The 242,317-nt window shown below is 32.9% G+C and overlaps 8 protein-coding genes and 1 long non-coding RNA gene across 14 annotated transcripts; 4 read left to right on the top strand and 5 right to left on the bottom strand.

Annotated features, from left to right (window-relative positions):
- Positions 1-1,369: 1,369 nt before the first annotated feature.
- LOC129949677 (E3 ubiquitin-protein ligase SMURF2) lies at positions 1,370-21,736 on the bottom strand. The gene is made up of 9 exons (XM_056061269.1): positions 21,198-21,736; positions 21,041-21,079; positions 10,347-10,583; positions 8,662-10,278; positions 2,947-3,483; positions 2,688-2,877; positions 2,431-2,630; positions 2,201-2,364; positions 1,370-1,997 (listed from the first exon to the last, which is right to left on the bottom strand). The coding sequence occupies exons 1-9, from the start codon at positions 21,250-21,252 to the stop codon at positions 1,713-1,715; spliced, it is 3,324 nt and encodes a 1,107-aa protein (XP_055917244.1). The 5' UTR covers positions 21,253-21,736; the 3' UTR covers positions 1,370-1,712.
- Positions 21,737-27,888: 6,152 nt separating this feature from the next.
- LOC129949132 (synaptojanin-1) lies at positions 27,889-41,443 on the bottom strand. The gene is made up of 3 exons (XM_056060399.1): positions 41,357-41,443; positions 31,063-34,784; positions 27,889-28,244 (listed from the first exon to the last, which is right to left on the bottom strand). The coding sequence occupies exon 2, from the start codon at positions 34,691-34,693 to the stop codon at positions 31,091-31,093; it is 3,603 nt and encodes a 1,200-aa protein (XP_055916374.1). The 5' UTR covers positions 34,694-34,784; positions 41,357-41,443; the 3' UTR covers positions 27,889-28,244; positions 31,063-31,090.
- Positions 41,444-48,448: 7,005 nt separating this feature from the next.
- LOC129949239 (RNA-binding protein 39) lies at positions 48,449-63,822 on the top strand. 2 transcript variants are annotated; one of them, XM_056060567.1, is made up of 6 exons: positions 48,449-48,593; positions 48,650-48,774; positions 57,911-57,993; positions 58,049-58,387; positions 62,523-63,066; positions 63,126-63,822. In XM_056060567.1, the coding sequence occupies exons 2-6, from the start codon at positions 48,721-48,723 to the stop codon at positions 63,759-63,761; spliced, it is 1,656 nt and encodes a 551-aa protein (XP_055916542.1). In that variant the 5' UTR covers positions 48,449-48,593; positions 48,650-48,720; the 3' UTR covers positions 63,762-63,822. The 2 variants fall into 2 exon arrangements, with proteins under 2 accessions (XP_055916542.1, XP_055916543.1); XM_056060568.1 differs by lacking the exon at positions 48,449-48,593 and having other exon boundaries at positions 48,608-48,774.
- LOC129949240 (uncharacterized) lies at positions 48,781-55,885 on the top strand. Its single transcript, XR_008782017.1, has 2 exons — positions 48,781-48,947; positions 49,025-55,885. It is a non-coding gene; the product is annotated as an uncharacterized LOC129949240 (long non-coding RNA).
- A 6,995-nt stretch (positions 63,823-70,817) lies between the features above and the next one.
- LOC129950109 (guanine nucleotide-binding protein G(s) subunit alpha) lies at positions 70,818-99,590 on the top strand. 2 transcript variants are annotated; one of them, XM_056061931.1, is made up of 10 exons: positions 70,818-71,509; positions 80,834-81,200; positions 82,576-82,672; positions 82,775-82,895; positions 89,456-89,584; positions 89,663-89,842; positions 98,177-98,301; positions 98,365-98,438; positions 98,497-98,643; positions 98,707-99,590. In XM_056061931.1, the coding sequence occupies exons 2-9, from the start codon at positions 80,925-80,927 to the stop codon at positions 98,641-98,643; spliced, it is 1,149 nt and encodes a 382-aa protein (XP_055917906.1). In that variant the 5' UTR covers positions 70,818-71,509; positions 80,834-80,924; the 3' UTR covers positions 98,707-99,590. The 2 variants fall into 2 exon arrangements, with proteins under 2 accessions (XP_055917906.1, XP_055917905.1); XM_056061930.1 differs by having other exon boundaries at positions 70,819-71,509; positions 98,497-99,590.
- Positions 99,591-107,349: 7,759 nt separating this feature from the next.
- LOC129949495 (xanthine dehydrogenase) lies at positions 107,350-133,213 on the bottom strand. Its single transcript, XM_056060993.1, has 6 exons — positions 132,995-133,213; positions 117,329-119,929; positions 110,744-111,012; positions 109,784-110,657; positions 107,519-107,686; positions 107,350-107,458 (listed from the first exon to the last, which is right to left on the bottom strand). The coding sequence occupies exons 1-6, from the start codon at positions 133,070-133,072 to the stop codon at positions 107,411-107,413; spliced, it is 4,038 nt and encodes a 1,345-aa protein (XP_055916968.1). The 5' UTR covers positions 133,073-133,213; the 3' UTR covers positions 107,350-107,410.
- A 10,836-nt stretch (positions 133,214-144,049) lies between these two features.
- LOC129952524 (putative mediator of RNA polymerase II transcription subunit 26) lies at positions 144,050-158,768 on the bottom strand. Of its 4 annotated transcripts, none has more exons than XM_056065137.1 (4): positions 158,459-158,768; positions 146,695-147,070; positions 146,487-146,636; positions 144,050-145,345 (listed from the first exon to the last, which is right to left on the bottom strand). In XM_056065137.1, the coding sequence occupies exons 1-4, from the start codon at positions 158,508-158,510 to the stop codon at positions 144,607-144,609; spliced, it is 1,317 nt and encodes a 438-aa protein (XP_055921112.1). In that variant the 5' UTR covers positions 158,511-158,768; the 3' UTR covers positions 144,050-144,606. The 4 variants fall into 4 exon arrangements, with proteins under 4 accessions (XP_055921112.1, XP_055921111.1, XP_055921114.1 ...); XM_056065136.1 differs by having other exon boundaries at positions 146,487-146,639; positions 158,459-158,767; XM_056065139.1 differs by lacking the exon at positions 144,050-145,345 and having other exon boundaries at positions 145,819-146,636; positions 158,459-158,765.
- A 22,549-nt stretch (positions 158,769-181,317) lies between these two features.
- On the bottom strand, positions 181,318-198,935 carry LOC129951079 (LIM domain-binding protein 2). The gene is made up of 2 exons (XM_056063089.1): positions 198,792-198,935; positions 181,318-183,522 (listed from the first exon to the last, which is right to left on the bottom strand). The coding sequence occupies exon 2, from the start codon at positions 183,415-183,417 to the stop codon at positions 181,624-181,626; it is 1,794 nt and encodes a 597-aa protein (XP_055919064.1). The 5' UTR covers positions 183,418-183,522; positions 198,792-198,935; the 3' UTR covers positions 181,318-181,623.
- Positions 198,936-209,313: 10,378 nt separating this feature from the next.
- Positions 209,314-231,205, top strand: LOC129949650 (protein MON2 homolog). The gene is made up of 23 exons (XM_056061233.1): positions 209,314-209,595; positions 221,124-221,255; positions 221,319-221,747; positions 221,817-221,942; positions 222,000-222,194; positions 222,268-222,502; positions 222,571-222,715; positions 222,775-222,898; positions 222,986-223,283; positions 223,348-223,649; positions 223,714-223,905; positions 223,970-224,182; positions 224,237-224,412; positions 224,480-224,642; positions 224,704-224,848; positions 224,911-225,191; positions 225,611-225,826; positions 225,893-226,210; positions 226,279-226,563; positions 226,626-226,810; positions 230,129-230,551; positions 230,613-230,695; positions 230,749-231,205. The coding sequence occupies exons 1-23, from the start codon at positions 209,479-209,481 to the stop codon at positions 230,946-230,948; spliced, it is 4,983 nt and encodes a 1,660-aa protein (XP_055917208.1). The 5' UTR covers positions 209,314-209,478; the 3' UTR covers positions 230,949-231,205.
- Positions 231,206-242,317: the final 11,112 nt, after the last annotated feature.

Genomic DNA, 242,317 nt, shown 5'->3' on the forward strand with positions numbered 1-242,317 from the left:
TGCGTATTTTATGTTGAATTCTATTCAACCAAATTGAATAAATACGAATACTTTTTGAATCAGTACCACTAAATCAAAACAAAGAACAAATATTTATGTTCTTAAACATCTTTCTATGAAAAGAACAAATAAGAAGTTGTGTGCGAAAATCGAGTTTTTCAAAATTCCGAATTTCTTTTCGTAACCCTCGACTTTCGAAACGCTAGATTTGCATCTGAACTCTACAAGTACTACTTTTCAAAAATGCTGCTTTGATGTATGTAACTTCTTGTGTTTATTTATCTGCGTCCTCGGTTTTTGATTCTGTATTCCTGTCGTTAATTTACAGTTAGTACTTTTTCAGTACTAAAGTTAAGTCATTTGCGAGATATAAAGCTCTAGAATCTTGAGATTTTACTAGATGGTTTTATAGCGGGAGTCTTTTTAGACGTTTTTCATTAGAAGGATTAGGTAGGAGCATATGTCGTCAAATTTTTCAGGAATCTAGATCAGTTTGGAAATCAGATTCTTTTTTTCATTTCGTTGTTAAAGCGAATTAAAAGCACTTATCATCTGCAAATCTCGTATCGTGCTATTTCCTTCGAGCTCATCTTTTTCCAATATCAGGATTCGTGGCGATTCGTTTTGCTATCGAGTTTGCCATTTTTCAATTATTGCTTTCGCCTTCTTTGTTTTGAATTCGACCAATAAACGAATTCGAAGGCGAATATGAAATGTCATAATATTTGTTGGCGAGTTGAAATCCGTCATCTTGTTTTTGGCGGGTTCACAGGCGAAAGTATTTAATATTATTCACTGTTCGATCGGTGGATTCTTTCTTGGTTGTAATTATATAAAAATTTGAGTTAGCTTTATTATAATTTTCTTATAATTTATCCACAATAAAATATAAAATGTTAAAATTCATTCATTCTCTGATCACCCGTAATCTTAAGGTTTCCCGGGACTCCATAAATCCCTCCCTTTCAGAATAAATATACACCATAATTGATTCTAATTTTTAAATAAAATATTGAATAAATCACCGAAAATTTCAAAATCAAAACAAAACAACATTTGTGGAAAGCTGTCAAACCAAAGTGTCATATCACTGGATTTAGGAAGAACTATTTTAGCTTTGCAGCGAATTGGTTAATAAGGAAATACGACGCCAGTAAAATTTGAAAGCTCAAATTGAAAACGATCCGCCGCGAACCTCATATTCAGGTCCCAGCACTTTTACCTCGACAGAATTTTCTTTTTTTCTTTCTCTCATACCAAACCAATAATGGTTGTACAACATTCAAGCATTTTCAATTCTTTTTAAAAATGAATGTAACTTTTGAAGAGCTTACAATATTTTCTCCTGTAAATTAAAAAAAAAAACACATTTGTTTCACATTTCGTATATTTTGCTTTAATAAAATGCGAATTTCGATAATCCTTTTTTTTAATTCTACAACTAGTCATATAAAACGATTTTTTAACTAACCCAGACATTTGTAAGAAAAAACACATTTTGCTGGCAATAAAACGATTAAATACTGTTACTCGTGTTTTAAATACATACAATATATTGTTTAAAATGAATAAGAACTGTTTAGGTATTTGATATTTATATGTATAAATATATATGTATATAAATAGGTTTATATATACTTTTTGTGTATGATATAGATGAGAATGATGATCGAGCGAGCATGCAGAAATGGCGTTTCAAACTCTACTCTACTCTACTCTACGGCAAATCCACATGTTTCTTCTACAGCTTGCGTTAATTTATCACATAGCAATTGATAACTTTCATAAGGCGGTAGATCGATACGGTTGAAACATGTATGCGCTTTTGGTAAGTTTTGCGTGGGAACATCAGCGGTCAGATGTATTGTAAAGAGCCTGGGACCAACTGCGCCAGTAGAACCCTGTAATGCTCTAAATCCTTGCAATGGTACCCTTGATGATCCTGTAACAAACTGCAAAAGTCGGGCACGCATTTCTGATGAATACGATTCGACCACCTATAATTGAAGAACAAATGTATATTTATTGTAAATTTACGTATATGAGATTTTGTGTAAGACACCAAAAACAAAAACACAAAATTACAATAATATTTTTTAACCATTAAACACCTACCAGATTTAGCTAAAGGCCAAAATCTATACATCACAATTTCTGTACATAGTTGTTTTTGCGAGAAAATAACATTATTTTAACTTACTTGCCAAAACCAAACTACTTGTGGTAAATCAGGTGTACAATGTTTCAAACGAGTATTCTTTTTCCAATCGTTAACATCTATGCTGCTTATACCCCCGATTACTAACTCCAGTTCTCGTTCATCAAAAGGCCGTAATAATTGGTTCGGAATTAGCTCGCAAAAACCTTAAACCAAAGAAAACCCAAGTTAGACAAAGTGAAAAAATGAATTTGTTCAAATATTTTGTTAACCTTTTTGCAACGCCAAAAACTGTTGTTCTATACCGCGCATGAACCTATAATTTACATACAATTTAACGTATTCCCTTTTGTTTTCTTCTGTAACGGCAATGCTAGCTCCCGATGGTTTAAGCTCGTGTACCTTCAAAACTCCAAAACTATTGTTTTCCACACTAAATGTAGACTCTATAATTCCATTTATATTATTTTCACTAAAACAAAAATATTAACTAAGCTTTTAGATTTAAAATAAAGCTATTCAAATTTACAGCATCCATGTTAAACTTCTATGCAGCTCTGGATCGACACCTTCTATATCGTTCAGAGTAATAGGTTTGTTGAGCAATTGTTTGTAGAAAGGTGTTGTAAATCCACCATCCATACAATGACCGTGAAAGACTGCGATTCCAAGGATACGACCAACAAAGTGAAAATATGACAAATGATCGGGATTGACACCTGACAAGAAAATTAAAAACACATATAAAGTAATTAAAAGGCATATGTATATATTTACAATATATTTACCTGAGTCCGGATTAATTTGTAAAGTGTAATGATCGTCTCGGCTATATTGAAATAGACCATACTGAGGATTAAGCATTTCTCTTGATAACAGATAGAGCCATTCCCTAGCCACGCCACCATAATCCAGACCCTCTTCACCTTTGAACTTAACCATAAGTCGCTTTCGCATGTCTTTCGGCCGCATTTTCATAATCAGTCTGTAGCTCTCTTCAAAAATTTCTGTGCGCGTTATTTCTAGTCGACAATGACCGGATTGTGGCTGAAGAGCCTGTAGTTCGTTTCGCAATGCTCGCATTTTACCAACTAAATCACGACGATATTTTGGAAGAAGATCTGCACCTTCTAATAGACCTTGTGGAAGATCAGGCACTGGTTGGTGATGTTGATGCGGTCTGAACGGCTCAGCTGTAACACCTGCAGTTGCTGAGTTTCGGTGATTAGCATTTGAACTGGAGGCACCGGAAACATTTGCCGCTGTATTCGATGGTGTATTTCCATCTGTATAGCTATGGCTTGCAACTGCTAATTGTCCTTCGCCTGGAAAAATGAAAAACAGGCATTGCACAAATATTTTAGTAAATGTATTTATTTACAGACACATTATGCCAAAATGAAAACTTCGTTTTTGTTAATTAAAGCCGCGTCCCCAAGTCAATTTTTTTTTTAAGCACGTGTTATCGATATTTTATAAATACCTTATTTATTTATTTATGTATTTATTTATTTAGCTTAATACAAGCTATCATAACTTAACTTAACTTAAAACTAGCTTAACATTTTTTTTTGCAGTTCTTGTTATCAGTTTTTAACATTAATTCATGAAACATAAAAGCTCTTTAATGTACAAGAACTAAAAATTTTGATTTTATTTGATTTAAAATTACAAGGGACGGGGAATTCGGACTCAAAAAGGGAAAAAGGTAAAGGGTATCTTTCAGATGGGATTTGGAAATGTTGAAATCGAAGACTACCATAGCAGCGTTGCAGTGACGAAGAATTCAGAACATTGGTTCAAAGTGCCCGTAATTAGTGCGATGATGAGGGATATAGAAAAGGCAAACAGATCGCAGATTTCGAGGGTTGGTGTTAAAATGAATATAACTCAGGAGTGCCGGGGAATCTATATTGCCCATTAACAATTGGTGAGCAAATAATATATCAGCGTTTTTGCGTCTAATATATAAGGGCTGCCTGCAAACCTATCAGTTTTAGTCGATCGGCATAAGGAAGCAAGTTGGATGTATCATCCCAGGGGAGGCCACGTAAGGCAAATCGAACGAAACGTCTTTGAACATTTTCAATTCTGAGTGAATGGTTTTTATAAAAGGAAGACCATACTTGGCATGCATATTCAAGATGAGGACGGACTAGGGAATTGTAAAGCGCTTTAGTTACATAGGGGTTGGAAATTTTTTTTGACCATCTCTTAATAAAACCGAGAGATCTATTAGCTTTATTAATAATAGAAAAATAGATTTGATATGGTTGTTGGATCAGAGGAGATTATGTTGGAGAAACTCATTGAAGGTGGAAACCTATCAGATTTTCGTTTGACATTTATAAATTTGAAAAATTTCCTTGCATCAGAAAGAAGGTTATTTCCCATTTGGTTAAGGTATTGGTTATAAAGGAATTCCCTTAATTCAGAGAAAGAATAATAGGCGAGAAGATAGTTGTTGTGATCAGTATCATATTTGGACTGTAAAAAGATCTTCCAAAGCTTGTTACGGGTATTTCTTAGGCTACGGAGCTCTCTGTTGTACCAAGGGGGAGAAGAGGTGAAATCTTTTCTACGAGAGAAGAACGGTACTGATTCTTCAATAAAACGAATTTATAAGGGACTCAACTGTCAAGTGGAGGGATCTTAATTTAAAGTAGGCTGAGCTAAGAAGATTGTTAAGTTTGGACAAATCAGCCCTACGAAAATCATAACAGGAATTTTCCATTTTCAAAAAAGTTGCTTTCAAATTCAATGGGGAAGGAGAGATTAAGGGGAGGATGATAGCGATCCAACACAGTTATCGCAATCAGATGAGAATATGAGATCGAGGTGTCTCCCCATTAAGTTTGATACCCCATTTAGTTGAAAAAGACCACAATCAGACAGACGATCAATGAACAGCGATTCATATTCAGAAGAGATGTTAGTTGGAAAGAAGGATGTCTGATCATCTGAGGTGGACCAATTGAGATGGGGAAGATTAAAGTCTCCAAGAACGATGATTAAATCATTAGGTTGCACTAGTTCAAGCAGATAATCGAAGCAGATGGTCGAATATAACAACAAAGGACAAAACTTAGGGAGTGTAACCTTAACTGATACACCTTCAAATTCGATTGAAGTGGGAATAAGGAGTAATGAACTTTCAAAATTACTAGTGATAGCTAAAAGCACACCTCGACCGTGTGTATTACTCGCATATTCGACGACATCCATTCGATTAATGGAATAGTCGTTAGTGAAGAGTTCAGTACTAAGGATATCAGGTATGGGGTTGGTTTCGGTAAGGGCAAAGATGTCATAAGGAAGGTGAGTTATTAAAGACGGTAGACGTTTTAGACCTTAACCCTCTTACATTTTGATATTAAATGCTAAGACATTTAGGTTTAGTGGTCTTTATTTAAGGAGCGATAGTATTTCTTCATATCTGCACGGGATTTTTGGATATGAGATAGTCGTTTTGAAGAGATAAACCAGGCAAAAGAGGTTAGCTCTTCTCTCACTTTTTAAGGAGATATTTCAAGGCCATCATGAAATTTCCATAGTGCATCACGTTTGGTAGGGAGGCTTTCTTGGGAGATTAAAACCTTAATGTTTGTATTTGTTTTACATTCAAAACAAACAAAATCTGGTTTGTCGTGCAGGAAAGCTATATAAAGACGAACATTATTGTAGATTTTGTGGTCTCTAAGACGGGACATAACATACCGATCATTAGTATTGGCATCAGATAAATGTTTAGTTAACTTAACATTTGGAGGGATCATTGGGTTAAGGAATCATTGTGGTTCTTGCTGTTGTAAATAACGCTGGTTGTGTATTTTGTTTGTAAATTTCAGCAAAGAAAACAAGTTAGGGTCCAATTACTATACTTATAATAATTTATCGATAGAGGTGCACTATTCTATAAGCTGTATAGTCTTGGGTTATCATTGAAGTTTGGTCGCGTTCTTGAGCACCCATATAGAGGAACAAGGGCGGCTGTATGGACAGGTAAAGACCTCTCAGACTGGTTTGAAACCTCATCGGGAGTGAGACAAGGTTGTACATTAAGCCCTACCTTGTTTGCATTATTCATTGATGACCTTTTAGACTACCTGCCGGTTGGAGTGGATTTCGTAGGGATGCGGATTAAGGCACTTATGTTCGCAGATGATATAGTCATGTTTGCGCAATCACCGGAAACTCTGCAGCTCATGATTATCAGGGTTTATTGTCAGCTATGGAATTTAATAGTAAATAAAGATAAATCTATGGTTATGGTTGTTAAAAGTGGTGGTGGACGTAATGCATCAAATGAAAATGGAGCTATAATCCTGAAAATATTGAATGCTTGCGACAATACAAATACCTTGGCATTACTGTTACAAATAATTTAAATATGGATAAACACTTGAAAGAGTTAAGGCGAAAACTTCTATTAAAATGACCTGGAAACAATGCTTCATAAATAAGTGTATAGCTCATAGTAGCAAGTTTTAAGTATTTGGAGCAGTAGCTGAGAGCATACTTTTATATGGATCGAAGGTATGGGGATGTAAACAGTACAATTCGGTTTAAAAACTCCCAACGAACTTTATAAAAGAATATATCATTCGCCGAAAAATACGCCAAACTACGTTATAATGCTTGAAACGGGTCTCTCTCCTTTGTTTATAAAAACATTGAAGTTGCAAGCGGACTTCTTGCTTAACGTTTTTAAAATGAATGATTCACGGGTCGTGAAAAAATGGACATAAAAGCCATACAAGATCAAAACAGTTGGTGTCAAATTAATTTTAATTTACCAATCGAGGAGTTAAAATAAATAATAAATTGAGTGGCGCAACAGTCCGTTTTGAACCAGGGCCTAGTGACTTACAACTCGCAACCATTCCTGTGTGCGAGTACTGTTTTCAGGAATGGAATTGTATACCGAATCCGAAAGGCTAATTTGAGAAAGCACGGGTACTACGAGGAGTTAACAACAGCTAAAAACATCTTGTATGAAGTCATTTTAAAGATTGGTGAGAAATGTATAGCTAAATGCAGAACAACTTACAGCAGATTAAATCATAACCTTGCAGAGAACAACTATTTGAAGGATTCTAATAATGTAATTTTTATGATGGTCAGACTACGTAGTGAACTAATAGATTTAAATTTAATTCCACACAGACCTGGGGCCCTAAACTGTAATGCGTTAATGCGTTTTGAAAGCCAATCCAAATCGAATCTGATATTCGATTCGTCTATGAATTCGTCTCTGTAAAATGTTCGAATCGAATAAAACAATCATCTATTACTATATCTATTTATCGAATAGATTTGCCGAGTCTCGAAGTGTTTCTTATGAGGAAAAAACTTAAAATTGAAATTCAGTCATTATTATCACTTGAGAATTATCGTAATGACTTTTTTTACACTTCACTGCTTTGCAATAGCCACATCTCTCTTTATAATACAAGCTAAGAAAGTTTAAGCTAATTTTTTTCATAGTCATTTCGTTTTTTGTGTTAAAAATTGCCTTATGCCAAAGTATACTTTATTCCTTCAAGTCATACGAATTTCACCATAATTTCAAATTGCTTTTGTTTGGTATGCACACTTTTTCCCAATGGAATTTATTTGCTTAAATTTTGAACAAAATTATTATTTCTTTACTTATATTTTATCTATTTTTCATTTTGTGTCCTTTAAAAACGACCTTCGCATAGCAGTTCGTTACCTCTCTATAGCTAATGACTAACTACTAAAAATCCGAATGCGGATTAGTCATTCCGTAAGCACTAGCTTTCTTATCCGCTTTAGAAATAGAGAGCACAAAATATTCGTTTTCGAAAATATTTGCTTTCGAAACGCATTACAGAGTAGGGCCCCTGATTTACCCCTAGAGTGTAATATATGCAACCTATCAAAAAGAGAGGATATTGTCCAGTTCTTGGGAAAATGCCCCATTCTTAGAGAAATCAAAAGGAATGTATTTAGAAAAGACTTTGTATCGGAAGATGAAGTGATAAGTTCATTGAATGAAATGAATGTTATCAATCTTTACAATCAGTGTTTTTTCAAACATCATTTTTACTTACAGTATTCTTAATGTACAGAATTTTGAAATACAAATATAAACACATTCAGCATTGTGACCAAACTGTATCATATAGAATTTTCATGATATAGGCCACTGTAAAACCATCCGTTCCAATGGACCACCTACAAAAATGTTTTTTTTTTTTTCACTGGTACTGGCTCTTGCGAGGGAGTAATTCCTGTCATGAAAAGTGAGAGTAAGTTAAGCATATAAACTATAGGTACCGTTTATCCCTGACATGACTCGCAGGCAGGAATGGTTGAGAGTTGTAAAGCCTGGTTTTCTATGGACTGTTGAGTCACCTACTTTATTTCTTACTAATGAGATCAGTTATTCACGATGGAAGGGAAATTCAAACGTTTTCAAAAAATTGCTACCCGAATATTTTAGTTATTTAAAATCAAAAAAAAGTATATAAAATTACCTTGTGTTCGAGTTGGTGTTTCAAACTGGTTTGATGTTCGACGAATCATTTGAAGTATGTGACCATTAAGTCGAGGATCGGTAAATTGCGTTGTGCGGTTATTGTGATCAACAAAGTACACACGTCCAGATGTGGTTTTCCTTTGCTCCCATCCACTTGGCAAAGCCCCTAACGCATCTAACGAAAAGTTTTGAGTATCAAAATCACGCGGAATCCTTGGATCATGCCAAGTTGAGACACCAGTCGGAATGTGATAGAAATAAACCTGTCCCTGTTGAGTGGTGCGCATTTCATATCCACAAGGAAGGTCCATAAACGGTCTGGTACTAGTGTTATTACGTACATGAGGATTTGGTCGATTGCCACGTGACCGTCTTCTCGCTGATTCCTCCGCACTTCTGGTAGATCTACTACGCACTCGTTGCAATTGCCCATTCCCACTTCCTTCTTCGTTGGCACTGTTAGAAATATTGGTGGTGCTGGTCGCAGGCTGTTCTCTATTGTCCACAGCACCGCTTGCATCAATCGAGCTATCGTTATTAGCATTCAATGAAGTGCTTGTACTTGAGCTTTGAGCATTACCGTTTGTATGAGGCGTCTCAGTTGGCTGTTTTTGATTGGTATGTGAATTGCTTGAATCTCTACTACTCAATGTAATAACTGTATCTGTTTGGCTGGTGTTTGCATTTTGTATATTTTGGGAGTTTTGATTGTTGTTTCGTTGAGGTGAAGTCATTCGAGTGGGAGACATAATATGCCCATGAATTGTCGAAGTGACAGAATGTTTTTGCTTTTTACCATTATGGTTATCCTTTTTATCAGTATTTTCTTCTATAGAAAGCAGAGCTGGTTGTTGCTGTTGATGCAATTGAACAATTACTTGGGAGTTCCTGGATGTTGATTCGTTTGTGGAACGTGATGATGGTGCACCGTTTCCTGAAGTCGAAGAACTTGGTGTGCAGGCAATGTTTGGAGATTTTAACTGGGTAAATGTCAAATCACTTTGCGTTGGGCTGCTGACGGATTCAACTGAATTTTGATTGTTTTGAGAATTGTTCTTACTTGAAGGCGAAAGACATTCTCCGTTTGGGGTTTCCGCATCAAAAAGCCTTGCTGGGCTGCAATTTTCTTTTCCAGCTGAACTTGTTATTTGATCGGTGCAAAATCGATGCGAAGACTGCTGATCATTGCTAAGACAACCACGACTCTTTATAAGGTTGTTACAAGTGGACGGTATTGATGACGGTCCTGAGTGCGTGACTTTTATTCTCTCTCCATTGGAGTTGATATGTTGGTGAACACTTTCATTAAGCTGTGAATGGTTTCCATTTAACTGTGCATTTTCCGAATGTGTCGGTCGATCCCATTGAGTAGATTTAGTACTATGATTAACATAATATACACGTCCATTGGGCGTACGTCGTTCCTCCCATGCATCTGGTAGGTTACTTTCGGAAGAATTATCTTCTGACGGACCACGTACATCACCTCCAGGACCGACAATTGCAAGGGGATTACCTCCACATGGTCCATCTTTTGAAAGGAGTGCAATTATTATTTGACCACGAACGAGGTCATCATCGTCTGGCGATTGTTTACATAAATCCAAACGTTGGACTGAAATGTTTAAGTGTTTTGTTTTTAATTAATAAATTAAATTTTACAAATACAAGAATTTAACTTACATCCAGCTCCTTTGAGATTTTGTATTATCGGTGCAGGTATTCGGACACAACCCAAAAATCCGCCACCTTTTCTAATTTTACGATCATTCCATACTGTTATTTTAATAACATCTCCCCTCCCTAGAAATAAATCATAGTGTGCATTCCATTTGGGATCCAAAGAAGATTTACTGATATCGGTTGTATATATTTGTCCTGTTCCCTCAACGGACACTCTAGCAAAGGGATCCGGCAGACCTATTTAAGGAGAATTGAATAGTTGTTAGGTTTATGAAATTAAAATACTTGCTGTGTATTTAAATAGTGAATAATTATTTTTTAAAAATCCGAAAAAAATATATGTTTTTGTCTCAACTGCATAACAGTGCCGTACAATTCTAAACAACATGTATTTTTAAAACTGCAAAAAATTGGTACCAACACGAGTTTTTCGAGAAAAACAATTGACAATTTTTGTATTTGTATACAGTACAAAATAAGAATAGCGTACAACAGAACAAAAAATCCTTTTTTGGTAATTTAATATTTTCCTTATTTTTTTATTGTTGTTAACTAGGTTTATAAATATAAATAAGTGACCAAAATATCTTATCTTTCTGAAGCATACTAATAGTTACCGAAAAAATAGGAGATCTGGACGGCCACCCATTAATTTAGATGAACCTGATGGATGCCTAAAGTATTGGATGGATTTGAGAACCGAAAAAATATCCCTTTAGCGAGAAAAGTTTAGAACATTTATTAAAGGATAAGTCACAATACTAACCATTAAAATTCTATTACAAAAATACAGTACCATTCTTACTAAGAATTTATACGATATTACCACGATGGGTTTCTGAAATCCAGACAGGATCTTTGAAACATTGACCAGAATATTTTAAATTAGAAAGAAGGAATTTTTAGCTTGAACTTTGCTTAAATTATTTTATCTTGACCAATTACTTAACCAATTTCGGTAATACGTATGCCATACATCCAATAGCTTTTTCAAATCATTTTCAAATATATTAAATCGATGGAAAGTAATTTGAAGGACCCACTTTTTTCGGATTCTCTACCATCGTAATATTAACATTTTTTTTACGAATGCCATACTTGCCATGCCATGTCATAAATCTTTATTAAATTCAATAAAATTCTCAGAGGTTTAGATTTTAAAAGAACTTTGAAAGTGGCTGGATCAATGGCGCTAGTCAATTGATATCGGATGATATCATATAAATAAGTGTCGGACTATGAATTCCCATACACAAATTCCAATTTGATGATAAACGAGTTAAAGTAATCAGGCATTAACCATAACCCGCTATGATTGTTTTCAACAAAAGAAAGCTTATTAGTATGAATTTTGTATATTGTTTCATTTAAAAAAGTTATTGTGTTAAATTTCGTTATCAGCATTCTGATCATATTATGCTAACTGAGGAAAATTTATTTAAACATCAGCGACTTAAAATCTGTTGCACATGCCTATTTTAAAAAGAATATCCTTTATCACTCTGAATAATTTTATAGTCTTAATAGATATATAGGAAAATGTGCCAACTGTTCAGCAAACATTTCGACGATACCATCAAGATTAAGGCAGTTATCATCTTCATAGATGATATTAATCGGTATCTTAATAGTGAGATCGATGTATGAACTAATAAAATTAAAGCATTTATTTGCGCTAGGACACATAGTATTGCTAGCTAATACGACGATAAAACTTAAGTTAATGATCAGTAAATTATGAGAATTTTGTAAACTCTGAAAACTTACACTAAATCAAATAAAATGTTAAATAATAAAGAAACTAATTTCACTCAAAAAGTGGGGACAAAAGCAATAGAAGTAGTTGACAATTAAATATGGAAAGATCACTTCTCCAAATTACATAACGGTGATGACGAACTGAATTCCGTTGTAAGGGAGAACCACTCAACCTCGGCGACGCAGTTCAATAATTCCGCCTACCCGACCTTGACGAAGTGAAGATAGCTATATCTAAACTTAAGTCAAACAAAGCTGCTGGTGCTGACGGCATCGCTGCCGAACTATTCAAAGCACCAGGCGATGACTTGGTACGGAGCATGCACCAACTCATCTGCAAAATATGGTCGGAAGAAAGCATGCCCGATGAGTCCACTATCGATCAAATATTCACACTACGGCAGATCTTGGAAAAAAACCAGGAGCTTCAAATCGATACCCACCATCTCTTTATCGATTTTAAAGCCGCGTATGACATCTATAGGGAAGAGCTCTACCGAGCAATGTCTAGTTTTGGCATCCCTGTCAAACTTATCCGTTTGTGCAGAATGACGATGGAGAATGCACGCTGCTCTATCAAGGTCGGAAAAGATCTTACCGATGCATTTGATGTCAAAAAAGGTTTTAGACAAGGCGATGCACTGTCATGCGACTTCTTCAACATCGTTCTGGAAAGAATTGTGCAAAACTCAACCGTCAACACTAGAGGCACAATCTTCCAAAGGTCCATCCAACTACTCGGATACGCAGATGATATTGACATAATTGGAAGATCAAAGCGTGATGTTTTTTGAGCATTGCGACGGAATCGAAGAAGATGGGTTTAGTGGTCAATAAGGGCAAGACCAAGTATATGCTGTCATCAAAAAAGGACACTGAACAACGACGTCTTGGACAAAACGTCACCATGGACAGCTATAACTTTGAGGTAGTTAAGGACTTTGTCTACCTAGGCACCGCTATTAATACAGACAACGACACCAGCGCTGAAATCAAACGAAGAATAACTGTTGCAAATCGCTGCTTCTTTGGACTTAGAAGGCAATTGAGAAGTAAAGTCCTCTCTCGAGTCCTTTAGCAGAATTAAAGTCCAACGGCTTAGATGGATAGGTCATGTAGAGCCAATGGACATCAACGCTCCAGCCAACGCTCTTCGAATCCAATCCCCAGGGACGGCGCGCGCAGTAGAGGGAGACCGCGACTCAGATGGCGCACCCAGGTGGGAGAGGACCTCAACCAACTTGGCGTGCGAAACTGGAGACAACTAGCTAGGGACCGAGCTGGCTGGAGACGCATATTGGTTGAGGCCCAGGTCCGCCCCGGACTGTAGCGCCACCTTAAGTTAGTAAGTAATTAAAAATATCTTGGTTTGATGTTTACTCCACAAAGTAAATTAGGTAGAACAGTGTAAAAATTGACCTAAGCACACAAAAAGCTTATATGAAAAACAAAACATAGGACTCAGAGTGAAATACTTCGAAACAGCGAAATCGGTTATACTTACAAAGTTAGCTGTTCGCTATACTGCATATCCTTGATGAAACGACGTTATAATCAAAATTTGAGACACCTACATACATCAAAAATAATGTAGATAAAGTGTTGCGGCCAATTAATTACATATCTTGAAATCCCTTGAATATATCATTCATTTTTCAAGTTTAAATCCGGTACTTTCAGAACTGAGAAAGCTACAATTGGGAAAATGAGATAAAGCTAATTAAGTTCTTGATATACTGAACGAACTTGACTGGTCTGCACTCTACAATCATGTCAGAACAGCATTATTATGCCAAAACCAAATATAAAGAGAAGCTATTTAATATTCAAATGCATCTTAATAACATTTCGTATGCACAAAATGCATTTATAAGTCATTATGTTTAAAATTCATAAACTTGTCAGTCTGATGAACGGCTTGTGTTGTGTCTTAAGAGGATTTGGACATCATCAATGAAAAGTCATGCATAAAATAATAATTAAATGTTTTATGAACAGAAAACCTGCTGCAAGTACGGTAAGGGTTCATAAATGCAAACATATTTTGAGAGTAATCAAAGAAAAAAACATTTTTGCTAAATTTTTCCAATGTTCTTCTAAACACTTGAATTGAAAAATGGAGTGCTGATTAATTACAATTTTTAACCAATGATTGAGCTGCGCAAATGGGGCAAAGTACTGTAGCTGAAATAAGCGCTGCAGTTATTAAGAAAATGCAGTCGGTTCTATGCCCACTTTTCATAAAATGTGAGCCCTTCGATTCAACAAAAGAATATATTTTAGGAAAATATAACAAACATTCTTATTAATTTATAACTATTATTAAGTATAGTGTGAGTATACTTACATTTTCGCAAAAACAAAATTTTGCAAATTAAAAATTTAATACAATAAACACAATAGCTGATCGAAATGATATTTATGCCTGTTGCAATTTGTACCAAGTTTCCCAAACTTGGGTAAGTGCTGCCAGCAAATAGTAAGGTTTAAGTGATCACTTTACACAGAACAGAGAAAAGTTGATGATCAAAATTGACTATCAAAACAGTGACAATCAACTATCGCTTTACGCGATTTCACCCAGTGTTATATGAGGGCTTTGATCCTAAAAACATTCTAAAGATTTTTTGGTGAAATTTATATGGGCATTTCCACAGTATTTTTAACTTTCATGTTACCACAGTATATTAAGCCTTAGAAATGAAATTGGCACTTTCTAAGTGGATAGATTTTCGTATCATGACTTATTTTAATTATATAATCTACTTTTGACTTGATTGGATTAAAATTTTTAATTAAAATTAATAAAAAATAGGCTTAAATATTGCAAATTTCAAGCGTACCAGATGCAAATTTATTAAGTTTTATAAACAAAAAACATTTCAACGACCTTTGACCCAACTTAACATCATTAATTTATAATTATTTATAATATACACTGATAGAAAAACCTCGAAAGAAAGGTGTGCTACCATTTAAAAAATAGTACAAAGCAATTAAATTAGAGTACCTCCGTTTTTACAAATATTAAAATCTGATCTTTTTCTCTATATAACTTTCTCAACGATCGATTCTGGTAGTATTTTATAGACTTAAATTATTCTCTATCAATCAATAAATCAATTAAAATTTAATTGGATCATGTGCCTCTATTTAAAAATAAATAATGTAATTTTAAAGTTTAAAATTGAACACGTGATTGGTATAGAATATGTAATTTTTTTAGCGGCACATCTATCGATAAGATCTTACAGAAAAATAAATGATTGTGAATGATAATTTTACGACTAATCAATAGTAAAAACAAGCCGTTGATCGAAATTTTTAAGTTTCAAAGTTTTTACGACAGTACAAAATCAAATTTTTGTATGAAATGAGGGTTTTTCATTGAATGCACACATCTCCACTGCACTGCACAGAACTGAAGATATTTTTTAACGATGTTTCAAAATGAATCACGCAAGTATTTTCTTGTTATTTAGATGATAAACAACCAAGAAAATGTTTGTTTATAGATGTGCCTCAAAATAAAAAAAAAAAATTTCAATTGTTGAAAATGAAAGATTCTGTGGAAATGCCTATATGTGTTGACAAAATCACTTCAAATTAAAAATTTCACTTTATAAAGACAAAAGCTTTGTTATCTTAGCAACAAAAATACGGTCTTTAATCTGATGCAACGTCATTTAAGGCATAATTTTCGTTGACAACATAATTGTGTATGTCTTAATATGATTTCTTCCTCACTGCGCAATCTATAAGAAATATTAAAAGAATAGTAATCCAACAGAACCAACTCTATATCTTTAAACAGTAGCTCCATATTCTGTAAATAATTTTTTGATTTGGCATTACTGCGATTGCACTCTTGAAGAGACTCATAAACACTTATGGATCCATTCCAAATCGTTGCGTTCATTGCTTCAAAGCAATTGCACCACTTTACACAATTGAGCTTTAAGGGTCGATTTCTGGATTAAACCAAGAAATGTGTTAGAGCTGAAAAATGTTTCTTATTCAAGTTGCTTTGCTGATTTCTTTAACATTTGAATCCAATAACTTTTTTGCAGAACGTACTTTAGCAATCTCTTTTATTGATCTACCTCTCTTAACCATTGGTACATTAGTTTACATTGGACCTCCATAAGAGTGTTTCTTTCTCCTTTTTACTGTAAATATTATGTGTGTTACATATATTTAAAAAATATCTTTAAACGCCTAACCTAACTCGCCAAATCGAATTGCAATAAAGGTAATACTATATTGAAATTTTAAGCAGTTTTTTAACAGGCCTTGTTTTCATTACATTTCAATCACCTATTATTTTTTATTTACTAAGTTTTGTATCTTAAGATGCATTCTTCATTTTCCAATTTTCATCAAAACAACCTTTTAAAAGTTAAATAAAGAACAACAACAAACATAGAGACGAAAGGAATCGAGTGATTGTGGTCTGAGAGGAACACCATACGTCACTTGCATACAGGATGGAATAAAGCTACTTAAAAATATAGGATAGAAAAGCTATTGTAGTCTCTTTTCAAAGATGAAGAAGTTGGTGGGGACATATTGAACTTTCGTCAGTTATTAATTGAAATTGATTTTTTTTCACAATTTTATTTGGAATTGTGAATTTTTAAAACTATGTTAAAAAAATAATGAATTCAACAAACTAATAGCCTAAAGTTTGACTTGGAATTGTTCTTGCAGGGATGATTTGTAATTTTGATTTCGCAACAAGCCATAAACTCTGAACTGGTGATTGATCCGCGCCAATTTAATAGGTTTATTTCTTTTCTTATCCAATCACGTCATGGATTCCATCTTGCTTGAAGATAAAAAAGTCCCACTTGGAGATATTATTAATGGTATGTGTTAACACGTTTTCGAGAATGTGAAAATAATTTTTAGGAAAGCACCAGTGGCGAAGGCACCATATAAGTCGATTCCTATCGACTTACCTTTTGTAAATCTCAATATCAACAAGAAAAACTTCATGCATCATGTATATAAACAAATCATACAACAGCAACCCTTGTGACATCGACATTACTTACAATTATTTAATCAACATGTATTTTCTTCTTCAAAGGTATGCCGGGTTATTATTTTTTCGCTGAATAGAGCAAAATTTGTTTTCTATTCCGTTTCCTCTTTTACTTCTCGCTAAAAACGTAACCCGTCTTCTATCGACTTATTCGATATTTTCCTTCATTCTCGGCGGATGAAGTTTAAGAAGTAGGGGTTGCCACTTAAGCAAAATTGCGTAGTGGAATTATTTTTGGCAGAAAGTTACTGTAATTTTAAATAAGAGGCAGATTTGCAGTGCAAGGTGTATAAATAAAAGTGTGAACAAAATTTGAATTGGAAGTGATTTCAAAAACGCGCTATAAACGCTTTTTTGTACACAAATTAAAGATAATATTATAGGTCAACTTAATGCAAGATATAAATCTTTTACTAATTTAGTATTCTTAGATTAACATTCTTAATAAATCGAAATAGGTTTCTTTTGTAGCAAAAATGCCGTATAAAAAAAATATCTTCTTTAATAAATATTTTTCATGGAATATTCGATTGAATGAACTTTAAGTTTTTGCATACAACTCCATCCCTTCGTCACCTTGAAGATTAAGCACCCATGTTAGACATGTTACGCGACACATTTCCTCAAATTTTTAATTTGAGTAGATTGCTTTTAACACCTCCGAATAGTGTTACTTCAGTTCTGAGATCTTTTTCAGCAAGTACATTTCTGATATTTTTTCTAGTCCCTCATTTTTCTCCGACTTAACTTTATAAATAAGTCACGCCTCGCCACTGGAAAGCACAGTTAAAATGGGGATAAAATGCTTCATTTATTCAAACACGTTTTAAATCACTTTATATCCAAACAAGGCTTTCAGATATGTCTAAACAATTTGAAGCTGAAACATATTCCACTACGTTAGGGTTAGGTTATGATGAAGTGGCTGTCCCAGATGGAAACGGACACACTTCGGCCAGTTTAATGGCACATTGTGATAACACATGCATCTTGAGGCTTCCTCCTAAGCTCAATGGAACCAGTTTGAGTCCCTTACGAAACGTGAGAAGCTGATTATGTTGATATGATATAGATCGTTAAAGAAGAATTTTCCTAGGTAATTCTTGCGTTTTCGAGCTAGAGCAGGGCTTGTGCAGAGAAGATGAAGAACCGTTTCTTCCTCTTCCTCGTCCATACAGCTTCTGCAAAAGTCATTTGAGAATACGCCTAGTCTCGTGGCGTGCTTTCCTATTAGACAGTGTCCGGTTATGACACCTATTATCGAGCTTATATGCGATCTGCTTAGAGATAGCAAGCACCTTGAACGTTTTAAATCCACTGTTGGGCAGATATTTTTTGTGACCTGGCACGTGGTGATGTTGTTCCACCTGGTGCCTGCCCTCCTCACAGCGTCTTGCATTAGCAACAGTTTACAAGTACCGATTGGTATGCCAGTGTGTGCCAAACGTGGTAGGATGGACTGTACTCTGTGAGTTCATCTGCCTTACAGTTATCTGGAATATCTCTATGGTCCGGCACCCAGCAAAGTTGAATATTAAACTGTTGTGCCATTTCCATTAGAGATGATCGACAGTTATGGACTGTTATAGTGTTTGTAGAGACAGAGTCCAGTGATTTGATAGCAGCCTGACTATCTGAGAAAATACGGATATCAGATGTTGATATCACGTTTTCTTTAAGCCAGGACTTCTTTTATCACCAAAAGTTCCGCCTGGAACACGCTACAATGATTGGGAAGGCAGAATGAGAGACTTAATTTCAGTCGTTCAGAGTACACACCTCCACCAACCCCTTCTTTTGTTTTTGAACCATCTCTATAGGAATGGATTGGCTCATCTTCCAGGAATGTCCTATCCTCCCAAAAAGATCGGGGAGGTAGGTATAGAAATCTTGAAATTTCTGACGAATTCCAGTTGGGGGATGGTGTAGTCTGTGTGCTTTGGAATTGATACTAATTACCTAAGAATTATGGAGTGGCCAATGTTGTTGTTAGTCCAACAAGAGGTCAATAGGTGTTAGGTAGAGCAAAGTGTCCAGTGCCGCAGACGGGGTCGTGCGAAGCGATCCTTTTATACATAAGCTAGCTGAACTTTGCTCTTTATTTAATTTATCCCAGTTTATTCCTTTCTCTAAAGCAGTCCACCTTAAAAAAGTTCCACTAACAAACATAAAATTGGGTGTGCCTATTTCATCGAATCATAGTGATAATATCGAAGTTGGTATCAAAGATCACAAAACGAGGAAAGAACATGCATTTTTTTAAATAGTAAATTCCAAATAGCAGAGGCATAAGTTTAAAGATTGATATCAACTTAAATGTATCTCGACAATTTTAAAACTTTTAAACTAAGCACAAAAAAGATAAATTCCCACTCAAACAAGATACCCAGAATCTTACTAACGACCTATTTCTTGAAAAAGTTCTATTGGCTACAACTCGGTTTATTGATAAATTAGAATTCGATTATGTTCTAACTCATTTCTTTGTCAAGTTCTCAAGTGTCCCTCAATTTTGGGTGTCTAGGATATTAGAACTCGGTCTAGCATTGTTTTTACTTCTTCTTACTTCTTCGAAAGGTCCAGTTTTTAGAATCTTAACGGTTTTGGATTAAATTTTAGACTACAAGGATTTTAAAGTGCAATAATAAAATATATAAACATAAACGGTCTCCAAAAAATAAAAGGGAGATGCATGCTGTAAAGTGTCCTGGACGTTGACAGTTTCATAAAGCGTAGAAGTTACCTTGAGTCTGCACATATAGACATACATATATAGAGTTGTTTAAATTATGCCAAGAAATAACATCAAATAAGGAATAGTCAATATTCCCATCGACAATATAAATAGTTAAATAGATATGTAAATCTAAATATGAAGAAATATTTTAAAATACTAAACCCTTGTCAATATTGTTGCATTTTTCATATCGACATTAATCTTTTGACTGAATTTGTGGAAAACAAGATTTCTTAAAACTGTTTAATATACTATTTTCTATAATTTAAATTGCATGGACGATATATTTTAGAGATCGCATATATAAATTTTTATACATAGGAACATGAGTACATTTATCAAAAATGGATAATTTTAAATACCTAAAACAAATCTTAAAGAAAATCCAATAAAACACGAGAACACAATTTTTATTTCGAAAAAAAATAAGAATATAAAAACCAAATCTACAAATAAATTCCCGCTCCAACGAAATCTTTCAGAGCTTTAAGTCAAAACTATCTACGGGTTGCTAAACAATCTAGCAAAAAAACATATTCAACCGAGATATAAAACTCTTAGAAATCAAAAATCATTTTACACCGAGTTCTACAGATATATCTAAATGTGAAGAAATGCTCTCGTTCTAAATATTTTTAAAATAAAGTTTCGATAGACCGAGAATTGCAATTGGAGCTTTTAATTTGTTTTAGAACTTCGTCAAGAAATTGTCTGCAAGTATTTCATTTCACTTAATGGAACATTTCATTTGACAGCTCAACGATCAGAAGCACAATAAACCCCATAAAACATATATATTTTTAGAGTATTATTGTTGGCCAGAGGTTTTTAGAACTAAATTTACATCAAAGTCATCAAATAAAAACCTAGCCGCGTTATCACTTCCAAACAATATAATTTGATCTAGTAATTTGAAATGATAAAAATCCCAGTGTATTAGTAAAAAGCAAACCGATTGGTATATTTTGATTCAACTTCACCTATCAGTTATGTGTAATCCCTTAGCATACTCATAACATAAAGATAAATTATTATATTTTTCGATAGTCATGCACGCTTCACTTATTTTCAAAATTTTCTACCTAATTATTTAAAATTATGCATTAATACAAATTAAATTTTTCAATCAGACAAACTTAGTTGGATACTTACGAAATAGGTCTTTCCGGGCCAAGTTTCTCGCACACAAAACTACAAAGACAATAAATGCACATTTAATTAGCCACTTGAATACAAAAGAAGCTCTAGACACAATTATTATTAAATTATTCGCTGGTTTCATTTTTATTTACTTTATAACTTTACTTACTTGTTATTCGAATTTTATGAGTTCCATTTTTTCGTGGATTATCTAATTTATTCATAACTATTTTATTGTGAATGATATTTTGCGTATTGACTATTTATTGCACTTCTATATTTTAATATATATTAAAGTATTGCCGAGTAGTTTTTAACAACACGCATCTAGAAATCCTATAATGAATAACTTTTTTCGTAATAATAGACTTCCATTACTGAACTTTTTTTTTGGTTGATTATTCACGAGCACAACACATTTTGCGAACTATTATTTATCGCAGTTTTTGCAATGCAGGTTTAATTTAAAAGCAAAAATCCCCCAATCAGCATACACAAAAATTAATTTGTTCCTTTATGCACGTACATACACTTCTAATTAATTGAAGAATTTAGCGAAAATCAATTAAAGAAAATTATTTGTAAGACGTTAGAGAAATGAAAATAAAAAAATGTTAAAATATGAGTTTACTCTTGAATTAATAATATATTGGTTAATTTCTCCCAACACCATGTCTGAAGCTTATTCCTTTTCCCGTTGACAAGGAATATCTATAAATATAGATTAATAGCCCATCCCGTATTATGAGAAGTGATTTGGAATTCCCTTCAGTTGGTTTCCAGATACATTGGAAATCCTGTGGTGAACTGATGTTGATAAATATGGTAAGTCTTATCGTATAAGCAAACAACAATATATATCACTGTCTCTTTTACTTCCAAACGTCAAAGTTATTCATATATAAAATCTATTGTGCAATAATCACGAGATTATACGGGGCTGCACTTAGAGGCTACGGATATAAAAACTCGAGTAGATTTTTTATTTCACCATTTGTATACAAAACTTTCAACGCCACATTGTAGCTACGGCGACTTTAAAAAGTAACAGCTCCAAGATTAAATATACATTTGGTAACAAAAACATGACATACTTAAATTAAATTGTTTTGGAACATAAAATTCGAACCAAAAAACTGAATCTTCTATATTATCTTGTCTTTATGATATTTCTCAACTTTTTAAGATCCATTCAAAATTATTTGACCTATTCATTTTAGAGAAACGTTAATATTTATGTGTGTCATCTAAATAGAAAACCACCTTTAAAAGTGATTTCACCATGATTCCCCTCACGTAATTTAGCTGGAAAAAATAATCCCATCAATTATAGAATCCGAGTGCGTAGGCCTAATATGAATTTTGACATTTCTAACAATATTAAAAATGTCAAAAACATATTCCGAATCCATTCGCACCTCATTCGTCGGCTTCTGTACTTGACATGAATAACTGATTTTAAAACTCCATTTTTTATTCCTGGGACTCAAAAACTAACTCAATCTCTAAAAGTTATTGGTACATAAAGGCTACTAAGAAACAGATGGCATAAAGGAAAAGTTGGCTACTAGCAGTTTGTATCTAGTACATCTAATTGATTGTACACACTTGATTTTTTATTTGTAAAATAAAAATTTGCTAAAACAACATTTGTAGTTATTTTAAGAAATTAAAAGAAGTATAGCAAGAACGTTTCCAATAAATTCCATATCAAAATAGTATATATGAAATTTATTTAAATATTCGCAACTTTTAAGAGACTGTTTAATATAAAATATTTAAACCGTCACTCCTGCATGGAGTATCTTGTTAAATTTACAAATAGACGTCAAAAAGACGAAAAGGGTACTCAATTGCCATCTTCAAATGGAATTAAGAGCACCTTATAAAGTGCACTATCCAGTGTATTATCGAAATCAGTAGGAACAACTCATGGTCTATGTACTATGTAACCTGCTCCAAAAAATCAGCCAGTGTCATTTACCTCAAAATTATCCAAGAAATATTATCTATTGAATAAATACATTCCCTCCGTACTGTACAGAAAATCAGTGCACCTCCTCTCTTGTTGCATTAATTTAATCCACTACAAAAGTAGCCTAGTAAATCGGTGCTTTATTTTAAATTTATTCGGTTGTGTTTTGTCATATCAAATTCTATGCGATATTCACCATAGAAAGTTGAATTTCTTTTAAGTCGCCAGCCAGTTGATATATCTGATTTGATTGGTAAGAAATTTGTTAAGATGTTTAAGTACTTTGATGAGTGAGACTGTTACAAACATGAATTCTTGTGTGTTTTATTTCTGTTTAAGATCATTTATACATACACTAAGTCCAGAAAACTCTTTCAGTCTGTTAAAAGTTACAGTGTTACTTAACGGGATATTTAAGTGTTTTATGTGTAAAAGATCAGTTGGTTTAAAAAAGATGGGATGTCGAAGGTACACAAGAATGTGTGTTTTACGTAGGTATCTGACAAAAAGTTGACAGAACAACTCGTTCATTTCGATAACTAATACTCCACATATCTAATTCGAATGACTCTTTTTAAATTAGGAAGGAAATAAATAAAGTATTAGCATGGAACTATATTTTTTGTACTTTCGCTGTTGCCTCAAGGTGGCGTGTTAAATTTTATTTAAAATATTACATAATTTATTAGATACTGCAGCAATTATTGACACCTTGGATACGGATAATAGCTCCGATTAAGAAATGTTGTCAGATGTGTTAGACCTTTGTGAGGATGCTTTAAAAATTTCCAAGCAAAAGATAAAAAGAAACTGGATACAAATTTGGAGAGAAAATAGAGACAAAAGAACTTCAATCAAATAATAAATTAATTTTTATAATTTTTAATTATATAAGAATGAATGAACAAACTTTTGACCTTTGTCGTTCATTGGAAACGACGGCAATATCACCAGCAGAAAAGTTGGCTGTCACTTTGAGATATTTATCCACTGGTGAAACATTCCAAAGTTTGTAAACTACTCTCTTAACCATTCCTCAGTAAAGCCTTTCCAGATGTTTGCAAAGCAATTTGTACGAACTTTAAAAAAAACATATTTAATGGCATTTCGCATTTATTTAATGTTTCAGGGTACACACTTTTCAAATGAAATCTTCGTCATCAAAAACGTCTGCCATTGACTGTTCTAACAAGTCTGAAGTGAAAGACGTCCTTGCAAAATCGGATTATGACGAAGCAGGCCTTATTTCTTTCACACTTCGAATCGGAACTTTTTCCAGATACTCTTTTGAAGACGAATATTGTTGTGCGGTGTGCCTTGAAGAAAAAAAACTGCCTTATGAGTGTGTTGATTCGCTTTTCCTCAACTGCAAATCCTCCTCGGTACCTTAGCAAAGAATGCTTTGTATGTCCCAAGAAGTTTTGCGCTTTATCGCCTCATTTGGAAGCTGTTCAAAAACTGTTATGGAGATTTGCTTTCTATTTTTGTTTGCGAAACCCTACTTCAGAATTATTATCTTTTTTAAATGGCTAAGGTATCCACCTTTTTTTGAAATTAAAAAATAGAATAGTTATATAAAATGTATAAATATTATTGCTTTATTTTAAACTGAAAATTTATTTTTGTTTCCAGGGTCGGAATGGGAAAGAATCACCGAGGACATTGCACGACGATGGCAGTTTCCCCATTGGCTCGGCGCCCTTGAGTGCAAACATATTACCTTTAGAAGTTTGAAAACAGATGGTGCATATTATCATAACTACAAAGGAACAAATAACATCATTTTATTGGCTCAAGCTGATGCAAACTGCAAAGTAATGGAAGAACCAACGATGCAGTAGTTTTACGGTAGAGTTACTTACAAAATTTTATCCTTGATGCGGTTAATAAGTTCCCGAGCGATAAGGTTGTAGGAAATGGATTGTTGGATATGATGCTTTTCCCCTACAAAAACATATTTTGAAGCCTTATCCATTTAGATCAAAATGTACAACAAAAAGAACTTTTAACGTTCGACTAAGTAGAGCCAGGCATGTTGTTGAGCATACCTTTGGGATACTGTCATACAGATTTAAAATTCTCCAGTCACCAATGAACTTAAGAGTCACAAACGTTGAACATGTAACGAAGGCTTGTGGCGTTTTACACAATATTTTGATAAAACACAACACAAATCCAAAAGAAAACAATTTTCTGCAAGGACTATCATCAAACAGAACACCAAGTAAAGGAGTTGACGACCCCCGAAAAGGAGCAGCAAAGACAATACGATACAATTTCACAGAATATTTTCGTCAGGAGGGAAAAGTAGGTTAGCAAAGTAAATACATTTTGGTTGTAAAATTTACTAACTTTTTTTTGGCGTAACATGGAATTCCTACACTGATTCATAAACATCAAAATCCTCATTGGAACAACTTGGCATACGTTTTCGTTCGTTCTAAAAAAAGGAAAATGGTATTTTATATCTTAAACGTACCTCTTCAATATTATAAGTAGAATTATAATTTTGCAGTGTATTTTCAAAAACCCATTTGTTCAAAACATGAAAGCTTACCTCTTCAATATTAGAAGTAGATATCTTATTTGCAGTGTATTTTCAAAAAACCCATTTGTTCAAAACGCAAAAGCTTTGCCTCGCAAAACTCTTTTTTTTTAATATTTCCAAACTTATTGCAAATAAAGACTTAGCTCACAACATTTGGTCGTATGCATCGCTCGTTTTAAACCTGTTAATGTAGTCCGGATGGCGGGGATCGTACAAAAGAGGATACATTTAGAAATTCAAAATAAGCGCGCTTATAAGTTCTTTGTTCCACTTAAAATTTTGTGCCGGCATATTTCTTAATTACTTGGTAACACTAGTTAATAACGCAAAACCAAGAAATAAAGAAAGGCGAGGAAAATAAACGTCAAAAACCATCCAAGACAATCCTGGACCCAGAACTCTTCTGGTTGAGACTTTTTAAAGTATTTCTATTTCACCTACTTCCTCTTTCGCAATTATTGCAGTGTGGATGGTATGTGGAACGCGAAAAGAGTTTGACAGTTCGTAGCAAAAAGACTTTATATACTAGTGTTTTTGGTTCGTAGCACCCACACTGTTCGTTTATTCGCCGGTCGTTGGTTGGTTCATTTGAATAGTTCTTTACAACTTAAGTAGTATTCACATGAGCGCGACCAACGAACGACGAATGAATTACAAAATGTGAGTTTATATACGTTTGAAGACAATTTCCACACAAATTGTTAACAAAACGATAGCAATAGGTATAGTTTCTATTTGATTTATGATAAATTAATAAATTTAAGAAAACAAATTTATTCGTCGCGAAAAAAATTATAGTTGATACGAACTGTCAAACTTTATTCGCGTTCCACATTATCCACACTCGCAACGAATAAAATAATCGCGCGTACTTAACCTAAAAAATCATTCTTGTTTTGGTTTCGGTGGAGAATGATGTTCGGATGTGGCTTCATTCGCGACGAATTAAAAACTCTCATGTGAAAGAAACGTCAAAATCGACGAATACTCGTCCATTTGTTGGTCGTGTTCATGTGAATAGTACTTTATATATGATTATACGGAATTTCCTAGCCTTGATATTTTAAACCTAATTAGTTAATTAAAAGTCGCTCGGAATGGTTTAATACAAAATAAAAATTAAATTTTGTTAAAAAATAATAAATTATAAGAGTAATGAAGGGCTCAACTTTCCATTACCACAGCACGAATTTCGACTCGCTGTTTTTTTATTCGATAGATATGTGCAAATAAATAATACCTAGAACAATTTTAGAGCGAGAAAATATTTATTTCTATTTTAAATTAATTTTCAAAGTTCACTTTTTTACATACATACACCCAAAAATGGTTGATTTTGACATTTCTTCCATGTTTTTTGTTCAGTGTTGCCATACTTTTTTTGTCGGGGATTTCTCTGATTTAGTGCAAAAAGTACTTTGCACATACCCAAACTCGCACCCACCCCAGATCCTATAGCAGGGGGTTGCAGGGGGCAACATGCTGTTAATAAAAGTCGCCCCTTATGATGTTAAACTTCTTATTGAATACAAATTTTGATATTTGATATTTTGACTCAAGTAGACTTAACTTGATATTGTCCCGAAAAAGTTTTATTGTTTGCTCTTGTTGAACTTGAATACCTAAATACTTACTTTTGTTTGAGGATACCTTATAGTTTGGAAATCCTACTAATTATATTTCAATTCCTGAGCGTGCTGACATTTTATTACTAAAAATGGTGCATTTTTAATACCATAGATTAAGCAGAGACATTTCCATCCTCATAATGACCACCTAAACAATTTATTTTTTTAGATTCATATTTAAAATGATGTACTAGCCTGAATTGAAAAAAAAAAAAAAAAGAAACGAAACGATCGACGTTAAAAAACAAGATTCATGATCAAATTAATCATTTCACTTTTCTTAAATTTCCTCAATCGAACGCAGAATTTTCCATGTGTAGGTACATTGTGAAGTTATTTATGGGGTTTTCCATGTCAGATTACAAGAGGTGTCAAATCACAGCTAAAATGTTTTAAGAATTGTATTAGTATTGGTGAAAAGAGGGATAAATCTGCCGAAAAACCCAGATCCGCAAATTTGATTTTAAATCAAAACTAACAATATATATTACCCCATGGAACACAAAAACAGCAGAAATTTGTGATTTGACAGATCTAGATCAAAAATAAATTGATTTATTTTACTTATGAAAAACCCCCTTACTTAGACTTTTCAAGAGAATTTGGCTTATTCTTGTTGAATTACTTCAGAATAATAATATAAAAATGTAAGAAAATAATAATATTTGTTAACTTTTAACATGAACCTCTGTACATTAAAAAAGAAGAAAAACAACAATTTTTTCATGTATTTACTTTTTACTAACATTATAAGTATTTTGTCTATTTTTAAGACGATGCATTCTAGTTTTTACATAACAACATAAGTATCAACAATTATTACTAACATGGCTGCGTACGGAGTTTGTATAGATCATGTGTGCATTTGCATAGCTTAGAATAGTTTGTATTAGATCATGTAGTAACCTTTCGTATTCTGTCATTTCGTCATTACATCCGCGCTCCCATACTTTATTTTACTAACAGATATCTTCATTCAAGTTTGTGTTAACAGATGTAAATCTTGAAGCCATAGATATTAAGCTTTGTGAAGTGTTCAATTTATGTAATCTATGTATAATATAACTGAAAGTAAGAGAAAAGATTCTTATTTTGATTTCATTTTTTAAAAGATTCTAAGTTTTCCCAATGCAAATCATAAGAACTTTATATGTATTACTACTAAAAGGCTAACTCTTAAAACCAAAAAAATTAAAAATATTTTTTGAAAAAATAATGGAATAAAAGTCTCCAAAATAAACGATCACAACAGAAGATCAGAAGCGGCCTGCTGGGACGACTTTCATAAGCAATCCTTATAAAATTAAAATTATGTTTTCAAGAAGTAACGAGCTAATAGACCACTCTTTTAACGGTTGGCTTCTCTTGATGATATCAACAATAATGATTTTATCATCCGATTAGGTAAAAATGTATAAAACCGAAATAAAATGGATGGTTTGATTCGAGATGACAAGAGGCTATTAGCGAAGAAAGTTGCATTATGTTTTAAGGCAAACCCTTTAAGTAAAACTTCGATTCAGCTAGCAAGAAAAAAACTACAGCAAAAATGTCTAACGAAGTACATGATTATAAATTACAGAAATAATACTAAATGCCCCAAAGGGAATAAAAATGGAAAAGTTAAAATAAATTAAGTTCGTTGAGATCTAGGGCTTAGTGACTTACAACTGTCAACCATTCCTGTGTGCGAGTAATGTTGTTAGGAATGGAGGGGACCTACAGTTTTAAGCCGAATCTGAACGTCTTATTTGAGAAAGCACTTTTCATGACAACAATTACTCTTGGAGAATTTGTAAATTATTCGCAAGAGACAGTACCCGTGAAAAAAAATTTAGATGCTACAAGCAGGGATCGAACCTGCTAACCATCACGCCACGGGTACTAAAAAAATAAAAATGACTAGTTGTTTGAAAAAGAGTATAAAATCCTTCTTCTGCTCTAGTAATAACGTCGCTACCACTCGCCACCACATTTTCTAATATTGTTATAAGGACGCTTAGACGCTTGCAAAACCACTGAGTAAACTTTTCCAACTATCCTTTTCTGCACTTGTAGGTGAGGTTATCATGGTATAATCCTAGTAATAAAATAAAAATAATTGTCTAAATTATTAAATTTGAAAATTAAAATTATGAAAAATTTTAAAGAACAAAACTTTCTTAATGACCGGCAATATAGCTTTCGTAGCAATACGTCTACTAATGATTTAATTGTTTATCAAACCGACAATTTTAACAAATCTTTACATCGTTTTGGGTAATATTTCAAAGGCGTTTGATGGAGGCTAATAGATAATAGATCATTCTTATGGAAAATGCGAAATAACAAAGTCTCTTCTTCGTTGGGTTATAAGTGACCTTTCCGGTTAGTGTGTAGGACTGCCATGTTCTTGGATTCAATCCACACCTGTATCACTTAAAGTTTTTTCACGCTTACTACCTCTTCCGTAGAATTGACAAATCCTCTAAGAATAATGTTTGTCACGGAAAGTGCATTCTCAAATCGGCCATTCAGATTCGGCATACAAATTGTAGCTACCCTCCATCCCTGAAATTACTCGCACACTGGAATGATTGATAATTGTAAATCACAAGGTACTGGTTCTCTGCGCGATCGTTCACACTACGGTTGATTAACTCTTATATCCACAAAATAAACTTGACTTGAGACTTGATCTCCAGAGAGTAAAATTCCCCTATTCCGAATTCCCCGGAAAAGGAAAACAAACATTTTGAAATTGATATTTATGCATAAATAAATGCATATATAAATAAATTAAACTAAAAAATGTTCAGTATTGCAGCAAGAATCTTGTTTGAAGAGGAGTTAGAAGAACATCAAAGCCCAAGGGTTGTTAAAAGATCCTTGAGGGACAGTTCGAACCCTCTGAAGTTGCCTCAATGGTTGTAAGTACTTGTAAATTCACAAGGAATTATTCTAAATTTGTTTTTCTAGTTTTATTAAACAGCTTGATTACAAGGTTGTCTTCAAGTATTTGTTGCATATTCTCTCTAGGCCCTGTAATCCAGCTAAAAAAGTTTTGCCATTTCGTTAGTGTTTTTTTTTGGTGGTCGACACGAATTCAGCTCATTTTCCACCATTTGCCAAAACAATGCCACTTCCTCCTTTGTTGGAAGCCACACGCAATATCGCGTTGAGCCTCCATCAAATTCAAAAGCATTTGTTTGTTGTTTTTGACCTTAACATATTTGAAATATTATCAATTATTATTGCAAAAAAAGAAAAACTTACATTTCTTTTCGTAACTCTCCAGCTCAAGTGTCGGGAACAAACTCGAACAAAATAAATTCGTATTTTCCCTTTTTTGACAATTAGAATAACTGCTTTTTTCCAATTTTCGAACTTGTTTAGAATAAGGTAAATCGAAAAGGGAACAAAATCCACGGGAATTTTTTATTTAGAATGAGAGAGAAGGGAAAAGGGAAATATTTCTCCGGGAATTGTCATTTAGAATTGGTTTGATTTACTTTATTTTTGAAACCGCAAAATGGATAACCCTGTATATAAATTGATTCATTATATTATACCAAACAAAAAATAATATCAAGTAGCATTACTCATTCTATGTATTTCAAGTCGGAAAAGTATAAACAAATAATAATACTGAACTCTTGCAGAAAAATTGTAAAAACTACCCAATAAATATTTATAATTAATATTTCTATAACTTCCTCAAAACTTGAAAATTATTTTTTTCCCTGATAGTTTATAATTATTTAAGCGGAAAACCATAAATGAGAATTTAAAAAATAAAGCTTCATTAAACTTAAAATATGAAAGAAACATAAATCAAAAGATTTAACTTTATTATTTTAACAACATATTGCAAACTAATTTATAATCAAGGAACGTAACTTACTTTATATGTAATTCGATTCATATTTAAATTATTTATCACTTGGCCGCGCAGTCGGCGGTGGACCAGCATTTCTACTTGGAATTGGGGGTGGACCTCCACGACTAGGTAGTGGCGGTAGTGCTCGTTTTGTATTGTTGGAAGTATTATCAATACTGGCATTAACATTTGAAGAGGCAAGTATTGGGAAAGAATTTCCTTCTTTTAAGCTTTCGGGGCATACTGGCGGAGTAAAATGTGGCATCGGCGAAGAGTACTCTGCTCCATCGGTTATTTCTTCGTAGATATCATCAGAATAAGAAGGTTCATCCAGAGATTTTTGATTGTTATTAGTTGGTGATGATTGAGGAGGAGACCTGATCAAAGAAGTTTTACTAGAACTTGGAGTGGGGAGATCTTCAGTGCTTGGAGCCGTTGCAAAAGCTGGTGGTCTGGCTGGGCGCGTTTGCTGCAATGGAGGTGCTGACGACGAAAACTCAGTGTGTTGTTGAATCATTTGCGGATTAATACTTATAACTCCCACATGTGGTAAATGGTGAGGAGAGTTTTTGGGTGTGTTTTTAGGAGACAATGGCAAAGGAGGACGAGTTGGAGGACGAGCAGGTTGTTGCTTTGGTCGTTGGGGTATCTCTGGTACGTAACTTGCATCACTTTGCTTAGTTAGTGGATGAGAACATAGGGATATTGTGTTAGACGTGCATAAAGCTATTTCTTGTTCTACGAGATCGTTCCAATTTTTGGATTTTAACTCAAAACTTAGCTCAAGATTGCAAATACTAGCTGTTCGTTGAGCTACTGCATTTAAAGCGGATTCGCCTTCGCGGAATGTAACCCACATTGTATCCTCAACATATCGCACCAAAGTAACTTCTCCAAGTTTCGACAACTGCTGAATTAATGCATTCATTACGTTCTCATCGTAAATTGTTGGATCATCTTCTGACACAACTTGGTTAGTGGTATTTACATGAACTATAATTGTGGAATCCGGTGGACCTAGGTCTGTTATTACTTGTTGAAAAACTTTCTTTCTTCTGGCGCTATCAATAATAACCACTTCAGAGTCAATTACAGCCAAAACAGGTCGGTGATCGCTTTGCGTTAGCTCAGAACGACCATAGTACACAAGCTTTCCCGGGTTCCAGTCGGCACTAACATCAGATTCTGCAAGTGCTTTTCTTCGACGCCATAAAACTCGATCTGTCCAGGCAGGAGCTCTCATTTTTTCGCTTGAATCGTACATGTCACTAAACATATCATATTTGTAAGTTGGATCGAAAGTTATTTCTCCTTCAAGGAAATCATTAAATACATTGCCGGCTTCTTGTTCTTTTCGCAGTTGATCGTTTTCAAGAACTTCGTCCAACCTTCCATTTTCAATTGCTTCCTTTAGTTCGTCCTTGTCCATATCAATACGGTAATTAAAGTCACCACACCAAAAGACGTAGTCGTGTGATTTAAGAGTTCTGCCCATGGGAAATGCTAATTTTCTAGTTACTTCAGCATAGTCTGCATTGCGTTCACTCACTTGAGATTGTCCTGCAGCAAAGTGTGCACAAACAAAACAAATGGATGTGCCATGCAAAACAAAGCGAATAGCACTGGCTCCCTTATTACCTGTTGCCCCTCCTAAACCAGTTTTAACACAATCAATAGCTAAGTCACGAATGAATGGTGCATTTTCAGGACGAATATAAATGTATAGACATACTCCAACTAATTGCTGATAAGTAAGCAAAACGTAGCTATTGTCTCTGGATATAGCCTTTTGTAATTCTTCTGCCCACATCTTAGCATTCTCTGAACTGGCAGCCATGATATTGCTTGCATTTAAGTCTACTATTTCTTGAAAACCTATGGCATAAATATCAACAGGTTTTGCATTTTCTTCGGCTGTGGGCACAAGGTCCTTTGAATCAGTTTGACCGAACGAATCAAGCAACCAATCCCTGAGCGAATTCTGCATGTCAACAGCACGGAAATTTTTTCCTCCGGCCACATTGTACGTACCAACAGCTACACGTATGGTTTTCATATTAACATATTCATTATATCGTTTGCACATTTCTCGCAACACAGTTACTGGAGCATGAAGCATATTTGAGGGCAAAAGTATTCTAGCACGATCGGCAAGTTCTGAGCTTAGCGTCGACCCGAGGAGCAACACGTCAATCGCTTCTTGTTTGGAATTATCTAGCAAATTATTTTGAATTGTTCGAGCTGCTGAACGAGCACCATCAATTAGTTTCGAACCACCTTGAATTGCTCCAGTGCCGGCATATATTTTACTCACTTCATTGCCATTGTTAACCCACATTTGACGAAAAATTTCCTCAAATCGTGAAACATTCTGCTTCTTTTCACCAAGCTTCATAGATTCTATCTGAATATTGAGCATTTCAAGTCCTAAAAACGTTTGCACGCAATTGGTACGATCCAAACAATCGAGACAATTTGTTCGAATAGTTCCTATCTGCTCCCGAACAACATCATTATTCGTGGAATAGAAGAATCCGAAATTCACACTACATGCATCTATGCGTGCTTTAAGCTTTGACAATGCTGAGAAATTACTTCCACGACATTCTTGATGATAATCGAAAATTATATGCGGAACGTCTTTATGATTTGACATATTATGATGTCTCTGAAATTCGTTGCTCAGCATAGCTTCACCTTCCTTGCTGCCAATCTGACTTGTGCCAAGAAGATTTACAATCATTTGCAGCCCATAACGATCTTTCATAATTTGCATATGTCGGTCAAAAGCTGATGCTGAAGCCTCAAATCCTCGAGAAAGTTTAACTTTATGGGAACCAACTTGTACGCCTGGTTGTTCCCAAAACAGTGGAACAGATCCTCTGGTCTGTATGTAACTAGTCACGTCATTGTCAACATAAATTACCTGTTCGGTTTCAACAAAATTAGCTACGTGCCCTTCGTCATTAGTTCCACGAGTATTGAAACGTGTACCAGCACGTTCACAGCTTAAACGAGAAATTATTGCGGCTTTGGCTTGTTTTGCTCCTATGTATACAGTTCTTATTTCAACTGAACCACACATTATTTTAAGCAACCATGCCGAACAACTGATTCCATACCTCAGCATATGGATGTGCAACATACGATTCCAAAAGAATCTGTTATCAGTTTCAGAAGTCTGATGACTCCTTTGAGCACATAGCGTTATATCAAATTTGGAATTACTGCTCGGTTGTTTATTAACATTCAAGCAATGCGAAAAGTAAAACACTCCAGAATTCAAGAGTTTTCGAACTTCACTGATTTTATCTTCATGAGGGACTTGAGTTTGTAATGAAATAAACTGCGTTTGAGTAATCCGAAATATTTCAATATCACCAATTTTACCCGTTGATACACACCCAGTTACCATCACTAAAAATAAAACTGTACTCTCACCAGCATTCAGTTGAAGTACTCCTAAGCTGCCATATGCATCACATACTTTGGTGTATTGCTTTCGAACAGTATCGCATTCTTGTTGGCTCAATTGTGCTACGGAATGTGATTCAAAAAGTATGCTATCCGTTTTATTTCGATGTTCCAACAAAACGCTATGAGGGTTTGGGCTAATTGACTTTTCCCAAACTCTAAAAACTTTTGACATAGCCATTGTGAGTATAATTGTTGATCTGACACTGAACGGGCACAAGTCGTCTGTAGTCCAACTGATATACCGAGCAAAAATGTATTTAGTATTTCATCTGTAAGGAGAATTGATTTTAAGCTTAATTATTTTCAAAAATCTTATAAATTTAAGAGACTTAAAGAGAAAATTAAAAAAAACGTGGAGCCTCTACATACAGTACTGTGCAAAACATTTGCAACTCAAACTTCAAACATTTTTCATTGAAAAAAAAAAAACAGCAAACTGTTAATTCGACTGCAAGCAAATTGGCTTTATCAATCGAGCTTACATAGGGAGTGTCATTGTGGACGAGCGTTGGAACCGAGGATGACGTGGTGTTTCGTACGTTTTTTACAAATGACCAGAAATTTTTACTACCTTTGGGACATTGTAGTATTTTTTGCCTTAATTTCTGATCATGCAAAAATTTGGTTCGACGAATATGACCATTACATGTCTTCCTAGCTTGTTTGAACTTATTCCGGTTTTCCTCAGTCGGGTTGGCTTTGTAACAACGGAAACTTACATCTCTGATCCTAATAACCTCTTTACAGCTCGAATCAAACCATGAGTTCTCTTTGGGTTTGATAGATTTTACCCTGTTCGGGATAAAATTTCTCATTCCACAAAGAATTAAATTTGTAACCATATCTGCGCTGGAATCCACGTCTCTATCGAGGAAGCATAGTGACCAGTTAAAGTTCCTGAAGAATTCATTGAGACCGTCCCAGTTGGCTTTCTCATATTGCCAAACGGTTCTCATAGGAGTTTTTTCTTTAACTGGGTTTTTTCGACATGAGAATTTTGCAGATATGATACAATGGTCTGATGTGCCTAGAGGCGGTAATACACTAATTGTGTATTTATTAGGGTCAGAGGTAAGAAAAAAGTCTAGGGTGTTGGCGGATTGACCTGCAACGTCAGGGATTCGAGTTGGCTCATCGACAAGCTGGGTTAATTGATTTGGGATGATAAGCATACCACATAACACATTTTATTTCTTTAAGAGGTGACTTAATTGATTCTAAGTTTAAAGAAGCAGCGATCGTCGACTGTGCGAAGTAAGCAACGCTTTTTTCACATTTTACTGTTTTATTTAAAGCAAATAATAAAAAACAACTGATTTCCCTAAATTGCTCAAGAAGAAATTATATCAGAATATTTTGTTTATTAAAAAGTGCCCAGAAAATGTTCATATAAAATTCTGGATTAAATTTTGCTGCAAAACTTCCCTGATTTCTGTTTTTTTTTATTTACGGGCACTCAAGGGGTTATTAGTCCTTTTAAATGTGTATATTTAAAAACAGTAAAAGCGTTAGAAAAATAGGGAAGAATTTAAAATGACAGGGAAACATAGGGTAAGTTCATTAATGTAAAAATGCAGCAGTAATGCAAGATTTACGTTCATAAATGTAAATACACTGCATTACTGCAGTCGGTAACTCTGTTCAAAAAAACAGTATGACAGCTGAAATGCTGCAGTCATTTTATTTCTGTTGCCGTTCTGCATGAAAATGTCAGAACAAGATGTGAAGGCAAAATAATTGGATATTTATTAAATTTTTGGCAAAAAGTACAATGATTTGTTATTAATAAGTTGAAATATAATATTTTCACTTCATAGAAATGAATGAATTTGTTGCATTCAAAACATTAAAAATAAGTCCTAATAAAACAATTGGACATTTTGAAAGAATGTTGTTAATTCCTCAAAAACCAAAGCCCGTGTAACTCAAAAAACTTAATTATTTCGTTCATACTTTTTTATAGGCGCCTAGTTTGATGACATTTATGAACTGGTTTTTGACATTGTATATCTGCTTGACTTGTATATCTGTGGGCTTGTGCAACTAGTTGCATTTTTGAACTCAACCATATTCTCGATGTGCTGTTTAGAAAGAGCTCAGGGGCAATCTAATGAACGGATCTGGAAACGTCAGAAATACAGCTAAATTGTTTAAAGGATGGATGGAATGCCATTGGCTAATTCGACAGAACAAGCTTTTGCAGCTCGAAAAAAGTCAACAAACTGCATTTTTTTTACAAATTTACGACAAACTTTTTTTTTGTTACCAGGTAAACAACCGAAAATTGTAATAAAAAATTTATTTGGAAAACACTTACTGTTTTCGGTGTCATATTGTGCGCACACACAAGAATGTGGTTGCTATAACCGAGAGTGAGACTGAATCCAAAAATATCAAATCGCATTTTCATTTCAGCGGCTATAGTCATACAAAATTCAACTAAGTTCTTCATATCGATGAGTTAAAGAATATACTTACAAAATTAGCGTTTTTACCAAACATTAGTGTTTTTGAATATTAACAACACACCGCAACAAAGTTTTGCACATATATTATTTACCTTCTGGATATGTAGAACAATTCTGCATTTCAGAACCATTCACAAGTTTTCATCTAAGAAAAAACAAAGCATTTGCAAAAAAAAACTCTTTTCAAGCGACCTTAACTTAACATTTTTTATATTATTCCAGATGAATCTAATTCCACCTTGCCTCTCACCAGGAAACAGCTCCATGAGCTCACAAAGACTTTTTGACGGTAAACTTAAAGATTTGGATAAAAAATGTATGGATATCACAAAATGTCCCCCAGAGAAAATAGATGAACTTACCAAAACTATCAAGGCGTTCAAAGCAAACTATAAACGGAGATGGCAACTCCACAGAAAAGTGTTTCTTCGATAAGAATGAAGAGTGGCTTAGCGAAGTAGTAACACTACCTGTTGGCATATTTCCCGGAAAGTCTAAAGGTCGACCAGTTGTCCTAAGAAGCTACTAAAGCTAGAAATCAGCATTTCGGCCAATACAGGGAAAAACTTTCACGAAAATTCTCCAGGACTGCATGCAACGAGGATATGCTTCACCGGCTTTTATTGACATGAGACCCTAATCTCAGTAGTTTAAGGACAAGCGAGACAAAAAACAATCGTTTTTAAAAGAGGCTCTCGATTTTTTTATTGCAAATACCAATGATGAAGATGTTAATGATGAAAAATGAAGAATAAATAATATTAAATTAATCCTGGCCATTTTGTATTACTTGCTATAAAACAGAAGTTGCGGAAAGAAAAAAAAAAGGATTAATAATTGACCTTTACTCATAAAATATACAATAATCCACATCTACAGCTGTGTTCAAAATAATAGGAGTGCTTTTACAAAATTTGCTCAAGTATTTTTTTACCATGTGTATACTGGTAATCAGCTCATTTCTCTACCGGTAAGTATAACGGGACATTAAAGATGATAAAACAATGAACTGGTTTGGATTCATAACCGTTTACATTTGTTACCAAAGATCAAAAGATTTTTACTCTCAATCAGGCTATTCAAAATAATAGAAGTGTGAGTTATATTGTACGTAAAAAAAAAAATCAAAAACTTAAAAAAATAAACAGTAAGTAACTAAATTAAAATAGGAATATTAAATAGTTGGAATATCGAGTATCTAAACAAGTTTGGTTATTAAGTGGGCCGAGGAAAGCACTGCACCGACGAAAAACGGGAAATCATAAAAATGTTGCGAAATGAAGGAAAAACTTATAAGGATATAAAGTTTATGCTGGGGTGCTCTGACCAAATGATCGCCAATGCTGTAAAATATGAAAAAAGTCGAAACCCGAGGACGGAAACGAGAAACGAGTGAAAATGACGATAGACGTTTTGTTCGCTACAGCCGAAAGGATCCTTTTGCGTCCTCTAAGATGATCCAGGAAGATCTAGGACTGGCAGTAAGTAGCGTAACAATAAGAAGGCGATTGTTGGAACACAATCTTTTCGCTCGCAGTCCACGAAAAGTGCCGATGCTTACAAAAAAACATTTAGCCGCTCGTTTGAAATTTGCAAGAAGCCACGCTAATTGGCCTGCGGAGAAATTGCGAAACATTTTGTGGACTGACGAGACCAAAATTGTTTTATTCAGTGGAACTGGCTCTAGGCAATACGTCCGACGTCCAGAAAATTCCGAGTTTAAGCTTCGGTACACCATTAAAACGGTAAAGCATGGAGGTGCTAAAGTGATGGCATGGGGCAGTTTCTCATTTGCTGGTATTGACCCCATACATCAAATCATTGGCACGATGGACCAGCGCGTTTATGTGAATATAGTGTGATGCTGCCTTATGCGATTTGGAATATGCCGGTTAAATGGGTATTTCCACAAGACAACGACCCGAAACACACCAGTAAGTCTTCCAAGGAATGGTTTCGGGTCAATGAGGTTGAGGTCATGGACTGGCCAGCTCAGTCACCTGACCTCAATCCCATAGAAAATGTATGGGCAGATGTGAAAAGGGGTGTTTCTCGACGAAGACCCTTGAATTCGAGGCAGTTGTGGGACGCAGCATGGAACCAAATTCCAGTTGAGCGTTGTCAGGCCCTTGTGAACTCTATAATTTTAAAAAACAAAGGATTTTCCACAAAATACTGACAAAAAAATTTTAATATTGAATATTTTTTTTTAGTTTTTTATACTTCATTTTGTTTACTCCTATTATTTTGAACAATTCGTTTTGGATTTATTTTGATAAAATTCATGTTTTCACTACCTCATTTGTTTTAAACAAAGAAGTCTTTAGGAATAATAATAAAAGACTGGATTACCTATTTTGTACAAAAGAAAAAATAATGAATGAAAGTTAAACACCCGGAATAAGAAAATTTCAAGAAAAAAAAGGAAAAAATAGGAAAAAGCATCTTTCATTTTTTTATAGTTTCTTTTAAACTATGGCATTTATCGGAATGAGGTTTTTTGTATTTGACTAAAAATATATTAGGTCATTGAATAATGACAAAAAAAAATGTCGTTGATAAACACAATTTTTCAAAAAAGAAAACAAAGCATAAAATATTAGCTTTGAAAAAAATTATAGCGCAGTGTTGTAGGTGCTTTTTTTGATTTTTAATCGGGTTGGGCATCTAAGTGAGTTTTACTGTACCTAAAATATGAAAATTTATCCTTCCAAATAACTTTTTAGTCATTTGGTACCTATTTGATATGAAAAATGTGCCCAAATATTTTTGGCCAGGTTTTCGACCAAAATACCGCGTCGCCCAATAAAGGTAATAGCCAGTGGTAAATTTTTGAATAGACATTTTGTTATGTGGAGCTAATAGAGCCAGCGAAAAAGTTGAGGGTACTTTTGAAACACTTTTGTGTGGTTTTTTAACTCTTTTAGGACAAGTCTATATTCAATTTAAAGGGTTCCGGTGGTTTTTTTCGTGTTCGTAGGCCAACCAAAGAGGCACCAAATCCACGTTATACCAAAGCTACTGTAAAACACGGAGGAGGCAACGTAAAGGTGTGGGGATGTTTTTTAGGGCAAGGAATGGTACTAATTCACCAAATAGATGCTACAATAGATCGGTTTATGAACCGTGACATTTTGCAAAATGTAATTCTACCTCACATCGTGTTACAATGGCCACAGTCCCCAGATCTCAACCACATAGAAAATCTATGGGAAACTGTAGATCGACGAATTGTAAGGACTAATTTCAAAAATATAAATGATCTGTTAGATTAAATTAAATTGTTTTTTAAAGAATCCTGAGTAGCATAATAACAATTTAATTGACTCCATGCCTCGAAGACGTGCTCAAGTGATTAAAAACAAGGGATTTGCTACCAAATACAAGCGATATATTCACATATTTTTATGAATTTTAAAAACCCAAATATACAATAATTGAATCCAACATTTGTTTTATTATTAAAAATCGAGGATATTAAAGTTGCTTTTGTTTTGACCAACACTGTACTTATTTCAAAAGGAGTCACAGGAAAATATGTGTACATCTTTAAATGAACAAAAACATTGACACCATCTACACAATTTTTTTTTCTCATATTTTGTTTTTTAATATATCTTCACTAAGCTTTTGACATATAACCTTTATACACCTGCAATCTACAGAACTCTTATATTTTATTGATTTTAACGGCTGACTTGTTACGAACTGATTTTTATCATGCAAAGAACGACCAAAGTATTATTTAACATAGAATTGTTATTATTTTGGGAATCCACTTCTAATTAAATAAACAACGTAAAGTATTTACCAAACTTCTATCAAAAAAGTTACACTTTGAAACCTACTCTAAAGTTATTGATTAAAAACAAAAGTGGATCATAATTCTTGCCTAAAAATACATTGCAATTATAAATTTTTACCCGACACCACTATTTAGTTTAAAATCTCATGATTAATTAAACAAAGCAAATCTTATCAAATTTTTTAAGTAAACTCCCATTTTTACAATTAACTATCTTAAGTAAAAATTAATGTTTTTGTTAAAAATCTCGTGAACATATCATATTTCTGGTTTAATAATTAATTAATATTAAAATAAAGCTTATCGACTAACAAAAATATCTTTGTCTTTTAATTTTTATGTGAACCTTTTATCGCAAAACTAAAAAATAACAATATTATTAAAATATTCCCTGTTAATTTGTTTTCGGAAAATCAATAAACTTCACCATAAGCTGCGTAACTGCAATTCGAATTTATTTTTGTCTTTACGATGACTTTAATTAAAAATATACTCTGAAACACCTTTTTGCCAACAAAATCTCTTAGTTTATATATTAACAGTAACTTTGTTAAAATATTAAACTTACCAAAAATTGATTTTTGTTTTTGATTTAGACAACAAAAATTGCTATCAAAATTATCCAGTGTCTTGATTCAGTTGAATAAAGAATGACAATAAATGTTTTGTACAAAGAGACACCTAATGTTCCATAAAATAAAGCAACAGAATAACATATAGCAATCTATCTCTCTCTGATTTGTTTCTAACCTTTAAAATCATTGATTTAATGCAGTTAGGGGGTGATCACATATTGGAATATGTTTCTTCTTCGGCGTTTTTCTTTTTAAACTCAGAATTAAGCTCTGAAAAAAGCATAGAGGAAAATACTTACCAAGAGAACCGACCGATACCCCCCCCCCAACTACAGAAACCAGAAGAAAACAATGAAAATTATTCGACTCGGAGTTCAAGTAGGTACGTTTAAAAAAAGAATCTTGATAACACTAGCGTCAATCAAACATTTCAACGCAAAAAAAGAAGATACTATTAAGAAATTTGGGAAGTGTAAAAATCTTAGCTTTAAATATATTTGTATCACCCGTGGCATGATGGCTAGTGCGTTGGACTGTCATGCTAGAGGTCTTGGGTTCGCTCCCTGCCTATGCCATCGAAAGTCTCTTCACGGGTACTGCCTCTTCCGAGGAATTGACAAATTCTCCAAGAGTAATTCTTGTCATGAAAAAGTGCTCTCTCAAATGAGCCGTTCGGATTCGGCATATAAACTGTAGGTCCATTCCATTCCTGACAACATTACTCTCACACAGGAATTGTTGTAAGTCACTAGGCCCTATTTCTCAACGGACTGTTGCGCCACCCAATTTATTTATTTATTTAAATACATTTACTTCATTTGATTGTCATTTTTTGCATTTAATGTGGCTTCTTTTTAATGTGGAACCATCTTTACTACAACGAATTTTTTCCTTAACATAAAAGTAGATTAAAAATATAAGTTAAATTTAAATCAAGAAGATGTAAAAAAAAATAATAATCGACTTTTTTAGCGCCTTTAGCTGCAAATTAAAAACCATAAAACAGAAAACAACTTCTCTCAAGAAATTCAGAAGATTTGCTCAAAACAAGGGCGCTGTTTCCCAGGTGAAATTATTTTATATTATATTCACTTGAAATCAATATTTTTTACCACAGACGTTGGCCTTTATATGTAAATAGTTATTCGAAGCCTTTTGAAGTAAAGTACATATTTCTACACTCAATTACTACTGTATCATGATCAATGACATCTGCCTCAGCGGCTGCGGTGGGCGCAGGCGTCGACTTTGACTTTGGCAATGTAACAACACTAGCAGCAACAACCCAATCAGAGCTAAGAATTCAGTTCCAAATAAGCGAACATCCTTTTCAATTTAACAGCATTATAATTACACTAATGTCAATTTTTCGACAATTCACCTTGTTTGAGCACAATGAGCAACACTCTATGACAACTCATTTTAATTGTTTTTATATTGTACGCTTACTCAAGGGGATCAGAATACCCTTATAAAAATCATACACAGTGTGAGTATTTAGGAAGGGAGGACAGTATTTGAAAGGAGATACTGATGCACATTGGTTTTGAATGCCTGCACATTGTGATGAGTGGGAAACATTCAGTCTGGTAAGGCATTCCACATTCGTAGAATTTCTGTACTTTAGAGTACGACCGAAATTGGGCTCGAGGGTAAACTGATGGGCATTCATAAAAGAACGAGTATTACGGTTGATTTGTTTGAGGAAAGAATTGCAATTGGCTATTTAATTAGATCTTTGCTTATGGAAGTAGCAATAAAATAATGAGAGACATGAAACCTTTCGAGGGTGCTCGAGAGATGCAAAAGTTTCAGTTAGACACCGGTCACCTATAATTTTTAGAGCTCTCTTTTGAATTCCGTTCAAAAGACTCAAGTTTCCATAAGAAATGACGATTTAAAAGCCACCTAGCTTTAAGAGAAATTCAAATATTTATACTTCCGAAACGTTTATAGTTTTGGATTTTTATTAAGATTTATTAATTTTGAATATAAAAAAGCAATAAAAACCAATTTATTTCAGTTATATAACAAAAAGCACCAACAAAGTATGTATTGATTTACTTGTTTTTACGCAGAATAGTTGTCCTAATTTTTAATTTACCATGCTGTTGCGTAACCTTTGGACTTGATAACGGCTTCTACGCGTCGTGGCATTGTGTCAAATAGTTTTTGACATTCTTACCAAAAGATTCCCAAATGTTTGTCATTTGAGTTCGTAGGTCTTGAAGATTCCGCCATTGTACTTTTAGCAGTTTTTGCTGCATTTTATGCCACACCGTTTCAATCGGTGAAAGGTCAGTTATGCTGGAAGGCCATTCCCATAAAGGAATTGCTCCAGCAGATAACCACGTCATTGTAGACCTAGCCGTATGGCAAGAAGCACCATTTTGTTTGGAAAATTAAGTCACCGTTAGTTGATTGATGTATTGGTATCGATGGGATAAGTTCATTTTCCAGGATATCTTGATACTTCACTGCACAAAATTTAAATTGCCCAAACCCAATCCAGACATGCACATCCATATCATCAAAGACCCTAGAAACTTGACAGTTTTCTTGACGCAGTCTTTGTGAAAAGCTTCTTTGGCGGTTCTTATCACTCGTTTTCCCCACACAAATTTCAAATCTGGACTCATCACTCCAAATAACAGACGCCATTGGCTTAAAGTCCAGTTTCTGCGTTGTTTCGCCCATTCGAGTCACCTTTTCTTCTGTTTAGGTGTTAACAGAGGCTTTTCTTAGGCCTATGGTTTTCACTAATTATGCTGCTCTTATTTAAATTACACTTAAACAAACCTTATAAAACTTGTATCCAAATTTATTTATTGCCCGCTTACAAGTGTCGATCGAAACACTTTTTTGATTCTTTCCCCCATTCCACAGTTTTGCAGCGGCAGTTTTTCGTTGATTTAAAAAAAAAAATTAAACCCAACAATCTCGAGGCGTTGTTATCGGTGGGCGTCCAGTTTTTTTTACCAATTTCAAAATTGGAATTTTGATAAAATATTCCGAACAGATGAACGAGGTAAATTCAAATTTGTTGCTATTTTATAGATTGATAGTCCCGTTTTGAAAGCATCAACGATTGATTGCTCAGATCACTTAATAAAGCAACACAACGCACCATGGTTGACTCTAAACTGTTACTGCCTTGCATCAAACAAGAGATTTATGGATAACAAATCAGTTGCATGTCATTGTTTTAATAACGGTTTAGTACAACGCTCTTAAATAGTCAAAGTCCAACTGTTTTGCATTCAAAAGAGAGATAGTCCAAGTATTATGCTCTCAACTTTATTTGAAAAGGAGTCAAACTGGAGCTATGCTCTTTTTAAAATCTTATTAAATTACTAAATGAATATTATTACATGGGAAAAACAAAATTTAATGAATGTGTTAATTGATGAGTCGCCCAACTTTTTTGCGTTTGGGTAGTATGTACATAAATACAATTTAGGAAAGCACACAAATTTAAATTTAAAAATAAAAATAAATATTAATTTAAACAAAATAATCAATTAATGCTTACCTAAAAGATTTATAATGTTACATTGAATTTCAGATCAAAACAGTTGTTTCATAGAAATAAAAGTATACTGTCTTCACCACTGTCGCTTTCTTATCCAAATTATGCATGATCGAAAGATTTTTTAATATGATGTGTGATTGACAAATCTCAAAACAACTTAAGTGTTCTGTAAAGTAAGTTTATCTATCAATGAGGGTAAATATTTGGTAGCAAATTTGTTCAACATTTTATTTATTTATTTAATACAAAATAATTTAAATTTTCTAATTGACAATATTTTAAACCATATTTTTTTTTTTGAATGTCAATTAGTGGGAACTTTTGCTCGGAGAATGTGTAGAACATGTTTTAAAAATTCAAAATTCAGAGCTTTGAATACAAAAACATAAACACCTTATTACTTAAACCACAATGACTTACTTTGTGATATTGAATAGAAAAAAAATTACTTTTATGAGGTGATCTGAAATGTTACGGCTTTGTATTTGCTTTAAATTGTAAATATCTCAAGCTGAAAGGCCGAATAGACCTATTTTCTGTTTTGTCACGCTTTTTTTGTTACAGAATCTATGCTCAGCAGCAGTGTCTTCCCCATAGAGGAAATATATTATCTAGAGTGCCGAACGGTACCCGTCCTACCTGAAACACCCTCAAATTTTATTCGAGGTAAACTCTCTCAAATTCGAGGTAAACTCTCTCAAATTCGCTATCGGTGAATACATGTGAGTGGAGAAAAAAAAGCAAAATGGGGGATTGGGCTAAAAAGAAACTTATGTAATTTTTTGTGACCTGTCAAAAATGACAATCAATTTTGCAAAACAAAACAATGGGTTTTTGTTAATTGTTTTGATATTTGATATAATTTGATAATTTTTAGACTAAAAACCTTTTTAATGAAAAGAATATATACAAGTTCAGTTCATTGAATAAAAAGTAAGTCAAATTACAGAAGAAGGTGCAACAATATTATATTTCTCTTTACTAAATAACATCAATTTTCTTAACAACAGATACTGGCCATTGTCTTTGTACGCACATTTCAACAGCATAGCTCTCGCAAGCGTTGTCGGTGGAGGTTTCAACATCTCTAATAATAGTCAATTGCATTCAATGCAACAAAACCAGCGGCAACAACACCACCAAGTCAAGGATGCAAGTTGAAGTTTTGCCATTCAATAGTCCACGCTAATGCTCTCCTCCCAGCAGCTCCGTAGTGGTGTTAGAACGATTTAACAGCAGTAACAGAAACTGCCAACTCGACCAACTCGAGGAGATCAGTTGTGTTAGTACGAATCGATGCATTCATATCATGGTCAACTCTCTTAATCTTATTCTTCTAGATGTAAATCCAAGCTTGTAGCAACAAATGTCTCACTATCTTGTTGCCATTGAAGGACGACAGAGATACTTAGTTGGCTGATACAGATGACGTAGATGAGGTAGCTGAACAGAATGTCGATTTTGAAGCAACTTGCTGAGATAATAATGCACCTCTAAAATGACGGCAGTCGGAAATCATATATAGAAGAATTCCCTAAAGTATATTTCAAACGACTTAATAAGCCACAATTTTTCAATCTATGGATCGACTTACGAGCTTTCTTTTGGGAATGATACAATTATGATCTAATCCATTTCATTTTTAGCATCTTCCTCCTTCTTCTTGGCCTCTTCCTCTTTACTCAATTCAAGGCAATCCCCTGTTTCGCCTTCAAGATCTCGTCATATTTCTTAAATTGTTCAATGCTTTTGCTGATATCACTCAGGTCTTCGTGGCTCATGTTAATAGCACTGTATCCGCGGTTATCATCTATGCTTGATGAAGCACTGGACACACCAGAGTTCTTTAACTTCGTGATTAACTTTTCCTGAACTTCGCGATTTGCGTCTGGCAGGTGGAATGGATTGATTGCAAAATACCACGCCTGGCTTCTGTGCACCACTCTTTCCGCTGCTAGATAAAGCATTTTTGCTGGCCGACTTATTGTTATATTTAGTGCTTCAAGCATCGTCAACTTTATCGCTTGATGATGAGGACGAAGGCGATGAGGAAATGAGTTCGAATTGGATGACGACTTGATGAACGTGAACTTATGCGCGACGAACTCGATACTGCTCGTATCATACATATGCTCAACTCGACTGGGACTTGCCGATTACAACTTTTGATTTAATTTTCGCTGTCAAAATACTTACCTCGCTGTTGATCTGTCAAAACTGGGAACAACTCAAATTGGGCCACGTTCGCATTGCAGTTCTATGGTGCGCCTATACTTTCTTCATGATTTGTTCTGTTTTTATGAAAAATTTTAATAATAATAAAAATCATAGAATTTTTTTGCCAAAAGCAGTCAAATATTATTTTTAGCACAGTTTTCATTAAAAGGATGTTGCAAAATTAATTTTTCGTAAAATATTGCATCAATTTTTCAATTTTTAAATTCAACGGATCTCTTTTTTGAACGGCTGAGTTCACCTCGTAGTTTTTTTCCCTGCGGTTGAGCAATATGGGCACAAATTCCATAACAACTACATTCATAATGGCTTGGTCCCATAAGAAATGCACGGGACAACTAACACATGCTTATCCTTATACACAAAATCCTCCAAATTTAGCTTGTAGGCAGAAAGAGAGCAAACCCATTAAGTCGGGACTCTAGATAATATATGTCCTCTATGGTCTTCCCTTCGGTACATTACGTTAGGTCACGCTCTATGACATATTATGATATCTTAAAATATCGTAAGATCGGTAAGAAGCCTGTCAAAAGCCCAATTGACCTACGCTTGGTTTTGGTTTGCCTGAATACATCCTGGGGTGACTTTCCATTACCGCAGCATGAATTTCCTTCTGATTTTTACAGTTAGGTAGGGTCTTAATAAAACATGTTTTAAATATTAAGGCGAGGAAACATTTTTAAGTCATAGAAAAAAATATTTTCTTTTTCGGACTTAACCTTACTTTTTTTTGTATTGCATATTTTGAACCTAAAACAAGTTTTTTTTTAATTGATAGCTAGGTATGTAATGGGGGATGTTGCTCCCCTGCTTGATATCACTATAGGATTTGGGGTGGGTGAGAGTTTGGGTATACGCAAAGTACTTTTTGCATTAGAGAACTAAAATCAAAGAAATCCTCAACAAAAAAAGCAACACGGACCAAGAAATATGGAAGAAATGTCAAAATCAACCATTTTTGCATGTTTTGTATGTAAAAAAATGAACTTTGAAAATTAATTTAAAATAGAAATAAATGTTTCCTAGCTCTAAAATTGCTATAGTTATTATTTATTTGCACATATCTAAGTTGAGCCTACATTTTAATTTCTTCTCTAAAAACTATTAATTTGTTTACACAGTTGGATTTGTTATGTTAATTAATTTATAAATGTGAAATCGAACAAAAATTAAGCAACTTATTAATGGGGTGGCGTTGATTGCATATGTGTGTGTTTTCATATACTCATACATACGCCTCAATCGTTAATCAGCTGTTTGTAAGCTTGTTTGAAAAAAAATAAACAAGATGGCTACCGGAGGTTTTGGCATCTTCACATTTCTTCGTTCCAAGATTTGACGTATCGACTGAGTCACCTTATTTTTGTCTTCGCCGCGCTTAACACATTTTCTAATAAACTTTTAATTAAATCCCGCATTAATTTTGTTAAATATTTTTTTTAGAAATAAAACAAAAATCGGTTTGTTTTTTGTTTCATAACTTTTGATCTGTTTGAAGTTAACGTTCTTTTTCCAGAAACCGATACGAAAATTGGTTACATTCTACTATTAATTTGTATGAACAAAAATTGCTCATAATCTGCTAAAATGGCTGATGATTTTGATATAGAAGCCATGTTGGAAGAGCCATATCAAAAGGGCGTAAGTGGAGTTGATTAATTTTGTGTATATTGTTAATGTTTTATATTGTGTTTACTTCATTGAATTGAATGAGGTATAATATTTATAAGGATGCCCTCAAACTGACGACCAAGAAGGCCTTTCTATATTACATAAAATCTATTCGTCTATAGAACTGCAACAAAAATCAGCTGGTAAAACTTGTTAACTTTTGGATATAGGCATCGATAATATAATATAATGGAGATATTTTGTAAATTTATTTATTCAGATTTCGAAGCGCTTTTAAAAGGAACTAAGAGGATATCCTACATCAAACATTAGAATATTGATTTAGTTTGGAAGATGTGGTGTATTATTCTTAATGTTCTTCTGAATGCCCCAATTGTGTTCAGTGTTTTAACTGATTACTCTTTATGTTTTAAGTATTAAAAGATTGATAATAATGTAGTGGTATATATAGACACAAAGAGTACCTCTAAAATGATAAAAAAGTTTTATTCGAATGTTCATTTGTAGGCTAAATGAATAATAATGAACAGTTAAATTGTTTCTGCATTTTGTATGTTCAAAATGTCTATCACAAGAGTATAAACAAATCAAAAATACACTTTGCTGTGACAACACAACAAAATACATACTGAGTCCTGACTATACACGTGGTCTGTTCTGTTTTTAACTATTGTTAGAAATCTTTACCCATTGTCGTTTAAAAACATTTACATCTGAACGAGATCCTAAAATCATTGTGGAATTATTAATTAGTTATGGTTTATAACAATCGCCAACTAAGCTCAGTAGTATATAAAACCTAAAGAACTATCAACGGAGAGACTATTAGAGGAGCACTTAGTGGTTATATGGACATTTTCTCTTTTTTGACTTAACCTTTTTACCTAAAAAATACAACAAACAAATATAAATTATTTATTTCTCTTTGCTTTCATGTTTTTGTTAAAGAAAAACATAAATTATTAACCTTAGAATTTTGTATTAAACTTTCTCAAGTATGTTAAGAGCAGGTTCACATTTTCTTTTGTTATTAAATTTTAGATTTTAAGTTCTAAAGATATTGTTTCTTTATTTTTGATGTTAGTTTGATAACAACAGTCGTTCTAGCAAATTCCAAGAATTCGAAAAATTTGTTTGTTGTTGACAGAAACAGCAGGCAACATAAGGGACTTTATTTGCAGTCAACTGCGTTATTTGAACGCAAAATGTTGACAAAGGCAACTAGTTAGTTTTTTAAGTGTCATAATTTTCAAACTCGGTGATGATCGTTGAACAACTACCAAAAACAAAATTGTCTACACTCCACTCCTCCGGGGCAAGCTGCAACTCCATCTCGACCTGTATTTATGATTTAAGTAAAATATTACTTATTCCTTTCTTAATTTGACAAAGAACCCTTTTAAAAAAAAAGTTTTAAATAGAATTGTGCTGAAAATAAATAAATCACATAGTAATAAAGTTCAGCCTTCAGTTGAATAAAAAATGTGATTAGCTGTTATTTTGACATAAGTGAAATTGACCTGATGGTTATGGAGGTTTTTCTTCACTAACTATCAAGTCAACTTTCCAATAAAGTTACGTCAATGTAACTTTATGTGACAAAAAATGTATTTCATATTTGGCACTTGTAACTGTTTTAGGTCCAAAGATAAGGGTTTAAGAAGTTTTATATTATGTAAACTTCGAGTTACCAAACACAAAACAAACATATCTATATTTGTAAATCCTTAAAAAAACGTAAAACAGCTTGTTTTCAAAAAATGGTATCTTAATTATTACACCTTAAATTGTATTTATTAAAACATTTTATAAACAATGCGAGTATTTTAAAGTCAACATAAATTTGGAGGTAATTATGATTCTAAAGGCTTAAGATTAAAATTAAATAAATTGTTTTAAAGCATTCTTTAATCTTATTTTTAAGCTATCCACTTAAAAAAATTGAATTAGTGTCTAGCGTTCATTTTCTCAACTAATGAACGATTTCTTACATTAGTATGATTTTTTAATTAAAAGACGAAAAACTAGGTTTTCAATTACCGTCCAATTAGTAAACTAGTAAAGATTCTAAGGCTTCTTGGTATAACAATCCTTTAAGGTGTTCCTGAAAGTAGTCAATTAGGTCCATCGCTTTTTGATAAGATTTGACAACGATATAAAAATATTTAGATTTACAAGGAATTATAAGAATTGCATTGCATTCTAACAGGACACTACTAACTTTGAGATATGATGCAAACTAAAATTATAACCTTTTCAATATGCGGTTCTGTTTTGTTTTTCAGTTGAATATGAAATCAAATAGCTTTTAATTAGCCTCTAAAAAGCTATATAATGAATCGGCCAGATTACTTAAAATCAAAGGCTCAGGTGTTGGGTTGAATTTTAAGTCAAATGTTTCATATATTATCTCTTAATCAAATTCTATGTTCGGTATTTTGAAATGAAATTCTTCAGTTTTAGTGACACTTGCACTCTGAGATCGTTCGCACCTATTGGAGTGTTGTTCAATTATTTGGAATCCGGACAAAATACATTTTTTAAAATTGAATACGTACATATAACGTCACTAAAATGAATTTGACTGCTGAAAATAAAAGAACTTCTTGGGAATATTCATGACTCTAAGAACTTTTTGATAGAGATTGAAATACTATAATTTATAAAGATAAAACTAAATGAAGGCAAAATCAAATCTAATCATATCATTTAAAAATTTGAATGTATTTACAGTTTCTGACCATATTATTAGACGCACTTTAGATTTTATGCAAAATCTAAATTTCCAGCTATTTTAATCAGGTTTTCAAATATTATAATGCATTTAAATTATTTTGTATGCAATATACTACTTCCTGGAAATAAAGCAATAGATTTAAAGATTTTTTTTTAAATTAATATTTTCTGTTTTTTTTTTTCAATATTTTGTTGAACCTCCTTTTTCTTTAATAAGAGCCTTAATTCTGCGCGTCAAACTGTCAATGCATGATTTGACTGTTTCCTGCATTTGTGGGTGATAATTTTACACGTGAATTACTCTTTCAATAAGTGACCGCATCTTTAGCTACTTCCCTCTTCATCAGCTCCCACACGTTTTCAATTGGGTTCATATCAGGGCTGTTTCCCGGCCAGTCCAACAGAGAAATGTTTTCTTCCTTCAAATAAGTTTGTGTGGCATGGAGCTCCATCTTGCATAAAAATGTAACCATACATCCTTTCTTTAACGTTAAAAATATAGCGAATAATTGCAGTGCGTCTAATAATATAGCCAGGGACTGTATGTTCAGACATGTTTTTTTATAAGCAATTACAAAATGATATCTTTGTATTCAATGATTTTATCCTGGTATTGAGTATTTGTACGAGTGCTTCATTGTGCTGAAACTTGAATGAAACATCATAAATAAAATTATTAACATACTTTACTTTTTTAAATATTCTCATTTCTTCCCAAGTTTTTCAATAAACATGTTTGATAAATACTTGACTTTCTAAAGTCCTCATACCTTATTTTGATTAAAAATTTTTAATTTTTTATTATATTTAGTCTTTAAACATTGTTAAAATAGCTCTGAGTTTTTTTCTATTTATTTATGGGGACTACTAAATAAACAACATTCGAAAAATTCGCAAATTTTTAAAATGTACGCATAGTTCAAGTGCTACCCTTAAGTGTATAGTTACTGTAAATAATGATTTTTATAATTTTAAACTGGTTTTTCTCAAAACTACTTTTTTTTAAATTGTCGAGACTCGATTTTTATATTGATATTCTTAAACAAAAATGTATGATTCAAGGCCACTGTAACAAAACTTAAACTAAACAATTACTCATTTATTGAAAAACGTTCCAAATTTAAGTCGTTAAATTTGTAATCATTTCTTTCTTATAATTGCTTTAAAATCGGATTTTAAAGTAAATTGTGTCATTATTATAATTCAGTAAGTTTTTTTATTTGTGGTTGTTTTTACGATTTGATGCAGCCAATTAAGATTTTTTTAATTGTTAACATTAACGTAATCTGTTTAAACCCGTTTCTTTTTCCAGAAAATAGTGTTGCTCTTTCAAAATATTTGTTTCACAAATATCTTTAATTTTATGGAAAAGATAAAATAAACGTGTTACACCTATACCAAAACGAATTTTTTAAATCGCTACACGTTTCGGGATTTATATTTCCATATAAATATATGAAAAGGTTATAATTGAATAAATATTAAGACTTTTTAGATAAAACAAACTTAATATGTTCTTGTCTTTGTAATAGAAAGTTTCATTTTATTTAATAGTATTTCCGTTTTCAATGTCCTTATTAATTTTGTTTAATAAGAGTTTCGTGAAAAAATTATTTTTGACAAAGTTATTCGAAAAGCGAAGGAGGCAAGATAAAATATTTCATACAAGATATACTGGCATGAAATTTTCGTTATGCAGTTAATATTCTAATTATTTTCTTCGAAGAGTGGACCACCACTTGTTTTTTTAGCATATTGAAAAGTTTCCGTTTTAAGAACAAATTTCACTATTCCTGAAAAAAATCACGATGTTTGCTGACTTAGAGGTGTTTCTTGCCTACATTTACGCCGTTGCAGAGATGTGTAGTTACAGTAGAACTGAGTTAGCCTTTTCACACCAAACCCAAAACCGGGTTTTCGGCAAAATGTTTTCGAAAACCCGAAAATCGTTCACACCGAACATTTACACGTTTTCATATGACTATTAAAATTGTTTAACACCGGTTGTCAAATTTTGTATTGATGTAAAAATGTGTGAGTAAAAAGTTTTGCTCTTCTCAAATCATTTGTGAAAATAAAATGAATTCTAACCAATTCAAGTTGATTTAAAAGTTACACTAGCTCGTCTCGAAGAAGAGTTTGAACTGAAGTTCTGGGGACGGGTGGAATGGGCTCACGACATAAACCAACAAGAACTACAAGCTCGCTTGGCTTCAGCTATCATCTTTGTTAACTTCATCCGGTCCGAACAATTCACTAAGGAGAAGCTAATTGTCTAGAAAATATATCATAGAATCAACAGCAAACAAAACTGTTACAATAAAAATTAATTTTATTTAAAACATTTTCTTCTTCTTTCACAACAAATTCAATCCAAAATACTGTGCTTATGACTATTGCTTCTGCTGGCCAAATGTGAAGATGATGAATGAGAAAATTTTGAACGATTTCGCGTAGGTCCTTATGGCTGGAGCAGAAAAGGTCAATTCCAAGTTCCAGATTCGTACCAAAATCACACTCATCCAGAGCGATCACTGAAGCTGGTATGACTATCTCTTTGGTTTCTTTCTTTGAGGACTCGCCTGGCTTGTCCAATGAACTGAGGATCTTCTTGATGTTGGCATCGCTGTCCATCAAGGGGCGATAGCCCAATGTTGTTTTGTATTTACTGGAACAACGATTCCCACATTGTTTGAATGTTTTGGCGCAAATTTTCCAATCCAGTCACGACAGAGCCTCCACCAGAGATTTTCTTTCATACTTATTCTCCTCCACAAATGACCTTACCGCCTTTCTTATATCTCCCGAACCCTTGTAATTGAACGGAGTTATCGGAAAGTGTTTTTCCATGTAGTAAGAAAGCGTCGAACATAGTGGTGGTGTAAATTAATTTAACGCTGAATGTTTTGAAAGGTTTATTTGCTTAGTTCAACTTTGAATTCCTACTAGTTTTCGAGAGGTTTTATATAAAACTTGTGGTTGAAGAACACTTCTGGTTTACCATAAATGTATGAGAAAACTTGAGTTTTCTATGCAGGTTTTTGACGAAAACCTATAATTTTGCGAAAACCTAGTTTTGGGCTTGGTGTGAAAAGCCTATTACAGTCTACTCCACCATGGTTTGCATGTACTTTTTCAAAGGCATATTTTTAAAAAATCTAGAAGGTAAAATAGGCATTAAACCCAAGGCCTGACAATTCCAATATTGTAACGCTTTATAAATACATGATTGGGTGTTTTGTGATAATGATAATTAATATCTTAAAAATGTTCGCCTTGGAATAATTTTTTGAATTTTTTAATATGTTATTCATCAAGAAATATTGATATTGCCCATTGAACAGCCCTATCATGAATTCCATCGTAATCGGAAACTTTTACGAATCCCGAAATAAAAATATTACCAAATACAATCGTAGTGGAAAAACTCATACAATTTTGGTTTAGGAACGGATTTTTGGAATTTGTAAGTTTCCGATTACGATGGAATTCGTTATAGGGCTAGTTTAAAATTTTTGTTTGCAAAAAATGTCTCATCAGTCACGGAAATGCGTTCGGTAACAACCGATAACATGATCAATACTTATTCTTTGTGGATTTCATTGAATCCTCTTTACCAAACGTGATAACGAGATATTTATATCTTAAAAATGTTCTTCCCTCCGGAGCAGAAAAATAAAAAAATATACAGTAGCAAATTTAAATATCTTTACAAGTATGTATGTTTTTCGAAGTCAACATAACAAAGCAGCACATGGGCTTCATTGAAGCCGCTAAATTAAGTTAATCGCCGATGAACTTTTGATAGAAATCTACAATTTAAAAAACCAAATCTTTGTAAATATTAGAAGTACATCCAGTGAACATGCGGACATTTGTTTTTAAAGATACAAAAAAAAATATTATTCTTTGATTTTACTTTAATTTAAGAAAATTTGAATTTGTATTTCAAACTAGAATCATTGATATTCCACGATTGTTATAGAAATTAATTTATGGCATTGGATATTTTAAATATTAGTAATTTAAATAATTCAATTTTTTTCCAATGATAGCGAACTTTGATGATCGGCATTATTTTAAGGGGTCATTGTAAAATCGAGGATTTTTTCATATTTAATTCATTTTCAAACTATTTAAGTTTATTAGATTTTTTAAAAACTATATTTTCAAAAAAATTTGTTTTATTTCTATCAGGAATGAAGATAGATTTCCTTTTCTGTGATCAAATGTGGCTATAGTTTTCAGATCTCTGGAAACTTCTTAAATATTTTGTCTGCCAGAAAACGTTTTTAAAATTTCAAAAATACTCCTGAAATATCGTTTTGTACATACAAAAGTCCTTATTTTTTTCGTACGAAGTGAGTGCTTGAAAAAAATGGAGTTTGCTTCATGTTTGACGAGCTGGGGTTCTCATTTTCGAGCATGCTTTTGAAACCATATTTGGCAAACAGCTTGATGATGAAGCATGCACATAATCAATACGTAGACGTTTATATTTAAAGCTATTTTTAGATAAAATGTTAATCCGGGTATAGATAGATAGACGTCTACGTGCCGTTTTTAGTAATCATAAATCAAAATGTGTGACAGTTTGGTGTGCTGTTGCTGAATTTGGTGTGTTAGGTCCCAATTTTTTCATAGAAAATGGGCAAAAAGTCACAGTTAATGCGGATCGCTACTGTCACATGATTGAGACCTTACTCCAACTAAACTTAAATCAGTTTAATAGGAACCATAAAAAAGTCTGGGTCCAACTTAAAAATTCAATCAAATTTGTCTGTTAAATTGTTTATTTATTTGTCATTGCCATTTAAAATGGGAGATCTTTTTGCCGGACCCTATATATTTGAAACCATTCCCTATTAACAACATATTTTTCTTCAGCTTCGTTTCTTTGCCATCAATATATTTTATATTTGAGCTTTTGGGGAAATTGAGACACAAAATTAAAGAACACCTTGAAACCTTGAGGTGTGAGTTCCAACCCTTTCTCTTTTATTTTTTAATATTACTGGTTTATATGCACAATAATGGAATGCGTGTATTTCTTACCATTACAATATTAATATTTATCTTATCTATTTATTCCTTTGTTTTTAATTGAGTATAAATGTATGTTTTGGGTTTTTTCTCATAGAAAGATTTCAGAGTTTATGTCTTATGTGTATTGTTTATGGGAAAAGGCAGATAAACTCGAAATATTACTTATTTTTTAAAAACACAACAATTTTATAAACAAATGGAACACATCACTATTTAACAATTATTGGCATTAAAATGCTCAGTTGGATCCACTGATACAAACAAAACTTAATTTAAAGAAAAGATGGCTCGCAAAATTCCTGGCTTTTATCTTTCTACTCAGAGAGAGATTCATTTTTGATTTGGCAAAGACTTCTTCATTTTTGTGAAAGAACTCAAATAGTTCCTGTGCAAGTATTTTTGTTGACAATTGAGTCGTACTTTCTAGTACCAGTTTCGAGTTTCTTTGTCATTCAAACGCCAGTGAATTTTTGAATATTTGTATGTAATACATTTTTTAATTCTTCAAAAAAGAAAAGATATCGAAAATAACGTAAAATTCGATATTGATTAAAAGCTAATTTGTTGTTAAAAAATTGGCTCCTCCTAACGCTTCGAAAATGAATAATTCTACACTTTAATTGTGCTTCTAGCTTTGTTGCATTACTTTTTCCTTTTTTTTCAAACTTAATATATCTTTTTTTATTAATTTGTATGTGTGAGGTTATTAAAAATGTTTGCTGCTCTGACTTTCTGCATAAAAATAATATAAAAAGTGTATACCATACCTAGAACTGATCTATTCTCGAAAAAGAAACAACAAACTATGAACATTTCTCAAGGGTACAAATATTTTTTACAGAAATCCTTTAAGCTCAATTTGCTATTGATTGTATTGGTCATTCTAAATACTTACACATGAGCCGGAATTTTCGGTAAGTCTTAAATACTTGTGAATGTTCCATAACGAATATTAATAAAAATAATAATAATTAAACATAGAAAAATACACTTTCGGAAAAAACAGTTCAATATTTCCTTTTATGCAAAAATGTTGAATCCTTTGTACCCATCATTTTTCAAAATGCCACTGATTTTCAGATACCTGACAAATTTCGTCCGGGCAGCAGGGAGGATTGAAGCGCAAAGACTCCAAAGAAAAATTTTTTTCTTAGCGTTTAAAACCACGCTTAAATGAGTCATAGTGCACCACTAATTCAGAGTATTTTGTGTTATTTGTATTAACGAAAAGTAACTTCATATAAACAAAAATCAAAATCATAATGATCTTTTACTAATTTAAACTCTTCGATTTGCTTCATCCTTCAAAAATTATTTGACGTATTTTGAACGTCATTGGTGTACCTTTACTGAGTATTAACAGATAAAAACTGGACAGCAATCTAACCAAACTCAAAGCAGCAATGGACGAAAGGATGACTATGCAAAGGGTAGCCGATCATCAAGGTATGTTTTCTTTTTTGTGAATAAACACAAACCAATGATTTGAATGAATTTACAGAAGCCCGTCAAGAAGTGGGGAAAAGCACAAAGCCAATTATATAAGAGAAGGCGATAGAAATAAAGACAAACACAGGGATAGAGACAGAGAACGTTATCGATCTGTAGAAAGGTCTCGGGACAGAGAACGACGACGGTCCCGAGAAAAGAGAGGTAGTAAATCCCGTGATAGAAGAAGGAGTCGGTCAGGAGATCGTAAGTCCAACAGACCTCGCGATCGAGAAAGGAGGAGAAGTAAATCTGGAGAACGACGAAGCCGTTCTAAAGAAAGAAAACTTAGTCCAATCAGAGAAAAACCCAGTCGAAGTCGATCACAGAGATTGAATTCCAGGGATAAAAGGTAATTTTTTGAATTTATATAAATGTTAAAGCTTCTACAAATACTACAGTAACTGTTATCATTTAATTATAACTAATATAAATTATTAGTTTAATAAAATATAAAGATTTAATGTGCATTCAAAATTAATAATACCCAACAAAAGTGAAAAAAAACACACTTCAAAACTATCAATATAAAAAGTTTTGCTGATGCCAAGAAGTAGAGAAAAAGATTTATTTAGTTTTTTTTTTTAAATTATTACATCAATTATTACATTTTATTAACGTTTCATATTTTAAGATAATCAAATATAAATCTCTTTGTAAACAGTGGCTTCTTTGGTAATATCTCCGGTAGATCCAACTTCGACATGACAATTGTTTCGCATATTTACTGCAAGTATTGCTTGTTAATAACATAACAGCCTATGCGAAATATTTACTTGATAAATTGCGGGTAAATTTTTGTTGGGGTTCAGGAGCGGATCAGTTTAAATTTACCATTAAAGGATAGCACTAATGTTAAATTGCAGCTGAGAAGTTTTCGTGCTCAAATAAAATTTGCTACATAGATAACTGTCTTGTAGTTGTTTGTGTTTTTGTTTATTGTAATAACTGGTAAGTTTTGTGTTCAGTATAGCAGCATTCGTGGGCCTAGAAAAAACGTCCATGCTGCATACGTTCATACTGTTTTGAACAGGCCAGCTGTTTTTGGCACTGAGCGAAACTCAGGTTGATGAAACCACTGACGACTCGGAGTTTAACCTTTTCGGTTATGGCTTAGTGCCTATATTCTTTTCTCATCATGATCTAGTCGTATATGGCATGATGGTGCCTATGAACTTCTAACAAAATATGGTCAGTGCACAACACAAATTTTAATTATATGTGGTTTAAATTTACCATCTAAAGGCGCATCATTGACACGTGTTTTATTTATCGTAGCCCAAGTCTGGATAGCAATTCGAATTCAATGCGCGTTCGACTCTATCCCATTTTTCGCACAGCGAGATCGTTGTTACGGGTGATTTTAATGTACACAATTCTTCGTGGCTGCGCTATTCTGGTCAGACAACATCCGAAGGGAGGTGTGTCGAGATTTTGCTGAGTTAAACTACCTGATTCAGTTAGTTGACGAGCCAACCCGGATTCCTAACGTTGTAGAGCAGTCCGCCAACACTCTAAACTTGTTTCTTACCTCCGATCCTAATAAATATGCGTTTAGTGTATTATCACCTCTAGGCACATCAGACCATTGTGTCATGTCTGCTAATTTCTCATACCAAAAAAACCCCAGTTAAAGAGAAAAACCCTACAAGAACCCTATGGCAATATAAGAAAGCCAACTAGAACGGCCTCAACGATATCTTTATTTACTTTAACTGATCCAGCGCAGATATGGTTACAAACTTAATTCTTTGTGGAATGAGAAATTTTATTTATAGGGTAAAATCTTTAAAACCTAAAAAAAAACGCATGGTCTGATTCGAGCTGTAAAGAGGTTATTAGGATCAAAGATGTAAGTTTCCGGATTTATAAAGCCAACCCTAATAAGGAAAAGCGGAACAAGTTCAAACAAGCTAGAAAGACTTGTAACGGACAAATACGACGCATTACATTTTTGCATGTCCAGAAATTACGGCAAAAATTACTACAATGTTAAAGGTAGTCAAAATTTCTGGTAATTTGTAAAAAAAAAAATGCGCAAAACTACGTCTTCGTCAGTTCCTACGCTCTTTTTCAATGACAATCTCTTTTGTAAGCTCGATTGATAAAGCCAATTTGCTTGCCGCACAGTTTGCTGTTAATTTGGTGCTGCCAATGAGTGACATAACTCCTTCAGTACTTGAAAGCGTAGACCGGCACTATGGCTTTCGTTGCAATAGGTCCACTGGTGATCTCATAGTTTATCTCACAGAACAGTGGAACAAATCTTTACATCGTTTTGGAGAAAGTACGATTATTGCACTTGATATTCCAAAGGCAGTTGATAGAGTTTGGCATTAAGCTCTCTTATGGAAAATGCGTGTTTTTGGTATCAATGAATCTCTTCTTTGTTCGGTTAGAAATTACCTTTCGGATCGTTCAATTGAAGTAGTATTGGACGGGTTCAAATCTGATATTCACAAAATAAACGCTGGTATGCTCCAGGGCTCCGTTTTGTCTCCGACGCTCTTCTTAATTTTTTTAAATGATCTTTTTTTTGAAACTTCTTACCCACTAAATTATTTCGCGGATGTGGACTACTAACGGCAGCGTATATAAGCTCATTAAATTATGATCTTGACAGCATTGTTAATTGGGAAAAACAGTGTAGAATTTAATGCTTCGAAAACTCAATGCTGTCTACTGTCGCAAAAGCGTAATCCTCCCCTCCATTAGTGGTACTTTCATCGTTTAAGTGTTTACGTTTTCTCCGAAGATGCAAGAAGTTTTTTAACCCTTTCTGATCTGGCTATAATTTACAAAGCTTATTTGGATTGGTTCTCCAATAACGCACTTGAGTCTTCTGGATAGAATTGAAGAAAGAGCTCTAAAAATGATTGGAGATCGTTCTCTTATCGAGACATTTGCGTCTCTTGAACACCGCTGAAGGTCTCATGCCTGTCATTGTTTTATCGCTATTTTTGTAAACAATGCTATATTGAAATAAACAGTTGCATTCCTCCCCTTAAACAATTCAACTGTAATACTCGTATTGCTAAGAAAGCCCATCAGTTTACCCTTGAACCCAATTTCTGTTAAGTACAGAGATTTTTTCTTTAACCGCACGAATGTGGAATGCTTTACTAAGGTCAATATTTCCTACTCATTACAGTGTGCAGACTTTCAAAACCAATGTGCATCGGTTTCTCCTTTCTAATCATATCCTCCTTTCCTAATTGCTCGCACTGTGTTTAATCATTATAAGAGTATTCATAACCCCTTCAGTGCGCGCACAATATAAAACAAAACCCTTCTAATGATCCAGACTGAAATTAAAAAAGGTTTTTTTTTTATCGGACATTTTTGAAAGTGAGACAATCATTGTAAAATCCAATGATTGTCTCAGATTTAAGAGTTAGCTGAAAGGTTCAGTACCTATTTACGATGTTTGTTGTATGTTTACTTTCTAGGTGTCCTAATTAAAAATGTTGGATGTCACTATTACGACTACGAGGAGTGGTTAATATAAAGAGCCTTCTTCTGATTGCCATTAATCTTCTGATGGAAGTGGTTTGCCGTTATCACCGCTGTAATTCCATCAGGAAACCCTATCAGTAAGGTATTTTCAGGTATTTCAATGCATCGTATTCCATCGTACGAAATATTCTAGAAATCAGGTCGACGGATTCATCCCTGAGTCGTCTTCTGGACCTTTTGTGTTTCGTAGACCAGTTCACGGACTTTAAGGTAATCCTCCATAATTTGCTACAGACGGGATGTAGAATGTGTTTTAGCGCATTAAGCATGTCTCGACACCTAGCAGAATTAAAGGGGTTTCTGTCTGCCAAAAAAACATTTGCATTAAGTAGTGGTTTCCCTGTTGGTCAATTTGTGTAGTATATTCTGAATCTTTGTTGACTTGGGGATATGTGCCCTGCTATCAGAACCTGTTTGTACTTTGATAGGAAGTCAGGGTTAAATAAGTCTTCCAGCTCTAAATAACGTTCCCATCTTTAAAACAGCTGTTATGCATAATCAGACAGAATTTGAAAGCATGTTCGCGAAGTAGCTTTTAACGCTTCCACTGGTATTTCGTCAGGTCCAGGAGAGGTTAACTCATATTCGGTGTATCTGATATTGATTCCGAATCTTATGAACTCGGCTACCTGTTTCATAACTCATCTAGGAAACCCTTTTTAGCCAACTTAGTTGCATCATGGATTCAGGTCTTGTTTGCGAAGGGCCACTGGAGAACAGCACCTTTTCTTCTTCTATTACCGACAAGGACATTACTGCATTTAGTAAATTGGGCCTGCGTTTGGTTCTGATTAGGTGCTTTTTATTGCGTTTTAGTCCGAAGATAAAACCGTTTTTCATTCTATGTCTCTTAAAAGTAGATGTTTTTCCTTTATTTGCCACGAGATTTTGTTATGACTACACATTAAGTCTTCTTGATCTTAATCATAATAATGAATTGTTATACAATTTGTGTTTGTATCTTTTAATAGACGCCGCAGTTATTCACCAAAGCCATTCAAACGGGGCCGAACACCCCCAAATGGATTAGGAGAACATTCGCCAAGAGCTGATTTGAGTCCAGAGGAGAGGGATGCACGCACAGTGTTTTGTATGCAACTTTCACAGCGTATTCGTGCAAGAGACTTAGAAGAGTTTTTTTCAAGTGTTGGGAAAGTACGTGATGTAAGACTTATAACGTGCAACAAAACAAAAAGATTCAAAGGAATTGCCTATATTGAGTTCAAAGATCCAGAATCGGTTGCCTTGGCCTTGGGACTCTCCGGCCAAAAATTATTAGGTATACCAATTTGCGTTCAACATACCCAAGCCGAAAAAAACCGCATCGCCAATGCTGTACCAACATTTACTCCTAAACCGCATACAGGGCCGATGCGATTGTATGTCGGCTCTTTGCATTTTAATATAACTGAAGAAATGCTGCGTGGGATCTTTGAACCATTTGGAAAAATTGATTCCATTCAGTTGATTTCCGATACAGAAACTGGACGCTCCAAAGGGTACGGATTTATAACGGTAAGTTTATTTGGAAACTTAATTTAAGTTCCGTGTTTAATGGTTTATTTTCTTCAAAGTATCACAACGCGGACGACGCAAAGAAGGCACTCGAACAACTTAATGGATTTGAATTAGCTGGCCGTCCAATGAAAGTGGGAAATGTTACCGAGCGTCTCGATATGAACACAACTTCTCTTGATACAGATGAAATGGACCGCAGTGGTATTGACCTCGGGGCAACTGGCAGATTACAGTTGATGTTTAAACTGGCAGAAGGTGCTGGCCTAGCTGTGCCGCAAGCAGCTGCAAATGCGCTGTTAGCAACTGCCCCACAACCGGTAGTAGTGCAGCAACAGGCACAAAGCCCTACTATAGCTACACAATGTTTCATGTTGTCCAATATGTTTGATCCAAAAAAAGAAACTAATCCTTTTTGGGAAGTGGAAATTAGGGACGATGTGTTGGACGAGTGCAATAAGCATGGTGGAACCCTACATATTTATGTTGACAAAGATTCACCTACTGGAAATGTGTACGTTAAATGCCCAAGCATAACCACAGCTGTTTTGGCTGTTAATTCCTTACATGGAAGATGGTTTGCGGGACGTGTTATTACTGCAGCATATGTACCACTTATAAACTATCATACACTTTTCCCAGATGCACTTGCTGCAGTCAATTTGCTAAGTACTACGAGAAAAGCGGCGGAATAGATATAAAAAAAAAACTTGATTATATAAATCAAAAACAAAATAAAACACAGTTGAATAATAATTTGTATTTTTAAATTAAATATATAAAAACTACAATTCTTAAAGGAAAGTCTTAGGATGTGAATTTTTTTTTTTCTGATTATAATTTAAAAAGGAATATTTTTCCGAAAAAGTTCTCAAACCTACTTTTGCTGTTATAATTTTCAAAAACGACTCGACCAATATTAGCAAGAGCTTTTATTTTGTTTGTAAATTTATGCAATGCTACTAAGAAAAATCAGTAAAATCAAAAAGAAAAATGTTTAGAAAAATTTGATGGATACCATTCTTCAGCTCTAGTAAAGCTAGTAAGGACAGCATTGAAGAAATTTGCAACGAAGGCCGAATATATTCAAACCAAAACTATGTGTTAATATTTTATAAGAAAACTTTAAATCCTTATCCTGAGTATGTTGTCCAAAATATCCTATAGTACCCTAGTGACAGCTGCTGAGTTATTTGTTCAGTGCTGACGAAAACTTTACCGCAGCACAAATTTCCTTCTGATTTTTTTTTAGTTAGTTAGGGGTCTCAATAGAACATAATTTTAAATATTAAGGCGAGGAAACATTTAAGTCATAAAAAAAAATATTTTCTTTTCGGACTTAACCCTACTTTGGCTCAACTTTCCATTACCGCAGCACGAATTTCGACTTGCGGTTTTTTTATTCGATAGATATGTGCAAATAAATAATAACTATAGCAATTTTAGAGCGAGGAAACATTTATTTCTATTTTTAATTAACTTTTAAAGATCACTTTTTTCCATACAAAACACTCAAAAATGGTTGATTTTGACATTTCTTCCCTGTTTTTTGTTCAGTGTTGCAATACTTTTTTTTTTTCTTAGTAATTTCTTTTATTTTAGTGCTCAAATGGAAAAGTACTTTGGATATACCCAAACTCGCACCCACCCCAAATCCTATAGTGACCCCAAGCAGGGGGGTTGCAGGGGGCAGCATGCCCCCCTTACTTACCTAGCTGTTAGTACGCCGTGCTATCAATTAAAAAAACTTGTTTCAGGCTCAAAAAATGCAATACAAAAAAAGTAGGGTTAAGTCCGAAAAAGAAAATATTTTTTTTTATGACTTAAAGTTGTTTCCTCGCCCTAATATTTAAAACATGTTCTATTGAGACTCCTACCTAACTTTAAAAAAAAATCAGAAGGAAATTCGTGCTGCGGTAATGGAAAGTCGCCCCCTACTTTTTTTGTATTTCATTTTTTGAGCCCAAAACAAATTTTGAAATTGATAACACGGCGTTCTAACAGCTGGGTATGTAAGGGGGGGGCATGATGCCCCCTGCTTGGGATCACTATAGGATTTGGGGTGGGTGCGAGTTTGGGTATATGCAAAGTACTTTTTGCATTTGAGCACTAAAATCAAAGAAATCACCAACAAAAAAAGCACGTATGGTAACACTGAACAAAAAACATGGAAGAAATGTCAAAATCAACCATTTTTGCGTGTTTTGTATGTAAAAAAGTGAACTTTGAATATTAATTTAAAATAGAAATAAATACACACATATCTATCAAGTAAAAAAAATCGCGAGTCGAAATTTGTGCTGCGGTAATGGAAAGTAGAGCCAAACCGCATCTCGGGCAAAAATAATGATTTTATCTCCTAAAAAAACACCCTTTAACTGTTAATATATGTGTGACTTCTTTTGGTTCTTCGTTCTCATGAAGAAAAAAACCGTTAAACAAAGGACAATCTCGGCAAGCGGTTTCTGCTAGAAGCATAATAAACTATCTTAAATCACATATTTGTATATAAGCTTTTGATTCTTATTTTACAAGCATTGACTTCTCAGTTTTAAAAAATGGTATTTCGATGGTAAGTTACCGTTTTTCTTCATGAAATACTCTAACTTTTAATTAATTTTTCCTGTCTTTTTTTTAAAACGCTAAATTAAAAACTAATATAAAATAACGAAAAACATGTCCGTATGCATAAATTGTAGGTACTAAAATGTGGGGAATAAAAGCAGACCTATCATTTTTGACAAGTCACAAAAATTAAATAGGTTATTTTTGTAGCCCATGTAAACCAATCCGCCATTTTGCTTTTTCCACCGCTCACATTTATTCACCAAAAGCGAATATGGTAGATTTCACCTCAAATGAACTTTCCATTACCGCAGCACGAATTACTTTCTGATTTGTTTTCACAGTTAGGTAGGGGTCTCAATAAAACATGTTTGAAATATTAAGGCAAGAAACATATGTAACTCATAGAAAAAAATAATTTTCTTTTCCGGACTCAACCCTACTTTTTTGTATTTCATTTTTTGAGCCTAAAACAAGTTTTTTTAGAATTGATAGAACGGCGTACTAATAGCTAGGTAGGTAAGGGGGCATGCTAACACCCTGCTTGGGATCACTATAGGATTTTGGGTGGGTGCGAGTTTGGGTATACGCAAAGTACCTTTTGCATTTGAGCACTAAAATCAAAGAAATCCTGAACAAAAAACATGGAAGAAATGTCAAAATCAGCTACTTTTGCGTGTTTTGTATGTAAAAAAGTGAACTTTTTAAAATTAATTTAAAATGGAAATAAATGTGTCCTAGCTCTAAAATTGCTATAGTTATTATTTATTTTCACGTATCTATCGAGAGTTGAAATTCGTGCTGCAGTAATGGAAAGTAGATCCATTGGTTTTTCTTGTTATTTTTTATAAAACGTTAAATTAAAAACTGTAAAAAAATAATGAATAACATGTCCGTATGCATAAATTGTAGGTACTAAAATATGTGGAATGAAAGCCAGTAGCACAGCGAACCTATTATTTTTGACAAGTCACAAAAATTAAGTAGGTTATTTTTGTAGCCCAATCCGCCATTTTGCTTTTTTTCCAACCACTCACATTTTTTCATCCAGATCAAATAAGAGATATTTCACCTCAAATGAACTTTCCATTGCCACAGCAGGAATTTTTGTACAGTTAGGTTGGGGTCTAAGTAGAATATGTTTAAAATATAAAGGCAAGGAAAACCGTTTGTTTTTTGAGCCACTGTAAACGACTAAAACAAGTTTTTTCTATGGATTGAACAGCGTACGAACAGCGATTTATACAAGCATGTTCCTGTTTGGCATACTATAGGATCTGAGGGTTTACTTAAAATGTATAAATAGTAAAAGAACACACAGGGAGGAAATGTCAAAATTAGCCATTTCTGCTTGTGTTTTATGTGATTTTCTTAAGTGAACTTATAAAATTAATATAAAGTACAAATAAATGTTTCCTCGCTCTAAAAACCTTACAAAACTTTTTCTTGCAACACTTGTTCAACATCACCACTTTATGCGGAATCCATTTCCGCAGTGTTTTCTGTCGAAGTAAATCGAAACAAAAATTGTTTACACAATTTTACTCTTATTTACCATAAAGGCATGTGTTGCACGAGTTTGACATTTTTAACGTACATCCAAATTTGTTTCTCCAAAATATTGATACATCCACAAACCCTACAAATAACTTTAAATAATAATGGATACCATATACGAACTTTGCGCAGAAAAAAACATTATACATATGTGAAAAAACGAATTGAAAAAGGCATGCATTTTCAAATCGAAAACGAATCTATTTTGAAGTGATGAGAGCGAAAAAGTATGGTGAAAAACAAATTCAGCGATGGATCCGAACCACTTAGTTGCTACCGTAAAACATGGTGGAGGCAGCGTAATGGTTTAGAGTGCTGTGACAGCATTTGAAGTTTATTTAGGGTATAATGGATCGTTTGTCAATATAAATCCATTTTGAAAACAAATTTAAAAGCATCAGTTGATGCTTTCAACCTTGGTCCGACTTCTATTTTTTAAGAAGTTAACGATCTAAGACATGCGGCTCATATTGTCAGATATTAGGTCCTTTACTATGCCACCCATTTCCTTACAAGACACGGGTAATTCTACGCCTAACTGCATAAGATGGGAAAAATTACCGCACTGTTGTCAAGTACAGCAAATGTTAATACCTGTGGCGTAATGGTAAGTTCGTAGTGTCATTACAGAGATCTTGAGTTCACTGTTAAAGCCACCTAAAGTTTTTTTTTCATGGGTAGTGCCTCTTATAAGGAATTGACAGAAGACTAATTTTTGACATAAAAATTGCTTTCTCAAATTAGCTCTTTGGATTCGCAATAAAACTATAGGTTCCCTCCATCTCTTGAACTACCGCGCAGGTAATACAAAAAGAGGAGATCATTGAGACACTTCTAGAGTTTTAGACAGTATGGCAAAGGCTTAAATCCTTTCAGTGAGTCCACCACATCAAGTGGGATTATGGTACTTTTGTATGGTGCCTTAATATGTCTGCAAAAGTAGTGCTTGGTATAAGTTCAAATATTCATATAGCTAAGATCTTTGAAGTCACTTTGTAGATCTAATTTTTATCCATGTTTTCACAACTTACTTGGATAGTTTTCGCTTTCTATTGTTCTATACTTTAGGTACTTGGCTATTTGGTCCCTTATGTTAAAGCAGAAGTTTGAAGGTCAGTTCTTTGAAAAACAAAAAAAAAACAGTACCCCCAAAAGTCTTTCAAGATCTTCCAAATCAGTTAAGCTCTATTTGATCAATTCAAAAGAGTTTATAGCAATGCATTATAGTGTGTTTCATATGCATATCTTTAATACCAAGATATGTAAGTTGTCTTAATTCTCTCCTGGATTTTTGTACCATCTTCAAATGTAAGGTTCCTTCTTTTCTAAAACGTAAACTCCAAAGCACACTGCACTAAAAGAGTCCCATCTTCTTATGTACATAATTCTTTGTTTTAACCTCTAGATATGTATGGTTGGGTTTCATCGACTCAAAGCAATCAAAACAATACAACTTGTTCCAAGTAGAAGATTTGTATTTGAAGTTCTTGTGTAAGCCTGTCTATTGGCACTTCCAGGTTAAAAGTTCTTCAAGTTTTCTGAGGCTCACTATTTTTATTATTTCTCATAGTTAGCCCCTCGAAAGTTGGGACTGTTTTTCTATTCTTTTTTTCTAAGGTAGTTTCCTTAAGATTGGATAAATTCCTTTAAATTCTATTAAAGCTCTCTGCAAAAAGTAAATAGTCCCCTCGTTTCAAAAAGTCCTATGATTATAAGCTTGGGTTCGTACTTCTTTGGTCTGATCTTAAGTTTTTGACATTGAGCCTTTGACCTTAGCCTTCTAGTAATTGCTCTGCATTTGTTTGCTATGTTTTTCTCCGTTCGTTCCCTTAGTTGTAGATATAAGGCAGTATAAAGGCAATTTTATCCCTGGTATACAAAATTGCTGAGATGATAATCTACCCAAGTTGCTATGAGTTTCTGGTAACTTTTGACTTGCCTCCTTTTTCGTCATAAAACAATCAAGGTTGAAATATCTATGTTACTGCTTGGTTTCGTTTTAAATTAATAGCGTCAAAAGGGCATTACCCAGTATAATTATTGCCTGTCAATTTTACTTGAAGGAGTTATTTGGCGTTCTTCTTTTTTAGTTCAGAGCAGAGCTCGAACTGTCAAAAGAATAATTGTGTTTCTTTTTGAGCTCTGATCGTTCAGAGCTTCGAATTCGTGTTACTTTTTTAGTTCTGAACATTCTCAGATCACGCTCTGTGAATTCAGAAAAACATAACAGGAGTAAAATGCTGAAAATTTTGATATTTGAAAGCCCGGAAATTAAGAAAAATTATCGTCAATCATTGTCAAAACAATAAGTATGGTGGAAGAGAAAATAACAGAGTAAACGGAGTAAAATGCTGAACACAAACAATTTTATATTTGAAAGCCGGGAAATTAAAAAAATATCGTCAAAACAATAAAAATGGCGGAAGAGGCGACTCTTTAGTGCAGAATTAAAGATAATTTAGAAAAAAAAATAATTGCATATAGCATTTTTATCAATCAAATTTATTTCGGGAGTCAAATAGACCAACTCTATGACTGTTTTATTAATTAATTTGATTAAAGAACATTTTGAACGCCTTCAAACAGACAACATTTAAAATCATTAAAGTTTAGTGCTCAAGTTGTATCATAATTAAATCAGAGAGCTCTGCCCAGAACTCTACTCTACTCTACTCTGCTCGCTCAGACTCTGCTCATTGCTCAGCTCTGAACTAAAAAAGAAAAACACCAATTGTTCGTAGCCTCATATTGTCGTCAATGTTAATCACAGTAATAAATGACATATTTATGGAAATAAAAAAATATTACATTGCAAATTTATGTATGCAAAATGATTGTTTGTGGAAAATACTTTCGAAGGAATACACAAAAAAAAAGACTTATACAAAACTAAAGTACTACGAAAAGCTTCGTATTAAATTGAAAGAATGCGATGAAAAGGCTACTTTAATTAGTCAGGAAAATAAAATCAAAAGTAGAACTAAAAAAATATAAATTTCAAAAGGTCAGGAGCTGGAGAGGATGAATGTTATTCTTAAATTAGGAGGAATTTCACAGGAGAAGAAAATTCCTGTATTTTTTACCGAAATTTGACAGTTGTCTAAGTAAAGAACTATCTTCATGCATTGCTCGTTTTAACAAAAACTTCTTTTTCATGCATGGTTTAGATGTTTTTTTCTTTTGAAATACGCAAATCAAAAGCGTAAATCGTGTTTGAAAGTCTAGAAAAAATTGAACAAAAAAATAGCAATATGGCTGTCAATGTTAACTGATGTGTGTGGTGAATAATTTGCATCAATGTTATCTCACAGAAAAATCCGCAATAATACTTGATAGTAAAGCCTGATAGTGTGTAGGGCCCTATACGATTTAGCACAAATGCAGTGCAACTTTTCAATTTGACAGTTGGAATAAGAACTTAAAATGTTTTGTTGTTGAACCATTTTGTTTTTGATTATGGAAGAAACCTAAGGCATAGAGAAATGTATGTATAATTCTCTATGGAGTAAGTATTCTTGTGTTGAATTTTATGTTTTGCCTTTTTCACCACACTGGAATCAGATTTTTCCTTCCAGTAGTCAAACAATAAAAAAATGTTTGAACAATACTAAAAAAGTATCTACACTAGAAACTTTTTACCTGAACGCATCGTCCACCAACCCTACAAATCCGGATTCAAGTAACCAGATCCTTTAATCAGTATAAAAATAATCAGCCATATTGGGCTTAAGTTTTCTCCTTGAAATCCGTTTTTGTGATCATGAAAGATATTTGGTACAACGGGCAATTGTAAATTATATCTATTGCAAATCATAAATAAGTAACGCAAATCTGACGAATGGCGATGTGAATGTGAGAATATTCCCTTTGATTTCCACAAATTCTAAAAAATTAATCAAAAAATTGTTCAGTGGTTCATTCCATCAGTGTGTATGTGGCTTTTCAATTTTTATTTTTTTTTGTATTTAAATAAACCAAGTTGGTGTTAAAGAAAAGGAAGTCACAAAGTAAACATATCTCTGAGAAGTGAGTTTGTGAAGTATTGACCGATTGTGTGGTGGAACATTCCGTGGTTTTTTAATTTTAGAAAAGTATCTATTTTCTTTCAAATGGAACATATGTGCATCTCTAATAACTAAACTATAATATTTTTTCTCGAATGAATACACATTATTTGCCCATCAGCTGCTATTCTAATTGTTACGATTTGAATAAGATATCAACAGATATGCATTAAAATTTTATTAAACAAATAGTTCGACAATATTGGGTATAATATATTATACAAGTGATAGTTTTAATCTATTTAGGCAAAACAAAAGTAAGTATATAGAAACGTAAACATGTGTAAGACTTTGCATTCGCATTTTGTTCCTCAAAAATAATTGATTAAAAATATGATTTTATTATTTTTGTTTATGGATCATTGTGATTCTGAAAGAAGCCGGTTTTAATATTATTAAATCTTATCTAATAAATTTGATTTTTGTTAATTTCTCATCCTCTGTCCTGCACTGATTTCCAATTCTACTATAAATGTTAACAAGATGGAAGCCTGTCATTTCCCAAAAAAACTCAATTCCAAAATAAAATTATATATGTGTAGATATTTTTCTTCTATTAGCCCTCATGCCGTGAAAAAGAATTGTTTTATTTTTATTTTTTTTTAAATTTATTTCTCTATGGTTATTATAAAAATAGGTTTTTTTGATATCAATAATTTTTTTTATTTTATAATAATATTCATGTATTTACGGGCCATGATTGAGTCTCGCAATTTTGGTTTGTATATTCTGTTGCGCATTGAACGAACGAGCAAACGATTGATTTTATTTTCAAGATGTCTTGTGTACGCCTACCAATATTCATTATGAACTCCTCTGCCACTTGTCTTCTTGTCATGATATTTATTTATTTTTTACTCATAATTTTGTATGTGATGTTAATTGGTAATTTTTAATATCTGAAGTTGAAGATTTTTAGCTAACAACAAAAATTTTAACTGAGAATATTAGGTTTTGGTACTATGTACTAATTTAGTTGCATAATTTAGTAGCAGCACAGAAGTCATTTTCGTCTGCCATTTGCTTTGCTGTGGGTCTGCTTGTGCCGTGTGCTGCTTTAGCTTTTCTTTTTGATAACACTCTCGCACGATATTTGATTCTACTCAACACGAAGATATAGATACAAAAATAAGTTTTGATGTTAAAAGAAGAGAAATTCCAGATAGGTACGAGGTACCACCAACAAATATTCATGTTATTCATGATAAGTTATGAAATCATTTATTATAAAATATAGTTGAGTTTTGTTTTATTGATTGTTATTTTTTTAAAGTGAAATGTTATTTTTATGAATTATTCTTCTTCGTTTTTTTTTGTTCAATCGCAACAAAAAGAAAAGACATTACCTACCTTGTTATTTTCATTTTTAAAGGTATAGATAGCAAGTAGTTACCTATAAGAGAAAATTATGGTGTAAAAAGTGGCATTGTAAATAAAGTCTGGATTTTGTATTTTATTGAAAAAAAAAAAATTAGGTATTGTTCTTGTTCTCCTAACCAGGCTTGTCAATTTTTGTATTTGTTAATATGGCAATAGGTATGTATAATTGTCTTCAACAACACAAATTAAAAAAGGATATCAAAGAATCCGTAAATCGAAAAAAAGTATAAAATTTATATATACATTTTAATAGAAAAGAGGAATAAGTGAATAAAGAAAACATAACCAAAATTGCAGCAAAGAAATTGATATACAAACTTTGAAAAGTTTTTGTGAATTGGATTGGTATAAAAAAAAATATCGATATCGGTTTACAAGTTAATAACTGATTTATATTAATCGAGTATTAAATAGAATTTTGTGAGCATAATTGGAGTCGGTCAAAAGCTATTGCATCTCAGACTCAGCCTTAAAAACATTTGTTTTTTATTTTAGAAACTTGAATCCAAAACTGTTCTGCATTCTCTTGGCTCAGGATGAAACTAAATGAGATGAATATTGTTATGAGAATCAATTTATTAATTGGATTTTTGTTTAATTCTTTACCTTTTGTACTGTTCTGCAAATTTGCTTCCAACACGGAACTTCATACATATTATATTTTAAACTATTAGAAAATAATTAGAATTACTATTAAAGTATGAATTTGGAAAAAAAGCTTTTAGCTTACCTGGGACTAAATATTAAAGAACAAGCTAGAAAAAGTTTTTTTTTATAAGCAAAACGTTGATAGTTGATCGTTTAAACAATTCTCATCTTGCATAAAATTTCGTTTTAAAGATACAGGTACAGTTTCAAATTAAAAAAAAAACTTATATAATGAACTAAGTAGTTCAATAATCCTTCAATAAGCAACCAAAAATATGTCTTATCACTTACCTGCAGTTTTAATTTAAAATGCAGTGAATATTAAAATTGTTCACTGTACATTTCCTATTCTTACTCCAAATTTTTTTTAGTTCACTGTTAAATTTGTGTTAAGCAAATCTTAGTAACAATACTTACTTACTTAAGGTGGTGCTACACACCTGTGTGACTCACCCAACCAACTTCTCCATCTAGCTCGGTCCCTAGCAAGATGTCTCTAGTTTCGCGCTCCAAGTTGGGTGAGGTCACTTTGCACTCGTGCCCGTCACCTGTTCCGCGGTCTTCCTGCTGTCCTGTGGGTGTGGTTTCGAAGACTTTCCCGGCCGGAGAATTGGTTTACATGTGCTCTACGTGACCCAGCCATCTTAGTCGTTGGACTCCATGGTTCTGCACCGTATAGCAGGAAGGAGATGATAAGGGTCTTACTTATCATCACTTTGGTCCCTCGAGAGATGACTTTACTACTCAATTGCTTTCTTAGTCCAAAGAAACAGCGGTTTTCAAGAGTTATTCTTCGTTTGATCTCAGCGCTGGTGTTGTTTTCTGCGTATACAGCGGAGCCTAGGTGGACGAAGTCCTTGACTACCTCAAATTTAGGTATGTCGATGGTGACGTTCTGACCAAGACGTCGTTGTTGTATGTCCTTTCTTGACGCCAGCATGTGCTTTGTTTTGCCCTAATTAACCGATAAAAACACATTTTTGCCGCCTCTTCCTCAATATTTAAAAGCCCCATTGACATCACGCTGAGTTCTTCTGATTATGTCAATGTCATCAGCTTATGCTAGTAATTGGACAGGCTTTTGAAAGATTGAGCCTCTAGTGTTGACGTGTGAGCTCAGCACTATTCTTTCAAGCACGATGTTTTTGACATCGAAAGGTTCTAAACGGTGATTTTTTAAGAGCTTGAGAACTTTTTTTTTAAAAATTTGCAAAATCTCATCGATTCTTTATTTGAAACGTTAGATTGGTCCATGACATTTACTTTTTGAAGATAATTTCATTTAAATGTTGACCGCGGCTGCGTCTTAGGTGGTCCATTCGGAAAGTCCAATTTTGGGTAACTTTTTCGAGCATTTCGGCCGGAATAGCCCGAATTTCTTCGGAAATGTTGTCTTCCAAAGCTAGAATAGTTGCTGGCTTATTTGTGTAGACTTTAGACTTGACGTAGACAAAAAATAGTCTAAAGGCGTCAAATCGCATGATCTTGGTGGCCAACTTACCGGTCCATTCCTTGAGATGAATTGTTTTCCGAAGTTTTCCCTCAAAATGGCCATAGAATCGCGAGCTGTGTGGCATGTAGCGCCATCTTGTTGAAACCACATGTCAACCAAGTTCAGTTCTTCCATTTTTGGCAACAAAAAGTTTGTTAGCATTGAACGATAGCGATCGCCATTCACCGTAACGTTGCGTGCAATAGCATCTTTGAAAAAATACGGTCCAATGATTCCACCAGCGTACAAACCACACCAAACAGTGCATTTTTCGGGATGCATGGGCAGTTCTTGAACGGCTTCTGGTTGCTCTTCACTCCAAAAGCGGCAATTTTGCTTATTTACGTAGCCATTCAACCAGAAATGAGCCTCATCGCTGAACAAAATTTGTCGATAAAAAAGCGGATTTTCTGCCAACTTTTCTAGGGCCCATTCACTGAAAATTCGACGTTGTAGCAGATCGTTCGGCTTCAGTTCTTGCACGAGCTGTATTTTATACGGTTTTACACCAAGATCTTTGCGTAAAATCTTCCACGTGCTCGAATAACACAAACCCAATTGCTGCGAACGGCGACGAATCGACATTTCACGGTCTTCAGCAACACTCTCAGAAACAGAATATTCTCTTCTGTACGCACTGTACGCATTCGTGTGGTTGGTTTAATGTCCAATAAAGTAAACTGAGTGCGAAACTTGGTCACAATCGCATTAATTGTTTGCTCACTTGGTCGATTATGTAGACCATAAATCGGACGTAAAGCGCGAAACACATTTCGAACCGAACACTGATTTTGGTAATAAAATTCAATGATTTGCAAGCGTTGCTCGTTAGTAAGTCTATTCATGATGAAATGTCAAAGCATACTGAGTATCTTTCTCTTTGACACCATGTCTGAAATCTCGCGTTATCTGTCAAATACTAATGCATGAAAATCCTAACCTCAAAAAAATCACCCTTTATTAAGTTGTTTCCAACCTTTATTAACAAACGAGTTTGGCAGGTATGCCAAAACTAGACATGGCTCTATACAGCTCGTCCCTGTAAAAGATGGTGGGTGTCGATTTGGTGATTAGACTGATTCCTCTATAGTTTGTGCTGTTTAGAGTGTCTCCTTTTTTCAGGATCGGGCAAACAATACTGAGGTTCCATTAATCAGGAATGCTTTCTTCCGATCATATCTTACAGATAAGTTGGTGCATGCTCCTAACCAACTTATCTCCATCTGCTTTAAAAAGCTCGACATTCAAGCCATCCGTTCCAGCGGCTTTATTCAAATCAAATGGGGTGGCGCAACAGTCCGTTGTGAACCAGGGCCTAGTGACTTACAACTCTCAACCATTCCTGTGTGCGAGTACTGTTGTCAGGAATGGAAGGGACCTACAATTTAAGGCCGAATCCGAACGGCTAGTTTGAGAAAGCACTTTTTCATGACAAGAATTACTCTTGAAGGATTTGTCAATTCCTCGCAAGAGGCAGTACCCGCGAAAATTATTTTTTTTTTTTAAATTAAGATGGCACAGGCAGGGATTGAACCCTAGACCCTTTGCATGACAGTCCGACGCACTAACCATCATGCCACGGCTTTATTCAGTAACAATAATAATTCAAATAAATTGAAAAATAAGCAATATTTAAAGAATTATTAGCTTATAAATATAAATATAAATATGAATCTAATAAAATATATGATGTAAAAGATTGTTTTTAATCAGAAAGGAAAGCTGTTAAACTTCTACCAGAAACTTTTCCCAACTATGGTTTGTATTTTTTTTTCAAAACTTTGCTACATGATCCTTTTTAAAAAACCTGTATTTTGTTAAAGTTTTCATTTTTACTTTATTTGACGCGAAACTGTTAATGGCATGTGCAAAATTTTGTATCAAAATAAATGTTCCAATTTGATTATGTATGCACCTCCACTTAATGTCGCACTCTTTGAATGCTCTTCGACCGAAAAAAAAAGGGATTGGAAGAGAACTTTTGATACGCTTTTGAGGTTTAAGTACTGCGTCGATTTTAATCATCAAATTTCGTAAATAAATTATTTCTAGGTTCTAATTACACTGGGCAACACAATTTGGTCTCCTTCTTCTTTTTCGTTTCCGGCTACTAGTAGCAGCACTTTTAGTCCTCCTGAAGCATAGGGTGGCAACCAGTTCCTTCCATCTCTCTCTATTCCTAGCAAGATATCTCAGCTGGGACCACGTCTCCAAGTTTTGGGACCGAACTTCCTTCATAACAGATGATCTCCATGTTTCTCTTGGTCTTCTAGGTCGCCATCTACCTTGAGGATTCCATTGAAAGCACTGCTTTGCTAATTTGTCGTCCGGCTTTCTCAATGTATGGCCAATCCAGCGCCACTTTCTCTTCGCGATGTCAACATCGCCCAGTGGCCCAGTCCCGAGCCACATTTTATCGTTAGATATGGTTTGTTGCCACTGGATGTTTAAGATGTAACGTAGGCAGGGGTTGACAGAAGTTTGCAACCTTCTCGAGATATCAGCTGAGCACTTGAACATTTCGCGGGCATATAGCAGCACGGATTTTACGTTGGACTTAAACAACTTTAGCTTGGTACGGAGCTCTATTTTTTAGTTCCACACTTTTGGAAGCATTCCGAATGCTATACGGGCTTATTTTAACCTATTGGTGACATCCAGGTCCGTTACACCATCGAGTGCCAAATAGCTTCCCAGATAGTTGAATTGGGTGAACTCTTCTACTGCCACTTGTCTCACAATAACCTGTTGTTGTTAGTTTCAGGCGGTGTGCATTAACTTAGTATTACTGGCATTAATCCTTAAGCCAGCTACCTCCCTATTTTGTTGAAGAAAGTGGCACATTTGGCTTAGGCTTCCATATCTGTTTGCTATTAAGCATATGTCGTCAGCATAGTCCAAATGACATAATGTTTATTTCAGGCGCTATTGGATACCCAGTCTTTGTGTTCACCCACCCTAGCAGTCATAACATCATCAATAGCAAGCAAGAACAAAATCGGTGACAATACATCACCCTGTCTCACTTCAAATGCGTCGGAAAGCTGTTCATTGTGCAAAACACACCTTGCGTTGTTGTAAGACTCTTTTATTATAGCAACAATTTTATCAGGAATGCCTCTAGCGATCTCCAGATAACATCACGACTAACGCGATCGAAGTCCTTTTAAATTTGGTACGCAAACAAAACTAAATGAATTAGGTGGCGCAACAGTTTATAAAGAACTAGGCCCTTGTGACTTAAAACTCTCAACCATTCCTGAGTGAGAGTCTTTTCAGGGATGGAGCAGCCTAGAATTTGTATACCGAACCAAAACCACTTAGGTGGCATAGGCAGAGAACCCAAAACCTCTAGCATGACAGTCCTACGCACTAACCATCACGCCAAGGTTACTAGTGCACAAACAAAACAATGCTTTTTAATTTATCCTGAATTCGAATCTCTGAATCAAACTTTCTTACAACATCCGGTTTTAAAATATGTCATCCTTAAACAAATGCTGGAGACAAAAATAAACGTTTTTTTAAAGATAATTTAAAGTCCAACAATAAATGGTATGACAATTTTGCAAAGTAGAAATCTTCTAGAGTTTTGAGATAATTTATGGGTCTTAATTTGACTCTATCTGAAGTTATAAACAATCTTGAATGTAGGCCTTTTATGTTTTTTTAATAATTGGTTTTAAATTTAATTGTTAGTTGTGATTCGGAATCCAAACTCCGATTTTAGTTTTACGTGTTCAAACTCAGAAATACACAGTTATATTTATTTGTATGTTTTTTTTTGTCAACATATTCCAACAATTTGATGATGTAATCTTAAGACTACAAATAAATAAGATCGAAAATTGCTTTTATACCGTTTTGCTTTTTTCTTCTAAGAAGCGTTTTAGCTTAAATGCTTCCACGTTCTTTTTGTATGCCCATTTGTTTTTCAAAACAAAACACGGACTCAATTTCGTCATAGTTTAAATTTCTTTTGCCCAGACAAAAATCTAAAGGCAAGTTTACCTTTCAACTTCTAAAAAAGTCATGTGCGCTCACAATTTTTATTCGTGATTGACTTTTTTGAAATTAAATACAACAAATAAAATATCTTCTATTTTTATTGCAACTATCTTTACAGTTACAGCATACAGCTGTGGACAATTCACTTTTAAAGCAGTATCTGTATTTATTTTTTTTGTGAACAAATATTTTTTTTTTTTTTCAAAATATATTTTTTAAACTTAAAACAACGTTTCTTAAACATAACAATTATTTCATATAACAGTTTCTGCGAAAAACACAGCTTTTATTGGTGGAAAACTTATTACAAACAAAGAGAAAAATCAAATCTTATTAAAAAATTTATAACTTTATAATATCATTTACCTTACGTTTATCTTTAATACCTTGTTGTGAAGCTGTTTTCTGTTTCATAGGTCCAGCAGTATACTTTGGGTCGTTGACTTGCTGAAACTACTATTTGACTGGCATGTGTTCATCGGCCCAATAAACTAATCGTTCCTTAAGAATGTCAATGTATTTAACGGCTGTCAGCGTTCCATCGATTCGGTGGGTTGGGCCAAATGCACACCACGAGAAACAACCCCAAACGTTAAGCGAGCCGTCTCCAAGCTTGATTATTTCCAAAACATATAGAGGGTGGAACGCTGTTTCTTTTGGCCTTCGGGCATATCGTGTACCATCTTGAGCTATTCTATTTATTTTAGTTTCGTCACTCCACACTATGTACTTCCATTCGTTTGTTGTCCAGTTGGCGTGTGATCTTGCGAACTCTATTCTTAGTTTACGCTGCCTTGCGGTTACTAATGTTTTTTTTTGAGAAACACGATCATGTAACCCAACTTCCACCAATCTTCTTCTAATTGTTCGGGGGCCTGTCGGGACATCGAAGGCAACCGAGATGGGCGTTGTATCTCTGTGAAGCTTATTTTTGGGTCTTTTTTGGCCAGCCTACTGATTGCTCGATTCATTTGGCAGCTTGTCTTACGGGCCCGTTTTTTATGAGGTACATTTTCAGCAGACCCGAAGTTTTGAAAATGCGTAATTGCATTGAAAACTTTCTTAACAGAACAGTTTATTCCAAAGTTCCAAAGCTCAAGAATCGCTTTCCTTGTAGGAACGCTCATCGCGTTTTCCTATTTTGGCTTCTTTGTTTAATAACTTAAACTTATATTTAAGTCATTCCTTTTTTTAACGAATTTAAATGTTCTTTGAAGATACTCTCAATATTTTTTTCCATTAAGTGCACTCATTTTAAATTATTAAATTTTTCATTAGAATTCAATATTCACTCCTAACTCCAATGCTTTTTATAGCAGCTGCTGAAATTGATAGCTTTAATATACCTAAAAGTAAACAAGGTGGAATAATTTTTTTAAATTCTATTTGTCTTGGGTAATTTTTGTGACAATTTTGAATGCCTATGCCACGAAATAAATGCTGCCCAATTGTTCTTTACCTTTTTTCGTTCGCTATAAGTAGACCAAGACCTGTCTAGTTTCAAAGGAATAACATTACGTAGGTATATGATTTGAAAAACATCTTTTTTTGCCGAATTTACCTTAGGTTGATTATGATTACGAGTCAAAGTAAGAGCTTGAAGATCACTATATGTATATTTCTATGCGTCACATTACCTAAAGGATTAGCCTGTTTTGTAGTTTGATATCAGTCTATTAGTCCTGAACAAGATTTCGAGTCAGGAACTAGTCCCTATGTGGCTTTTACACAGCGCCACAGTGGTTTTTATATTCTTTCTTTATCTTTATTTATTGATCGAATGTTGAACTGTTAAAAAATAAAAACATTAAACATAAGTTAATATACTGCCTCTTACCACTTATGTACATAGTTTTTCCATTTAAATTCTTAAATACTAAATACTTTACTCAAATTAATACAAAATCTAATTTTTGCATTATGGATTATTTTAATATATTATATATACCTATATATATGTACAAATGTATGAATAAGATTTATTTAATAAAATATCCAACGGAAAAATCTTTTTACATAACTAAATTAAACTATTATATTTTCTTTGTTTTAGACTGGCTCGGTATAGTGACACCAGAGGAGCGGAGTCTCCCGAAAGTGTACGAGACAGTGGAGGTATTTGTTGGTGGACTCCCTGGAATACTATGGGTTGTTTTGGGTCTCCTGGCTCAAAGCAAGCGGATGCCAATCCTGATGATTCAAAGAGTCAGAAACGCCGGAGTGACGCCATTTCGAAGCAATTACAAAAGGACAAACAGCTATATAGAGCAACGCATAGGCTGTTGTTGCTTGGGGCTGGTGAATCTGGCAAGTCTACAATAGTCAAGCAAATGCGTATTCTTCACGTTGATGGATTTTCCGAGCAAGAGAAAAAACAAAAAGTCGATGATATTAAAAAGAACATACGCGATGCTATTTTGGTAAATAAATAATTGTCTTTAAAATTTTAATAACAAATTTGAATTTTTCCTAGGAACCTTACAAAAAATAAAAAAGTCGATATTATTTATTTTAATTACAATAGTCTCAATTACTCCTATTGAATCAGATTTTAATAAACTACAATGTAATATAAATTTGATCTGACCAGCCAATACAAAAAACAAAATTGGGCGGGTTATGTGAAAACTATTAATTAAACATAAATAAACATAATTACATCTTTGTAACAATAGTCTAGAATCTAGATTATTATAACTAACTATTATATTCTTCTAAGATCGTCCCGAGCAATTAAAAACAAAATAATTACCAATCTCATCAGATTATGAACCGATTGTGCCAATGTTTTTTCTTTCCAAGCCAATGGAAGAACTTATTGATTATTGATCGTAGCAATAGGTCCACCGGTAATCATGATGTATTTATTTCACAACAGTAAATGAAAAACTTAAATCATTTTGTAGAGAGAAAGATTATTGCAATTGATATTTCAAAAGCATTTGATAAATTTTGGCATCGTCCTTTCTTTCCGCAATGCGTGCTTTTTTTGCACTTCAGAATTTTCAGAAAGTAGTAAGCTTATAGCAAGCGTCAGACTACGCTCAGGGGCTGATCATAAGTGCATGTGTTAGTTGTTAGTAAAAAATAATACAATTATAGCTTAACACATGACAAGATATAAAACATAATTAACATTTAACTATTACAGAACAAAAAATAAAATTAGAGCTTTTACGATAGTGTTCCGTCGTATAAGGAACAATTTTTAACCCAAACAGCATTGTACAATAGGGAATTTACTGCTTCGAAGACCAATGCTTTCTTGTATCGCTAAAATGAGATATACTTCCTTGCCTATGTCTATAAGTGGCACTTGCATAAAAAAACTTAATATCTTGATATTGTCGCTCTATACATCTTGAATATCATCTCGTGGAACGATCAAATACGCAATTTTGCCGCGAGATACTTTCAAAGGTTCAGTATAACTCTTATTTCTGGGCTAGTACTACCGCCAATTAATTAAGCATTTTAAGCAGTATTTAGGGAAGAGCTTTTAAAATGATTGGTGAAAACTAAATTACTGACTTAGCGTCACTTGAACGTGTCACTCTTTTCTACCTTTACATTATCGGACTATGTTTTTGGAAAATAGCTAGCTGCATTCCTTCTATTAAACCCTTTAACTATAAAACTCGCGCTTCTGGAAAGGCTTATCAATTTACCAACCTCGGCAGTAGTGTGAAATACAGGGATTCCATGCCGTACTTGCATTTATTTTTTCAATTAATTTTATAAGACTAAGTGAAATATGAATGAATATCAAATTCCAATTTTATTTTCATTTTTAAGACTATAACTGGAGCTATGAGCACATTGAATCCTCCTGTAGCTTTGGAAAAGAAGGAAAACGAGTCTAGAGTTGAATATCTTCAAGATTGTGCTTCAAGTATGTACACATTTTTTTAATTGATTAATATTAAGATTAATACGCCCTAGGCTTTTGTTTTTAAGTTTTGAAATTTTTGATTAATCTAATTCTTTTAATTAGGTCCTGATTTCAACTATCCACTAGAGTTTTATGAATCTACTGAGGAACTTTGGAAAGATCGTGGTGTACAGCAAACTTTTGAAAGATCTAATGAGTACCAATTAATCGATTGTGCGAAATAGTAAGTACAATCTTTAATAATTTTCTTACATAAGTGTATTAAGTTCTCCATTATGATAAATTTGGACAAAATTTGTCTTTAAAACGTATCTCGATTAATTTTGTATAAAAAAGGGTGTTCTAACATTTAAATTCAAGAATTTTTAAAATATCTTGAAACCTGGGGACACTATTGAGTGTTATATAAGATAGAGTAACTAAAATTATTGTATTTATTTCTGCAACCTGGGTAATTGGTGGTTTTTGAAGCTGTTTTTTAAAGAAGGGGTAAAAGTCAAATTTTGATATAGGATGAAATTAATGATAATGAATGTCCAACATTTTAACTAATATCAAAATCATTTCTGACACCTGGATATCGAGCTTAAATTTTCGGTAGAAGATATAGTAGAAACATACTTAATTAGTTAAAGCGTACTTCAGTGTGTAGCCTAGGGATTCCTAAACTATTTTAGCCGCGGCGCCTTATCTTGAAAGTAAAAAAGTTATGCGATGTTTCACTTCAATGCATTCAGAACATTTTTGTGTATATTCTTCTTAACCCTTATAGCACTAATTGTAAAAGTGACGAGAATATTTTTTTTGTCTTGGTTTGAGTCATGAACATGTTTACCAAGTAGGGCCAGTTATTGGTATCATTGGTTTTCATCACTGAAAATAATCATTGGATTGTTGTGTTACATATTTAGTTATAGCTTACATTTCTGCCATTGTACAAAGATTCCCTAATGGAATCAAGCATTTCCTAATTGAAATGAAATATTTGAGGTAAGAGTTTATCATTGACAGTAAAACCGATAGTTTGGAATATAAAATGGTCCGATAATCTTCCGATTTGAGAATTGCTAATTCCGAATTCCGAATCCAAAAATCAATTATTCATTGAAAACGATTTAATGTCATTGAAAAATTAAAAATTAACTAAAATGAAAGTTCTTTTTTAGTAAAAAAGATCGATAATTCATCACCTTCGTTTTGCCACAAAACATACAAAATTTGACTCTATTAATCGCTTTTAAACCTTAAAACAATCGCTTTTAAACCTTAAAACAAACCCCGTGTTTTGTTGGAAAATCTATCAATAGTATAGTAGGATTTTACACGAATAACAAAAACAACGACCGATAAAAGTTAAAGTAGATTCTTACTACGGATGGGTTTTTGATATTCATACGAGTCTCGAATGTGTTCGTTGAGTAGTTGTGCATTTGGAAATCATGTGTTTTCCATTGGGGAAAAAATCAATTATTCTGGCAAATAATTAATTGTATCAACTTTTAAATATAAAAACAGGACTACTGCGGATCGTTTTTTGTTTGGCAATTTCTCACTGCAATATATATGGAATACCAACAAAACACGGCTAAAGTGTTCAATGATGAAAACCAATCATAGCTATAACTGGCTCTTATGTTTGCAGAGCGAATCACTACGTCGTCAGGTCGTCCAAGCAACACAAAAAGGGTTTTGGATATGTTTTTAGAATCAACTAGTTTATTCTTAAACTGAATTTGCTACTTTAAAAAACCTGCGCTAGCTGCACTATATTTAAAAATTATATTTTCATGCAGTACCAATTACAAGAGTCTCCTAAAGATTAATTACACACAATTCTTAGTATGGGTTAGGTAAACATTTTAACAAAATTACAAATCTCTAACCTTTCTTAATACCATATCTAAATTTCGGAATTACTAATTTGACTTTGCTATTATTATATGAAACAAATCATCAGTTATAGTTTTTAAGTTTGCTTACTGTTACTTTCATAAACAATTTACTATCATTTGTTTTTCTTTTCATGTAATAAAAAAAGAATAGAAAACGAGATTTATCTTACGTGGTGGATTTAGAGTCAGATCTTCTGGCAACGTCTACGAAAATATTTTTTGAATAAATTATATAATGAAGTGTGTGAAGTGCGTACTTTCGGTATTGTATAAAATTAATTTTTTTTAAAGTTTCTAGAAATCTTTTAATTATGTTAGAATGTTTGTAATTTGTTATATTTTTATTTTGTCTGCTATTATTTGTCTATTAAGGTAAACATCTTTTCAATGAAGGCATTGTATATGTTGAGTATGTATGTAGTATTTGCATTGTGAATTCGATTGTGCCAACAAATAAAAATGTAATTTCTTTTTGGACTCTAAGTTTTAACTTGGTTAACTGATATTACATACCTTAACCCTGACGATTTGGTAATTTTGTTGCAAAAAGATATTTGTATCATACGGAGTCGGATGAAACACAAACCTTTAGCGGGCACTTTAATTCTGTTATACTAGCCTTTAAAAACTATTAGATACGTAAACTTAAAAATAAAATGTATTTGCTTATCATACTTTGCGTTCCGTATTAAATAGTAGTATTTGGCTTTTGAAAACTCTCTCTTAGTGATGAATCGTAATTCGAAACGAATTTTACAGAATACACTGAAAACTATCGCATTTATCTGAAGGTACTTTTTTTTTACTAGGTACTAGGTACTTTATTTAATGTTGGGTAAAAATTGAACAGATAGTAATTATACAGTTATACTTATGATCTGTCCGCAAAGTCCTTAATTAAAAAAATCATAATCTTTAATAAAATAAGCCCACTTCCCGAAAATATAATATCAAAGTGAATCTTAATAACAACAAATACAGAGTTCAAAAGAAATATCAATTTCAGTATTGAGCGAAAAGTGTAAACGCAATTTTAAAGGCTAGTTTTTCTTTTAAGAAATGTAGTCCCTAAGTCGCCAGTTAGCTTCTGATGGGTTTGGTCCCACCTGTGTTGTGCGTCGTTAATCTCCGATTTGGTCCACAATCGCGTTATAATTATAAAAAACGTAATTTTTATTCGAAGGCGCATATTAATCAGGAATAAAACTTAAAAAAAAATGATAAACCAAGTGAGTACCAAAATTTGTTTTGACGCCCTCTAAAAGTTACACAACTAAGAATGTATATACAGTTGTGTTCATAAAAACAGCAGTGCTCTCCAAATACAACAAATAGGCCTACAATATCAATTTTATAATATATTTCATTAAACTTCTAATAACAAACTCTTTTTTTTTGCGTAATAACAGAAAATAAGTATTATCGATTTTTTATCGTTAGCCTTGTCACAGTAAAAACCGTTTTTTAAATATATGGCTGTTCATAAAAATAGCAGTGCATGACAAACTACTAGGTCTATTCTTAAGAAGTAAGAAAAACTGTAATAAGTATAGCAAAACCAACGGCGTTTCCTCATCAGTATAGGGTAACATAACCTTCTCGAGAGTTTTCACATACTCGGTTGTATCCCTTATTACCCCCATGGGATAGATAGGTCCGACCCCGTAATATGAAAAGCAAGCCCATATCATAATTTTTCCTCCACCATGCTTCACTGTTTTTATAGTTTACCGATGGATCGTATGATGCATTTTACGGTCTTCTCCCATATTCTCGACGACCCTTAGACCCAAAAAGGACGACTTTGCTTTCATCGCTCCACAGAATATCCAATCTCCATTTCTCTTTTGCCCAATCTCTATGGGCTTAAACAATCTCAATTCTCTTTGCCTTTTCGTCAAGAATGGTACCTTGCGTGAACTTCGGGCTGGTAATTTCGCTTATAAAGGACGCCTTCGTATTGTGACAGCGCTAACAGACAGTTGGAGTCCATTTCTTATTTTCCTAAAGCCTATTTAAGGGTTCTGTTTTGCTAACTGAACAATTTTTCTGTCAGTTTTTTCAGTAGTCATCCTTTTTGGGCCTAGCGTTTTGGGTTTATTTTGCCATTTTAAGCCGTTACTGACCATTTGCTGAACATCCTAGGATGTCTCAAATATTTTGGTCGAATAAGTTTTCGAATTTCTTCGGTGCAGTGTCTTGACCGTCCCATTGTTTATTTTTGAGCTTATATTTGCTTATTTTGTATACGCTAGTATGTTCCTGAACATCGTTTATTTTAATAAATATGATTTAAAAACAAACCAGCATGATGGTCATCTTCTCATGAGCCCAACCATTACATCACAGCGAAACGCATATATGAACACTTTTATGCTATTTGATCATTCAAGTTTCTGTTTTGTACGATCAAATTGTGGCTGTGTGCGCTAATGGTAAATTCAATCAAGTCTTTTGGACAAGCGTTGATAGAAGAATATTCAACCAACCTTAAGTCGAGAAATATCTACCATTAGTTTCTTTTTATTTAAGAAAAGTATAGCTTTCGATAACTAAAACATATTTCGATATGTAGATCATAAATAATTTGGCTTTAAATCTATACGGTATTTTATGATATCCCCAACTTCAGAACCGTACAACATTGTAAATCTAGAAGCGTAATTGTTTTTGTTATTATAAACGGTGATTTTTTAAGAGCTTGAGAACTTTTTAAAAAAAAAACGCATAAAATTTGCAAAATCTCATCGATTCTTTATTTGAAACGTTAGATTGGTCCATGACATTTACTTTTTAAAGATAATTTCATTTAAATGTTGACCGCGGCTGCGTCTTAGGTGGTCAATTCGGAAAGTCCAATTTTGGGTAACTTTTTCGAGCATTTCGGCCGGAGTAGCCCGAATTTCTTCGGAAATGTTGTCTTCCAAAGCTGGAATAGTTGCTGGCTTATTTGTGTAGAATTTAGACTTGACGTAGCCCCACAAAAAATAGTCTAAAGGCGTCAAATCGCATGATCTTGGTGGCCAACTTACCGGTCCATTCCTTGAGATGAATTGTTCTCCGAAGTTTTCCCTCAAAATGGCCATAGAATCGCGAGCTGTGTGGCATGTAGCGCCATCTTGTTGAAACCACATGTCAACCAAGTTCAGTTCTTCCATTTTTGGCAACAAAAAGTTTGTTAGCATTGAACGATGGCGATCGCCATTCACCGTAACGTTGCGTCCAACAGCATCTTTGAAAAAATACGGTCCAATGATTCCACCAGCGTATAAACCACACCAAACAGTGCATTTTTTGGGATGCATGGGCAGTTCTTGAACGGCTTCTGGTTGCTCTTCACTCCAAATGCGGCAATTTTGCTTATTTACGTATTTACGTTCAACCAGAAATGAGCCTCATCGCTGAACAAAATTTGTCGATAAAAAAGCGAATTTTCTGCCAACTTTTCTAGGGCCTATTCACTGAAAATTCGACGTTGTGGCAGATCGTTCGGCTTCAGTTCTTGCACGAGCTGTATTTTATACTGTTTTACACCAAGATCTTTGCGTAAAATCTTCCATGTGGTCGAATAACACAAACCCAATTGCTGCGAACGGCGACGAATCGACATTTCACGGTCTTCAGCAACACTCTCAGAAACAGAGGCAATATTCTCTTCTGTACGCACTGTACGCATTCGTGTGGTTGGTTTAATGTCCAATAAAGTAAACTGAGTGCGAAACTTGGACACAATCGCATTAATTGTTTGCTCACTTAGTCGATTATGTAGACCATAAATCGGACATAAAGCGCGAAACACATTTCGAACCGAACACTGATTTTGGTAATAAAATTCAATGATTTGCAAGCGTTGCTCGTTAGTAAGTCTATTCATGATGAAATGTCAAAGCATACTGAGCATCTTTCTCTTTGACACCATGTCTGAAATCCCGCGTGATCTATCAAATACTAATGCATATTCGTACAGTGTTGGTCAGATTTATTCTTCAGTTAGCTGGACCTTTAACAACAGTATGATTTTCAGATGATGCTAATCTATTTTAATAGTTTAAAAATTTGGCATTATTGAATACAAATTTTTTACAAGCGGGACTTCGTCCCCTTAGAGAGCTTAGTACATAACTCTGGAGCACTTTTTTTAGTAGACGAAATATCCGAATTCGAAAAATTCTGGTGATCCCAAATATTAGAATCAAGCTTACCAAATTAAGTACCTCAAAATTTCAACTTATTAATTTCAGTTATTTCACACACTAACCCGACAAGTTTAATGAGAAGTTATAATATTATATTAGTAAATGGTGAATGGAATATGAAAGAAAACTTGTTCTATTGATACATGTTCGTGCTATACAGTAAACACACAAAATTTTTGACTTATACTGGTAAACAAATCTATTTTTGTGATCTTAGTTAAGTAAACGTACAGCCTTCTGATAATGTTTGGAAATTATTATTTATTTGTATGTATCTGCTTAAGCAACCCATTTTTGATTAAAAAAGATCTTTTAGTGGAGTGTCTTGTAAAATATGGAAGTATTAATACATCTATCAGTAAAGTATGTAAACATTAGTGTAGATAATATTCCTAAGATAAATATAAAGCGTATCATTAATGTCTCATCATCCAAAAAAAATGATAAATATTCGGTTCGGAAAAAAGACAGACTTCCAAGTTTTGTATTTCCTCAAAAGTGCAAAGTTTGTGTTGCAATGGTTTTCTTCCGAGCTAAAAAAAATGGTATTATCTAAAGGACTAAATATTATAGAATAAGCTAGTCACTAATTAATTTGAAATAAAGCTTTACAATACAATTACTAAGCTCTGAAAACAATTGTTGATATTTCAAAAACATGTAATAACCAAATTTATTATTTTCTTTTCCCAAAGTTTTTTAGACCGGGTTGGAAAAATAAAACAACCAAATTACACACCAAGTGAACAAGATATTCTTAGATGCCGTGTACTAACATCCGGAATATTTGAAACACGATTTCAAGTTGACAAAGTTAACTTTCAGTAAGATATACATATAATATTACATATTGTACATTTTTATTTAAAAAAAAAAATATAATTTTATTTTTTATTTTACAGTATGTTTGACGTGGGGGGGCAACGAGACGAACGGCGCAAATGGATTCAATGCTTTAACGATGTTACTGCTATAATTTTTGTTACTGCCTGCTCCAGTTACAATATGGTTTTACGTGAAGATCCTACACAAAACCGCCTTAGGGAGTCGCTTGATCTTTTTAAAAGCATTTGGAATAACAGGTATTTATTGTTAAATGTAAATTATGCATGATCAAATAAATTATTTCAATTAATAACAAATTAATTCGTCAGAATTATATGTTGGTTATCAGAAAAATTTGCAATGAAAATAACAACAAAGTGTTGAAAGCATCAAGTCGTTGGTTCAGCCTTTAGTTCGTGTATGTTGTTAGTTTAGTCTCCCTTCTCTTCGATATACTATATCCACAGGTTCTCTGTAGAATTTAGGTCGGGGCACTGAGCATTCCACTTTATAAGATCTATGTTTTTAAGTCTAAACCTTTTCTACCGGTGTGTTTTGGGTCGTAACCCTGTTGAAATGCTCATTTTTTAGTGGCTTCTCATCGTCCAGGAATGGTAGTGATATGTAATTGTAAATTATGTATTTATTTGAATTTATAATTTTATGTATAGATCTATTACTCTCTGACTCTCCTTTACATTAAGGTTATACTATGAGCCTCGGGTGTAGGTACCTGAGTTTGAAGTTTGAATTATGTGGGTCAGTGAGGTTTAGATCAAGGTACTGCAAACATTAAGATTAGTAATAAAACTTAAACTTAAATTATAACGAAACGCGAATTGTTTTTTTTTTTATTAAGAACATATTAGGTAGGATAGTGTTCAAAAGTTTTTCTACACATCAGGATACCACAAACAAGTTTTATTTTTTAGTTAATATTATCACTTCGTATAGTATCAGCTAGGTTTCCATAATCGAGTCTAAAATTGATATTTTAATTGAAAATCGAGTGAAATTGTTTTCAGGATTTAATAATTTTATCGATTTTATATCTTATAGTACTTTTCGAAATCATTTCAAGTGAAATAAAAATTGTCAAAATTTGTATAATTTCATATGTTTTTTATTTGTTTTGTGCTTTTTAATAAAATAAATATAAAATGCAATGTGTCGATGCGCAACCGCTGCAATTTGAGGGCCTTAGCCAAAAGAATTGTCTAAAGACTGGTATAGAAGTATAGTTTCTGAATGTGCCTTGAAAGTTTTAAAAAAATTTTTTTTTGGTATAGAAAAGACATTTGATGCGTTATAAAATCGTTTTGAATGCTTTGTCCCCTTCCTCAAATACAAAGTAGAACCTGCAAGTTCTCACGAATCAAGTGCTTTCTATCCAAACCTTTTGCTTATTTCTTTTAAATGAATAAGAATATTACTGTTTTAAAAAAATTTTCTCTTGTCGAATTGAAAACCACACCAACTTAATCTGGTCGAATTCAAATTACTTGAAAATCGCAAAAATCAAAATATAAAAGACGGAAACTTACTTTGTTTTGAGTTGCAAAAAAATGAAATCGATAAATGTAAATTTCATAACTCCAATTTGCATTTGAATCGATTTCATTTTCGAGCGAAAATAAAGTGTATAACCTAGCTGTATAGTTGATAATTTCAATAAGTGATCTTAAAATAGTGGAATTAACTATTTTTTTTAAATTAAGACCCTAATAATTTTGAAAAACTAGAAAAAAAGTCACTTTTTAAAACTTTATTCAAATAAAGATCAAACTCATCATTAAAATATATAACGGGTTCTTAACTTATAAAATGAAGAACCGTGTATACAAAATAGAAAATACGGTTACCGACTATATTAATATCAATATGTATACAAATCTTGAACCTCGAAAATCGAAGACATTTTAGTACATTTAAATCAGTCTTATATAAATATTGTACATACAATGGTAGTCAAAAGTATTTACACAACAAGCTTTTTTGTGCACATTCAATCGAAAAAGATTTTTCTTGTTGTTGTTTTTGCAGTCCAATAAAATGCTATTTTCTTTTAAGACTTGTATATGCCTTAGCGACGGTACATTTTACAGAAAATAAAGCAAATGAAATGATGATTAGCGGTAGTCAAAAGTATTTACACACATTTTTATTGCGTCAAAAGTATTTACACAAAACTTTAAATTAATTATTATGCTCCAGATTAATGATAATTCTTAAATTTTGAAGTTTAGCTTAACGAATTATTTTTAGATATAAAATTAATAATTGGTTACATCTCCTTTGGCATCAGTAACTTCAACAACACAATTGCGCGCAAATTCAACTGTTAATTTGGACCAAATTTCATTTATTTCAGCAATTGTGTCATTGCGGTTTCGGTTCTTATTAATTGTCCTCTGACGTTTGACAAAAGCCTAAACATTTTCAATAATGTTTAGAAAAACAACTTAATTTACTGCACTTAAAAGTCTTGTAGGCAACCATCCTTAATGACATGGAGAATTGTCGTGTTGTAAAATCCAGTCGATAGTTGGAAAAAGCCTATTGCCGGATACGAAGGCATGGTCATTTAAGATTGTTGTATACCCAGACTGCTTAAGAGTGCCCTCAATTCGTACCAAATCTTCAAAACCGTAGTAAGATGAACATGCCCAAAACATCACCGTGCCACCTCCGAATCTGTTTAGCGGCTGAACTGCATCTTTCTTCTTTTCATGTTGTAAATGCATAAAGTGTATACTAAACGAGCCCTGGAATTGAAATGCAGCCTCATTTGTCCACAACACATTATACCAAAACTGTGGAGGCTTTTGGATGTACTCCAAGGCAATTGAGAGGCGTTTCGCTTTGTTGTTTTCAGAAATATCGATCACTTTGCACAGAACGTACTTGTTTATGTTAATTTCTTTTAAACTCCGGCGCAGTGTAGCATCACTGACTTTTTTCCAATAAGCTGATTCGATGCTGCTACAACCTTAACAGGACTTACTGTGGGATTTTGATCCCACATTTAAACTTGTTAACGATCTCCGATCGAGTTTCAATGGATAATTCCTTTGTTTTCAGCATTTTATTTATAAAATTTCAAACTTTAAAGCACATTTAGTTTGTTATGAAGGCAATAGAACTTTAAGACTGGTCTGACTCAAACTAAATAAAAATATAAATGCTAATTTGCATTGTGTAAATACTTTTGACGCAATAAAAATGTGTGTAAATACTTTTGACTATGTACTATGTACTGTTATCCTTACCAAATAGACTTTGGTCGCTAATTCATACATAAGGCTTAAAACAACATAGCATTTTGTTGCACTGCAACAACAACAACAATAAAAAAAAGCTTTTCCAATTGAATGTGCACTAAAAAAGTTTGTTGTGTAAATACTTTTGACTACCTCTGTATATGTGCATACATCTATAACAGCTTATGAGAAAAATGTATTATTATTAATAATATTTATTAACAAGCAATTCAAATTACAAGCTAATATAAAATTTAACAAGCCTAGCTGCAGAGACTATTGGTTTTTTTGCTTGAAAATTCAAGTTACAATTTTTGCTTTTTTGAAAAACTCAGTGATATTATTTATATTTGTTACGCCGGGAGTTTTGAAGATTTCATATACGTAAATATTTTTAAATATTTTTCTAATTATGGGCTGCGACAACAGACAATGTACCAAAATATGTTTTAGATCAAGGTGGGTGGAGCAGGTTGGCGGGTCGTTATTGTTGAGGAGGTGTTGGTGGGAAGCAGTAGTGTGTCCAAGTCGAAGTCTAGCGAAGTTAAGATATTTTTTGTTTCGAACAGTTAGTAGGATACATCGGCGTAGATTTTAAAGGGGTTATATCCTTGTAGTGATGCTGATATAGGCTCCAGTCGTGGCTATTTTTTGCAGAAGATATCTTTCCGGTATGCTTGAGGAGATCGGATTTGGTGAAAATGTTGAAAGTGAACACAGGTGCGCTTTTGGCTGAGCATGCTACACTGTCGGCATATTAGTTTCCGAGTATTCCAACCTGGCCTGGAGTTCACATTAGTTTAATGTTTTTCAATTCTATGAGTTCATATCTAATTACTGATATTATTTCGGTGTTATTGTTTGCGTTGTGAATTGCATTGATTACTGAGATGCTGTCGGAGCATATGATGCATTTTTCAGAAAGATTAGCTGCAGCTTTAGTAGTTTGAAGTATGGCAAATGCTTCTGCTGTAAAGACTGATGTAAAATCTGGGAGAAAACTACTGCTTATGGTTGATTCCTTTTCATCAGTCACCGCATAAGATGTGGTGTCCGGAGTTTTAGAGCCATTGGTGAAGATAAATCTCCATCCGTCAGATCTTAATTCAGAGGCGATACATAAATAAAGTTGGCGATATGTGCTGTTTGCTGTTTGCTGTTTTTAATTTTTATATTTTGTTAGATCCAATATCAACGGTTCAGAATTGATGAACTATGGCGGGTAGCGTGGTGCGATGAGTCGTTTTCTTTTGGTTGGCAGATTGTTAAGCCTTGATTCTTTAGGAATTGTACCGATGGCGGATGGAATACGTTTAGTTAGTTTTTAATTTGTTGTTTTTTTGATGTAGTTGTCGATGATGGAGTTCTTGGAGAATACTAATTTTGCGAGCATTCTTAAAGTTAGTGTGTCTCTTCGTTCTTCGATGCTGGGGAGGCTTGAAACATCTTATATTTATTTAATTAAATTGGTTTGTTAACAATAAGTTCTAAAGCCAAGAATATTCACAACCAAATATTACACAAATATTTTGATCAGAATCATTTTGTTTACAATTGAATCACTCACAACAGTATCCTTTATGTGATAAAACAGTAATTATAAAAAAACAATTGTCGTATACTAAATTTTGTTTGTTTATTAAATTTGAATTATTAAATAATTCAGCGAAAAAAACTACATATTCTCTCAATTGTAACGATTGTTTTTCAATCTAGCAATACTTTCATATTTTGGAGTTGGTCTTTTTGACAGCTATCACTTGAATTATGCTCAGTTTCATAATGAATAGTCTTTCGCAACGTGCAAATTTCTTACCAAAATAATGGTCGAGCGAGTCTGTGAGTCTGTGACGTGCTCTTCAGGATCGTGCGAAATTAATCATTCGAAATCATTCTTAAAACATAATACCCGTATTTTGTTGGAAAATCTATCAATAGTATAGTAATATTTTGCACGAATAACAAAAACAATATCAGCAGTATGAATACTACCGATAATAGTTAAAGTAGAATCTTACTACAGATGGGGTTTGACATTTATACGAGTCTCGAGTGTATCTTATGTGATTTCGTTCTCAAATGTTGGCACGATATGTATCTCGATGGCTGTGTTCGTTGAGTAGTTGTGAATTTGGAATCATGTGTTTTCCACTGAGGAAAAAATCGATCTGTTACTGTTGATATTATTTAGTTTTGTTAATGAAATTGGACTAACTGGGCCTATTTTGCAAGTGAAAACAATAGAAAAGATAATTACGTTTTGCTATGTTTCCACCAAAGGTTTATCTCAGTTTAGATTAAATAAATCTTTTTGGTTTGCACCACACAAGAAGATTTAAAAATGATTAAGTTTGATAGCACTGTGTTTCGGTGTTTCGATGCTTCTTATGAAGTGCAAGTAAGATAGTTTAATTCGTGTTAAACAATGAAGAACTGAATAGTTCAGCACCTTATAAGAATGTAATACCTACTCCGTGCAATTTTTCTTAAATTTGATTAAAACAAAACTATTTTTTGTACACAAACCATATTGCATTATCTGTAAAACCAACTCCTCCACACAGGTTTTTCTTCACAAATTTTGACTCGATTCCGGTCGGGGAATCAAGTTCATTTTAACTCGATTCAGGTCTATAAAGAATTTAGGCTCGCTTCAAGCCCGCTTCAACACCACATGTTAATAAAGTAGTCTACGAACAAACCCCTTTCTTGAAGTTTTTATTTTATTTCAAACTGTTTGGTTAAAGCTCTGAAATCACCTTACACAGACGTATTTTCTTGATTTTGATAAAAAAAAATAAAATATCAGCTTACACGATTTCACCCCTGGGGATAAGAAATCTAGTACTTACGGAATAACAAATCCGCATTCGGATTTTTCGTACCTAGGAATGCGTTTCCGAATGTCATTAGCGTTCGAAAATGAAAATTTTGTTTCTACACCAAGAGAGGTAACGAATTGCTATTCGAAGGTCGTTTTAAAGGATTCAAAAGGAAAATTACAAAGCGAAAAATGTGCATAACAAACAAAAGCAATTTGAAATTATGGCGGAATTCGTATGACTTGAAGGAAAAAAAGTTGTACCTTGGCAAAAGACAATCAAATCAGCGTAAACTTTCTAAGCTTGAATTAAAAAGAGAGATGTGACAATTGCAAAACAGACTTTTTATCGTCTTTGTGATTATTTTTGTATTTTCGCTTTGACAAATCTCATAAGATATACTTCTCGCCTCGGCAAATTTATTCTATTTATAAATAGAAAAAGTACTAGATGATTGTTTTATTCGATTCGAACATTTTACAGAGTACGAATTCATAAACGAATCGAATATCAGATTCGAATCGGAATGCTTTCGAAACGCATTACAGAGTAGGTCCCCTGGTCTATGGCAAATATTCAATTGTATCAACTTTCAAATATAAAAACTTTACTACGTTTTTTTGGTAATTCCTCACTGTACTATGTATGGAATACCAAAAAAACACGGCTAATGTTGATTTAATATTAATTGACAACACTATTTCCTGCGACCAAAGTTTTATCATTTTTAAAACCCGTAACTGGTTCTTAATATATACATAACACATTTTCCCTAGAATTATTCATTATCGTGACAAATTGTGCCTTTATATTTCAACAAAAACATTTTGTTTTAATCAAGCAACTATGTACGAGGGGCGTTCAATATATTCTCGATATCGATATGAAGGAAAATGCGAATTCAATTCAAATTGTTTTTTTTTTTTTCAATATAATCTCCCCTAACATCAATGCATTTGTTACATCTTGAGATAAGCTTTTTTGAACCAAAAAAAAAAAGTTTCCTCTTTCCCTGCAAAATACCCATTTATTGCCGACTTGAGTTCTTCATCATCCGAAAATCTTTTTCCACGAAGACAGTTTTTCAAATCCGGAAACAGGAAGTAATCACTAGGGGCAAGGTCTAGACTATAGGGTGGATGTTGAATTTCTTCAAAACCACAATCTCGCACAGCAGCCTTGGAAACTCGCGCCGTGTGAACAGGAGCGTTGTCATGAAGAAGCAACACACCCGCTGCGAGTTTACCCCGTGTTTTCTTTTTAATTTCCTCCCGCAAATTATGCAAAGTGGAAGCGTAGGATTTGGCGTTGATGGTTTCACCTTTTTTTTGTACTCAATGAGTAAGATTCCATTTGAGTCCCAAAAAACTGTGGCCATGAGCTTCCCGGCAGACGGAGTGACTTTGAACTTCTTCGAGGGGTCTGTTCCTTTTTTATGCCACTGCATGGACTCTTGTTTGCTTTCAGGGTCATAGTGGTGAACCCATGTTTCGTCCCCAGTAACAATCCGATGCATAACACCGTCCGCGTTCTCACTACACATCTCCAAAAGCTCTCTACAGCATGCGGTTCTTACTTTTTTCTGAGGCGCTGTGAGTATTCGTGGCACCCACCTTGCACTCACCTTTGAAAGGTTAAGATGGTCATGAAGGATGGTGTGAATGGTACCAGTCGAAAGCTTAGTGATCTCTGCCATCATTTTCACCTTTATTTGGGCATCCTCGAGAACAAGTTTTTCGACTTCTTTGATGCTTTCTCCCGTACAAGCACTAGCCGGGGCGCCGGAGCGGGGGTCGTCTTCAATGTTCTCTCTGCCTCTCTTGAACTCACTTGACCACTTTTGCACAGTTGATAATGAAGGTGCGGAACCCTGGTAAACTGCCACCATTTCTTCATGAATAGTTTTTTGACTTTATCCTTGCTTAGTGAGAAATTTAATTACAGCGCGATGATCAATTCTCATTATGATTCTGTTTAAATAGAGATTTAACGGTAAATAATATTCACATTTATATGAAATTTTACATGAATGCACTAAAATAATAGTATTACTTGACAATTTATATATATTACCACAGCTTCACCCCGATAGCGAGAATATATTGAACGCCCCTTGTATGTTTACAAGAGGACAAGGCACTTCTTCAAACATTCAAATTAAATTTACATCTAAAACTATTCATTAATTTTTATCATTCAAGTTTTTGTATCATTAGGTGATTTAAAAATTCTACAGACATTACAAATAAAAATCATCTGTAGGCGGGGTGAGTAAAAAACTAACGGAAAGTACGTATATGTTTTTCAAAACATTAAAAGCCGTTAACGAAATTCTGTTAGATCATGACTTTATCTTTTAACATAAACAGTTTGGACTGTTCATTATAAATAAATAAGTATATGCAATGTATATTACTTAGATGTACATATACTGAGAATGATCATATATTATGTATTTATTAATTAAGACGGTATATTTATGATCTGATTATTGATCTTTCCTTTTCAGATGGCTGCGCACAATTTCTGTTATTCTTTTTTTAAACAAGCAGGACTTGCTGGCAGAGAAAATCAAGGCTGGAAAAAGTAGACTATCAGACTATTTTGCAGAATTTCTCAGATATGAAACGCCAAGTATTAATTATATAATTTTAACAAATGAACAAAATTATTAAAATACACTTAAAACTTATTTAGATGATGCAATACTAGATGCTGGTGAAAATCCTGAAGTCGTAAGAGCAAAATACTTTATCCGAGATGAATTCCTGGTACTTAAATAAAAATAACTCTTAAAGTTAATTTGTATTGATTTGTAATTTTTCTTAGCGTATTTCCACTGCAAGCGGAGACGGCAAACACTACTGTTATCCACATTTCACATGTGCAGTTGATACTGAAAACATCAAAAGAGTGTTCAACGATTGTCGGGACATTATACAAAGAATGCATCTGCGTCAGTATGAACTTTTATAGGTTAATAAAACAAAAACCCAAAAATTATAGAAAAATGTTAAACAATGTAATACAATGTTGCAGATGATCATCACAAAAAAAAAAACTAAATACCGATGGTACAATATTGCTATGTTGCGTATTAATACCATTTGAACACGCCATAAAAATATTTAAAAATAAAATATTAATTATTTATTGAAACTAACTCATAATATTCAACCATTGAATCATAGGACAATTATTGTAACTCTAGAAAAATGTGAATATCATACAAATTATATAAATATAATATACAAAAACTGTTTATACTACATAAGATAAATTGAAAAAAATGTAAAGCTTTCCGCTATAAATAGGGTAACCCTAAAATGAAACGTGTTAATTTGTTTTTCTTATAATTTTCTTCATATTTTTAAATCTATGTAGGTAGGGTAGGTATATTATTTTAGTAAACATTTTCATTTGATATCTGCAAAACGTTTTTACTAGAGAGACTATAAGTTCGAAAGGTTTAATTTTCTCTCAGAAAATACTTAACGCGCAACTGAAGTGAAGCGGTGAATCGTATTTTCGGTTACTATAAAACTTAAGTAAACAAAATATTATCTTTTCGTCATACTCTACATACTTTCCTCTATGTATAAGATTTTGATTATTGATTTAAAAAACAAAAAACAAAAAAAAAAACAAAACAATTTTGTTTCACTTCAGCTGTGTAATAGACTAAAGATATTAGGATTAATCGATATTTAATTTCAAACTTGAAATTTGATTCTCTCCCAAAGCTAGGTTTAAACTTCATTCAAAAAAAGCAAATATAAAAACATGAAAAAATTATCAATCGTGATCAAGACCTGTCAGAAAAAATAAAATTGCTCTTACTGATGGAAAATGTAGGAACAGTTTGTGAACAAATTTGTATCAATGAATAAAATAGACATTGCAGAATTAGAAGAAATCTAAAATATCTTGTTTCTCCTTTGGTTTTGTTTTAAGAAATAACAAGGAAATGCTTTTTTGACAAACGAAACTACAAAAACCCTCTTTGTTTTCGATGTCAAACATAAACTACATTATGTGATGCATTTCAAGTGGAATTATAACAGTCGGTCGGTAGCTGAAATAAGCGAATAAGATTTATTCAAATCTTTTGCAAGTGTTAATTATAAATTGATAGTTGATAAATATTAAAGATTGTATTTAACCAATCACCCAATTGATAAAAGTTTTAGTAATTGAAAATGTTCTAGACTGTTATAATGCATATGCATAAACGTTTGCTTAAATTTCATAATGAATCAGGTTTTAAGAAACTGAATTTCAATATTTATCAAGTATGAATTGACGGTTGACACTTGCAAAAGGGATCATTATATTTGACTGTCTTACACACAAAGAAGTCCAACGTTCAGTCAATAAACTAATAAGGTAAGAGATTTCAATAACACTCAATCCAGTGTATGTAGTGTATAATATATTGTGTTACCCACAAAACTAAAGCAAATTAATTTGTATCTTATTTGTATTTCTTATTTCTTTGTTTTAAATGTTCTATAATTTCTTTTTGTAGCCCCACAATATGGCAAGCATTTGTCAGAATGGTTTTCAACGACAATGGGATTAAAAAAGGGTGTGGTCTTAGTACCCTCTTGTTTCTTAATGACCTTAAAGAAGTGCTTTGCGGTGGTGGAATTTTATTGCCGGGAGGAGGATTCAAGTACTCATGCACGCTGACGATATATTCTTGTTATCGGACCGACCGACGCCAAGATCTACATAATGATTTTGGACCTTGAAAAATATTGTGAGATTTAGAATCACATAGTGAATTTGATCAAGAGGCACTTTTTCTAAAGTTTTTGAATATAGGCATATCTTCCAAAATTATAAGTATTTTAAGAGCTCTATGCTAATGATTCAATAGCAGTTTGGGATGGAGTTGAGTACTCTATTATTCACTCTATTGAGGATTTAGTGGAGCACACGGGAGGAGGGGTGAACTTTGCGGGAGAAAATGTTCCGAGCTTATTGTATGCTGATGATATCGTACTTTTATCGGAATCCCCAGACTAACTCCAAGAAATGATCGCCACACTTGGAAAATACTGCAATACATGGAATTTATCACATAACCTTAGCAAATCTTAAATAATGATCTTCAAAAAAGGACACGGAAGATACGCTAGTTATGAAAAATGGAAGTACAACGATCAGGAAGTTCATGTTGTTAAGGAAGTTAAATACCTCGGTGTGACCATAACAAGTAACCTTTGTATGAAAAAAATAATAAGTCAAAACTTCAGGAGGCGAAGGCTGCCCTCTGCGTTTCCTGGAAAAACTGCATTGCAAATAAATCCACCCACCACACAGCAAAATATAAACTGTTTCAAGCGGTGGCAAAATCTATTATGCTTTACTCCTCGCAAGTGTGGGGCTACAAAGAACATGAGGATGTGGAATAATTATTACGTTTATTTTTGAAGCGAGTCTTTGCTCTCCTATCAACAACGCCTAATTATTTGCTTTATATCGAAACAGGTTTGCCACCGTTGTTCATTATATTAAAATTTATCATCATAAATCGGCTTAATTTTGTACAAACTGCAACACCCATGAGAGAGAGAATTATCGGAAACTTTTTAGGATTTTGTCCAATTATCCAAGAAATTCGTCGAGACATTTTTGGGAAGAACCAATTTGCAGCTGAAGATGTGGATAAACGTGCGAATACAAAGAAACTCAATACGAGTGAACATAATGGAGTCTAGCTCCGTTTCGTTCATTTTTCTCAGTTTCGTTAACTTAAGTAAACTTAAGCAAAGGCGATCCCAGCCGCTTGTCGCATAAGTAAAATCTGACATGTAGATACGTGAGAAAAATTGCATTATGGCTACCCGCAGTAATTTCACAAACTTAAGTGAATTTTCGTTGGGTTTTTGACATAAGCTTATGTTTGCTTATGTCTATTATAGTTGATCCTTAAGGCTGGTGGAAGTTATGTCAGAAACGAAAAGTGGAAATTCGTTAAGAGGTATGATTATCTAGAAATGAAAATAAAATAACCTCTAACTTAAATATGAATATTCATCTTTCCAACAAGCTTCAATTTGCAAAAACAGTACTTATATGAGTACCGACGAACATAGTTTTAGTACGTAGTATAAACTGTTCAGTGCAACTTCTAAAGAAGATACAATCTACAACTTAATGTTTTGGTCAACAAAATGGAAGATTGGAAAGATAATTTGTACATCTTCATAAAGAATCTGGCCAAAATATAAAAAAGGAGATAAAAGACAAAACAAACTAAACTATGAAATTATGTTAACTACACTGTCTATGCCATGTTAAGATTAAATAAACAACAACGATCCAGCGTTTTTTTTCGTTTGTTTTCCATATTGGAATATTCTTTTGGTGGTTTTGCCTCTGCTTATATCGGCAAAGTGTTAAATGCACTTGTAAACGAAAATCTTTACGGGATAAATTACTTAAAAACTTAATATTGACACATACAAGCATTTTGTAAAAATTGTTTACTTGGACCTAATTAGAGACAAAGAATCTTTTCTTGAAGTTAAGTTAAATAAGGTAGTTTACAAAGGAAATCATTTACTGCGTCAGCCTTATAGAAAATATAGATGCATGTTAGAAAAACAAGGATACGTGGAATCCCAGTAATTCTAGTTACTTGTTATATACGGTGCGGTGAAATAAAACCTGGGGTGGAATCGGGTAAGGTGATTTGTGATAGGTGACAGTCACAATCAACAAATTCGGTCTGTGTAAGGTGATAGTCACCGGTGACAATCACGATTTGGTGACTTTTTTTGGTGACAGCTCTTTAGTTGTCACTTTCATTGGAAATTGAATTCTATTTTTAGTTGCTGAAATTTTAAGACAATAGGAATGTGTTTGTGCCTTTGATTTTACATTCTGAAAATGAAAATATTAATCATAATAGAAATGTCCGGCTCTTGAGGATTAACCTCCGCAATAAAATAAACATTCTTGATCTTCCAAGTCCAAAGTAAGTACGCATAAGTGCTATATATGCGGTCAACACAAATTCCCCCTATTCTTCGATTAGCAGTGACTTTAAATTTTCTTAGAGGTGGTGGCTACCAAAGGCAAGTTGGCGCTGACTGGTCAGCTCCAATGGGCCAAAGTACTGTTTGTGAGGTTATTTCTTTGACCTTAAAACAAATGGAGAGGAAATTGTGCCCACTTACAATCAAATTTAATCAATGGGCTTCAGAAGCAACAAAAATGTTCTTCTACGAAAAATATCAAATTCCTGGAGGTAGGATTTTGTTTCTTAGTAAAAATAAACTAATTTTTTATTACTTGTTTTTATTTTATTATTTGTTTCCTAGTAATCGGCTGCATTGATGAAAGTCATATTATGATTCTCCGCCCTTCGGAAAAAGTGTAAACGCTATGATCGTAAGTCAATTTTTTGATTCATTAATTTTTGTTGCATAGATCTGCAACTAGAACAGAAAAATTCTGGCAATAAATGCAAAATATGGCGGGAGTGCTCATGACAGCTTTGTATGGAGACAGAGTGCTCAACGAGAAAAGTTAAATGCTGACTATTGTGCAGGCAGAACATCATCGTGGCTACTTGGTACATCAAAACTTATAATTACATAATAATCCGGATAGCTTCAGATCGGTTTTTGAATACAACCACTGAAATTGTAACAAACGTCAGTGAATTTCTTTTAAAGTGATACCAAATTTTAAACAAAATTTGGTGATCACCTTACACAGACGCAAAAATCAGTTTGATCACTTTTTATGATCACAAAGGTGACAATCAAAAATCACCTTAGCCGATTCCACCCCTGGTGTGAAATCGGTTAAGCTGATTGTTGATAATTGACAATCAAAATAAACGAATTTGATCATTGTAAGGTGATAGTCAAATTGATACCTAAAAAGCTGTCACAACAAAAATGTGATAGTCGTTTTCAAACAAATAAGCGCATTAGCAAAGCTAGTGGCTACATAGTCAAAATTCAACTTGCTTTGTGAATGCAAATTGCACTACAAAGCTAGTCAATCCGGAACTGTCATATTAATGACAAATACAAATACATAAAATAAGAAACATTTGTGTTTTCAGAACTTTAAATTGTTTTTTTTTTCTTTTTAAATTCAATAAAACCAAATAGAAGATATAATATGATTGATTTATATTTGTATTTAAATACAAAGATTAATTTCATTTTGAATTATTGTGTCTTTCCCGAGCAGCTGATTGTGAAACTTCAAAACCAGTGTAAACTAACTTTGTAGCCGAAATTTGTACATCACGTGGGAGGGGAAATTTCAACTACTTTTTAAGTTAGATTTAGCCAATCAGAATCACATCACTTGACTACGTAGCTACTAGCTTTGTGAATGCGCCCATTATATTTATTCCTAATAGAGCTACCAGACGCTTAGGTACACAAACTACTTGGACATTTTCGTTCAAAAAAACACATTCCTGTGACCGACAAAGCTTACGAGATTAAAAAAAATCAAGAAAAGTAAGACTATTATTCAAACTCAGCCTATTTAATACTTTTATTTAGATGTTTTGTAGGAATCAATTTAAAATGTCACCATGGCAACAATGAATTTTGGCAGTATGAATTTAAAAAATTTCAATCCAATTAAATTGAGTTCAATCATTTTACGCAGACGGAATGAAAATGATATGATAGTCAATTATCACCTTAGCTGATTTCAAAATTGGCCTTATTGAACTTTACAAAAGTGAAAGAGTATGTACCGTAAAAATAAGATGGTAGATATTATTTTTTTAAATAATTTTTCATTATTTCACTTTGTCAAAATGCAATATGGCCAACTGCCGAAAACTGGCCTTATTTCAATTTTGTAAAGTGCAATATGGCTCATTTTTAAGAGTTGGTCTAATGCAGCCATACTCAACCATTTTTTTTAATGGGCCACAATTGTAATTGTATAACGCTACCCCGGGCCACAACATTTTTTTTATCGTAAATAATAATACTCATTTTAATGTGTGTGCATATATACATTATGTAATTATTTATTTATTGAAAATATTTTAATATGATTTTTGTAACTGAGACACATTTTAAAAACTTTATTTAGATTTGATTTGTTGCTTCATGCAAACCTAATGACATCATCAAAGTGGGAGTCCGTTAGTTTGTTTCGGTAATTTTGTTTGCATATTTCATTCTCAAAAACGACGAATTGCAAACAAATAAAGATCCAAATAATGTCAGTAGAATCTGTGAACTTTTTTTGACGATTCCAAATTTTTCTGGAACGATGCTCCAAAATTCCAAGTATACCCCCAAGATTTGAAATCGATGAACTCATCAAAAAACTTTGCCTGGTCTTGATTTAAAACAGAAGCCTCCCGTGAGGTAGTCGTTGTTTCCAGAAAAGATCAAATATTCTCATTAAAATACCAGAGTTAGTTGAATAAAGATAATCAAATCGATTAGACGCGTTTTACATCGGCATCCTCTTATAACAAACAACAGACAAGAACGCTACAGATGCCATGGATTTTCTAGAATCGTTAAGCATTTTTTTGTCTGATTTTTCAATATTGTTGAGCAGTTTTCTTCAGAGGTGTCTAAGAGGTACTTTGTAGCCAATACCACTGTTAGAAAATTTTGTAGCTGTTTACTTCTTATTTCAAAAGCAAATATTTTACTTGCCATCTGTGAAATTATTATTGTAAATTTCGATTGAGGCTAGTTAGTTTTCCTGTGATATCGCATAAAAATGCTAAAAGACACCACCATTGATCATCTTGCAATTCTGGGTAAACTTTTCAAAATTTTGTAAGAATATGATTATTTCGGGGCACAAGGAAAAAAACCTTTCCAAAACCCTTCCCTTACTAAGCCATCGGACAGAGGTATGTAAATAAAGAACTTCACCATACTAACTTTATATTCTTCCAAAAGGCTTTTAAATTTTCTGTGGTTTAATTCTCTCGATCGAATATAATTCGCAATGATCATTACAATCTTCATCACAGCATCGATTTTTAAATTGATATTCACCGCAGCCAAGTTTTCTTAAAGAATAATGCAATGAAATGTAATTAAATTTGTCAAATTATATTTTTTTTAAACAAGATTATAAATCCATTTTCAGATCCAGTAATGGATTTACAGCCATCTGTACATACACTAACGATTATTTTAATATCAATATCATTCTGTTGTAGAAACTTTGAAATTTTATCAAGGTAATCTATTCCCCAGATTTGACTTTTCATCGGAAGAAATTTGAAAAATTCTTCGAAGCTTTAATTCAATTTTGTGCAATATCTAACAAACCCAAAGCATTGAGATGTTGCTAAAATATCGGTGCTGGAATCTACAGTTCCTTAAGTTTTCTATTAAATTTTTACGAATATATTTGGATATATCTTCAATACGTCCCATACATGTTGAATCAGACAGCTGTAGATTTTTAATTTCAGACCATATTTGTTTCTTGTCGCTAAATTTATCAAACTGTATATTGTATTACCACAGAGTCTTGAAATAATGCCACGGACATCACATTTTGTTGCTGTTGTAAGACCTTTTTAAATAAGTTAATTTCGCACTTCTTAATTGTGTTGCAGGAGGATAAGTTTCGTTGAAAGATTTGTGTTTTGTGTTGAAATGACGACCAATATAATCCTTTTTTAAAGTAACTTTCTCACGTCATATTAAACAGGTAGCCGCGTTGTTTTTGCTTGGCACAACAAAATATTCTGTTTCATATTCGTCTTGAAATTATCTATTTTCATCAGATATACATATCTCGTTTTAGTTTCGAAGGAATTCCTGCCATTATTCTTTATGTACAAAAATTCACTGAAACCGCACTAATTGAAATTCAAAATGTAAGTACCTAATCAAAATGAGGTATGTTGGCAAAATAGTTTCCTTGACTTATTATGCCTGGAATGCTTAGCTTACGAATTTTCCATTCAAAATTTGAATAAAATGATTCCAATTCAATTTCGCAATGGCAAGCAAAGTTAAGAATACTCAGCGACATTTGTTTTTTTATGAAAACTTTTCAGGAGTGACATCTAGAATATTTTTTTTGAAAGCACACGATGTCCACTTTTCCGCTGATGTACGTTCTATAGTGCTGCTTCCATTTTGAAAACTCAGAAGGATATATTTTTCTCACGTTTTTCTGCAGTCACTCGATATTTTAAGAATTTATTAAACCACGCTGCGGGCCAACTTTTATAAGCTCTAGGGCTGCAAGCGGCCCGCAGGTTGAGTATAGCTGATCTAATACTATTTGGCCTTATTTCACGGAAACCTTGTTTTTACGACGATTATATAAATAGTGAGGTATGATGCTAATGAGTGCATGCATTTTATGCAAACTCTACTCTGCTTTCACGTTATTTAAGTGTAATAAGACCTACTGCTAAAAATTGGCAATATTGCATTCCTTAGCTCACCGCCCTGCAAAATACAAATCTTATTGAACTTCTATTTTTGGATTGTGAGAAGTGTTTTTTATATAGATAATTATGTTTTGGTATTTTCTGAAGATCAAGTAAAATTAAAGTTTCGAAAACGACAGCTGAAAAAGTAGTAAGCCTTAGGTTTAATTTATTTGTGAAAAATGCTTTGTAAATATCTATGCATGTATACCCCTTTAAAAATTCACTTCACATCTCTTAAATACATTTTTTAAACACAATTTGATTATATGTACATTTTATATTGTTATAAGTTCAATTTTCATAAATTTAAATTTCAACTTATGGAATAACGTTCCAGGGTTTTGCCGTTTCAGATTCCAACTCAACCTTAAAATATAAAATAACAAAATCTTTTAAATGGAACAAAAATCATTAAGTTTAACTTACTAGTTTCGTAAATTTGTCCTTGCAAGCCATTCTTATACGAGCGGAAGTTGCTGGTGCATCTAAACGGAAATTACTATCAACTCCATTTTGTTTTCGGGCAGCTGAGATTGCATCTTTGATTGCAAAAAATACGCTGCTTCCTATGAAAAGCGGTGGTTCCCCAACAGCCTAACAAATATAAAATATTAAGACAGATTAAACCCCTGCATTCAAAATATTATCTTAAAGTTATTTTACTCAAAAATTTATTCTTAAATTGTAAAAATATAATACTTTTGATTAAGGAATAAAAAACGTAATAAATTTTCTTAATTAAGCTACAAGCAAATAAATAAAATTATTTAAAATTATTATTTGAGTATTTTGTAAATTGGTTGGTGACTGGTGAGTCTTCCAGTGAGAGATTTTTTACCTCAATAATATCAAGAGTATAGTAAAAAAGAGTAATAATAAAAATAGAAAGTGATATTTCAATGGCACTTTTTGTTCAAAGTCTATTTAATCCGCATTTAAATTCTTAAATTGTAATTTAAACACAATTTGGAATAATGATGATTTGAAAATGAGCCTTTATATAAAGGGCAGTTATATACCCCTGTTATGGTTAGCGAATCGAACGTTCGAAGTGAGATATTTTCATTAGCAAACTAACATATTCGACATACCAAGGTTGGCGAACTTTACAATTCGAGTTCGAAATTCAGTGCTACCATACAAAAAAAAAAACTTCAACTCATGTTCTTTCGAAAAAATTGTTGTGTTTAATAATTGATAATTTTCATATTAAATAAAAATGCAAAATAAATCAAAATGATAAACAACATAATTTTTTTTTTTTTTTTGAGAAAACGAAAATTACAGAGAAAAAGTAAGAATGCTTCGACTGCTCTAGAATATTCGAGACAACTCTTATTTCTTGGAACTGCCTAATCATCTCTAAGTAGAACAAATATTTTGTACCTACTGGAAGTTCTTTAAATTCTAATTAATTCTTCAAGTTTCAGATCATATTTTCGAATGAATAAGGAAGCATTTGTGTTTGTATTAAACAAGTTGGAATTCCAATTTAAAAATGCATACTAAAATTAGCTTCTGCCCTTAGATTTGTTGCTAGTGGGAGTTATCAGAGCATCGTAGGAAAAGATTTTGACTTAGGCCTGTCACAATCCTCGGTTTTCTTAGTATTAAAAGAAGTTGTGTGTGCAATTGAAGACAAATTATGAGCAACCGGCACATGTCATCCGTTGAGAAACAAAAGGTACTTCTTTTTTTAACTCTGCAGTCGTCGCGCACCAAAATGTAACACCAGAATAAAACCAAAATGCTTTAATTTTTTCAAATTTATTTTGGCTTTAAAATGTAATTACATGTAATATTAAGTTAAGTAAACTAACTGTTCTAACTATTAAACTGTAAGTCCTAAAAGGGACGAAAAATAACCACCACTAGTTTCCTGGGAATGCTCCATTTTATATGAGTGGATGACAATAGTAATCCGCGCGACGATTGCAGGGTTAACGGCCAGGTCAATAGGATGTGTTGACGGAATCGTTGCACCGATTGAATTGCGTCTTCAGTATCTAAGCAGAAAAGTTTAAACGCAATGATAGTAAGTTTTTTCCCCGAAAGCATCTTTTGGTTTTTAGTGCAAGTTTTTAAGGCGTGTGGCCATAAAATGTGTATTCGTTATGTTGACTCTTTAAGTAATCTTAAGTCAGTTCTTGAAACGTGGTACCAAAGAAGTACGTTCAATGTTCCTTGGTAGTATTTATATTCGAAAAATGTATGACATTCAAGTCGAATCAACGGTTCTCAATTCGCCAACGGTAATACAAATTTCCCACACTCACGTTTATTCAATCGACCCGCCAATTGTAATAGGGGTAATATATTATCATATTCTTAAAATTACTTTCAAATTACAACTTGTTAAAAAGTATCCATAGTTTGAGACGGTAATTATAATGATTTCAATTAATTAGCATTATTCAACCAGAACCTTTGAAGGTTTTGCTAAAAACTAGCCCTTCTTCCCGTCTTTATAAAGCACCGTCATTTTTGTTTGTTAAACTTTAATATCCGCCCGGAATCACCCAGAGCATTTTTTGAATAACAGTAGTTGCAACATCACAACTGATAAATTTTGACTGTCTTTTGAAACTAAATTTCTAATAATTCAAGGTATCTTCTAGAAAACCTTGGCTAACCCTAGAAAAATTTTCACCTCTAACAATTTTAAAGAAACAAGTTAGGTTTTATACATACCTTTGAAGAATAAACAGCTCTTGGATTTGGAGCACCTGTTAATAAACTGACATTCATTTCTCCAGGAATATCTCCAAATCCAGGTAGTTTATACATTCCAGGTCCTCTTGAGTACAACATCCCATTTGAAGAATACATCAATTCTTCCATCGTAAAAAGTCCATAGCCTTGCATAAATGCTCCTTCAATTTGTCCAATATCAATTGCTGGATTTATACTTGAGCCGATATCCATTACAATATCAGTTTTAATAACCAAATGATCTCCAGTCAAGCAGTCTATTTCCACAACAGATACACCTACCCCATTAGTGTAGTAATTGAATATTTTGGTTTCCCCCGTCACTGGATCAACTCCAAGTCCGGGAGTTTTGTAAAATCCTGTAGCCGAAAGTCCAACACGATCAAAATATGCTTTATTTATCCATTCCTTCCAGGTCAAATCGGGAAATTCTTCTTTGTAGTACTTGAGTCTAGCATTCAATTTTTCACAAGCTTCTAAGACAGCCATTCCGTTTAAATCTGATCCACAACTAGCTGCCGTTGGTGATGTATTTGGAACCTTATCTGTAGATGATTCTGAGATGTGTATAAGTTCCGATGGGATTCCTAATGCTCTCGAAGCTACTTGTATCATTTTGGTATGTAAACCTTGTCCAATTTCGATTCCACCATGGGAAAGGAGAACAGACCCATCTAAATAAATATGTATCAGAGCTCCAGCCTGATTCAAATGTGGTACACCGAAAGCAATACCATATTTTGTGGGCACTATTGCAATGCCTCGTTTACGCCAACGATGCGCTTTATTGAATATTCTGATTTCTTCTCTCTGTTTGTAGAAATTCGATTGCTCAAGACATTCCTTAAAACACCTTTAATAAACAGGAATTTAAGTATAAATTAAATACAAAGAAATAGATCGAGAAATAGATTGAACTCTTTATAAGATATTACGTACCTTTCAATTGGACAGTTTTCCAACTTTTGCTTATAAAACGTACTGTCGCCATTTTGGTAGAAGTTCATTTTCATTATTTCAGTATAATCCTTCCCGGTGACTCTAGCTATATCTCTAACAATATGCTCCCCAGCAAACATACCCTGTGGTCCTCCAAACCCTCTAAACGCTGTGTTCGATGGCAAATTTGTTCTACAAACCCAGCCAGAAACTTTAACGTTGGGAATGTTGTAGCAGTTTTCAAAGTGGAACATAGCTCGGTCTAAAACCTAAAGTAGAAGAATGTATGTATAAGTATTGAAACACGATACTTTGCATAATAAGTTCATAATGTGAAAAATATTACATTACCTACAGTGGCTGACAAAAGTCTACGTACGACCACTATTTCCTCATCAAAAGGAGTTGGAAAGCAATGTAAGCAAATGTAATGATACAGTTTTGTTTAAAATGTTTTTTAATAACATCACACAAAAAAACAAGGGAATTCATTATAAAATTAAAATGTTGTTTACAAAAAGTACAAAAAAATGATTAACAAAAGTATACGTACAAAATGTAAACTAACATAAAAATGGTCTTCAAGTCTTAAATAAAAAAAAATCAATATTTTGTTGGGCCACCACAAGCATCTATAACTGCCAGTAGTAGTCTGGGCATCGAAGAAACTAAATTTTCGAGTTCAGTGGATGTAATATTTAACATTCTTCCTAGAACTTCTCCTTAAGCATTGGAGCACAATATAATGTTTTCGGATTTTTCGCTGTAGAATCGTCCACGCGTGCTCAATAACATTCAAGTCCGTGTTTTGAGGCGGCCAAAATTTTACAATCTGAGCCGTGTGCTTAAGATCGTTATCTTTCTGAAAGATCCAAGTCTGCCCAAGACTTAAAGCATCAACTGATGGTTTCAAATTTTGTTCTAAAATGGATTTGTACTGAAAGCGATTCGTTTTACCTTCAATAAACACTAATTTTCCTACTCCAGACGCAGCGACAGCACCCTAAACCATGACGTTGCCTCCACCATGCTTAACTGTAGAGACTAAGTTCTTCGGATAAATGGCTGTTTTGTTTTGGTTGCGCTACACTTCATCAGTGATCAAAACTCGGGTGAATTCCAAACAAAGTTTTCGGTTTTTTTTCTAGATGAGCCCAACCATTACATCGGAGCGAAACGCATATTATATGAACACTTTTATGCTGGTTTATATTTTTCTAGGAGTTCTGCTGTAGTAACCGTTTTTACTCAAGGTTATTTGAATAGTGCGTGGATGCACAATAGTTTCCGAACTTGTTGCGAGGTTTAGGGCCAATGTTGTGGCATTAACTTTTTAATTTGCCTTAACTTCTTTTAAGATGAAGCTTATTTCTCTTCGATTAAGCTTTTTCGGACGTCCACTACGCGGCTTGTTTTCAACTGTACCAGCATTATTAAAGTTACTAAACATGGTTTGAACTTACTTAAATTTAATAGCTTTGCCTAATCACCTCGTTTCTATGTTTTATGATCAAATTTCGGACATTAATTGAAATTTCTTTGCGAGAAGCCATTATTGAAATTAAAAATTTGTTGAAATTGTTTAAACTTTGACTGTATACTACTTTGTACAATGCTTTTGTACAATAAAAACGCAAAAAAATAAATAAATAACGGTACTTCTCATTTAGTAGTCAAAAACAAAAACAGTGCTGTTGGCCGTATGTACATTTTTGTCAGTGTTTTTAATTGTTTTTAGTTAAAATATTTTGAAGTAAAAAATCCAACTTTGTTTTTTTTCGTGTAGGAATAATAAAAATAGATTTAAAAACAAACTGTATCATTATTTTTATATCTATAAAATGGCAAAAAAGTGGTCGTACCCAGATTTTTGTCGGCCACTGTATATACATACATATACTTAAATATTTGATGTTGATCTTAAATTGTAATCAAAAACTAATGGGTGTTTTTTTTAGAGGTTTGGTTTTCAATTTGTCAATACCTTTTCGACAGTCTGAATTGGAGGATGCTAATGTGAATGAAACAAGACGAAACAATCAATTCGTTGAAGGAAACTTCGTGATCATATTATCTCGCAACGTGTGCATGTGACGTGGCCTCCTAGACCGTGAGATTAAACACCGCTGGACTAATTGTTGTGGGATTATTTGAAGTCGCTTCGATGATTAACGGCGCCAATTGCCGCAAAAAGTGGTTACAAACCGGGCCTCTCGGCAGAAATGTATTCGCTCCAGTCGTGGCAGCTACATGCCCGAAATCATATTTAAACCATTAATGGAATACTCTTATCTTTATAATAAAGCTACATTCTTGGGCATAATATCAAATTATTTCTTCTTGAAAACTACACGTTTAAAAAACACCCAACGAAACCAACCAAAGCTTACTTAGCAGTGGTGTTGTCCTCGTGGCAAGAAAATGGATTAAGATTTCCAAAAATCAAATCTTTTTTTCTATCACATCAAGTTTTTAAAATAAGTTCATTTAAAAATGTTAAAGCCAACCAAACTCGGAGTTTTTAAGGGTTTAAGTTAAAACTCAGCCTATCTAATTGTATGATGATTTTACAAAGTATAAAGTACAATAATTGTGTTATCTAACTTAACTTCTGGAAATTCTGGAAATAGTTAAGAGTTAATTAACTCTATATGATGTTTTGAGCAAAGCTTAAATTTAATATATTCATAGTTTTCAAGAATACCTTTTGCCATTAATTTTGTATGCTGTATTCAAATTTGAACTTCAAGCTATTTATTCAAGCTTTAAAACTACTCGTTTTCAACAGTATTTTTATATTTTTTTATTGTATTTCAAAAACTTGATGTGATGCAATTGTTTAGACCACGGATTCGTGACAAGAACAAAACTTACTTTCAAACCGATTTGCCTTTTTCTGTTGAAAACCGTTTTAGCAAATATATTTGTATGTTTTTTTTCAGACTTTTGTAAGACTTTCACCTGTGTTGTGGCTCATATATGAGCCAAACCGTATTTATGTCGATATTTTCTAGTTTTCAACAAATTCTGTTGTTTTGTGCATACAGTGTGACATTAGTAACATAAAAGCTCCAAATTTTATTGATAAAAGCCATCTATGAACGAGTTTCGCCAACAAATTTGTCCGTCAAACTCGTCACAAAGGGTGCAGTACGAGAAACGAGTGTTTGAGAAATTCAAAATTGTATACAAAATATAAAAATAAAATGTAGTGCTTGAAAAAAAAAAACTACCAGTAAAGCAAATGAAGTAACAAGTACTTATAAGTTAAGAAAACGGTTTGAATCAAATATGTAACAACATGCAGAAATATACGTTCATTTTATACAGAGATAACAGAATGGAGATATGGGCCCACATGGGTTTTACGGAGGTATTCATACTTCTATACAAAATTGTCTCAACATCAGTGTCGAAATTCTTCAGATGATCAGCACGATCTTCCGCCTCTAAATATTCCACTGTCTGATGTATTCGATTGCGAATTAGAAGATAACATTCAGTGCAAGAGCTGAAAAAAACCCAGAGGTGTGATGGGTTTGTGTTGAAATGTTCAAATATAAAGAACAAGAAACAATCAGATACTCCTGTGAGAAACGTCCCGAAAAAATTGCCCATATAATAGCAATGGAACTTGAACAGTTTGTTGGAATATGCCTTTACATGCCCATCGTACAGTTACCATCAACTGGGCTTTATTGGAATGAAAGCCTAGGTTACCCGAAAATCAACTCTGTAATGGCATGTAACCGGTTCGAAGAAATGAAAAGGTTCACACATTTCAACACCAACTCGATGCAAATACCCAAAGGACAACAGGGACATGATCCCTTCATAAAATAATACCATTCTTGGATCAAACAAGGCAGAGACTCCTTACTGTTCCTAGAGAAGAATATATGGCAGTAGATGAGCAAATTATATCAACCAAAAGCAGATCATCTATGCGGCAATACAACCAAAAAAAAAAAACACACAGATGGGGGTATCCAAATTTTGTTCGCAGTGGTAGCTCTGGGTTCAGCAAAGACTTTGAACTTTATACTTGAACCCAAGGACATGCACAGTTGTACAAGGATTTGCAAAAAATTAGTTCAATCAGTGACGTTGTTGTTCGACTGTCGATAACTTTTTCCGACGGATTCAACTACAAATTATTCTTTGACAACTGGTACACGTCTTTACCGCTGTTGAATTATCTGGCAATTAAAGCATTTTTACCGCTAGGAACCATAAAAGCCAATCGGATTCCGGGTTATAAAGTTCCTACCGAAAAGGAATTGAAAATAAAAGGAAAAGGTGCAACTGTGGAAAAACTGGCGACAATTGATAACCTGGATATTTCTGTGGTAACATGGTTTGACAACAGAATTGTGAACCTTGTTTCGACATTTGTCGGAAGCAAACCGTCTTCTGAAGTCCAATGCTTCAACAAAAAAGGAAAAGGGCTACCAAACTGTATCATGTCCAAAGGCAGTCATGACATATAATCGGCATATGGGTGGAGTTTATCTTTTGCTCTTGTTGGATACTATAGAATACAAATTAGATCAAACAAAATTACCACAGAATATTCTTCCACATGATCGACATGACAGCCATGATTCCGTATCTATTGTACAGACGAACGCTTAATGGTTCCGAGGCGTGCCTGCCAATAACAGATTTCAAGTGCGCGGTAACAAACGTGGACGACGCTCTTATGTCATGGAGAATAATCTACAATTGAAGAAATTGAAAGGACCTGTTGCCATAATGCCATCGCAGGACGTTCGATTAGATCACCTTCTTGTTTTGACAACAAGACAGTGCAAAGTAAATCTTTGGTTGAATAAGGAAAGAAACTGTTTCACAATATTTCATTTTCATTTATTTTATTCATGTATACTAACTTTGCACAGTAAGATAGAATCTTTTTAGTTAGTGTAAGTTCCAATGGTTTACAATTATTGTTAGATGTATAGTAGTCAATGGCATAATGGCATAACGTTAGTATCTACCGACTTTCTTGACCATTCGATCGAGACCAGTAAGCAATTCTTTCGAGATCCTCGTTCACTTCACATGCCCCATTTTCTACTGATCCTAAAAAACAATTTTTTTGAAGCTGAACATCATAAGCATACATACATATCGATCGCACAGCTTATTGAGCATTGATGAAGGTCATTAATATATAGATTCACTGTGTCGAAAACCTTTGAAAAGTCTATAATAATGTAATTCATTGTTATCAACCGACTGTCTTATTTCTTCAACGACGTTTATTAATGCAGTAGTACAGCTGCTTACTACTGAAAACCTGACCGATTAGGGCAAAGTAAGCAATTCATTTTTAAAAATCTTTGAATCTGATTGCTCATTATTCTTTCAAGGACTTTTGATAGATGCGGCAGAATGGCGATAGGTCTATATTCCTTATTGCTTTTTAAAATAGGTATAATTTTTGCTCGTTTCCAGACAATGGGGAAGATACCAGTCATAAAGATTGTGTTGAACAAATGTGTTATATATTTCAATATAATAGGGAGAATAGCTTTAATGAAAACAGGATGGATCTCATCTAAACCAACAATATTCAATACTACATATTTTTTTTTGAATAAATAGTGATTTCATTTATTGAAAATTTTTTGTTACTTTTCTGCTCAATTTGCCATATATGATCCAAACCGAAAATCGCAAAGTTTTGCAGTTTTTTTTCAAACAAATCTAAATTCCTGAAACACGTGTTTTTTTTTAAATTATAATTAACTATCACATATATTTTTTCATGAAGAAAAAAAATCATGCAGTAAAGGGTTAAGCAACTGTCTGTTTTTTTTTTATTTTTAAAAGTAATATCTCAAAAATCTTACGTTATAGAGTAATTTGAAAATCGAGCTTGAATCAAAGCTATCACATTATATTGAATATGTGCAATTAGCTGGCAAAAAACAAAACCTTTTCAATCGGTGTTATTAGAAGTCTCGGTTAACATTTGGGTGGAAGTTTCAATTGGGAGGTAGATATTGTTTGAAAGAAGCAGAATGTTCTTAAGAATAGTTTGCACAAGAGGCACTAGTGTAATTTTCATCAGGATGATAAGATAAATTGCAGTTTTTTTTGTTTTGAAGGTATGTAGTTCTTACAACTCATCGAATTGAGAAAGTTTTCATCTTATATATTAACTAAGACGAGTGGTCGGAGGGGGTTAAGCGTAAAAGAATAAATACTATTTCAGATACAATTTCTTCTTTTGAAATTGTAGTTAAGAATTATAATCAAGCAGTGAGCCGAAAAAGCAGGGAGCTGAAATGATAGTACCTTAGGAAGAATTAAAAGTTAAGTGTAACGTGACAGAAATTTCGTTAATGTTGAAAACTATTTTTTATTTAGAAGAATTACTACCGCAACGCTTTGGGATTTAAGAAATAATAATTATTATAATTAATAAAGAACACTCTGAATGAGGATGAGTTCATTTGGTTCTAAATGGGAAAGGAAAATCCAAACAACAATAACTGTAAATTTTACAATGTAAAAAATTTACATAAATATTTTATTTTATTTATTATTTTCTAATAAATTAGGGAATTTACTCACCGAAAATGATAAGTCCATGGAGTGCCCTGCATTTGCGTAGCATTCTATATCACAACCTGTTATTTTGCCATCTTTAGAACAAGATACCTTGTACTTGAACAAAAACGGATGTCTTGTTCCAGTTATCATCATATCTTCGTCTCTGTTCAACATAATCCTTACAGGTCGTCGTAGCTTATATGCTGCTAATGCAACAGGTATTGCTATTGTAAATGCTCGAGATTCCTTGCCTCCAAAACCTCCACCAAGTCGTTTTGCTCTACAAACAACGCGCGAAGCTGGCAATGAAAGTGCATGGGCTACTAATTTTTGAACTTCCGATGGATGCTGAGTTGAACTAAAAAGTTCGATTTCATCACTATCACGCGGAACAGCCAAAGCAGCATTAGTTTCTAAATAAAAATGTTCTTGACCACCCATCCGACAGGTACCCTCGATGATGTAGTCTGATTTTTTAAATGCCTCTTCTACATTTCCATGGGTTATTATTTTTGGATAATTGGGGAAGTACGATTTATGGGCAATGGCATCTTCAATAGTAATTACTACTGGCGAAATGTCTCGATATTCAATTTTAACTAACGTTGCTGCTCTTTGAGCTAAAGTTTGATTATCTGCTACTATAGCGCCAAGGATAAGGCCTTGGCAAGTTGCTTTTGATGCGAATACTTCCTCGTCATGAAAAACTGCTCCCACGGAATTTTCATCCTCGGTAAGATCCTTACTGCTGTAAAAGGCATGAACGCCTTCTAAGTTTAAGGCACTTGAGGCATCTATGCTTATTATTTCCGCATGAGCCCTTGTACTCAGGACTAACGCTAAATAAAGTTCGTTATCCATACGTGGAATATCATCACAATAGACTGCTTCTCCCGTAGCTTGTTTCAAACCAGCTGCATGCACTTTCGGGCGACCTATGGGATCAGTTTCAGGCTGATTAGACGAAACTTTTTCGAAGAGTTGAGTACTTTTCAATGGGAGTGTCTTAAATGTATCTGATCCACTCTTTTCTTCAATTTCAATGAAGTCCTTAATAATGTTATTTCTTACAAGTTCGTTACTTATACATAAAAAGGCCTTGAAGAAAAGACTAATGACTAACGATCGTCTGTAAGCGATCATACCGCCAGGGGCATCAGCTGACAAAGGTAACTCATTACACAGTGATCGTACAACTGAATCTATTATTGATTGATCCCACTTTTGACCTTTAATAGCTTCTGAAGTTTTTGGAGCAAGGACAGTTGTTGGGGCCATGCCACCAAATGCAAAATTAATTTTTTCAATAACATTACTTTTTGGCTTAAAACTAACGTTAATGGTTGCATTGACTATAGCTATATCGTCTTCTCTTCTCCTTGCCTGTTTGAAGGATTTAATAAATTGGTTCTCATTAGATTTTGGAAAGTGAATTCCAAGCAAGATTTCATTTGGTTCAATCTTATTCTTTCGATATCCTGTAAAAAATCCATGGCCCATGCTAATTTGTTTGGTGTTGAAAATGCCTTCTTTTAAACTGCAAACGGTTAGTTCTGCCTCACCAGCCGCCAATACAGGATTCATATCAGAAATCGGACTAGAAGTCATTATATTGCCTCCTAAAGATGCCACATTTCGAATTTGCTTTCCCGCGAAATAGTGAAATATATCTAGAGCACATTTATAAAACCTTGTTTCTGTTTCTGGTTTAGATGCAATCTCCTTTTTAAGGGTATCTTCAATATCCGCGATACTAACAGCGGCTCCAAAATAAATGCCAGTTGAGGTTTTTTCTATTTTCACCATTTCAGGAACTTCCAATGGATTGATAATAACGGGATATAACAGTTTTTTTATTTTAATTTCAATTCCCACCTCTGTATTTCCAACCACGACTTTTGCCTCAGGATGTTTTTCCTTGATTAGAATTAAGCTTTTAAGAGAAGTTGGTCGATACCATTCCACACGATCACTTTTGAAGTATATACTTTCTTTATCATATTTATCAGTCAATTGAAGTTCAGGTGGAAAAATTGGCTCCTGGCTTGGATCATAAGGTTCGAATTCGGATTTATTAATAAGGCCTTCTTCAATTTTGTCATCGGTGATCTTACCAGCCGTTTTTCCATTAAGCTTACAGCACTTTTCACCCATACCACATGCGAATTCATTAGTGAAAGTTTTGTATCCTTCAAGGATGGGCCTGTAACCAGTACAACGGCATAAGTTTCCTTGAAATGCAACTTCTAAATCATGCATGTTTGGTTGGGATGAGTTTCTTAGCAGAGCGTACATAGACATCACAATTCCTGGCGTACAAAATCCACATTGTGATCCATGAGATTTGGCAATACGTTCCTGAACTGGATGAAGACGAGTCCGAGTACTTCCGATTCCTTCAACAGTTGTTACCGATTGACCATGCATTGAACACACAGGTGTAAGACATGCATTAGCAGCAATATGTTTGATAGTTTTTGTGTTTCGATCAATTTTCGATATCATTACAGTACAGGCACCACAACCCCCTTCGCCACATCCTAGTTTCGTTCCGCACAAATGAAGTTTTTCTCTTAAATAGCTCAGCAAAGTACACTCCGGGTCAGGGTTGGAATCGATAACCTGTAAAAACGAAGAAAATGATTGAAATTAGGTAAGTAACTAAAAATAGAACGTTTGTTTTTAACCAAAACCGTTTCATGAAACTCCGATTTTTTAGATATCAAATATATAGCGATAAGCCCTGGTAGCTAACGCTTTATTAAATTATTGTAAGTACAATTTTATTATGCTTTTAATAAAATTATAATAATGATAATAATAGATATAAATAAATGAATTGGGTGGCGCAACAGTCCGTTGGGAACTAGGGCCTAGTGACTTACAACTCTCAACTCCTGTGTGCTAGTACTGTTGTCAGGAATAGAGGGGACCTACAGTTTTAAGCCAAATCCGAACGGCTTAAAACTGTTGAGAAAGCACTTTTCATGACAAGAATTTCTCTTGGAAAATTTGTCCATTCCTTGTGAATAAAACTTTAGGTGGCAAGGCAGGGATCGAACCCAAGAACCTCTGACTTGACAGTCCAACGCACTATGCCACGGGTACTACAATAATAATAGATATCAAATATTAAATCGTTGGCTTTTTCGAAGATATGTACATTTACAAAAGAAAATTTAACCTTCCTTATTTAATTCCCATAGGCTGCGTTCAATCTCAGACAGATAGGGTATCCGGATACCTTTTTGTTAGTGTTTTGCGTGTAAAAAACAGCTGAGATGTCAAAAAAGGAATCCAAAGGTATCCAAGCATTCTGGGATATATACATAGCTATCTGACAGAACAGCTGATTCAACACATGGTTAAATTTCAAGAAATTCGAAAATTGTAAAAAATACAAAATGTCAGTTTAAGTTGTATTTGAGGATGTTCTGTACATAATGGACGATGAAGAAACAATTTGCCTCCGAATCTTAGACGGTAACTTTTACGCATTTTTCAAACATTTAACTTAAATGTAATTTAATATACTCTCCGAGCTCTTAGCTAAATTAAACCTGTCTCCAGCTGATAAGAAACTTTCTTGCTTACTCAAGATCCAAAAAAAAAATAACAGTTTTTTCTCCAAGTTCCATGGTATTGTCACTTCATAATAGTCCTCGTTTCTGTTAGGATAAGTTTCTGTTAAACGTAAATCGTTTAAGACCGGAGATCTCGCAAGTAAATTATTAATCGTATAGCATTCAAATTCAGCTAAAAGGAAATTTAAGATAGATTACGAATTAAGGTTATCTCTTAATTATTTAATTGTTACGCACCTATCAATTCATCATCTTAAGACGAATCAGTTGAATTATCCATTAAATATTTTATCTTACAACCATTTTGACTTCGAAACTTAAATGTTTCTCTTCTTTTTGTGAACAGCTGAAAGTTGTTTTTATTTTTTGACAGCTATCTCAATACAGCTATCCAACTCGTTCAACAAGATATCTAAAAATCCACCTATCCAAGATACCCTATCCAACACGGTTTGTTTTGTCGAATTGAAGATTTTGACATTCATTGACGTTTGAAGGTTCTAATAAATAAAAGATTTTAAGGGAGATGTCTGTGCGTGCTTGGGTTATAGAATTACATCCCAACACAAATAATAAAAAAGTCTACCAAGCATATCTGCTTGAGTATAATAAATTTTCAACAGAGTATCTCCATAAAATGATATAAACAAAGGTCGCCAATGATCTAACTTCTTATATCACTATAAAATTTACTCATCATCAAGAATGCCATAAAACTAATGTAAACAAAAATCGCCAACGATCCAATATTTTTGAATCAAATATAAAATTATAACGACGAGAGTAAACTCAGTATTAAGTATTCAGTTGAATCCCAGCATTTCTCATTTCTCAATATAGCAAATGATGTTCCCCTACCAGAGGTAAGGGATCTAAAGCTCAGAAATTTAAAATAAAAATAGAAAATACAAAAAGTACAAATTGTGCTTTTTATTTCAATTTTTTAAAAATGTATCCTGGAGTATCAAAGATAAAATTCGTGCGTCCGTTCACGTACGTTCGTACGTCCGTAAGTGGGGGCAGCATTTTTCGTCGCCCATATCTCACGAACCAATGGGGATATCGACTTCAAATACATTTTTTTTATCTCCAATACCTTAGTTGCGAAGCACCGACAAGCCACGGATACGGATGGATTTATTGTTGACAACTCAAGCAAAACGTAAAAGGACAACGAACTTCGGATCTGTACTTGGGCTTGGATTTGTTGTTGGAACTAGACTCAGGAAAAAAGTCTTGAGTTTCAACAGTGTGAGCGATCGCATCACGACAATCCTCATCAAGGCTGAATTCGCCAACATAAGCCTAATATGCGCGCATTCCCCAACAGAGGAGAAAGATGAAGACACCAAAGACATATTCTTCGAGCTCTTGGACAAGATCTATGAGCAGTGCTCTGGCTATGACATTAAAATTATCTTAGGAGATTCTAAAGCCAAGCTAGGAAGAGAAGACATCTTTGGTGGCACAATCGGGAGATACAGCCTGCACGACACCGCCTCCGACAACGGATTCAGGCTGGTCGATTTCGCTGCGGGCGAGACGTTCTGGTAGCTAGTACGCAGTTCACGCATCTTAATATCCACAAGGGGACATGGAAATCTCCTGATCAATCAACCGTCAACCAGATTAACCACATTGCGATCGACGCACGACACTTCTCCAGTATCCAGGATATCCGAACATACCGAGAGGCCAACATTGACTCGGACCACTACCTCGTTGTAGCCAAGGTACGGCTACGGATATCCCGATCCAAGCCAAAACAAGGAAGTACTGTGAGAAGATTCGACGTTAGACGGCTACAATCGCAAGAGACTGCCATGTCCTTTTCCGATCGAGTCTCTAATAACCTCCTAAGGAGTCCTATGCTTCCTGCATTAAGCATTGAAAGCCATCAGAGATGCCGCCTCTGAAGTGCTAGGTTTCACACGGCCACCACAGTGAAACCCCTGGTTTGACGACGAATGCCGGCAAGCTCACGCAGCGAAACAAGAGGCATACAAAACGGCGCTGCACAAAAGGACGAGAGCTGCTAGCGAGCTCTACGAGCAGAAGAGGAGAGAGGAACACCGGCTTCTTAGACGAAAAAAAAGAGAGCATGAGAAGCGCGAGATCGAGGAGAAAGAGGGATGTCGTAAATTTTACCAAAAGGTAAAAAAAACCTCCCAAGGGTACCAGCCACGAACCGAAGCATGTAAAGACGATCAAGGGAACATCGTAGTAGAACCACAGTCGATGCTGAGAATATGGAAAGATCACTTCTCCAAATTATATAACGGCGATGACGAACCGAATTCCGCTGTAAGGGAGATAGAACCACTCAACCTCGGCGACGCAGATCAACAATTCTGCCTACCCGACCTTGACGAAGTGAAGATAGCTATATCTAAACTTAAGTCAAACAAGCTGCTGGAGCTGACGGCATCACCGCCGAACAATTCAAAGCAGCAGGCGATGACTTGGTAGGGAGCATGCACCAACTCATCTGCAAAATTTGGTCGGAATAAAGCATGCCCGATGAGTGGAATCTCAGCATAGTGTGCCCGATACATAAGAAAGGAGACCCTCTAAACTGCGCCAACTACAGAGGCATCAGTCTCCTTAACATTGCTTATAAGATCCTCTCTGCCGTATTATGTGAACGTCTGTAAGCCATTCGTCAACAACCTGATTGGTCCTTATCAGTGTGGCTTCAGACCAAGAACTTCAAATCGATACCCACCATCTCTTTATCGATTATAAAGCCGCGTATGACAGCATCTATAGGCAAGAGGTCAACAGAGCAATGTCTAGTTTTGGCATCCCTGTCAAACTTATCCGTTTGTGCAGAATGACGATGGAGAATGAAGGCTGCTCTATCAGGGTCGGAAAAAATCTCACCAATGCATTTGATGTCAAAAAAGGTTTAAGACAAGGCGATGCACTGTCATGCGACTTCTTCTATATCGTTCTGGAAAGAATTGTGCAAAACTCAACCGTTAACACTAGACGCACAATCTTTAAAGGGTCCATCCAACAACTCGGATACGCCGATGATATTGACATAATTGAAAGATCAAACCATGATGTCAGTGGAGCGGTTTTGAGCATTGCTACGGAAGCGAAAAAGATGGATTTAGTGGTCAATGAGGGCAAGACAAAATATAAAGGAAAATATATTGACTTCAAATTATTTATCTCACTCAAACTATTGTTATGAATATTTTGTTAAGTTTTTTTTGTATGGATAAAAGTTATCACTTTGGATCACATCCCAGCCTTTTTTAAGTTTAATATTAGTGTACACTCTTCAATAACTTATCTGAATTTATAATTCGAATAGTAACTAAGTAAAGTGAAATTTACTTCACGTTCTAAGGCGGTACCTTATTTGACAGTTCAGACAACTCAAGCGACTGATTAAGGCAACTAGTTTTTTAAGTGGTCAAAAACTGCAAATACTACTAAAATCGTTATTGTCTTTAAAACACTCCTCAGGCAAGCTACAAGTCCATCTCGACTTGTATTTTGTTTTTTTAAAGAAAAAATACTAATTTATGTTCCATAAGAAAAAGAATTACTCGTAATCACAGAGTAATAAAGCTCAGCTTTCAGTTGAATGAACAATTATGATTAGCCGTTATATTTTGACACAAGTGGAATTGATTTGATAGTTAGGGAGATTTTTCTTTGATAACTTTCCGGTCAACTTGCCAATAAAATTACATTATTTTCAAGGAAATTTTGTCAAATTGAAAATTTAGATTTTTCTCCACGTTTCAAGATCAATAGAATCTAAATCAAAGATTTTTAGAGAGATGTTTGTGTGTGCGTGTGTACGTAGGATCGGGAAGCTTTTTTCGTCGTCCATATCTCAAGAACCAGAGGAGATATCGTCTTCAAATAAATGTTGTTATAAAGTTAATAAAGCAGAGAGATGCAGAAAGGAAAAAAAATGGGAGGGTGTTTTTTTAGTAAAGACATTTAAAAAAGGTGAAAATCTCGGTCGACCTCAAATTTTTTTTATAAATCAAAACTGAAAAAATTTATATCTTAAATATTCCTTAAACAAGAATTTACAATAATTTCAAAATAATTTTATTCCACGAAAAATAACGTTTTAAACATCTGGTAAAATTTTTAGAAAATTCGAATTAACAGATAAAAAAAAACTGACTAATAAACATTGGTAAAAATTGATTTTCAGGAATAAATAATTTGTCTGCCTTCATAAACTTAATTTATACAGGATGTTGTTACCAATATTATGTAATGAATTTAGTAAAATCCATTTGGCAACTTTTTTATAAAAATAAAAACCTTCCAGAAATAACGGGTTATCTTCTTTGCGGTTTCAAAAGTATAGGGTAGGAATTCGACATCTGTCAAAGACCCGAATGTTACGATTTCTCGTCGTTCTCAGGAATTAGGACTGTCTTACTGCAAATTATGTCGTATTTTTTATTTGGCTCTACACCTACATGCATATAAAGTCTAGCTCACACTACAACTTAAGCCAGCTGACTATTCACAACTTCGTGGATACATCGAATGGTTGTTTAAATAACAGTTGATGAATGGCGGTTTGTCGATCAACGTTTTCTTCAGCGATGAAGCACATTTCTTACTTTGTGGGTATGTTAATAAACAAAATTTTAGTAGTTTTGGTTCTTAGATTTCTCAAGTAATTTAAGAGAGGCCATTACATCCACAAAAAGTCACTGTTTGGATTGGACTTTACATTTTCAAAAAAGATTTAACGACTGTCAACCTCAATTTGCAGCGTTATAGTCATATGATCCTATGAGATAAAATTTAGAATTTATCTTTCAGAACCTTTTGTTGCTCAATCTGGTGTTCCCCAGGGAAGCCATCTCGGCCCTTTTTTCAGCTTCTTCAATTGCAATCTCTTCATCAAAGGCGTGTTAATAATGATTTAATATTTCTTCATCAACTCATTAACGGTGAAATTGATGCACCTTATTTGCTATCTTATTTACATTTGAATTACCGAGGCGGAAATCATCACCTAACTATGGGAAGAATGAAGCTTTAAGTCGAATGAGCATTTTATTATTATAATGCTTGTATAGTTTGTGCGCGTGTTAGGCTTTAATTGTATTATTATCTTACTAACAACTAACACATGCACTTATTATGAGCCTCTGATCGTAGTTTGAAGCTTGCTATAAGCTAACTACTTTCTGAAATTCTGAAGTGTAAAAAAAAATGGTAACCAACTTCTTTTGCTGCTATCGAAAAATACGACTTGGAGAATATGTGGAGACAAGTTACCAAGTTCTGGTAGTTCATGACTTGACCATTCATTATATATAGTTTGGACTTATGGGACACCCTGTATAAAGACAAATAACTTTAACGTTCAAACTTTATAATACAAATGAAACCGCAAATGGATAAACCTGTACTACTAAGGTTTGGTTGAAAATATCTCAAATAAAAATTAATGTGTTTACTTCAAAATTATATATGAAGTAAGGCAAGTTTCTAGCATCTGATTGGCCAGCTGTCAAAAAATTGTCTTCCAATTAAGGCAACTTTATTGGAAAGTTGACTGAAAAGTTAGCCAAGAAAAATCTCACTAACTATCAAGTCAAGTCAACTCATGTTAAAATGACAATTGATCATGTTTTTTTCATTCAACCGAAAGCTGAACTTTTAACTTTATCACTCTATGATTTATTTTTTGTCTTGTCACCTTCATTTAATGCTTTCTGTAAAAAGCTTCCTTGTAAATTTGGAAAAAAATAAGTAATATTTCTTTACAATACAAAATACAAATCGTGATGGACTTGTAGCTTGCCTGAGGAGTGTTCTGTAGGCGATAATGATTTTGGTGGTTTTTGTACTATGAACTTGAAGTAGAGGTGTGTGAAGTAAAGTTTTGAATTTAAAATCTATGACACTTAAAAAACAAACTAGTTGCCTTCGTCAAAATGTACGTTCAAAGAATGAAGTTGACTGCAAATGAAGTCCCTTATGTTGTCTGAACCTGTCCAATTTTTTTTACAAAAAACAAAAACCTGTAAAAAATCAACAACTGTGAAACAATGACTTTAGACTCAAGCATCTTGATACCAACAAAATAATTGAATTCAAACTCTCTGTATTTTATAATAAAAAATCTTATTTTTATTTTTTTAACCCATAACCAATTGGGAATAAAACAAAAACCTGAAACAAAACAAATATTAAAAAGTACTAAAAATTATATTGTTAAGTATCTTGAAAACAAAAGAATATACCGATTTCCAATTTTTTTTTTTGCCACAGAAATATTGTTGCTAATATTTTTTAATATTTAGAGGCAATTGTTTCCTAAACAAATATATTAATTATACTCCTCGAAATACATCTTTACATAAAACAGCAGAAATTTAATTATTAGATTGCATATCATCTATCTTCTATCCATTCAATAATATCTCTAAATAATATAACGAACAATAATATTACAAAAAATACCATTTCAAAATTCTTAGCTACTACCAATGGGATGTTATCAGATCAGTGTTGGTCGCATCCCAGCCTCTTGTTAACTTCCCATAGGAATTTATTGTTATGGGTCTGATTTGTCAAATTGAAAATTTTTACATTTCTAGACGTTTTAAGGTCGAAATAAATGAGTTTTAGTCCGTATGTCCGTACGTCCGTATGTCCGTAAGACCGTACAACCGTACGACCGTACGTCCGTACGTTCGCGACGTTTTTTTCGTCGTCCATAGCTCAAGAACCAGAAGAGATATCAACTTCAAATCTATTTTGTTATACAGATAATAAGGCAGAAATATTGGAAAGGGCTCTCAAGAAAATTGCGTGGGTGTTTTTTTTCCCTTAGCAATTATCCAATTAACGGTTTTGTTTTTATCAAAAAAACTGACACAAAAATTTTGTCACCTCGAAAATTTTACGAATACAAAATGATTTGATCTCCAAAACAATTTTGTGCAACAAAAAATAACGTTTGAACATCTGGTCAAATTTTGAGAAAAATCGAATTAACAGTTTTTTACAAAAAATAAAAACCTAAACAAAAAAATTAATAAAAGTTGGTTAAAAATTGATTTCAGTTTTTTTTTACAAAACATAAAAACCTTAACAAAAAAATTGATACAAATAGTTTAAAATGGATTTTCGACTCAAAAATCTTTTCTAAACTTTGAAAAATTGGCCTTAAATTTTAAGGAATATTGTTGTCAAAATTAGTAAAATTTTTAGAAAAATCAAATTGGCAGTTTTTTATACAAAAAATAAAAACCTAACAAAAAATCAATTCTAAAACTTGGCGAAGATTTATTTTCGACTCAAATAACTTTTTAAAAATTCAAAATATTGTCTTCACACCTATTTTGTTGAACAGAAAATATTGTTTTCAATATTCAGTAGTTTTTTTTATAAAAATCCAACAGTCGGTTCTTGATATCTCTCAAATTAATTTCATTCAGCCAATATGCAAATATTTAAGAAATGCTACTAAAATTGGTAAAAATTTGTTTTCAACTAAAAATCTATTTTATAAAACTATATTCTCAAACTAATCTATTTCTTTATATGAAAAATACTGTTGGTAATTTCAAAATTTTTAAGAGTAATTCAACTGACAACTTTTTGAACCCAACAACATAAAAACCTACAATCTTTTAAACAAGACAAATTATCAGTGTGGGTCGCATCCCAGCCTCTTTTTTGTTATGTTATTTGATTGATACTGTTTTCTGTGAAGACCATAATATTAAACAATCAAAAAATATATTAAAAATTCTACGGAGGAATTAATAAAAAAATATGTGGGTATTATTTATAGATAAGAATTTCGAAAAACAAATTTAAAATCAGAACTTTAAATTTTTGTAATAAAATGTTGATCAACTTTTAGTTTATACCATAAGCACACATAATTATTGTAAGTAGTTCATTGATATCATAACTATAATTATTATTACTCAATATTAATATATGTATGTATTGATAATCATTTTTAAGTAGTTGAGTGTAATCACATTTAAATTAACTAAATTGTTATAATAATTATTTTCTATCTATGAGAATATAAAAATGTAAACATTCGTTTGTTTCTAACCGTTAATTTTTTCAAAATAAATTTTTTTGCTTTGAAATTTTGAAACAACATTGTATTTGAATACGTGCGTTTGTATATATAAAGTGGGTGTCCACAATCTTCACCACCGAGGACAATAATGGGTTTTTGAGGCCATTTCGAAACCAAAGAGTTATGAAGTAATTTTATCTTTTCTAACTTCTTTTTTGAATTATTGATTTTTTTAATCCTTTCTTAACTTAGTGTTGTTTCTAATATTGGATTTATAAATTAAGCCTAATTTTCTGTACATATGTAAGTTTCAACTGTTTGGCTTGAAACTTCGATAATGAATAAGAATGATTCCAATAATTTGATTGTAAGTTTCAACTGTTTGGCTTGAAACTTCGATGATGAAATAAAAATGATTCCAACAATTTGATAAAGACACAAGTTGATGCAGTGAAGAACTATTTATAATTAAATTAACAAATAAAAACATTAACAAAAACATAAAAACAAGAATAATATTAATAAACATTCCTAAATCAACAATTGTGTCGGCTATGAAATCTTTGATACTACTTATTGAACAATTTTCATACGATTGCAAATTAGTATAAAATAATAAAATAATAATATTGAAAAGTAAGATCCTTAATACTAGATGTAAATATGTAGTGTTTTAGCAAAGTGTCGAGACGGTAGAAGAGATCTGGCAAAAGTAGTTATTATGGTGGCTAAGTTTGTGAATAAGATGGCAACAAACTTACACATATTTCCTCAAAAACGAAAACTTATTTTGCATTAAATTAATACTAAAAAAAGATATCAATAAATAATGCATTTTTTTCAAAACAGGTGTCAAATAAAATAGTTTAGGTATACGTGATTTTAATTTACTTTAATTTTAATTTTACGAGACGTAAAAAACGTTATTTTTCGTTGCACAAAATTGGTTTGGAATTATAACCATTTTGTTTTCGTAAAATTTTCAAGGTGAGAATTTTTTTTTCTGTTTTTTTGATTTATAAAAAAAACCGTAGATGGATTTTTTTTTACCCAAAAATATACTTGTTTAGTATCACGATAAAATACGAGTATATTATATTTAATTTAATTCAAGTCTTTAGCGTTTATGGATCATTTGGGCTCTAGGGACCTTATTAAAAGTCGAAAAATGTCAACATTTTTAATTTGACAAATCGGACCCATTAAAAAAAGCCTTACGCGAATCTGCTCAAAACCTTAAATTCCAAGTTTGAACTCAATCGATCAAATGGTTTAGGCGGTAGGCGCGTGGACAGACAGACAGGACAGACCGGACGAAATCTTGGGACCCACTTTTTTCGACTTCTATACCATCGTAATATCATGTTTGATTTAAATCTCGAGTTAGAGTTACGAGTGCAAAACTTGCCATACACATATACATAGCTTCTATATGTCGCATGTAAAAATTAAAAAAATTATAACTAAAATTTTGATGCAAGATTTAATATACACATGTACAGTTGTGGCGAACTAATTAAGAACGATTTTACCAACTCCTGGTAACACCGTTTGGTTGATTATGAGAGATGACAACCAACATGAAAAGTACCGCTATTCCTTCTTGCATCTCTATTTTAACGTAAACATCAACTTACATATAGTTATTGTACTAGTATAATTTGGTTTAAATTGTTTATTTGATAAATTTTATACTGATACTGATCTAATCAATTGGCTTGGTTTTATTATTTCATTTTAAACGTTAAAATTTGTAAGTAAATTTAATAATTTGTTTGAAAATTAAGTGATTTATTATTTATGCGTGAATTAAAAAAAAATGTCTGTAAAAAAAATTTGATACATATGGGAAAAGGACCACATTGCATTGATGAAAGCTCAAGAAAAGACGGTTCCGGAAATTTCGGAGCTATTAAATTGTTCAAGAAAGTTTGTTTACAAGGCAATTCACCACCTTCAGACAGTTGGAACTTCACAAAACGTTTAAGAAAAGATTATTTAATACAACGAGCTTCGACCGCAGACCCATTCAAAACTTCAAACCGAATAAAATGTTCAGTTACATAACGGTATTTCTGTGTCTTCTCGGACAATCAGGCGGCGGTTGTATGAAATTCAATTAAGGGGCTGCATATCACAAAAAAAATCATTCGTCTCAAAAAAATATAAAGTGCAGAATTCATTTTACTAAGGAACACCTAAGAAAGCCTCTTAATTTTTGGAAAAACGTGAGAGATGAATCAAAGTTCTGCAGATTCGGATCAGATGGAAAAAAATATATTTCGCGTCCACCAAACCAACAATACAACCCAAAGTACACCTTCAAAACAATAAAACACCGAAGATTAAATGTTATGGTGTGGGTAGCTTTCTATTGGCGCGGCGTTGGCCCGATTGTCAAAATAAGCTCAACAATGGATCAAAATATTTATAAAAACATATTGACAGATCATATGATTCCCAAAGCTGATGACAATTTGCCTTTGACCTAGCGTTTTATGCACGATAATGATCCGAAGCATACTTCTCGGTTAGTAAAATCATGTTTAGAGGATAATTGTGTTAGTGTTTTGAAGTGGCCGGCTCAGTCTCCCGATCTCAAAGCGATTGAGAATCTGTGGAATGACATTGAACGCCAATTGGAAGGTGAAAATCCCAATAATGTTCAGGAATTCTGGAAAAAATATTAAAAATGCTTGGTATTCAACACCAATAGCACGGTGCAGAAAATTGGTGGAAAGTCTGAAAAGAAGATGTCAAGCCATGATTGACAGCAAGGGTTTTCCAACTAAATATTTAAGTAAAATGAAGAAATCAAAAGGTAAATTCAATTTTATAACACATGTGCTAACTAAATGTCCAAGCTATAATGACAAAAGTTTCCTAACTGTGGTTCTTATCTGTATATCTTACAGAAATAATTAAAACTAAGAAACGTATGGTTCCTAATGCATTAAGAAGTATATGAAATTTAATGTAAGCAATAAAAACTGTATGTACTGTATAAACCTTAAATGCTCCTTTCACTTGAATTTGATAAAAGATCAAAATTAACAATAATGTGTGCTAATTATTTAACCACCACTGTAGTTCCTATATGTCGCAAGTAAAAAAATAAACAAAAATTATAACTAAAATTTTGATGCAAAATTTAATATAAACATATATGTATGTAGAACAAATGTTTTTATGCAATTATAATTTAATAGCTAATTAATAGTTTAAAAATGTTGTTTAATAATAAAATAGTCATTTAAAATTGTTTGGTTTTATTCACTTGACATTGAGAATGGGTTTTTAGTAAATACTTATTCCTAAATTTTAAGGCATTTATTATGATAAGATTCAACATGCAATAGTTTCCGGACAAAATGTCTTCAATAAGTCTTCAAGTTACAACCATAAAAGAAATATTGAATAATCTGATACAATCAAGAGTTTTATTGTTTTACGAGGTCAATCGTGGATTTTAAATTATTTCAAAATTCTTTCAGGATTATCTTTTATTGGTAGATAAATAAGGTGGCGCAACAGTCCGTTGAGAACTTGAGCCTAGTGACTTACTACTCTTAACTCTCCTACAGTTTTAAGCCAAATCCGAATGGCTTATTTGAGGAAGTGCTTTTTATGACAAGAATTACTCTTAGAGGATTTGTCAATTCCTCGCAAGAGGCAGTGCCCGTGGAAAAACTTGAGCTGGTATAGCCAGGTTTTGAACCCAAAAACTCTGGCATGACAGTCTTACGCACTAACCATCTATTATTATTATCTGCCATAGCATTACAAAATATCAGTCTTCCTTCTAAAAAACAATTTCATTTAGGAACAAAATCTATCTTCAAACGAACGCATTTTTCACAGTCAATAAACAGATAACTTGAATTAAAGTTGTAATTCCGATGCGATGTTAACGGGACCGATAAGCAACATCTGACGCAGAACGTCTCAAAAAAAATAATATCAAAATAATAAAAATATAAATAAATTATAATCTTAACAAATATTACAGCTCCTATGCACGTAAGATGTTTGTTTGTTCCAAAAAATTACCTTTTTGCCATTCACATAAAATACCAGAACATTTTTATTTTTTAAATCGTTTATACTTGTAGAACTCTCATTTGCCATGATGAAATATTTTCAAAATAATGTTTTTCTATATAGTTCTCTAGCGCAATCCGTTCAAAACAGATAATTTAATACGCGTGACCGACGACACGCTATACACTTTCGACGCGACCGACGTGTTGAATTCAACTAAAAGTGAATTTGAAATGATGATTTCTAATTAAAGTTAGGAAAGAGAAGCCGTAGCTAGAATGATAAGATCGGTCCACTTGTTATTATGAGCAAAATATGTGCAAGTGCATTGCATAAGTGTTTGTAGTATGTTATCATTTTCAATGGACACCGGGTGGTTCATCGAATTTCATGTTACCATTCCAAAAATAATAAACACGTATATTTTCTACTTAATTTTTAAAAACGTGTCAAGTCAAAAGATAGTTAAACAAAGATTAAAAAACCTAGATTATTTAAAATCGAACATTTTTTTCTTTCAGAATGTTATCCAAACTTTTATTACTCGGTATGTGTTCACATCACCAACTCAAGTAATTTGAACAAAACTCAGAAAGGCTTTTAAAATGATTATTGATACAACTATGACCGTGACGTTTCACATGTATTTCGTTATTTTATTTCCATACAAAATATTCTTTCTTTATAGTCTTGAAATGTGAAATTTCAGATATGCCCATCATACCGCGGATACTTCTGTAAATTATAGAAATTCTACTTTCAGCCTTTAATGCTTTTAAAAATTCTTCTTTTATAATTCATTTAAATATTTAAAACTTTAAAACCAATGTGTAAATCTGTATCTCCTCTTATTATGTACTCTTCTAAGGCTCTCATTTTGTTTGTAAAAAAAATCATACAAAGTTAATAAGTGGATGAAGACGGACATGCACTTTTTGAAAAGATAAACCAAAAAATAGAGATAAATACTTTTATTACCTACTGTAAAACCACCTACAGCCAGAAGGTAAATCGCACAAATGTATAAGGGGCTTGTTTTAAGTACTCTTCCTCAAGGCACAGGTTTTTAAAAATAACCAGTTTTCCTTCGTCGATAATCCTAGGTCTTTTTTTAGTCGTACACCTAGAGAAAAGGCAAAGTAAAATTATTAAAATTACTTTAATTTAATTTTTTTTCAGGAACGATTTGGCTTCCAAGGCAAACATTTTAAAAGGGAGCATGTCGAAATGCTGTACTTTAAAAAACTGTATGTTCAAAATTCTTGGTTAATGTTCTGTATTAAAATACTGTGTCTCAAAATGGTGTATTTTCAAAAAACTGTATCTCATAATGCTGTATAATACTGGAACTTTTGACAGATCAATTAGTTTGGAGCAATTGTTGATTATGATAGGAACAATTCATGTACAAATGTGAAAGAAAGTGCGCACTTTTTTACATTTTTAAAACGATTTTTACAGTATTTTGAAATAAAGTCTTTTGAGATACAGTATTTAAAGTACAGTATTTTGATCCATACAGTATTTCAAAACCCAACCCATTTTAAAATCAATGTAAAACGATATCAACATATTCATTTTAAAAAATATATTTTTTTTTCAAATTTTATTTACAAACTTCATTTTCTTAAATTTGAGATTTAATGGTTTAGTTATCATTAATAAATGTATTTTCTCCAGTTTCGATAGACAGCGCCTTAACTTTTGTATTTCACTATTTGTATTTAATTTGAAAGACTTAAAGCCAGTTTATTCAAAATATTCTTTTCTTAAACTCGAATTATTTTTTATTTCCTGACTTGTGTCTTTACAAATTCGATTTTGATAAAATATCAAACATGACATTATTCGATTTCAAAAAATAGGGCCTTGCAATTCAGTCTGTCCTCACCCCAAGAGCCTAAACCATTGGGTCGATCGAGTTCAAACTTGGAAATAAAGTTTTAAGTATGTGGATTCGCGTTCTGCGTTTCTTTTATTCTTTTCAGACCAAAAATAACAGTAGTCCCAATTAAATTTTTGTTTGGCTACAAATTCAAAATTCAAATTTTCTCAAAAACGCTCCGAAATATTTTTGTGAAATTTCTCTAAAATAAAAATTCTTAGCTTGGCTTTTTATAATTTATTTTTGAATTGCTCCAGAAGGGTTACACCCATAGAACCGTTTTTTAACTTCTCATAGGAAGTTATTGTAATGGGTCCGATTTGTCAAATTGAAAATTTTGACATTTCTCGACGTTTCAAGGTCCCTAGAGTCGAAATAAAAGATTTTTTAGAAAGATGTCTGTGCGTGCGTGTGTACGTACGTTTGTACGTCCGTACGTTCGCGACGTTTTTTTCGTCGTCCATAGCTCAAGAACCAGAAGAGATATGGACTTCAAATAAATTTTGTTATACAGATAATAAGGCTGAAAGGGCTCTCAAGAAAATTGCTTGGGTGGTTTTTTTACCATAGCAGTTTGAAAAAAAGGTGAAAATTTTGGTTAACCTTAAATATCTTACGAACCGAAAACGCTAGAGACTTGAATTAAATTTTATATAATATATTGTAACATGATACCAAACAGGTATATTTTTTAAAAAAAAATCAATATAACGGTTTTTTTTAAATCAATAAAACTGAAAAATAAAAAAATTTGTAACCTCCAAAATTTTACGACTGAAATATGATTTCATCTCTAAAACAATTTTGTGCAACGAAGAATAATGTTTTTGACATCTGATAAAATTTTGAGAAAAATCTTATTGACTCTTTTTTAATAAAAAATAAAAATCTAAAAAAAAACATTACTCAAAGTTCGTAAAAATTGAATATCGATTCAAATATCTTTTCAAAAACTTGAAATTTAGGCTTCAAGCTTATTTTATCTTATAAGAAATATTGTTTTCAACATTTTGAAAAATGTTGAGAAAAATCGAATCAACAGTTTTTTTTACAAAAAATAAAAACCTAAAAAAATGTATAAAAGTTGGTAAAAATTGATTTGATTGATTGATTTGATTTGATTTGATTGGATTCAAAGTAATTTTATCTCATAAGAAATATTGTTTTCAACATTTGGTAAAATTTTTAAAAAATTGAATTGACAGTGTTTTTACAAAAAATAAAACTCTAAAAAGAAAACAATACTAAAACTTCGTAAAAATTTACTTTCGACTCAAATAGCTTTTCAAAACTTAAAAATATTGGCTTGAAACTTATTTTATTTCACAGAAAATATTGTTTTCGATATTCAGTAATTTTTATATAAAAATCCAACAGTCCGTTTCTTCATAAAAATAAAATCTACAAAAAATAGTACGCAAATTTGGTAAAAATTGATACAAGTACATATAGACAAACTTTTAAGCAAGACAAATCGACAGACGGGATGGGAAGGTATCAGTGTGGGTTGCATCCCAGCCTCTTTTTTGTTTTTAAATTTCGTCAAGGATAGATACACAGATTTTTTTATTGAACATATTCTTATATTGCCTTTAACTAAAATCTTATGATGAAAAATGTTCTATTTGTTTTTTATTTGTATTAATAAATAAATATAAATTTCTTCAACCAAAAGAAAACTGAAAAATTTTATACAAAAGAAAATCAATTAAAAACAGCCAGTCTAAAGATTTTGGAAATTAAATAATAATTAAAGGTTAATTGAGAAATGAAATGGCATTTAAATTTCTTAAGATACATTTATTTTGCAGGTATGTTTAAAAAAACTCTGACTGATGCAGCAACTTGATTTTTATTTAACCTTGTTTAAATTTGGGATTGTTTTTTCGAGCGTTTGACTTTAAGACTTCATTGTGTTAATGTTTCAACGTTATAATTCAAATAGGGTATAGTAACGAATGTCCCTCAGCATTGCGAGTTAACTTTCAAAGCAGAAAGGAATATTTTATTTCAAAAAATTAATTAAAATTAATATAATTAAATTGGATCCATCTTTTTCTTCTATTTTTATTAATTAACTTGTTTTTCTAACAATACCTTGATCTTATCAGTAGTTGATCCACCCTGTTGGTGTTTTGAATAAAATGTGTACTTTTAGCTTTCATTAATTTTAATCAGTCTTACAAGATTAGATTAAAATGTTCGGAATCATTTTCGAGTGTGGGATTAGATTATAAACGTTTAAGTGTGTATGTATTTATTTAAATATATTCCGCTACGTAGAATAAGAAAAATATTATTCTATCGTTTATCTATAATCATATATTTTATAGTTTTATTAGGTTGGTCATGTATGAAGAATAAAAATTAAAATTTTCTTATGGACATAGTAATGAAATGGTGTTAAAGTAAAATAATAATATACAATTTAGTAGTAATTAGACTTTGGGTAAGTTCATTAATGTAAAAATGCAGTAGTAATGCAAGATTTGCGTTCCTTAATGTGAATACACTGCATTACTGCAGTCGGTAACTCTGTTAAAAAAACAGTCTGACAGCTGAAATTCCGCTTTGCAGGAAAATGTCAAAACAAGATGAGTAGGGAAAATAACTGAATATTTATTGAATGTTTGGCAAAAAATAAAATGATTTGTTATTAATAAGTTGAAATATAATATTGATACTTCAAAGAAATGAATTTTTTCCATTCAAAACATTTAAAATAAGTCTTAATAAAACATTTTTATTGGACATTTTGAAAGAATTTTGTAAAGACACTAAAAAACCAAAACCCGCATAACTCAAAGAAAAAACTTAATTATTTCTGTCATACTTTTTTATAGGCGCCTAATTTGATGAAGTTTATGAACTGGTTTTTGATATTGTATATCTGCCGCATTCTTGCAGTAGTTTTTCTGTTTATAAGTGCATTGCATGAGTTTTATCGGCATGGCTTGTGCAACTAGTTCCATTTTTGAACCGCCGGTTTTTTTTTAAATTAAGTATAATACTCTAAAAAAAGGCCTCAACTGCAAGGCATCGGTACAAGATAAATTCATACAAAAAGTATTAAACTAATGTTTAATGTATATACTTATTTTTTAATATAGTGGTATTAAATTTCAGCATTGTATTTCTATCTTCTGTTTAGTTTTCGATGAATCTTTATATATTCTTGTTTTACTACATAAAGTTAGTAGAGCTTGGGTGTGACAAGAAAAACGTGACAAATCTGCTTCCCCTTTTTTGTTAAAGGAATATTTTGAGATTTTCTTCGGTTACGGATCTTAAATATTTTGTTATCTGTATTTCAGAAATAATTCATTTAAAATATTATAATATTAACACATTGAGTTTTCCAAAAACCGCGGCACCATTTCCTTTTCCACATTTATAGTATTAAATTCAGCCGTACATTTGGTCTAACACTTTAGCCAACAATACTTTCTTGCCTAGATTTGACATCTGTTATGCGTAACGTGTGAAAAGCAGTTGTACCTAATGTGATTTCAAAAATCTATTCTTTTTCTTCAAAAATTCAATCACAATTTTAAAATTTAAATAAAACTAAAAATCCTTTAATGAAATGTTTTGTATAATTTTACCATAAACATTTAGCGCTTTAATATCGCTGAGCCTTTTTAAAGAGTTCTAGAATTTGACCCACCCTATTTCAACATTAAGGTAACTTGTTTGTGTATTTTCGGACTTTATTTTGTTAATGCCAAACCTGTCATTTGTAATATTGGCGCCTTCTGCGTACAAATATAATTTTGAGAATAACTGCCAGATCTAAAGAGAAAAATTGAGATACTTCTTTTAACCAGTGCTGCCAGAATTACTACTATATTCGTACTACTCTCAATACCTCCAGTGATCAGATCTCCAAGTGCTATTTTTAACTTCCCAAAGGAACCGATTTGTCGAATTGAAAATTTTGACATTTCACGACGTTTCAAGGCCCCTTGAGTTTTTTGAAATAATTTTTTTAGAGAGATCTCTGTGCGTTCCTGTGTACATACGTTCGCAAAGTTTTTTTCATCATCCATAGCTCAAGAACCAGTCGACTCAAATAAATTTGCAGAAAGAACTCTCAAACAAATTGCGTGGGTGGTTTTTTTTACCATAGCAGTGAATATTTTGGTAAACCCAAAATATCTCACGAACCAATAACGCTAGCGAGTATATAATATAGTAAATAATAACGTGATACCTAACTACTAACGGTTGTTTTATAAATAAAAAAAAAACTGAAACAAAATTATTTGTCACCTCGAATATTTTACGAACAAGAAATGATTTTATCTCCAAAATAATTTTGTGCAATAAAGAATAACAATTTCTGGTAAAATTTTAAGAAAATTCGAATTGACAGATTTTTTATAAAAAATAAAAACGTAAAAAAACAATACCTGCTAAAAGTTGTTAAAAATTATTTTTCGACTCAAATTACTTTTTAAATATTAAAAATATTCGCTTCAAACTAATTTTATGTCACAGAAATTATTATTTTCGACATTCAGTAAATTTTTTGTAAAAATCCATCGGTCCGTTTTTCTTAAAAAAAATAAAATCTACAAAAAATAGTAGGCATATGTTTGGTTCTTGATATCTCTTGAATTATAGAAGATATTGACTTCAAATAATTTCTCATTCATCCAATTTGTATTTGTTTATATAAGAAATACAAGCTTTTAAGAAATGGTGCTAAAATTGGTAAAAATTAGTTTTAAATTAAAAATCTCGTTAACAAAAATAGATTTTGAAATCAAACTGATATTGATATTTTTTAAGAATAATTCAAGTGACAACTTTTTTAACAAAACACGATATCCTACGAAATTTAAAGCAAGACAAATCGATAGACGGGATGGAAAGATATCAGTGTAGGTCGCCTTCCAGCTTATTTTTTCATGATGGAATTGACCAAATTCAATAGTTTTCAAGAAGAAACAGAACGCAATATAATTTAATGTTATGACCTTAAATTTAGCCGAAGATGGCTCGAACAAATTCCATCAGCATGAGGACATTCGCTAACCAAAAGTTTCCTTCGATAAATCGTTGCGCCACGTGAACCGAACCATTAATTTGGTAATAAATTTCCAAACTTTATATAGAAGTATAGGTTTATTCATTATGAAATGGTAAATTAAGCTAAGCATAAATCATGTGACAACTGCCGGTTTATCTGGCTCCCCGTCCTTGGACTTGTACTAAGGATTTGGCCCTCCAGGTTGAGGGTTGTGCCGTCGGGGTGATTTCCTGACCACGTACACAATACATTAAGTGCAAAGCACCAAGAAAACGAAATAAGGACAACAAACTTCGAATCTGTAAATGGAATGTTAGGACCCATAACAGACCACGTGCAGCCGAACAATTACGGGAAGCCCTAAACTCCTGCAAGGCATATATTACCGCCATTTAAGAAGTGCGATGGGATGGACCGGGCAAACTCAAACTAAAAGACTGCGATATCTACTACGGCGACTGTTACCGAGAACAAAGACATCGTCTATTTGGGTGTTTTTTTGTTGTTGGAATTAGGCTCAGGCAAAAAGTCTTGAGGTTTAGCCGCATTAAGGCTAAATTCGCCAACATAAGCCTAATATGCGCGTATTCCTCAACAGAGGAGAAAGATGAAGACACCAAAGACATATTCTTCGAGCTCTTGGACAAAATATATGAGCAGTGCCCTGGCTATGACATTTAAATTATCTTAAGAGATTTTTACGCCAAGCTAGGAATAAAAGACATCATTGATGGCACAATCGGGAGATACAACCTGCACGACACCACCGACAACGGATTCAGACCGATAGATTTCGCTGCGGGGCGAGACGTCCTGGTACGCAGTTCACACATCTCCTGATCAATCAACTGTCAACCAGATTGATCATATTGCGATCGACGCACCACACTTCTCCGAACTTTCCGAGGGGTCAACATTGACTCGGACCACTACCTCCTTGTAGCCAAGGTACGGCTACGGATATCCCAAAACAAGGAAGTACTGTGAGAAGTTTAGACGGCTACAATCGCAAGAGAATGCCATATCCTTTTCCGATAGAGTCTCTAGTAACCTCTTAAGAAGTCCTATGCTGCCTGCATTAAGCATTGAAAACCAGTGGCAAACATTGCCTTGCAGTCATCAGAGATGATGCCTCTAAAGTGCTAGGTTTCACACGGCCACCACAGCGAAACCTCTGGTTTGACGACGAATGCAGGGAAACAACAGACATACAAAACGGAGCTGCACAGAACACCTGCTTCTTATATGGAAAAAAGGAGAGCACGAGAAGCGCGCGATCGAGGAGATAGAGGGATGTCACAACAGGAATGAAGTTCCTATATTTTACCAAAGGTTAAAAAAACTCCCAAGCGCACCGGCCACGAACCGAAGCCTGTAAAGACGATCAGGGAAAAATCACAGTAGAACCGCAGTCTATGTTGAGAATATGGGAAGACCATTTTTCCAAATTATATAACGGCGATGACTAACCGAATTATACTGTAAGGAAGTTAGAACCACTCAACCTAGGTGACGCAGATCAAAAATTCCGCCTACCCGACCTAGACGAAGCTATATCTAAACAGAAGTCAAACAAAGCTGCTGGAGTTGACGGCATCGCTGCCGAACTATTTAAAGCAGCAGGCGATGACTTGCTAGGGAGCATGCACCAGCTCATCTGCAAAATATGGTCGGAAGAAAACATGCCCGATGAGTGGAATCTCAGCATAGTGTGCCCGATACATAAAAAGGAGGCACTCTAAAATGCCCCAACTACAGAGGCATCAGTCTCCTTAACATAGCATATAACATATAAGATTCTCTCTACCGTATTAGGTAAACGTCTGAAGCCATTCGTCAACAACCTGACAGTTGCTTATCAGTGTGGCTTTAGACCAGGAATACTATACCACTAACGACGAAATATTCACACTACGGCAGATCTTGGAAAAAACCCAGGAGCTTCAAAACAATACCATAGGAAAGAGCTCTACAAATAATGTATAGTTTTGGCATCCCTGGCTGCTCTATCAAGGTCGGGAAAAATCTCACCGATGCATTTGATGTCAAAAAAGGTTTTAGACAAGGCGATGCACTGTCATGCGACTTCTTCAACATCGTTCTAGAAAGAATTGTGCAAAACTCAACCGTCAACACTAGAGGCACAATCTTCCACAGATCCATCCAATTACTCGGATACGCAGATGATATTGACATAATTGGAAGATCAAAGCGTGATGTCAGTGGAGCGTTTTTGAGCATTGCGACGGAAGCGAAAAAGATGGGTTTAGTGGTCAATGAGGGCAAGACCAAGTATATGCTGTCATCAAAAAAGGACACTGAACGACGACGTGTTGGACAAAACGTCACCATGGACAGCTATAAATTCGAGGTTATTAAGGACTTTGTCTACCTAGGAACCGCTTTAAACACAGACAACGACCAGCGCTAAAATCAAACTAAGAATAACTCCTGCAAATCGCTACTTCTATGGACTTAGAAGGCAATTGAAAAGTAGAGTCATCTCTCTAGCATTTAAAATCACCATCTATAAGACACTCCTCATCCCGGTTCTCATTAATGGCGCTGAGGCCTGGACCCTGTGAAAAAAAAAATTCTTCGGGTGATTTTTGGTCCCGTATGCATAGATGGAGAATGGAGTAGAAGATATAACGACGAACTGTACGGGCTGTATAGGGACACTGACCTAGTTAGCAGAATTAAAGTCCAATGGCTTAGATGGCTGGGTCATGTAGAGCAAATGGACATCAACGCTTCCGGTCGGAAGGTCTTCGAATCGAATCCCGATGGACGGCGCAGTACAGGAAAATCACGACTCAGGTAGCGCACTCAGGTGGGCGAAGACCTCAACAACTTGGCGTGCGAAACTGGAGACAGCTAGCTAGGGACCAAGCTGGCTGGAGACGCATGTTGGTTGAGGCCCAGGTTTGCCCGGACTGTAGCGCCACCTTAAGTAAGTAAGCTCCAGGCACTGGTGTTTGTTTACGTATGAAAAGCTTAAACCCTGTATAAAAAAAACCTAATTAAATAGTTAGTAAACTTGAGTTCAATATCCTTGAAAATTGCCAAACAACTTTAAAGTTACATAAATTATTGATATAAAATAGTTGACCTTTGACTATTTACGCTCTAAACGGTTTCAATTGATTTCGTACATAATTGAATATCCAATGACTCTAAAGTTAACTTTCCTCTAAAGTCGTTTGCAATGAATTAAGGTCCACAAAAAAAAATTAACTATTAAAATTTTGTGTTTGCTTTTATTTCACATTTATTAAAAAGCAATAATTTTAAATTCTAGGTACATACCTAACCTTCATAAACATCATAAGCCAATATTTATTCTATGAACAAAATATTTATGCAGGTAAGCTTTCTAAAATTTCATATCATTTTTGTTTTTTTTTTCATTTAATAATACTTTATATTTCATAGATACATATGTATATTTAATACTGTGATTACAATGCTGCTTAAAATATAAAAGGTTTAAAGACAAATTCTCATGATTTTAATATTAAAACACTGCAAACGACTAAACAAAAATAAATACATGCATTGAAAAGTAAAACTCAAACAACCTAACAATAACGAAAACGAGTCAATTTTGCAGAACTTTGAGCTTCAATTAAAAGATCACACAATTTATAACTTATATGAATGAAAGCGGATATAATAATTCAATAGTTTTAATTTAAAAAAGAACCAAAGCAACTTTTAAAGTTTAATGTCACCATAAGTTCTAGCAGGCATCAATTTTCAATAAACAGATATTGTATCTAAACTTGGAACTTATAAAAATGTAATTTAATTTAATACTTTATGGTTTTGGATAAAAAGACGAATGCACAAAATAACAGTATATTTTTGAACATAAGTAATCAAAAATATGGTCTTGACCAGTGCCAATTTTAAAGAAATGCCTATAAGTGTAGCAAAACCTTTAAAATCTTAAACCAATTAAAAGCTGTCTGAATACTACATTTTAAAAACCTGAACCTATTTTATCTACTGGTTAACTGTTAGTTAAAATCTTTTAGACAGAATTTCCAACTGATTCTGTAAGCTTGACAAAATACGAAATTATTAACTTTTATTCTAGAAAAATAGTTCATGATTATAAATATCAGAAAACTAACCGAACTATATTAATAATAAATAATTCCCTGGGAATAAGAATTAAAGTCCAAAAGTACAGTGAGTGGAAGGAATTGTTGTTATGTGGCTTGCTTAAACTTGATATAGTTTTCTTTGCTATTTTTGAATTTTAATTGTGTAAAAATTAAGAGAAACTTCTTTAGTTCGTTTTTAAGTACAGAAAAAACATAGTTATCGTTTTGTCAAGAGGTTTGTCAAATTAATCCTAGAGTTACAAAATAAAAATCAATTTTAAAACATAACAAACATTAAAAATTATGGTTAAGGGATATCCGTATTATTTTTGTCTGTTACTCGATGCTTTTTAAAACTATTTGACTTTATTTCGTTATCAGTAGGTTGAGTAGCAATAAACAAGATATAAAAGTATGAGGCCGTTGTTGAAAATAAGTGCAATCTAGACTTTAAGCAGTTACTGAATTATTTATATATACAAATTGTGTCGTTTTATTTCGTTTCAAAAACTAGTGTAAGTATATTAAAAATACAAAAAAAAATATCTGTTTTAGGCTGAAACGCATTTTAATACAAAGTTCTTCATATTTAGTATGCATTGGACTTCAACTGACGATGTATTATTGACTCCATAGATGAATCCATGGGATTGTGCGTATCCTCGACGTTACTACCAACTAGAGGTGAATTCTCACCAAGTACTCGCATGGCATTCGAATAATCCGAATCGATTTGGGGAACTTGTTTTTCATTTGGATGCAAAGTTCGAATTAAATCGGTGAGAGATAAAAAGCTCTGTCTTTCAATGTTATCATTATCGTCGTTATTGTAACGATTGTTGTTTTCCGCGCTAGCGCGCTTTTCAACTTCATCTGATATTTTTTCAAGGTGCAGCTCAAGCAGTTCATTTATGTTTTCTGTGGTTGAAGAAGACTCTTTAATTAAATGTTCTGTGTCTGCCTGATCTGAATCTATTTGATCGTCTTTTATTTCAGAAAGATTTTCATTTTCATTTTCAGTTTCACTTGTAACGTTTTCAGGATTTTCATTTTTGTTATTAGGTGAAATTGTTTTGGATATATTTTCATTTGAAATGTTATCCTTATCATCTTCAAAGCTGCGTGCATGTTCTTCATCTTCAATCTCATGAGACTCTTCTGACTCTAAGGCACGTTCGTGATCTAATTTCAGAGATGCCAATGAAGGCTCAGACAGTTCTTTTTGAGCTTTTCTAACTGACATATAGGTGGAAAAACTAATTGGATTTGCTGTGGTTGGAGTAAATAATTCCAATGGTGGTCGCGATGTTGTTAATCTTATAGGACGTCTAAATTATTAAAAATTGAAAAATTGTGTTAAATTTAAATATGTAAAGAATCAAGAAGAAAGAAAGGATTTGAATATGTAAGATATGAACAATTTTTCTTTTATTACATAATAAGTCGAATATTATACAGCATTTATTATTTTTAAATAGACGGTATAGAACAATAAATTGAGTTTTATTAATTTTTAATAAGGACAGTTAGATAATAGATATAACTCTTTTAGCTATGCTTACATCACGGTCTCATAAAGTCTTATTTCTCGAATTTTCATTGCAATTTGTAATTACATATTTAACCTAACCATAACTATAATGCGTGTGCTTTAGATTCAAATTATTATTAATCGTATTATGACAGTTATGTATGTTCGTTAATTGAACAAAATTATAAGTGTTGTTATGTTATTATATGTCTAAAAGGTGTTTTGTGTAAACAATCACTGTAAGAAAGTTAAAGAGTGCAAAAAGAAAGTTTTGTAAATAAATAATTATTAGAGAAACAAAGGGAAAAAGAAATTTTGGGGGAAATTAATGTTCTTTTTTGTTGAATATTACGGCAAATGCTGTTTGCTCAAAAGACATAGACTAAGCTTGAAAATTTAAATGTGTATTTTCAAAAGTGCATATTTTTGAGAACTTTAATTCTAAAGTTCATACAAAAATATGTAGCTTTTGGCAAGCAAAGGAACATGTACTGTACATCATTAATAATTGTCCCTAAGATGTCATGAAAGCATCGTTTGATAAATGTTTGTGTTTAATGATAGTGAATAAAGTGTTTGTATGTATTTTGTACATTAAAATTAGAAGCCCTTTCCCAGAGTAGGTATAAGTTTTCTTAAACGTCATTTTCATTTGTATGGATGAATTACAGTGTTTAAATTAAATTAAATTTAATTTTAAATCTGTATATAAAGTACATTATTTTGTGCACGACAAATACAAAAATTAAATTAAGTTTTTGTTTTGTATTTAAAATTTTGCACTCTAAGAGTCTCGATAGATTTTTAGGATTTATTTGAATTATTTGCTTTATTAGTTAAAAGTTTAACGAGAATAGATAAAGTTGAATCAATTTTCTTAAACGATTGTTTTATTCGATTGGTGAATTAATAGCGCAGGCATTTTTGCGATGCCTTACCCCTGTGCAGATGAAACTGGAATGCTCCCATAGTTGTAATAATAACATCTTGTCTGTTCGCAAATAAAGTCCTTAACGGTTGAGCAGTCTTCTGGCATCCATTTTAATGTTGGTTGTTTCAAAATGACACATCCTTTTTCAGAACCGCTACTGCTACAATTTAATTAAAAACAAAAATCAATACACAGATAATTTTGACAGATCATACCTATCGCGAGCCGTCCTTTGTGGTGATGTATTACTATTGTGGTCAACGGGATCCAATAAGCCAGCTTGAATTCCGTCGGCGGAATTTTCAAAAAAGTCAAATGTTGCATTGAATGGAAGACCTGTACTCATCCACAAGAACATGCCAGTGCCTAGTCTATTTCCTGAAGTCCAAAAATCGTAGTTTCCGTAACCAGCATTTCTTAGATACGTTGTCATAGATTGAGCTTTTTCTTTTGTTTCAAAAGATGCCAATTGTAGACCCAATGAGCGACAATACTGGTATGCGAGGAAGTAGTTTAGTTCAGGGGAGTATGGGTTCATGCGGCTAATGAAGTATTGCACCCCATCTAAGTGGATCGTTGTTATGCGTTGAGCTGAAAAAAATTAAATTAATTTTACTAAAAAGAAACATTCACATAAGTAAAAATACAAAAAAACTATGAATTGAGGCTATTGGAAGTAGCCAAATTGAAATGAGGATATTCCATATGGTTATTCAGGTTAAGGTACAATTAGTTAAACAGAACTCTGTCTCTTGATTTGTAAGGTTGAAATAATTAGCTAATAAAATCTTTCAATCTTTTGTTTCATTTAAAGTCTGTATACATTTAAATTAAGTATTTGAAACTTTTCTAACTTTGTATGAGCCAAAAAAGATAATGTTTGTTATTAGATAGACAGATAGATAGATACATAATTTCATTTTCAAAAAGATTTAAAAAAAATGCTGGTTTAAAATAAGGTTTTGACAATAACTATTGTTTGTTATTTTACTACCTACAAATTGTCTTAGTTGTATCAGAAATAAAAATCTGCCATATTTCACCTTTGTAAAGTGTAATAGTAGTAATACCCGTAGCGTGATGGTTAGTGCTTTGAACTGTTTAATTAATACTTTATGATATGCTTAACCGTAGAAAGTTTGTTGTCAAAAGTGACAATGTAACTTCTACCACAACATTCTTAATTAAAAATGGTCTTCAACAGGTAGCGGTGATTCTCTTCTTCTGAATTCACACCAGCGATCTGATAAGTAGTCTTACAAAGGAAATTGCGTACGCCAACGATCTAATTGCGTACAGAACGGCCCAAAAGGTTGAGATTATTAGAATTCTCTTATAGCGTGTTTTCGACAAGATTCAGCGATGTTGCGACGGCTGAAAACTGTAAATAAATGTCGTTGAAGTCAGATACAATTCTGTTCCGGTATCCTTTGGCTAGGGCCACGAGGGATACGTGCAAGAATTGGCGCAAGATGGTCATCGTTGATCTTCACGGCAGCCATTAGCGAGCAAAAGTGTAGTAAAGTACTTTGGTATCTGGTTAGATCAGTATTTATATTTCGACAGACGTATAAATGCTGCTCTGACAAAGGCCAGAGGAGCTTTAGCTCTGACGAAACAGCTGTTATTTAGCAGTCGGCTTGACCCCAGGGTGAAGGTAATTTGCTACATGGCCCTCATACGGCCAATGATCATTTATGGTTGTCCTGTGTGGTTCAACGTTGCCCCTTCCCAGATGTACTGGCTTATATCCCACAGTCGAAACTTCTTTCGTGCATTACTAATTCAACGAGGTCCTATACAACGGGGCTCGAATCAACAGAAAACTCGTTCGAGGTCACATTTGCAAGAGCTATGCCTTCGACCAAAAATTAAATTTTCGGGCGTTCTATCTGAACGACGAGTATTTTGATATATGCAAAGTTCAATAAGACCGACTTATAAAGGTTGACCTTATTTCACTTTTTTAAAGGGCAATTTTTTTTAAGTTGGTCTTAGTTCACGAAACCCGATCGTTTGCTACAAAGAGTATCATCCGTTTTGTCTCAATTATGTTCATAAATGATCTTTTGTCTGAGTGTCTTTTTCTCTGACGATACAGATCTACGGTCCCTGACCATAATATTAGACGCACTTTAGATTTTATGCAAAATCTCAATTTTCAGCTATTAATCAGGTTTTCGAATATTGTAATGCATTTTAATTATTTTGTATGCAGAATATAAACTATTTTCTACTTTTTATAAAAATAAAACAAAAGATTTATAGAATTTGTTTTTATAATATGTAAAAATATTGCGTATAACCTAATAGTTATACAAATTCTGCAGTGTGTCTAATAATATGGATAGGGACTGTATATTATTATCATATGATTATTTGTGATAGTTTATATACATTTTAAGGTTTACTTTCTCGTCATTCGGGCTTACAACGGCAGCGTATGATATGATCATTTAATTTTGATCTTGTCCAAAAGGGTAGCTACCCAAAGATTACGTACAGCTACAGTTCGAAGATCCAACGGAACAACACGAGCCCCCAAATTCAACATCCCCAGACTTAAGGATCACACGACACGTCAACAATTTAGGGACCACCTGTCACACGAAATGAGAACAATCAGCAGCACAATACATGAGGACATCGAACACCATTGGAATGTTGTGAAAAATGTTCGCATTTTAGGTGCTGACAGAATAGTCGGTCTTAAAAAAAGGAAGCTTGGCCTTAAGAAGAATCTTGGGCAAGGATCAACGAACGCAAACAGTTAAGGGCTCGAACAACTGCTGCACAAGAGTAAGAAAGAAACGAGCTGCAGTCCTCGTATCTCATGGAAAAGAGAGAGGTTCACCGCAGTGTCCGCCGCGACAAGCGTAACTACATCAACGAATTGGCGCAAGAAGCAGAACATGCTGCAAAGAGGTGCAACAGCGGGCCGTTTACAGAATAACCAAAGAGCTGACCGGTACACCCAGCTCAAAGCAACACCTGGTGAAGGAAGTAGACGGTACTGTGATAAGTTCGGTGAATGAGGAAGTCAGAAGGTGGAAAGAACACTTTACCTCGTTTTAAACCGAGTGTTTGCAAACAACGTGCAGCCGATACCTTCCGACGCACCTGAAGAAAGTATTCCCCGATTCCGCACCGCACCTCAAAGTAAATATGAGATCGTTGCCGCAATTAAAGCACTTAAAAAACAACAACGCGGTAGGACTTAATGGAATTCCTGCAGTGTTTTTACAAGCAGCACCAACGTCATCAAGCGAATTGCTTCATTCGCTCATAAAAGAAGCCTGGACCACCGAAAGCTTCCTCCATGAGTAGAAGAAGGGAATTATCGTCAAGATCTTACAAATTGCAAAAACTGCAGAGGAATTTGCGTTCTACCAGCCGTTGCCGAAATAGTAGCAAAAGTTATAGTGGAACGCGTCAGAGAACACCTTGAGGCCAAACCCGATGCCGAACAACCAGGATTCTGCGCTGGATCCTCCTGTATTGATCACATTAATACCCTGCGGATCATTATTGAACAGTCCGTTAAATATCGATCACCACTTCACCTGCTGTTCATTGACTTAGAGAAGGCCTTTTATTTTTGATAGCGTTAACAGGGAGTATATCTGGTTAGCTTTGCGGAAATGAGGCATCCCAGAAAAAATAATTGCTATTATTAAAGCAACATGTGATGGATCCAAGTGTAACGTTCTACACGATGGCAGGTTGTTAGATGATTTTGAAATCCGAAGCGGAGTCAGACAAGGCTGTATTCTGTCGCCAATATTGTTTTTGTTGGTTATAAGCGATGCACTGCGCTCAGCTCTGTCAGGTAGCGGACGGATCCAATGGACTTCAACATAATATTTAAAGCACTTGAATTACGCGGACGATGTTTGCTTACTCTCTCATAGGATCATGGATCTCCATCAAATAACAACAAGTGTGGAGAGAGAACCAGAAGTGGTGGGGCTAAAAATTAATTCCGACAAAATAAAAATGATCATCCTCGGAACCCGACCAACCTCTCAAATAAATATTTTCTCGCAACCGGTGGAAAAAATGGAGAGCTTTTAATACCTTGGAAGTTTCCATCGAAGGGGGAACCGAACAAGACGTCAAGCACAAAGCTACGAATGTTTCGCACAAATGTCGAATCTGTGCTTCTTTATGGTGCAGCACTTGGAAAGTTACTTCACCCATAACAAGAAAGCTGCAAACATTCGTGAATAGATGTCTTCGCAACTTCCTAAGGACTTTCTTGCCAAACCGTATTTCAAATGAGGTCCTTCATAGATGTACAGGTCAGGAACCTATAGAATCTATAGTACAAAGACGTAAGTGGCAATGGATTAGACATACGCTTAGAAAAGGTAACGACTGCATTACAGGCCAAGAAATGCAGTAGAATCCGCTCACAAAATAAGCAAGAAGAGTTGGAGGACCGAGAAGCACATGGCGCAGGACAATCGAGGCGGAATCGGCTTCACTATGCAAGATTTAGAGGGAGCTGAAACACATCTCCGGAAACCTTACACGATTGCACGTAGGCGTAGTAGAGGCCCAATGCTCCTTAAGTAGTCCCCAACGGGCTTAATAGGTCTGAGAGCCTAAGTAAGTAAGTAAGTAACAGGGAAGTATACATATAAGAGTTTATAATGACTACAACTATTATGTCCCATGGACAACATGACCCGATAAAAGTGTAGATAAATCTGTTTAAGTAGTAGTATACACATCTGAAGAAATATTAGTACTAAACTTTTATCAATATTGTTAGATTAATCAACGCGAGAATAATCTTTTTTAGAATTAGAATTAGAAACATTTTATTCATTCATTTTTTCATTTCCAACTTAAAACTAGTACAATAGCAAGTGTATAAAAAAAAAAAAAGGAATAAATAATAGCTATCATTCTTTAACTTGAAAGTTAGTATTGAATGATACATTGTGATTTAATTTTAATTTTACAATAATTAGAAACTGTTGTGGGGTGACAATCAGCAAATCTTTTGGACTAAATCAACTGAACACACGATTTCTTGAAACTTTTCAATATAATACTTTCTAACATTCAAATTGCTTGCATCATAATACGATGTTAAGGAGATTGCAGGACTCGAAACCAATTTCTTGTGATCTTTATTCAAGTTCAGTGCATGTATTGTTACATTTATCAAAAAAGAATAATTTAGAATAACACAAATCTTAAACGAAATCCAATGAAACACAAAAACACAATTTACATCTCGAGAATGGGAATATCCAAACCAAATCCTTAAATAAATGTACGCTTCAACGAAAACTGTTAGAATTTTGAGTCAGAACTATCTCCACGGGGTGATACAAAAATAGTAAAAACACATTAGAACTCGGTTCCATTCAACCGAGATCTAACATTTTTCTAAAACTTAAAAATGAATTTAAGCCGCGTTCTACAAATGAAGATAAATCGAGTTTTTAATTTACAACTTCGTTAAAAAATTGAATGTAAGGAATTCGAAGATCGGATTTGACTTCGAGACAACAAGAATTTTTAATTTCTTAAAATAAACTAAAAATAGTAATCATTGTCGCTTGAGTCATGAAAATTATAAACGATAGTTTTTTTCTCAATGCAAATTATTTCACTTCCAATAAAAACAATTAACTGTCTTAAACGTAATACCAACAAAAAATTTTAAACACAAAACGTTTCATAAAAAAACAATTACATATATATTTTCCAATCCATAGTATGTACTTTTGTGTTTGTATGTATGTACATAGCTTATGAATTATTAATTAAATACATGTGACAACTCTATTATTCTATGGAATAGAAGAATAATTATTTGATCTAAAATGGCTTTGAATACATAACTACACTTCTTTTTATTGAAGTATCGGATCGCATATTAATGAAGAAAAAAGGAACAACATCCGTTTCCGTTCATTTATCATTTGCATTGACCTATGTTTATTTTATTATTTATTTAATCAGCATGTATGTAGGCATGTACTTATTTATATTTTATAATCAAAATACATACATACATTCAATTAACACAAGAGGTGATAAAATAAAAAAGGAAAATTGATTTAAAAACGCTTAAAATTTATAAAATGTCAGATATTTTTAACTATTATATGTATGTATTTGTGTATGGTTGGTTGTTTTGATAAGATGGCGCTAAATAAAACCTTCAAAAACAAGTTCCAATTCAGTAAAATAAAATACAATTTTTTACTTTTTAGTTTTGTTTAACCAATTAATTGTACCTACGGTTTTCTTTTTAGAAGTAAGTAAGAAAAAATAAAAAAAATTACAGAGTGAACAAAAATTGCTTAATTCTTGACTATTCTATGTAAATATTTTAGCAATAGTAGAAACGCTTTAATAGAATTTTATTGAAACATTTTCCATTTTACAACCCAAAGCTTATACAAAAAAATTATTCTAAAAGTGACATTTTAATAATCGATCTTTTTAAACTAACAAGTGCATCGTGTGGGTTTCGTTTCTAATTTTGATTTCTAATTTATCTTATGTCATGAAGCCTTATTTCATAATTTTGTAGTCTTCTTTTCTAGAATAATTTGTTATTCTATCAACAAAACATAATGGCGCAAAATTTCAAAAGATTAACTAAAATGTAAACGCCATTAGTCGTTTTTTCTTTTTTAACTTGGAATAGAGCCTTTTTTAATCAGAGCTAAACAGAGCCCGAGCATACCGAGCATGCTTTGAACATTCTCTGAACAAAGCGTTTTTTGAGCGTTCAGTTGTTTTTGAAACACACCTGAACACTTAAGCTGTCACTAATTGAAATAAAACGAAGACTTACAAAAATATGTTTTATTTGTTATTTCTTATTTAAACTTATCCATTTTAATTGTTTGATTTTCTTCTTCAACTTCACCTGTCAAATGCTTATGTATGTTCAGCATTCAACTGGGTCTGCTCAGTTTTTTATTCTGAGCTTATAGAGCACAGCTCTGGACAAACTCAGAACACGATAAGAACGAAACAAAAACACAAATTTGAAGCTCTGAACGTTCAGAGGCAAAAAAGAACCATCATTTTTTGTTTGACAATTCAGGTTCTGCTCTGAACTAAAAAAAACGCCTATTTTCAGCAATTCGATTTGCCTAATTTTAAACGACTTAGCATCTAACTCTCTTAACAAAGGAGTTACAATTACGGAATGGCTTTTTTAATCTTAAGCAATTTGCTAAATCCATATGACATCTGTACAATTATTCTAATAAGAACAGTGGATAGAATGACTAAACCATTTAACCAAATTTTTGAATCCCGATTAACCGATCCGTTTAAGCATATAGGATTAGTTTTTACCAGCTGTCACTTTTAAGAATGTTAGTTTTTTAATAAAAGACGATTAGCAACCTACTTGTTTAAAATTTTTGGACTTCCTTAGTAAATTGCAAAATATGTTTTTAAATTTTAATTGTTGGAATTAGTTGTGAACTTTAAACTAGTCAAATTTAAAATTTTGACATTGTATGCATAGACACATACAGCTATGGCCAAAATAATAAGAACAGTTACAACGTTTGAATGAAAAGACAAAAAGCAATGCGTTCATTTTAGCTATCTTGGAATTGCCAGAATAGTTAAATGCTCCTCTACAACGGTTTTTAAAGCTTTACGATGAAGAAAAACTATTGAAACTAGAGGTGGCCTATCGAGATTATCAGAAAAAGACAAAAAGGCTTTGGTAAGAAGAGCTAAGAAAAATCCTTTTATGTCGTCGCGGACCTATCACATGAGCCTGCTCAGGCAGTAATTTCCAAGACAATCCAGAGAGTTTTGCCTATGTCCAAATTACCAGCTCGGTCAAGAAATGCTCCCTTATTAAAACCAGGTCATATGAAGAAGCGTCTGGCTTTTGCCAAAACGTTTCACATGATCCTATGAGCCATTGAAAGAGGTAAAACAATTGCAAAATGTGTGGTGGAGTGACGAAACATAAGTCAATCTATTTAGAATGGATGAAAAACATTTTGTTATTCGCCTTTAAGGTGAAGCGTACAATCCACGGAGCAACAAGCCGACTGTGAAACATAGAGGTGAAAATCTTGGTGGGGAATAGGTCCAGTATTTCTTATTGATGGAATATTGACCAAGAAAACTTATGTCGGGATTTTAAGGGATACAATGCTGCCATGGACCAAAGAAAATACGCCCTTAACGTCACGATTTCAACAGGATAACGAGCCCAAGTACTCGGCAAAAGTAATAAAAAGAAGGTTTAAAGAAAGTTGATTTGATGTTTCCCAGTGAAACTCGCGCTCCAGATTCGAATTCGATTCAAAACTTGGGGAATCAATTTAAAATTGAAAAAATCAAGCGACATTCATCAAAAATATCGGATTTTTTGAAGTTTGGTACTCAATCTCACTTGAAATATAACAAAGATTGGTGGACTCCATGAGTCATCAAAAAATCTTGGTCATTTTAAATAAAGGATTAAAAATTAATAACTAAGTAATTATTTACGGTTTTTATTTACTATTTTGTCAAAGTATTCTTATTTTTGTGACCAGGCTTTTTATATTAAATTAACAATTTTCGGTTGAAAATAATAAATAAATTGATAATACCCTGCAGTAATCGCGTTTAGTGTTGTTATTGTTTTGGCCAAAGCTGTATGTACATTTTGTTTCACACTCCACTTCTTATGCCATTGCCCAGAACTATGTCACAATAGAAGCAAATGTGAAGATATTCCAAGAAGGAGAATATTAGGCTTCCCGAAGTTATCCCAATCCACCTATAAAGATCTAACTGAGGCGATAACGTCCTCAATCGCCAGCCCATCATCCTAACCTAACCTATGTATTGGATTCATAACTATACCTAAAAGTAGTCTATTTTATTCGGGCAAATTAAATTTTTTTTAATTTTTGTGTTTGAAGAAAAAAGTTTATCATTAATTTCTTCTTCTGTTAGAGGTTCCTTTAAATGACCTGGTCACCCTAATCTTAGGGAAGTAATCTATCTACAGCAAAAATACTGTGCAAACCATAATATAAATTATCCGATTTATCTCGTCTTGAAATATACCTACCTGCTCATTGCTCAGTGCTCAGGCAAGTTAATAGGATTTATAGCTTTAAATTATGTTTTCTCATTTGGAATCTAAAGTATCTACAATATCTGCATACCTCTAATCTCAAGCATTAAAATGATCGTATTCTTCTATAAATAAGTTAACAATAAATCAATTAAAAAAGAAGAAGGTTTAACACATATTTACACACATAATATTTGCATTTTTTTGTATTCTTTGCCACAATGAATGGTTAAAAGAATAGGAAGGAAGGTATAACCAAAGTAAAAGAGTAAACTTTACTTCTTTGAACATCAAACTCGTACCTATACAAGAACGAATTACCTCTGTAGATACTTTTGCTGAACTGCAAATCGCAAGATTCTTTTTGTTGTTGTGCCAAAACTCTCCTACTCTTAAGGCAACACATTTTCATTTTTTTTATGGCACCACCCATCGATCCAGGGGTTAAGAGCAAAAGCTTTATACACATATGTACGTGCAAAAATATTGTGCAGATGTACATATAGTATATAAGTTCCATTATAAAGCAATCAATTATAAAAATGTTCAGAAATAATCTTAGGAGATATTTTCAGATCTTAATTTTTCGTTTCTTGGTTATTTTTTTTTTGATAAATCCTATTCCAATTCATTGTTAAAGAATATTACTATACAGGTTTTTTAGATGGATAGAACCTTTATATATAATGCGGGCCTTAAGTGCAGAACATACAGAATTTTATATATCTTATGTATGTGTTTAATATACGGATGTGTGTGTAAATAATTACAGTTGTAGTAGTATGTGTTTGGCTGCACAACGCAAGAATAGCTACTTATACCATCTCTAGGCATTCCTATTATTAGTATTGATCCTTGACTTTGGTTTATTTTTTGAAGTTGAATGAAGTTAACCAACCTGTTTGAGGGCCCAGTATGTGGCTTGGCCATCCGCCATAGTGGCCATAATGCAATGGTTATCTTGGTTAATGGTTGTACTTGCAAATCATTTCAGGCTTAAAATATGGAGGATTAACTATACCTATAGCTTTATGGTTGAAAATATTAACAGATAAATTTAACTTCTGAGAAGGCCTTCAAAAAAAATATATATATGGACTTTAAAAAGATAAAAGTATCTATACACGATGTACCTATTAAATTAGTCTTTAAGAAGAAGGATGCATAACATTAACAAGTTTCAAGTTTACTAAAACAGACTATAGTCCCTAAACAATATGTTTCAAACACGAGTTTGACATACATCAAAAGCTTGGAATTGAAAAAACCAAATTAACTTGTAGGAAATTGTTTAAAGTTCTATTTTACACAGCCAAAAAGATCGGAAGCCATCAAAATGTGACTTATTACTTTGTCGGGTTAAATCATATTGTATCACATTCAAAATAAATGAATAATTTAAAAAAGAAATCATACTGGTCGTTTTTCCGTTTCATAATAATTCGGCTTTTTAAAATTTTGATAATTCTTGAAAAATTCCGATTTTTAAAGTTCTATTACTTATTGGATGAGGTTAAACAAAATTGAAAGAAATACAAAATTCTACCAATTCCAGCAGCTTTTTTTTAACCAACATTTAGTAACGAACAATGAAAAAGAATTTAATTGTTTACATTAAAAATAGCAACGTAATTAGTTTTGTAGGAAGTAAACAAACCAAGTGTAAGCAAATCAAAAGGGAACAATCTCATTGTTTAAAGAATCCGATGAGTGGACTGCGGAGGGATTCAATTGTAAATTTTTAAAATTCTACTATACTAAAAGTTAAAAAAAAAACACCAAATCCAAATCATTAATTTAAACCTGTTTTCTTTAATATTTAGGAATATTTGCTTGAGAAAACCAACATGGCCTTAAAATAATTTTTTAAAACTATCACGGTTACTAAACCAATATCCTTTCAAGTTTCATTTAAAGTTTTCAAACGCTTTAAGCCTGAATGTTTTAGACAATGTAGGTGGCCACTTCCTTTTCATCCTTGTTAATAACAATTTTTAAAGCTATTTATCTACATGTGTATATATTTCGGAGCCAAAAAGCGAGGATGCTAACTTGAATCAATCTTATTTGAGGTTAGTGTCCTGGATAAAGCTTTTCCTGAGTAAGGAATATCTAATCTTAATACTCGTATTGAAACAAAAATTAACGGGTTTTCTGTGTGATTACTTCAGATCTATTCAAAATATATTGTTTTATTTTCAGACCATGTATTATTTTAAGATCTCCTGCATGCGCATAATACATAATGAAAAACTCAAAAAATAAATTTAGCTATGTACCTACTTAACTTAATTATGTGCAGCCTTATTGCATTTTAATAATAACTTCCAAAAAAGTTTGAAAAAAAATTATACTTTTATAAGCACGTTAATTTCAGTTATAATAGTTCAAGTTTTATTTTTAACTTAGGGATTTGGAATTTGTATACCTGCATTTTCCTAAAAATCATAACTTGCGTTTGGCAAAAAACTAAAATTTATTTCTTAAACTTATTTGGTTATACAATTTTTTTAACATTTAAAATTAACTTTAATAATTCGTTTTTTTTAGAAAATTAATTTCAAAAAAATACATATTTTTTTTTAATTTACAATATTCATAGAATTGCCCTTTATGGCTCTACTACCCAAAACAAATAAAAGATAAATCGTATCTCAAAAACTACACTAGTTTTTCAAAATTAAATATATTGAAAGATTTCTGCGGGAGAATTTTTACACTGTAGTGGATAACTTAGTTAAGAAAAACTAAATTTATTTATGAATGTACTTAACTAACGATACTATAGTATTGCATTTTAAATAAATTGTTCTACTCAAATCAAGCGTAGGTGTTCTTTGTTTTATTTTAAAGTTTAATTCAATAAAATATTTTGAAGAAAACAACAAATAGATACCTACCAGATACACAAGCCCAAAGACTCAGGAAGCAGAATAATGGAATTTTAACCATTTTTGATTAGGTTTATTATATCACACGTTTGATTTTTATTTAAAAATAGAGTTTTTAAAATTAAGTAAACTCACTAAACTAAAAGAATGTGTATAGTAACGTTCTTTCTTGAAACCGGCTTAAAACTATCACTTAGAATTAAATTTCATTGAACTGTTAAACTATGAGTACGATCAATTTACTCGGTGCAAAGACTGTGGTGGCACTTTCTTAACCAATGGGTTCATAGACTGTACTGACCAGTAGATTCTGAATCAGAGTTCTTTTGCCCTTAAGCCTAAAACAAAAGTACCAACAAAACAAGTAAACATGTATTTAATGTATACCTGCATCTCCTTAATATAGATAACCATGCACAGCACAGCTCAGCTCAGCACAAAGATAGTTTGTTTTACCGTCATCTTCATCTTCACTCAGGCAGTCAAGCAGTCAGCAGGAGTCAGTGTAAAAGTAAATGTTCATGATTTTTATTTACAATAAACAACACATCTAGATGTACATAGCTTGATGGGCGCATATAAAAGATACTATACGCAAACGCAAACGCAACGCACTCATCATGATCATGAGACCAAGAACTCCGGTTCTCTTATGTACAAAAGTCAAGTTCACTAGCAAAAATCTTTAAGCCATATTCTGTGTTTCTGTTTCTTATTCTGCGCCTTAGATTCAAAGGAAGTTGCCCCCACCACTGTATTTCTCCAGCGGATTGTCCGCTCCGCGTCCGCGTCATCGTTCGTCTTCGTCTTCGTCGTCGTATATGTACATGGATGGCAATGGGTACATATGTATCGAATAAGCCTTGCTTACGATGAACATGAGGGTGAGGGATCGGCAGACACGTTCCACCACTTTACCAATAGTTTTTTTTTTTTTATTTTTAGTTTTAGCCCATCAAGTTTCCGTTTCGTATATTTAGAGGTACGAATACGAACACAAAGCATTTGAAGATTTTCTTATAGGTACTAGATAACTGCTCCACCAAGTCGACATCGACATGCCTTTAGCCTAGAACAAGGTACCTTCAGAAGGTTTTGCTCCTATGGCTTTGTGAATTCCTTTGTGTGACTTTTGTTTGTAGGTACTTTTTGTCCATTCTGCAGAAGGTTTGCTATATTAATCCGATAGTAATAAATTACCTTATACCTTATTTATCTTCTTATTATTTTCCTTTTTGCTGTGGGTGAACTTTTATAACTATGATTTTGTTTGTAAATGCGCTACATCCCTTCCATAAATATTTTTTTAGCGGAATGGCGAATGGTTTAGTTTGGTTTGGTTTGGAGTAATAAAAAAACATTCTTTGTGGAATTGTTATAATTTATAAATCATAATAAATACATAACACAAATATTATTTTGTATGTTACTCAGTAACTATAGGTGGATATATGCATTATATACATACATGTATACAATACATACTTACTTAGATACTTACATATATTTTATAGTGAAATATAAATTTTTTTTTTAAATTCAAATTAAAACAAAAAAAAAAACAAACAATGAGGCTGGAATGCGAACCACACTCACTGATAACTTCAAATTTGCAATAAGTTCTTCTTGCATTAAGCCAAATTGTTATCCAAAGAACTTCGAAAAATATACAATGATAAAATGAAGCCAGTTTTTATTATCGAAACATCAATTATTTTTTTCAAAAAATTCTAGCAAATAACTACTAACAGTATTTCGCCGGCTGAGTGCTTAAATGCCCTATATACAACAAAATTATTCCTCAGAAAACGAATTTTAAGGTTTGAAACATAATTTCGTAAATTTGCATTTGATAATTTCGACCTTTGAATTTTTATATACATGAATGGAATATTTTTTTTTTTTAAATTTGAAGTCCTAGGGTTAAAAACATTTATGGTTATTTAAAAAAAAAATAAAAGTTTAGAAAAAGTCAAAAATGGATATAGAACCCTTTCCATACGAATATTAAATCTATGAAAACCAAACTGCAAATTTCCTATGGGTATAGAACCTTTATGCTTTTAACATTGGGAATTCAACGATAGCAAAAATAATAATAAAATATAAAATTTCTAGCACTTTTAATTTTTTTAAATCTATTTGTAGTGATAAAAATATAAAACAAAATATTAATATAATTGCTTAGCCCTTCCCTATATTACATTGGCTTAATTTTAAGTCGATACAAAAAGTATGAAAAGTGACAAAGTATTTTCACACTTTACAATTAAAAATACCCAACTTTGAACTTTGGTTCTTAAAATTTCCTGGAAAAATACATTCAATTTTATTCGGAATTGCTTTAAAAAATATTTCAGCATTCATAGGATAAAGTTTTAGTATTTTTTCGCAGTTTTTCAAATGAATTATTTTTGGTTTTTACCTTTTTTGTTTTTATCCATTTTAGTAAAAACAAAAAAAAATGCTTGAATATTATCGATAGAAATACTCTAAACGCATTTATTTAGTTTGTGAACCTGAGGATATAGAAATAGTCTTATTAAAAATATTTTGTTCCCCTTATTTTTACCTCGTTTTTATTTTTTAAATGTCAAAAAAATATATAATATATATTATGGCCTTTTTTGAGAAATTATCCTTATAAACACAGCAGATATTACTTAAGCAGCCCTGAAAACTATCGAAACCAGAATTGAAGCGTCGAAAAATAATCAATAAATATTTAACTAATTATAGACAGCATTTTTTTGGGTTTTTAATTAATGTTTGTATTTAAATTGTATTTTGAAAATGATTTAGAAAAATGGATATAGGGCAAATAAGCTGGAAAAATGTCACTTGGTTTCAATAGAAAAAAATTTGAATATGCGGCAAATAAGCACGAACAGAACCGAAAATATGTGGTCTATGGAGCAAAATTGGTTTCTGTAACTTTATTATTCCCGAAACGTCGGGAAAAGCTAATGTAACAACCTTGTTTCATTGCAACGATCAAAGTGACCAAAAAACCCGAAGGAAAACCTTATTTTTCCAATACACAAAAGTTTATTAATAATAGAGATAGAGCAATGGGAATAGCACCAAACGAAAGAGAACATACGAATTAGTATAACTGCATATTTAACTCAGTTTCCCGAAAAAGTGGTCTGTGGGGCTTAAGCATTCAACCGGCGATTTTTTAAAAGATAAAGTAAATTCAAAGTCAATGTCTTTCTTTGTTCTCACGACATTTATCACGGCATTTGAATCGAAATCAATGTTTTATCTATCACTATACTTCCAGTCGATTTTTTTTTGTTTAAATTATATCCATTGGTAATAACCTTAAATTATGTAAAATAAAATTAAATTGAAGTCGATAGCTTCATTGATGGTTGGTGAGATATTCGGTATTGATAAATCTTTAACTTTTTTTTAAATTGACATTTCTAATAAGAAAGGAGGCAATGACAACTTCCCATCCCGTCTGTCGATTTGTCTTGCTTAAAACTTTTTATTAAAATGTTTAAAATATTCAATTTTTTCAATTCAATTCAAATATTCATTTATTGCAATTAATCATTTTAAATTTTACAACAGCTTTTATGAACTTAAGCATTGGCTTAGCCGTCAGCTCGACTGGTAACTTTAAAATATTTAAGTATCCAATTGAACAAGTACATATGTAAATGGTGATTTTTTAAGAGCTTGAGAACTTTAAAAAAAAAAAACGCATAAAATTTGCAAAATCTCATCGATTCTTTATTTGAAACGTTAGACTTGTCCATGACATTTACTTTTTGAAGATAATTTCATTTAAATGTTGACCGCGGCTGCGTCTTAGGTGGTCCTTTCGGAAAGTCCAATTTTGGGTAACTTTTTCGAGCATTTCGGCCGGAATAGCTCGAATTTATTCGGAAATGTTGTCTTCCAAAGCTGGAATAGTTGCTGGCTTATTTGTGTAGACTTTAGACTTGACGTAGCCTCAAAATGGCCATAGAATCGCGAGCTGTGTGGCATGTAGCGCCATCTTGTTGAAACCACATGTCAACCAAGTTCAGTTCTTCCATTTTTGCCGACAAAAAGTTTGTTAGCCATTCACCGTAACGTTGCGTCCAACAGCATCTTTGAAAAAATACGGTCCAATGATTCCACCAGCGTACAAACCACACCAAACAGTGCATTTTTCGGGATGCATGAGCAGTTCTTGAACGGCTTCTGGTTGCTCTTCACTCCAAATGCGGCAATTTTGCTTATTTACGTAGCCATTCAACCAGAAATGAGCCTCATCGCTGAACAAAATTTGTCGATAAAAAAGCGGATTTTCTGCCAACTTTTCTAGGGCCCATTCACTGAAAATTCGACGTTGTGGCAGATCGTTCGGCTTCAGTTCTTGCACGAGCTGTATTTTATACGGTTTTACACCAAGATCTTTGCGTACAATCTTCCATGTGGTCGAATACCACAAACCCAAACGAATGGCGACGAATCGACATTTCACGGTCTTCAGCAACACTCTCAGAAACAGACGCAATATTCTCTTCTGTACGCACTGTACGCATTCGTGTGGTTGGTTTAATGTCCAATAAAGTAAACTGAGTGCGAAACTTGGTCACAATCGCATTAATTGTTTGCTCACTTGGTCGATTATGTAGACCATAAATCGGACATAAAGCGCGAAACACATTTCGAACCGAACACTGATTTTGGTAATAAAATTCAATGATTTGCAAGCTTTGCTCGTTAGTAAGTCTAATCATGATGAAATGTCAAAGCATACTGAGCATCTTCCTTTTTGACACCATGTCTGAAATCCCGCGTGATCTGTCAAATACTAATGCATGAAAATTCTAACTTCAAAAAAATCACCCTTTATAATGCTATAAAATTAAAAAAAGTAAAAAAGGTATGATGTGATTGTATAAATAATTTCATTTTATGACTTATGTATGTATATTCCGTTATTATAAGCATTCTGTAGTTGTAGCTAGCTATGACAAATTTGACAAGGTTAGCCCAATCTATTTTTTTTTTAATTCATTTTTATTAATTCATTCTTAAACCTATACTTACAACTAACTTAATGGTCCCATACGGACACTCTAAGTTAAACTATAACACTAACTACTAATGCCTTTCGGCCCTAAGATCTATTTTAACTTCAATTCAATTTTATTTATTTTTGTATTAATTAGAAAATTTAAAAAAAAACTAATATCAATATCCATTTTATTTTTACTTAAAAACTACTTAAAATAAGGTCCCTAATATAAAACTTAAAACTAACTTAAACTACCTATTCTACCTATAAACTACTTAAAACTAGAACAACCACAGCAGCAAATCTAACGTTTTTTGTTTTTATATTTTATTGTTTTTTTTTGTATGTTTTTTTTTTTTTTTAATTTTTGTTTTTATATTCCATGTTTTTATTCATTTTTTTTTTTTAATTTTTTTGTTTTTTTTTTTAAATTTTTTTGTTTGTATTTTTTTTGTGCCACCATGCCTATTCTACTTAAAACTAAACTTAAAACCCCATCCCGACTACCCAATATCAAGTGCCGATTGAAGCCACCAAAACTGGTCCTCCTGCTTCACCCTATCAGTTCGGTCCCGTTCGGACACAGCCCTACTGAACCGAAGGAGCTCTGCTACGTCTTGTGCCATGACGTCCCGATTGTACGGGTGTCGCCTATCCACGGTTCTTCGTCTGACGTGGTAGATTAACGGAACTGCCAATCTATCCTGTATCAGACCGCATTTGTCTAAAAAGAGGAATGCCTCTGGTGGAATGAAGCCGCTCAAGCGTGCACTTTCAAAATACTTGTCGTTTGGATAGAACGCCCGAAAATTAAATTGTTAGTCGAAGACATAGCTCTTGCAATGTGACCTCGAGCGAGTTTTATCACGAAATTGTCAATTCTGTTGATTCGAGCCCCGTTTTGTAGGACCTCGTTGGAAAAGTGATACACATAAGAAGATTCGGATGTTCGATATAAGCCGGTACAGCGTCGTAAACACTGCCGCTCGAACACCGGAAACTTCTCCATCTGGGAAGGGACAACGTTGAACCACGCAGGACAACCATAAACGATCATTGGCCGTATGAGGACCATGCAGCAAATTACCTTCACTCTGGGGTCAAGCCGACTGCTAAAAAACAGTCGTTTCGTCAGAGCGGAGGCTCCTCTGGCCCTGGTCAGAGCAGCATTTATATGTCTGTCGAAATATAAATACTGATCTAACCAGATACCGAGGTACTTCACTACACTTTTGCTCGCCAATGGCTGCCCGTGAAGATCAACGATGACCATCTTGCGCCAATTCTTACACGTATCCCTCGTGGCCCTAGCCAACGGAGTCCGGAACAGAATTGTCTCTGACTTCTGGACATTTATTTTCAGTTTCCGGTCGTCGCAATATCGCTGAATCTTGTCGAAATCACGCTGTAAGAGAATTCTTATAACCTCAACTTTTTGGGCCGTTCTGTACGCAATTAGATCGTCAGCGTACGCAATTGCCTTTGTAAGACTACCTATCAGATCGCTGGTGTAAATGCTGAAGAGAATCGGCGAATTCACCGCTCCCTGTTGAAGACCATTCTTAATTGAGAATTTTGTGTTAGAAGTTACATTGGCACTTTTGACAACAAATTTTCTACCGTTAAGCATATCATAAAGTATATACAACAATGGCTTGTTTATGCCAAGCCTGCTCAGTTTTAGGTAAAGACCCTCTAACCATACGGTGTCAAAGGTCTTTTCCAAATCAACCAGAACAGCACCTGTGCATTGTTGTATTGATATCAGAAACGAGTTTAGACGCAGCATGAATTGTGAATTGCAGCATCAACCTTCGCCATTAACAAGGGACTTGCTCCCGTTTGTTCGGCGATAACGGCATTTGCCAAGGAATCGTCATTGAACCGCATGAAACCGCGGTTCTCAGATCGCTATTGTTTTCCAGGTCGTGGCTGGGGCGAATGCTAACATTCACCTTGTACACTTGCTGGAAAGCAGCTCCCACCGCCTCCACTTTTTCCTTCGGATCTTCAATTATATAAAAGTCATCGTCAAAGATGGCTTCTTCTGGATCTGTTTGCGCTGTCCTAAGTACGTCTCTGTTCTCTTCGGTTCTTTGGAGGTTCAGACTCGGAAGGTCATTGTCGTTCTTTTTCCTGAATATCTTGTTGATTTTAGGGAACATACTAGGGTCACTCGAATTAACTGAATGCCACGGACACACCAAAATTGGACACACACTGATGAAATGAAAGCAATCTTCTTTAGCTTTCAAGTTACATAAATTGCAAAATTGGTTAAAGTTTTCATTGATGGTTTTTCATTTAAATGTAGAAGTTCGCATGTTAATTTAAAAATTAGGGAAATGTCTCTATAGGAGAAGGAATCTTGGAAACAGTTCTTGTCACACAAGTTATAATTAAGCTGGCTATAGAGTAATCTGCTCTTCGATTGACGGGCATTTTCAATCATCTGATTTCGGTTAGATTCTTCAAGTTTTTGGAGGATTTCGTAGCACTTCGTTTTCATCTGAAAAATATTGTTGATATTGATCAGCACAACTTCTCCAAAGGAAGTAGTAATGTTTTCCCATGTCCTCATCCACCAGTCCTTATTCAGAATTTCGTAGAGCATCATTATCTTACATAACCGAGTTTCCCGTAGACCACTTTAATTTAATAAGCAGCCTATAACTTTAGACTTAAAGTAAAAAGTTTTGACAGACCTGTTTCTAAATAAATAGAATAATTTGGTGCTGTTAAGGAAATATTGAATATTTTCTTTGAGAAATTTCTTTGAAACTTTTCAATTTCCTCGTATTTTTGCATACCCCATATTCTTGCTGTTTTACAAAGCAAAGATTTCAACGACTGCAATATATTTTGAATTATTTATTTCTTGTATATGAAAACAACATTTGTATTTTACTTCCTTAAACTTTGTTGCTAAAACTTTTGACTGAAGATTGGACCAGGAACATGATATGAATCGGATATTCAGCCCTATTCCAAAAACACAGCACAAATTCATCAACTTTTGACCAATTGACAATCGAGGGGGGTCGTATGAGCCAAAAAGCTTATACAGCTTATGAAATGAAAGCAATCTTCTTTAGCTTTCAAGTTACATAAATTGCAAAATTGGTTAAAGTTTTCATTGATGGTTTTTCATTTAAATGTAGAAGTTCGCATGTTAATTTAAAAATTAGGGAAATGTCTCTATAGGAGAAGGAATCTTGGAAACAGTTCTTGTCACACAAGTTATAATTAAGCTGGCTATAGAGTAATCTGCTCTTCGATTGACGGGCATTTTCAATCATCTGATTTCGGTTAGATTCTTCAAGTTTTTGGAGGATTTCGTAGCACTTCGTTTTCATCTGAAAAATATTGTTGATATTGATCAGCACAACTTCTCCAAAGGAAGTAGTAATGTTTTCCCATGTCCTCATCCACCAGTCCTTATTCAGAATTTCGTAGAGCATCATTATCTTACATAACCGAGTTTCCCGTAGACCACTTTAATTTAATAAGCAGCCTATAACTTTAGACTTAAAGTAAAAAGTTTTGACAGACCTGTTTCTAAATAAATAGAATAATTTGGTGCTGTTAAGGAAATATTGAATATTTTCTTTGAGAAATTTCTTTGAAACTTTTCAATTTCCTCGTATTTTTGCATACCCCATATTCTTGCTGTTTTACAAAGCAAAGATTTCAACGACTGCAATATATTTTGAATTATTTATTTCTTGTATATGAAAACAACATTTGTATTTTACTTCCCTAAACTTTGTTGCTAAAACTTTTGACTGAAGATTGGACCAGGAACATGATATGAATCGGATATTCAGCCCTATTCCAAAAACACAGCACAAATTCATCAACTTTTGACCAATTGACAATCGAGGGGGGTCGTATGAGCCAAAAAGCTTATACAGCTAAGTTGTATAAGTAAAGATTTATTAGTAATTTAACGACATTCACCAAAAAGTGGTTTGCTGTCAAAGAAACTCAAATTTTGATTTTCACTCAATTTAGAACTTGAAAAACTTTAGTCATGCTTAAATTATTTTCATAAAAATTGTTTCTAAGAAAAAGAGCAAATATTCAGGTTCTTAAGAAGAAACCTTGAATAAGAGATCATCAATTTTATATTAAGTTGCCTTTGAATTCCTTAAACTAGCCTTCAATTTTATTATTGTTTTTATATTTATTATATAAATCGTTATCATTGAATAAAATATGACATTACGACGGTAGAGAATTCGAAAAAAGTGGGTACCTCGATTCCATCCGTCTGCCTGCCTGTCTTTCCTGGCCCCTACAGTCCAAACAATTGTTCTGATTGAAATTAAGATTTTGAGGTATGTAGGGAGTTTCTATCACTTTATTAATACAAAAAATAACAGCAGTCCCCACACAAATTGTTTGGTTCAAACAAGTGAATTTTCTAAAACTTTTTCAAAATTGTCTGTTCTTAATGTGGCTTCTTTCTACAAGAAAAACATATTTTCGTATTGCTCCAGAAGGGAACCACTCAAAAAAATTTTTATTTTGTTTTTAAGTTTTCTCAAGAACTAATGGAACAATTTCAAAATTCTTCTCTTTCTGTGCAAGCTCTTGCCAATGATCAAATTGATGATGATTTTTTATGATCAAAAATGTATTTTTTTTTAATACAATACTACTTTTATTTACAAAACTCGATATCTCAGAAAATTTAAATGTTAAATGTTCAATATTTTTAAGACAAAATTTAAAATGATTTTCAAAAAAAATAGGTTTATCTAGATTTTTTGACATATAAAATGGCATTTAAATTTTTGAGAAGAACTTATTTGGAGGTACATTTTTAAATCTTAAAATACAGGCAATATTTTTAAAGAGACTTTTTGGAAGAAATTATCAAGTTCTTGCGACCCAGTCGTGCATTTCATTTCTTTCAAAATTGGTTTTCTGTTGAATACAAAAGATCTTAATAAATTAAAAAAAATCTACTTTTGAAGTGAATTTGCTTTGGATGCTCTAGAACTGAGATTCAAACATGAATTTCAATAATACAAATGTCCCAAAAAATCAATTAACACTTTTGTTAAACTAATGGCTAAGTGAAGAACATAATAAATGTTTCATATCTATTGATATAAAAACTTCGAAACGTGTAATTTGTGAGTACTACTAAACTTTTCTTCCGAACTTATTTGTTTACTTACCTTACTTTGTTTTAATTTAATTTTTTAGATCAATTATGTTCTTACATACTTTTTGTCTTTACAATTTTTAAGATTTGTTGACGCCTTATATGATCCAAATACGAGGAAATTGAGTTTGAAAAAACTACGTCAAAAAAAGACCGACATTTTTACATTCAGATCCTCTTTCATTTTCTGGATTTTTAAATTTTTGCAGCGTTTTTCGCATTAATAAAAATGAAAACAAGAAAAGTGTGTTTTTTTTTTGGAAAAAAGCAAGGTTTCAAAACAATTTCCTACATTTCTGAGCGAAATGCACCAAAAACCCTCTAAGCTATTGTATTTTAGCTCTTAAATATGACATATTTAGACAACTGTTCAAACTTAATAGTTAGACCATAACTTGAGGACAATAGTGTTTTAAATAATTTAATAACTAAAGTTGTCATTTTAGCAATTATTAAATTTTGTTAGCATCCTTTACAAAACATTAGAGAACAATAAGTGTGTGACCCCCCCCCATGATGAAAAGTCTAGATCCGCCCTTGCTTGCAAGTAACATTAATTGAGCTTTGTGAAGTTTTTGCGTTTTCTACAAGGTGTTTGCTATAATCCAGTGTTGGATCTCGTAAAACTCTCAAATACTTGTATTCTTTCGATATTTTTAAACGACATCCATTAAGTATCCAGGTGTTTCTAACTTCACTCTGTTTTAAAATATTTTGTGTGATAAACATAATTTTAAGTCAATATCTTTGTTTTTGTAGTTTTTTTTTTGTTTTGTTCAAGAAAGTTGTTCGTTGAATTTTTCTCAAAATATAACTAAAAAGAGGCTTGGATGCGACCCACACTGATAACTTCAAATCCCGTCTGTCGATTTGTCTTGCTTAAAAGTTTGTCTAGATTTTATTTTTCATGAAAAAACGGTCTGTTTGATTTTTGGAAATTACTGAATATCGAATACAATATTTTCTGTGAAATAAAATAAGTTTGAAGCCAATATTTTTAATTTTTGAAAAGCTATTTGAGTCGAAATTAAATTTTTAGCAAGTTTAAGTAATGTTTTTTTAGAGTTTTATTTTTTGCAAAAAAACTGTCAGTTCGATTTTTTTCAAAATTTTCTGTGAAATAAAATAAGTTTGAAGCCAATATTTCAAAGTTTTGAAAACATATTTGAGTCGAAAATCAATTATTACCAACTTTTGTTAATTTTTTTTTAAGTTTTTAATTTTTTGTATAAAAACTGTCAATTCCATTTTTTTCAAAATTTTACTGAATGTTAACAACAATATTTTTTAAAAGATAAAAGTACTTTAAAGCCAATATCTACAATTTTTGAAAAGATATTTGAGTCGAAAATCAATTTTTACCAACTATTACACATTTTTTTTAGGTTTTTATTTTTTGTAAAAAAAAACTGTCAATTCGATTTTTCTCAAAATTTGGCCCATATTTTTTTTGAGTAAAAATAAGTAAGAAGCTTTTATCTCAAATTTTTGAAAAGATATTTGAATCGAAAATCTTTTTTTACCAACTTTTGTTAATTTTTTTTCGGTTTTTAATTTTTTTGTAAAAAAAACTGTTGATTCGATTTTTCTCAACATTTTTCAGAATGTTGAAAACAATATTTTTTATAAGATAAAATAAGTTTGATGCCGACATTTCAAGTTTTTGGAAAGATATTTGAATCGATATTCAATTTTTACCAACTTTGAGTAATGTTTTTTTTTAGATTTTTATTTCTTAAAAGCTATCAATTCGATTTTTCTCAAAATTTTATCAGATGTCAAAAACATTATTCTTTGTTGCACAAAATTGTTTTGGAGATGAAATCATATTTTAGTCGTCAAATTTTGGAGGTGACAAATTTTTTTTTCAGTTTTTTGATTCATAAAAAAAAAACCGTTAGATGGATTTTTTTCAAAAAATATACTTCTTTGATATCACGTTACAATATATTATATAAAATTTAATTCAAGTCTCCAGCGTTTTTGGTTCGTAAGATTTTTAGGGTTAACCAAAATGTTCACCTTTTTTTCAAACTGCTATGGTAAAAAAAACCACCCACGCAATTTTCTTGAGAGCCCTTTCTGCATCTTTCTGCTTTATTATCTGTGTAGCAAAATTTATTTGAAGTCGATATCTCTCTTGGTTCTTGAGCTATGGAGGACGAAAAAAACGTCGCGAACGTACGGACGTACGTACACACGCACGCACAGACATATTTCTAAAAAACATACAATGAAATCAGTTTGAAGTCAATAGCTCCATTTATTCACGAGATATCGAGAACCAAATATCAATTTTTACCAACTTACCACTCAGTCATTTCGGTATGAATTTACCAAATCGAAACGTATCTGATTTAATTGACACTGAATTGAATCGTGAACTACAATACATATTGTAGAACAGTGATTTTTGCTTGCAATGTCCCACTAATGAATGAAGAACAAAGAACCAGTTATGATCACGTCATGCCTCGGCAGGACAAAGTGGATTCTTTCTTTTGGTTGCACCAGGTGTAACTGGCAAAACATTCCATATTTCTTTAAATTTAGCTTAAATACGATCAAATACTGGTACCGTGTTGGCTGTTACATGTTCCGGGATTGCAACAACTTTATTGTATGGAGGCAGAACAGCTCATTCAGTATTTAAACTGACACTAAATATTCAAAATAACCCAGAAGCGGGGTGCAATATAAAAAAAACAATCATCCATGGCCACCGTGATGAAACAATGTTAAATTATTAATTTCAATGAATGCACTATGGCACACTAACATTCGCTTGAGGAGTTGAACAGGACATTGAAAGGTATAAAAAACAACGACCGACTATTTAGCAGCACTCTGTTACTCCTTTCAGGTGATTTCAGACAAACAGTTCCCGTTATTCTGCGTTCAACGTAGGCTGATGAGATCAAAGCGTGCTTAAAATCATCGCCAATGTGGCGAAAAACTACAATTGAAAGTAAATATGCGTGTTCAAATGCTTCAAGATCCATCCGCTGAAACATTCTCAAAACAACTGTTAGATATAGGTGACGGAAAAGTTACCACAGATGAAACTGCATGCATAAAATTACCGATCGATTTCTGCACGATTATTGATACAGAAGATGCTCTCATTGACTAGATATTTCCCGATGTACACAGACATTATGCAAATCATAAGTGTCTGTCAGAAAGAGCAATTTTAACAGAAACAAATGTGGATGTCAACGAATTAAATCTCAAGATACAACGTTTCTTGCCAGGAGAATTGGTGTCATACAAATCTATTGATACAGTTGTGATGCTACCGAAGCTGTAAATTATCCAACTGAATTTTTGAGCCCATTGGATTTACCAGGCATGCCACCGCATAATTTACAACTTAGGGTTGGATCCCCGGTAATTTTGATTGTACACTCTGTTGCATTAAGGGTTGATATTGTTTTTTTGTAGTATTGTCATAATTAATTTTAAAGAATTATTTTTTATAAATTAAAAAAAAGTTTGGTGATATGTTGTTTTAATACTTTGTCACCGTTTATAGTGCTTTTTACCTATCCCACTTACACACTTACAGTAAGTTATTTATTTCTAGCAAAATATTCTCTAGAAATTATTTATATGACAAAACAACGTTTGTCGGGCCAGTAAGTTTTCTATAAAATTAAATTAGTTTGAATCCAGTGTTCTTAATTTTTGAAAAGATATTTGAGTCGAAAAGTAATTTTTGACAAGTTTATTTTGTTTGGTAACAAGTAATGTTTTGTTTGGTTTCTAATTTAAATTTTACTGAATGTTGAAAACTATGTTTTTATAAAATGAAATTAATTTGAAGCAAATATAATTAATTTTCAAAACGATATTGAAGTTTTTTTTAGGTTTTTATTTTTTTTTTGTAAAAAAACCGTCAATTCGATTTTTCTCAAAATTTTGCCAAATGTCAAAAACGTCATTCTCATTATTTTGTCGTAAAATATTTGAGGTGACAATCATTTTTTTCACTTTGTTTGATTTATGAAAAAACCGTTAATTGATTTTGTTTGATTTACAAAAAAAAAAACGTTAATTGATTTTTTTTAATTATATTAGTTTGGTATCACTTCACATTATATAATAAAATAGTAAAAACCACCCTCTCAACCTGTATAGCACAATTTTTTTCTTTTTGAGATATGGAATACGAAAAAAACCTCCCGAACGTATGTAAGTATATACACACGTTTGCATAGACATCTCAATAAAAAAAATTATTAAGATTCTAGGGACCTTGACACGTCGAGAAATGTGAACATTTTTTAATTCGAAACATCGGACCGATTACAATAAATTCTTATGTTAAACAAGAGGTTCATCAAGTTCATATACAGTCAAGGAAATATAATTACCAACTAAAAAAATAACATTTAAGTTTTGTTTTTCCTAAACTATGTATACACTTTAAATGTCAAGTACTTAGGCTGGCCAACAAAGTGTGTAAAAATCAAAATAACTTTGATATGTGGTAGGAACACTTATGTAATTCAAAAATTACAACAAAATTATCCAAATACCAACAGAAACAGAAAAAAATTGGTCAGTAAAAGTGTATTTTATTAATGTTAAGAGATTATTTTCATATCAAGTTAATATACGTATGAACATGCTTGGTTGTACTAACTTTTCGAAAACATTGATTTGTTTTTCTTCAGAGAAATACAAGCAAGATATAGAAAACGATTTTTTTGACAAGTTTAATTGTTTACTTTAAAAATACTTTTTTAAAACTGAGAATTGTACAGTTTCGAAGAAAGTGGGTTCCACTATTCTATCCGTCTGTCTTTCCTGGCCTTTCCAAAGCATTAGGTCGATTGACTTCAAATTTATAAATCAAGGTTTTTAGCCCATTTGCGTCAGGCGTTTTTTTAAAACTAAAAATAACAGTAGTCCCAATACAAATTTTTTGGTCATAAATCGAAAGTTCAAATTTTCTGAAAAGGCAAACCTATAGATTTTTATTAATTTTTTTTTATTTATGTACAATTACATTCTTAAATCTTAAAAACCTAATTGAGTGATTGTATTTCAATATTCTAAATTTATTTCAATATATATGTATCTTCAATACGAAAAATGGGTAAACAAAACAAAACAGCACTAACTACTGAAATGCTTAGGCTCATTGTGCAGATGTATTCTTCATTGTCCAACAGTTAAAATGTATAAAGAAGATGGTACATTAATGCCATAGGTTTACACCAAATTTAAAAAAAAAAAATCATATGAAGTTATGAATTCAAAGTAAACATATTTGGATCAGATGTCATGCAAGATGTCTCATTAACGAGGAGCTAAGTCCCATGTACACAAGCAAGACAAACGGGCATTTTTTTTACTTTAAGCTTTTTGGTAAATAAACTTAAATTAATTAAACTATTCGAACATTTTTTTCTTTTAAAATTTCATTCCTAAATAAGTTGAACCAAAACTCTAATTATTGTACAAGTTATTTCCAATACCCTTCTTCCAAAGAAAATAAGATTTTTTTTATATTGAAGGTACAAATTATTACAATCTTATAATTTAGCCTTAAAACCAAACCAATATCATTTTTGCAAGTTGCAACAGCTTTTTGAAATCATATACAAATTTATTTTTGTATTTTATATTTATACTAGCTTTTACCCAAGACTTTGTCCGCATTAGATAGTAGTATGAAAAAACCTAAGCTGTCCTATTTTGAACGTACATACATACTCGTATGTTTGAATTGTACCGAGATGGGATGAGGCCATACTAAGTGTGATTGTCATAGGTTAGTTTAATACATTTTAAGAAAAACATACTTTACTGCAATACATTTTTTTAAACGACGTTTTTTGTTTTTCCTTCCTTGGGCAGAACGTAAAGATTTTGTGGGTTTGAGACTCGTGAGCACGCTACATATAATTATCCATGGGAAAAACAGTTTGTTTCCAAATTTACACCTGCAACTTTCAGCGTTGGCTATGACCTTTATTTACTGTTATCGCAAATACTGCTTTCAGAGGAAACTGCACTCTTTTAAACTGAAACGACAAATCGGTTGGAGTTATCGGAATGCGGGGAATTAAAACATTTTTTCTTTTTGCTATTCCAGTCATGATTACAGCATTTATAATATTTCGGCCTAGGTGAGTAATCTTTAGCCGTGTACCATTACATATCTTTGGTGCGTCATGATTTCTCATTGACAGAACTGGAACATCAACCTCTAATCTCATGAGAAGGCACCTCTGATAATTCCCAATAATTAAGCAACTCTATAGCGTATTAAGTATTAAAGGAAGAAGAATTACAAATAAAATATTTGCAGAATTTCTTTGTAATTTCCATGCGTCCAACAACGGCGGCGGCGTGTGTCCGTTCGGGTAGACCCACTCGGTTGATGTTGTTTTCCCGTAATACCAATTTTATCCAAATATTATTCAAATCTTTGTTAATTAAGGAGTGAAAGCGATCAGATTGCCCGGAAAGTAATTTTTCCCACGGTAATGCATTGTTTTCTCGAGTTTAAAAGTGACTTGTCCTTTCTTAAGTCTCAACCGCAAACCATTTATCTTATCCTATAATCGTGTTGAATACCTTGGTTATGTTAAATAATTACAAATAAAATTGGACACTAACGTAAACATGAGAATCTGTAAGAAAGGAACATCGTTATTTTTTCTTGGTGCCAAAGTTATTGTTCTCGTGTCAATTCTTAAATAGGCGTGGACCAAAAAATACAGTTAAGTAGGTAAGAAATAATATCAAAATCATTGTTGCAACATTTCCTAGAACTTTGATTCTTCGTTACATAATTTAATTTTTTACTAAAGCTTTAAAATTAAAATGCAAATCCAATAAAAAGAAAAGTTCACCATCTTGAAAATATTAATTTTGTATCAATGTACCAATGTACCAATAAGTTTATTCTTTCTGCAATATTGAAATCCTTCTTAAATTATAGATTTTTTTTTATCAAAATAAGGTTTGAAATACGTAGACTTTTTCTGCGGCAGTTAAAGAGTTAACGTTTTTTGACAAATAATAAGGACTTAAGCTTTTCTTTAAAATTTTAGATACATTTAAAGACTTTATGAATATTACCAACAGTTTCTAAAAATCACTATAAGTTTTTTAACAAATTTCAACCAGTAAGATATCATATTGTATTAAAAACAAGTCGATATTTTGTTTTTAAATGTGAAATGTACTAATTTTGATTGGTCTATACATACATTTTAAATTTAAAACAGTACAGTGTATTTGCACACTTTAAATAAGAATACATATAAAGGGTGTCCCAAAATTAACGCAAGTTTTAAATTTGCCGCCATTTGTGCAGTGAAGTGTTGCCAACCCTGAAAAAAAAGCAATTTGACAGCTAACAGTATAGGGTTATTAAAAATGGAGCGTTACACGATAGAACAACGTCTCTTCATTATTAAAGAATATTTCAAAAATAGTGAAAGCTTGGTGGCTGCATTTCGAAAATTTCATACAAAATATGGTCGGAATAGTGTTTTAACTTCGTTAACTGTGAAGAGATTAATTAAAAATTCATGGAGACTGGATCCGTTGGAGACGCCAAACACACTGGTCGTCCAAAAACAAGCCGTTCAAATGTGAATGTCGAAGCAGTGCGTGAGAGTGTTGCTGACAATCCAGGAACCTCAATTCGACGTCGTTTACAAGAATTGCAAATTTCAAGAACCTCTCTACAGCGTATACTCACCAAAGATCTGTGTATTCATGCTTACAAAATTCAATTAACACAACAATTGAAGCCTAATGACCATGGATAGAGAAGAGAGTTCGTTGAATGGATTATTGAACATCAACAAATGGACCCTGATTTTTCGAGCAAAATCATCCTAAGCGATGAAGCACATTTTCAACTTGATGGCCTTGTCAATCGCCAAAATTGCCGCATTTGGGCTTCGGAGAACCGACATGTGATTGTCGAAAAACAAATGCATCCACAACGCGTGACTGCATGGTGTGAATTTTGGGCTGGAGGCATAATTGGGCCATATTTTTTTGAAAATGATGCTGGTCAAGCAGTAACTGTTACTGGTGCTCGATATCGCGACATGATTACACACTTCTTTCTGCCAAAATTGGATCATATTGATGTGTCCAATATGTGGTTTCAACAAGACGCCGCCACATGTCATACAGCCCGTGAAACAATTCAATTACTGCATGAGACATTTCCAGGTCGTGTACTCTCTCGTTTCGGTGATCAAAATTGGCCTCCCAGATCGTGTGATTTAAAACCATTAGACTTCTTTTTATGGCTTTATTTGAAATCACAAGTCTATGTCAACAAGCCCACAACCACCCGTGCATTAAAGGAGGAGATTCAACGCTGCATCAACGAAATTCAGCCACATTTATGCAGAATGGTCATGGAAAATTTCAACAAAAGAGTGCACATGTGCATGCAAAGCCATGAAGGCCATTTGCCGATGTGTTATTCCATACATAACCCTATCCTATGTACTTTACGAGTCAATAAAAATATAACTATCAGAAGACTAAAAACGGCGTTTTCTATTTAATTCAAATCTTGCGTAATTTTGGGACACCCTTTACAACAGAAATGGTCTGAAATAAGTACACATATTAAGCAATTTTGCAAACAAAAGCATACAAAACATCAAGTAAGTACAAATTTCGAATTAATGTTAAATCGAAAATATTAGAAGAGGTAATTACGGAATTACTTACTCGTAATTTCTGCAAAGTTTATTGATTTATGTTAGAAGAAGTGATTTTTTTACTGTCGAATATAATAAACTTCAATGAATTAAAATATCTTATAAATACAACTCATGTCACAAGACAAAACAAGCGTCTATGTTCTTGTGTAAGTTTTTAAAGCTCTGTATGTACATAACTTCGTGGGTGTGAAAAGAAAACGATATTTTTTCCCAAACATTTTATTTGTTCTTTGGCAAAACATGAGCGGCCATCATTTGATTTTTTAAATCTCTTACCGTTCAAAAGCTTTAGAACCACGCATGCAGGCACAACGCAAAGCAGAATTCGATAATATTTATCGATTTTATCTCGATTTAATGTTTTATAAATAACGCTGGTCGATAAGTTTTTCTTACTGGCAATAAAATTGCACTTCTTCAATGACTCTTGATGGCTTTAATTTGATATGTATCAAGTCAGGCTTAAAATTCGAAAAAAAGTCTTTTTGAGGCTATTTAAATTTATGAAGTAGCGTTTTCAATAAAATCCCTGATGGTTTACCTTATCTATAATTTTTTTCTTTAATACTCAGTTGAAGTATTTATATTATTTCACATGATATTCGATTGTCTTACAAAAATATGAAAAAAAAATCTTAACCATTTATCCAAAGACGTTTTTCAACAGAAAAATACAAAACGGTTTGAAAGTAAGTTTTGTTCTTGTAACGAATGTGCTGCGTAAACAATTCTATTATATAAATTTTGAAATGGGTTATATTAAAAAATGCAAAAATAATGTTGAAAATGTTTTTTTAATGATGAAAATGAATTCAAAGTTTACAATAAATAAACAACTTTCTGAGGAAGGGGAGTCTATCTCACTCCGTTTAGGCGGTAAGGGTAATTTAAAAAAATATGTACATTAAATGGATACAAAATAATTAAAAAATAACGGTAATACTTACAATTAAGCATTATACCTTTTTTTAAAGCCAACACTTTTGTCTATTAACTTGTTTTTAAATCAAGCCAAAACTATGCATAGTTTTGGAAAAAAAATGTTTTAAACTCAAAATTTGTTTAAAAAAAAAGTTAAAGATAAGGTTTAAAGTGTAATTTTTCAAAACCTTATTAATTTACAATTTTTTTTATTATTCATTGCTCTTATTAGTTTTTGATCAAAAACTGAAAACTAGATAATTTTATGTCTACTAGTTCTCGAGAAAATTGAAAATTACTTAAAATCGAATATGCAAAATGCAAAAGACTTTGTATGGTTATTTTCAATTTTCTCAAAAACTAAGACATAAAATCATATAGTTTTCAGTTTTTGTTTAATAATTAATAAAGGCAACAAATTATTAAAAAAAATACATATTTATAAACAAATGGTTATGAAATATTAAAGTTGAAATTTTTTTAAACTTTGTTGTACTCAAATTTTGAGTTTAAAACTACTTGTTTCAAAAACTATGCATAGTTTTGACTTTATTTAAAAAGTGGCTAATAGAACAGAATGTTGGCTTTAAAACAACTTATAAAACTTAATTGTAAGAATTACCGTTATTTTTTAACTATTTTTTTGTTCATTTTAAGTAATAATTTTTTTAAATTGCCCCTCCCGCCTCAAAGGGGGCGATATACTCCCCTACCATAGTAAAAAATGCTTATTTTTAACTGTTCCAAAAAATTCCGTTAAAATATCTTGTCTCCTAAGTTATCGTACTCTTGCCGTTTTTAACATTTTTAAAGGAAACATTTTATTCGGCATAGTGCAATTCGACATCTTAATGCTTTAAAAAGGATTGTTTTGTTTATGCTCCTGAAAATGTATATAATTTTGTCGACCAATGTAGTTATTGCCCATTGTATCAGCTTAATTTGTCTGGCTATTTTGCTGTTTGTAAAACATCCATTCTTCCCCGTTTTTCGACAACTAAACAATTTTGTTAACATTTTTGAATGTTACTTTTTACTTTAAAAAAAAAGTTAAATAATGTTAAAGCTTCTAACCCTAAGACTGGAATAAACTGTCTTATTTTCTTATTAGATTCCCATTTTTTTAAATTCAGTTTTACAAAAATCAATCTCTTCACCAACATTTTTGTTTTCATTTGAAGCTTATTTTTGTTCAAAAATATAGTCAATATTTTTGTATTATTACAAAATCAAATCTAACAGTAGAAGCACACCCTAGAAGTTAAACGTGAATGTGACTGGCATGCACCAAATGCGATAGAAGATTTATTTCTTCATGCAAATAACACTATCTTCACTATCATTTCGATTCAAGGACATGGACAAAGCAAAATGTATGACAGTGATCAAACCTTGTAAAGTTATTTGCAGGCATTCTAACCACCTCTGATTTGCGGATATTCGAACGACTTCTAATTTATCTTTAAATGCTCGGGTTAGCCATTTGGATACCTAAAAAATTAGAAATTCAAAAAATCAAATTAACTAAGAGTGGCTCCGTAACAGAGGATCTTTCCTATGTAGCCGATATGTTTCCCTTAAATCACCTGAGTGTTCCTGTCAAAAGGGACGCCAGTCGGGGACCTAGATAATTCGTTCTCTATGACAACAAAAGGTGATCTAAAGACAACTGTTTTGTTTAATTTTACTCTGTTATTAAATTAATTAATTGTACCAAATACTAATACAATTTTATTTAAATATAAGTAAATTATAAAATAATAATTATATTTAAATTTTCCAAAACTATTAAAAAAGTCCTGAATAGGGGCATAACGCTAAAAAAAGGATGAAATAAACTATTATATGAACCAACTTAAAGATCCTAGTCACAATTTAAATGGTAATTTGTGTAGTTCACAAAAAAATTTTCAGCCCTGCTTAATATTTCAACTATCGATATAAATAATTGTTTGATTTACATATTTACGCAAATAACATAATTTGTTCTTTCATTTGGATATAAGCCTCTCCCTTGATTTTTAAGTTAAGAGGATGTCATCTCTCCAATATTTAATATAACTCCCATATTACGCTTGCCTTACATTCATATCCAGCTCCTATTTCTAAAAGTCTAGCGGTTGTCACTCAACGTAGATAATTCCTATACGAGTAGAAGTTGGACGAGACTTAAAATTAGAACAATTATGGCACTCTAAGCGATCTGGAAGGGATGATAAAATTCACTGTCTGCAAATAATGAATAATTAAGAACCCCGCTAGCAATTCAACGATTAGGTGTTCGAAGTTATTATCGTCGATTCGTCTCGAAAACAACAATACTAATCAGTTTTAACCATATCTATATTACCAACATAAAGTCAATAGACTGGAATTAGCGAAACACAATGTAGACATCTGCAATTAACTAAGAAGTTTCTTTAACATGGATGAAGGGAAGGAACCGCAATATTTCTATAACTATAACATTTTGACGGCGGATCAGTTAAGATGTGGCGAGCTTTCTTTTTATCACAATGTATCAAATTACAATTTGTTTCAAAAATTAACAGCACGGATGGTAAGACGTAGGACATAGACGTTTGTAGGAGACCTTTAACAAGCTCTGCGAAAATAACTTGTTAAAAACTTGTTTCTGTTAAGTTTTTGAAATAAAATCTACATTTTTTAAATTGTCAACGGTATGTCCATTATTCAAGATATTGTTTGTTTAAATTTTAAACCACTTAAAGAATATAAAAGATTTTTAAAGTGGGTGAGTGACCGCTCTGTATTTTATATGCGTATGCCGTGCTATGAAAACGTTTAATTTATTTATGATTAAATACAAATATTTTCTACTTATCTGGCGTGTGAAAAGTAACCGTTCCTTTTTTCATAATCAAATGTATTGACCACTGAAGTTTCCGGTTGAATATGGTAATTCAACTCAATTCAATTGAACAGTTTTCAATGATCATTGTTTTCATGATCAAATCTATTATCGACGAACTAATCACTTTGGGATAGGTACTATAAAAAGTGCAAACAATTTAACACATATAATTACAGTTTTATTATAAATGTAATTCTTAAGTAACTATTAACATTGATTATTTTGCAATATAGTGAGACATTTAAAAATCATTACGCGAATTTTTGTACATATGCTGTTATGAAAATAAATTATTCCCTACCACATATTTAATACAAAGGAAATTAATCAAGGGAATTACGTTATTTTACTTTTTAAGTTCTAAAAGGTTTATCTACTCAGAGTAAAAGAACTATAATCTTACACAAATCCAAAGACTTCTTCTTAAATTTTTTTGTTTCAAAATTATCGATTTTCTATTCGTCACTGTGATACCGCCGGGCTTTTTTTATCTACATCGTTATTAGGATTGTTCTGTTGACCAGGAACACCACTTGGGCTGGGGGGTACACCACCCGATCGCTCCATGTTCCAGGGGTTATTTCCAGCCATGGGAGAGTCGGCATGTCCAAATGCAGGATGGTTTTCATGATCTAATGCAACAGTTGCATCGTATTGCGTATTCTCCAAACGTGTGATTAAACGTTCATCTTCTTCCCCGAACTCTCCTCCCATGAGTGTAGGCTCTCCCACAACCATTACATCTTGAGACGCTAGAGAGAAGTTTGGCCCAGAGGGAGAACGTTTTTGGCTTGTTACGGGTGGTGTGTTGCTTCCGGTTGCTCCTCCAGAATTCGATCCTTTACGTTTTCGCCGCTTATTTGCAGGTCGTTGAGGGTCTTTTTTTCCTGGCGGCGCGACCATTCTTTGCCATTTTTGAAATAAAGTCGTTTTTAAACAATCACGTGGACTCAAAGCATATGCCTTATGTCTAGACATCAGCTCTTGCATTGGTTCAAGAATAACACATAATCGAAGATAGTTTAGAGTTGAATTTGTTATACCCATTCTTGTAATATTTTTTGTTATTTGGTCCAAAATCATAGGATCTGGCGGCAAGGTTGTACCTATAACTGTACGTGGAATAAGTTCACGATGGCCTTTAATAGTCATGTGCCATGATTTAATTCTCATGTAGTCATCATAAATGAACTCAAGGATAAGTCTGGCATCCGCACAAACTTTTGTGTAGAAAGGTTTTCCATGTTGTGTAGTAACCGTACACTGATCACAGTCTAGGGTTATCGATGTGTTATGAAATGATTCTTTAGCATGTTTTAATTGAAAATAAAGATCAGACACGCCACCTTCAAAAATACTTCTAAAAAACCTTGGAATAAGCGTTCGGCCAATGGTATAACGTTTTGGGCCATCCTCGAGGCAGAACAGAATTGTAAGCTTAGCATCATCTTCAAAGAATTCAGTGGTAAAAGAATCCCACCAACAGTTATCACTCTCTTCGGTTCTCTGCTGCAGACGTTTGTTTAATTCAAACACTCTGTGTTCTGTATGACTAAAATATGAGTTATGTCTCCGGAGACCAGCATCCATTCTTTCTAATTGTTGTGATCCGCCGATCATTGGATGACCACCGGGACCATGGCCAAAGGGAGAGCCCGCTGGCATTGCACCAAATTGTCCTCCAAATCCTACTGAAACTCCAGGTGATCCAAAATGTCCACCAGGGGCATTGGGTACACCGCTAAATGAAGGACCAGAGCTTCCCGGTCTTCCAAATTGAGGCCCTCCTCCAGAAGATGGCGATCCGAAAGCTCCTCCTCCACCTGCCGGGCCATTAAAAGAACCACCGCCCGCATTTGGAGGTTGTGAAAAGTTTACAGAGCCAATATTTTGCGGTGGACCTGGACCAGGAGTAGATGAACCGGAAGGTGCTGGTGAGGCATTGTACTGGGGCGTATTGGAACCTGGTTGAGGTCCGCCTTGATATCCGCTCATTGACTGATTTCCAGCTGGAGATGATTGTCCAGTTTGCGAAAATATTGGACCCCCACCACCATATGGACCGCCTTGTGAAAATCCTCCAGATGGAACTCCCCCTTGTCCGTCTTGATTTCCACCAGAACCACCTGAGCCTCCAATCATGTTTTGGTTATCACTTGGAGGACCAGATTTCCAATTACCGGGAGCATCGTCTAACGAAGATGATGCATTTATGGGTGGACCAGAACCAACACCTCTTCGATTGATACCAATCATCACTTTTGTGAAGGGATTCTTTTTTAAATCAACTGAGCAGTTTAGATTCAAGAAGTTTTATTTGTATTTACTGTCCCAATTTCAGTTCAGTCAGTGGACAGGTGGCTGTAAATAAAAAAAATAATGTTTTTAATAACGGAGAAAGATGACTTTTTAACAAGAAATGTACTTTGATTTGGACAAATTTTAGACTCCATGTTTAAAGTTGTTTATACTTTAATTTTGTTACTATATAAAAACACAGGACGTTTAATTTGACTTAATCAGAAGTAAAATTGACATTTAGTTCCCAATTGCAGATTTTGGAGGAATAATAAAAAAATAAAAATCCACATAAAGAAAATATAATTAAACATACAAACAAAAAAAAAAAACAATTTTAAATTTCTTCACACAGCTACTTTAAAACTGCTTCGCAACGGTTCAATAAAGAAGTTAACATTATTTGGCCTGATATCCGAGAAGGTTTTTCGATATGATTTAAGATAGGAGTCTGAGTTGGCCAACATGAGCCGAGTGTATCGGGTCGATATCCAGCTAGAAGACACATTTTTAAGTACATCATACTTCGATGTATGGTAAATATTATTTTTGAAAATTTTAAGATAATCATGTTGTTGCCCAGTCAAGCGAGCAGATAAACAGTTAGCTATAAATAAACAGTAATTTTACAGTTTTCCAGATTCCACTATTTATAAGATTTAGATGGATAACATGTTGAAATCATCCGGTTTAAATTGATAGATATTCTTTTGCATGTTTCAATTGAAAATAAAGATCAGAAACACCACCTTCAAAAATACTCCTACAAGAATAAGCGTTCGGCCAATGGTATAACGTTTTGGGCCAACCTCAATGCGGAACAGAATTGTAAGCGTAGCATCATCTTCAAAGAATTCAGTGGCAAAAGAATCCCACCAACAGTTAAAAAAAAACATCTCAACCGATAACCTACAAGCACAGCTTCCAATAGATCATTACTCTATTAAATTTTCATCCCGTATTAATATCGAACCTCTTTAATATCTCAACGTTTTGATTATTGCACATAAACATCTGTTTTCGTCGGATAGATATTATAATGGAACTATGTTTTAATTCTACTCTGGCCGATTCTAATCAACAACACATAAAAAAAACATTAACATTAACATTAGCTTTAACATTAACATTAACATTAACATTAACATTAACATTAACATTAACATTAACATTAACATTAACATTAACATTAACATTAACATTAACATTAACATTAACATTAACATTAACATTAACATTAACATTAACATTAACATTAACATTAACATTAACATTAACATTAACATTAACATTAACATTAACATTAACATTAACATTAACATTAACATTAACATTAACATTAACATTAACATTAACATTAACATTAACATTAACATTAACATTAACATTAACATTAACATTAACATTAACATTAACATTAACATTAACATTAACATTAACATTAACATTAACATTAACATTAACATTAACATTAACATTAACATTAACATTAACATTAACATTAACATTAACATTAACATTAACATTAACATTAACATTAACATTAACATTAACATTAACATTAACATTAACATTAACATTAACATTAACATTAACATTAACATTAACATTAACATTAACATTAACATTAACATTAACATTAACATTAACATTAACATTAACATTAACATTAACATTAACATTAACATTAACATTAACATTAACATTAACATTAACATTAACATTAACATTAACATTAACATTAACATTAACATTAACATTAACATTAACATTAACATTAACATTAACATTAACATTAACATTAACATTAACATTAACATTAACATTAACATTAACATTAACATTAACATTAACATTAACATTAACATTAACATTAACATTAACATTAACATTAACATTAACATTAACATTAACATTAACATTAACATTAACATTAACATTAACATTAACATTAACATTAACATTAACATTCACATACAAAGAGCTGAAAGCTTATTAATCGAGAGTGTAGGTAAGCTTTCAACATGAAAGTTACAGGCAAGAAAAGGTGATAACAGATAATTTTTGAGAAAAAATCATTAAAAATACAATTTTACCGATAATAGAACACTGGAAAAGCACTTAAAATACATTGCAACTTGACATTTTCGACTCATGGGTTTTAAACATTGTTTCGATTGTCATCAGATTGGTTGGATTTTCCTGGCAGAGATTTTTTATAGTAAACTTTTATTACTAACATCAATTAAAAAACGATTCGTCCCAAACACGAAAATTTAACTAGCAGACGTTTTTATCAAACCAAACTATTAAATTTCTCAATAAAAGTCGGATTATTTTTAATATTTTATCAGTATACAGTGAGTGTCATTAATATTCGGTTTTAATCTCGTAGTGTAAGTTGATTTTAGGTTTATTATTTGGTTATTTTATAAATTAGTATATTAATCTCTAAATATTTTATTAAAAAAAATGGTGCAATCCCTTAAATGCACTAAGATAAACGATAAAAAAAATGCAAAAAAAACACATGTAAGTGCTTCATTAATATTCGGTTTTTGGTTTTCTTTGCTGAGTTTGACATTTGCTCCGATTAACAGTTTGTCTATTCAAGAGACCCGTAAAATAAAGTGTTCACTAGACCTTTGCATACATTTTTAAAACAATTTAGTGTAAGATCGTTTGGTTTTATTAAAAAAGTTAATCATAGGGTGCAAAGGAAAAAATGCAAGCCTTGAAAAAAGAAGCTTGTTATTTTTCACCATAATAAAGTGGACCATATAAAAAAGATTGCTGATATTTTAGACATGAAGCCAAACACTGTCCGTTATATTATTTGGAGGTATAAAAGAGAAGGAAGGATCGAGCCAAAGAAGCAGATGGGTCAACAAAAAAAGTTAACAAGGAAAGAAGAACGGATTATAGCAAGAAAAATTAAAGCAAATCCTCGTTTTAGTACACTAAAAATTGTGCAAGAAGTGTTAATGGAATGCAAAAAGAAAATATCTGCAACAACGGTACGCTGAACCATAAATACATGGCTACAATGCACAGTGGTTCCAGTTGTATGGAGAGGCGGTCATAGATTGATAGAATCTGAACCACTGCACCGATTTCAATGAAATTTTCAGGGTCGATAAACAATCATCAGGCAAAATATCTGCCCACTAATACACCCACTTTTCTGGTTGCACTTGCCTGCTTTCTAAGAGTCCATACCTCGGTTTCGCTTAATCAGTCGCTGTATTTTTCGTACAGTCTTATTTTCAACCGAGTAACTTGCTTCCAATATATGTTAAACCGCTTGAACAGTAAACAATTCCGATTTCGCAAGAGATCGATTTGAATGTTTTCAGCGTCCGCCAAGGTCCATACACCTTACGATTCCTCTCAACCTCATTTTTGATATTGTTCAAAGACAGCCACATATCCAGAACCCCCAGACGTTTAAAAGAACACTTCAGACAAGCACCTTTCAAACAAACAAAAAAAATATATGTATATGAAATGTGCTGCAGTTAGAAGGAGAATGCAAAGTCAATCGCAGCCCATCGCAGCTAGACGCAGCTAGATGTTGTTGTTTTTGGAACTACATATATATACGAATATTTTAGTATATGAATCATGCATGACTTTTCTTGACTTTGTTATTAAAAGTCTCGTTGAATTAAACAAAAAGCGACAAAAAAACTAATTTTGGGTTTTCTTTGTGGGAACTTGCTCTTGGTTATGAAGTGATCAAAATAATAAAACATACTTTGTAAACATAGCACATACCTTCAGTTTGAATATCCATTACTAACAAATATAAAAAAAAAACTATTCTAAACAATATATGACTTTAAAGATTATTGCAAAAAGAGCACTTGCTATGACAACGATATTTGTCTGGTATCTCCCACTTCGAAAGCACAGAATGAAAAATTCTGTTTGTGGATTTGATTTATTTTGTGTAATCAGGTGGCATGGCTATTTGTAAATACTATAGGGAAATATGAGGCAATAATAATAACATCAAACTTTTACCCTATGACCCACTACGGTCCCACTGTGCAATGGTCGTATTGGCCGAAAAAAAAACCATTTATCAATATGTGCAACAGGAAAATTCGGATCAAATTTGAGAGGGAACACAAAAATAAGGATGCAATTTGGTGGGATGATGTAATATTTGCTGACGAAAGTAAGTACAACCTATTTGGATCGGATGGAAGAGCTATGGTGTGGCGCAGGCCAAATGACGGGCTTAAAAGCAGGAACATAAACCCAACAGAGAAACATGGAGGCGGGCACATTATGGTTTGGAGGTGCATTTCGACAAGAGGCATTTGAAATTTAGTATTCATCTACGGTATATTGAATAAGGAATATTATTTGAGGATCCTAAAAGAAAATTTAAGGCAAAGTGGTGAGAAAATGGGAATTTTAAGGAATTTAAAATTTTACCAGGACAACGGTCCGAAGCACGAGGCGCTTGTTGTAAGGGAATGGCTTCTGTATAACTGCCAAAAGTTATCCAAACAAAATCGAGAATTTGTGGGATGAATTGGACCGTCGAGTTCGCGAAAACCCTGTCTCGGCTTCAAGAAGAATGGAGCAAAATAGGCATTGAATACTTTCAAAAATGTATAAAAAAAACATGCCCATGTAGCAACTGGACGGAGTTTTATCCAATCAAGGGTGTCCAACAAAATATTAAAATCAATGGTAAGAAAGATTAATTAAAAAATTAATAAAAGTATGTGAAAAAAACGAATATTAATTAAGTGTTATTTTTTGAGTTATCGTATTCTTTATTTATTTTATTTTGTTAAATTGCTATTTTAATTAAAAAATGTGTATAATTTGAAATTATTAAATACAAAATATTTTAAAGAAAAACTGCTTTTTAACTATTTTTAAGTTTAAAGTGAAAAGTAAAGTGTTTTATGGAAAGAAACAAAAAAAAAACGAATATTAATGGCACTGTATGTATTTTAGATGTAATGTTTTTAAATGTATGTACCTAAACTGTTCGTATCTAGTATTATTTCCCTTTATTGTAACTCAATTATTTTTTGATAGCCAAGAGTGAAATCGGCTAAGGTGATTTTTGATAAATGACAACCAAATAAGATGAACTTTATGTATATAGCTAAAAAGCTTCCACAAAAACAAATGTGATAGTGATTTTCCTACAAATATGGAGTCTCTGTCGCAATTGAAATAGAGCTACCAGAAGCTTACTGAAATGACCGCAATATTTTCTCACTTACCTTTTTTTCTCTTAAAAAAGAAAAACATCTTGAGACCGACAAAGGTGTCCACATTCGGAAAAACAAGAATATTAAGAATATTATCACAAGACTCCAAATTTGGTACATTTATTTAGACATATCGTAGGTACCACTTTAAAATTTGACCATACCTACAATGAATTTTGGCAATTCTAATCGGAGATTGTTCGATCGCATTGAACTAAGTTGAATCACTTTAAACAGATGAATAGCTCGGTGATAGTTAAATTGACCATCAATACGTTAAGAAGTAGATTGCGTATTTATTGATTTAAGTAATGCGATTGAAAAATTGTGTCATAAAACAATTTCAGTGTTCTTAGTTTTAGGCTAATCAACCAAAATTTCTTTTTAACTTGGGAGTCGTAAGGAATTTTCTTGAAAGAGACCACGAGTTAAGGAGTCAGAAACGAAAAAATCATAAAGAAGAAACATCACAATGACCAAAATTGCAGTACAGCCATATATAAAGTTATACATCAGTTAACAAAACAGAAACAAAAGACTTAAGTTTGTTAATGAACATATACCATATTATACGCCTTTTTGGAATTATGTGGAACTAAATATGTTTGTGTTGCAGTGGCGAAGGCACCATATAAGTCGATTCCTATCGACTTACCTTTTGTAAATCTCAATATCAACAAGAAAAACTTCATGCATCATGTATATAAACAAATCATACAACAGCAACCCTTGTGACATCGACATTACTTTACAATAATTTAATCAACATGTATTTTCTTCTTCAAAGGTATGCCGGGCAGTGTTCCCATAACGGCATTATTAATGCTAGATCTAGCATTATAGAGAAGAGAAAAGCATTATGAAATTTTAAAATAATATTAAATGCTTTTCTGGCATTATTGTTTTTAAGTTTTGCATTCTTGGATGGCGTGCAAAATCGCATCGTCACCTCCCGCTGGATACTCAACTAACGACGAGCGTTGGATCCATTGGATCCATGAGCTGAGTAACCTGAGTTATCTTTTCAGGAACTAAGAGCAAAACAGAAATATCGCTCTGAATGCACCAGTCCCAGATGGTATTTCAGTGAAACTGGTAAATCCACTCTCTTTTGAGGTCGGTCCTATGGATTCTGGGAAGGACCAATTATTGCTTAAAAATATTGAGAGACGGAGTTCAAAGATGCAAAGATCTCCCCCAAACAAATTCACTTCAGGGGTTACATCATCTACAATCTCAAATAAAACTGTAGATATTAAAACATCAGCGAAATAGGAACCAAGATCAATGAAGAAATCGACATCACAGATCAACAAAATTCCATCGAAGTCAAAGAGAAAGCCCAATAAAAATCAAAGAACTACTTTGAAGAATGGCAAATTGAAATAGAGGCAAGAAAACAACTTAAAGTACTAGTTCAAAATCTTTAGCTGCAAGTGAAAAAATCTCGAAGAGAAAGTTTTCTTGCTTGACAAGAAAGATTCAGAGTCCACGCTTCAGTTAAGTCCAAAATATATTGAACCTGAATATCCAACTGATGAAGAAGACCTCTTGTTTGAAACTGAGAAAAAGAAAAATAAGCATAATACAAAGAAACGTAAACGTAGTCCCGAGACTCGTTGAAATAATCAGAAAAGCTCTAAAACCGAAAATAACAAAGAGTTGAATACAGGAACTAAAGAAGCGAATAATGTGATAGCTCTTGCTAAATCAATATCTCACGTTAAAGGCAGCAAAAAAAATTAAACCACCACCAATTATGATCTCAGGATTTGCTATTTTTGGAGATCTTAAGAAAATAATATAAAAAAAATTACTAAAAAGGTTGCACATGGTACAACAAAGACAACTGGAAAGTCACAGTCGAAGAATCTGACGAGTATAGATCTGTCACTGAAGAACTGAGCAAACACAAAATACAATGGCACTCATATGAGAACAAAGCTACAAGGTCAATAAAAGTAGTAGCCAGAGGTCTTCATTCCTCGTGCTCTCCCGAGGAAGTAGTTGAAGATCTTGTACAAAAAGGCTTCAAAGCCCTTGATGCAGTCAATCTATTTAAGAATGAGACAATTAAAAACTCCTCTGGAGAATCAATGACAAGTAAGAGGTTGCTGCCTTTATTCATGCTTACTTTTGCCTGTAAACAAAGTCTCGAGGAGATTTATAAAATAAGATCAATCTTGGGCATAGCTGTTAAAATTGAACCACTCCGAAAATCTAAAGTTGTTCCGCAGTGCAAACGTTGACAAGCTTTTGGTCATACCCAAAAATACTGCAACCGAGAGTTTGCTTGTGTAAAGTGCGAAGGAAAACATGCAACTAAAAATTGTCCTATGAGCAAAGATCACAAAGCAAAATGTGCGAACTGCCAGAGTAATCACCCGGCAAGTTAAAGAGGCTGCGCAGTTGCCTACAAATTCCAAGAGTTCAAAAGCAAAAACACATCTGCTAGAGACAAACCCAGAAACACAGTACATACCGATTTAACTGCTGAAAACAATACTAAGAAGGAACCGCCTAAAAAGGCTGTTCAAAGTAGAAGCAATGAAAATAAAGACTATTCTCATATTGTTAAAAATGTGCGGAAGAGCGAAGATGTTTGTTTTTTAATCACCGATATGGACTTTTATATGGATTTTAAAATTTAGCATTTTGTTTTTTGAGCTCCCATACCATCTAGCATTATAAAATTTGAAATGTAGCATTATGAAATTTGAGATTATGGCAACACTGATGCCGGGTTATTATTTTTTCGCTGAATAGAGCAAAATTTGTTTTCTCTCCCGTTTCCTCTTTTACTTCTCGCTAGGCGCGTGCTTCTTTATTCAACTAACGCTTTCTTAAGCATAGAAATAACCCGATGTTCACTGCCTTTCTTTCGATGAATTTCTATGTATCTGAAAATTCACTTGCTTGTGCAAAAACAAACAAGATTGTTGGAAATGGGGAAATACGCATTGCGCATGCGCATGTCAGGTTGAGCCTAAGCAAAGCAGTGCGTTGACGCACTACACTTGTTATTCATAGAGCAAACAAAAATTCATCCATTGTGTATAGAAAACAAGCCAAACGTAACCCGTCTTCTATCGACTTATTCGATATTTTCCTTCATTCTCGGCGGATGAAGTTTAAGAAGTAGGGGTTGCCACTTAAGCGTAGTGGAATTATTTTTGGCAGAAAGTTACTGTAATTTTAATTAAGTAACACATTAATGAGGCAGATTTCCAGTGCAAGGCGTATAAATAAAAGTGTGAACAAAATTTGAATTGGAAGTGATTTGTGAAATGTGGTTGCATTTTGTTTAAATTTTAGTAACTTAAAAGTCACAACGGCTCTTGAGAGATTTTCTGTTAGATGAAAATAATGACTTTGAGAAACTTCATTTCTTAAAGAAAAAAAAGTGGTAGAAATAGGACACTCTACCCCTCCTTTGAGCTTATCCATTAAATTAGAAAGCAAATATTTCTGGTGTTCTTTTCAATTTGATTCCAAATAAACAAACGGATGTTGAAATCGCAAAGAGAGAAATAGAATGTTTTGGCTTGGCTTGGCTCTGATTTCATAGAGAAATTTGAATCAATTTCGAAAGTCTAAACGCTAACGGTTGCGGAGAACCGCCATTGAAAAGGGTATTGCTTGAAACGGATTCAAAAACGCACTATAAACGCTTTTTTGTACACAAATTAAAGATAATATTATAGGTCAACTGAATGCAAGATATAAATCTTTTACTAATTTAGTATTCTTAAGTTAACGTTCTTAATAAATCGAAATAGGATTCTTTTGTAGCAAAAATGCCGTATAAAAAAATATCTTCTTTAATAAATATTTTTCATGGAATATTCGATTGATTGAACTTAAAGTTTTTGCATACAACTCCATCCCTTCGTCACCTTGAAGATTTAGCACCCATGTTAGACATGTTACGCGACACATTTCCTCTAATTTTTAATTTGAGTTGATTGTTTTTAACACTTCCGAATAGTGTTACTTCAGTTCTGAGATTATTTTCAGCAAGTACATTTCTGATATTTTTTCTAGTCCCTCATTTTTCTCCGACTTAACTTTATAAATAAGTCACGCCTCGCCACTGTTGTGTTGATAGCTAACCCTTAGATATAAGACAATATTATAAATTTATTTTATTTACGGACGGTCGGCTTTTTTATAAGGATGTGTTGCACGTTGTGGTGCTCGAACTAAAATTTTGTGGAAGTTTAAATGCATCAAATGTCTAACATCAATATTTTAAACAATATTTAAGATCCAGTGTCTTCTTTGTGAGGTTTTAAATTATAGAGTTGCATTTGTTTTTAATATTGATTTTCTATTCGATGGCTTAAATTGTAATTTTGGACTATTTTAAATAAAAACGTTTTCATTATGGTTATAAAGTTAAGTCTGCATGAATTGCAAAAATATGTATATTTAATGCGTCCTCCTATTAGTCCTGGGAACCCGCTGTATGTGCAACCAATTAGGCCTAATTTGATTTATAAACGAGTTGGTTTTGATCATAAAGAATTCGTCTTTATTTATGCTGATGTTATTTAACTTTTTAAAAGAATCAACTCTACTTCTGTCTGCTTACCTTTGCAAGAAGACTTAATATTATTAAGGGATTGTCGATACACCAACCTATTTGCAAATGTATAACAATGAGTTTTAACACTCAAGAAAATTCCAATTATTTCTGAATACATGTTTGACTCTTGGGTTCTTTAAGAGATTTGGGCGCGACTACTTTTCGTTTGGTTTGTGACATCAATTCTTAAATATTCCTGTGTAGTGTGGGTAATTTATTATTCAATATATGTAAACGTGAATTGAAGCGATTTAGAAAAGGTACTTGCGTTGTTATTTCTTTTTTCTTACTTCCTTTTTTAGAAACTTTCTCCCGCTTTATTCTCAAAAGCTTACTTTTATAAACCTTCAACAACTTTGTTTTATTGCAGCAATAATAATTGGAAAAATATCATCACCATCTACTTAACTTTTAGTCGATCGACTATACGACTCCAAAGGTCACAAAATTAAATCATTAGTAGATCGAACTATGATGTTCATAGCCCTTTCAATCAATCAAATGAAATATTTAAGAAATTTTAGTTACTTAAAAGTTCACCAAATCACTATTTAAAACATTTCTTTAAAGTTATATGTTAAGCATTTATTGTTCACGTTAGTATTTAACGAATTGAAATAAATAAAATATTACTTGTGTTTATATAATGTATGTATGTATGTATATAATTTATAACTATACATACCTATGTTTTTCATTGATAGAATATTTAAATTCAAATAAAGAACAAAAATACAAAAATCTTATATTATTTAATTTCTGTTGTTTGTTCGGCATAGCTTTTAAGAAAATAGTCAATTCAAACTATTGCTGAATCCATGCTACTTGGAAGAGGACAACTTTCACTACGCAGAACCACTTGTCGAAGATGATCTACTTGATCGCAGATAACTCTAAATGAGCTACAAATGAGCCTGTATAGCTCTAAAAACAGAAAAGCATCAGGTCCTGATCGAATCCCTGACGAATTTTACTAAAATGCTCCTATCGAGTTCCTAACGCACATGCTTGACGCCTTCAATTTCATCTTCAGAACCGGTATGGTGCCTCAGGAATTTAAAGATGCATTCTACTTAATCGAATAAACGAATGAATAGAAAGAAACGAAGTATTGAGCGAGTATCAAAGCAGGTTTTCGTAAAGGCTACTTAACGATAGACAACATTTTTACTGTGACGACCATTGCCCAACATTTTCTGAAACAAAATAAAAAATTGTACATGTTTTTTGTCGACTTTAAAGCATCTTTTGACTCTATTGGTCGCAATGCATTGTTCTACAAACTGTCACAGAAAGGATTGTCTACGAAGCTTTTAAAAGTCCTCAGAAATATGTACCAAAATACTCGACAATCGGTGTGGGTGTCGAGTATTTTAGAATGGTTTAACACAACATCAGGAGTGAAGCAATGCTGTCTTCTGAGTGCAATATTGTTTTCACTGTTCATTGACGATATTTATTCTCATCTACCTGCTAGAGTATGCGCAGCAGAAATAAGAAATAATGTGCTTCTTTATGCTGACGACATCGTTCTGTTTGCTGAATCTCTACAGAGTCTTCAACATATCAACAATAAGCTCAATACTTATTGTAAAACCTGGAAGCTTGCAATAAATTTAGAAAAATCAAAAATTATGATCATCAACAAAATTGGGAAACGGCGAAAAATGGTATCTAGCTGGTGAATCAATTAAAACAGACACACAATACAAATACCTTGGTGTTATACTGCAATCAAACATGAAGTTTTCTTTCCACCTTGAGAAAAAACTGGTTTCCGCTAAAAAGCTTATAAATTCTTCCTGCAAAGATATATTTGGGAACAATGAAATTAAGACCTCCGCGAAATAAAAAGTCTTTGAATGAATTATGCGCTCTCTTGAGGCTACTGTTCACATGAAGAAGTTGAAAAACTGCAACGATATTTGTTTAAAAAAAAACTCTTCCACCTGCCGATGAATACCAAATTACGTTCTTACGTTAGAAACAGGTTTACCTTCATTATATATACCACTATACTGTCAAGCTACATTTTGATTATATCCTAAAAACTCTTCGATCACTAATGCACAGAATACCCAATACTCTTACGAAGTTTGTAATAAACAGGAAGGTGGAATGGGTTCACGAATGGAAAACTCTGTCTGATAAATGTGAATTCAACTTAAGGGGGTGTTCTGGTCTAGAAATTAAAAAAAATCGATTTTTTTTCTTTTCATATTTTCATAGTTTAACTATTTAAGAATATGTCTACGAGAGGATTTTCCCAAATTCAAATTATTTTCGGAGAAATAAGTATTTTGCTGAGCAGCCATCCAAATCGGTCGGGCTGCAGCTAATAGAACAAAAGACAAAATGGGGTACTTTAAACGCGTTTTTCTAAGAACTGTCTTTTTGAATCTGATACCCACGATTTCTCAGGTTCTGCCGAACCGATTTACTTGAAATTTAAAGAGAGTCTTCTTTAGGGATTTGTCTACGTCCGGAACTACGGCCATCCCCAAATTTTCATTTTTACTATTTTTAACAAATCGAAGAATGTTCAAAAAATGGTAAATTTTTTGTATTTTTCTTTAGACAGCCGCCATTTTGTAAAAAAAAATGTTTGTAACTTTTCCGTAGTTCCAGACATTGCGACATTATTGTAGATTAATAATCTTTTTTAGTTTTTGATTTCAGATTTCTAGGAGAGTCAAAACCGTGGGTATGGTCACGCGCCAAATTTTTGAGACGCACCACTCCATCAGCTGATAACTAACGGAATTTTGATTTTTTTTTACTTTTTTATTTTTTTTGTACGCTTCTAATAAGAATAAATAATGTATACAAAAATTGATAGTAAAATTGTTGCTTGCTTTTTTCTACAGCACTTCAAAAATTACCTAAAATTCATGTTTCTAGACCAGAATACCCCCTTAAACTTGCCATATGAAGACCGGGCTGAATTAAAGCAAAATCTGTATAAGTTACTCGAGCTTCACGACACTCATCAGCACAACGAATGCGTTCAACAAGCTACTAACTCTATCAACAGACCGATCTACCCAGAGCTCAGCTTTAGCCTAAACTGAAACAACTATTTTAATGATTGTGATATGCTTAATTTAAATGGTTCAACATTAATTAATAAAGACACAAATCTATGCACAATATGCAATATGAGAGCAAAAGAAGACACTTTTCACCTTTTAGCAATAAGCCCTATCTACAGAGACTTAAGATGCAATTACTTCCGTGAATTGACTTTGACGATGGAACAAACTAAAAGCATATTGAATGGTTCTAATTTGGTAGCCCTCAACAGTTATCTAGAAGATGTACTCAAATATAGACACTACATAAATACTGAATTTACATAGTAGTTACATCATGTTCTTACGACAAGTACTTTTCATCGCGATTTTAAATGTCTGCTCATTTTCTTCTTGTAAAAGATCCAAAATGTAAATTTCTCTTGTTTTTTCTTTGATTACAAAATTCTGAATTAGAAGTTTTAATTTTAATTTTTAATAATACATACTCGTACATACAAAATGTTTAACAAATCAATCGGGCAGACGGCAATGCCACACCCATAACTTTTTTATTTACTAAAATTTGAATTGTAAATTTTGTAAACTTTATTATTGAAAAAATAAAAAATCTTATCTAATCTAACTTTTCAATTTTTAAAAAATTGTAGTCTTGTCGAAAATAAAATTTTAACTTTCAAATGTTTGAAGGAAACCAAATCTTAAAAATATCGAAAAAAGTTGGAAAAGTTCATGGTTGAAATCTTCTAAATTGTATTGACATTATTACATAATACTTATATCTGGGGGACCTTAAATTACTTGGCGTGCGAAACTGGAGACCGAACTGGCTTGTCCGTCCCTTACTGTAAGGCCACCTCGAATGAGTAAATAAGTGGAAAACTTTAATGTACATACAATTTAGGAGGTTTTAACCATGAATGATAAAATAATAATTTCCTCCAACAATTTCTAGCGATACCCAATAAACTTAAAAACCAAAATAGAAATACATTGTGCAAGAAAATTCGGACACTTACGACTTCTGGTATATTTGTACACATAACCACTGAGAGAGTTAATGGCTTCCAGATGGATCAATTTAAAGTGGTTTCCCAAAAGCGTGAAAACGACAAAAAATAAAACGCATTTTCTGTGAAATACGCTAAAAATGGGGCCACCTAGATGTCTGTCAAAACTTTATTTGAAATTTATAAGTCGAGAGCGTAACGATGCAATGTATTTGAAGTGGTATCCCCCTGCTTCTTTTTTCTGAAAATGTACTTTTGATGATTTTTGTATCCATTTCTTTTTGTTCGGAAAAGTTGTACTTTTGTATTTTGTATCCGTTTCCGTTGTCACCATCACTAAGGTTACCTGTATCTTTAATATCAACTGGTTTCTTTTCATGTCAAAAATAGGACATCAGTACTCAGACAAAATAGTTGCAAGTAAAGGGTGAGATCTGTTACTATACCTGAGCATAACAGGTATTGCTTTTTTAAACATTTATTTTTAAATTATTTTGCTTGTTAAGAATTAATAAACGCAGGTCTTAAACAATATTGAAATTTAAAAGACAAAACGTTCGAATTAAAGAATTAAAAACAAACCTATCATGCCGGCAGTTAATATTTAAGTTATTGGATGCCTAGCACTCATCCGAAGACTTGCATTTCTAAATCAACCGAAGATGATATCGTATATTGATTTGTCGAAAGATTAAAGTTCTTGTTTACAAAAGTTTAAGTTAGAATTTAAAAATTAAAACCAAGAAGTTTTATGGGGTTCAAATTGCTGGCCCAGATACATAACGAAACGGAATAAAACAACGCAGCTAAAAACTAATTGCATGGAGATATCATTAAGAATATTCAAATCTTTTGGCTCCGATCCACTAGATTCATAATTATGTTCATTGCATATGTTTTGTATGGATACAAAACAAATATCATTAACAGAATTTGGAAAAAACATTAAAAACACAGTCTAATTGTCAAAATAGCCAACGCCATTTTGTTATACTATGATTTTGTTTTCATTATTTTGAAAATACAACTTAACACTTGTATCTAATTTTTATAACTAAATTCAAAGTTTCATTCAAATTAGTTTTTTTTTTTCAAAATAAAAAAAAGATGCATTTTTATAGAATTTAGGTATGTACACAGATCCATTTGCAAAGGGTATGCGCCAAGCAATGGGCAGCACGAGTGGCGTATCATCTAGTCTCGGCACTTGTACACAAAATCAATAGACCAAGCGAATAGTATTTGGTAACCAAATATTAACATTTTTGTTTGAAATTAACCTGATAGACAGTAGAAAACAAAACTTGCCATATTTTATAAAACTAATATATAAATTATAGAGAATTTTAAGCATATTTGAAGATTGGATACATCCCAATTAAAAAAAAGAACGGAAAACAAATATTATTTTTGATAAAAATCACTTGTCAAAAATGAACACTTATGAATCGGAACTTACATATTTACAAACCCTGATAATACTAAGTTGGGTTCTGTAGATATAATAATTAAATAGGTATATTAATTTTACGAAAAACAAAAACTTTTCAGCAGCCTTTTTTACACTTTTGACTGACACATTGAAATTTAACGTCAATGATCATAAAACAACAAACTTGGAATATTGGAAGATTGTCAAACTGTATTCCAGTGATGAAATCGATAAATATTCCGAGGGAATAGAAGCCTTCCATTATTAGTTTTGAGGTAGTAAAATTTCTTCCAATATATTTCCACCTTAAAATCATGAAAATAAGTTTGAATCCCTTTTAAAAATAAGGTTTACATTATATGTGGAATACAATTCACACATTCGGAGTTGGTGATATAATTCCAGGCAGTGGGTTATCCAACCATTATTGTTAATCGAAAATTAACTTAAATTTATTTGGACAGTTTTATTTGAGATATTAAAATCATTAATTGTGGGCAAATGATAATCCATACGAGTCATTAACCGTTACGAACAGCTTTCAAGGTGTGAAAGATACAATAATTTTACACATTAACGACATTGAACCCTAATGATTCATTATAGGCTTTTCACCCAAAACTGTCCACAATCGTTCACAACGAAGCTCGCTTAGCTGCAGCTATCCTCTTTGTTCGCTTCAACCAGTCAGAACAATTTGCCAAAGAGAAGCTAATTGTTTAGAAGATATATGATCAAATCAATACTGTTACAACAAAAATGAATGTATTTAAAACATTTTCTGATTTTTTTTCACAACAAACTCAATCCAAAATAGAGCTTATGGCTATTGCTTCTGTTGGGTAAATGTGCCTTCAGAATCGCCATGTGTTGTGGTCATCCAAGCAGCTAACAGGCGGGGTTGAGAAAATTCTCAACGATTTCATGTAGGTCCTAGCCCACTGCGACATAGCCTCCACTAGAAATTTTCTTTCATACTTATTCTCCTCCACAAATGAACTAATCGCCTTTCTCACATCTCCCAAATGCTTGTGATTGAACGGAGTTACCGAAAAGTTTTTCTTCAGGTAGTAAGCGAAAGCGTCGGACATATTTGTGGCAATGAGTTGGAAGACGCATCCCTTGGAAACGTCATTACGAATTATGAGAAAGTCTTCCTCGTCCTTGGGGTCGTCACGCCAGTAGCCATTGTGAATTCTGGTTCCTTGCTTAACAAAGAGCGTTTGTAACGCTGGAGGATCATAAAAGAGCCACGAGTGCCAAAAATAGTCAACGGGGCTTTTATTCTCGACCTTGGAAAATTTTCCATATTCTGTAAATAAAAAACAAAAATCAATTATAAATCATAAAATTGTCGGTTTATTATTTTTTTTTTAAACTATTGTACGGCTGTTTGGCTGCAAAGATATAGCTAATGAAACAATATTATTTTATTTTAAGTTTTAATAAAATGCTTCTTTATTTTAAATTGCAAGAAAGAATAAAAATATTACAAATGTAGAAAACTTTTCACCCCGCTATTGAAAATTATATTAAAGTCAGCTAGGATATATAAATAATTATACAAGATTTTCAAAGGTTATTGACATTCCATAAATTTCTTGCAGACTAGAATAATATATAATTTAGCATATAGATAGATAGATAGATATTTTATTTTCATAGATAAATGCTTTTTACAAATAATTGTTTTTGTTTTTATAATACGCAGCTTGCTCAGAGATTTGATATTTAATTTATATCTTACAACTGAAAAATTTTATAATATTTTAAAGATATTTTGAATTGGAAATTACATTTGAAGGAAAACTATGATTAAAACCTTCATTTAATATGTTTTATGCAGGGTTTTATATAAAAGGGAAAAAATGACTAAATAAAAATAAAACTTAAGATCTAAAGGAATTGCCAGGCTATGGGGCATAATATTTGCGTTTTTAAATAATAATTGTAACAGGGAATAAATAGTAAATATATAGACAATATAAATAAATAAATTAATTAACATATAAGAAAATAAATAAATATATAATGAATAATTTAAACAAAAAAAATAATAATACAACAAAAACATATATACATGTATATTTATAAATAAATAAATTATATACATTTATTGGTTTATTAAATTTTGTATTAATACATTTTTAGAAACGCTACATCTTAAATTAAATTTTTGGTTGAGAAATTCAATTTTTCTTGCAACTGGATATACGCCGGTTTGTTTATGTAAGAGTTGAGTGGAAAAAAACCAAGGTAGATTTGCCATCATTTTCAAAGTTTTGCTTTGTGAAATTTGTAGTTTTTGAATGTGCGATTTTGCACAAGTTCCCCACACTGGACATCCATACAAAATTATAGCTTGAAAAACTACTTTACAGAGGATTATCTTATTTGATTTACTCAGGGGTGATTTCCTACATATAAGGGGGTAAAGCATTTTAGTAGTAATACTTATCTTGTTTAGGGTTTTTGTGATATGGTCACGGAAAGTTAATGTCTTGTCTAAGTATACACCTAGATACTTGACAGAATTAACTCACGGGATATCACAATTGTTAATTTTAAGCTGACCAAGTGGTAAGGCACAGGCTTTTCTTTTTCTAGTGAAAAATATGGCCTGTGTTTTTTCAGCATTAAGCTTAATTTTCCATGATTTAAAATAATCGTAGATTTTGTTTAAACCATGTTGCAAGTCATTCTCAATTTCATGGCCAAAATTATTTGAGCTATAAATAGCGGTGTCATCGGCAAACATTGCTATTTCGCAATTCCAAATTTCTGGAAAATCAGCAACGTAGGTAATGTACCTACCTTGGGGTACACCCGACGATATATTTTTTAATGATGAATGTATGTTATTCATATTTACTTTAAATTGTCTGTTTCTGAGAAAACTTTGTATTATTTTTACGAGATATAAAGGACAACCAAATAACTTTAATTTATGAAGTATCCCGTCATGCCATATGCTATCAAAAGCCTTTTCAACATCCAAAAGGACAAGACCTGTAGACTGTTTTGCACTCATTTTTTCTTTAATGTGTCTGCAAATTCTAAGAACTTGGTGTGAGGTGCTATGACCCTGTCTAAAACCAAATTGTTGGTCTGGTATGACATTCGAGGTGTCAAGAAAATACAGAAATTTAATTTTTATGACCTTTTCATATATTTTGCTTAAGTTACTGAGCAGACTTATTGGACGATAACTATTTGGGTTATTTGGTGGTTTTCCTGGTTTGAGAATCGGTGTGATCTTCGCGGTTTTCCATTTACTTGGAAAGTATTGCAACTTGATACAAGCGTTAATAATAAAGCATACAAATGTTATTCCAATGATTGGTAGCTCTTTAAGGTAAATATTTTTAAGAGAATCTATTCCTGGTGCTTTATTATTACGCATATTACGTATTATATCTTTTATGTCTTCGTTGGAAACGAAGAAATCTGTGGGTAAGGATTCATTAGTATGGTTTAAGCCATTTATTGTGTCATATACTTCGTTATCAATTGAACTGGGTTCATTAATCAACGGATTATTAAAATTGTTTTCAAAAGAATCTGCAAAAACTTCTGCCTTTTCTTCACTAGTAATTAGCAATGTATTATTGTGTTCTAAGTGAGGAACAAATTTATTTTTATTTTTAAGTACTTTTGCAATTTTCCAAAATGGTTTTGAATTTGGATCGAGATTGCAAAGTTTTTCATTCCATGTTTTGTTTCTGAACTTAGAAATTTCGAAGGCTATTTGTTTTGTGTATATATTCATTTCATTAAAATCACTAACTTGTCTATATATTTTCCACTGACTTCTAAATCTATTTCTTAGCTTAATTAAATTTAAAATGTACTGTGGAAGAACAGATGTTCTCGTAGTTTTTGATTTTTTAGGAATTGACTGTTCAACACATTCCAGTAAGGAATTTGTAAAAAAATCTATTTTTTCATCAATTTGGTGGGAACTACTTATACTATCTATATCACAGGGTGTATTTCTAAGGTGTTGTTTGATTTTTGTTCTATATCTATTCCAATTTGCGTTTTTAAAATCTAGGTATTGCACATCTTTTATTTTACTATTAAGGAGAATATCACAGTTTATTGGAATATGATCTGAACTCAGAGCGTTAATTTCCACAGGCTGAGTAACGATTTCAGGAGAGTTCGTAATGATCATGTCCAATGTTGATGGCAAAGACTTTTTGTTGGTTGGGAAGTATGTTGGCCCATTTGGATAGAGCAAGCTTACTGGATACCTCATAATGATATCCAGTAGCAAATTTCCCCACTTGTTTGCTCTTTTGCAACCCCAATTTCGATGCCGGCAGTTGAAATCACCCCCGAGTAAAAATTTGTCATTAATGGTGATAAGCTTTCTAAGATCACTCTTAAAAAAGCTTATCATTTGAGCATTAGAAGCACCCCCGGGAAAATAAATAGAAATGATTTTAAATTTAGTATTATCATTCAATATTAATTCAATACCTATTGTTTCAAAAATATTAATTTAGCATATACAATTACATGTTGAACTTCTTTCTACAGTAAGCAACTAATACATATTTAATTTAATTCATATAAAATATAGTAATGGTGAAAGTATGATAATCAAATTTTAATCGGAGGAAAAGAGATAATTATATAATTAGCTTTGGAGTCTGCAAGTATAGTCTACAAATCTAGTCTGCACATTTAGTCTGTACATTTAGTCTGCACATTTAGTCAACACATTTGACAGTTCGTATTTGACAGTTCGTGTATTATATTTAGGCTTGTCGTCTGTTCACACGTTAACTAACGATTTTAAATTTAGATTAAATTGCTTTGCTTTGCTTGGATTTATAGAATTAAAATAACTTAACTAGAAGAAAATTCGCTCGAATATTTGTTGAGATTGTTAAACATTGTGTTTTTATTTCTTATAAGGCATCTCAGTCCAACGAATGATTTTTCCCGCCTTCATCTATATTATCAAGTGTACAAAAAAAATATTTTAAATTGTTTTAATTAAATAAATATGTAATTTTTAAGATAAAAGTTAAATAAATGTGGTATTTATAACAAAAAAATACCTTGAAAAGCAACAACGGCTTAATATTTGAATGTGCATTATTATTATGTTTTTAAAAGCATGCATGTAACGCTGAATACATTATTGATAGCAACGCAAAATTTATTGCTATAAAAAGTGTAATTTTAAATTAATTTAATAAAATTAATTTAATTAGTAAATAAACATTTTGTTTTTGTCTCTATGTTTTGTACATTTTGTATTGCTTCAAAAGCCTTATATCAACTTAACAGAAATAGTTTTAAAATTTATTATCAAGAAGTTTTTAATTGTTGATTGCGACAATATAAAGATTGTTTGCAATATTTTTTTTTGTGCTTTCACAAATTTGCACCAATTAACAAAAGTACATCCAGAGGTCTCTTCTTAAATATTTGACCGGTTCAGATTTTTCTTGAAATAGTCATGGATTATGAATAAAAGTTTACTAAAGAAAAATACATGAATCTGCAACCATTTTGTTTTCTTCTGTATAAATAAAATTAATCAAGAAAGAACTTATTCTAGAATGATTTTAGTTCATTTAGTTGTTTTGCATGAAAAATAAAGGTTTAATATGACATTTAAAATTGTTTCGTAATTCAAAAAATGACCAGATTAAGAAAGAGTTTACTCTTGGAAAACTCCAATTTACAACTCAACATTTAATTTTGAATGACATAAGCAGTTGTTTTTTTTGCATACTCACGAAAAAATGTTTATTATGTTATCTTCTATAAATGTTTAACATTTGTTCCACAAATTGGAAACGAAAACTCAGGTCCAACAATCAAAAAACGACGTGACAAAACAAAAATCTACCTGTGGTAATATCCATACGTAATTTTTTCTCAAATTTTATTATATGATTGGCGAAAAAATCATATTATATAAAATCATGTACATATTTAATTTTAAAGCTTTTTCAAATTTTCAAATCATATTGAAGTTTTATTTTGCCAATCACAATGCTTTAACAACGTAGCCTCTAACTTAGTGAATACCCATAACAAGTCAAGGTAGGTGAAAATCCCGTAGATTAGAGTAAGCTTGAGATTTTCTTTTGACAATACATGTTTGTTTGTGAACTGTTATTTTTTTCCTATGGGAATACAAAAAAAAAACTATCCAGAATGATTGGATTGACTTCCAAACGCGACCATTCACGCAATGGTAGAAATGTTTTATGGCAATCATTGGAATATTGGAATGAAAGCGTTCAGCCAGAAAGTTACCATTAAGCACTATTAACATGAGGACGACCACCGAACGAACTGAATGAATATTCGTGGATTTTGACATTTCTTTCACATGAAAATTTTAATTCGTCGCAAATAAAGTTTTACTTTGATAATTGTTTTATCACTATTGTGTTTTGTTTTGAAAACAAACGATTGAAAAAATGCGGTCGAAGCTATATTTGTTTAAAATAAAGTTATTGGTGTCCTTGTTAATGAGCAAAACAATAAAGAGATTTCATGTGTATCCATTTAATGCAAATCGGAAAATTTAATTAGAATATATTTCCTTAATAAAGCATTATTCACATGAGCACGATCAACGACCAACGAATGAACGAATATTCGTCGATTTTGACATTTCTTTCACATGAGAGTTATTAATTCGTCGCGAATAAAGTTTGACTTCGACCACCGAACCCAAAACAAGAATGATTTTTTTAGGTTAAGTACGCGCGATTATTTTTTTCGTTGGGAGTGTGGATAATGTGGAACGCGAATAAAGTTTGACAGTTCGTATCAACTTAAATTTTTTTCGCGACGAATAAATTTGTTTTCTTAAATTTATTAATATATGATATTGAAAAGTAAAAGTATGCATCATAAATCAAGTAGAAACTATATTGCTATCGTTTTGTTAAGAATTTGTGTGAAAATATGTCTTTAAACGTGTACAAACTCACATTTTGTAAGTCATTCGTCGTTCGTTGTTCGCGCTCATGTGAATGCTGCTTAAGACTGTTGGAAAAATATCCAGAAAAGTTCTTTACTTGTTTTAGGATGTCAAATTTGATTTCATTTTGGGCTTGGTAAAGAACAACTCGGAGCCACAACGGGAAACCATTCATCACCGAAACCAAAACAAGAATGATTTGCTTAGGTTAAGTACGCGCGATTATTTTATTCGTTGCGAATGTAGATAAAGTGGAATGCTAATAAAAATTGACAGTTCGTAACAACTACAATTTTTTCGCGACGAATACATTAATTTTTTAAATTTATTAATACATGATATTGGAAAGTAAAAGTATGCATCATAAATAAATTAAAACTATATTGCTATCGTTCTGTTAGGAATTTGTATGGAAATATGTCTTCAAACGTATATAAACTCACATTTTGTAATTCATTTGCCGGTCGTTGGTCACGCTCATGTGAATACCGCTTTTGATTATTCCGAAATAAACTTAATTCAAACTTAGTTTATTTTGAACGGCGAACCGAGTATATTTAAAGAATATTTGGCGTATTTTGAAGCGATTAATGTATGCTAAGCTTATAAGAAGAAGCATGGTACTACCATAATAACTATGACAAAAGTTCTATTTTTGTCAAGAAAATTTCCGCATTTTATATAATATTGTTAGTTAACAAAAATATGTTAATGGTAACAATTAAAGCACGACTACAATCGTTCGTTCTTTTCTTTTTCGAAGTCATTAAAAACAGTAAGATACAATAAGTCAGTTATGCATTAAGTTTGTGTTCATAAGAATAAGGAAGTGGCAATAACTGCCACCTGTCATTCCAACTTAATATTTAAAATTAAATATTCGATAATGTAACAATATTTAAAAAGTTTATAAGTATTAAAAATATTGAATTTTAAATAAGTTATTGTAAATAATTTAATAAAATCATTTTTTAATACATATTTTTTCAGATATGAAATTTCTTAGATCATATTTGTATTAACTTAATTTTGCTCATTGTCAAAAAAGAAACGAAATTAAAGCAATAAAATGAACAAAATAAAGAGATTAAAAAATTAAATAAATCAAACAAATTTAAAATGGAATTTGTATTCAAATTTATACTTTTTCGAGTAAAACAAACTGACATTTCATTTTAAACTGTATACATTTTTTGAAATTAAAACACTGATTTGACATTTTAAGCCCTTTGCTATCTGCCGCTTATCATTTAATATTTTAGCGTGAAAAACACTGACATACTAGATAAAGACTGCTAATCGATTCATATTCTCAAAGGGCCTTACCAATAATTATTGCCTAAACAAGCGTTTAGATAAACGCCACGTTAAACTTTAGAGACGAGTTTATTTGTGTGTTAACCAATAACCAAATTAAACCCGTCTTTAACTAAACTCTGCTCTATTACATTATCTACTACATTTGTTGCCAAACAGACATATGAGTGAATTGCATCGGTATCAAATCTCGCATTATCTAATTGGAAGTCCACTGACAGCATTGCAGATATTTCAATGTTCTTTGGGGGATGTTCACCAGTTTCCTTCTGAAACCGACTAAACTTATTTTGCTCCTGGCTTGCGTTTTTAAGGCAATAGCCAGTGGCATTTAACATTTCCTGAATGCTCTGTCAAGCTTATATATATTAAATACTTACAATACAACTTATATATTTAAATACAAAGAAATTAATCTATTTGTTTATTTTGATTGCTAATTTTTATGAGCTCACGGTCACAGCCAAAAATAAATTTGCAGCAGATTAAAGAAACATACGAAAAATTTCTTTTCCTGCCAACTGCCAGAATGACAGCACAAACATGATGTTAAACCTTAATCACGAAGTTAAACACGCGTTTCTCTACTCTAAAATTTAGAGTGACGTTTAGCGTTAAGCTGACTATTAAATTGATTATTGGTATGGTTCATTATTTAGAGTCCACTTAAATATTTAAGTCGTCACTAAATTTGATTATTGGTAAGGCACAAAGAAAATACCCCTTTTGAGTGATTTCACCTTTGTAGCTGTGCTTCCTCTCTTGTTAGTTTTGTTAGAAAAATAATAATTGATTTTAAAACGTACTATCAAGTCCAAAAAACTAGTTTGATTCTCAAAAAACTAAATACAAAAAAAGTAGGGTTAAGTCCGAAAAGGAAAAGACTTAAATCTGTTAACATTTAAACGTGTTCTACTGACTTCCATATAGTAAAATAAAAATCAGAATTAAATTCGTGATGCGGCAATGAAAAGGTCAATGGAAAAAATAAAGAAATAAAAACTGATATCAAAACATTAAAAAAATAATTTTGTAAAAAATATTTTTAGGGCCTTACCAATAATCGAAATTAAAACTTACTTAAATATTTAACTGGCTTTTAAATATTTTACCATATCAATAAACATTTTGGTAGTTAAGTTAAGGGCTAACGCCCAGTTATTGTTGGGAAACTCAACTATAAACGTTTGCACTGTCATTTTGACAGCGAACGCAACAAATACTTTTCAGGCCACAAGAGTTGAGATTTGTTGTGATTGTTGTCTGCTGATTGTTCGTGGCAATATTTTATAAACAAAAAATAGAATAATACTTGTTTTAATATATAATTGTGATTTTGTTCTAAAAAATATCCATCATTTTAGAAATGGCTGATAGCCAAAATTTAAAACATAGCAGATCGGCAAATTGGACGATGTCAAAGAAGGAGCTACTTGTCCACTTGCGCATGTTATAGATTCTAAGCTAAATGTTGGCTTGTTATTAAAAGCGTTTCAGGCAAGTGGCTTTGAATTGACGCCGAAACAAGTAACGGACCAATGGAGCCGCAATAAGCAGGATGCGCGGACCAATCTAAATCAATTTAATCGATGTTGAAGATACCGCAGAACTTGATTGCGATGCAATATGGCTTGGTGATTATGATGACAAGTAGAATATTGTCTCGATACGATTAGCAATTGTTTTCAAAATATTTTGTTTATTCCAAACAAAACATGCCATCTCCATCAAATCCACCAGAACCTGAATTTTATGGATAATTTATCTGCCAATGGAAGAGAATTGTGCCTTTAAATGAATTAATCTTCATTTCCTTCACTAAATGTTATATTTAGGTAGATTGTCTGTAAAATCTAACTGAATCATAGAAAAGGTCATTAATATTTTGTTTTAACAAACTGAAGTTTTTTTTTATTTTGTGATAAGTAGATAAGTACTATTTTGAAATTAGTTTATAAGCATTATGTTTTTTGTGATTTTCTTTGAAACATTTTATGTATAATAAGTATTTAGTTTAGTTTTAAAACATTAGCCAACATATATACCTTTTTTTAAAAAGTCATTAACAAATAATTATTACTCAAAAATTTGTTTTGTTCTTAATTTTTCTCTCAGCAATATACCTCTTCTTCGATTCACCACGAATGGGCGAAGTTTAATAATGATACGTCAAACAAACTTCCAGTGGAATTTATCATTTCCCTTGATTAAAATAATCCATAGCAAGTGACATATCACAGTGCATACTCAACTGAATATTGACAACCGTATATTAGCGTATTTATATTTTTTTTTCGACTTGCGAGATGGAAGTGAAGTGTAAAAATTAATTTACTTCAATAGTAAATATCCTTCGTTGAAAATACCGACTTTAAACATTTTGTTTTGAATTTCTATTTAATGTGTTGTCTGATATAATTAAAATTAAATATAAAAATGTCGTTCGTTCCGAAACTACAAGGGGATTCTATCTATAAATTCTTAGATGCACTGCGATCTGATTTTCGTAGTCTATCAACCGAAACCAGGAAGAAATACCCTCACATTAAGGAGGTACTTAAGATCATGATTCCTTAATTTTATATTTGTCTTCTTTCTTATGTCTGTACTATACAATAAAATAAAAATAAACAATAAAATATACATAATAGATTTTATCGTATTGCATCGAGGTGTGAATGGTGACACATCATTTTAATTAAAAGCTACTTCGGATTTTTTTTTAAATTGATACAGAAATATAATAACGGTAAATTGAAGCCAATCCTAGATCTAAAAGAAATTAAATCTATTTGTTTGTTTTTTCTAAGAACTTCAGTTTTAACCAATAATGTCAGAAATTAACATAATAGTAGCTTACGGTGTCCTCACAGTCGATTATAAATCGATAAAGTTTCTCCATTAAAAATTCTTTTTAGTTGATTTATTTAATAAAATGACCCAGATATTTTTTACTACTGTAGCCACAAACTATTTTGGTGTTTGATTTTACTAAATTGTTCGAACACAAGAAACAAATATCATAAAAGTGTAACACACAATGGAAAACAGTCTAGGTATTTTTTTTTTGAATAATGATAAAAGAACATTTATTATAAAAAGTTCACAAATCTGTCACAAAAACGCTAAGTTCTAAAGCGTGCTGTACTTTTGTATCATTATTAAAAGATTTGTAGTATACAAAAAGTTGGTATGTTGTGTTTTGTTGGGTCCAAATTACACGTATTTCTCAATATGGGGATAAGGGATTCCCCATCTGCTATCTAGTTCGGTTTCATTTCAGACCGAACTGACAACATCTAAAAATGATTACATTCCACCCGCTGTGGATCCTCTATTGACAAATCCCCTAGTTTATTGGTATAATGTTGCAGAAGAGCATTCCCTTGGAAATTCTAATGGCCATTAACTGTTAAACGTCTTACTTTTATAATTATTTACTACGGCATTAACTAGAAGCCGCAGATGATGACAATCAGCAATCTGTTGACTTTAAATGTTGGTGTCTTATCATATTTCGTTCAATTCGCTATATCTTGATTTAACTTTAAAAACTTCATAGAAACACTCTAATATAACAATAACACACAATATCCCCATGTTTCATAAAAGCTTTGAGCATTGAAATAGTGATTTTTCAAGTATAAATAAAATGTATTATGTTACCTAAAAGAAAGGCGATCGAAGAAGATTTGTCTGTATAACAAAATTTAAAAATTATTGGCTGTTTACAATTACCCCATTATGTTCCAATTATGGGTAAATGTAAGCACCGAAATGGGGTAAAAGTTAACAAATTGGGGGTTATTTTATACATACATTTTCAAGATGCCACAGCTCCATCATACACTTCAGAGGACTATGCTGTAAAAGATGTGCGCAGCAAAAACAAAAAGCAGCAGAAGCGTACGGTATTCCTATTTCTGTTATTTATAGTCACATTAGTGGAGGGAATAATCCTACTGTGATTATATCTAGAGAAAGTAAACCAGCACTTTCTTCAGACGTGGAGGACACTATAGCAAGTGCCTTATTTCAGATCTCGTGATGGTTACCCTTGCGATAAGAATGATCTCCTTGGGGTAATAGGTACCTATATATATTATAGGGACAGAGAACTTGGTTTTCCCTTTTCACAATGGTAGACCAGGAGACGACTGGTACCTTTTTGATTTACCCCATTTTTCTCTTTTACTTACAAAACTAGGGGGTAAATGTAAACATCAAATTTTATGAAAACTAATAAATAAATAACGCTATAAACGCTTTGATAGATAATACAATCCCAACTTAAGTAGCATAAACAAAAATGTTCGACATTGCATATTTAAGCTGTTGCAAACATTACAAGTGAAAAAAAAAATAAAAAAATGGAAAATCGTTTACATTACCCCCTTTGACCCCAAATTATAAACATTTTTTTGTATTTTCAGTATATTTTTAATAATTAATTTAAATGCAAATACGCACTATGACCTTCCAATCCAAACTGTATATTTATAAAATTTCCCAATAGGCTAGCATTTATCATCAGCTCTCGGATAATATCAGTATTCGTCTCTATTATCATTCGCAGCTCCCTCGATATAAGTTGACTCCTGTTCTGCGCACAAATGAAATTATTTGCATTGTCGGATTAGTTAGTTATTAAGTTTTAATGACTTCAAAAGATACAAGAACAAACATTATTTTCTTAATTGTAAGATTATACATGTCTTTAAATGGTTTGGCCGAAGGCCGTCTACTAGACTGACATTATTTTTTTGTTTATACATATTTATGAAAAATAAGCTAATTAGATACAATTCAATAAAATAATCTTTATAATTTTCAAACTTTAAAACATTACAAATTTTCCTCCACTATTCTGGTTCTATAGAGAAGAGCGTTCAATGAGTATGTATTCATTCAGAAGGTCTAAACCTAGTTTTCCATTCAAGATGTTGATCGTTTCTTCTAAACCGTTGTGTTGTGGTTCAAGAAATCGTTAACTTTACTGTAGTTAAATCTGTAAATAGATGCTTCAGCTTCCCTCATAAACTTAACCTACATCATTTTGCTGACTTTTTGTCATGAAGTCATTAAAATACAACTTAAGCACCTCGATACTTTCGTCTGCTGAAATTGAAAAAGTAGGTGAGCATTCATTGCCAGTTTATTCCACTGTTTAACACACGAAACTTAAGCATTGATAGCTTGTGTGAGTACTATTCGCGGAATTCTTTCGTCACCCATCGCCCAAACTCTGGACATGTAGTTTAAATGTAATTTAAGTGTGTCTAAAAAGAGGGGTCCTAATCCTGTTTCAAGATGTAAAATATAGTTGAGTGTCGTACTTGGCAACTTGAAAGTATTTTTATTAAAAAAACGGAGGAACTTTTCCACAGCTTTTCAAACGATCGATACCCCAATACTTGCGCTTTGTAAGAAAGTATTGCAATGGCGGTAGCTCGAAATACTTTCTGTTTAGCTATGTGCGAAACGCTATTTCTTAGAAAGCAACTTCTCCACACAGAACACATAGCACGCTTTGCTTCCGATAATGTGGATTGCAGATGTTTTTCTAGATTCAAGTTAGATGCAATCAAAACTCCCAGATACTTGTATTCCTTTACTATTTCTATCGGTTCCTCGTTAAACGTTCACTTCTCCCTCCTGGAATATCTTCCACCACCGTTTCTAAATATCATCATTTTTGATTTAGAAAGATTTACTTCCAGATTCCATGTTTTGCAATAAAGTTGAAGCCTTTTTATCATTAGCTGCATCCCGTCTATAGTTTTAGCTAGGAAAACTATATCCGCGAACATCAGTCCTGGAATATTATTCATTTATGTATTAGATAAAGAGAAGAGAGAATTTTCATCCCTAACTCGTGCGACCTTTTCTTCGTACACGGCTCTAATGACAGATATAAGTTTAGTTAAGATTCCATATTTATAAAGCTTGTAAAAAAATCCACAAAAAAAGCATAAAGCTTTTTCCCTTTACTTTTATTATATGGAGCCAAGGATCTTTACTGCTGTATTTAAAAATGAGAAGGCTCTATAATTTGATGGATCTTCAAAATTACATTTTTAATGTAGCGAAAAAATAATTGCCTTTCGAAAACTTTGAAAACTTTCGGGAACGTCAGCGGTGTCGAAAATTCTGTTGTACTCCATAGTTAGAAGCCCTAAGAAATCTGATGTAATAATTTTAAAATATTTATACGGTATTCTATCTTCCCCTGGTGCTTTATTTTTTTTTTCTTTTTAATAACTATTTTTACCTCATTTTGGGATATAGGCGCATCCAGAAATTCATCAATTATTAAAGGTGTTGCGCATTGAAACTATGGTGCTATGTGTGAAGTGTTGAGCAAACTTGTAAAATGGATTTTCAATTGTTCAATGTGCTCAATAGCATAGAGGATTCTAAAATTGATGTTATTGGTCGTTCTGAATAATTTCAAGTTCGAAAAAGATAGGTTCCTAGCTCTCATGCAATCACTGTCAAACGACTTTTGCTAATTTGCCAAAACCTCCTTTTTTGACGATGTTTTTTGGGGCGCTGTTTTCTTGATAATGCTCGTTAACATGTGCATGTCTAGATTAGCTGGAACATTCAAGACTATTTGAGATTCGAGCTATCTGTTCAGGTTTATTTGGAATAGCTTCCTGTAGCTGTCTTTCCATTAAAGCTTTGGAAGAAGAGTAAGGGCAGGTTCTGATCTTATTACGAATTCGTAATCTCAAGGCTATAGCATGAAGTTTTTAAATATATTAAACAAAGTATAAAAACACATAATGTATAAACGGAAATTTTGAGTAAGCACATACATAAATGTAAAATTTAGGTTACAGAAAATATGAATCGGTAGAAAATCTATTAAGATTCGACGTAAAAAAGATTTTTCTTTCCAACTTCCAAAAAATACACCAAACTACATTGAAATCGGGCTATCACCACTTTTCATCAAAACACTCGGGCTGCACATCGATTTTCTATTAAGAGTTTTTAATATTGATGATGACTATTACTCAGAAAAAAAGTCTTTGGTTCGAAAAGTTGAAAGGGTTAGCAGATTACTGTGGAATGGATTTTATTCTTAACTTTTATGTCTTCAATGGAAAGGAAGTCTAAAGATTTTCATCTCATCGCTAGAACTGTTGAAAAATGTTGACGTGACGCTAATAGCATTCTTGAACATAATCTTTGTGAAATAAATTGTTTTAACATCGATTTCAATCAAAATATAATATCTGCGGTTTTCCAAATGAAAGGCGATCTAGTACGATTGAACTTCATGCTGAATCTTGAGGATCTGCTGATTATTTTTTCAACGTGCAATACGTCGGTAAGAGTCGATTTAAAACATTTCAAAGAAAAATTTTGAACTTTAAAAGAGTTAAGAAGGACTTTTCTTGGCGGGACTAAGATGATGATATAATGCATCTAAACCAAATACATAATCAAAATTTTTAAACACACGATAAGGGTAATTTATTTGTTTGATTTTTTCCTTTAAAAAATTAAAACCTGTTTGTATGTTTTCAAAATTTAAAACTACAATTTAGAATCTAGGCAATGACATGCTTATAAGATTTTTTTAACTTAATTTCTGAAAAAAATGTAATTTTAAATTAAGAAATAAAAATCTATTAAACTTGAACTATAAGCAAAATTGGTGGAATTCAAATCAAATAAAATGGGGCTGCGCAACAGTCCGTTGTGAACGAGGGCCTAGACCTACAATTTAAGGCCGAATCCGAACGGCTAATTTGAGAAAGCACTTTTTCATGACAATAATTACTCTTGAAGGAATTGTCAATTCGTCGCAAAAGGCAGTACCCGCAAAAATTATTTTTTTTTTTTTAAATTAAGGTGGCACAGGCAGGGATTGAACCCAAGACCCCTTGCATGACAGTCCAACGCACTTTTTTTTTTTTTTTTTTTAATTCATTCTAATTATCCATAACTTACAACTAACTTAATGGTCCCATACGGACACTTTAAGTTAAACTATAACACTTAAAACTAAGGCCCTAAGATCTATTTTACTTTACATTTAAATTGTATTTATTTTTGTATTTATTAGAAAATTTGAAAAAAAAAACTAATATCAATGTCCAACGCACTAACCATCATGCCACGGGTACTAAATTGGTGGAAGTATCATTAATAATTATCTTAAACGAATAAATAAGATAAAGGAATTATTATTAAAGTTTTTCAAAACATCAGATAGAGTCAAATGAAGAACCATTAGTCATCTCATAAAAAATGAAAATTTACGAAGACTAATTGAGATACTACAATGATTGAAACTTTATCTAAAACGTAGAGATTTTGTACTTTTTTAAATCATCGTACACATTTTATTATTGGAACTACTTTCTATCAAAAACGGATATTTTGGTTTGTGACCAAGTTATTAAAGCGTCTGTTAATAAATGTTCGACTATTTACAAATAGCTGTTCGGATGGCCAAACAGGTGAATATGGAAATACACCTTTTTTCACGCCGTGTCGTTGTTCAATGGCACGAATAAGTCAATACCCGTATAGGGAAAAGATCAAACATATCTTGTGACACAATCTGTTGTTAATCATTGTTTACTCAGGTGTAGCCCAGCCTAGGAAATAATTACAAACAGGACCGGTTTGAGGGGAGGGCAACGGGGGTAGAAGAAACGGGGCCTCCACAAACGGGGAGGGGGCCCCACAATATCTTTGTAACATCTTTTCCTTTCATATGTATGCAGCCTACAGTGCTTGGTACATACATGGTTATTTAATTATATTAATCGTAAAAAGGAGAAACCATTGGTCTATATTTCTCCACTCAAATTAGGCAATCAGTGAAATATCAAAATCATATGAAAATGATGCAAACATGAGTGGCAACTACAAGAAGATGCAGGTTCTTATTTTGGAGAAAAATAATTTATGTTCGTACCTTGTTGTGGTCATTCTCTAAATTTAGTGGCAAAGGCAGCTGCTAACTTTTGTCAATCGGCTGTTCAATTCTTTGATTTCGTGCAGAATTCGTACACGTTTTTTACAGCCAGTACAGAGCGGTACCGAATTCTGATTGAGAAATTAACTCAGCGACACTCGTTGGTCTTGTCGAGCTGAAGCTACGAAAGCCTTATTCAACGGCTATTCGGAAATCAAAGAAGCTCTAACCAGCATATCTTACAATAAAGAGCAAAAAAACATCGTAATGAATGAAGCAACGTACCTTCTACAGAAGATCAAAGGTGAGTGGTGTTGAAACCGTACAATCACGCACCCGCACCAGAACGAGAAATGTGATGTTGAATTCGCTTCATTACGGGAAAGCACAAGACGCAAATCTTTTACCGAAGGAAAAATACTAAGTATCCGCCCTCATCCCAGTGTTGACCAGCTATCCGTTTCTCTTACTGAAAGATTGCATGCCTATGAAGCTGTACGTTCGAGATTTGGACTCCTTAATCACATCGAGAAGATGAATGCTGAAAATTTGTACCCTGTTGCAGAGGCATTGGTAAAAGTGTATCCGGATGATTTAGAGCCTAATCTTGGTAATGGGTTGGTTCAATTTGTGTCTTTGATTGACTCATACAAAAAGGAAAAGGAGGAGAAACTACTTTACTATCAAATTGTCGAAAATCAAAATTTCAGAGCTACATTCCCAAACCTCGAAATTGCATTGGGAATGTATTTGGTTTTGATGGTAACAAATTGCACTGGAGTGCGCTCATTTTCAAAAATGAAAATTATAAAAAATATATCGAAGCTCTCTCTCCTGACTATTGAAAGCGATTTACTCCGAGAACTGGATTGCAACGAAATCATTAACGATTTTTCGGCGAAAAAAGCTCGAAAGGTTCCGTTCGTTAACCCTAAAATTAAATTTCAGATAATTCTTTTTTCGTATATTTATGTACATGTGTTTGTTCAATACGAAAGGAATCAACTTGGTTTCACAATAAATTATTTATTGAAAAACTCGAGTGAAAAAAAAATAGTTTACTTTATTTTGAAAATATTTTGGGGCGAAGGGCCTCCGCTCCTTTATTGCCCTGAGGCCTCTGGACCTCTAAATCCGGCCCTGATTACAAATTATGTTGTATCTGATAATACGGCATCTTAACAATAAAATTTGCTTTTATAAGATAAAAGTACTATATTGTGCATGATATGCAAATGAAAAATGTGTTTTATTTTATAATCTTTGAAATGAATAAATTAAATAATCAAACAAAAATGTTGCTAAGCTTATTAAACAAAGTAGAATTGTATACTGTTAAAAGAACGTACCGTTTAGATTAGTTTAGAATTCTGTGTCCGTAATCAAAAATGATACTCTTGAGCTAAGCTTTCCAGTTTTGTATACATCGAGTGTGGGCCCTAGATGCACAATTATTCCCATTCATTCAACTTATGCTTACTAGATCGAATACAAAAATTTGAATTTTCGTACTGCTACTGACCAGACCAATATGTTAATTAACCTTTGATCATTACTTTAAAAACAATAATATTGACTCATGTGATTATCTAATAGAGTTCATATTATCATCCATCATTTCGCTGAACCCATTGAATCACTTAAAGTGAAAAATGGGTAAATCTATTTTATTTTTATTTACTTGTTTTTACAATACTGTATTTTAGAATTCTACATCTTTAGAACTTTAATTTAATATTATTAAATCATTAACGTTCTTCTAGTCTTAACCCTTTTTCTTGTTAACAGTAATTTATTAGTTCTTACTTAAGGTGGCGCTACAGTCCGAGGTTTCGCACGCCAAGTTGTTTGAGGTCCTCTCCCACCTGTGTGAGCCACCTAAGTCGCGGTCTTCCTCTAATTTGATTTGGATTTGAAGACCTTGCGGGCTGAAACGTTGATGTAAATCCGCTCTACATGACCTAGCTATCTTACCCGTTGGACTTTAATTCTGCTAACTAGGTCAGTGTCGCTGTACAGCCCGTACAGTTCGTCGTTATATCTTCTCCTCTATTCTCCATCTATACGTATGGGACCAAAAATCACCCGAAGAATTTTTCTCTCGGAGTATCCTAGGCCGCTCTCATCTTTCTTTGACAGGGTCCAGGCCTCAACGCCATAAATGAGAACCGGGATGATGAGTGTCTTATCATTTGCCTTCTAAGTCCAAAGAATTAGTACCTACCTACCTTTTTTTTACAGACAATAGACAATAAAGCATGGAATTTAAAGACTGTCTGATTGAAAATTATTTTATATTTCAAGATCATAAATGTTAATTTGGAGCTTACAAAATATCTACATTTTATATTGATTCATTTCATTCAAGTAAAAAATCTTCACAAAATAAAAGTTTTCTTGCTTCCCCGAGTAAAGAAAAATATCATTTCTCTCAGTCATATTACAAATTTTTACAAAGGATGGGTAATACGTCTTTAAGCATGGCCCCGCAATTATTTGGCCCCCAAATCCACCAACTGAAAATGAATGAATCTATACAAGAATTATATAGAAAACTCTCCGTTCCGTTGAAATTCTCCTCCTCAACATCTTAAATTTCTGGCAACATGAATCTTTAATCATACGCCTGCACACGCTGTCTACAGTTCTGCAAACATGTTGACTTTTCAACTCACTCCATAAACACACACAAAATTGTCCCATGATAATTCATTTATCGCAGATCATTAAACAAATGTGAGAACTCAGGAAAGGGATACACTTCCTATTTATTAGCAAATATTTGCAACGCATTCATTGATATAATGGGAAAACAAGTCCTAATGAAAATTTTAGGTACAATTATATCGGCAAAAATGACAGTACACCCGACCCTTCTAATATCGACCAGTTAGCTTTTGTAATTCGGTATGTTGAAATTTGTGTTCCCATCGAAAGGTTCTTAAAATTTATACCTTTTCAAGAGCATAAATCTGAATATTTGGCTGATAAAATCTGGACCTTTCTGGAAAATCATGATATTTCAATAGAGGATTGTAGAGGACAAAGCTATGATAATCCGTCTAGTATGTCGGAAAAATATTCTGGTTTTCAAGCAGGATTAAAGGAGAAGTGCCAATTTGCTGCCTTTGTACCTTGTGCAGCACATTCTCTTAACTTAGTAGGCCTTCATGCGGCTGTGTGCAGGAGGCAACAAGTTTCTTTCTAGTGGTTCAAGAAATACACAACTTTTTTTCTGCTTCTACCCATCATCGCTGGAATAAATTGAATGTAGGTTTAGGTTCACATAGTGTTCTTAAAAGCCTTACTGAAACAAGATGGTCTACACGAACTGATGCAGTTAACGCGCTCCATCATGGTTATAAGCAAATTACTGAAGCCTTGACATCTATCTCTAGAGATCCAGAGCAAGCTCCAGACACAAAAAGCAAAGCGCTAAGCCTGTCTAAGAAAATTTGAAAACTGGAGTTCCTCATTTTAATAGACATTTGGAGAAAAATATTAGAAAGAATTCATAAAACCAGCAAGAGCCTTCAAAAAGAAACAATAACGATTGACGTTGCTGCCAATTCGCTTTGTTCTTTCATAAATGCTCTTAGGGAGAATTTTGATAAATTTGAAGCGTATGCCAAAATTCAAAACCCGGATGCTATTATAAAGACTTAATGCAACAAAAAATAGTACGAAGTTCGCGTGCCACATATTTTGTTAGCCCAGCACCATCCGTCCAGCAAATTGGGAAAGAAAAGTTTAAAATATCAACTCTTTTCCAATTATTGGCACAATTACTTTGCAATTAAAAATACGATCCAATCGCTATCAAGAAATTGCAATATTTGACTTCAGTGGAGTTGCAAAATTCTTGCGAACTGTTTTTTAAAAAACATAGAGATGTTAATGCAGAAGAACTTGAGGTAGAATGCTTGCACCTCGTACAGTGTTTAAAACAATTCAATAAAGATGTAAATGAAGATCTTTTTACAATATCAAAATTGTACAGTCTAATTATAGTGTATGAAATGGGAACATACATATTTCCAAATGTAGAAACTGCCTATAGATTTTTTTTTATCTTTGATGGTTTCAAACTGCAGTGGAGATCGTTCATTTTCGAAATTGAACCGGATAAAAATGAACTTCGAAGCACAATGCTACAAGATAGACTAAACAGCTTGTCAATTTTATCAATTGATGACTATCAAGGTATCACTTCAATAATATTTTATTGTACCTATACTTAAACTTACATATGTATATATCTAAAAAAAAAAAATCAACAAAAATATAAAGAAATAAACTTACATATTGGGCCCAGGGACTCCAAAAGTCTAAAGACGCCCCTGCCGATGCAGTATGGTTCAATAATTCAAATTTCTTTTTAAACATTGAAATCGTTCTGCGCATTGAATCTGCTGATAAGCTTGAGTAACGTGTGAAGTTGATATTCGGATGTGTCTAATTTGTCTTCATGGATTCAACTTGCGCTATTAAAAATTTCACACAAATAAGCCGAGTAGTACCCGTAGTGTCATGGTTAGTGTGTTGGACTGTCATGCAAGGGGTCTTGGGTTCAATGCCTGCCTGTGCAACCTAACTGTTTTCACGGATACTGCCTCTTGCGAGGAATTGACAAATCCTCCAACAGTTATTCTTGTCATGAAAAAGTGATTTCACAAATTAGCCGTTCGGATTCGGCATATAAACTGTAAGTCCCTTCCAACTCTTACAACATTACTCGCACACAGGAATGAGAGTTGTAAGTAACTAGGCCCTGGTTCTTCATGGACTCTTGCGCCACCTAGTACATCTGCATTCAGTATCCGTGAGAAATGTATCTTTAAGGTATTAGAACTAAGATTTCAATTAATTTTTGACTCTAGACTCATCATAAGAATTCTTCTTTTCTTTACAAAGTTTTCATGTTAATACGATAATGGAGTTACCAAAAATTTAATTTATGCTTAGCTTTTTGATTCTATTAAAAAATTCACATTTTATTTAATTTTAATAATTGAAAATCTTTAAAATTAAAGATTTATAATAGGTGAACTTATTTTTTTGGCTCAAAAATATTATTAATCCAAAATATTTGTATTGGTAAATTTAAATTAATTATTTTAAATATACAATTGTTCAATAGTCCTGCGATGAAGCTGTGGCAAAATTAAACAATGTCGGAAGTGATGAACACAATACGATCGCTTCAACCATAAATCAAATTTTATATCCTCTTGTTCAAGGATGTGAAACAAAAGATCCCAAAATTATTAAGGTAAAAATATTTGAAAATTACTTCTTCATTTGGTCTAAAAATATTTGGTATTTTTGTATTTAGTATTGTCTTGGCATGATGCAGCGACTTATTACACAACAAGTTGTAGATCAAAAAGGCGCACGCTACATAACTGATGCTCTATGGATGCTAATGGAGAACAATATGGATGAAGTTAAAGTACTTCAAACAGTAACACTTCTTCTAACAACGAATACCATTGTCTATGGAGAAACCTTGGCGAAATCTATTGTTTTATGTTTTCGTTTACACAATTCAAAAAATGCAACTATTGTTAATACTGCTGGAGCTACTGTCCGTCAGCTTATTGCATTAGTTTTTGAGCGTGTTTTTTTAGAGAAAAATGATGTCCAACATCAGCAAGGTAATACAAATAACGTAGAGAGAAGTAATGATCCTACTTCAGGCAAAATTCCGACAACGAATGGAGAACTATATCCCTTGGCGTCCGATGCATATATGCTTTTTCAAGTAAGTCTTATTCTCTTTTTATGAATAGTTTTATAAAGCAACGATATTTCGTTTATTTTTTCCCTTTAGGATCTCGTTCAACTTGTGAACTCTGATCAACCTTATTGGCTTTTTGGCATAACAGAAGTAAGCAGAGCATTTGGCTTAGAACTGTTGGAAACAACGCTCACAAACTTTAGCTCAGTATTTCACGATGTAAGATTTAACACTTATCGAAGCATGTAAATTTATTAAAATATAACTCAATTCCAGTATCCAGAATTCAGGATACTATTAAAAGAACGTGTGTGTGCGCTTGTTATAAAACTGTTTTCTCCCAACGTAAAACATCGACAAAATCAAACAACTACTACTTCAAATGTACCTCAAGAGAAGCCATACTTTCCGATAAGTATGCGTCTATTAAGGCTTGTTGCAATTCTGATTGATAAATACCACACACTTTTGGTAAATAAAACAAAAATACAAACACCCGAATTATTTTTAATTTCTCGTTTCCTAACATCTTAATTTTTTTAAGGTAACTGAATGTGAAATATTTCTATCATTAATTATAAAATTTTTGGATCCCGACAAACCGAATTGGCAACGTGCCTTAGCTCTTGAAGTTATTCATAAAATGGTGACAAAACCTCACCTCATTTCGTTCTTTTGTATGTCGTATGACCTCAAAAACCATGCTACCAACATTGTCAAAGATATGATAACCGCTTTGGGGACATACGTCCGCCATTCTTTTATTCATGTCTCTTCAGGTAAATATACATATTTAGGTTATTTGTTTTTTAGAATTTGGAAATCAATATTTTCTTCTTTTACTTAGTTTTTAATGGACATGCAATAAGCGTCGGAAATGGCCAAAACGCTAATGTTAGCGGTAATGTCTTGCAACAATCTGGGTTTATGTTTAGGGGCTATTTTTTGCCGCTAGCTGCAAAATTTGAGCCTAATACACCAAAATCATTTTAGTAAGTATTTTGTTTTTGAACTGTGAAAAAATATGTTATTTAATTCACGGAATTCACAGTTTAGAAATGTTGGATAAAGTTGAACCACCCACTATACGCGATGGTTATGGAATTTCTGTTGCTTACGCTATTCTTTTAGATGTTACCAGATCGATTTCCGTAATTATTAAAAGTTGTCCAGATGTAAGTGTCTTTATGATTGTAACTTTTGTTTGTGTTGTAGAAATAGACAAATTAAAAACACATCAAAAACTAACTATTTAAATTAAGATTCATCTAGATGATTGTAACCAAGACCTTGACAACGAAAATTCACTCAACGTTCAGCTGGTCAAATCAAGCTGGTCAGGTTTGTTATCGGCGTTCGTTCCGCTTGTAGATGCTGCTGTCGATGAAAGTACAACAGATAATATTTTGAAAGCGATGCAGGAGTATTCGGCACTTTGTGGAATACTTAACTTGCTCAATGCCCGAGATGCATTTATCATATCTATTTGTAGGTCCTCTTTTCCTCCCCATTATGCTCTATCAATATTCAACGGAGCACAATTGGATGTAGATTTAAGATGTGAGAATTTTGTCGTATACAAAATTGACATAAATAACTTAATTTTTTATTTGTTTTTTAAAAGGTCATACAAGAAATAAGAGCCAGGATTTAAATAATCATATATTGGGATCCTGCAATGAGAGTGATTTTAGACAGCAAATTGTAGCAGTCGGTACACCATTACCGAGTGCTTCTTTACCTCAAAGTGTCATGCAAGCTCCCGTTATGTTAACATCGAAAAATTTACAATGCATGAGAGCAATACTTTTCCTTGCTCATAATCATGGTGGTATATTGGGAACTTCTTGGCAGATTATCCTTGCTACACTTCAACACTTAGTTTGGATTCTTGGATTAAAGCCTTCTACTGGTGGAAGTCTTCAGGTGAAAAGTTTAAAAAAAATTGTATAGTTTTGATTAAAAAAATAAATATTAATTCACTAAACAGGCAATTCAAAAACCCGCTGTAGAAAACGTTGGTATTCAGACAGCTGTAATGGCTGATTTACCTGTTTTATCTCAAATGCTTAGTGAGCTTTTCGAATCCAGTCAGAACTTAGATGATGTTGCACTACATCATTTAATAGATGCTCTATGCAAACTATCTCAAGAAGCCATGGAGCTTGCATATACAAATAGAGTCAGTATAAATTATCTTAGCCAAAAGAAATATGCATTAAAAAACAAACAAAATTTACATCCAGGAACCCTCATTGTTTGCAGTAGCAAAACTCCTTGAAACTGGTTTGGTCAATATGGCACGTATTGAAGTACTTTGGCGCCCATTGAGCAATCACTTATTAGAGGTCTGTCAACACCGACATATCCGAATGAGAGAGTGGGGTGTGGAAGCTATTACTTATTTAGTAAAAGCTGCATTGCAGTTTAAACATAGTGTGCCATTAAAGGAAAACAAAGTAAAAGTCATGCAAAGACTTCTTGTCCAAATGTTAATCTAATTTATGATTTAGGTTCTTCAAACTATGCTTCTAAATCCGCTTTTAGAGCTATCTACAGTACCACATGCTGATGTTCGACAAAGGCAATTAGATTGCGTCTTACAAATTCTAAACGGTTCTGGGGACATACTTTCGTTTGGTTGGCCAACAATTATTCAAATTATAGGTGCTGTTAATGACCGGCACGGGTGAGAACCAAAATGAATTATACATATTTTAAATTATATTTTCATTGACCTTATCCAATTTTTCTAGTGAACAACTTATAAGAACAGCATTCCAATGCCTGCAATTAGTTATAACTGATTTCTTACCAATAATACCATGGAGATGTCTGCCATTATGCATAAGTACCGCATCGAAATTCGGATCCCAAACTCAGGAACTTAACATTTCTCTAACAGCAATTGGACTTATGGTAAATTAAGGCAATTTTAAAAAGAGATTTTGTATTTAGTTACTGAGTATTCTCTTTTTAGTGGAATATATCAGATTTTTTCAATCAAAATCAAGAAAAGTTAATGTCAATCGAAATAGATAAAGCTTTCATATTGCCAGACTTTCCAGGAGCCTTTAAAATGCCGCAGTTCGATAAACTTTGGATGTGTCTGTACGCAAAGCTAGGTGAGGTGTAGATAAATTAAGTAAATTAGAATTATATATTAATTGTTTTGTTTTTTTTTTAGGTGAGCTTTGTGTTGATCTTAGACCTGCTGTAAGAAAATCTGCTGGACAGACTTTATTCTCGACTATATCCGCACATGGAAGTCTTATAAACGGGCCAACCTGGCAAGCTCTCGTATGGCAAGTTTTGTTTCCCTTGTTAGATAATGTTCGAACCTTATCAAGTTCCGCAAGTAACGAGAAAGTGGACTTGAGCAGTAACATCCTTATTCATCATTCAAGAAATACAGCTCAAAAGCAATGGGCTGAAACTCAAGTTTTAACACTATCTGGGGTTTGCAGAGTAAGTTAATAAGATAAAATGACATGAAGTAGAAAAATATTCACTGTTATTACAAGCAAATTGAACCCTCATTTACTACAATCTATAAAATGGTACTTTCTTAAATGTTCAATTGCATGTACTAAGCTATTAGTAAAATTTAAGCCCCGTGAGTGATCTTCAAAGACGCGAAAGCGTATGTAACTATTTTTAGTATTAATCTATGAAGCGAAAATACAGCTCACTTATTTAATAAAAATTTCAACTTCCAATTCAAAAAAAACAACAATACCTGAAAAAGAAATAAATTTAATCAAGTAGTAAATGAGGAATATGCAAAATGTGTCCAGCAAAATGCATCTTTAAAATCAATGTGAACGTTTTCCTTTACTTATCACAATGAATTTTTTCTAAAAAGTTGTTATTTTTTCTTTATTAAGGTGTTTAACAGCAAGCGGGAGCTTCTTCAAGAATTGGGTGATTTTGATAGAGCTTGGTCACTTATTTTAGAATTTATTCAAAATACTGCTTTGAGTAAAAATGGAGAAGTATCACTTGCTGCACTGAAGTCACTGCAAGAAATAATGTATCATAACTCAGATAAACCCACAAATTCAACTGAAAATGTTGGGCAACTACATGACGAGTTGTGGGATGTACGTTTCTTTTATTTCAATTGAAAAATAAACGAAAAAAATCATAATACATTTTTTTTTAACTAGATTGCTTGGAAAGTTTGGGTAAACATTGGCTTGGAAAGTACCAAACTTACCGTTAAAACAAATGATTCCACAGAAGAGTTTTACATTCCTAATCAGGCGTTTCTTACTGCTTTGGTCCAAATTTTTCCAGCAATTTTCCAACACATATACATTAGGTTTTCGGAATCGGATTTTGAAAAATTATGTTCAGTTATTAGTAACATTGTAACGATACCAGTTCAGACCGATGCAGTTCCTTATGTTATGTCACCGATGTGTGATTCTCTACAGACTCTATTGCATGATGGTGTTTTAGAATGTATTGAATTGGTACAAAAAGTAAGTACAATATTGTTAATAAATCATCATATATATCATCATATTAATCATGATATAAATTATCGTAGGAAGCAACCTCTCCAAATACAACGATTCAGTGTATGATTCCAGCGATATTTAAACAGCTTCTGCTGTTAAGTAAATTCGCTTGTACCCCTCCAGTTTGGCAAGGCTATGAAGAAAAAACAACAAAAACACAGAATTCTTATTCAAATACAACTTCCGTTGAACTAGTCAGTATGAATTACATTCCATTTGGAGAAAAGGCTATAAGCATGGCGGTCAAATTGTACCAAGCAACAGCAACTGAAGATTTTGTTGTACAAGAAGGCGTTCTCCATGAAATAATAAAGGTGAAAGAGGTTATTCCTAAAACATAAGTATTCTATTTTTTTGATTTGATTTTTTTTGTCAGGCCTTACGAACTCCTCTTGCCATGAAATATAAATGCTTATCATCCAGTACGTGGAAACTAGCTATATCTAGCTTAATATCCGTGTTGCACACAGGTCTGAAGGTTGCAATATCAAAACCAAATTACTTCATTCGAATGTGGGATGATTTGGCAGACACAATTGATGAATTCTTGTTTCCAAGAAGGTAAAAAGTCATAAAATAAAACTTATTATTAAATTATTTTACATTGCAATAATAGTAGTAGGAAATAATTTATTTTCATTATCTATTTTATTATATAAAAACATATTTGATGTACATAAATTTGGCCATTTAAGCAATCTAGGAACTGGGTTCTTGTTAAAAGATGGCTTCTGAGCAATTGCTTCCTGTATCCCATGAATATTTGACAAACTCCAAAAAAGTAGCATGTATTACGTAATTTAAACATTAGACTAATCATCTTTTGTGGATTCGAATCCAAAAAGTAATTGGGGACCTCAGCGTAGAATAAGTTGCAGCAATCATCATGGAACTGCTTCGCGTTGCAGTTTTTTTCTCTTAGCATTCTGCAATATATATATTAATTGTGTAATGAGGGTGTTCAATTGACGCTTCTCAGAGAAGCAACGTCCATTCGTTGGCCCAGTAGGTGTTCTTATTTTTCTATTATTCGGTAGCTTCATGACATATTTTCAATAAGAAACGTTGCAGCTTCTCATCTTGGCCATACTCTTTGTAGCCCCACACTTGTGCACAGTACAGTACATGGATTTTAAAATAAATCCAAGATATTTGTTAACAGCTATTTCTACATCACCGAAAAACCATTTTTCTTGGGCTGCTCTCCGGCCTCCATTTCGAAAGATCACTGTTTCTGATTTTTCAAGATTGACTCTTAAATTCAATACTGTTTATAAGAATTTTGCAGTTCAGGAGCACTGCCAGAGAATATTACAACGTCATCAGCATACAATAGATCGTTGATACTAAGATGTTTCAAAATCAATCCTGTTGGGAGCCCGATGTGTAGGGTCCTACAGTTGAGAAAGCACTTTTCATAACAAGAATAACTCTTGGGGAATTTGTCAACTCCTCGCAAGAGGCAGTACATTAAAAAAAACTTTACATGGCATAGTCAGGGATCGAACTCAAGACCTCTGTCATGAAAGTCGAACGCACTAACCATCATGCCACGGGTACTATAGTTGAGTGATATTGGTCTGATAAAATTCGGATTTTTTAGTTTTAATTTTAAATTTTCCAAACGACTTAAGATGTTTAAAAGTGGTCTTTTTCATCACGTTACATTATACTCAAGGTCGAAACAAGGGTTTTTTGAATATTATTATTATTATTATTATTATTATTATTATTAATTTTATTAAATGGTAAATAAATTACAAATTTAATAATTACTTAAACTAGAAATTAGCTGCCAGGGCTATCTACTAGGGAAGTTAAGTTTTTAATTGTAAAAGATAAGAGATATATACATACATAGGTAGTTTTTATTGTTATTATTATTATTTTTTTATTTTTTGTTTTAAATAGAGTTTTCAATTTTTAAAGTCGTCATTATATTGTATACCAAATTTATGTTGTCCGAATTGATATTTTTCAAAAGATGGTGTAAGTTTTCCTTTGATAGTTTTGCGCAGGTTGAAGAGACTTTTGGACAGGAAAGAAGGTGGGTCATTGTAAGAGTAGAGTTATCCTCGCAGAGATGGCAGAGTGGAGGTGCTTCTTTATTGAACAGGTGTTTGTGTGTAATGTATGAGTGGCCCAGTCTGAGCCGGATGTATAGCTTTAGTTTTTTTAAAGATATGTTGCTGGGATAGATTGCTCTGTCCCCGTTTGGATTTAGATTTTTGTATGAGTGGTTGTAGTTTGTCCAAGATTCTTTTCTTTTGAACTTCCAGTTTTCTAGAAGTAAATTGGTAGTATCTTTTTTATTGTGTTGAAAAAAGGCTTTTAATGGTTCTTTTTTCGCTGATTTGGCTTCTGCGTCAGCTGCTTCGTTGCTATTGATCCCAACGTGGCCGGGAATTCAGATGATTTTTAAAGTTTCGGGATTTAGGATGAGATGGTGTCTTATGGTCTCTACTATTTCAATCGAGTTCGAAATGTTTTCTATAGCCTTTATAGTTGAAAGGCTATCCGAAAATATGATCGTTTTTCTTTTCTGGGAGTGTGTTATGGCTTGGTATATAGCAAACGCTTCGGCAGTAAAAGTGGATGTGTGAGAGGATAGTAGCCCTTTGGAGACAACGGAACCGTTGGCGCCAACAACAGCAAACGAGGTGTACGTGTCCCCTTTGGATGCGTCTGTAAATATTAGTTTCCATCCAAGAGATTTGTAGTTTTCTGCGATGTATTGAATAAAACTTTATCTTTTGACCACATCCATTTCAATTAGAATCATAGATAGTCTTACATTGCATTACAACTATTCTTATTGACACTTCAATATGACTACAACTACACTTTTTGTGTCTATAATAAAATATTTTTGTGTTTTAAATCATAACATATATAAAAAAAAACCTCTGGGAGTTCGAATTTTCTTTGCGTTGTTGGGAGTGTTTTTATTAAAAAAAAGCCTTACAAATATTTTTAATTTTAATTAAACATTATAACATTATATATGTATGTTTGTATATTCATTGATGAAAAAGAAAACCATAGAAAAGGAGGCTTTTATTTTGTACATAACTTTTAAAAACTAAACTTAGCAATGTAGTATTTAAATTTTATTTAAAACTCCACATTAGTTTTTCTTATCAGTTTCTTGTTTGCATTTATTTTAAAATTAGCAAAAATTTATAGAAACGAAATGTTTTTCAAAATATGCGCATTTTAATCGAAAGTCAGTTACAAATTATATATAATTTCCATATGGAATCTTGAATTAATGTTACTAGTATTGAAAGTCGGTCTGGCCATTGATTCCGTCATCTCTGCCACAACCGGGATCCGGCTTCTTCATCGCTCCAGGTTGTTTTCCCCAATACTCAGAGCTACCATACATTTTACCGCAAAGGAATTTTTGGGCGGACTCTTCTTTTTTTCATATGATTTACCTACTGTTTTCAAGTAAAACAATCAAAAACAGATTGTAAGATGAAAGGTTTTCTGGCAGAAGTCAAAAAATGAACTCCTCATCTGAGCTAGCAGAAAAAAGTTTAACGTTTGCAATCTTATTCTTATTCTTTGAAATATCTTATGTTTAGAAAAATTGAGATAATGACCCAAAAAATAATGTTAGACCACCACCAACATGTCAGTTAAGTGAAAGAACACTCAAGGTTATGTCACGAAGCACTGGTAAAAGTGGGCGATATATGAATTATCTCAATAATTTCTTAAATACACAATTTTTACTTTCTGTAAGACGATTCCTTTCCAACAGTTCAATTTCGTGTACTTCCTTATTATTATATAGATTAGGTCTTATAATTTGTTTATTCACAGTAAAATTATTAGCTTTTAACAACTCTAAATATTATTTAATTATTTTAGCGTTTGCACTGTTGAAGATCGTGGTTTAGAGGAAATAGTTGTAGACGAAACAATAGACTGTCAAGTCATTGAACTACTACGGGATGAAGTTTTACCATTCTCTCATGTTATTCCTCATCAATTTATTATGAAGATAGTTGTCCTACTCAATAAAGGATCAATTCATTCAGCGTCAGACTCGAATATTTGCTACGAAGCTGATTGGAAAATAAGAGAAATTTTCGCTAAAACCTGCTTCGAAACCCTGCTGCAGTTTTCGCTTTTAGATGGTTCGTGCAATAATAACAGAAATATACCTGTTTCAGCAGGTGGAAAAGAGTTTGCTGGGCGATTAGCAGTTACAGCCTTGTTACATAGATTTCAAGAAGTATTAAAGCGCTTTAGTGATGACGAAAGGCAAAGTGGAAAATGTCCATTATCAAGGTACTCTAATGAATGTGAAAAAGAATCAAACCTACATTCAACTATTTTGATACATTTTCAGGTTTAGACTTTCTGAAGTTGCTTTTGTTTTGAAGGCAATAGCTACTTTAATAGTTTCAATGAAAAAAGCACCCCCTAACAAAGGTGAGTTTGTATGTAAAAATGTATTTAGTTTTAATACTCCTTATAATTTCTAGTTAATAAATCAGCGTGGGATCAATTAATTGGGCTCTATCCATATCTTGTGGACTGCACAACAACAACATCCGCAGAAGTATCGAGATCATTGAGAGAAGCTTTATTACAATACACAGAATTATTACAACCACCAAATTATTATTATGATTTAAAAGGCGTTGCTGTCGTCCAAGAAAAAGAAATACAAAATAAAAATTGATACAAATAAATATACATAATTAAATAATTTCGGGCAAAATGCAAAATTGATCATGTTATCATGTACAAGTAACTATAAGTACGTATGTGTCAAAGAATAAATGTTAACAGCAAACATTATTTATCGAAGACCACTTATACATTTTATGTAAGTATATATTCCGGGCCTAATCTAATCTTAGACGTCTTTTATTGAGAATGATTGTATGCATAATAAAAAGCTTTCCCAAAATACTGTGGAAACATTTTTGTTATAAACTTTTTTATATTTTTAAATTTCATGTATACATTATTATTCGGGTTCTGCCGAAAAAGATGCAAAAGCTTTAATTGAGTGTTTTGTAAGTTACCTTAACCATTTTGTTTGATCAAGCTCATACTATACATACTCGTAAATCAAAGGTATAACTAAATTGGTCATCAGAATTAAGATGTGATATATTGATTAAAAAAATGTACAAAATGAAGTGAAGATGAATATTTAGTCTTGGGGAAATATATAGAAATTATAAACAAAAACAAATAATGCAACGAATTTTCTCCGATTTGTCCGAAATGTACGAATTTGGTATCATCGTAACCGTTCGGATACACATATCGGAGACGAAAGAAATCTCCGAAACATATTTTGATGTGCGTTGAAAATTTTTAAAACTCAAACTCATAAGATGGAGTATGAGTTTCTAAAAATCATCCGTAAAGCAAATTTGGCAAATCTTTTCCAAACCTTTTCAATCCTATAGATACTAAGTGCGTTTTTTTGGTATAAATAGTACAGTGAGAAATTGCCAACAAAACGATCCGCGGTAGCCAGATTTTTGTATTTAAAAATTGGTACAACTGAAAGATCTGTCAGAGAATAATAATAAACATACACACAAATCGAAGAAAATTTTGTGAAAATCAAGAGTTAAAATTAAATTAGCAAAAAACTAACTAAAACTTATGAAATGGACAATTTTCAAGAAGAAATGTTAAAAAAAGTTAATTTAACAATTGCTTCAAGGAGGGGCTTTGTTTGTAGACTACTACATTAACATGTGGTGTTGAAGCGAGCTTAAAACTCGCCTCAATTCTATATATACCTGAATCGAGTTGAAATAAGCTTGATTCGACTCGATTCCCGAAAACACACATGATTCCAAATGAGCAACCGATCAACGAACACAGCCATCGAGATACAAATGCAATATCAATCGAACCAACATTTTAGAACGAAATCACATAAGATCAATTCGAGACTCGTATAAATGTCAAAAACTCATCCGTAGTAAGATTCTACTTCAACTTTTATCGGTAGTATTCATACTGCGGATATTGTTTTTGCTATTCGTGTAAAATCCTACTATACTATTGATAGATTTTCCAACAAAACACAGGTACTTGCTTGAGCAAAAGAATTCTATATAATTTCTAATGAATGATTTTCAATTCCTTATACGTAAGCATTGGATCCAGTATCTTCGAGTATGTAACATACTGCATTTTTTAATATTGAAACATAATCGATTTAACAACAACACAGCTAATATCAATTTAAATCTTACTGACAACTAATGGAGACCTTACACAACTAAATAAACTAATCTTGAGGTCATGGGCATATAAAAAGACACTTTGAAAATAAAATATTTAATTTGGCAAATCATTAATAAAAAGAATGAAGAGGAGTGGTCCAAGATGACTGACTTGCGGTAAACCAGAAACGTTTTTTATTTCACTTGATAATGCATGACAAATTTAAACATATTGAAACCGTCCAACAAATATAAGTTTTAATTGAACTAAGGAGATTAGAGTGAAACCCAAGCAAGACAGAACATTGTGTTGTACGCAATCAAAAGCCTTTGGAAAATCGATATATGTAAATACTATCGACTTGTAATCACTTTTCGAAAAAAAAAAAAACAAATTAGTAATTTGTAAGTATTGATAAATTGGTTGCTCATGCTGATGCTGGGAAATGTTATTTTAAACAAAACTATGAAGCTTAATTTTAACAAACACTTCAAATACTTTGGGGATTAGGTGAAGTTTAACAATAGGTCTATAATTTTTCACAGTTGCCCTAGATCCAGATTTGTGCAGAGGAATAATCGAGAATGTATTTTGAATGTATATAAAATTATGATACTAGCGATAAATTTCAAATGGCCACCTATTAAGATTCGCAGCAAGATTTTGAATTTTGGTAGCTACAGTATTGTGCATAACATTTGCAAATTTTTTGTTTGTTACTTAGGATTTCTGATCCACTGCATATAACAGTAATTTTTAAAATTTGTCTTAGAAAATTAAGTTACTCATTGTGTCTCATTAAAAATTACGAAATAGATAAATTTGTTTTCTTTTTCAACAAAAATACTTGGTATTAAAATTTATAATATTGCATTTATTTGTATCTAAAAATTAAGCTCAAACATGTTTCAACTATCACCACCTATCAAAAAAACGAACATCCGCTTGGTCCGACAATTAAAACTTGTTTGTATAGAAAAGGGTATACCATATCCACCTGCAATTTGGGTACCTTTTCTTCAGACGCCCAAAGACTAGGCTTTTATGATTCCTTTGTACAAATAAATACTTTTATATCAATTTCAACCTCTTTGTTGCAACGCGGTACCGGGTAACTGACCTTAGTAACCGGGACTCACAAAGATGTTGAAATCAAATTTTGTTAAGTAAAAATTATATAAAAAAAATTTAAAATGTTTTGACAAAAAAATGAATTTTCGACTCATAAATCAAAACGAAACATTGTAAGTCTCACCATCTTCCGATAGTGAAACCGACACGTTGGGCGCCATTTTTGTAACGAGTTTATTCTCTGTTGAGGTCATTGCTGGCACACAAAATATCCCTCGCTAGCTCAGAAGTGGATTCTTTGACCTCCTCGTTATCAAAAAAAATATGCCAGGCTTAGCATCTAGCTGGTAATGATGCGCGAGATAAACTTTACCCACCCTACCTGGTTGTTTCCTCGCTAAACAACCCCTTTAAAAACAACGTTCCTCTTCCTTCGCCCTTCTACCTCGGTTTCCTCATCACTTCATCTTCCCCTTTCTAATTAAAAATCTAGAGATTCATAATTTTTTTATCTAATATATGACAAATTTTATTACCAATTTCATTTTTATAAAAAAAACTATCTCACATTGATTTTAACTTTTTAAAATAATTAAAATTTGAAAGTAAAAAAATTTAAGTAAAATTTGAAAGCTTAGGTAAAAAAAAATATGTAGGGTATATTTATAGATTAGCACTATTATACTCTACGGATTTACTAGGCAGTATTTATATTTGAAATTGTCTCAATAGGACTAGTTAACAAAAATATCACTCACCCCAAAATATCGATGTAGTGGCCACTCCCTCGATGATTCGTGGTTCGATGTGGCGATCTTTAGTACGCCTTATTTTTAGTATTTTTATTTGAAATAATATATAAATATTACCACTTCACCCAAAAGAAATATAATTTGCACTATGGTAATTCAACACTTATATATATATATGTATATGAATATATATATATATGTATAATGTAGGTATGTATATACACCACTTTCTTATTTTATAAAAATTAATCTTTCAATTTGAATGTTAAAAAAAAAATTTTTAAGTTATCACTGTGCAAAAAAAAATTTAAATTGAACAATAAAAAGATTGAAGTTGTTTAAATTTTTGAATAACGGGATACTTCATAAATTAAAGTTATTTGGTTGTCCTTTATATCTCGTAAAAATAATACAAAGTTTTCTCAGAAACAGACAATTTAAAGTAAATATGAATAACATACATTCATCAATAAAAAATATATCGTCGGGTGTACCCCAAGGATCAGTATTGGCTCCATTATTGTACATTACCTACGTAGCTGATTTTCCAGAAATTTGGAATTGCGAAATAGCAATGTTTGCCGATGACACCGCTATTTATAGCTCAAATAATTTTGGCCATGAAATTGAGAATGACTTGCAACATGGTTTAAACAAAATCTACGATTATTTTAAATCATGGAAAATTAAGCTTAATGCTGAAAAAACACAGGCCATGTTTTTCACTAGAAAAAGAAAAGCCTGTGCCTTGACACTTGGTCAGCTTAAAATTAACAATTGTGATATCCCGTGGGTTAATTCTGTCAAGTATCTAGGTGTATACTTAGACAAGACATTAACTTTCCGTGACCATATCACAAAAACCCTAAACAAGATAAGTATTACTACTAAAATGCTTTACCCCCTTATATGTAGGAAATCACCCCTGAGTAAATCAAATAAGATAATCCTCTGTAAAGTAGTTTTTCAAGCTATAATTTTGTATGGATGTCCAGTGTGGGGAACTTGTGCAAAATCGCACATTCAAAAGCTACAAATTTCACAAAACAAAACTTTGAAAATGATGGCAAATCTACCTTGGTTTTTTTCCACTCAACTCTTACATAAACAAACCGGTGTATATCCAGTTGCAAGAAAAATTGAATTTCTCAACCAAAAATTTAATTTAAGATGTAGCGATTCTAAAAATGTATTAATACAAAATTTAATAAACCAATAAATGTATATAATTTATTTATTTATAAATATACATGTATATATGTTTTTGTTGTATTATTTTTTTTTTTTATTGTTTAAATTATTCATTATTTATTTATTTATTTTCTCATATGTTAATTAATTTATTTATTTATTTATATTGTCTATATATTTATTATTTATTCCCTGTTACAATTATTATTTAAAAATGCAAATATTATGCCCCATAGCCTGGCAATTCCTTTAGATCTTAAGTTTTATTTTTATTTAGTCATTTTTTCCTTTTTATATAAAACCCTGCATAAAACATATTAAATGAAGGTTTTAATCATAGTTTTCCTTCAAATGTAATTTCCAATTCAAAATATCTTTAAAATATTATAAAATTTTTCAGTTGTAAGATATAAATTAAATATCAAATCTCTGAGCAAGCTGCGTATTATAAAAACAAAAACAATAATTTGTAAAAAGCATTTATCTATGAAAATAAAATATCTATCTATCTAAATTTTTGAATGTAAAAAAAGTAAAAAAAAGCACTTTTATAATTGTATATATGTTATATGACTGTTAGGTTTTCCTTTGTTTTTTGGTTGATTGGCGAGACGATTAAGGTTTTTTTCTGGGATTTCCCGCACGTTAATTTCCTGTTTCCTTTAAAAACACAGATTTGAGGCCGTCAAAAGAAAATTTTTTTAACGGCCTAAATGCACAAAAAAATGCTTTTTATTGTCTATTTTCACTGGAAATTTATTTAATTGAAGCTTACCTTAATAGCCAATTTGTAGAGGTATATATATATATACATATGTATATACATATAAAAATATATCTTTCTTTTAAAGTTTATATTATAAGAATGTAAATCCTATCTCGATGTGACCAAAATCAGCGCTGGCGGTTATATCTTAACAAAAAAAACTATAAAAAAACTGATTTATAACATATTTGCCTTATTGAAAACCTACTTACGAATTGAGATTATTCTCGAACTAGGTTCCTTGAGCGGTCGGTTGGCGGTACCTTCTTCAAATTCTTCGGGGCTTCCTTATTCAAGGGTGGATAATTTTGAAAAGAAGGTACTTGCCGACGGCATTTACTCAAGAACCCTAGATCTACCTATCCCACTAACACAACCTAACCAGGATTTTCCAGCCTTTGTTTCGTTTCACACCCACTAGATTACGCATTATTACATTAATGTTTTAACGCAATTAATCTTTTTATGTGGGTGTGAACATTGGTGGGTGTGATTTACGCACTTGTTGCAAACGTCTTTTGGATGCGAGTCGGATTCATAAATGTCATGACACCGATCGCATCCTAATTGTGTCACGCAACAAAGGTGAGTTTCTCCACCTTCGCAACATTCCCTCTAAACATTCTCACATTATGGTAACTTGCTGACAATCACTCAATTTGTGATTCGTATGTCAGCCATAACTCTTACTGCCCAGAAGGAGAATCGTTTGTCACTCAGCTTACCCCTGTAGAGGGGGAGCGAGGTAGCATTGCTGTACTATTTCGTTATATAAACAACTGCAGTAGCAGTTGAGTCGTCGTCGTCGGTCTTGTCCTAGTTGGTGGTGTTTTTTTTTTCGTTTGTTTTGTTTACTTTTATTTTGAATTTCTTTTATTTGCATTTAATAAAAATAATAATTTTTAATTGTCAAAACACAGCCCATTCGGTTACACGGTTAATTTGATTTATTTTGAGGTTGATTAGTTTATACGTATGTATAATTTGTTTGGTTAGTTTTTTGCCGGGACTTTGATTGATAAAACTGTTGCTTTATGCCTTAGTCGAATTTGGTCACAAAGTGGTTTACAGAAAAAAAGATTGAGGTTTAACCATGGCCAGCCCAATTCGAAGATCAAAACCAATAGAGAACCTGTGAAGAGAAGAATTGGGAGCAACATTTTTAAGCACAAAAGTGACCTATTCGATAGAATTCAGAGGTAGTGGAATGACATTCTAAAAACGGTCATTAATAACTTTACAGCTCCGATGCGCACAAGATATACAGCCGTTATAAAAAATAAGGGGTACGCCATTAAACATTAACATTCCTTACCTTGAAGTAAGAAAATAGTTTGAAATTTAGATGTGAGGTCTAAGTTGCAAATGTTTTGATTTATATTTTGCTTGAGTGAAGAGTGTTAATTTTGTGTCCAAGAATTATAACGTAATATCAAAAAGTTTAGAAATCTAAAGAAAGAATTTGCCTGTTTGATTTTCTAAGGATTTTTTTTTTAATGAAAAATGTTGAAGGTTCTAGTTGCAAATGTTTTGCACTGTATATTTGATTGTTGAAGAATTTTTTTCCTATCGGGTTTTGTATCTCTCCGAAAAGCTGATTGGGAAACGCCAAAATCAGTTTCCACTAACTTTTGTAGCCGAAATGTTCACACTACGGCGGAGGGGAAATTTCAACTCATTTTGTAGTTTCATTTAGCCAATTAGATTGACTTGACTACGTAGTCACAATAAGGAAGCATATCTGGACCTGCCGCCTTTTTCCACTTGAGAGACAGATACGTATTTTCCTACAACACGCTTATTTTTAGTCGAAACTGCCACGAATGTACATCAAACAATTGCTTTGTTAAATTATTAAGTAAGAAATCCATTAGGCTAAAAATGGATTAACCCCACTTTCGATGCAAGGTCCTCAAATTCCACACCGTTCCACGAATGTATTATATATTTTTAATGTATAAAAGGTATTTTTAAGATTATAAACTTTTACATTTTACTGAACCATAAAACTATTAGAGGTAAAAAAAAGATAGTCACCCCTATCACAGAGTCCCCATAAATATAATAAAATAAGCCCCGAACGAAATCAAAAAAGTATTGCCACACAGAAATACTAATTTCGGAGTATCAAAATCAACTGATTTGCGTCAAAATAAGAAAAATAAATAAAAGCTCGTTTTTCATTTTTCGATTTAGATCTATTTGTTTTTGTGAAGAATGAAGAAAATACACGAATTCAACGAACACTAAAAATGCAGCGCAAACATTTTAGGGATGGTTTTAACCCCTTGGGTCCTGATGACCAAGTGTTGGATTAATTTATTCAATTTACTTTTCTCCAGCTAAAGGTGTCCTTACAAGGACCTAGACTATTTAACTCTGTTTTTGCTGCTTCCAAAAAATCCTTTTGCAATTTCAAGTTTTTCTTGAAGCATTTCATAAAGCCTTTGAAACTGAATTTTATTTGTGATAACATATTTGTAAACACTTTCACATTAAAACAAAAGTAAAACTTACATGATTCTTTCAATATATTTTATTTTTATTTAATTTATTTTCGCACGCTAAATATTTTTTTTTCGTTTTCAATTGAACTCCGATCAAAATAACTGTTCGTAGAAAAAACTGCCAAACTTCCTATTCATTCGGGGCTAGTGATACTACTTTTCACGAACTCCGAATTTCGTAGCAAATTTTTTTTAGTACGACGGGAGCAATGATAATATTTTCGGGGTTCGTACTACGAATCTATTACGACGGGCCCTGTGATATGGCTGAGTATGGTTTATATTATTTACCTACCGAAACACACAGCGTCGTTGTTGAAGAAGCTGATGTATACTCGCCTTTGATTATTACCAATCTTACTAATTCTGTTGTAATATCTGAAGCATAGACGGAGCTGCTGTAGATGTCAAAGTCACCAGCTGCGCCATCGCGGCAATTTCCTCATAGCGTTGTGTACTCGATAACTGTACGGTTGTGATAAGGATCAGTGCAGATTTTTAAAATTATTTTCAAGTTTAAATTATCATTTATTATGAGCGAAGCTAAAGATAAAATTAGTGATGACGAGCATTCGAGAAAAAGGAGCGACTCGTCGGAATCGTCACCATCTTCTTCCGAAAGTGAAGGCGTCGCTTCACCTCCTCCAAATAAAAGAAAGAAAAACATGTCCAAACATGTTTCTTCTATGGATCAACGGGTAAATGATCTAACGGACCAGGTTTGTCAGCTTTCGCAGTATGTAAGTATGCTTTTACCACAGGACATTATGACACCCAACCAGCCGAGTACCTCCTCCTTTTTATATAATCCAGAAAGTTCACGGAGAACTTTAGACCTGGGTGAGTTGCATACGGAATGCGATTCTAATTTAGTTCAGCCAGCTAAAAAAGAAAATCTGAAAGAGTTAGTGCAATTGCAGCACTTTAGTTTGCCTACATGGAGGAGCGTCAGGTATTCTAAAGCTATGAAATCATTAGCTGCGACCCCGGGTTTTGTGGAACTAAAAGTGAACGATGAGTTATGTACCCTAAATAAGGGAAAAGATTACCTCGCTTCAACAGAACAAGTAATGGCCGCATTGTCAAATGCATTATTGGAACAAAAGTCATTACTCAAGTCCGGGTTGCAGTCTATTATTGATTGGACGTTTAAATCACCGAATGAATTGAACCCAAATACTCTTTATGAACAATTCACTGCAATATTCGGATCTTCGTCTGCTTCTTATAAGATCTCTGAACTGGCACTTCAGGTGGTCTGTGGCAAGAGAGCAGAATGCATTGAGGTGCGGAGAGAAAGGCTAGTGGGTGAAATAGCTAATAAGAACGTCCAAGTTGCCCTTAGAGGTGTAAATCCTAGTGCTGAGAACCTTTTCGATAAACAGGAATTGTCTTCCTTAATACAGTCATTGTGGGGAGTGCAGTCATGGCTTAGTGTTTCGTCTCACGTTAGAGAAAAGAAAACTTTTACTCCAAAGCTAGTCCACATCCAGAGTAGAAGAAACGCAGTTGATAGTAGAGTGGGTTCTCGAAAGCATTACAAGTATAATCATAAAGACCAGAAAGCAAACAACTCAAATAAGGGCCAAGGCAAAAAGTTTAATTCTTCCTTTCGTTCCAAAGAACACGACAGAGACAATAAATGATTCAGGTTCAACTTTCAGAGGGGGTCAGTTGCAAGCTTACCAAGAAAGCTGGAAGGATTTGCGTGCAAACTCTTTTATTTTAAAAACTATTTCAGGAACAAGAATCCCGTTTTGCAAAAAACCCCATTTAACATACCCTTCAAGAGCTACTCGGATCAAGTTTGCAACAGCATTTTCAGACAAAATGGACATGCAGATTACAGAGATGAAAAAACTAAAAATCTTAGAACCCCCTTCGGAAGTTGGACCAAGTTTACTTTCAAAAATGTTCTTAATAAGGAAGTCGGATGGAGGTCTTCGTCCGATTTTCGACTTGCGAGCCCTAAATTGTTACGTGAATGTAAAAACATTCAAACTAATTTCTCACTCTGCGATTCCAGAGTTTTTGCAACCAAGAGATTGGATGATAAAAGTGGATATTTCTCAAGCATATTTTTCTTAAGATTAATGTACAAGGAAGAGCTCCTTCAACTGACTTGTCTGCCGTTTGGCCTTGCTTCGGCTCCAAGAGTGTTTTCAGCAATAACTTGCTGGATCGCGGAGATCCTACGCAAAAGAGGTATGCGAGTGTTAGTTTATTTGGACGACTTCATTTTAGTAAATCAGGACCCCTCCATACTAGAAACACAGGTTGCGGAAACCGTTCGAATTCTAGAGGAACTTGGCTGGGAGATAAATTTCAAAAAATCAGTCCTTATTCCAAGTCAAGAATTGGAGTACCTTGGAATTACGTGGAACACTTTCAAAAACATTATGTTCCTACCAGCAAAAAAGGTGGAGAAGATTCGATCTTCCCTTCAGGTAATGTCAAATTTAAAGTGTTGCAATCTGCATCGGTTGCAGCAGATACTGGGCAAATTAAATTTCGCCAGTTTTGTAGTGCCCAGAGGTCGACTCCATTCTCGTTACCTTCAGATTTTTTCAAGGCAGTACGACAAACGTCCGAGACAAAAACTCATCATCCCTCGGAGGGCTCTGAAAGAGATAGATTGGTGGCTCCAAGCGTTAACGAAGGACGAGTTAATACACAAAAAAGAAGTGACACATTTTCTGGCAACGGATGCTTCAGATACAGGATGGGGTGCTCATCTGAACGAAACAGTCTTATCAGGTCAGTGGTCGAAAGATCAGAAAAAATGGCATTGCAATTTAAAGGAAATGTACGCAGTTTTCATGGCAATAGACAAGAGGGCATCAGTTCTGAAAGACGCACATATTCTTCTGCAGTCAGACAATCGAACTTTGATTGCTTACATATGGAAAGAAGGAGGCACAAGATCAGTGAACCTTTTAAGTTTAACATACCAACTCCTTCAGCTTGTCAATCGGCTCAATATAACAATATCCGCATTTTATCTTCCGGGAAGATACAACGGAATAGCCGACAGATTGTCAAGAGGTCGTCCGACGGAGGAATGGCATCTTCTACCCCAAGCAACTGCGGAAGTTTTCAAAAAATGGGGAATTCCAGAGATAGATCTCTTTGCTTCAAAAGAAGCAAAAGTTCTCGACAACTATGTATCAATAGACTGCAAGGATCAGGCCGCAGCTTACATAAATGCTTTCAGCCGGAGTTGGGATTATTGCCTAGGTTGGATTTTCCCACCGCCCAACTTAATGCCGAGGGTTCTAGCACACTTGAACCGATCTCACGGGAAGTACCTAATTGTGTCACCAGAATGGGACCAGACCTTCTGGATGTCCGACCTCAGAGCTCGAGCGCTGGAGCCCCCCTTTGTAATTCAAAACCTGCGGAAGGTGTTAATAGATGTAACAACTGGCCAGCCTCCCTCGCAGGTAGACAATTTAACCCTGAAAGTATGGATAGTTGGGGCTGGGGAGGCCAGCTAGTAGATTGGACTTCCGAAGAAAAGAATTTATTGAGTAAAGGATGGAGAGATTCTACACTTAAAACCTAT

Source organism: Eupeodes corollae, chromosome 3, assembly GCF_945859685.1.
Source record: "Eupeodes corollae chromosome 3, idEupCoro1.1, whole genome shotgun sequence".
In the NCBI taxonomy this organism is placed as follows: domain Eukaryota; kingdom Metazoa; phylum Arthropoda; class Insecta; order Diptera; family Syrphidae; genus Eupeodes; species Eupeodes corollae.

Coding starts and splice junctions, on each gene's coding strand:
- LOC129949677 (XM_056061269.1), bottom strand. CDS start 21,252: ATGAATAAATTAGATAATCCACGAAAAAATGGAACTCATAAAATTCGA. Junction 10,584..21,040: donor GGCCCGGAAAGACCTATTTC/GTAAGTATCCAA, acceptor CTCCTTAAATAG/GTCTGCCGGATCCCTTTGCT. Junction 3,484..8,661: donor AACACCAACTCGAACACAAG/GTAATTTTATAT, acceptor TCATTTTTCCAG/GCGAAGGACAATTAGCAGTT.
- LOC129949132 (XM_056060399.1), bottom strand. CDS start 34,693: ATGGCTATGTCAAAAGTTTTTAGAGTTTGGGAAAAGTCAATTAGCCCA.
- LOC129949239 (XM_056060567.1), top strand. CDS start 48,721: ATGGCTGATGATTTTGATATAGAAGCCATGTTGGAAGAGCCATATCAA. Junction 48,775..57,910: donor AAGAGCCATATCAAAAGGGC/GTAAGTGGAGTT, acceptor GAGTATTAACAG/ATAAAAACTGGACAGCAATC. Junction 57,994..58,048: donor AAGGGTAGCCGATCATCAAG/GTATGTTTTCTT, acceptor ATGAATTTACAG/AAGCCCGTCAAGAAGTGGGG.
- LOC129950109 (XM_056061931.1), top strand. CDS start 80,925: ATGGGTTGTTTTGGGTCTCCTGGCTCAAAGCAAGCGGATGCCAATCCT. Junction 82,896..89,455: donor TTAATCGATTGTGCGAAATA/GTAAGTACAATC, acceptor CTTTTCCCAAAG/TTTTTTAGACCGGGTTGGAA. Junction 89,585..89,662: donor GTTGACAAAGTTAACTTTCA/GTAAGATATACA, acceptor TTTATTTTACAG/TATGTTTGACGTGGGGGGGC.
- LOC129949495 (XM_056060993.1), bottom strand. CDS start 133,072: ATGGCAAATGAGAGTTCTACAAGTATAAACGATTTAAAAAATAAAAAT. Junction 111,013..117,328: donor CCATGGACTTATCATTTTCG/GTGAGTAAATTC, acceptor CTTCTACTTTAG/GTTTTAGACCGAGCTATGTT. Junction 107,687..109,783: donor GAGCTGTTTATTCTTCAAAG/GTATGTATAAAA, acceptor TATATTTGTTAG/GCTGTTGGGGAACCACCGCT.
- LOC129952524 (XM_056065136.1), bottom strand. CDS start 158,510: ATGGTTAAAATTCCATTATTCTGCTTCCTGAGTCTTTGGGCTTGTGTA. Junction 146,640..146,694: donor CAAAGGACGGCTCGCGATAG/GTATGATCTGTC, acceptor ATTAAATTGTAG/CAGTAGCGGTTCTGAAAAAG. Junction 145,346..146,486: donor CCAGTTTCATCTGCACAGGG/GTAAGGCATCGC, acceptor TTAATAATTTAG/ACGTCCTATAAGATTAACAA.
- LOC129951079 (XM_056063089.1), bottom strand. CDS start 183,417: ATGATTGGTATCAATCGAAGAGGTGTTGGTTCTGGTCCACCCATAAAT.
- LOC129949650 (XM_056061233.1), top strand. CDS start 209,479: ATGTCGTTCGTTCCGAAACTACAAGGGGATTCTATCTATAAATTCTTA. Junction 224,849..224,910: donor GTGTCTGTACGCAAAGCTAG/GTGAGGTGTAGA, acceptor TTTTTTTTTTAG/GTGAGCTTTGTGTTGATCTT. Junction 230,696..230,748: donor AAAAGCACCCCCTAACAAAG/GTGAGTTTGTAT, acceptor TATAATTTCTAG/TTAATAAATCAGCGTGGGAT.